Source organism: Vulpes vulpes, chromosome 3 (assembly GCF_048418805.1).
Source record: "Vulpes vulpes isolate BD-2025 chromosome 3, VulVul3, whole genome shotgun sequence".
NCBI lineage: Eukaryota > Metazoa > Chordata > Mammalia > Carnivora > Canidae > Vulpes > Vulpes vulpes.
The window spans coordinates 84,385,130-84,606,937 of NC_132782.1; the positions used below are offsets into that span (position 1 = coordinate 84,385,130).

At 41.0% G+C, this 221,808-nt stretch overlaps 5 protein-coding genes, 1 non-coding gene and 2 pseudogenes across 19 annotated transcripts; 4 read left to right on the plus strand and 4 right to left on the minus strand.

Moving 5' to 3' along the window:
* Positions 1 to 19,070: 19,070 nt before the first annotated feature.
* On the minus strand, positions 19,071 to 60,525 carry LOC140598276 (cytochrome P450 3A12). 5 transcript variants are annotated; one of them, XM_072753078.1, is made up of 14 exons: positions 60,332 to 60,525; positions 59,635 to 59,813; positions 54,440 to 54,533; positions 52,473 to 52,525; positions 49,952 to 50,051; positions 42,494 to 42,607; positions 42,146 to 42,234; positions 40,818 to 40,966; positions 38,344 to 38,471; positions 36,391 to 36,457; positions 25,812 to 25,972; positions 23,526 to 23,752; positions 20,674 to 20,836; positions 19,071 to 19,513 (listed from the first exon to the last, which is right to left on the minus strand). In XM_072753078.1, the coding sequence occupies exons 2-14, from the start codon at positions 59,703 to 59,705 to the stop codon at positions 19,418 to 19,420; spliced, it is 1,512 nt and encodes a 503-aa protein (XP_072609179.1). In that variant the 5' UTR covers positions 59,706 to 59,813; positions 60,332 to 60,525; the 3' UTR covers positions 19,071 to 19,417. The 5 variants fall into 5 exon arrangements, with proteins under 5 accessions (XP_072609179.1, XP_072609180.1, XP_072609183.1 ...); XM_072753079.1 differs by lacking the exons at positions 52,473 to 52,525; positions 60,332 to 60,525 and having other exon boundaries at positions 59,635 to 59,798; XM_072753082.1 differs by lacking the exons at positions 54,440 to 54,533; positions 59,635 to 59,813; positions 60,332 to 60,525 and adding an exon at positions 52,625 to 52,693.
* Positions 60,526 to 83,961: 23,436 nt separating this feature from the next.
* Positions 83,962 to 129,319, minus strand: LOC112909983 (cytochrome P450 3A12). The gene is made up of 15 exons (XM_072753088.1): positions 129,155 to 129,319; positions 126,561 to 126,688; positions 125,130 to 125,454; positions 121,448 to 121,541; positions 119,473 to 119,525; positions 117,323 to 117,422; positions 102,503 to 102,616; positions 102,160 to 102,248; positions 100,592 to 100,740; positions 95,865 to 95,992; positions 94,744 to 94,810; positions 90,700 to 90,860; positions 88,420 to 88,646; positions 85,569 to 85,731; positions 83,962 to 84,404 (listed from the first exon to the last, which is right to left on the minus strand). The coding sequence occupies exons 3-15, from the start codon at positions 125,198 to 125,200 to the stop codon at positions 84,309 to 84,311; spliced, it is 1,512 nt and encodes a 503-aa protein (XP_072609189.1). The 5' UTR covers positions 125,201 to 125,454; positions 126,561 to 126,688; positions 129,155 to 129,319; the 3' UTR covers positions 83,962 to 84,308.
* Positions 129,320 to 131,742: 2,423 nt separating this feature from the next.
* Positions 131,743 to 135,486, plus strand: LOC140598277 (heterogeneous nuclear ribonucleoprotein A1-like). The gene has a single exon (XM_072753118.1). The coding sequence runs from the start codon at positions 134,421 to 134,423 to the stop codon at positions 134,901 to 134,903; it is 483 nt and encodes a 160-aa protein (XP_072609219.1). The 5' UTR covers positions 131,743 to 134,420; the 3' UTR covers positions 134,904 to 135,486.
* An 824-nt stretch (positions 135,487 to 136,310) lies between these two features.
* ZSCAN25 (zinc finger and SCAN domain containing 25) lies at positions 136,311 to 216,008 on the minus strand. Of its 10 annotated transcripts, none has more exons than XM_072753073.1 (7): positions 215,618 to 215,690; positions 213,625 to 213,736; positions 212,151 to 212,566; positions 210,267 to 210,468; positions 209,561 to 209,652; positions 208,007 to 208,133; positions 136,311 to 137,746 (listed from the first exon to the last, which is right to left on the minus strand). In XM_072753073.1, the coding sequence occupies exons 3-7, from the start codon at positions 212,535 to 212,537 to the stop codon at positions 137,649 to 137,651; spliced, it is 906 nt and encodes a 301-aa protein (XP_072609174.1). In that variant the 5' UTR covers positions 212,538 to 212,566; positions 213,625 to 213,736; positions 215,618 to 215,690; the 3' UTR covers positions 136,311 to 137,648. The 10 variants fall into 10 exon arrangements, with proteins under 10 accessions (XP_072609174.1, XP_072609175.1, XP_072609176.1 ...); XM_025986196.2 differs by lacking the exon at positions 136,311 to 137,746 and adding an exon at positions 203,319 to 205,085 and having other exon boundaries at positions 215,618 to 215,712; XM_072753071.1 differs by lacking the exon at positions 136,311 to 137,746 and adding an exon at positions 203,319 to 205,085 and having other exon boundaries at positions 212,147 to 212,566; positions 215,618 to 215,712.
* Positions 176,222 to 177,166, plus strand: LOC112910020 (putative olfactory receptor 1F12P). The gene has a single exon (XM_025986246.2). It carries the CDS (start codon positions 176,222 to 176,224, stop codon positions 177,164 to 177,166), a length of 945 nt encoding a protein of 314 aa, XP_025842031.1.
* On the plus strand, positions 182,852 to 182,958 carry LOC112910029 (U6 spliceosomal RNA). The gene has a single exon (XR_003233191.1). It is a non-coding gene; the product is annotated as a U6 spliceosomal RNA (small nuclear RNA).
* Positions 186,953 to 187,514, minus strand: LOC112909991 (small ribosomal subunit protein mS33 pseudogene; annotated as a pseudogene).
* Positions 206,233 to 206,304, plus strand: LOC112910028 (U4 spliceosomal RNA; annotated as a pseudogene).
* Positions 216,009 to 221,808: the final 5,800 nt, after the last annotated feature.

Here is a 221,808-nt window from a genome sequence, read left to right on the forward strand (position 1 = left end):
AGAGCAAGACACAGGTCCCATGCAAAGAATCAGAAACCAGAAGGGCACTGATCTTCTCAACAGTGATACTAGATACAAGTCTCTATGTCTTCAAGTTCACAGAGAAAATTCCAGCCCACCTAAAAGTCTATACTCAAATCATCCATCAGGTAAGTGAGTAGAGCAGAGATATATTCAGACATGCACATACTTAGGAAAAATTTACTTCTCTGCATCATTCTTCTGAAAACAACAGGAAGGTCTCTGCCAAAATGAGGGAGAACATCAGAAAGAGATCAGAAAGAGTGAGGCACCACTAGTTTTTTTTTTTTATAACCACTGTAGTTAGTACTGTACAACTCTCTAAAGCATGTACATCTATACATTTGATTTTTAAAAATAAATTTTTAGCCTCAGACCAGGTATCAGCTCCTCTCAACCCTCTTTGGTGACAAGTGTTCCTTCTCTGTGCTCTCAAAGCATCATGCCTGACTTTCCACCATACTGAAACTGTCTATTCATGGGTCTGAATTTTCCCCACCAACAGGGCCCATTTGGACCTGATCTGGAGCACTAAGTAAAAAATGTTTGTGGATCTAAACAAAAGCCGGAGCAAGAACCTTCCTGGTGACCTCTAAGGCATGTTTGAGGTTCAGATGAACTTTAGATAGCCGGTATTGGGAAATGCCCAAGGGACAAAACGATAGAGCTACTTGGTGAAGTCCATGTGCTGTTTCACAAACACAATATATGTTTCACAAACAGTCACAATGTTTTACTGAAGGCCAACTATGAGTTCAGCAGTGTGTAGTCTCCTCGAGGATAGTTGTGGGGTCAACATTAGTCACAAAGCCATCCCTATCCTTTGGGGGCCTATGGGCCCCAGCCCAGCCTTGGAACTAATGAGCTTGTCTGAAAGCAGCTCAACCTAGAGAGTGAGGCCACAGGTCAGACGGCTCCATCATTCCCATTCTCTTACCTTGAGCATGTCATTAACTTCTCCATGCCTCAGGTTTTTCAGAGGGTTGTTAGGAGGATTAAATAATAAATCTGTAAAATTAAGGCCTTGGACTCAAATAGTGAGAGTCTGTCCAGCTCTCTGATTCTTTCATTTCATCTTTGTTAATCAATCAAGTGTGTTATGGTTCCAACTGCAGAAACGAGAGATACGCTGCTTCTGAAAACAAACAGATACCGAAAGAAAATGTAACTTTTTAACTTTTCATCTTTGACATTATTGTCCCCACGAGATGTTTCCTGTGGTGACAGTGGGGAGGGAGATTTCTTGTTCCCATAAAACAACTTCTTGGTCTCACTTAGGTAATGAGATTTTCCAAGTTCAGTCTTTCTGATTTTATCCCCCACTGCCCTTTCCCTGCTCCTCCCAGAATGAGCTCAGGATGTTCCTGGCTGGGAAGGTGGGCCTCAGAACCTCTCTCTGCCCTGGGCCTTACAGTGACACTTGCTTCCTGCTCTGGTTCTACAAAGGTCCTTATGATCTGTGACTGTATCCGTGGTTCTATCAGTCCTGGGAGTTGCCCCTGCTGACCTGGGCCCTTCTCACTGGCACCCAGGATCCAGCCCCACCCTCCACCCAGCTTTGATGAGAGTGCAGATTCACTGCTGTAGGTCCCTTTGTCCTCCTGTGGTGGTCATGTACCGGCTCACAGACTCTCCCCATAGATCCTGGTGTAAGCTGAATTGTGTCCCCTCCCAATCTGTATGTTGATGTCTAACTCCCAGCAATTCAAAATGTGACTGCAGTTGGAGATGTGGCCTTTAAGAAGGAAATCAAAGTTAAATGAGATCTCCAGCGTGGGCCCTAATCCAACATGAAGAGATCAGAACACAGACATCCACAGAGGGCAGACCATGTGAAGACACAGGAAGAGGATGGCCATCTGCAAGCCATGGAGAGAGGCTTTGGAAGGAACCAAACTTGCTGAACCCATAATCTTGGACTTTCAGCCTCCAGAAATGTGAGAGAATAAATTTCCATTTTTGGAGCTCCCCAGTTGGTGGTACTTTTTACAATTGCCCAACAAACGAAAACTGATCCATTCTTCTCTCGTGGGCTAGAGCAGGGAGCATGAGGCTCACTGGTTGTACAGTAATTATGTTTCAGTCTCTCAAATTAATTTATGAGATCCTCCTGGGTAGGAATCACAACTTCCTCATTTCTATATTCTTGGGGCCTAAGAGTGCTGTAACTGGCATGGTAATTTCAAAGGCAAAAGATGGAATAATCTTTTTTTTGCACAATCACCTTCAAATATCAGTGAAATGGAGAGTACAGAAGTCAGACACTCTGTAAATAGACCCATAATTAACCATCAGTACCAGTTCTGGTTGCATAACAGAAAGGGTCATGAGGCTTAAAGATGTTAGCCCCTTGCAAGTCACTGGAATAGGAAAGGTCAAGCTTTGGCCCATGTGGCCACAGCCTTGACAACATTGATACCTAGAGTTGATGACTTCAAGCCAGTACTTCCCTCTGGCTCTTAATTCAAGATGAGTCAATTCACCAAAACTGAAAGACATTAAGATCTAGCATACTCTATCACTCTCATTTTTCTGTTAGAGATAGAGGCATAAATCCACAGAAATGGAGAAAACACTAAAGTGGCCTTTTGGAAAAGCCCACCAAAGCACTAATTATGCCCACAGAATGGGGGCAGTGGAGTGGGCCAAGAACGGACAATGCAGGGGTTAGTTAGGTGTCAGGGCAGGATATAAGCCCTGATTTAAAATAGTAAAGTGCGTTTACAGAAATATCCTTCTTCATATCACAGAGGTAAGAGGTGGGGGAAGAACTGAAATAGCAGAAACTATCCTCAGGAATCCAGTGACTGAGTTATTCAGCAAATGTTGATCTGTGCTAAACTGGGTGACTTCAGGGCAGCCCAGGTAGCTCAGCAGTTTAGCTCTGCGTTCAGCCCAGGGCATGATCCTGGAGACCCAGGATTGAGTCCCACGTCGGGCTCCCTGCATGGGGCCTGCTTCTCCCTCTGCCTGTGTCTCTGCCTCTCTTTCTCTCTGTGTCTCTCATGAATACATAAATAAAATTTAAAAAATAAAAATAAAAAATAAACTGGGTGACTTCATTTGCTTCTGTAACTCACAAGAGCCTGTTCAGGAAATGTGAATCTCAGAGACAACGGACAGCAGTGTTAGTAGCTTGCCTCATGCCTGGAATCCCATCAGAGCATCATCTGCATTAATGCCTTCAGTCCTCACAAGTTCCCCCAATAGGTGTTATTATCATCTCTGCATCACAGATAGGGAAACTGAGGCTCCCCAGGTGGAATAACTAGATCCTCCAGCTCTTTTTGGCAGAACTGGCTAATGAATCCAAGAAGAGTCTGCCCCTCAACCAGCAGAGTCTACTGGTGGCGGTAATCTTCATCCTCCCAACAGAATAGCTGCTTTAACCTTAACCCTTTATGTGTATATACAAAAACCCCATATATATACACACACAAACACACCCATACACACAACACACTCCCCTGTACACACACATCTTGTACATACAAATACATACAATCCTGTAGACAGATACACAAACCTATACGCACAGACACACACACACACACACACACACACACACACCTGTATATGTACACTCACCTGGACACACACACATACAAACCACCACCACCACTTCTGTCTCTGCCCAGCAAGCCCAATTGACAGTCAACCCTGGACTGTCTGCAGAGTTCTTTGCTGTGGCATCCAAGAGTTCCCAACTCCTCTGTTTCTATATCAGTCATTACGCTGAAACAAACATGTGGTGTGTATATATATATATATATATATATATATATATATATATATATAATGAGTGCAATGACAGCACAGAATATATTCACAATGATCTTGCTGACTTCAATGATGTTGAAAGCAGAATAAATATAAATCCAGAATAAATATATATAAATATAAATTAAAGAAATATAAATTGCATACACACACACACACAGACAATGGAATATTACCCAGCCATTAGATAGGATGAATAACCTACCATTTGCTTCAATGTGGATGGAAATGGACAAGGTTATGCTGCGTGAAGTAAGTCAATAGGAAAAGGAAAACATATGATTTCACTGATATAGGGAATATAAAAAATAATGAAAAGGGTTATAGGCAAAAGGAGAGAAAATGAGCGGGAAAAACCAGAGAGGATGACAGAACATGAGAGACTCCTAACTCTGGAAAATGAACAAGGGATAGTGGAATGGGAGGTGGGCGGGGGGATGGGGTAACTGGGTGACAGACACTGAGGAGGGCACTGGATGGGATGAGCACTGAATGTTATACTATATGTTGGCACATTGAACTCCAATAAAAAAAAATATACAAAAAAATAAATTAATTTAAAAAATAAATAACTGAGTGGAATAAATCAATGATTTTATCTCAGAATCTTTTGGTGAGGAATTCAGAAGTGACTTGGTTGAGTAGTTCTGACCAGAGTCTTTAAAGCCATAATCTGCATGCTGGACTGAGCTGGAACCCACTTCAAGGGTAACTCACTTGTGGGCCTGGCAGGTCAGCACCAACCATGGCAGGATATCTCCAGTGCATGGTATGTGGTTGTGACTATCCTCACAACATGGCAGCTGGCTTTCCAGAGCAAGTGACCAAAAAGGGTAAGGTGGAAGCATCTTTGTCTCTTATGAATTAGCCAGAGTCACACTCTGACATGTCCACAGTATCCTCCTGATTAACAGGCCAGCCCTGTTCATGGGGTGGAGAATATACACCATGAGGAAAGAGACACTGCCATGCTCTTCAAAGCTGGCTACGCCTACAACCACAATGTTGCTCTACGGAGAGGTAAGCTGGGGGCACAAAGCCTTGATATGAAGGAGGCCCTGCACTTAACAGGTGCCCAATAAAGTCGGCCCTCTCCCTTCTTCCTTTTGACCTGATCCATGAGACTTTAAGGGCCACCCCTGCTTAGACACCAACACTCCTTTCTCTGACCTCACCCACAACCCCACTGCTACCCCCATGACTTACAGGAAATAAAAGGTGATAACTTCCAGTTTCCCACAGTTGGCAACTCTCTTCTGGGTCCTAAACATCTGGCTGCACTGAAAGGAAGGAGGGCTATTCCAGTGATTTAATGTGGCATAATAACCACCCAAAGGATTGGATAATCTTTTATTTTACTTACGAATCTGGGCTTGACTGGACTCAGTGGGGCAGCCCTTACTTGGAGTCTCATGTGTTTGCAGAAAGACTAGGGCTGAGGTCATCCTGAAGGCTCTCTTCACAAGTCTCAGTTGGATAGATTCAAACAGCTGGGCCTGGAATGCCTCGAGCTCCCCAGATATTTGTCTTTCGAGATACATACAATGATGATAGATGGGTAGATAGACAGATAGTTAAAGATAGACGTGACAGATAAAAGGGTGAATATGGATAGATGATAAAGAGATAGCGATAGGTAAATAGATGATAGATATAGAATCCTATATACTTACATAGAGACTTCCACTAAAACACTTACAAAAAAAGGATTTGCATCTTCAAACAAGATTCTATAGAGAGGACAATTATTGACTCTCTTCTTCTGCTGGGTGTAGGATCTATTTGCTGTTTTTTCTCTAGCTCCTTTAGGTGTAAGGTTAGCTTTTGTATTTGAGTTCTTTCCAGTTTTTGGATGGATGCTTGTATTGCAATGTATTTCCCCCTCAGGACTGCTTTTGCTGCATCCCAAAGATTTTGAACGGTTGTATCTTCATTCTCATTAGTGTCCATGAATCTTTTTAATTCCTCCTTAATTTCCTGGTTGATCCTTTCATCTTTTAGCAGGATGGTCCTTAATCTCCACGTGTTTGAACTCCTTCCAAACTTCTCGTTGTGACTTAGTTCTAATTTCAAGGTATTATGATCTGAGAATATGCAGGGGACGATCTCAATCTTTTGGTATCAGTTCAGACCCCATTCGTGACCCAGTAAGTGGTCTATTCTGGAGAAAGTTCCATGTGCACTTGAGAAGAATGTGTATTTTGTTGAGTTTGGATGTAAAGTGCTGTATATATCTGTGAAATCCATCTGGTCCAGTGTATCATTTAAAGCTCTCGTTTTTTTGGAGATGTTGTGTTTAGAAGAGCTATCGAGTGTAGAAAGCACTAGATTGAAGTCACCAAGTATAAATGTATTATTATCTAAGTATGTCTTCACTTTGGTTATTAATTGATTGATATATTTGGCAGCTCCCACATTCAGGGCATATAAATTGAGAATTGTTAAGTCCTCTTGTTGGATAGATCCTTTAAGTTTGATATAGTGTCCCTCTTCATCTCTCACTACAGTCTTCGGGGTAAATTTTAGTTTATCTGATATAAGGATGGCTACCCCTGCTTTCTTTTGAGGACCATTTGAATGGTAAATGGTTCTGCAACCTTTTATTTTCAGGCTGTAGCTGTCCTTCTGTCTAAAATCAATAAACACCGTTCAACACCTCAACATTTAATAGTTAAGCTTGCAAATTCCAAAGACAAAGAGAAGATCCTTAAAGCAGCGAGAGACAAGAAATCCCTGACTTTTATGGGGAGGAATATTAGGGTAACAGCAGACCTCTCCACAGAGACCTGGCAGGCCAGAAAGGGCTGGCAGGATATATTCAGGGTCCTAAATGAGAAAAACATGCAACCAAGAATACTTTATCCAGCAAGGCTCTCATTCAGAATGGAAGGAGAGATAAAGAGCTTCCAAGACAGGCAGGAACTGAAAGAATATGTAACCTCCAAACCAGCTCTGCAAGAAATTTTAAGGGGAACTCTTAAAACTCCCCGTTTAAGAAGTCCAGTGGAACAATCCACAAAAACAAGGACTGAATAGATATCATGATGACACTAAACTCATATCTTTCAATAGTAATTCTGAACGTGAACGGGCTTAATGACCCCATCAAAAGGCTCAGGGTGTCAGACTGGATAAAAAAGCAGGACCCATCTATTTGCTGTCTACAAGAGACTCATTTTAGAGAGGACAATTATTGGCCTAAACAAATGAATATGGGGCAGCCCCAGTGGCTCAGTGGTTTAGCGCCACCTTCAGCCCAGGGTGTGGTCCTGGAGACCTGGGACTGAGTCCCATGTCAGGCTCCCTGCATGCGGCCTGCTTCCCCCTCTGCCTGTGTCTCTGTGTCTGCCATGAATAAATAAATAAAATCTTTAAAAAAAAAAAAAAGAAGTGAATATGGAAGTTCACATAGTCAACAGGGCCTTCCATCTCCATGGATGGTCACCTACTCTGCAGAAGTGAGTCTGTCACAGGAGAAGAAGCAAAAACTTGAATTAGCTAATTTTAACTTGACATTTCTCTGGTCTTGTCTACCTTTAACCCCCAAAGATTTAAGCAGCTCTCATCCTAGCTTTTCATGCATCCTGGACACTGTACAGCCTGGACATGACCAGACATACTGGGCAGAACTCTGGCACCAGAAAAGCAATTCTCAGAGAGGGCTGGAGAGGGGCCACAAGAACAGTGTCTTCCCATCCCTGCAAGGATGTCATTGCAGTGCATCCTTACCCCCAACACTGGCCATGCCTACTTGTGATGGCTGTGAACCATACAACTAAAAACTGCCGTTTGTTTTACTAGCCAAAAGGGAGTTATTTGAGAATATATGAGAACTGCAATCCAGGACACACAAGCTCTGATAGTAAAAGAGAGCGAGGTCAAGTCCCTGGGAGGTCAAGTCCATCTCTTCCTGCTGGGTCTGCATAGTAGGGCATGAGGGCACCCCATGCTGAAAGCTCTGCACTCCATCTCAGTGAGGTTCGTATATTAATTTTTATGTGACAGGGACACCTGAGTGGTTCAGTGGTTGAACTTCTACCTTTGGCTCAGGTCGTGATCCCGGGGTCCTAGGATCAAGTCCCACATTAGGCCCCCTGCAGGGAGTCTGCTTCTCCCTCTGCCTATGTCTTTGCCCCTCTCTCTGTGATCCTCATGAATAAATAAATAAAAACTTTTTTTAATTGTTTTTCATGTGGCGAACACACTTCCAGAATGGGGATGTTTATATTGTTATTTGGAATATTTCTGAAGAACATGAGCTGAGAAACCAATAATTTCATATCTGAACCTCCAGGATAGATGTGTGCAATCACGTTCTAAATTGGCAGATTGAAGCTGGACTTGACAAGACTACAGCCCAACTATCCAACATGATTCCTGAGGAATTAGGATAATATAGTTATGGAACTAATAGCTGACATTTAAATTTTTATTTAATTTCAATTTGCTAACATATAGTATAACACAGTACTCATCACATCACGTAGCCTCCTTTTTTAAAATTTTTTATTGGAATTCAATTTGCCAACATATAACATAACACCCAGTGATCATTACATCAAGTGCCTCCTTCAGTGCCCGTCACCTAGTAACCCCCACCCCACGCTCACCTCCCTTTTCGCCACCCCTTGTTCATTTCCCAGAGTTACAAGTCTCTCATGTTCTGTCTCCCTTTCTGGTATTTCCCACTCTATTTTCCCCTTTATTCCCTTTCACTATTTTTTATATTCCCCAAATGAATGAGACCATATAATGTTTGTCCTTCTCCGATTGACTTACTTCACTCAGATTAATACACTCCAGTTCCATCCACGTTGAAGCAAATGGTGGGTATTTGTCGTTTCTAATGGCTGAGGAATATTCCATTGTATACATGAACCACATCTTCTTTATCCATTCATCTTTCGATGGACACCGAGGCTCCTTCCACAGTTTAGCTATTGTGGACATTGCTGCTACAAACATCGGGGTGCAGGTGTCCCGGCATTTCACTGCATCTGTATCTTTGGGGGAAATCCCCAACAGTGCAATTGCTGGGTCATAGGGCAGTTCTATTTTTAACTCTATGAGGAACCTCAACACAGTTTTCCAGTGTGGTTTCACCAGTTCACATTCCCACCAACAGTACAAGAGGGTTCCCCTTTCTCCGCATCCTCTCCAACATTTGTGGTTTCCTGCCTTGTTAATTTTCCCCATTCTTACTGGTGAGGTGATATCTCATTGTGGTTTTGATTTATATTTCCCTGATGGCCAGTGATGCGGAGCATTTTTTCATGTGCTTGTTGGCCATGTCTATGTTTTCTTCTGTGAGATTTCTCTTCATGTCTTTTGCCCATTTCATGATTGGATTGTTTGTTTCTTTGCTGTTGAATTTAATAAGCTCTTTATAGATCTTGGATACTAGCCCTTTATCTGATAGGTCATTTGCAAATATCTTCTCCCACTCTGTAGGTTGTCTTTAGTTTTGTTGACTGTATCCTTTGCTGTGCAAAAGCTTCTTATCTTGATGAAGTCCCAATAGTTCATTTTTACTTTTGTTCCTCTTGCCTTAATGGGTGTATCTTGCAAGAAGTTACTGTGGCCAAGTACAAAAAGGGTGTTGCCTGTGTTCTCCTCTAGGATTCTGATGGATTCTTGTCTCACATTTAGATCTTTCATCCATTTTGAGTTTATCTTTGTGTATGGTGCAAGAGAATGGTCCAGTTTCATTCTTCTGCATGTGGATGTCCAATTATCCCAGCACCATTTATTGAAGAGACTGTGTTTTTTCCAGTAGATAGTCTTTCCTCCTTTGTCGAATATTAGTTGACCATAAAGCCGAGGGTCCACTTCTGGATTCTCTATTCTGTTCCATTGATCTATGTTTTTGTGCCAGTACCACACTGTCTTGATGACCACATCTTTGTAATACAACCTGAAATCCGGTATTGGGATGCCCCCAGCTACGGTTTTCTTTTTTAATATTCTCCTAGCTATTCGGGGTCTTTTCTGATTCCACACAAATCTTTAGATGATCCGTTCCAACTCTCTGAAGAAAGTCCATGGTATTTTGATAGGGATTGCATTAAATGTGTAAATTGCCCTGGGTAGCATTGACATTTTCACAATATTAATTCTTCCAATCCATGAGCATGGAATATTTTTCCATCTCTTTGTGTCTTCCTCAACTTCTTTCAGAAGTGTTCTGTAGTTTTTAGAGTATAGATTCTTTACCTCTTTGGTTGGGTTTATTCCTAGGTATCTTATGCTTTTCGGTGCAATTGTAAATGGGATTGACTCCTTAATTTCTCTTTCTTCAGTCTCATTGTTAGTGTAGAGAAATGCCACTGACTTCTGGGCATTGATTTTGTATCCTGCCACACTGCCGAATTGCTGTATGAGTTCTAGCAAACTTTCAATGCCTTATATTTCTTTTTGTTGCCTGAATGCTGAGGCTAGGACTTCTAATGTTATATTGAATAGCAGTGGTGAGAGTGGACATCCTTGTCTTGTTTATGATCTTAGGGGAAAGGCTCCCACTGTTTCCCCATTGAGAATGATATTTGCTGTGGGCTTTTTGTAGTTGTCTTTTAAGATGCTGAGGAATGTTCCCTCTATCCCTACACTCTGAAGAGTTTTGATCAGGAATGGATGCTGTATTTTGTCAAATGCTTTCTCTGCATCTATTGAGAGGATCATATGGTTCTTGGTTTTTCTCTTGCTGATATGATGCATCACATTGATTGTTTTACAAGTGTTGAACCAGCCTTGCATCCCGGGGATAAATCCTACTTGGTCATGGTGAATAGTCTTCTAAATGTATTGTTGTATCCTGTTGGCTAGTATCTTGTTGAGAATTTTTTCATCCATGTTCATCAGGGATATTGGTCTATAATTCTCCTTTTTGGTGGGGTCCTTGTCTGGTTTGGGAATTAAGGTGATGCTGGCCTCATAGAATGAGTTTGGAAGTATTCTATCTCTATCTATCTTTCCTTTTTTTTTTTCTTTCTTTCTTTCTTTCTTCTTTCTTCCTATCTCTCCAAACAGCTTTAGTAGAATAGGTATGGTTTCTTTAAACGTTTGATAGAATTCCCCTGGGAAGCCATCTGGCCCTGGACTTTTGTGTCTTGGGAGGTTTTTGATGACTGCTTCAATTTCCTCCCTGGTTATTGGCCTTTTCAGGTTTTCTATTTCTTCCTGTTCCAGTCTTGGTAGTTTGTGGTTTTCCAGAAATGCATCCATTTATTCTAGATTGCCTAATTTATTGGCGTATAGCTGCTCATAATATGTTTTTAAAATCGTTTGTATTTCCATGGTGATGGTGGTGATGTCTCCTTTCTCATTCATGATTTTATTAGAGTCTTTTCTCTCTTCTTTTTAATAAGGCTGGTTAATGGCTTATCTATCTTATTAATTATTTCAAAGAACCAACTACTGGTTTTGTAGATCTGTTCCACAGTTCTTCTGGTCTCTAGTTCATTGAGTTCTGCTCAAATCTTTATTAATTCTCTTCTTCTGCTGGGTGTAGGATCTATTTGCTGTTTTTTCTCCAGCTCCTTTAGGTGCAAGGTTAGCTTTGGTATTTGAGTTCTTTCCAGTTTTTGGATTGATGCTTGTATTGCGATGTATTTCCCCCTCGGGACTGCTTTTGTTGTATCCCAAAGATTTTGAATGGTTGTATCTTCATTCTCATTAGTTTCCATGAATCTTTTTAAGTCTTCCTTAATTTCCTCGTTGACCCTTTCATCTTTTAGCAGGATGGTCCTTAATCTCCACGTGCTTGAAATCCTTCCAAACTTCTTCTTGTGATTTAGTTCTAATTTCAAAGCACTGTGGTCTGAGAATATGCAGGGGACGATCTCAATCTTTTGGTGTCGGTTAAGACCTGATTTGTGACCCAGTATGTGGTCTATTCTGGAGAATGTTCCATGTGCACTGGAGAAGAATGTGTATTCAGTTGTGTTTGGATGTAAAGTTCTATAAATATCTGTGAAATCCATCTGGTCCAGTGTATCATTTAAAGCTCTTGTTTCTTTGGAGATGTTATGCTTAGAAGACCTGTCAATTGTAGAAAGCGCTAGATTGAAGTCACCAAGTAGAAGTGTATTATTATCTAAGAATGTCTTCACTTTGGTTATTAATTGATTGATATACTTGGCAGCTCCCACGTTCGGGGCATAAATATTCATGATTGTTAGGTCCTCTTGTTGGATAGATCCTTTTAGTATGATATAGTGTCTCTCTTCATCTCTTACTACAGTCCTCGGGACAAATTTTAGTTTATCTGATATAAGGATGGCTACCCCTGCTTTCTTTTGAGGGCCATTTGAATGATAAATGGTTCTCCAACCTTTTATTTTCAGGCTGTAAGTGTCCTTCTGTCTAAAATAAGTCTCTTGTAGACAGCAAATAGATGGGTCTTGTTTTTTTATCCAGTCTGAAACCCTGCACCTTTTGATGGGGTCATTAAGCCCATTCATGTTCAGAGTTACTATTGAAAGATATGAATTTAGTGTCATCATGATACCTATTCAGTCCCTGTTCTTGTGGATTGTTCCCTTGGACTTCTTCTTTCTTTTACAGAGTCCCCCTTAATATTTCCTGGAGAACTGGTTTGGTGGTCACATATTCTTTCTGTTTCTGCCTATCTTGGAAGCTCTTCTATTCTGAATGAGAGCCTTGCTGGATAAAGTTTTCTTGGCTGCATGTTCTTCTCATTTAGGACCCTGAATATATCCTGCCAGCTTTCTGGCCTGCCAGGTCTCTGTAGAAAGGTCTGCTGTTAATCTAATCTTTCTCCCCATTAAAGTTAGAGATTTCTTGTATCTTGCTGCTTTAAGGATTTTCTCTTTATCTTTGGAATTTGCAAGCTTCACAATTAAATGTCGAGGTGCTGAGCGGTTCTTATTGATTTTGGGGGGGCGGATCCCTCTATTTCCTGGATCTAATGCCTGTTTCCCTTCCCAGATTAGGAAAGTTTTCAGCTATGATTTGTTCAAATACATATTCTGGACCTCTGTCCCTTTTGGCGCCCTCGGGAACCCCAATTAAACAGATTTTTCCTTCTGAGGCTGTCATTTATTTCCCTTAACCTATCCTCATGATCTCCTAATTGTTTTTCTCTTTTTTCCTGTTTCCCTCTTTGCCATCAGCTTGTCTTCTACGTCACTCACTCGTTCTTCTACCTCGTTAAACCTCATCGTTAGGACCTCTAGTTTAGATTGCATCTCATTTAATTGATTTTTTATTTCTGCCTGATTAGATCTAAATTCTGCAGTCATGAAGTCTCTTGAGTCCTTTATGCTTTTTTCTAGAGCCACCAGTAGCTTTATAATTGTGCTTCTAAATTGGCTTTCTGACATTGAATTGTAATCCAAATTTTGTAACTCTGTGGGAGAGAGGACTGTTTCTGATTCTTTCTTTTGAGGTGAGGTTTTCCTTCTAGTCATTTTGCTCAGTGCAGAGTGGCCAAAAACAAGTTGTACTGGGAAAAGGAGAAAAAGAGAGAAGAGAAAAAGAAAATTAAAAAAAAAAAGAGGAGAAATAAGGGTGGGGGAGCAAACAGAAGGCAAAAAACGAGTGGGAGTATCCTCTGATTCTATATACTGTAAATCCCTCGACTTCCCTGGAACTTTCCAGTGCTGCTTGGTCAATAACTTGCTTTTCCCCTGTCCTTCTAGCTGGTCTTCTGGGGGAGGGGCATCCTGTGCTGATTCTCAGGTGTGAGCACTTGGGGGAGCTGCTCAGCCCCCTGCCTGGTGCAGGGCTCAGTGGGGGTTGTTTATCCTGTTTATCCTGTGAGGCCACTGTGAGGCTCAGTGGGGGTTGTTTATCCTGTGAGGCCCCAGGAGGAACAACAACAGTGGCAGGGGCCAGCTCTCCAGCTCTGGAGTCAGCTCCAGCAGTATCTACCTCAGCTCTCAGTGTGCAGAGGCCTGGATGCTCCACGGGTGGGGGCGTGGGCGCTGAGCTGCACAGCTCAGAGTCGCCCAGCGGTAGGAGCGTCCTGGCTGTTCTGTGCTCTCCCAGCCTCTGCCTGTTCCGGGGGAGTGCGGGATCCTGGGCTGTGTCCCCCCACGCCCTGGGCTCCGGGGCCTGCTCTGCTGGAACCGAGCTGCTGGGGCCCCGCAGCCCCCTCCGTGCGGAGCCACGCCTCCGGAGCTGCTCCCGGGCCCCAGCTTTGCGCGCTGCAGGCCTTTAGGGAGCTCGGCCGCACCGTGTGGCGTGCGTGCTCTCCTCCCGGGGCACAGGTGCTCTGTTAGTGTCCCTGGGAGCCTGAGAGCATCTCCGCCCCTCCTGGGGTCCTGCTCCAACTCCCTGCAAGCACCTTTCTGACCGGGAAGATTGGTGAAGCTTCTGCTTCTCGGGTCGGGGCTTTCCTGTCCTGAGGGCACTTGCCCCACAGCCTTAGCCTGCTCCTCGCGGGACCCCTCCCCCTTGGATGCTTTTTATTTCTTTATTTTTTTTCCCCCATCTTCTTACCTTGATAGAAGCGCGAATTCTTCTCACTGTAGCATTCCAGCTGTTCTCTCTTTAAATCTCAGGCCGAATTTGTAGGTTTTCGGGATGATTTGAAAGTTACCTAGGGGGATCCCTGGGTGGCGCAGCGGTTTGGCACCTGCCTTTGGCCCGGGACGTGATCCTGGGGACCAGGGATCGAATCCCACATCGGGCTCCCAGTGCATGGAGCCTGCTTCTCCCTCTGCCTGTGCCTCTGCCTCTCTCTCTTTCTCTCTCTGTAACTATCATAAATAAATAAATTTAAAAAAATGATAAAAGATACCTAGGTAATTTGGTGGGGACAGGTGACTTGGGGACTCTACTCCTCCACCATCTTGCCCCTCCTCCCCACGTGTCCTCCTTAATGACTGTCACCCAGTTATCCCATTCCCCCACCCACCTCCCCTTCAGCAACCCTCAGTTTGTTTCCCAGAGTTAAGAGTCTCTCAGAGTTTGTCTTCCTCTCTGATTTTGCCCCATTCAGTTCCCCCTCCTTCTCTTATGGTCCCTTGCATTATTTTTTTATATTCCATATATGAGTGAAACCATATTACATATATATAATATATATCATATATAATTATATATGGTATATATTATATATTATAATATATTATATCATAGTATATCATTATATGATATAATGATTATATCATTATACATTATATCATTTATAATTATATATTATATCATATATAATTTTCATTTTTTTAAATTTTCAATTGACTTATTTCACTTATATTCTCCATTCCATCCACATCAGTGTAAATGGTAAGTATTCATCCTTTGTAATGAGTGAGTAGTATTCCATATATATAATACTATATATATAATTTTTATCCATTTATCTGTTGAAGGACATCTCAGTTCCTTCCACAGTTTGTCTATTGTGGACATTGCCTCTATGAACATTGGGGTGCACATGCCCCTTTGTTTCATTACGTCTGTATCTTTGGTTTAAATACCCAGTGGTGCAATTGCTGGGTCATAAGGCAACTGTATTTTTAACTTCTTGAGGAACCTCCATAACGTTTTCCAAAGTGGCTATACCAGCTTGCGTTCTCAGAGTAAGAAGGTTCCCCTTTCTCCACATCCTTGCTAACATTTGCTGTTTCCTCTCTTGTTAATTTCAGCCATTTGACTGGTGTAAAGTGGTATCTCCTTGTGGTTTTGATTTGTATTTCCCTGATGACAAATGATATGGAGTATTTTTTCATGTGCCTATTGGCCATTGGTATGAGTTCTTTGGAGAAATGTCTGTTCATGTCTTCTGCTCATTTCTTGACTGGATCGTTTGTTTTTTAGGTGTTAAATTTGATAAGTTCTTTACAGATATTGGATAATAGCCCTTTATCTAATATATCATTTGCAAATATCTTCTCCCATTCCATGGACTGGCTTTTAATTTTGTTGACTGTTTCCTTAGCTGTGCAAAAGCTTTTGATCTTGATGAAGTCCCAATAGTTCATTTTTGCTTTTGTTTCCTTTGTCTTTGAAGACATATCTAACAAGAAGTTGCTGTAGTCGAGGTCAAAGAGGTTGCTGCCTATGTTCTCTTCTAGGATTTTTAGGAATTCCTGGCTCACATGTAGGTCTTTCATCCATTTTGAGTTTATCTTTGTATATGGTGTAAGAGAATGGTATAGTTTCATTCTTCTCATGTGCCTGTCCAATTTTCCCAACACCATTTATTGAAGAGACTGCCTTTTTTTCCTCTGCTTTGTCAAAGATTAGTTGATCATAGAGATGAAAGTCCATTTCTGGGTTCTCTATTCTGTTCCATTGACCTATGTATCTGTTTTGTGCCAGTATCATGCTGTCTTGATGTTCACAGCTTTGTAATATAGCTTGAAATCAGGCATTGTGATGCCCCCAGTTTTGGTTTTCTTTTTCAACATTCCTCTGGCTATTCAGGGTCTTTTCTGGTTCCGTATACTTTTTAGGGTTATTTGTTCCAGCTCTGTGAAAAACGTCAGTGGTATTTTGATAGGGATTGCATTAAATATGTAGAATGTACTGGGTAGCATAGACATTTTCACAATATTTATTCTTCCAATCCATGAATATGGAATGTTTATCAATCTCTTTGTGTCTTCCTCAATTTCTTTCATAAGTGTTCTGTAGTTTTAGAGTGCCAATTCTTTGCCTCTTTGGTTAGGTTATCTATCATAGTTATCTTATGGTTATTGGCTATAGTTATCTTATGGTTTATGGTACAGTTGTAATTGGGATCAATTCCTTAATTTCTCTTTCTTCTCTCTCATTGTTAATGTATAGAAATGCAACTGATTTCTGTGCATTGATTTTATATCCTGCCACATTGCTGAATCGCTGTATGAGAACTAGCCATTTTGGGATGGAGTCTTATAGGTTTTCCACATTAAGTATCATGCCAGATGCACTCTGAGAAGGTCACCTTCCAGGGATAGCTTGAACCTAATAATTAGGTGTTGTTTTCTGTGAGGTAGGTTGGGGGGTAAGTGACTCCAATCCTGACTTGTTTTTTCTTTTTTATAACTTTAAGAACCTTGACTTTGTAGAAGAATACACACCAGCTACAGATTAGGAGTAGATATTCCTCAACTTCAGTTTGTCTGACTTTTTTCAGGGTTTCTTTCAGGTTTGCCTCCTTGGCAAGCATATCCCAGAGGTGCCATTGAGTTTTTCTCACAGCATCTTATAGGGTGATTTGCCATCATTTCCTCTGATGATGCTTACTGGTCAACTAGGGCTCTACTGTATGAGTTGCTCTTTCCTTTTGGTAACTCGTGAGTGTTTCAGCATTAATACTCTGAAACCGTGTGAGTGTCCTCATCAATTGTAATATATCTCTGTATTTTTTTTTTATGATAGGCACACAGTGAGAGAGAGAGAGAGGCAGAGACATAGGCAGAGGGAGAAGCAGGCCCCATGCACCGGGAGCCCAACGTGGGATTCGATCCCGGGCCTCCAGGATCACGCCCTGAGTCAAAGACAGGCGCTAAACCGCTGCGCCGCCCAGGGATCCCTCTATCTCTGTATTTATCTCCACCTTTGTGTATTTGTGTTTCCCTATTTTATTCAAGGGGTTATAATCTCTTCTTGTTGTTAGTTATCATGATACCCAAATCATGCTTTATGGGTGGGTGAAGCCCCTCAAGCTGGCTCTGCATTCCTTGGACATGTCCCTATCACTGTGTAGCACAACCTGCTCCAAGTTCATCATGTGCTGTCTCAGAGTGGAATCAGCCATGTATCTGAGAAGCTCTAGTTCTTTTTAGTGGAAAATGACATTTATAAGCCAAGATTTGGATACAAGGTGTTCTTATTGCTCTTACAAAGTCACTGTTTCTAAGAACTATCTGTGGAGAGAGGGAGGGGAAATGTGTTTTTACACACAGAGACAAACATTTCTACCAATCTATCATCTATCTATAGAAAAGCAGGACTTTACATTGACACACTCACTTTCAATCTGAATATATAGGCTTCTTTTGGTTTTCTCCCTTTCCAAATCAATGACTCCCTACTCTTACGGAAGAAACTCCTGAAACCATTTATCATTAATATATTTACTTATTTGATAAATCCCCCTCCATGTAACTAATCCCTACTCCATCCCTCAACACTCATGAATACCCCCACAATTTTACTTGGGTTCTATACACTGTATTTAGGCTCTGGGGGCTCTTACCAGCCACGCCTCCATATGGACACCCTTCTCACCTAGCTTGGGCTCCCACAGCCATGCCAGAATGCTCCATGTGGACACACTCCATGTGGACCCCCTCCCCACCCTACTCAGTCTCTAACTTGGAGTCAAGTCACTGTGACTCCCTTCTCTGTCCCTGACCTCCAATGTGAGGCTACCCTCTCGCCTGTGCCCCACCTATGGCTTAAGGACTGAATTATCTAGGAAGGAAAGCAAAGGAAAAGGAGAGGAGAAGAGAAAGAAGGGGCTGGAAGGGAGAGTTGGAAAGGAAGAATCCTATTCATCTTCTGATACCAGCTGAAACAGACAAATGCTTTTAGCCTTTCTTCCCAAACAACTGGACAACCAACCATCTCTTATTTGATGTTCATTGTGTCAGGACAGTTGGGAGCTGAGGCTGGAACACAAAGACAAATATGTTCGCTGCCTACCAGAACAGCAGGGAAGAGGACACGAAAATATTAAATCAAAACTAATAATATAATACTAAGTGCCTCAATCAAGAGATATAAAAAAACATGTGATCCAAAACCTGTAGAATTAAACTAGAAATATACATTCTGAGCAACAGGCAAAGTCACAGTAGATTAACTCTCACCTATCTTAACTGAGCACATTGGAGTTCTGAACAAGCTCCATTCACCCAGGGACTGTAATGGTCAAAACATTCATTCACTGGCTCTCACTCATTAGTTCTATAGATTCCCCCTTAATGTGGATGAAGCCATGTTAATACTTTTGTAAAGAGATGTTGATTGACTTGCTAAGTGTAATATTCAATGTAGAATATTACAAATAAGACATGTGATATAAATGTCATTACCACCACCACCACCACAATAATTCCTGTTTCCATTAAAGTTTGTTGATAAAGTTATTGAGAAAGTTTTATTCTAGATCAACACTCAGGGTAGTGGATGGTACAAACTGGGGGTAGTCTGTGTGAAACAGATAAACTGTGTCTACATGTCTGGCACTTATGAGCTACTTCCTTTATTCCCCATAATATATAATGCTCTACACAGATACCAGAGAAAGCTAAATGAATGTGTGGAATCCATAGTCATCTATCACAGGTTGTACATGAAGCCCACCTTCATTTCTGGGGGTTTTAATATATTTTTTATTGAAGTTTGATTTGCCAACCATACATTGTAACACCCAGTGCTCATCCCGTCAAGTGCCCTCCTCAGTGCCTGTCAGTCACCCCATCCCCCCACCTGCCTCCCCTTCCACTATCCCTTGTTCATTTCCCAGAGTTAAGAGTTTCTCATTCTGTGTCACCCTCTCTAATTTTTCCCACTCACTTTCCCTTCTTTCCCCTATAATCCCTTTCACTATTTCTCATATTCCCTACATGAGTGAAACCACATAATCAAAGGAAATTGAGGTCTCTGGTGTTCTGGGATAGTTTCTTGAAGAACAAAAGGAAGTCCTTAGGGAAAGTCAGGCTCCATTTACACTCCCATCTCTTGGCTCAACCTTGAGAACAATGGGCTTTTCAGGTTGAATAAGCCCTTGAGCATTTAATTTCAGGGGGATCTGCAACAGTTAAACAAGTATATGAGAAACGACCAATGAAAATCCAGCTAACAACAGAAGCAAAGCAGGCAAGATATATGAAGGACAATAATGCATTACCAATATATAAATACTACTTATAGATTCATATATCTCTGATTCTTCAAAATTATTCTGTAAGTTGTCAAGACTGGAGTATGTAAGCATTCATCCATCACTCATTCAACAGGGTATCTACTGACCACCCACTCAGTACCAGGCTGGAGACAAACTCATATTGGTTTATATACTTTTATATTTAAATTTTAAGTAAAACGGATGAGTATTTAAAATTTAAAACAGATTCTTACCCATTATGGCAAACAATTTTGAAAAGTGAGAGAGATAATTTTGTATAAGTTGAAGCTTGTGAGGTCATCCTGAGTGTTTATCACACATTTTATCCTACGAACATCTACACTGATAAACATCCTGTACTCTCTCCCATGGAAACATCCATCCATGATAACAGACTAGCATGGAAAGGGAGCACAGCCTGACTGGAGAAGGTGGAGCCAAGTAGCTAGGATGGCCTGGACCATGGGACTCCTTCATATCAGTCAGGCATGTTTCACACCAGTGACTCTCAACCTTGCTTGCACTTGAGAATCAGTGGGGACACATTTAAAGCCATTCTCTGGGTGAATTATGTTAGAATATAGGATTTTTAATGAGCCCACTGACTTCAGAGTAAAACCAAGGTTGAGAACCATGGTCACAATAGTGTCTATAAATTGTAGTGGAGAAGAGCATCATTCAAAAGTCACATCATGGTTATCACCACATTGCACATCATGATTGTGCACAACGTGTTCCTTTCCTCAGTGGACTTGAAAGAGATTTAAAACACTGCTCAAGATCAAAGGACTGTGCATAATAATTTCATGTGAACTACACTGACAGATGACCCTTATGGTTGGGTGGTTATGAATCACAGATGTGGCACTCAAGAGCTAAAGGACTCTTCAAGGCCACAGATGACTCTAATAGATTACTGGGCTGATATAACAAATTACTAAGGATAAATGAGCACATTCGCTCACAAACACACACACACACACACACACACACATCTATTTCATATCTCTTAGTTTAAAAAAAAACAATAAAACACCATTTATGCAGAATGTTATCTCTCTGACCTGTGTTTCTTTACAAGGTTTGAAGGAGAAGTTCTGCAGGACCCTGACAAGGGCAAGTTTCATGTTCATGATCGCAAACCTCATTCCAATGCAGTTTCGGGGTCCAGTTCCAAAAGGCAGGTATGTATAAGGATTTATGCTGTCCTTCTTCTCCTTACTGAACCTGGTTCCACAATGGAATTGGAAAACAAGTTTAGTTAGTCATAAAAACCACAAGAAGTACATGTTTGGGGTTCTCAACCAGGAGTATATAGGAAACTTTGATGGGTTGGTTACTGTAATCCTGCCATGCTTATTCTGCTATGACAATTGTAAGCTACAGGTCGTTGGATTCCCCTTGCCCTATGGGAGCATTCAGTCTTGCTGAGGACATGACATAAATGCTGTTGAAAAGATTTATCTTAGACACTAGAATTATATTGAGGGTGGTGTGATGTCCACACTTTGAAAGGCAAGCACGAAATGAGCCTGACTGGAGGAAAGGTAGGTTCATGCCTCCATTCCCACTTATGTTGGTCACATGCTCATAGAAAAAGGAAGTAGAGAAATGCCTCCTATGTCTTACCATTGTTATTTTTCCCTTCACATCCCTACACTCCCTGCTAGGACCACTCCCAACCACTTACACGGAAAAGATTTTCACATGATTTACATGGGCACGCGACGCGCTACTCCACTATAATGATACTTAGATCTATGTATAATCATTATAATCATTGAGTTTTTGTCTATCTGTTCTAAGACACTATAAATTCCTTTTGGGTTAGACCTATGCTTCATTCAAAATTCATTCCTTGGGATCCCTGGTTGGCTCAGCAGTTTAGCGCCTGTCTTTGGCCCAGGGCGTGATCCTGGAGTCCGGGGATTGAGTCCCACATCAGGCTTCTCTCTGCCTGTGCTTTTCTCTCTGCCTGTGTCTCTGCCTCTCTCTCTCTCTCTCTCTCTCTGTACACACTTTCATGAATAAATAAATAAAATCTTTTTAAAAAATTCATTCCTTAATACTTATATTAAGGAAACATGTGGATTTCAGAAAATGATAATGGCATTTAGCTGAGGTATTATTTAAAACTCCTTATATCATGAAGAACATACTGAAATGTTTACATGATATGCCTTAAAATAATATGGAAAACAGTAAAAGAATTATAATGGTGTGTGGATGGAGTAGCTGATATGGGTTAGTAGTTACTAGGCAGGTGGTGGGCATACATAAATTCATTAACAGTATTTCATAGACTTGTGTATATATAATGTTTGTGCATGTGTCAAAAATTCTCTGCAATAGGGGAGACTGGGTGGCTCAGATGGTTAAGCATCTGCCTTTGGCTCAGGGAATGATCTTCAGGTCCTGTAATCAAGCCCCACATTGGGGCTTCTCCTTCTCCCTCTGCTCCTCCCTCTGCTTATGCTTGCTTTCTCTCAAACAAATAAAATCTTTTTAAAAAATTATCCATAAGGGGTACCTGGGTGGCTCAGTTGGTTAAGTGTCTGCCTTTGGCTCAGGTCATGATATTAGGGTCCTCCAGTGGAGCCCCACATCAAGCTCCCTGCCCAACAGGGATCCTGCTTCTCCCTCTGTCCCTCACCCCTGCTTGTGCTCTCTCTCTCTCACTCTCTCACTCACTCTCTGCCTATCTGAAATAATAAATAAAATCTTTTTTTAATTATTCATTATTGATATTTTTAATACATGGATTTCACTACCTGGCACAGTCCCTAACACATGTAGGTAAGCACTTCCTCTCATGGCTGAATGAATCATAAACAAGTACAGGAGTGATCACTGGTTTCTGTTTGAGAAGCTATAGGAGACTGAACAGCTGAACTTCTGGGAGCCATCAGGTCTCCTGGTCCAGAAAACAGATGACTTGGTCAACTCTAAGTTCTTTCAGCAAGTACTATGTGTAGATGCATTGCTAGCACTAAGGACACCATGCAACCAGAAAAGAGCTCTGCTGACAGGGACTTTGAGTCAGGGGCTAAACATCTAGGTCTCTAAAAACTCATCTAAATTTTGCCCACCAATACAATAAACAGAAAAGCATGGACTTTTGCAGAGTTCAGGCTTACTCAAAGCCAGACTCTGCTCTGAATTCCCAGAAGAGAAAACTCAAGACCCCTCCAAGGAGGATGTCTAAATGGCTAGAGAACGGATGACCTCACTTTGGATAAATCCCAGATACTAGAGAGATGAGAGATGCTTAGAACTGCAACCACAGACAGCACAGGACCTATCAGGTCTCCAGCACACTCTGTCCTCAGGCTGCTGATCCTCCTGCCAGGGATGTGAACTCTCAGCACCACAGCCTCTGTCCTCACACTATACCTAGCAGACATGGTGGCGCAGGGTTACAAACACAGAATGCGAAAATCTAAGGAGTAAATCCAGAGAGCTAAAGAGGACAGAAACACTAAAGTAACAAAAAGTCCCATTTTCTCAATTAAGATAATGGTTAAGTATATTATGTATATACATATAATCACAAACACAAATATGGTACATTGTTTATACTTTACTGTTACATTAACTCAGTACCTCAAAAATATATAATGCCATCTTAACTTTTAAGCTTCTATATATGCATAGAAAAATATCCACAAGGACATACATCACATGATTAATAATCCTGATATATTGTGACTGGTGATGATGTTAATTTTCTTTATTCTCAACTAGAGTTTGTAAAATTTGGACAATAATGTTCATTTTGTAACATGAAAAATACTTCTAAGAATAAAAAATAGTACAAATAAATCATTGTACCACCACACGATTGTCATCTATACTAAGAAGATACAGAATATCCTCCAATATGAGGGTGGGTTCCCCTTTGCATGGTTCCCTGTACCTTTCAGGTCGGAATTCCTCAGGCTCTGGCCAGAGATTCTGGTCTCGATGAAGAATAAAGGTTGGCACCATCACCACTGTCCCTTTGGGAATGAACACACCACTGATTTCCACATCTTTCTTACAGACCCTCTCAAGTCTACCAGCGATTGAGTATAATCGGAGAGTTTCATTCAACACCATGTCCAGATATTCCATCTGCACAAGGGCATTGTAAGTGGGCAATGCCTGGAAGGAAAGAAACAGATTTTGATAAATTGAGATTTGGGGGCAGCCCGGGTGGTTCAGCGGTTTAGCGCCACCTTCAGCATCGGGTGTGACCCTTGAGAACTGGGATCAAGTCCTGTGTCAGGCCCCCTGCATGGAGCCTGCTTCTCCCTCTGCCTGTGTCTCTACCTTCTCTCTCTCTCTCTCTCTCTCTCTCTCTCTCTCTCTCTCTGTCTCTCTCTCTCTCAAATAAATAAATAAATAAATAAATAAATAAATAAATAAAATCTTTTTAAAAATTGAGATTTGGGATCAAAGTTCAATGCACTGTATATACTACTACTGAAGTATTAGGAACACCTAAGAATCATGTATTTTGGTAAAGGGTATTTGTGGACATTTGAATGTCTAGCATGTCCTTTGATCTACTCAATGGCTCACTGACATGTGAGTAATAGACATAAGCAGCAATAGTAATGACTGGGGGAGACCACTATGACAATCTCCTACACAGGGCCTGAAATCCTTCCCACTACCAGGTAATGGTTTTTCTTCCTTGTGTGAACAAACGTGACTAATAGAGTGTGACCCTTGACCTTTTTTCTACATTTTTTGTTTAAATTTATTTTATTAACATATAGTGTATTATTAGTTTCAGAGGAAGAATTAGAATTAGAACTGACTGCTCAGTTGCATATAATACCCAGCGCTCATTACATCAAGTGCCCTCCTTAATGCTCATTACCCTACTACCCTAACCACTCTTCCACCTCCTCTCCAGCAACCCTCATTTGTTTCCTATACTTAAGAGTCTCTTATGGCTTGTCTCTCTCTGTGTATTTTTTTCATTTGTTTTTATTGAAGTTCTATTTGCCAACATATGTATAACACCCAGTACTCATCTCATCAAGTGCCCTCCTCAGTGCCCATCACCCAGAATCCCAACTCCCTCTCTGTTTTAATCATATTTTCCCTTCCCTATGGCCCTTAATCTTAAATGAAATCTGTTGAAGTCTTTTGTTCCTTTCAAAACAGGGGCGACACATCTGTATCATGAAAGGAGAATGTGCCACAGAAGACTCCCCTCTTCCTCATAAACTGTCCTAGTTGAAATATCCTGCCTTCCCAGTTTTTCAATTATGTTTACAATATTTGGAGAAAAACACTAAATAATTAGGGGAGATACTACTTTCTTTCAACGCAAATGGGGCAAGAGAAGGCTACAATTGGATGCTACCAATTGTGGGCACACAATTTCAGTTCTAGGAAAAGTAATACAGGGGATCAGAACCCTATTCTAAGCCCCACCCTCTGTTGCTGGAAGGGTCTCCTAGTCGTCACCTTGGAGTCTCACTGTTTGCCAAACAGGCCACTCCAGACCCAGAGGTCAGGTCTCTTCATAAGAAGGAAACTTCAGGATGGGCAGAGATCTGAAAACAGTGTGGGCAATATATGTCTATCACTTGCTGTTATGTGTAAGACCCAACATTGTACAGATTAGAGGTCAATCAGGATCCAAGCACTTGGCTCCCAGCTTGAATTCTACACTACTAGTTATGTGATAATTTAAGAATGTCATATTGTCTCTCTATAGCTCAGTTTCCTGACTTGTTAAATGGAAATAATAGACTTGACACTTCATAGGGTGTGTAGTAGAAAGTAGTAGAAACATACACTGCTCACCCAGGATCATGGAGACCCCCATATTTCCTAGCTCACATGAACTTACGGGAAACCATTTTGCAAATGAGGGGTGAACTGATGAGATGTATGTAAGTCTGGAGCCAAACATTTGAAAATCAAGTGTGTAACACATAGTTCCTTATTACCGAGCAAACAATAAGTCCCCAGGTTCTAGATAATGCAGGTATAAGAAAATGGAGCCTCTTTACCTGGTATCGCCAATAACTGTCTGGAGCAGAGACTCACTCCCAACTTCTGCTAAGGCCCATATCTGACATGCGAATGTGGAAACAGGAGTAAACCTTTTTATGAAAACCTACTAGGTTTGAGGGCTAATCTGTTACTGAGACATAATCAAGCCTACACTGACTCCCTTCTTCAGGTATGACCCCCTCACCTTATTGGGGAAAGTCGCATCAATCTCCTCCTGCAGTTTCTGCTGGACATCAGGGTGAGTGGCCAGTTCATACATAAGGAAGGAAAGAGAAGTGCTAGTGGTCTCATAGCCAGCAAAAATAAAGATAATAGATTGGGCCACCAGCTCCAAATCAGATAGAGCTAAAAGGAGAAGAAACACATTTTAGCTATAGCAGGTGAATGTAAAAAAAAAACAAACAAACCACACTTTAGATAATGAGAAGTCCATTTGAAACTCCCAATTCCCTTGGGGAAAATGTAAAAGCAATTCAGAATCAAACTCAGAGTGGTTTGCACTCTGATGTCTATCTTACAGAGCCAGAAAAGCCAGAAGTTATCTTGATCTGGTTCTTCCTATGGTCTATACTATTCTTGGCCATCTGTTCCTGCTAATGCCACCCTCCGCACCAACACAGATAGGTAATTCCAGGAGATGGCATTTCTGTCTAACGTACATGGTGTTATCAGCATGACCTTTGGAGGATCCTAAAAGTACTTCAGTCGTAAGTAACATGGGATACCATTCTCCTCCAAGAAAATTTATATTCTTCTAGCTAAAAGAACTTAAATTTCTTCAGAGAGTTTGTGATACTAAGACTCAATGGTCAGGAAAAAATGAATGATCTTTCATCTAAACATATTTGTGGAAAGTGAAGAGAACAATATTGGGCTACTGATAAATTCTAGTTGCTCAAAGAGTGATCCATGGACCATCAGCATCTGCAGCATCTGGGAGTTTATTAGAAATGCAGAATCTCAAACCTCACCCTAGAACTATCGAATCAAAGTCTGAGCTTTCATGAGATGTGGTGATTTGTGTGAACAACCTAGCTTGAGAAGCATGGATTATACCTTTCAGAGGTCTCAGCTAGTAGAAGACCTGGCACACAACTTCGCAAGTGCATGATCTCCAATATGTACAGAAACTACGACACAAATGTGGTATATATATATACCACATCTTCTTTATTCATTCATCTGTTCATGCAGGTGGGGGGATGTGGTGACTGGGTGATGGGCACTGAGGAGGGCACTTGAAGGGATGAGCATACTATGTTATACTATATGTTATACTATACTATATGGGTGTTATACTATATGTTGGCAAACTGAAATGTATAAAAAAAAAAAAAAAAAGACTGGTGATGGAACTGGCTTAATTAATGCCACCAAAGAAGCAGAAGAAAAAAATGTGTCAAAGGCAAGGTACTGACCAGCATGAAACATAGACGAATTGAATCCAGTGAATGGAATTAGCATCATGGCCTGAATTTCACCTTCCTTAGTGAATGGCCCCACTCTGAATATAAATTGGAATATCTTTTGATTTGCTCCTGGCATAAATTCAGCATGGTCATGTCCTAATCTATTTGACAAAACCTGTGTTAGGACCTTTAGATACTGAGAGCACCTACCCACTACAATAATTCACATAATTCACATAATTCACAGCTAAAAACAATGCAAAAAGTGCTAGAAAAGTCTACAGAGTTCTGATTTCCCAGTCACACTTTTTGTGAAGCTGCTATTCAACTATCAAATTCTTGCCTTTCACCCAGTCACTCCATGCCCCCGCCCTCCTCCCCTTCCACTACCCCTTGTTCGTTTCCCAGAGTTAGGAGTCTCTCATGTTCTGTCACCCTCTCTGATTTTTCCCATTAATTTTCTCTCCTTTTCCCTTTATTCCCTTTCACTATTTTTTATATTCCCCATGTAGTGAAACCAAATAATGTTTGTCTTTCAATTGACTTACTTCACTCAGCATAATACCTTCCAGTTCCAACCACATCGAAGCAAATGGTGGATATTCCTCCTTTCTAATGACTGAGTAATATTCCAGTGTGTGTGTGTGTGTGTGTGTGTGTGTGTATATATATATATATATATATATATATACATTTTCCATTCATCTTTCGATGGACACCGAGGCTCCTTCCACAGTTTGGCTATTGTGCTATTGTGGACATTTTTGCTATAAATATTGGCACTTGACAGGATGAGCACTGGGTGTTATACTATATGTTGGCAAATAGAACCCCAATAAAAAATATATAAAAAAATACTTGCTCTCCATTACCACAAACCCCATGATAATAAAAGTTCAGGGCTGGAGGGAGGGGCAAGATGGCGGCAGAGCAGGGTCTCCAAGTCACTTGTCCTCAACAAATTACCTAGAAAACATTCAAATCATCCTGAAAATCTACGAATTCAGCCTGAGATTTAAAGAGAGACCAGCTGGAACGCTACAGTGAGAAGAGTTCGCGCTTCTATCAAGGTAGGAAGACGGGGGAAAAGAAATAAAGAAACAAAAGGCCTCCAAGGGGGAGGGGCCCCGCGAGGAGTCGGGCTGAGGCCGGGGCGAGTGTCCCCAGGACAGGAGAGCCCCGTCCCGGAGGAGCAGGAGCTGCACCAACCTTCCCCGCGGAAAGGCCTCCCGGGGAATTGGAGCAGGATCCCCAGAAAGGCGGGGATGCCCTCGGGCTCCCTGGGACAGTAACAGAGGAACCGCGCCCCGGAGAGTGCGCCGAGCTCCCTAAGGGCTGCAGCGCTCGGCGGGACCAGAGCAGCTCGGAGGGGCTGGGGCGGCGGCTCCGCGGAGGGGGCTGCGCGGCTCCGGGAACAGCTCAGCGGCGGCGGCTCGGGCGGAGGAAGAAGCTCAGCCCGGAGGGGGCGGCGCGACTCCGGGAACAGCTCGGAGGGGCTCGGGCGGCGGCTCCGCGGAGGAGGCTGCACCGCCGGGAGCGCGAATCCAACAGCGCAGGCCCCAGAGCACAGGGCGCCGGGACACAGCCCAGGATCCGGCCTCCCCCCGGGACAGGCAGAGGCCGGGAGGGCCCAGGACAGCGAGGACGCTCCTGCCTGGAACTGAGCAGATCAGCGGCCCCGCCTGGGAGCCCCCAGGCCCTGCAGACGGAGAGCCCCGGAGCTACTGCGGGGGCTGACTTCAGGGTCCCAGAGCTGCCCCCGCCACTGTGGCTTCCTCCCGGGGCCTCACGGGGTGAACAACCCCCACTGAGCCCTGCACCAGGCAGGGGCAGAGCAGCTCCCCCAAGTGCTAACACCTGAGAATCAGCACAGCAGGCCCCTCCCCCAGAAGACCAGCTAGAGGGACAAGTTCCAAGGGAAGTCAAGGGACTTAACACAGAATCGGAAGATACTCCCCCGTGTTTTTTTTGTTTTTTTTTTGTTTTGTTTTGTTTTGTGCTTTTTTTTCTTTTTTCTTTTCTCTCTTTCTTCTTGATTTCTGATTGCGTCCCCCACCCCCCCTTTTTTTTCTTTTTTCTCCTTTCTTTCTTTTTCTTCTCTTTTCCCCCCCCTTTTTTTTCTTCTTTCTCTTTTTTCTTTTTCTCTTTTCTTTCCTTCTCTCTCTTTTTCTCCTTTTCCCAATACAACTTGTTTTTGGCCACTCTGCACTGAGCAAAATGACTAGAAGGAAAACCTCACCTCAAAAAAAAGAATCAGAAACAGCCCTCTCTCCCACAGAGTTACAAAATATGGATTACAATTCAATGTCAGAAAGCCAATTCAGAAGCACTATTATACAGCTACTGGTGGCTCTAGAAAAAACCATAAAGGACTCAAGAGACTTCATGACTGCAGAATTGAGATCCAATCAGGCAGAAATTAAAAATCAATTAAATGAGATACAATCCAAGCTAGAAGTCCTAACGACGAGGCTTGACGAGGTGGAAGAACGAGTGAGTGACATAGAAGACAAGCTGATGGCAAAGAGGGAAACTGAGGAAAAAAGAGACAGGCAATTAAAAGACCATGAGGATAGATTAAGGGAAATAAATGACAGCCTGAGGAAGAAAAACCTACGTTTAATTGGGGTTCCCGAGGGCGCCGAAAGGGACAGAGGGCCAGAATATGTATTTGAACAAATCCTAGCTGAAAACTTTCCAAATCTGGGAAGGGAAAGAGGCATTCAGATCCAGGAAATAGAGAGATCCCCCCCTAAAATCAACAAAACCCGATCAACACCTCAACATTTAATAGTGAAGCTTGCAAATTCCAAAGATAAGGAGAAGATCCTTAAAGCAGCAAGAGAAAAAAAGTCCCTGACTTTTATGGGGAGGAATATTAGGGTAACAGCAGACCTCTCCACAGAGACCTGGCAGGCCAGAAAGGGCTGGCAGGATATATTCAGGGTCCTAAATGAGAAGAACATGCAACCAAGAATACTCTATCCAGCAAGGCTTTCATTCAAAATGGAAGGAGAGATAAAGAGCTTCCAAGACAGGCAGGAACTGAAAGAATATGTAACCTCCAAACCAGCTCTGCAAGAAATTTTAAGGGGGACTCTTAAAACTCCCCTTTAAGAAGAAGTTCAGTGGAACAATCCACAAAAACAAGGACTGAATAGATATGATGACACTAAACTCATATCTATCAATAGTAACTCTGAACGTGAATGGGCTTAATGACCCCATCAAAAGGCGTAGGGTTTCAGACTGGATTAAAAAGCAGGACCCATCTATTTGCTGTCTACAAGAGACTCATTTTAGACAGAAGGACACCTACAACCTGAAAATAAAAGGTTGGAGAACCATTTACCATTCAAATGGTCCTCAAAAGAAAGCAGGGGTAGCCATCCTTATATCAGATAAATTAAAATTTACCCTGAAGACTATAGTGAGAGATGAAGAGGGACACTATCTCATACTCAAAGGATCTATCCAACAAGAAGACTTAACAATTCTCAATATATATGCCCCAAATGTGGGAGCTGCCAAATATTTAAACCAATTAATAACCAAACTGAAGAAATACTTTGATAATAATACACTTATACTTGGTGATTTCAATCTAGCTCTTTCTATACTAGATAGGTCTTCTAAGCACAACATATCCAAAGAAACGAGAGCTTTAAATGATACACTGGACCAGATGGATTTCACAGATATCTACAGAACTTTACATCCAAACTCAACTGAATACACATTCTTCTCAAGTGCACATGGAACTTTCTCCAGAATAGACCACATACTGGGTCACAAATCGGGTCTGAACCGATACCAAAAGATCGGGATAGTCCCCTGTATATTCTCAGACCATAATGCCTTGAAATTAGAACTTAATCACAACAAGAAGTTTGAAAGGACCACAAACACATGAAGGTTAAGGACCATCCTGCTAAAAGATGAAAAGGTCAACCAGGAAATTAAGGAAGAATTGAGAAGATTCATGGAAACTAATGAGAATGAAGATACAACCATTCAAAATCTTTGGGACGCAGCAAAAGCAGTCCTGAGGGGGAAATACATCGCAATACAAGCATCCATTCAAAAACTGGAAAGAACTCAAATTCAAAAGCTCACCTTACACATAAAGGAACTAGAGAAAAAGCAACAAATGGACCCCACCCCCAGCAGAAGAAGACAGTTAATTAAAATTCGAGCAGAACTAAATGATATCGAGACCAAAAGAACTGTGGAACAGATCAACAGAACCAGGAGTTGGTTCTTTGAAAGAATTAATAAGATAGATAAACCATTAGCGAACCTTATTAAAAAGAAGAGAGAGAAGACTCAAATTAATAAAATCATGAATGAGAAAGGAGAGATCACTACCAACACCAAGGAAATACAAACGATTCTAAAAACATATTATGAACAGCTGTATGCCAATAAATTAGGAAATCTAGAATAAATGGATGCATTTCTGGAAAGCCACAAACTACCAAAACTGGAGCAGGAAGAAATAGAAAACCTGAACAGGCCAATAACCAGGGAGGAAATTGAAGCAGTCATCAAAAACCTCCCGAGACACAAGACTCCAGGGCCAGATGGCTTCCCAGGGGAATTCTATCAAACGTTTAAAGAAGAAATCATACCTATTCTACTAAAGCTGTTTGGAAAGATAGAAAGAGATGGAGTACTGCCAAATTCGTTCTATGAGGCCAGCATCACCTTAATTCCGAAACCAGACAAAGACCCCACCAAAAAGGAGAATTACAGACCAATATCCCTGATGAACATGGATGCAAAAATTCTCAACAAGATACTAGCCAATAGGATCCAACAACACATTAAGAAAATTATTCACCATGACCAAGTAGGATTTATCCCTGGGACACAAGGCTGGTTCAACACTCGTAAAACCATCAATGTGATTCATCATATCAGCAAGAGAAAAACCAAGAACCATATGATCCTCTCATTGGATGCAGAGAAAGCATTTGACAAAATACAGCATCCATTCCTGATCAAAACACTTCAGAGTGTTGGGATAGAGGGAACTTTCCTCGACATCTTAAAAGCCATTTACGAAAAGCCCACAGCAAATATCATTCTCAATGGGGAAGCACTGGGAGCCTTTCCCCTAAGATCAGGAACAAGACAGGGATGTCCACTCTCACCACTGCTGTTCAACATAGTTCTGGAAGTCCTCGCCTCAGCAATCAGACAACAAAAAGACATTAAAGGCATTCAAATTGGCAAAGAAGAAGTCAAATGACATGACTCTTCGCCGATGACATGATACTCTACATAGAAAACCCAAAAGCCTCCACCCCAAGATTGCTAGAACTCATACAGCAATTTGGTAGCGTGGCAGGATACAAAATCAATGCCCAGAAATCAATGGCATTTCTATACACTAACAATGAGACTGAAGAAAGAGAAATTAAGGAGTCAATCCCATTTACAATTGCACCCAAAAGCATAAGATACCTAGGAATAAACCTTACCAAGGAGGTGAAAGATCTATACCCTAAAAACTATAGAACACTTCTGAAAGAAATTGAGGAAGACACAAAGAGATGGAAAAATATTCCATGCTCATGGATTGGCAGAATTAATATTGTGAAAATGTCAATGTTACCCAGGGCAATTTACACGTTTAATGCAATCCCTATCAAAATACCATGGACTTTCTTCAGAGAGTTAGAACAAATTATTTTAAGATTTGTGTGGAATCAGAAAAGACCCCGAATAGCCAGGGGAATTTTAAAAAAGAAAACCATAGCTGGGGGCATCACAATGCCAGATTTCAGGTTGTACTACAAAGCTGTGGTCATCAAGACAGTGTGGTACTGGCACAAAAAATAGACACATAGATCAATGGAACAGAATAGAGAACCCAGAAGTGGACCCTGAAATGTATGGTCATCTAATATTCGATAAAGGAGGAAAGACTATCCATTGGAAGAAAGACAGTCTCTTCAATAAATGGTGTTGGGAAAATTGGACATCCACATGCAGAAGAATGAAACTAGACCACTCTCTTGCACCATACACAAAGATAAACTCAAAATGGATGAGAGATCTAAATGTGAGACAAGAGTCCATCAAAATCCTAGAGGAGAACACAGGCAACACCCTTTTTGAACTCGGCCACAGTAACTTCTTGCAAGATACATCCACAAAGGCAAAAGAAACAAAAGCAAAAATGAACTATTGGGACTTCATCAAGATAAGAAGCTTTTGCACAGCAAAGGATACAGTCAAAAAAACTAAAAGACAACCTACAGAATGGGAGCGGATATTTGCAAACGACATATCAGATAAAGGGCTAGTTTCCAAAATCTATAAAGAACTTATTAAACTCAACACCAAAGAAACAAACAATCCAATCATGAAATGGGCAAAAGACATGAAGAGAAATCTCACAGAGGAAGACATGGACATGGCCAACATGCAGATGAGAAAATGCTCTGCATCACTTGCCATCAGGGAAATACAAATCAAAACCACAATGAGATACCACCTCACACCAGTGAGAATGGGGAAAATTAACAAGGCAGGAAACCACATATGTTGGAGAGGATGCGGAGAAAAGGGAACCCTCTTACACTGTTGGTGGGAATGTGAACTGGTGCAGCCACTCTGGAAAACTGTGTGGAGGTTCCTCGAAGAGTTAAAAATAGACCTGCCCTACGACCCAGCAATTGCACTGTTGGGGATTTACCCCAAAGATTCAGATGCAACGAAACGTCGGGACACCTGCACCCCGATGTTTCTATCAGCAATGGCCACAATAGCCAAACTGTGGAAGGAGCCTCGGTGCCCATCGAAAGATGAATGGATAAAGAAGATGTGGTTTATGTATACAATGGAATATTACTCAGCGATTAGAAACGACAAACACCCACCATTTGCTTCAACGTGGATGGAACTGGAGGGTATTATGCTGAGTGAAATAAGTCAATCGGAGAAGGACAAGCAGTGTATGTTCTCATTCATTTGGGGAATATAAATAATAGTGAAAGGGAATATAAAGGAAGGGAGAAGAAATGTTGGGAAATATCAGGAAGGGAGACAGAACATAAAGACTCCTAACTCGGGGAAACGAACTAGGGGTGGTGGAAGGGGGGAGGAGGGCGGGTGTTGGAGGGGAATGGGTTACGGGCACTGAGGTGGACACTTGACGGGATGAGCACTGGGTGTTTTTCTGTATGTTGGTAAATTGAACACCAATAAAAATTAATTAAAAATAAATAAATAAATAAAAGTTCAGGGCTGTACTCTCCAATAAGGTAGCCAGATGCAGCTATTTATATTTACATTTTAATTAGTTATATTAAATAAAATATAAGATTCAGAGTTCAGTGACACTAGCCACATGGTAAGCGCTCAAAAATCACATGTGTGCAGTGTTTCTGTACAGGACCAAGCAAATATAAAATATTTCCTCCATCAGAGAAAAAAGTAGAACTAGATATATAGACAGATAGATAGAATAGAAGTAGAGATAGATTGGTAGGTAGAGATGGATAAATGGATAGATAGATAGATAGATAGATAGATAGATAGATAGATAGATAGATAGATTAATGGTATGATAGAATAAGCCCATCCTTTTCCTCTAGAATCAACTGTTATATATTCAACAATTTTGTGAGCTGGTTGTCAAATCACAGATGGCTTGAAATTAACCATGATGGAAATATTTCTGTCATAGAAAGAATTATAAATTAAGCCTGTTTTTTTTCTTTTAAATACTGAGAGCATACTTACATCATGGGTTATGGATAAAGAAATATTTGAGTTGATCAGTGCTGTGTAGATATATTTTATGTTGTTAGCTTGGCTCACTGAGAGGAAATAGAAGCAAATAACCCCTAGTAGCAACTAGTACTCCTAGATCCCAGATTTGGCTTCTAAATACCATTTTAACTAAAAGGAATCAGAGTTTCTTGGAGAAATGGCTGGTTCAGGGCTCATCAGGAGAAACAGAAGAGAAATCTGAGATGTCTCACATCAGGATGCAAGGTAATGCCCAGAAAATAATATGGGAAAAGGATACAGAATACTCTATTTTTTTAATGGTGGATATACATCATTATATATATATGTTGAAACCCATAGCATATACATCAACAAGGATGAACTATAATATAAACTATGGATTTTGGGTGGTAATAATGTGTTGTTGTAGGTATATTGGTTATTTAAAAATTACCACATCATGAGGGATTTTGATTGGGGATGCTGTATGTAGGTGGGCAGGGGAAATACGAGATAAATCTCTATGTCTTTCACTCGATTTTGCAGTGAACCTAAACTGCTATTTAAAATCAAGTCTGGGGCACCTGGGTGGCTCAGCACTAAAACATCTGCCTTCAGCTTAGCAGGTGATCCTGGAGTCCCAGGATGGAGTCCCACATCAGGCTCCCTGCATGGAGCCTGCTTCTCCCTCTGCCTGTGTCTCTGCATCTCTCTCTCTCTCTTCTCTCTCTCTCTCTCTCTCTCTCTCTCTCTCTCTCTCTCTCTCTCTCACTGTGTGTCTCATGAATAAATAAATAAAATCTTTTGAAAAACCAAAGTCTATTCAAAACATAAAAAAAGAAGAAAGGAAAAACAAAAACACAGGTGCCCACTTAAAGGGCTTCCAGACAAAAAATCTGAAAGAATCAAGGGTCTAAGAAAAAAATGATATAAGACACTTAGTAATATAAGAGATCATACCGACATATATAAAGAAACAAATACAATAATGAGGACGTATAGAAAGCTCACCCTAACAATGGACTATTATTCAAAATATAGAAGAAATGGTGCAAGTAAAGAGTCATAATTTTGTAACCATCATAGTAATAATAGTGTTAGTCAAAGACCATCCATGGATGATAAAAGTAGTAGATGATGATTTAAAGAGAAATACAATGTGTACACATACCTGCACCAGTTACTTCTTAATTACAAAAAGGGAAAAAACACTTGAAGTAGATTAAGCTAGTGACTAAAGTATAATCACAAGTGTTTCAAGTTATGGTCATCAACACTGGGGCCATGTACCTCCTTATGTGATGAAGGCTTGATGTGAATTTCCAGGCAGATTCGGTGGGTCTGGATTAGGCTGCAGGATTGACATTGGAAACAAGTTCCCCTGTGTCAGACCACAGACTGTTTTGTCTATGGTTCCCCTTCAAGCTTTGAACAGGTAGTATGGCTTGGTTTTTCTGGAAAATGCTCTGTCTACCTTTTGTATCTGAACATATTTCTTTCTTCAATTTGCCAAAATTCCATCTGCTAAAAATCTTCCTCCACACCTTGGAACCACCCCCTGTTTCTGAGCCACCTCATCAATGGCCCTCTGAAGCTCTTTTCGCTTACGTTTATGAGTGTCCATTTCTTTGGAATTCTGGGAGTTAATCATCAGCTGAAGAAAGTCCACTCGGTGCTAGAAACAAAAAGAGAAATTTCCATGGCAAAAAAATCACTTGTGAAGTCAGAAGTAAATCAGACGTGAAGTATCCTGAGACTACGGCCCATTTACATCCCGAATTTAGACTAGTGTTGCCAGAGTCCTCAGTGAACAAAAATGCTCAGCTATAAATCTTGGGGAGCAGGATTTTTCCCTGACAGGAATCCAGCCATTATGTTCCATTGCTTCTTGGATCTTGCTCTGTCTGATCCTCAGCTTCTCTGACTTTTGAACATACCTTCCTGGCCCAAGAGTTGCCTGATCCCTCTCCTGTCACATCTACTAGCTAAGGAGAAAGTCCCTGACTTCAGTCCTTTCTTCCAGCCTTAATATTAATGAATAGCCACATAGACCAATCCCTGACCTCTGCAGAGTCCATGAGCAGCTTCTGTGTCAGCATCTTCCAATGTCCCGCCCTCCCAGAACTCTGCACAATATTCAGTGATATCAGCCCTGTCTCCTTGTCCTACACATGTCCTACAGCTGGCCATCAGGCCTCATGAAGGCAAAGTTGGCTTAGCCAGCTTGCAGCTTCGGTGCCCAGAGAAGATTTCTACCCATTCCAGACTATGGCAGGGTCAAAGTTAACATAGACTGTATACTCCACCAGGTGCCTAATAGGACCTTCCCCTGGAGAAGGTGTAAGATAAGAGGCTTTGAATTTAAGGGATTCTTTCCCAATGTAAGATCTGGCAAAATTACACTACCAGGAAAATGATTTTACACAGTAATTTTTACATTTTGACAATTTATTTTTTTAAAGTTTTATTTATTTATTTATTTATTTATGATAGTCACAGAGAGAGAGAGAGAGAGAGAGAGAGAGAGAGGCAGAATCAGGATCCATGCACAGGGAGCCCGACATGGGACTAGATCCCGGGTCTCCAGGATCGTGCCCTGGGCCAAAGGCAAGCTCTAAACCGCTGCGCCGCCCAGGGATCCCCTACATTTTGACAATTTACTGAAAGAAAGTGGTAGTTTTTTTCTCACTGAAGTTTATGCAGTGACTTACTACTTGCCATGTTTATTAATAAATTTTAAACAAATGGTGGGTATTTGTCGTTTGACAAATGCCCACCATTGGCTTCAACATGGATGGAACTGGAGGGTATTATGCTGAGTGAAGTAAGTCAATCGGAGAAGGACAAACAGTGTATGTTCTCATTCATTTGGGGAATATAAATAATAGTGAAAGGGAATATAAGGGAAGGGAGAAGAGACGTGTGGGAAATATCAGAAAGGGAGACAGAACATAAAGACTCCTAACTCTGGGAAACGAACTAGGGGTGGTGGAAGGGGAGGAGGGCGGGGGGTGGGGGTGAATGGGTGACGGCACTGAGGGGGGCACTTGACGGGATGAGCACTGGGTGTTATTCTGTATGTTGGTAAATTGGACACCAAGAAAAAATAAATTTATTATAAAAAAATAATAATAAATTTTAAACATAGTCTCTCTGACTCATCTTCTTATTTCTTTCCCTGACCTCCACCTTCTTCATTCTCCCTAAAATGTTAGAAGTCTCCTTCTTTAAACCCTACAGTTCTCTACCTACCATAAAAACATATAGAAGTTCAGATATTGGGTATATGCAGCTCAATAAATTATCAAAAAGTGAACACCTGGGGACACCGGGGTGGCACAGTCAGTTGAGTCCCCAACTTTAATTTCCGCTCAGGTCATGATCTTGGAGTCGTAAGATCAAGCCTCATGTTGGACTCCGTACTTGGTGTGGAGTCTGCCAGAGAGTCTCTCTCTCTCACTCCCTCTACCTGTCTTCCAGTTCATCCACATACTCTCTCTAAATTAAATAAAATCTTTTTTTTTTAAGTGAATACCTACATATAACCACCAATAGATTTACCTTTTGTTTATCTTTTAGGCGACTTTCCTTCATTCTCTCTACAGATTTTCTGAAAAAATCAGTAACTTTCTTTGGAAATAGCCAGATATTTAATATTTCAAAAACCGGAGTAAGGAATGGAAACAGTACTGTAAGGAAAAAGAACAATGGAAAGCATAATGAAAATGCAAAATTTACCTGGAGCAATTATAATTTGGTCTACCAATCAGAAGATTAAAAGACACCAGGATAGGCACTTGGGATATTTTCCCCTCAGATTAAGCAAAAACAAGGATGTCTCTATTGCCTCTTCTCTTCAACATCGTATTAGAAATTTGACCAGGAAAAGTAGAAGAAAGAAAGAAGAAAGAAAGAAAGAAAGAAAGAAAGAAAGAAAGAAAGAAAGAAAGAAAGAAAGAAAGAAAGAAAGAAAGGAGAGAAAGAAAGAAAGAAAGAAAGAAAGAAAGAAAGAAAGAAAGAAAGAAAGCTATTAATAAAGGAGGTAAAGAAGTAAAAGCATCTCTATTTTCAGCAATATAATGTTATACATAGAAAATCCAAAGGAATGCAATAATAGTCTATTGGAACTAATAAATATATTCAGCGGGGTTTCAGGACATAATATCAACACATGAAATCAATTCTGTTTCTTACACTGCAAAAAAAAAAAATCGAAAAGTGAAATTAGGAATATAAGTCCTTTACAATAACATCAAGAAGAACAGAATGATTAAGAATAGCTTTAACAGTAACTGTTTGCAAGATACATCCACGAAGGCAAAAGAAACAAAAGCAAAAATGAACTATTGGGACTTCATCAAGATAAGAAGCTTTTGCACAGCAAAGGATACAGTCAACAAAACTAAAAGACAACCTACAGAATGGGAGAAGATATTTGCAAATGACGTATCACATAAAGAGCTAGTTTCCAAGATCTATAAAGAACTTCTTAAACTCAACACCAAAGAAACAAACAATCCAATCATGAAATGGGCAAAAGACATGAAGAGAAATCTCACAGAGGAAGACATGGACATGGCCAACATGCACATGAGAAAATGCTCTGCATCACTTGCCATCAGGGAAATACAAATCAAAACCACAATGAGATCCCACCTCACACCAGTGAGAATGGGGAAAATTAACAAGGCAGGAAACCACAAATGTTGGAGAGGATGCAGAGAAAAGGGAAGCCTCTTACACTGTTGGTGGGAATGTGAACTGGTGCAGCCGCTCTGGAAAACTGTGTGATGGTTCCTCAAAGAGTTAAAAATAGACCTGCCCTACGACCCAGCAATTGCACTGTTGGGGATTTACCCCAAAGATTCAGATGCAATGAAACACCAGGACACCTGCACCCCGATGTTTCTAGCAGCAATGTCCACAATAGCCAAACTGTGGAAGGAGCCTTGGTGTCCATCGAAAGATGAATGGATAAAGAAGATGTGGTTTATGTATACAATGGAATATTACTCAGCCATTAGAAACGACAAATACCCACCATTTGCTTCAACGTGGATGGAACTGGAGGGTATTATGCTGAGTGAAGTAAGTCAATCGGAGAAGGACAAACAGTGTATGTTCTCATTCATTTGGGGAATATAAATAATAGTGAAAGGGAATATAAGGGAAGGGAGAAGAAATGTGTGGGAAATATCAGAAAGGGAGACAGAACATAAAGACTCCTAACTCTGGGAAATGAACTAGGGGTGGTAGAAGGGGAGGAGGGCGGGCGGTGGGGGTGAATGGGTGACGGGCACTGAGGGGGACACTTGACGGGATGAGCACTGGGTGTTATTCTGTATCTTGGTAAATTGAACACCAATAAAAAATTAATTTATTAAAAAAAAGAATAGCTTTAACAAAAGAAGTGCTTATACTGTGAAAACTACAAATATTGTTGAAATAAAGAAGACCCATGTAAATGGAAAAATATCCAATGATCATGAATTAGAACTTAATATGTCAAAATACATCATACAACAGCAATAACAATAGGTATAATGTTGTATTTAACTGTCCAGTATTTATCTATCTTATAACTGCAAGTTTGTAACTTTGGTCACCTTCATTCAAGTACCACCCCAAACCCCTGCTTTTGATAGCCACAAATCTGATCTCCTTTTTGTATGACTTTGGTTCTTGTGCTATTTTTCTCAGTCCACACGTAATTGAGGTCAGACAGTATTTGTCTTTCCCTGCCTGACTCTCTTCACTTATTGTAATGTCCTCAGATGCCAACCATGCAGTCCAAATACAGGATTTCCTTCAATTTTTATGACTGAATAAAATTTCACGGTATATACATTTTTTGTCCATTTCTTGGTCAGTGAACACTCACCATAAAAATTGAATTGTATGTTTTTAAAGGGGAACTTATAGGTTATATGAAGTTATATCTCAATAGGATTGTTATAGCAAGATAGGAAGTGAGAGAGGAAGGAAGGGAAGAAAAAGGAAAGGGAGGAGAAGAAGAAAAATAATAGTGTACATACATATGGAGAAGAAAAATGGGTCAAGGAAATCAAATTTTAAGAGATTCTTGGTATTTTCCACAAACGGATCTTGTGGGTGGTTGAGGGAATCAATGTTCACTCCAAACGATGTGCTGGTAATCACATCCATGCTGTAGGCTCCAAAGACGCTGTGAGAGAAATAAAGATGCGAATAATTAAAATCAGTACCTCTTTACTATCCTTATCCAACATTTGCAGCAAGAAGTACATGTAGATTCTAATGTCCAGGCAAGACAAGAGCCACACTTCCACCTGCTGGATCATCTGAAGAGTCTATATCCCATCACATTCACTCATGAGATGTTCATGAGTTATCAGTGATTCAGCTCACCTTGTCCTGGGGGTGATGGGGTCTCTAGGGCAAGTTAGACGGACTTCTGAGATCAAGAAGCTTGATCTCAGTCATGGAGATCTAGAGACCCAAAGATGGAGGGCTAGAGATCTAGTCATGGAGGGCTAGAGATCCAAAGATGGATAATTTACAGTAGTGTGTTTTGAGAATGGGCAATAGAAGGTAATAATCACAGTATCTGAGCAGGACAAATAGTGGAATAATTAACCCTTCCTCGGGGAGTCAAGAAAGTTGAAACTGATCTGGATCCTCTCTTACCACAGTCTCTATGTTCAGAGCTGATTCCTCAATAGTATGTTACAGAACACCAACACCCTGTTCTGTGCTGCCAGGAACACCACCCCTTCTATACTCCTGCTAAGTCTCCTGAATGACCCACTCGGTCTCAGCTGCAGTGATCCGAGATTGCCCTGAGGACTCACTCACTTCTGGAAAATAGAAGAACTAGGAATGTTATTACTTTAAAAATACATACTAATTCACACCAAAATTGATCTTAAGAGTTAATATTTAGTATTTTGCTAATATCTGCAACAAAATCAGGAAGGGGTTTAAGTTGTTCCAAATTCCACATGAAAACTTTCCCCACCCAGTGCCCACCATCTGTACCAAGGGCTCTCCACCCCCCGCCCCCCCCCCCATTCCATGCCTCCTACACTCAAAGATTTGGTACAATCATGTTTCCTTTATTCAAGCATATATTTTTGTCTTCCAGGGTATTCAAGGTAACATTATAGCAGGTAAATTAATCCTGCCTCATGTGCACAAAAGAAGACCCTCTCCCTCCTGGCTGCTCTGCCTTTTTAGGTGAGCTACCTCTCCTTGGCTGGCCCATTGTTGTAACGCCACACGTCTACTTCAGCTGTGGTAACTATCAGTGGGAATTGGGCTCTGTGGCAGCAGTTGGAAAGTGTCGTGACAGAGTTGGAATCCCAGAAGCTGCACTCCTACTTACTCTTTCAAGTTGATGGCCTTGCCTTTCTCTGCCTCCTTCCTCAGGTTGTTCACCAACACATCTCCATACTGGCCAATGATGGGGAACATCTACACACAAAGTACACCACCTGAAGTTAAATCCAAAACCTGAGTACTAGAATGACACGACTTTCACAAGCATGTAGCTATAAGGGACATTTAATAACAAATTTTATCATATTTCTTCCAGGAGATGAACATAAAAGACTATTTTTAGGAAGCCCAAATGCAGCAGAGTACCACTAAGAAATGGACTATGATCTTATTTTATATTTATTCCCAGGTGTATTCCTTTACTTCCTAATTAAAAGTCTTCTTCTTTTCTTACCTCCTTGAGCTTTCCAGTGGTGAAGGTTGGAGACAGCAAAGTTCGCATTCTCTTCCACTCTTCATCCTCAGACAGAGAGATCGCGCTTTTCATAAATCCTGCTGGACCAAGAGTCTAGAGTCAAAGCAAAACATTTTGCCCTAAATAAGTTTTAGAAGTCTCAAAGGTTGCGGAAAGTTTGTTAAATGGGAAGAAATTATTAAACAAATCTTTAGTGACCATTGACTTAGTAGAGGGCTTTTGCCAGATGCTCAATAGATATTTGTTCCCAGTGCAGTGCTTCTTGCAAGGCTGAAGGCGGCATCTAGCTACCTGTAGTATTTCCAGCCCTTATATTCCAATCTCCTTTTCGGTGTAAATGTGGTATGGGAAAATTTGGTAGGGAAACCACTCCTTCAGGGGAATTCACATGATTAACACCTACTATATTCTCCTAAGCTGTGCAGAATAGAATTGGATTGATGGAAGATAGTCAGATAGCCTTGTCAACTGTAAGTTGCTTCTACCAGTTCTGTCTTTGCATGTATCTAAATCGTGAGTATCTCAAAAAACAGATTTCTTGATATGGTGTTTTTTTTAGAAAAAAATGTAGTTAACAATAAAAAAGATTAGGAATCCATTTGCTATTATGAAGAAATGATGCAATTACATGGAAAACTTTCCTCCCTGTATTTTCCCCAAAAAGACAGAAGGAAAAAATATAATTATATTTCTTAGCTTAGGACTGGCCTACAAAGCCAACCAGCTGGAATCTTTCCTCCAGCTTCCAAAACTATTTTTTTTTTCTGGGTCCAGCGCTCTATTTTATTTCTTTAGAATATCAGTTGTGGGCAGCCGGGGTGGCTCAGCAGTTTAGCACCTCCTTCAGTCCAGGGCATGATCGTGGAGACCCAGGGTCGAGTCCCACATCGACCTGCATGTGGGATCCCTGCATGGAGCCTACTTTTCCCTCTGCTGTCTCTCTCTCTCTCTCTCACTCTCTCTCTCTCTCTCGAATAAATAAATAAAATCTTTAAAAAATAATAATAATAAAAGAATATCAGTTGCAAAGCTGTTCTGATTTTTAAAAAACATCAACTCTTACTTTTCTCTTTGAAGACAAAATGACGCATTAAATTCAGTAAGACACCTTGCAATTTCGACAGATGACATTTATGGTTTGGAAAAAGTCGCGTACTACTGAAATAAATTTTTGGCTGAGAAATACAAAATTAATTTAAACTGTATCTGTCCAGTGGTTGAATTTTTTGGTATATTTTTTATTGGAGTTCGATTTGACAACATATAGTATAACACCCAGTGCTTGTCCCGGCAAGTGCCCCCCTCAGTGTTTGTCACCCAGTCACCCCAACCCCCCTGCCCAATTCTCCTTCCACTACCCCTTGTTTGTTTCCCAGAGTTAGGGGTCTCTCATGTTCTGTCACCTTCTTTGATATTTCCCACTCATTTTCTCTCCTTTCCCCTATAATCCCTTTCACTATTACTTATATTCCCTAAATGAATGAAACTATATAATACTTGTCCTCCGATTGACTTACTTCACTCAGCATTACCCTCCAGTTTTATCCACGTTGAAGCAAGTGGTGGGTATTTGTCGTTTCTAATGGCTGAGTAATATTCCATCATATATATATATATATATATATATATATATATATATATATACCACATCTTCTTAATCCATTCATCTTTCAATGGACATCGAGGCTCCTTCCACAGTTTGGCTATTGTGGACATTGCTGCTATAAACATTGGGGTGCGGGTGTCTTGGTTTTTCACTACATCTGTATCTTTGGGGTAAATCCCCAGTAATGCAGTTACTGAGTCGTAGGAGTCATAGGGTAGTTCTATTTTTAACTCTGAGGAATCTCCACACAGTTTTCCAGAGTGGTTATACCAGTTCACATTCCCACCAAGAGTGCAAGAGGGTTCAGATGTCTCCTAAATCATTTCACAATAAAAACTCATAGACTAAGAACAGAGGAACACTTCAACTTAATAAAGAGAATCAAAAAATTTTACGCCTAATGACGAAATCACCTCAATGATGAAAGACTGACGTGATGTTACCAAGATTATGAGACAGGTCACTGATCCTCTGTCACTCCACAAGAACAACAGTTAGACAGCTATCTACAAGCAAAATAGGCCTAAGAGCTATGAGTCCATTTAAGACGCTTCAACAAAAAAAAAAAAAAAAAAAAAGAAGAAGAAGAAGCTTCAACAACACAGTGATCAAAATCCTGAAGATATAGCAGCAATGTCCACAATAGCCAAACTGTGGAAGGAGCCTCAGTGTCCATCGAAAGATGAATGGATAAAGAAGATGTGGTATATATATATACAATGGAATATTACTCAGCCATTAGAAATGACAGATACCCACCACTTGCTTCAACGTGGATAGAACTGGAGGGTACTATGCTGAGTGAAGTAAGTAAATTGGAGAAGGACAAACTTTATATGGTCTCATTCATTTGGGGAATATAACAAAATAATGAAAGGGAATAAAGGGGAAAGGAGAGAAAATGAGTGGGAAATATCAGTGAGGGTGACAGAACATGAGAGACTCCTAACTCTGGGAAGCGAACGAGGGGTAATGAAAAGGGAGGTGGGCAGGGGGATGGGGTGATGAGCACTGAGGGGGCACTTGACAGGATGAGCACTGGGTGTTATGCAATGTGTTGACAAATCGAACTCCAATAAAAAAAAGTATACAAAAAAATCCTGAAGATAATTGTACAAAAAAAAGTAGAGAAAATAGCTTCATTTTGCCTGCATCACTCCATGACCCAGGTCAGCGCTGCTCAGCAAAGAGGATACTCCTTGACCTGAGATACTTCCCAGTCCTGGGGAACAGCAGAGAGACCATTAGACTCAGCCCTTCAGGGCATGATACAGATGACCTGCTTTAGTTTCAAATCTCCAGAGATCGGCAGAGCTGACACATCTAGACATGACTAGGATCAAGGAAGACCAAGACTACCAGTATTAGCCACGTGGCATGAGTGACCATGATTCTCTGAGTCCTTTTCTGCAGAGGACCCTAGCAGCCTTAACTCCTTGAGAACCAACAGCCAGCCCAGCACTGTGTGCCCTCTAAGATGTTGTTGCTGATATTCCCACAGGTTTTCACATTTGCAGACTCCAGCTGCCCCAGACTCTTGCTTAGTTCCATCTACTCTCCCTTGAGTTACCTCAGCAGTGCCACCACCTATACCCTGAGCCTCAGAATCTCACCAAGGGAGCTTTGGCATATGTACAACATCATCTCAGGCCCAGTAGCTTTCAGGTACCTGAGGCCATGCCTGACACCTGTCACTACACTGAACTGGCACATGAGACCACAGCTAAACCCTGAATTTTATATCTACAAACTGCCAGTCCAAACTCCAGTCATGAGCCCCCATTGCTGTGCATACAGTAGTGGCTAACCATAAAGCAACATGAGTGCACACAGACAGCCCAGGCACTCAAAGTTACCTAGGTCCCACAGTTGGTCACAGTCCCCACTGCTCACCACAGCCCTGTTGGGGTATGTGCTTGCATTCAGCCCCACAGCTGAGTGTGTGCATTGCATCAACTCTTTTTTAAAAAAGATTTTATTTATTTATTCATGAGAGACACACACAAAGAGAGAGAGAGAGGGAGGCAGAGAGAGAGAGAGAGAGGCAGAGACACAGGCAGAGGGAGAAGCAGGCTCCATGCAGGGAGCCCGACGTGGGACTTGATCCCAGGTCTCCAGGATCACATCCAGGGCTGAGGGCGGCGCTAAACCATTGAGCCACCAGGGCTGCCCTATTGCACCAACTCTTGCCACTCTTCTCCTTCCCTGGGCCCATGGCCCTGGATCTGGTGGTGCTGCTGAAGGCCCTGCAGCTACTAAGAACCCTCCACTGTACTTGCTGTTAAGATTCATGCAGTTGCTGAAATTATGGTCCCCCCAAATCCTGAACCAACCATGACCTCTTGGATTATTTCAAATTATCCAGTCCAAGTGTGGGGGGGCGGGGAGGAAAGGAAAGAACATGGGGGAAAAGCCTACAGGACTTATAGGACACCTTAAAGTGAAGCAATATTCACATTATGGGAGCCCTAATAGAAGAAAGAAGTGGGCAGAATGCTGACTTAAAGGAACAATGGCTGAAAACTTCTCAAATCTAGGGAAATATATGGAAATCTTGGGATATGAAGGTTAGAGTTCCCTATCAGATTTAATCCCAAAAATACTTCATCAAGACATTGTAATAAAACTAAAATCAAAAATTAAAGACTAAGAAAAAATCTTGAAAGCAGTATGAGGAAAGGAGCTCATCACCTATGAGGTAACACCAGGAGGCTATCTGTGGATTCCTCAACAGAAATCTTGAAAGCCAGAAGAGAGTGAGTGATTTATTCAAAGTACTTTAAAAAATATCAATCAAGAATGCATTACCTTTAAACAAAAAATTTTAAAAAGGAATACCTTACGCAGAAAAACAGAGCTTTCAGAATTGAGAGATATTTCCAGACAAACAAATGTAGAAAGAACTCATCATAGGGATGCCTGGATGGCTCAGCAGTTCAGCGACTACCTTTCATTTCACCCAGGGCATGATCCTGGTGGACCGGGATTGAGTCCCACATCGGGTCCCTGCATGGAGCCTGCTTCTCCCTCTGCCTGCGTCTCTGCCTCTCTCTCTCTCTCTCTCTCTCTGTCTCCCATGAATAAATAAATAAAATCTTTTAAAAATATATAAATAAAAAAAGAATTCATCATGACTAAACCTGCCTTACGAGAAATACTAAAGGGAATTCCTCAAGCAAAAAAAAAAAAAAAAAAAGGACACTTACTAGTAACATGAAATCACATTAAAGTATAAATCTCACTAGTAAATATAAATATATAGTCAAATTCAGAACACAGTGATATTGTATTAAGATATGCAAATCACTTATGACTAGTGCAAAGTTAAAAGACAAATAATTTTGAAAACTCTAGCTAAAATAATTTGTGCACAATATAAAAATATGTAAATTATGACAACAAAAATATAAAACTGGTGGCGAAGGAGTAAAAGCATTGAGATTTGAATGTAATCAAAGCTAAGTTCTTATTAGCTTAAATCGATGGTTATATGTAAGATGTTTTATGTAAGCCTCCTGGTAACTGCAAAGCAAAAAATCTAGGGTAGATATGGAAAGGATAAAGAGAAAACAATCAAAGCATGTCATTATTTTTAAAAAACCATGAAATTACAAGAGAAGATAGAAAGAAGGGACAATTGATCTATATGAAACACCTGGATTAATGAAATGACAATAGTAAATACTTACCTACCAATAACTACTTTAAATGTAAGTGGACAGATGAGTGGATAAAGAAAATGAAATATTACTCAGGCTTAAAAAGGAAGGAAATCTTGCCATTTCCAAACATGGATGAACCTGAATAACATGGACAACAGGCTAGGAGCACTAAACCAGACACAGAAGGACAGGTATTTCATGATCTCACTTATAAGTGGAATCTAGAAAAATAAAGTCAAGCTCAGTACCAGAGGGTAGAATGGTAATTATCACAGACTGGGAGGAGGGCAAAGGACAGATAGAAATCAAGCAGTACAAACTTTTAGTTATAAGATGAATAAGTTCTGGAAACTGAATATATTGCATGGTGATATTAATCACTAATAATGTGATGTATACTTGAATTTGCTTTAAAAGCAGATCTTAGGGGCACCAGGGTGGCTCAGTGGTTGAGCGTCTGCCTTTGGCTCAGGCATGATCCCAGGGTCCTGGGATTGAGTCCCACATCAGGTTTCCCATGGGGAGCCTGCTTCTCTCTCTGACTATGCCTCTGCCTCTCTCTGTGTCTCTCATGAATAAATGAATAAAATGTTTTTAAAAAAATAAAATAAAAGTAGATCTTACATGTCCTTACCACACACAAGACACACATATACAAAGTAAATCTGAGTGGTGATTGATCTATTAATTCATTTGTCATAATCACTTTACAATGTATACATAAATAAAAACAACATGCTTAAATATATACAGTTTCCATTATAAAAATATATATTAAAATGTTTAAATGGTTTCAGAACAAAAAAATGTCCACTCCCACCACTCCTATTTTTAACATCATACTAGAATCCTAGCTAATGCAATAAGACAAAACAAAGAAATAAAAGGCATACAGATTAGAAAGATAAAAATTGGAGTGTTCCTATTTCAGGTGACATAATTGTCAATGTAGAAAATCTTGAGGAATATGAAAAGGAACTTGAGATGTGTATTTAACAAAATATATATGGTTTTCCTGTGCTGAGAACTAAATGCTGGTGAAAAGAATCAAAGAAAACCTAAATAAACACATATTGTGTTTGTGCATTGAAAGACAAGACATAGTAAAGACATAGATTTTGCACAAATGATCGGTAGGTCTAAATCATGTCTTACAAAATCCTGGCAAATATCATATAAACACAGATAAGCTAATTCTAAATTTGGAAAGGCAAAGGAGCTAGAATACCTAAAACAATTCCAACAAAAATAAAATGGGAGGAATCACTGTTCATGATGTTGAGACTTACTATATAGCTACGGTAATCAGGAGACGGTGGCACCAGTAGAAGGATAGATACAGAGATCAATGAACAGAAGAGAATGAAAAATAGGTACACACACACATAGGCCCAACTCAGTTTTGATACTGGTAGAAAAACAATTCAATGGAGGAAGTATAGCCTTTTCACAAATGGTGCTGGAGCACTTAGACATCCATAGGCCAAAACCAAAGATCTTTGACCTAAACTTCACATCTCTCATTAACACTAAAAATTGACACAAAATGTTAAATGTGAAACATAAGAAGATATGAGTTTACATTATAAATATAAAACGTAAAACTATATACTTATGTGTAACACATTTGCTTGGAGAAAATCCTTGAGACTTATGGCTAGGTGAAGATTTTTCAAACTTGATGCTTAAGTCACAATCCATAAAAGGAAAAAAAGGATAAAGTAGCCTTATCAAAATAATTTAAGAAGAGCTTGCTCTGCTGAAGACTCCGAGTCAATGAAAAGACAAGTTACACACCATGCCTATTAAAGAATAGGAAGAAGGAGATTTCCAGGGGTGGAACAGCTCTGTAACATCCTTGGAGTGGTGGATTCAAAAATCTACATGTAAGATAAATGTTCAGAGAGCAGCACACACACACACACACACACACACACACATACACAAATGAGTACATATAAAACTACTGACAACTGAGTAAGCTCTGTGGCTAGAACCAATGTCAATTTGACTTGGACCTTGTACTATAGTTATGCAGGATCTTACCTTAGAGGAAACAGCTTGAAGGTTACATGGGACATCCTGTGACAACTTCTTGTGAATCTATTCTTATTTCAAAATAAAAGTTTTATGAATAACTATGTAAATTTAAAATAAACCCATGCTTACCCGCCGGTTTGTGAAGACAGAATAACATTCTTTCACTAGCACTGTTTTGATCATGTCCGGATCTGTGATAGCCAGCACAGGCTGTCGCCCATCATAAAACCTGTGTTGGGAAAACAGATGTGATTATACTTAACATGTTAGTTTTTGCAGCTGCAGCCATGCCTAGCAGTCCAGACTTTTATCCTCATGGTACCCAATCCATTCTCTGAGATTAGGGTTAGAAATAACATTAGAACATTTATTGAGTATACATGCGTACGTGGATAGTTCCTGGACCATTCTCCACGGTTTTTTCTATGTTCAAAAAATCTCAAATATTTTAGAATTATGTCAAGCATTTCAAATAATTTATCAAATATTATTAAAGAGGAAGTTAGGTTGGTAACTGACTGAAGGCAAGTAAATCATTTAGGAACAGAAAAGAAAAAAAAAGGAGAATCCACCTACCCAGTCACTAAAAATTATAATGTTGAAGATATATCAAACACTTGAAAGGCATGTGATAGAATATTAGATGAAAATTGTGCACACACTAATCACACATATGGAAGATGTGTCTACAAATGAAAAGACTTAGAATGCTCAAAAAGCGATGGCAATATTATAAATTATATCCTTGCCCTATTTTCTAAAATATGCTTCCTAGTTACATTTGAAAGGAAATATTATTTTAAATCTTAAGAGAGGTCCTTGACAGCATTAAATCAGAAAAATTTGATACAAAAATAGAATTTAAAAATACAGAAAAACATATATAACTCATTTTAGATATATTTCTTTTTTATTGTTTATATTTTTTCATATATGTGGGTTCCAAGTGGAAGTTCCTTGGGCTTCATGTAGGTGACAACCCATAGCATTAGGGCAAGCCAACTTTTGGATATGTCTCACACAAAGCTGACTGTATGTGATCTGTCCAAATCCTGTCTGACTTCCTGTCTGTCAGTATGATCTACCTGTTAATAGGAATCTGTCACCAGCATGAGGTTATTATAAGCTTAGTTACACCATAAATAAAATTTATTTTGTTTCCACTATAAATCATTTGCATTTATTGAAACATAGTGAAAGATTTTCCACAAGTCTCCTGCTATTTCTTTGACATTACAGAGGAATCTCAAATGGTTTTGCGATCACATCTAAAATGGATGAGATCGCTACACTAAATGCTACTATCTCAAATGGCATTCTAAAATTCAGAAGGTTAAAAAAAAAAATTCAGAAGGTTTCAGCGGGTGAAGACAACATTTAGTGTTGATGCAGTGATAGAAATTACTGAGGGGGCACTTATGTCAGCTCTTCCAGCAGCCTGATCATAAGTCTTGGGTGATTCCCCTTGTCTCATCGTGTTCGTTCAAAACATGTGGATGGACAAGAAACAGTGGTTTTGTGTTACTCTTTATATTCATCCCTAACATTGTTTCCACGACCAGTTAAATTCAGATTCTTGGGACCCAGCCCACATCCTTCAGATTTGGCATTCCTGGGGATGGAAACGAATCTGCATTTATTTTTACATTTTTTAATCTTTATTTTTACATTTTTTAATCTTCAATTTAAATTCAATTTGCCAACATATAGTATAACACCCAGTACTCATCCCAACAAGTGCTCTCCTCATTGCCTATCACCATCCCCCCTCCACCTCCTCTTCCTCAACCCTTTACTTGTTTCCCAGAGTTAGGAGTCTCTCATGGTTTGTCTCCCTCTCTAATTTTTCCCACTCAGTTTCCCTCCTTTCCCTTATAATCCTTGCACTATTTCTTACATTCCATGTATGAGAAAAACTATATGATGATTGTCCTTCTCCGATTGGCTTATTTCACTCAGCACAATACCCTCCAGTTCCATCCACTGGAAGCATCCATTGAAGCAAATGGTGGGTATTTGTCTCTGAAACATTGGGACACCTGCACCCTGATGTTCATAGCAGCAATGTCAAAAATAGCCAAACTGTGGAAAGAGTCACGATGTACTTTGACAGATGTATGGATAAAGAAGATGTGGTACATATATGCAATGGAATATTACTCACAATCTGCATTTTTAACAAGCTCTCCTAGGAGGTCTTATCCACAGCCAAGATGAGAACCAAGTACTAAGGACAGAACTGGGGCTACAGATATAAGACTGGATCCATCCAGAGCTGATAAGTACTGAATATAGGAAGGGGCAGTGGAGCTGAACCAGGGTGGTTCAGAGATCTATCTTCTTTCAGCTCCATCATGTTACTATGGGCCATGCCACTCAGAGTCATTAGATTTCTAAGGATGTGATCAGAGAAGATAAAGAGGTGCAGAGTGATACAACACTGGCTGTGATCATCACATCACCACACTATACTCCCTAGGTCTGGTTCATACTTAGACCTGCACACCTGTTGACACATGGGATTTCAGGAAGGGAGACTCAGAAGCTTTACCACAGCAGGCTTCATTCCTAGTGGCTCTCAACAAACTGTCTACACCACAGGGGCCTCATCACAACAAGCCTATCCAATAGAAAGTTCCAGAATACTCACCCCCACATTCTTCCATACTTTCTAAAACATTTCTTGTCAAAAACATAAAAACCCTGCAAGAAGAAACAAAACACATTACTCACCTAAATGTCTAAGCCCTATGTGTAACAGGGACCAATATGACTTAGATTGCATGAAATATGGCTTACTACCTTCCACTGGCAGAGGGAAGCTCTGATTCATAGGCATCTTACAGGAAAGGAAAGAAAACAGAAGAGATCCTGCAAGAGAGAATATCAAGTCTGTCTTGAATTCTCTATGAGTATTGTAGATACTGGACATCTTACCCTGTCTCTGAGGACTGTGTAACCCCTGTCTGTCTGATGTGTTTGGCTTGTGTGTGTCTTTTCTCTAAATCTCAGAACCCTCTGAAATACTACCTCAGAGCCACATGGGAAAATGGGAGCTGAGGAAAGTGAGCATGGCCTGCACACTCTGAACACCCAGTTACCACTCTGTTCATTGATCAATATGAGCCCTATGAGATGTCAGTGGATTTAGGGTATTAAGACACCAGTGGCCTCTTTTAATCTAGCAGTTTTACAAATTCTAACACTATTGTTGACTGAACAAATGAGAGATGAATGAATGAATGACAAGGTGGAATCCCGTTCCAGTCCACCATCTCAACATGGAAAGAGGGGATAATGCCACCACTCAACAAAGGGCAAAACAAACTAAAACCCCTGATATGACTTTTCACTTCTATCACTTAAAACAAGACAAGACACTTCCTGTCCCTAAGTTTCAACTGTGATTTTGATGTTTTAACCATGAAAACAGGGTCCCATAAATGTGGCTTTTGGGATATATGTACTAAGGAATTGATCTAGGGCAAGTGGAGAAGAAATTATCGCTTTTTTGGAAAGAAAAAGCCCAGGAATTTCTGAGACAGTAATTGGGCAACGGGGGTCTCAGCAGGGAATGTTGAGAAGTGAGATCTGGGAAACAAGCCTCACATCTGTGGGAAAAGAACTCCACAACAGAAAGCAGCCTGCAGATGAGACTCTGCCTGCTGGCCTTCTGGACGTGAGCTCCTAACCTTCTATGCAGGGCCTGAGCCTTGGACGAGGCACCAAAACTGGATTAGCCACAACAGCTCTACCAACATCAGTCTGTGTGTCTACTAGTACACTCCATTCAGTATATTAATTTCTTAATAAATTTGTCAAAGCATTTCTTTTCTAGTGATTTTCTATAAGTAGTTCTACCTTTGTATGAAAAACAACATATATACACACAACTCATTCAAAGGTTAAATTCTTTGGGTCAAGGTCAAGACAAGCACCATCTGCCCTTACCAAAACTCCCTCCCTCCTCAACTCACCCAGAAGTTACCTACAATGAAGGTAGAGAAGTAAAGCAGAGATCTCTGGTTCAACCTCTCAAATCCCAAGAGATGTCACCATTAGCAAAAGGAGACTTAGGGCTTGGAAATAACTACAGAGGCTTGGCAATTCTTGCGAAAATTCAACTATGTGCAAATTCTCCAACGGTGAATCTTGGGCTTCCCAATAATCTGAAGTTCCAGAGCTATCCAGCAAAACAAAAGGCTACCCAGAGCTTGTACGGTGAACATAAAGGTCTGACTCTGGCCTACAGCTTAATGGACCACTAGCGTGGACCCCCTTGATGCTTCTCTTCTCATACAGTATGATTATGCTCTCCTAGGAATCTGCACCTGCCAGAAACAAAAAGCCTCTTCACAATGCTAACAAGCTCAAATGTCAAGTTCCGTGTTGAATTAGCCAGAGAACTGGGCTGCCCACTGTAGCAAAACGTGAGGCTCAGAACAACAAACAATAGTGACCTGGGGTAGAACTAGCCATGTACTGGGTGCAGCCTCTGACACCATTTCTGGGAAGTCTGAAACCTAAGCACTTCCTCATGAGGAGGAGCATCTTTGCTATGAAACTAAGCTGTGATTTGCAACCACAAGAAGAAAAAGAGGGAGATCAAACACTTACATCACGGTAGCCCAGAGCAGTTCCCACAAAAGGCAGAGGTGTTGGCCCAGGAATTCCCAGCTTCCTAAAAATCCCATGTGTGTAGGTCCCATACCTACAAAGTGAAAAGAAAGCCAGGTCACAGGGATCGTGGAATAGATGCTGGAGCTAGCCAGTCATTGACAGAGAACTGGGACAGGCAAGGGAGGGAGGTAACACGCAGGCAAGAAATAATGATAGCAATTTCAATGACAGTAATACATTTATTCATCATCTCCTTTCCCACCTTCACTATAAGACTCACGGAACATGATGATTAGCTAAGAGCAGCTGAAAGCTTCATAGTCACAATCCTAAAGTGAAGATTTGATAAGTGTTTCAACACTTGAGTGTGGAAAAGGTTCCTAAAAGGTTTATGCCAACTTCTTCCAGGAATTTCACTCATGCTTATTTTTTTTTATTTATTTATGATAGTCACACACACACACAGAGAGAGAGAGAGAGGCAGAGACACAGGCAGACGGAGAAGCAGGCTCCATGCACCGGGAGCCCGACGTGGGATTCGATCCCGGGTCTCCAGGATCGCGCCCTGGGCCAAAGGCAGGCGCCAAACCGCTGCGCCACCCAGGGATCCCCACTCATGCTTATTTAATAAATGATTCTTCCATAACTTTCTCTAGAGTGGAAGAGAAAAAAATTCTTTCTGTTCCAATGATGATATTTTGCTTAATTATATTCACTCAGTGATAGAATGTTCATAAGAGCCTACTGTGAAAATGTTGATACAGCTTGCTCAAAGACTTCTGTGTTTTTCTTTCCTTGCAGGACCTATCACTGTGTGAGATCTGGTCCTTCTTAATTATCTCTTCACGGAGACACTTTGAGCAATGACACTCTTGTCATTTCTATACAATGAAAACTGTGTCCAAGGCTCCACTGACCTCATAGAAAAGTGAGATACTTTAGCTCTACCCAAGTCTCTGTTGTCAGGCATTCTGGTTGTCATGAGCTACAGAGAAGGGGGACTGACAAATATGTGCTCTAAATGATTCCATATAAAAGAATCGGTGGTGCACCATGGATGGTGCTTCCTATGGCAGGTTTGCCTACAATCATCTTTCATGTGTTATGTGTGGAATCCCACAACTGGGGGTTCTAGATTAGGTGTTGCTGAGAAATGACAGCATGGAAGAAGAAGAGAGGCTGAGGGAAGACATTGCCAAAACCATTTTACCCATTAACCTGCTAGGCCTACAAGACTAACCCCATAAAGGCAAATTAAGAAAGTATGGTGGGAAAGGATGATGAGTAGAAATGGTTCAACAAGCCTATAGGTGATTTCAGCTAACAGACGGTTTTCCAAAGTCCTGATACCTCCAGTGGACAGCAGAATACATGCTATACAACAAAAAATGAGTAATGATAAAATGTTATTTTTTTTAAGATTTTATTTATTTATTCATTTTTTATAATAAATTTATTTTTATTGGTGTTCAATTTGCAAACATATAGAATAACACCCAGTGCTCATCCCGTCAAGTGCCCCCCTCAGTGCCCATCACCCATTCACCCCCACCCCCCGCCCTCCTCCCCTTCCACCACCCCTAGTTCGTTTCCCAGTTAAGAGTCTTTATGTTCTGTCTCACTTTCTGATATTTCCCACACATTTCTTCTCCCTTCCCTTATATTCCCTTTCACTATTATTTATATTCCCCAAATGAATGAGAACATACACTGTTTGTCCTTCTCCGATTGACTTACTTCACTTAACATAATACCTTCCAGTTCCATCCTCGTTGAAGCAAATGGTGGGTATTTGTCGTTTCTAATGGCTGAGGAATATTCCATTGTATACATAAACCACATCTTCTTTATCCATTCATCTTTCGATGGACACCGAGGCTCCTTCCACAGTTTGGCTATCGTGGACATTGCTGCTAGAAACATCGGGGTGCAGGTGTCCCGGCGTTTCATTGCATCTGAATCTTTGGGGTAAATCCCTACAGTGCAATTGCTGGGTCGTAGGGCAGGTCTATTTTTAACTCTTTGAGGAACCTCCACACAGTTTTCCAGAGCGGCTGCACCAGTTCACATTCCCACCAACAGTGTAAGAGGCTTCCCTTTTCTCTGCATCCTCTCCAACATTTGTGGTTTCCTGCCTTGTTAATGTTCCCCATTCTCACTGGTGTGAGGTGGTATCTCATTGTGGTTTTGATTTGTGTTTCCCTGATGGCAAGTGATGCAGAGCATTTTCTCATGTGCATGTTGGCCACGTCTATGTCTTCCTCTGTGAGATTTCTCTTCATGTCTTTTGCCCATTTCATGATTGGATTGTTTGTTTCTTTGGTGTTGAGTTTAAGAAGTTCTTTATAGATCTTGGAAACTAGCCCTTTATCTGATACGTCATTTGCAAATATCTTCTCCCATTCTGTAGGGTGTCTTTTAGTTTTGTTGACTGTATCCTTTGCTGTGCAAAAGCTTCTTGTCTTGATAAAGTCCCAATAGTTCATTTTTGCTTTTGTTTCTTTTGCCTTTGTGGATGTATCTTGCAAGAAGTTACCGTGGCTGAGTTCAAAAAGGGTGTTGCCTGTGTTCTCCTCTAGGATTTTGATGGAATCTTGTCTCACATTTAGATCTTTCATCCATTTTGAGTTTATCTTTGTGTATGGTGAAAGAGAGTGGTCTAGTTTCATTCCCTTTCACTATTAATAAAATGTTATTTTTAATTGGAATGAAGACTTTCTCTCTTTTCTGGAGGTTAGCCTTAAAGGCAGTAGAAATTCTGGATATTCTGTACAAATCCAGCAACTCTTATATAATCAAATAAAACTCCAAAACTGCATTAAGGGATCAGCAGAGGCACCTCAGCTGGGCCCAGCTGGGTGTTTGGATCCTTCCTCCAGAACAGTTGGACACAGGAGCACCAACTGCCAGGAGCCGGGGTAGCTTCAGTCTCACCTCCATTCCTTCCTTACTATCACCACCACAACAAATCAGTTCCTGTTTTGTTTCCTACATGAGCTCCCAATTGAGGCAAAACTAGTGAGTGATGTGTCCCACGGAAAGATCTTGTCTAGTATCTAGACCCACATGGCACCATATGTCATGGAGGATAGGCCAGGAAAATTTTCTGATTCTTTCCAGCTTCCCTCTTCTTGGTAGATTAATATTGCTTTTGGTACAAATGAAGGGTTTAAAATAAAGCCACTCATTTTTATTGCCTTTACGTTGCATTGCATGCAGAAGGCACTGTCTACAGCTACTGAATCTTGGCTACACCAGTGTCTTCTAAGTCTACAGTGTTGTTTACCTGTTGATGACAGTATCCAGTGACAGCCCCACAGCCAGACAGACCACACACACTGTGACTTATGACTTACATGGTAACCCTGACAACTGGCTGCAAGCAGATGAGATGCTAACCCTGTGGTCCATTGATGACCACATCAATGATCCTGTGGGACCAGGATCAAAAAGAATCTCTGGGAGATCTGCTCTGAGGAAAGAATATTCTCCCGCTCCATCCCCAGTCCTACCTGGATGCCTCTCACATCAGTACTGGCTCAGTCTCACTACTCCCCTGTGCTGAGAGGTTAAAAAAAACTCCCGGTCACATGTATTTAAAAATATATATGACCTATATCACAGAACTATGTGTGTACACTAATTTCATATCCTCAACATCACTCTAGAAGATGTAGGTTATTTACACTCCTTTGTAGTAAAGGCTGAACCAATAGCCCTCTTGTATCCTTCAGAAAGAACATGCTGGAAAGCGTCTTATGTCAGAAAAAATCTATAATTAAATAGAATGAGATTAAACCACATGAATTGGGCAGCACGGGTGGCTTAGCGGTTTAGCACCACCTTCGGCCCAGAGCCTGATCCTGGAGACCCGGGATCAAGTCCCACATCGGGCTCCCTGCATGGGGCCTGCGTCTCCCTCTGCCTGTGTCTCTGCCTCTCTGTGTGTCTGTGTATGTGTGTGTGTGTGTGTGTGTGTGTGTGTGTGTGTGTCTCATGAATAAATAGATAAAATCTTTAAAAAAATAAACCACATGAATTAATCTTAAACGTCATCACACAAAAAATGTGTTGCCATAGCACCTGGGCATCCTAACCTTTCCCTCAGGAAATGAAAATGAGGTTTCCATGTTCTATGTTCATGTCCTCATGATTTCCTATTGTTAAAGAAAGAAATTGAAACAGAGGTGAAACGTGACATGGACGGTCCATCCCTACCCACACTGTGAAACTCATTCTTTCCCAAACTGCTCCATGATGCTGGTAATCCCACCACTGAAAGGAATTCCTATGCTAGATGTTTGGATTCCTCTTCCAGTATTGTAATATAAAGGCAAAAACATATTTAAAATCCAAATTGGCTTTCAGGGCTCTGGCTTGTGGCTACTGGCAGATTTCATATTGGGGGTAAAGAAATCTCTATACTGATGTTAACCCTCCCAGAGACTAGAAGGAAAAGTTGAAATGAATAACATTTTATGAAATCTGCCAAGTCTCCTCAGCTGTAAAGATGCTCATTTAGGGGTAAGGAGTTCTGTATATTATGGGGGGTAGGGGTGGGGAATGGTAAGTAGAAGGGCAGAAAAGAGGGAAGAGACCTTTGGGAAGAAGAAGATGAGACATCCTCAGCCCTCCTCCCCCAAAGACTGCTTGCACCAGGTGCCTTGTGTATATGATGCCTGGTGGTGGAATGAGGGGAGCAGGAGCCACATGAGTGACACAAGCCCAATTCTTCTATAATGTCTCTTATAACAGACAGAGAGGAGAAGGTGAAGATAATAAGACAAAGACCTAAATCACTCCCTCTACCTCCAGAATCGTCACAGCTTGGAAAAGGGATGAGGACCCCAGAGCACAGGGACCTGTTGATTTTACTGTGCCTCAGCCAGATTCTACTTAATTAATCTAGGTCCCAATATATAGGCAATCAGAAGATCATCCCTAGGAGGAAATATCACTCTACCTTCTAGCTACAGAAGTTAGAGTCCAGTGTGGGGAGCACTTAATCAGCAGATTTGGTAAGGCCAATCATAACCTCTTATGTGTTCCTAGTATGTATGAAGCATTCAACACAAGCTACATCCCCTTTGTTAGCACTTTTGATCTTCAAAACAGAAAAGGAAAACAGGGTAGAGGCTAATTAGCAACCCAAATCAAGGATACAGAGGCAATGAGCCTGGAAAGTTACTCACAGATAGAGGAGCACCAGGCTGATAGCCAGAAGAAGCCAGGTTTCTGTGGAAAAGCTTGGGATCAAGTCCATGACCACTTGTCCTCTGTGAATTCTCTGTACTTTCACTCAGCGGTGTGTGCTAGTCTTTGCTGGCCTTTTGTGCAGAGCTGCATTCCCATTTGTGGGGATTCAGTGAGACTGGAATATATATATACAGAAAGGGGGTGGGGCTGGAGCTACAGCCACCAGAAGGGTGACATGTGCTCCACCAGCAGGCAACCCCCCAACCATGAGCATTGGCAAAGTAAGGTAAACAATTCCATTTTGATCTCCTATGAGTTCATACTCTGTGGAAATCAATAAACAACTCAGTGTCATCAGTAATCTCAAAGGTTACAGAAACTCATTAAAATCACTGTCCTTAACCCTCTAACCTGTCCTTGTCACCATGGTTCCCTGCACCCCTAAATATTTGAAATCCTTCAAACAAGCTAGGTCTACACATCTTTACCCATGTACTTTCCTCTGCCTACAAATGCTCCTGTGCCCCCTACAAGGATCCTACTCATCCTCCTACTCATCCCCTCTGTTAGAGTCCTTCGTCACCAACTTACTTGAACAGACATAAGCACTTCCTTCTCTGGGAAATTCCTATTACCCCAACCCTAGTTCTATTGCTACCCTTTCTACCTTTGAGCCCCATTATGGTCTCATACCTATTTGCCTTACAGAGAGAGAGCTTCTCAAGGGTGCAGTCTGGGTGTTCATCGACATTATGTCCCTAGTCACCCGCAAAGTGCTGTATGCTCAGAAGTTACCCAGAAAGGTGGTGCAGTTGAGTTTGTAGAGGTAAAACTGCTAGGTTCCCTGTGTCCTTTCCATGTGGATCTTTGGTGACCAGGCCACATTCCTGATGGAGAGATCTGAGAACATAGCATCTGGAAATTGCACCTGCTCATTATCATCACTCTGACCCATGTTCTTTGTCTGCATGGCCTGAGAAACTGTGGATTATGTGGGCATAACTCTGGAATCTCTGGGAAAACACAGCCCTACAAATAGATAATTAAGAAAGAAGTGGCTGCAAGCTTGAATAGTAACAAAGGGCAGACATAGGAAGCTGGAAGATGATCCTCAGGAAAAGTAGGAGAGAAAGTCCCAGGAATTCTGAAATATTTCTGCCCCTTTTGGTGCCTTCAACTGGGCACCATTCAATAGGGTCATGATATTCCCTGTTTATAGATGTGGCAACTGAGACTCAGTGACTGCGATGAGCTTTCCAACAACCCAATGATCACAAGAACAAATTGTAAATAAGCAAACATGAAGAGAGACTGGAAAGTCTTCTGGGCTCTGCAACATCAGTATTCAATGCTTGCCCTTCCCTGGTAAGGGTCACTACATAAATAGTGAGATCCAGGCTGCAACAGCAAAGTGGTTAAATTTTTGTTCCTACCTCCATGGTGACCTGAACAGCAGCTATCTTGTGGGTCTTCCAGGACAAAGGACTCCGCCTCACATCAGCAGGAAAGACAGATGCTAGTCAAGATGTTAGTAAGGGTATTGTTGGGTGGGATCTGCCTCCCTGTGTTCCCCAGCAGAGTACACAGAATACATGCAAACAAGGGAAGGTTCCTGTCATCTGATAATCTGGACAACTTAATTCCTTCACATAAGCAGAAAGCCTTTCTTATTTTACTTGGAAACCAAGCCTCTGCGGAAACTAATATGCTCCAAAACCCATGCTCCACTATGATGATTTGTAACTAAGCCTAATATGAGCATCCACCTGCCACATGGTTCTGATGTGTTCTGATCTAGCTGCTTGGAATCTGTCCCTGCAGTGATATGCTCGTCATAGCTGGGGACTAAAATTCAGCTGGCACTGAACCAATGCATATGCCCTTGTCTACAGGGGGAAATAATAGAAGCATGAGCTTTGTGTCCCATTCTTCTCCAGAAGGGGACACCTGACATGATGATATTTGCATTCTCAGAGCCCTGCAGAATGTGTGAAGGAAGACACTGTGTGTTGGAAGAATACCCCACGCACCCCGTGGCTGTCATCTACTCCTTCCTATACCAATACTCTCATCATGTACTTTCCATACTCTGCTCTAAATTCATGGGGTAGGGGGTACCTGGGTGGCTCAGTGGTTGAGCATCAGCCTTTGGCTCAGGTCATGATCCTGGGGTCTTGGGATTGAGAAATCTTAGGGCCCTGGCCATCTAATATTCCCATTTCTTTATATCTTGAGCCCATGTGGCACCTCTTCTCAGAATCTGGACCAGATTTCTACTGACCAAAAGAGAACTGCTCACAGCACAGGAGCCAGTGTTGCTCTGGAATGATTTGTGCATTAAATTCAAATTGCACAGATAATAATCTTGAGTGTGCAAAATGTGCAAAAAAGAAAGATTCTGTGTCTGTTCCTAAGCTGTCAAGCTCCCATTCTTCCCAGTAAGGCCAAACTTGACTTTGTCAATTTTTTTTTTAATATTTTGTTGAGGATTTTTTTTTAAAGACTTTTTTTTAATAAGTCCTTTTTTTTTAAATTTTATTTCTTTATGATAGTCACACAGAGAGAAAGAGAAAGAGGCAGAGACACAGGCAGAGGGAGAAGCAGGCTCCATGCACCGAGAGCCCGACGTGGGATTCGATCCCGGGTCTCCAGGATCGCGCCCTGGGCCAAAGGCAGGCGCTAAACCACTGCGCCACCCAGGGATCCCGACTTTGTCAATTTTGGATAACTAGGTGGTATCTAAGTTTTGGTGGCTGGGTCCTGTAGTTTGGTGTGGAAGTGGTGATCTGTGGACAGTCCCAGCATTGGAGGAGGTGGGCTCCATTGTCATCCCATTGTCATTAGATGTTGATTGGACGCTACATCTGCTGCAGTAAATCCATGGGCCCAGCACCAAATGTTAAAAAGTCAAAATTCTTGTCTACTAAACCCAACACTCTAAAGGGATGAGAGACACTAAACAAATAACCACACAACTACCGAGCTATAAATCAAAACCTGCTATAAAGTAATGGTATTTGTGGGCAGCCCAGGTGGCTCAGCGGTTTAGCACCACCTTCGGCCTGGGGTATGTTCCTGGATACCCAGGATCAAGTCCCACATTGGGCTTCCTGCAGGGAGCCTGCTTCTCCTTCTGCCTGTGGCTCTGCCCTCTCTCTCTCTCTCTCTCTCTCTCTCTCTCTCTCTCTCTGTCTGTCTCTCTTTGTCTCTCAAGAATAAATAAATAAAATCTTTAAAAAAAAAAAAAGTAATGGTATTTGTTATATTGGTGACTTTGTCCAGCCAAATACCTGACCCTCACTGAGCCTTTAGAAATGTTCATTCAGTATGAACTCATAAACAGTTCAACACATGGCTGACAGAGGACAAGAGTTATAGAGTAACCCTAAATTATGCAATGTAGTCTCTTTCAGCAGGAAGAGGTGACATGAGTTCAAGTTTTAGTTCAAACATAATAAAAGGTTTAGAGTTTGCTGGATGTGGACTGCTTACTTTTTTCCTTCTTAGTGGTTGTGCTTAAATGGTTCTTATCTCTTGTCTATGAGAGGTATTGAGGTTGTATATGTTTAGAGACTTCATCATGGATTCTAATTGGAGCCTGCAGTGTTTGTCCAGCTGTGTAAACAGGGCGAGGAACAGGACCACCACACCTCACTTCTCTCTAACCTCACGGGATATAACACCATAGGATGAGAACTCACTTGTCCTCCTTCTCCTAGTGGGCAGAATTTGTCTCTAAATGGTTCTGTAAGTAGAGTGCCTTATAGGTCAATAAAAGCTAAAACCCTAAAAAAACAAACAGCAGCAGTAAGGAGAGCTCATATCTTCCTTACCAATACAATGTGTTTATAAAATTCAGTTGGGACTTCCAGGTAGAATCAGGACCAGAGAGGAGAGTGAAGCATTCCACTTGAGGGCCAAACTGTCAAAATCTAACTAATCATATATATGATACACTTGATTTGAATACAATATTTTTAAGGTCAATATGAAATCAATAAGGGTTAAAATACCAACATTTTAAATAAAGACACGTTCACTAGGTTAACTTAATTTAAGTATTTCACTACAAAAAAAAAATGAGAGGGAGAAACCTAGAGAATAATTCCAGGAGTTCCACCAATAGGAGTCTCCAGAAAAAGAATAGAAACAATGAGAACATGGGACGCCTGAGTGAGTCGGACTGTTAGTGTCCGACTTGATTTTGGCTCAGGTCATGATCTCAGTGTTGTGAGATCAAACCCCACGTCTGGCTCCCCGCTGGCACGGACCCTGCTTGGGATTATCTCTCAGCCTCCCTATATCCCTCCCCTTACCACTTGCATGCATGTTCTATCTTTCTCTCTCAAAAGAAAAGAAGAGAAAAGAAAGAAAGAAAGAAAGAAAGAAAGAAAGAAAGGAAGGAAGGAAGGAAGGAAGGAAGGAAGGAAGGAAGGAAGGAGAAGGAAGAAGGAAGGAAGGAAAAGAAAGAAACAAAGAAACAAAGAAACAAAGAAAGGAAGGAAGAAAGAAAAAGAAGAAGAAGAAGAAGAAGAAGAAGAAGAAGAAGAAGAAGAAGAAGAAGAAGAAGAAAGGAAGGAAAAGAAAGAAAGAAAGAAAGAAAGAAAGAAAGAGAAAGAAAGAAAGAAAGAAAGAAAGAAAGAAAGAAAGAAAGAAAGAAAGACACAAAAATTAAAAGTAGGAGAAATAATACAAGAAAATATCTCTGGACTCGAGCAACAGTCTCCAGAAAGAAAGGTCAATATACTGCATTGTCCAATATACAGCTCCAGGACACATGGGGCAAATTACATTTAAATATAAATTTGTTAAGACTATATAAAATCAGAAATGCAGTTCCTCAGCCACACTGGCCACATTTCAAGTGTGACATAGCCTCATGCAGCTGGAGGTAACCATATTGGATAAGACACATAGAGAACATTAGCATCATTGCAGAAAGGCCTCTTGTGGGCCCCTGGGTGGCTCAGTCAACTCAGTTTCTGACTCTTGGTTTTGGCTCAGTTGCGATCTCAGGGTCGTGGAACTGAGCCCTCAGTCAAGCCTGGCACTCAGCAGGGAGTTTGCTTGGGATTCTCTATCTCACTCTCTTTCTCTCTCTGAAAAAAAAAATGTATTAATTTTAAAAAAACTCTTTGATAGCTCTGCCTAGAATAATGCATGGCAGGAGATACACGAAGGCACACCTCATGAACTTTCAGAACACCAAGGACAAAAAGAAGATTCCAAATGCTTGCAGAGAGAGTGAGGAGAGCAAGACACAGGTCCCATGCAAAGAATCAGAAACCAGAAGGGCACTGATCTTCTCAACAGTGATACTAGATACAAGTCTCTATGTCTTCAAGTTCACAGAGAAAATTCCAGCCCACCTAAAAGTCTATACTCAAATCATCCATCAGGTAAGTGAGTAGAGCAGAGATATATTCAGACATGCACATACTTAGGAAAAATTTACTTCTCTGCATCATTCTTCTGAAAACAACAGGAAGGTCTCTGCCAAAATGAGGGAGAACATCAGAAAGAGATCAGAAAGAGTGAGGCACCACTAGTTTTTTTTTTTTATAACCACTGTAGTTAGTACTGTACAACTCTCTAAAGCATGTACATCTATACATTTGATTTTTAAAAATAAATTTTTAGCCTCAGACCAGGTATCAGCTCCTCTCAACCCTCTTTGGTGACAAGTGTTCCTTCTCTGTGCTCTCAAAGCATCATGCCTGACTTTCCACCATACTGAAACTGTCTATTCATGGGTCTGAATTTTCCCCACCAACAGGGCCCATTTGGACCTGATCTGGAGCACTAAGTAAAAAATGTTTGTGGATCTAAACAAAAGCCGGAGCAAGAACCTTCCTGGTGACCTCTAAGGCATGTTTGAGGTTCAGATGAACTTTAGATAGCCGGTATTGGGAAATGCCCAAGGGACAAAACGATAGAGCTACTTGGTGAAGTCCATGTGCTGTTTCACAAACACAATATATGTTTCACAAACAGTCACAATGTTTTACTGAAGGCCAACTATGAGTTCAGCAGTGTGTAGTCTCCTCGAGGATAGTTGTGGGGTCAACATTAGTCACAAAGCCATCCCTATCCTTTGGGGGCCTATGGGCCCCAGCCCAGCCTTGGAACTAATGAGCTTGTCTGAAAGCAGCTCAACCTAGAGAGTGAGGCCACAGGTCAGACGGCTCCATCATTCCCATTCTCTTACCTTGAGCATGTCATTAACTTCTCCATGCCTCAGGTTTTTCAGAGGGTTGTTAGGAGGATTAAATAATAAATCTGTAAAATTAAGGCCTTGGACTCAAATAGTGAGAGTCTGTCCAGCTCTCTGATTCTTTCATTTCATCTTTGTTAATCAATCAAGTGTGTTATGGTTCCAACTGCAGAAACGAGAGATACGCTGCTTCTGAAAACAAACAGATACCGAAAGAAAATGTAACTTTTTAACTTTTCATCTTTGACATTATTGTCCCCACGAGATGTTTCCTGTGGTGACAGTGGGGAGGGAGATTTCTTGTTCCCATAAAACAACTTCTTGGTCTCACTTAGGTAATGAGATTTTCCAAGTTCAGTCTTTCTGATTTTATCCCCCACTGCCCTTTCCCTGCTCCTCCCAGAATGAGCTCAGGATGTTCCTGGCTGGGAAGGTGGGCCTCAGAACCTCTCTCTGCCCTGGGCCTTACAGTGACACTTGCTTCCTGCTCTGGTTCTACAAAGGTCCTTATGATCTGTGACTGTATCCGTGGTTCTATCAGTCCTGGGAGTTGCCCCTGCTGACCTGGGCCCTTCTCACTGGCACCCAGGATCCAGCCCCACCCTCCACCCAGCTTTGATGAGAGTGCAGATTCACTGCTGTAGGTCCCTTTGTCCTCCTGTGGTGGTCATGTACCGGCTCACAGACTCTCCCCATAGATCCTGGTGTAAGCTGAATTGTGTCCCCTCCCAATCTGTATGTTGATGTCTAACTCCCAGCAATTCAAAATGTGACTGCAGTTGGAGATGTGGCCTTTAAGAAGGAAATCAAAGTTAAATGAGATCTCCAGCGTGGGCCCTAATCCAACATGAAGAGATCAGAACACAGACATCCACAGAGGGCAGACCATGTGAAGACACAGGAAGAGGATGGCCATCTGCAAGCCATGGAGAGAGGCTTTGGAAGGAACCAAACTTGCTGAACCCATAATCTTGGACTTTCAGCCTCCAGAAATGTGAGAGAATAAATTTCCATTTTTGGAGCTCCCCAGTTGGTGGTACTTTTTACAATTGCCCAACAAACGAAAACTGATCCATTCTTCTCTCGTGGGCTAGAGCAGGGAGCATGAGGCTCACTGGTTGTACAGTAATTATGTTTCAGTCTCTCAAATTAATTTATGAGATCCTCCTGGGTAGGAATCACAACTTCCTCATTTCTATATTCTTGGGGCCTAAGAGTGCTGTAACTGGCATGGTAATTTCAAAGGCAAAAGATGGAATAATCTTTTTTTTGCACAATCACCTTCAAATATCAGTGAAATGGAGAGTACAGAAGTCAGACACTCTGTAAATAGACCCATAATTAACCATCAGTACCAGTTCTGGTTGCATAACAGAAAGGGTCATGAGGCTTAAAGATGTTAGCCCCTTGCAAGTCACTGGAATAGGAAAGGTCAAGCTTTGGCCCATGTGGCCACAGCCTTGACAACATTGATACCTAGAGTTGATGACTTCAAGCCAGTACTTCCCTCTGGCTCTTAATTCAAGATGAGTCAATTCACCAAAACTGAAAGACATTAAGATCTAGCATACTCTATCACTCTCATTTTTCTGTTAGAGATAGAGGCATAAATCCACAGAAATGGAGAAAACACTAAAGTGGCCTTTTGGAAAAGCCCACCAAAGCACTAATTATGCCCACAGAATGGGGGCAGTGGAGTGGGCCAAGAACGGACAATGCAGGGGTTAGTTAGGTGTCAGGGCAGGATATAAGCCCTGATTTAAAATAGTAAAGTGCGTTTACAGAAATATCCTTCTTCATATCACAGAGGTAAGAGGTGGGGGAAGAACTGAAATAGCAGAAACTATCCTCAGGAATCCAGTGACTGAGTTATTCAGCAAATGTTGATCTGTGCTAAACTGGGTGACTTCAGGGCAGCCCAGGTAGCTCAGCAGTTTAGCTCTGCGTTCAGCCCAGGGCATGATCCTGGAGACCCAGGATTGAGTCCCACGTCGGGCTCCCTGCATGGGGCCTGCTTCTCCCTCTGCCTGTGTCTCTGCCTCTCTTTCTCTCTGTGTCTCTCATGAATACATAAATAAAATTTAAAAAATAAAAATAAAAAATAAACTGGGTGACTTCATTTGCTTCTGTAACTCACAAGAGCCTGTTCAGGAAATGTGAATCTCAGAGACAACGGACAGCAGTGTTAGTAGCTTGCCTCATGCCTGGAATCCCATCAGAGCATCATCTGCATTAATGCCTTCAGTCCTCACAAGTTCCCCCAATAGGTGTTATTATCATCTCTGCATCACAGATAGGGAAACTGAGGCTCCCCAGGTGGAATAACTAGATCCTCCAGCTCTTTTTGGCAGAACTGGCTAATGAATCCAAGAAGAGTCTGCCCCTCAACCAGCAGAGTCTACTGGTGGCGGTAATCTTCATCCTCCCAACAGAATAGCTGCTTTAACCTTAACCCTTTATGTGTATATACAAAAACCCCATATATATACACACACAAACACACCCATACACACAACACACTCCCCTGTACACACACATCTTGTACATACAAATACATACAATCCTGTAGACAGATACACAAACCTATACGCACAGACACACACACACACACACACACACACACACACACCTGTATATGTACACTCACCTGGACACACACACATACAAACCACCACCACCACTTCTGTCTCTGCCCAGCAAGCCCAATTGACAGTCAACCCTGGACTGTCTGCAGAGTTCTTTGCTGTGGCATCCAAGAGTTCCCAACTCCTCTGTTTCTATATCAGTCATTACGCTGAAACAAACATGTGGTGTGTATATATATATATATATATATATATATATATATATATATATAATGAGTGCAATGACAGCACAGAATATATTCACAATGATCTTGCTGACTTCAATGATGTTGAAAGCAGAATAAATATAAATCCAGAATAAATATATATAAATATAAATTAAAGAAATATAAATTGCATACACACACACACACAGACAATGGAATATTACCCAGCCATTAGATAGGATGAATAACCTACCATTTGCTTCAATGTGGATGGAAATGGACAAGGTTATGCTGCGTGAAGTAAGTCAATAGGAAAAGGAAAACATATGATTTCACTGATATAGGGAATATAAAAAATAATGAAAAGGGTTATAGGCAAAAGGAGAGAAAATGAGCGGGAAAAACCAGAGAGGATGACAGAACATGAGAGACTCCTAACTCTGGAAAATGAACAAGGGATAGTGGAATGGGAGGTGGGCGGGGGGATGGGGTAACTGGGTGACAGACACTGAGGAGGGCACTGGATGGGATGAGCACTGAATGTTATACTATATGTTGGCACATTGAACTCCAATAAAAAAAAATATACAAAAAAATAAATTAATTTAAAAAATAAATAACTGAGTGGAATAAATCAATGATTTTATCTCAGAATCTTTTGGTGAGGAATTCAGAAGTGACTTGGTTGAGTAGTTCTGACCAGAGTCTTTAAAGCCATAATCTGCATGCTGGACTGAGCTGGAACCCACTTCAAGGGTAACTCACTTGTGGGCCTGGCAGGTCAGCACCAACCATGGCAGGATATCTCCAGTGCATGGTATGTGGTTGTGACTATCCTCACAACATGGCAGCTGGCTTTCCAGAGCAAGTGACCAAAAAGGGTAAGGTGGAAGCATCTTTGTCTCTTATGAATTAGCCAGAGTCACACTCTGACATGTCCACAGTATCCTCCTGATTAACAGGCCAGCCCTGTTCATGGGGTGGAGAATATACACCATGAGGAAAGAGACACTGCCATGCTCTTCAAAGCTGGCTACGCCTACAACCACAATGTTGCTCTACGGAGAGGTAAGCTGGGGGCACAAAGCCTTGATATGAAGGAGGCCCTGCACTTAACAGGTGCCCAATAAAGTCGGCCCTCTCCCTTCTTCCTTTTGACCTGATCCATGAGACTTTAAGGGCCACCCCTGCTTAGACACCAACACTCCTTTCTCTGACCTCACCCACAACCCCACTGCTACCCCCATGACTTACAGGAAATAAAAGGTGATAACTTCCAGTTTCCCACAGTTGGCAACTCTCTTCTGGGTCCTAAACATCTGGCTGCACTGAAAGGAAGGAGGGCTATTCCAGTGATTTAATGTGGCATAATAACCACCCAAAGGATTGGATAATCTTTTATTTTACTTACGAATCTGGGCTTGACTGGACTCAGTGGGGCAGCCCTTACTTGGAGTCTCATGTGTTTGCAGAAAGACTAGGGCTGAGGTCATCCTGAAGGCTCTCTTCACAAGTCTCAGTTGGATAGATTCAAACAGCTGGGCCTGGAATGCCTCGAGCTCCCCAGATATTTGTCTTTCGAGATACATACAATGATGATAGATGGGTAGATAGACAGATAGTTAAAGATAGACGTGACAGATAAAAGGGTGAATATGGATAGATGATAAAGAGATAGCGATAGGTAAATAGATGATAGATATAGAATCCTATATACTTACATAGAGACTTCCACTAAAACACTTACAAAAAAAGGATTTGCATCTTCAAACAAGATTCTATAGAGAGGACAATTATTGACTCTCTTCTTCTGCTGGGTGTAGGATCTATTTGCTGTTTTTTCTCTAGCTCCTTTAGGTGTAAGGTTAGCTTTTGTATTTGAGTTCTTTCCAGTTTTTGGATGGATGCTTGTATTGCAATGTATTTCCCCCTCAGGACTGCTTTTGCTGCATCCCAAAGATTTTGAACGGTTGTATCTTCATTCTCATTAGTGTCCATGAATCTTTTTAATTCCTCCTTAATTTCCTGGTTGATCCTTTCATCTTTTAGCAGGATGGTCCTTAATCTCCACGTGTTTGAACTCCTTCCAAACTTCTCGTTGTGACTTAGTTCTAATTTCAAGGTATTATGATCTGAGAATATGCAGGGGACGATCTCAATCTTTTGGTATCAGTTCAGACCCCATTCGTGACCCAGTAAGTGGTCTATTCTGGAGAAAGTTCCATGTGCACTTGAGAAGAATGTGTATTTTGTTGAGTTTGGATGTAAAGTGCTGTATATATCTGTGAAATCCATCTGGTCCAGTGTATCATTTAAAGCTCTCGTTTTTTTGGAGATGTTGTGTTTAGAAGAGCTATCGAGTGTAGAAAGCACTAGATTGAAGTCACCAAGTATAAATGTATTATTATCTAAGTATGTCTTCACTTTGGTTATTAATTGATTGATATATTTGGCAGCTCCCACATTCAGGGCATATAAATTGAGAATTGTTAAGTCCTCTTGTTGGATAGATCCTTTAAGTTTGATATAGTGTCCCTCTTCATCTCTCACTACAGTCTTCGGGGTAAATTTTAGTTTATCTGATATAAGGATGGCTACCCCTGCTTTCTTTTGAGGACCATTTGAATGGTAAATGGTTCTGCAACCTTTTATTTTCAGGCTGTAGCTGTCCTTCTGTCTAAAATCAATAAACACCGTTCAACACCTCAACATTTAATAGTTAAGCTTGCAAATTCCAAAGACAAAGAGAAGATCCTTAAAGCAGCGAGAGACAAGAAATCCCTGACTTTTATGGGGAGGAATATTAGGGTAACAGCAGACCTCTCCACAGAGACCTGGCAGGCCAGAAAGGGCTGGCAGGATATATTCAGGGTCCTAAATGAGAAAAACATGCAACCAAGAATACTTTATCCAGCAAGGCTCTCATTCAGAATGGAAGGAGAGATAAAGAGCTTCCAAGACAGGCAGGAACTGAAAGAATATGTAACCTCCAAACCAGCTCTGCAAGAAATTTTAAGGGGAACTCTTAAAACTCCCCGTTTAAGAAGTCCAGTGGAACAATCCACAAAAACAAGGACTGAATAGATATCATGATGACACTAAACTCATATCTTTCAATAGTAATTCTGAACGTGAACGGGCTTAATGACCCCATCAAAAGGCTCAGGGTGTCAGACTGGATAAAAAAGCAGGACCCATCTATTTGCTGTCTACAAGAGACTCATTTTAGAGAGGACAATTATTGGCCTAAACAAATGAATATGGGGCAGCCCCAGTGGCTCAGTGGTTTAGCGCCACCTTCAGCCCAGGGTGTGGTCCTGGAGACCTGGGACTGAGTCCCATGTCAGGCTCCCTGCATGCGGCCTGCTTCCCCCTCTGCCTGTGTCTCTGTGTCTGCCATGAATAAATAAATAAAATCTTTAAAAAAAAAAAAAAAGAAGTGAATATGGAAGTTCACATACTCAACAGGGCCTTCCATCTCCATGGATGGTCACCTACTCTGCAGAAGTGAGTCTGTCACAGGAGAAGAAGCAAAAACTTGAATTAGCTAATTTTAACATGACATTTCTCTGGTCTTGTCTACCTTTAACCCCCAAAGATTTAAGCAGCTCTCATCCTAGCTTTTCATGCATCCTGGACACTGTACAGCCTGGACATGACCAGACATACTGGGCAGAACTCTGGCACCAGAAAAGCAATTCTCAGAGAGGGCTGGAGAGGGGCCACAAGAACAGTGTCTTCCCATCCCTGCAAGGATGTCATTGCAGTGCATCCTTACCCCCAACACTGGCCATGCCTACTTGTGATGGCTGTGAACCATACAACTAAAAACTGCCGTTTGTTTTACTAGCCAAAAGGGAGTTATTTGAGAATATATGAGAACTGCAATCCAGGACACACAAGCTCTGACAGTAAAAGAGAGCGAGGTCAAGTCCCTGGGAGGTCAAGTCCATCTCTTCCTGCTGGGTCTGCATAGTAGGGCATGAGGGCACCCCATGCTGAAAGCTCTGCACTCCATCTCAGTGAGGTTCGTATATTAATTTTTATGTGACAGGGACACCTGAGTGGTTCAGTGGTTGAACTTCTACCTTTGGCTCAGGTCGTGATCCCGGGGTCCTAGGATCAAGTCCCACATTAGGCCCCCTGCAGGGAGTCTGCTTCTCCCTCTGCCTATGTCTTTGCCCCTCTCTCTGTGATCCTCATGAATAAATAAATAAAAACTTTTTTTAATTGTTTTTCATGTGGCGAACACACTTCCAGAATGGGGATGTTTATATTGTTATTTGGAATATTTCTGAAGAACATGAGCTGAGAAACCAATAATTTCATATCTGAACCTCCAGGATAGATGTGTGCAATCACGTTCTAAATTGGCAGATTGAAGCTGGACTTGACAAGACTACAGCCCAACTATCCAACATGATTCCTGAGGAATTAGGATAATATAGTTATGGAACTAATAGCTGACATTTAAATTTTTATTTAATTTCAATTTGCTAACATATAGTATAACACAGTACTCATCACATCACGTAGCCTCCTTTTTTAAAATTTTTTATTGGAATTCAATTTGCCAACATATAACATAACACCCAGTGATCATTACATCAAGTGCCTCCTTCAGTGCCCGTCACCTAGTAACCCCCACCCCACGCTCACCTCCCTTTTCGCCACCCCTTGTTCATTTCCCAGAGTTACAAGTCTCTCATGTTCTGTCTCCCTTTCTGGTATTTCCCACTCTATTTTCCCCTTTATTCCCTTTCACTATTTTTTATATTCCCCAAATGAATGAGACCATATAATGTTTGTCCTTCTCCGATTGACTTACTTCACTCAGATTAATACACTCCAGTTCCATCCACGTTGAAGCAAATGGTGGGTATTTGTCGTTTCTAATGGCTGAGGAATATTCCATTGTATACATGAACCACATCTTCTTTATCCATTCATCTTTCGATGGACACCGAGGCTCCTTCCACAGTTTAGCTATTGTGGACATTGCTGCTACAAACATCGGGGTGCAGGTGTCCCGGCATTTCACTGCATCTGTATCTTTGGGGGAAATCCCCAACAGTGCAATTGCTGGGTCATAGGGCAGTTCTATTTTTAACTCTATGAGGAACCTCAACACAGTTTTCCAGTGTGGTTTCACCAGTTCACATTCCCACCAACAGTACAAGAGGGTTCCCCTTTCTCCGCATCCTCTCCAACATTTGTGGTTTCCTGCCTTGTTAATTTTCCCCATTCTTACTGGTGAGGTGATATCTCATTGTGGTTTTGATTTATATTTCCCTGATGGCCAGTGATGCGGAGCATTTTTTCATGTGCTTGTTGGCCATGTCTATGTTTTCTTCTGTGAGATTTCTCTTCATGTCTTTTGCCCATTTCATGATTGGATTGTTTGTTTCTTTGCTGTTGAATTTAATAAGCTCTTTATAGATCTTGGATACTAGCCCTTTATCTGATAGGTCATTTGCAAATATCTTCTCCCACTCTGTAGGTTGTCTTTAGTTTTGTTGACTGTATCCTTTGCTGTGCAAAAGCTTCTTATCTTGATGAAGTCCCAATAGTTCATTTTTACTTTTGTTCCTCTTGCCTTAATGGGTGTATCTTGCAAGAAGTTACTGTGGCCAAGTACAAAAAGGGTGTTGCCTGTGTTCTCCTCTAGGATTCTGATGGATTCTTGTCTCACATTTAGATCTTTCATCCATTTTGAGTTTATCTTTGTGTATGGTGCAAGAGAATGGTCCAGTTTCATTCTTCTGCATGTGGATGTCCAATTATCCCAGCACCATTTATTGAAGAGACTGTGTTTTTTCCAGTAGATAGTCTTTCCTCCTTTGTCGAATATTAGTTGACCATAAAGCCGAGGGTCCACTTCTGGATTCTCTATTCTGTTCCATTGATCTATGTTTTTGTGCCAGTACCACACTGTCTTGATGACCACATCTTTGTAATACAACCTGAAATCCGGTATTGGGATGCCCCCAGCTACGGTTTTCTTTTTTAATATTCTCCTAGCTATTCGGGGTCTTTTCTGATTCCACACAAATCTTTAGATGATCCGTTCCAACTCTCTGAAGAAAGTCCATGGTATTTTGATAGGGATTGCATTAAATGTGTAAATTGCCCTGGGTAGCATTGACATTTTCACAATATTAATTCTTCCAATCCATGAGCATGGAATATTTTTCCATCTCTTTGTGTCTTCCTCAACTTCTTTCAGAAGTGTTCTGTAGTTTTTAGAGTATAGATTCTTTACCTCTTTGGTTGGGTTTATTCCTAGGTATCTTATGCTTTTCGGTGCAATTGTAAATGGGATTGACTCCTTAATTTCTCTTTCTTCAGTCTCATTGTTAGTGTAGAGAAATGCCACTGACTTCTGGGCATTGATTTTGTATCCTGCCACACTGCCGAATTGCTGTATGAGTTCTAGCAAACTTTCAATGCCTTATATTTCTTTTTGTTGCCTGAATGCTGAGGCTAGGACTTCTAATGTTATATTGAATAGCAGTGGTGAGAGTGGACATCCTTGTCTTGTTTATGATCTTAGGGGAAAGGCTCCCACTGTTTCCCCATTGAGAATGATATTTGCTGTGGGCTTTTTGTAGTTGTCTTTTAAGATGCTGAGGAATGTTCCCTCTATCCCTACACTCTGAAGAGTTTTGATCAGGAATGGATGCTGTATTTTGTCAAATGCTTTCTCTGCATCTATTGAGAGGATCATATGGTTCTTGGTTTTTCTCTTGCTGATATGATGCATCACATTGATTGTTTTACAAGTGTTGAACCAGCCTTGCATCCCGGGGATAAATCCTACTTGGTCATGGTGAATAGTCTTCTAAATGTATTGTTGTATCCTGTTGGCTAGTATCTTGTTGAGAATTTTTTCATCCATGTTCATCAGGGATATTGGTCTATAATTCTCCTTTTTGGTGGGGTCCTTGTCTGGTTTGGGAATTAAGGTGATGCTGGCCTCATAGAATGAGTTTGGAAGTATTCTATCTCTATCTATCTTTCCTTTTTTTTTTTCTTTCTTTCTTTCTTTCTTCTTTCTTCCTATCTCTCCAAACAGCTTTAGTAGAATAGGTATGGTTTCTTTAAACGTTTGATAGAATTCCCCTGGGAAGCCATCTGGCCCTGGACTTTTGTGTCTTGGGAGGTTTTTGATGACTGCTTCAATTTCCTCCCTGGTTATTGGCCTTTTCAGGTTTTCTATTTCTTCCTGTTCCAGTCTTGGTAGTTTGTGGTTTTCCAGAAATGCATCCATTTATTCTAGATTGCCTAATTTATTGGCGTATAGCTGCTCATAATATGTTTTTAAAATCGTTTGTATTTCCATGGTGTTGGTGGTGATGTCTCCTTTCTCATTCATGATTTTATTAGAGTCTTTTCTCTCTTCTTTTTAATAAGGCTGGTTAATGGCTTATCTATCTTATTAATTATTTCAAAGAACCAACTACTGGTTTTGTAGATCTGTTCCACAGTTCTTCTGGTCTCTAGTTCATTGAGTTCTGCTCAAATCTTTATTAATTCTCTTCTTCTGCTGGGTGTAGGATCTATTTGCTGTTTTTTCTCCAGCTCCTTTAGGTGCAAGGTTAGCTTTGGTATTTGAGTTCTTTCCAGTTTTTGGATTGATGCTTGTATTGCGATGTATTTCCCCCTCGGGACTGCTTTTGTTGTATCCCAAAGATTTTGAATGGTTGTATCTTCATTCTCATTAGTTTCCATGAATCTTTTTAAGTCTTCCTTAATTTCCTCGTTGACCCTTTCATCTTTTAGCAGGATGGTCCTTAATCTCCACGTGCTTGAAATCCTTCCAAACTTCTTCTTGTGATTTAGTTCTAATTTCAAAGCACTGTGGTCTGAGAATATGCAGGGGACGATCTCAATCTTTTGGTGTCGGTTAAGACCTGATTTGTGACCCAGTATGTGGTCTATTCTGGAGAATGTTCCATGTGCACTGGAGAAGAATGTGTATTCAGTTGTGTTTGGATGTAAAGTTCTATAAATATCTGTGAAATCCATCTGGTCCAGTGTATCATTTAAAGCTCTTGTTTCTTTGGAGATGTTATGCTTAGAAGACCTGTCAATTGTAGAAAGCGCTAGATTGAAGTCACCAAGTAGAAGTGTATTATTATCTAAGAATGTCTTCACTTTGGTTATTAATTGATTGATATACTTGGCAGCTCCCACGTTCGGGGCATAAATATTCATGATTGTTAGGTCCTCTTGTTGGATAGATCCTTTTAGTATGATATAGTGTCTCTCTTCATCTCTTACTACAGTCCTCGGGACAAATTTTAGTTTATCTGATATAAGGATGGCTACCCCTGCTTTCTTTTGAGGGCCATTTGAATGATAAATGGTTCTCCAACCTTTTATTTTCAGGCTGTAAGTGTCCTTCTGTCTAAAATAAGTCTCTTGTAGACAGCAAATAGATGGGTCTTGTTTTTTTATCCAGTCTGAAACCCTGCACCTTTTGATGGGGTCATTAAGCCCATTCATGTTCAGAGTTACTATTGAAAGATATGAATTTAGTGTCATCATGATACCTATTCAGTCCCTGTTCTTGTGGATTGTTCCCTTGGACTTCTTCTTTCTTTTACAGAGTCCCCCTTAATATTTCCTGGAGAACTGGTTTGGTGGTCACATATTCTTTCTGTTTCTGCCTATCTTGGAAGCTCTTCTATTCTGAATGAGAGCCTTGCTGGATAAAGTTTTCTTGGCTGCATGTTCTTCTCATTTAGGACCCTGAATATATCCTGCCAGCTTTCTGGCCTGCCAGGTCTCTGTAGAAAGGTCTGCTGTTAATCTAATCTTTCTCCCCATTAAAGTTAGAGATTTCTTGTATCTTGCTGCTTTAAGGATTTTCTCTTTATCTTTGGAATTTGCAAGCTTCACAATTAAATGTCGAGGTGCTGAGCGGTTCTTATTGATTTTGGGGGGGCGGATCCCTCTATTTCCTGGATCTAATGCCTGTTTCCCTTCCCAGATTAGGAAAGTTTTCAGCTATGATTTGTTCAAATACATATTCTGGACCTCTGTCCCTTTTGGCGCCCTCGGGAACCCCAATTAAACAGATTTTTCCTTCTGAGGCTGTCATTTATTTCCCTTAACCTATCCTCATGATCTCCTAATTGTTTTTCTCTTTTTTCCTGTTTCCCTCTTTGCCATCAGCTTGTCTTCTACGTCACTCACTCGTTCTTCTACCTCGTTAAACCTCATCGTTAGGACCTCTAGTTTAGATTGCATCTCATTTAATTGATTTTTTATTTCTGCCTGATTAGATCTAAATTCTGCAGTCATGAAGTCTCTTGAGTCCTTTATGCTTTTTTCTAGAGCCACCAGTAGCTTTATAATTGTGCTTCTAAATTGGCTTTCTGACATTGAATTGTAATCCAAATTTTGTAACTCTGTGGGAGAGAGGACTGTTTCTGATTCTTTCTTTTGAGGTGAGGTTTTCCTTCTAGTCATTTTGCTCAGTGCAGAGTGGCCAAAAACAAGTTGTACTGGGAAAAGGAGAAAAAGAGAGAAGAGAAAAAGAAAATTAAAAAAAAAAAGAGGAGAAATAAGGGTGGGGGAGCAAACAGAAGGCAAAAAACGAGTGGGAGTATCCTCTGATTCTATATACTGTAAATCCCTCGACTTCCCTGGAACTTTCCAGTGCTGCTTGGTCAATAACTTGCTTTTCCCCTGTCCTTCTAGCTGGTCTTCTGGGGGAGGGGCATCCTGTGCTGATTCTCAGGTGTGAGCACTTGGGGGAGCTGCTCAGCCCCCTGCCTGGTGCAGGGCTCAGTGGGGGTTGTTTATCCTGTTTATCCTGTGAGGCCACTGTGAGGCTCAGTGGGGGTTGTTTATCCTGTGAGGCCCCAGGAGGAACAACAACAGTGGCAGGGGCCAGCTCTCCAGCTCTGGAGTCAGCTCCAGCAGTATCTACCTCAGCTCTCAGTGTGCAGAGGCCTGGATGCTCCACGGGTGGGGGCGTGGGCGCTGAGCTGCACAGCTCAGAGTCGCCCAGCGGTAGGAGCGTCCTGGCTGTTCTGTGCTCTCCCAGCCTCTGCCTGTTCCGGGGGAGCGCGGGATCCTGGGCTGTGTCCCCCCACGCCCTGGGCTCCGGGGCCTGCTCTGCTGGAACCGAGCTGCTGGGGCCCCGCAGCCCCCTCCGTGCGGAGCCACGCCTCCGGAGCTGCTCCCGGGCCCCAGCTTTGCGCGCTGCAGGCCTTTAGGGAGCTCGGCCGCACCGTGTGGCGTGCGTGCTCTCCTCCCGGGGCACAGGTGCTCTGTTAGTGTCCCTGGGAGCCTGAGAGCATCTCCGCCCCTCCTGGGGTCCTGCTCCAACTCCCTGCAAGCACCTTTCTGACCGGGAAGATTGGTGAAGCTTCTGCTTCTCGGGTCGGGGCTTTCCTGTCCTGAGGGCACTTGCCCCACAGCCTTAGCCTGCTCCTCGCGGGACCCCTCCCCCTTGGATGCTTTTTATTTCTTTATTTTTTTTCCCCCATCTTCTTACCTTGATAGAAGCGCGAATTCTTCTCACTGTAGCATTCCAGCTGTTCTCTCTTTAAATCTCAGGCCGAATTTGTAGGTTTTCGGGATGATTTGAAAGTTACCTAGGGGGATCCCTGGGTGGCGCAGCGGTTTGGCACCTGCCTTTGGCCCGGGACGTGATCCTGGGGACCAGGGATCGAATCCCACATCGGGCTCCCAGTGCATGGAGCCTGCTTCTCCCTCTGCCTGTGCCTCTGCCTCTCTCTCTTTCTCTCTCTGTAACTATCATAAATAAATAAATTTAAAAAAATGATAAAAGATACCTAGGTAATTTGGTGGGGACAGGTGACTTGGGGACTCTACTCCTCCACCATCTTGCCCCTCCTCCCCACGTGTCCTCCTTAATGACTGTCACCCAGTTATCCCATTCCCCCACCCACCTCCCCTTCAGCAACCCTCAGTTTGTTTCCCAGAGTTAAGAGTCTCTCAGAGTTTGTCTTCCTCTCTGATTTTGCCCCATTCAGTTCCCCCTCCTTCTCTTATGGTCCCTTGCATTATTTTTTTATATTCCATATATGAGTGAAACCATATTACATATATATAATATATATCATATATAATTATATATGGTATATATTATATATTATAATATATTATATCATAGTATATCATTATATGATATAATGATTATATCATTATACATTATATCATTTATAATTATATATTATATCATATATAATTTTCATTTTTTTAAATTTTCAATTGACTTATTTCACTTATATTCTCCATTCCATCCACATCAGTGTAAATGGTAAGTATTCATCCTTTGTAATGAGTGAGTAGTATTCCATATATATAATACTATATATATAATTTTTATCCATTTATCTGTTGAAGGACATCTCAGTTCCTTCCACAGTTTGTCTATTGTGGACATTGCCTCTATGAACATTGGGGTGCACATGCCCCTTTGTTTCATTACGTCTGTATCTTTGGTTTAAATACCCAGTGGTGCAATTGCTGGGTCATAAGGCAACTGTATTTTTAACTTCTTGAGGAACCTCCATAACGTTTTCCAAAGTGGCTATACCAGCTTGCGTTCTCAGAGTAAGAAGGTTCCCCTTTCTCCACATCCTTGCTAACATTTGCTGTTTCCTCTCTTGTTAATTTCAGCCATTTGACTGGTGTAAAGTGGTATCTCCTTGTGGTTTTGATTTGTATTTCCCTGATGACAAATGATATGGAGTATTTTTTCATGTGCCTATTGGCCATTGGTATGAGTTCTTTGGAGAAATGTCTGTTCATGTCTTCTGCTCATTTCTTGACTGGATCGTTTGTTTTTTAGGTGTTAAATTTGATAAGTTCTTTACAGATATTGGATAATAGCCCTTTATCTAATATATCATTTGCAAATATCTTCTCCCATTCCATGGACTGGCTTTTAATTTTGTTGACTGTTTCCTTAGCTGTGCAAAAGCTTTTGATCTTGATGAAGTCCCAATAGTTCATTTTTGCTTTTGTTTCCTTTGTCTTTGAAGACATATCTAACAAGAAGTTGCTGTAGTCGAGGTCAAAGAGGTTGCTGCCTATGTTCTCTTCTAGGATTTTTAGGAATTCCTGGCTCACATGTAGGTCTTTCATCCATTTTGAGTTTATCTTTGTATATGGTGTAAGAGAATGGTATAGTTTCATTCTTCTCATGTGCCTGTCCAATTTTCCCAACACCATTTATTGAAGAGACTGCCTTTTTTTCCTCTGCTTTGTCAAAGATTAGTTGATCATAGAGATGAAAGTCCATTTCTGGGTTCTCTATTCTGTTCCATTGACCTATGTATCTGTTTTGTGCCAGTATCATGCTGTCTTGATGTTCACAGCTTTGTAATATAGCTTGAAATCAGGCATTGTGATGCCCCCAGTTTTGGTTTTCTTTTTCAACATTCCTCTGGCTATTCAGGGTCTTTTCTGGTTCCGTATACTTTTTAGGGTTATTTGTTCCAGCTCTGTGAAAAACGTCAGTGGTATTTTGATAGGGATTGCATTAAATATGTAGAATGTACTGGGTAGCATAGACATTTTCACAATATTTATTCTTCCAATCCATGAATATGGAATGTTTATCAATCTCTTTGTGTCTTCCTCAATTTCTTTCTTAAGTGTTCTGTAGTTTTAGAGTGCCAATTCTTTGCCTCTTTGGTTAGGTTATCTATCATAGTTATCTTATGGTTATTGGCTATAGTTATCTTATGGTTTATGGTACAGTTGTAATTGGGATCAATTCCTTAATTTCTCTTTCTTCTCTCTCATTGTTAATGTATAGAAATGCAACTGATTTCTGTGCATTGATTTTATATCCTGCCACATTGCTGAATCGCTGTATGAGAACTAGCCATTTTGGGATGGAGTCTTATAGGTTTTCCACATTAAGTATCATGCCAGATGCACTCTGAGAAGGTCACCTTCCAGGGATAGCTTGAACCTAATAATTAGGTGTTGTTTTCTGTGAGGTAGGTTGGGGGGTAAGTGACTCCAATCCTGACTTGTTTTTTCTTTTTTATAACTTTAAGAACCTTGACTTTGTAGAAGAATACACACCAGCTACAGATTAGGAGTAGATATTCCTCAACTTCAGTTTGTCTGACTTTTTTCAGGGTTTCTTTCAGGTTTGCCTCCTTGGCAAGCATATCCCAGAGGTGCCATTGAGTTTTTCTCACAGCATCTTATAGGGTGATTTGCCATCATTTCCTCTGATGATGCTTACTGGTCAACTAGGGCTCTACTGTATGAGTTGCTCTTTCCTTTTGGTAACTCGTGAGTGTTTCAGCATTAATACTCTGAAACCGTGTGAGTGTCCTCATCAATTGTAATATATCTCTGTATTTTTTTTTTATGATAGGCACACAGTGAGAGAGAGAGAGAGGCAGAGACATAGGCAGAGGGAGAAGCAGGCCCCATGCACCGGGAGCCCAACGTGGGATTCGATCCCGGGCCTCCAGGATCACGCCCTGAGTCAAAGACAGGCGCTAAACCGCTGCGCCGCCCAGGGATCCCTCTATCTCTGTATTTATCTCCACCTTTGTGTATTTGTGTTTCCCTATTTTATTCAAGGGGTTATAATCTCTTCTTGTTGTTAGTTATCATGATACCCAAATCATGCTTTATGGGTGGGTGAAGCCCCTCAAGCTGGCTCTGCATTCCTTGGACATGTCCCTATCACTGTGTAGCACAACCTGCTCCAAGTTCATCATGTGCTGTCTCAGAGTGGAATCAGCCATGTATCTGAGAAGCTCTAGTTCTTTTTAGTGGAAAATGACATTTATAAGCCAAGATTTGGATACAAGGTGTTCTTATTGCTCTTACAAAGTCACTGTTTCTAAGAACTATCTGTGGAGAGAGGGAGGGGAAATGTGTTTTTACACACAGAGACAAACATTTCTACCAATCTATCATCTATCTATAGAAAAGCAGGACTTTACATTGACACACTCACTTTCAATCTGAATATATAGGCTTCTTTTGGTTTTCTCCCTTTCCAAATCAATGACTCCCTACTCTTACGGAAGAAACTCCTGAAACCATTTATCATTAATATATTTACTTATTTGATAAATCCCCCTCCATGTAACTAATCCCTACTCCATCCCTCAACACTCATGAATACCCCCACAATTTTACTTGGGTTCTATACACTGTATTTAGGCTCTGGGGGCTCTTACCAGCCACGCCTCCATATGGACACCCTTCTCACCTAGCTTGGGCTCCCACAGCCATGCCAGAATGCTCCATGTGGACACACTCCATGTGGACCCCCTCCCCACCCTACTCAGTCTCTAACTTGGAGTCAAGTCACTGTGACTCCCTTCTCTGTCCCTGACCTCCAATGTGAGGCTACCCTCTCGCCTGTGCCCCACCTATGGCTTAAGGACTGAATTATCTAGGAAGGAAAGCAAAGGAAAAGGAGAGGAGAAGAGAAAGAAGGGGCTGGAAGGGAGAGTTGGAAAGGAAGAATCCTATTCATCTTCTGATACCAGCTGAAACAGACAAATGCTTTTAGCCTTTCTTCCCAAACAACTGGACAACCAACCATCTCTTATTTGATGTTCATTGTGTCAGGACAGTTGGGAGCTGAGGCTGGAACACAAAGACAAATATGTTCGCTGCCTACCAGAACAGCAGGGAAGAGGACACGAAAATATTAAATCAAAACTAATAATATAATACTAAGTGCCTCAATCAAGAGATATAAAAAAACATGTGATCCAAAACCTGTAGAATTAAACTAGAAATATACATTCTGAGCAACAGGCAAAGTCACAGTAGATTAACTCTCACCTATCTTAACTGAGCACATTGGAGTTCTGAACAAGCTCCATTCACCCAGGGACTGTAATGGTCAAAACATTCATTCACTGGCTCTCACTCATTAGTTCTATAGATTCCCCCTTAATGTGGATGAAGCCATGTTAATACTTTTGTAAAGAGATGTTGATTGACTTGCTAAGTGTAATATTCAATGTAGAATATTACAAATAAGACATGTGATATAAATGTCATTACCACCACCACCACCACAATAATTCCTGTTTCCATTAAAGTTTGTTGATAAAGTTATTGAGAAAGTTTTATTCTAGATCAACACTCAGGGTAGTGGATGGTACAAACTGGGGGTAGTCTGTGTGAAACAGATAAACTGTGTCTACATGTCTGGCACTTATGAGCTACTTCCTTTATTCCCCATAATATATAATGCTCTACACAGATACCAGAGAAAGCTAAATGAATGTGTGGAATCCATAGTCATCTATCACAGGTTGTACATGAAGCCCACCTTCATTTCTGGGGGTTTTAATATATTTTTTATTGAAGTTTGATTTGCCAACCATACATTGTAACACCCAGTGCTCATCCCGTCAAGTGCCCTCCTCAGTGCCTGTCAGTCACCCCATCCCCCCACCTGCCTCCCCTTCCACTATCCCTTGTTCATTTCCCAGAGTTAAGAGTTTCTCATTCTGTGTCACCCTCTCTAATTTTTCCCACTCACTTTCCCTTCTTTCCCCTATAATCCCTTTCACTATTTCTCATATTCCCTACATGAGTGAAACCACATAATCAAAGGAAATTGAGGTCTCTGGTGTTCTGGGATAGTTTCTTGAAGAACAAAAGGAAGTCCTTAGGGAAAGTCAGGCTCCATTTACACTCCCATCTCTTGGCTCAACCTTGAGAACAATGGGCTTTTCAGGTTGAATAAGCCCTTGAGCATTTAATTTCAGGGGGATCTGCAACAGTTAAACAAGTATATGAGAAACGACCAATGAAAATCCAGCTAACAACAGAAGCAAAGCAGGCAAGATATATGAAGGACAATAATGCATTACCAATATATAAATACTACTTATAGATTCATATATCTCTGATTCTTCAAAATTATTCTGTAAGTTGTCAAGACTGGAGTATGTAAGCATTCATCCATCACTCATTCAACAGGGTATCTACTGACCACCCACTCAGTACCAGGCTGGAGACAAACTCATATTGGTTTATATACTTTTATATTTAAATTTTAAGTAAAACGGATGAGTATTTAAAATTTAAAACAGATTCTTACCCATTATGGCAAACAATTTTGAAAAGTGAGAGAGATAATTTTGTATAAGTTGAAGCTTGTGAGGTCATCCTGAGTGTTTATTACACATTTTATCCTACGAACATCTACACTGATAAACATCCTGTACTCTCTCCCATGGAAACATCCATCCATGATAACAGACTAGCATGGAAAGGGAGCACAGCCTGACTGGAGAAGGTGGAGCCAAGTAGCTAGGATGGCCTGGACCATGGGACTCCTTCATATCAGTCAGGCATGTTTCACACCAGTGACTCTCAACCTTGCTTGCACTTGAGAATCAGTGGGGACACATTTAAAGCCATTCTCTGGGTGAATTATGTTAGAATATAGGATTTTTAATGAGCCCACTGACTTCAGAGTAAAACCAAGGTTGAGAACCATGGTCACAATAGTGTCTATAAATTGTAGTGGAGAAGAGCATCATTCAAAAGTCACATCATGGTTATCACCACATTGCACATCATGATTGTGCACAACGTGTTCCTTTCCTCAGTGGACTTGAAAGAGATTTAAAACACTGCTCAAGATCAAAGGACTGTGCATAATAATTTCATGTGAACTACACTGACAGATGACCCTTATGGTTGGGTGGTTATGAATCACAGATGTGGCACTCAAGAGCTAAAGGACTCTTCAAGGCCACAGATGACTCTAATAGATTACTGGGCTGATATAACAAATTACTAAGGATAAATGAGCACATTCGCTCACAAACACACACACACACACACACACACACACACATCTATTTCATATCTCTTAGTTTAAAAAAAAACAATAAAACACCATTTATGCAGAATGTTATCTCTCTGACCTGTGTTTCTTTACAAGGTTTGAAGGAGAAGTTCTGCAGGACCCTGACAAGGGCAAGTTTCATGTTCATGATCGCAAACCTCATTCCAATGCAGTTTCGGGGTCCAGTTCCAAAAGGCAGGTATGTATAAGGATTTATGCTGTCCTTCTTCTCCTTACTGAACCTGGTTCCACAATGGAATTGGAAAACAAGTTTAGTTAGTCATAAAAACCACAAGAAGTACATGTTTGGGGTTCTCAACCAGGAGTATATAGGAAACTTTGATGGGTTGGTTACTGTAATCCTGCCATGCTTATTCTGCTATGACAATTGTAAGCTACAGGTCGTTGGATTCCCCTTGCCCTATGGGAGCATTCAGTCTTGCTGAGGACATGACATAAATGCTGTTGAAAAGATTTATCTTAGACACTAGAATTATATTGAGGGTGGTGTGATGTCCACACTTTGAAAGGCAAGCACGAAATGAGCCTGACTGGAGGAAAGGTAGGTTCATGCCTCCATTCCCACTTATGTTGGTCACATGCTCATAGAAAAAGGAAGTAGAGAAATGCCTCCTATGTCTTACCATTGTTATTTTTCCCTTCACATCCCTACACTCCCTGCTAGGACCACTCCCAACCACTTACACGGAAAAGATTTTCACATGATTTACATGGGCACGCGACGCGCTACTCCACTATAATGATACTTAGATCTATGTATAATCATTATAATCATTGAGTTTTTGTCTATCTGTTCTAAGACACTATAAATTCCTTTTGGGTTAGACCTATGCTTCATTCAAAATTCATTCCTTGGGATCCCTGGTTGGCTCAGCAGTTTAGCGCCTGTCTTTGGCCCAGGGCGTGATCCTGGAGTCCGGGGATTGAGTCCCACATCAGGCTTCTCTCTGCCTGTGCTTTTCTCTCTGCCTGTGTCTCTGCCTCTCTCTCTCTCTCTCTCTCTCTGTACACACTTTCATGAATAAATAAATAAAATCTTTTTAAAAAATTCATTCCTTAATACTTATATTAAGGAAACATGTGGATTTCAGAAAATGATAATGGCATTTAGCTGAGGTATTATTTAAAACTCCTTATATCATGAAGAACATACTGAAATGTTTACATGATATGCCTTAAAATAATATGGAAAACAGTAAAAGAATTATAATGGTGTGTGGATGGAGTAGCTGATACGGGTTAGTAGTTACTAGGCAGGTGGTGGGCATATATAAATTCATTAAAAGTATTTCATAGACTTGTGTATATATAATGTTTGTGCATGTGTCAAAAATTCTCTGCAATAGGGAAGACTGGGTGGCTCAGATGGTTAAGCATCTGCCTTTGGCTCAGGGAATGATCTTCAGGTCCTGTAATCAAGCCCCACATTGGGGCTTCTCCTTCTCCCTCTGCTCCTCCCTCTGCTTATGCTTGCTTTCTCTCAAACAAATAAAATCATTTTAAAAAATTATCCATAAGGGGTACCTGGGTGGCTCAGTTGGTTAAGTGTCTGCCTTTGGCTCAGGTCATGATATTAGGGTCCTCCAGTGGAGCCCCACATCAAGCTCCCTGCCCAACAGGGATCCTGCTTCTCCCTCTGTCCCTCACCCCTGCTTGTGCTCTCTCTCTCTCACTCTCTCACTCACTCTCTGCCTATCTGAAATAATAAATAAAATATTTTTTAATTATTCATAATTGATATTTTTAATACATGGATTTCACTTCCTGGCACAGTCCCTAACACACATAGATAAGCACTTCCTCTCATGGCTGAATGAATCATAAACAAGTACAGGAGTGATCACTGATTTCTGTTTGAGAAGCTATAGGAGACTGAACAGCTGAACTTCTGGGAGCCATCAGGTCTCCTGGTCCAGAAAACAGATGACTTGGTCAACTCTAAGTTCTTTCAGCAAGTACTATGTGTAGATGCATTGCTAGCACTAAGGACACCATGCAACCAGAAAAGAGCTCTGCTAACAGGGACTTTGAGTCAGGGGCTAAACATCTAGGTCTCTAAAAACTCATCCAAATTTTGCCCACCAATACAATAAACAAGAAAGCATGGACTTTTGCAGAATTCAGGCTTACCCAAAGCCAGACTCTGCTCTGAATTCCCAGAAGAGAAAACTCAAGACCCCTCCAAGGAGGATGTCTAAATGGCTAGAGAACAGAAGACCTCACTTTGGATAAATCCCAGATACTAGAGAGATGAGAGATGCTTAGAACTGCAACCACAGACAGCACAGGACCTATCAGGTCTCCAGCACACTCTGTCCTCAGGCTGCTGATCCTCCTGCCAGGGATGTGAACTCTCAGCACCACAGCCTCTGTCCTCACACTATACCTAGCAGACATGGTGGCACAGGGTTACAAACACAGAATGCGAAAATCTAAGGAGTAAATCCAGAGAGCTAAAGAGGACAGAAACACTAAAGTAACAAAAAGTCCCATTTTCTCAATTAAGATAATGGTTAAGTATATTATGTATATACATATAATCACAAACACAAATATGGTACATTGTTTATACTTTACTGTTACATTAACTCAGTACCTCAAAAATATATAACGCCATCTTAACTTTTAAGCTTCTATATATGCATAGAAAAATATCCACAAGGACATACATCACATGATTAATAATCCTGATATATTGTGACTGGTGATGATGTTAATTTTCTTTATTCTCAACTAGAGTTTGTAAAATTTGGACAATAATGTTCATTTTGTAACATGAAAAATATTTCTAAGAATAAAAAAATGTACAAATAAATCATTGTACCACCACACGATTGTCATCTATACTAAGAAGATACAGAATATCCTCCAATATGAGGGTGGGTTCCCCTTTGCATGGTTCCCTGTACCTTTCAGGGCGGAATTCCTCAGGCTCTGGCCAGAGACTCTGGTCTCGATGAAGAGTAAAGGTTGGCACCATCACCACTGTCCCTTTGGGAATGAACACACCACTGATTTCCACATCTTTCTTACAGACCCTCTCAAGTCTACCAGCGATTGGGTATAATCGGAGAGTTTCATTCAACACCATGTCCAGATATTCCATCTGCACAAGGGCATTGTAAGTGGGCAATGCCTGGAAGGAAAGAAACAGATTTTGATCTGTTGAGATTGAGATTTGGGGGCAGCCTGGGTGGTTCAGCGGTTTAGCGCCACCTTCAGCGTAGGGTGTGACCCTTGAGACCCGGGATCAAGTCCTGCGTCAGGCTCCCTGCATGGAGCCTGCTTCTCCCTCTGCCTGTGTCTCTACCTTCTCTCTCTCTCTCTCTCTCTCTCTCTCAAATAAATAAATGAATAAATAAATAAATAAATAAATAGATAAATAAATAAATAAAATCTTTTTAAAAATTGAGATTTGGGATCAAAGTTCAATGTACTGTATATACTACTACTGAAGTATTAGGAACACCTAAGAATCATGTATTTTGGCAAAGGGTATTTGTGGACATTTGAATGTCTAGCATGTCCTTTGATCTACTCAATGGCTCACTGACATGTGAGTAATAGACATAAGCAGCAATAGTAATGACTGGGGGAGACCACTATGACAATCTCCTACACAGGGCCTGAAATCCTTCCCACTACCAGGTAATGGTTTTTCTTCCTTGTGTGAACAAACGTGACTAATAGAGTGTGACCCTTGACCTTTTTTCTACATTTTTTGTTTAAATTTATTTTATTAACATATAGTGTATTATTAGTTTCAGAGGAAGAATTAGAATTAGAACTGACTGCTCAGTTGCATATAATACCCAGCGCTCATTACATCAAGTGCCCTCCTTAATGCTCATTACCCTACTACCCTAACCACTCTTCCACCTCCTCTCCAGCAACCCTCATTTGTTTCCTATACTTAAGAGTCTCTTATGGCTTGTCTCTCTCTGTGTATTTTTTTCATTTGTTTTTATTGAAGTTCTATTTGCCAACATATGTATAACACCCAGTACTCATCTCATCAAGTGCCCTCCTCAGTGCCCATCACCCAGAATCCCAACTCCCTCTCTGTTTTAATCATATTTTCCCTTCCCTATGGCCCTTAATCTTAAATGAAATCTGTTGAAGTCTTTTGTTCCTTTCAAAACAGGGGTGACACATCTGTATCATGAAAGGAGAATGTGCCACAGAAAACTCCACTCTTCCTCATAAACTGTCCTGGTTGAAATATCCTGCCTTCCTAGTTTTTCAATTATGTTTACAATATTTGGAGAAAAACACTAAATAATTAGGGGAGACACTACTTTCTTTCAACGCAAATGGGGCAAGAGAAGGCTACAATTGGATGCTACCAATTGTGGGCACACAATTTCAGTTCTAGGAAAAGTAATACAGGGGATCAGAACCCTATTCTAAGCCCCACCCTCTGTTGCTGGAAGGGTCTCCTAGTCGTCACCTTGGAGTCTCACTGTTTGCCAAACAGGCCACTCCAGACCCAGAGGTCAGGTCTCTTCATAAGAAGGAAACTTCAGGATGGGCAGAGATCTGAAAACAGTGTGGGCAATATATGTCTATCACTTGCTGTTATGTGTAAGACCCAACATTGTACAGATTAGAGGTCAATCAGGATCCAAGCACTTGGCTCCTAGCTTGAATTCTACACTACTAGTTATGTGATAGTTTAAGAATGTCAGATTGTCTCTCTATACCTCAGTTTCCTGACTTGTTAAATGGAAATAATAGAGTTGACACTTCATAGGGTGTGTAGTAGAAAGTAGTAGAAACATACACTGCTTACCCAGGATCATGGAGACCCCCGTATTTCCTAGCTCACATGAACTTACGGGAAACCATTTTGCAAATGAGGGGTGAACTGATGAGATGTATGTAAGTCTGGAGCCAAACATTTGAAAATCAAGTGTGTAACACATAGTTCCTTATTACCGAGCAAACAATAAGTCCCCAGGTTCTAGATAATGCAGGTATAAGAAAATGGAGCCTCTTTACCTGGTATCGCCAATAACTGTCTGGAGCAGAGACTCACTCCCAACTTCTGCTAAGGCCCATATCTGACATGCGAATGTGGAAATTGGAGTAAACCTTTTTATGAAAACCTACTAGGTTTGAGGGCTAATCTGTTACTGAGACATAACCAAGCCTACACTGACCCCCTTCTTCAGGTATGACCCCCTCACCTTATTGGGGAAAGTCGCATCAATCTCCTCCTGCAGTTTCTGCTGGACATCAGGGTGAGTGGCCAGTTCATACATAAGGAAGGAAAGAGAAGTGCTAGTGGTCTCATAGCCAGCAAAAATAAAGATAACAGATTGGGCCACCAGCTCCAAATCAGATAGAGCTAAAAGGAGAAGAAACACATTTTAGCTATAGCAAGTGAATGTAAAAAAATAAGAAAACACCACACTTTAGATAATGAGAAGTCCATTTGAAACTCCCAATTCCCTTGGGGAAAATGTAAAAGCAATTCAGAATCAAACTCAGAGTGGTTTGCACTCTGATGTCTATCTTACAGAGCCAGAAAAGCCAGAAGTTATCTTGATCTGGTTCTTCCTATGGTCTATACTATTTTTTTTAATTTTTTTAATTTTTATTTATTTATGATAGTCACACACAGAGAGAGAGAGAGGCAGAGACACAGGCAGAGGGAGAAGCAGGCTCCATGCACCGGGAGCCCGACGTGGGCCTCGATCCCGGGTCTCCAGGATCGCGCCCTGGGCCAAAGGCAGGCCAAACCGCTGCGCCACCCAGGGATCCCCCTATGGTCTGTACTATTCTTGGCCATCTGCTCCTGCTAATGCCGCCCTCCACACCAACACAGATAGGTAATTTCAGGAGATGGCATTTCTGTCTAACGTACATGGTGTTATCAGCATGACCTTTGGAGGATCCTAAAAGTACTTCAGTCGTAAGTAACATGGGATACCATTCTCCCCCAAGAAAAATTATATTCTTCTAGTTAAAAGAGAACTTAAATTTCTTCAGAGAGTTTGTGATACTAAGACTCAATGGTCAGGAAAAAATGAATGATCTTTCATCTAAACATATTTGTGGAAAGTGAAGAGAACAATATTGGGCTACTGATAAATTCTAGTTGTTCAAAGAGTGATCCATGGACCATGAGCATCTGCAGCATCTGGGAGTTTATTAGAAATGCAGAATCTCAAACCTCACCCTAGAACTATCGAATCAAAGTCTGAGCTTTCATGAGATGTGGTGATTTGTGTGAACAACCTAGCTTGAGAAGCATGGATTATACCTTTCAGAGGTCTCAGCTAGTAGAAGACCTGGCACACAACTTCGCAAGTGCATGATCTCCAACATGTACAGAAACTACAACACAGACAAAAAGCTAGAAGAGTGGTGATGGAACTAGGATAAGTAATGCCACCAAATGAGCAGAAGAAAGAATGTGTCAATAGCAGGGTATAGGCCAGCATGAAATTTAGACAAACTGAATCCAGTGAATGGAATTAGCAATACTTATTCAATCGTGGTCTGAATGTCACCTTCCTTAATGAATGGCCCCACTATGAAGATGTTGGCATATCCTTTGATTTTCTCCTGGCAGAAACTCAGCATGGTCATGCTCTAACCTCTTTGATCAGAACTGTATTATGACGTTTAGATACTAAGAGCACTGACCTAACACAAACACATAGCTCAAAACTAAAAATAATATAAAAAGTACAAGAAAAATATACAAAATTCTGATTTCCCAGTCATACTTTGTTATGCTGCCCTAGATAATTCAACCATCAGATTCTTGCCCTCCATTACCATGGATCCCATGATAATAAAAGTTTAGGGCTGTGATGTCCAATTGGTAGCTACTTGCTGGATATAGCTATTTATATTTAAATTTTAATTAGTTATATTAAATACAGTATAAGATTCAGATCTCAGGGTGCTTGGGTGCCTCAGTCAGTTGAGCATCTGCCTTTGGCTCATGGCTCAGGTCAAGATCTCAGGGTCCTGAGAATGAGCCCCACATTGGGCTCCCTGCTCATCAGAGAACCTACTTTTCCCTCTCCCTCTGCCTGCCACTCCTCCTGCTTTTGCTCTCTCTTTCTGTCAAATAAATAAATGAAATCTTAAAAAAAAAGATTCAGATCTCAGTAACACTACCCACATGTCACATACTGAATAATCACATGAAGTGGTTCTGTACAGGACCAAGCATATATAAAATATTTCCTTCATCACAGAAAATAGTAGAACTAGATAGATAGATAGATAGATAGATAGATAGATAGATAGATGAGACATTAGTTATACACATATATATATTAGTGGTATGATAGAGTAAGCCCATCCTTTTTCTCTAGAATCAACTGTTATATTCAAGAATTTTGTGAGATGACTGTCAAACCATAGATAGCTTGAATTTAACCAAGATGGAAATATATCTGTCATAAAAACTATAAAGCAAGCCTCTTCTTTTCTTTCAAACACAGAGATCATAATTAAATTACTGGTTATGGATAGATATATAAATGTTTATGTTGGTCAGTCCTGTGTAAATATATTTGATGTTCTTAACTTGGCTCACTGAGAGGAAATAGAAGCAAAGAAACCCTAGTAGCAATGAGTACTCGGGGATCCCAGATTTTGGTTTCTAAATACTATTCTCACTAAAAAAAAAAAAAAAAATCAGAGTTTCTCAGAGAAATGGCTGATTCCAAGGCTCGTCAGGGGAAACAAAAGAGAAATCTGGAATGTCTCACACCAGAATGCAAGGAAATGCTCAGAAAATAATATGGGAAAAGGACACAGATACTCTATGTGCTATAATGGTGGTTACACATCATTATACATATGTCAAAGCCCATAAAATGTACAACTTTAGGGGTAAACTGTAATGTAAACTATGGATTTTGGGTGGTAATAATGTGTCATTGTAGGTATATCGATTATGACAAAATTACCATATTGTGTGGACTTTTGATAATGGGGGATGCTGTATGTAGATGGGGCAGGAGGAATATGGGATAAATCTCTATGTCTTTCAGTCAATTTTGCAGTGAACCTAAACTGCTATAAAAAATAAAGTCTATTGGAAACATAAAGAAAGAAGAAAGAAAAAAGGACACAGGAACCCACTAAAAAGGGCTTCCAGAGAAAAAATCTGAGAGAATTGAAGATCTAAATAAAAAACCATGTAAGAGAGATCCGTGGGTGGCTCGGCAGTTTAATGCCTGCCTTTGGCCCAGGGGGCAATCCTGGAGCCCCGGGATCAAGTCCCACGTCGGGCTCCTGGCATGGAGCCTGCTTCTCCCTCCTCCTGTGTCTCTGCCTCTCTCTCTCTCTCTCTATGTCTATCATAAATAAGTAAATAAATAAATAAATAAATAAATAAATAAATAAATAAATCTTAAAAAAAAAATGATGTAAGAGACTAAGTTAGTAATATAAGAGATCATACTGACATATATAAATAAACAAATACAATAAGGAATGGAAAGCTCACCCTAACAATGGACTATCACTCAGAATGTAGAAGAATGGTGGAAGTAGAAAATCATTATTTTGTGACCATCATGGTAATAATGGTTATAGTCAAAGATCATCTGTGGATGATAAAAGTAGTAGGGAACAGTTTAAGAGAAACACAATATGCACAAAGTCACAAAAGCATCCTGCACCAGTTACTACCTAATTACAAAAAGAAAAAAAAAAAAACTTCCAGTAGACTAAGCCAGTGAACACAAATTTAACCAAGTGTGTCAAGTTAAGGTCACCAATACTGGGGCCATGTGCCTCCTGATGTAATGAATCCTGATGTGAATTTCCAGGCAGAGGTTCTGATTAACTGGATCTGGATTAGGCTGCAGGATTGACATTAAAAACAAACTCCCTGGGGATCCCTGGGTGGCTCAGCAGTTTAGCGCCTGCCTTTGGCCCAGAGCGTGATCCTGGAATCCTGGGATCGAGTCCCACATCAGGCTCTCATAAATAAATAAAATCTTAAAAAAAAAAAAAAGAAAGAAAGAAAAAAACAAGCTCCCTGTGGGAGACCACTGATTGTTTGCCTATCATTGCCCTTCAAGCTTTGAAAAAACTTATGGACTTGTTTTCCTGGAAAATGCTCTACCATTTGTATCTGAACATGTGTCTTTATTTGACAAAATTTCATCTGCTAAAAATCATCCTCCACACCTCAGAATCACACCCATCTCTCTGAGCCACCCCATCAATGGCCCTCTGAAGCTCTCCTTGCCTACCTTTATGAGTGTCTGTTTCTTTAGAATTCTGGGAGTTAATCATCAGCTGAAGAAAGTCCACTCGATGCTAGAAACAGAAAGAGAAATTTCAAAGACAAAAAATCACTTGTGAAGTCAGAAATAAATGAGAGGTAAAATACATAACATCTTTCCTGGGTATATGGTCCTTTACCTCTAAAAATTTCCAGAAGTTTGACTAGTGTTGTCAGAGATTGGAGAGCAGGATTTTTCCCTGACAGGAATCCAGCCATTATGTTCCATTGCTTCTTGGATCTTGCTCTGTCTGATCCTCAGCTTCTCTGACTTTTGAACATACCTTCCTGGCCCAAGAGTTGCCTGATCCCTCTCCTGTCACATCTACTAGCTAAGGAGAAAGTACCTGACTTCAGTCCTTTCTTCCAGTCTTAATTCTTAATGAATAGCCACATAGACCAATCCCTGACCTCTGCAGAGCCCATGAGCAGTTTCTGTGTCAGCATCTTCCAATGTCCCACTCTCCCAGACCTCTGCACAATATTCAGTGATATCAGCCCTGTCTCCTTGTCCTACACACATCCTAGTGCTGGCCATCAGGCCTCATGAAGGCAAAGCTGGCTTAGCCAGCTTGCAGCTTCAGTGTCCAGAGAAGACTTCTACCCATTTCAGACTATGACAGGCTCAAATTTAACACAGACTATATTCCACCAGGTGCCTGATGGGACTTTCCCCTGGAGAAGGAGTAGGATAAAAGGGTTTGAATTGAAGGGATTCTTTGCCAATGTAAGATTTGGCAAAATTACACTACCAGGAAAATGATTTTAAAAATAATTCTTATGTTTTGCCAATTTATTGAAGGGAAGTGGTAGCTTTTCTCTCACTAAAGTTTATGCAGTGACATACCAGTTGCTATGTTTATTATTAAGTTTTAAATATTGTCTCTGACTCATCTTATCTCCTTCCTTGACCTTCACCTTTTTCATTCTCCCTAAAATTGTAGTCTTCTGCTCTAAATCCTATAGTTCTCTACCTACCATAAAAATATACAAAAAATATATATATACTTAGAAGTGTGCACATTGGATGTATACAGCTCAATAAAAGATCAAAAGTGAACACCCACACATAACCACCATGGGATTTACCTTTTGTTTATCTTTGAGGCGATTTTCCTTCATTCTTTTTACAGATTTTGTGAAAAAATCAGTAACACTTTTTGGAAAGAGCCAGATATTTAATACTTCAAAAACTGGGGTAAGGAATGGAAACAGTACTGTAACGGGAAAAAAAAACAAACAAACAAAGAGTTGAAATTACAATGAAAATGCAAAATTTCCCTGGAAAATTATAACTTGGTCTTCCAATCAGAGGATTAAAAGACACCAGGAGTCATTCATATCAGGAGTTATTCCCTCTATGATTTTTCCTCGAATTTTCAAGCCAATGGCTGAGCCAGAGCAAGTCAGACATAGGGACCACCACTAGCGCAGTCAGATCAGTGTTTCCTGCCACATCTCTGGAGTGACCAAAGGAACAGGACTACATCCCTGAATATCTTAGCCTTTTATTTTGGACTAGAGCCTATTTGGAAACACTAGACCATAATATGCTACTTTAATTAATCATGCTGTTTAAGAAATTGTTGTCAAAATGAAAATAATACATAGCAGCCCTTTTACCACAATGGAATATAATTAGAAATCAGGAACACAAACAACATTGGGAAATTCACAAATCTGTAGAAATTATACATGCATTCCTATACAGCCAGTGGGCAAAGAAGAAATCAAATGGGCACTTTAGAATCGTTTAGAGATTATGAAAATGAAGAAATCACATACCAAAGCTCATGGGATATCATAAAAGCAATGACCAAAAAGAAATTTATCATTATATACACCTGCCTATCAAAAAGAACCAAGATCTCAAAGCAATGAGCTTTCTGTCAAAAAACATGCCAAAAATACAAGAGCACACTAAAACTAAAGCAAGCAGAAGGAAGCATATAGCACAGACAAGAGGTGAAACTTATGAAATAAGAATAAAAAAAAAAAACAAGAGAAAATTCAATAAAAGCAAAGCTGAATCTTTCAAAAGACCTTGAGGTAGGCTGACCAAGAAAAAAAGGAGAAAAGATTCAAATTACTATCATCAGAAATGAAAGAGAAGATCACTGCCAACATTACAAAAATAATAAGGGCTAGTTTCCAAAATCTATAAAGAACTTATTAAACTCAACACCAAAGAAACAAATAATCCAATCATGAAATGGGCAAAAGACATGAAGAGAAATCTCACAGAGGAAGACATGGACATGGCCAACAAGCACATGAGGAAATGCTCCGCATCACTTGCCATCAGGGAAATACAAATCAAAACCACAATGAGATACCACCTCACACCAGTGAGAATGGGGAAAATTAACAAGGCAGGAAACAACAAATGTTGGAGAGGATGCGGAGAAAAGGGAACCCTCTTACACTGTTGGTGGGAATGTGAACTGGTGCAGCCACTCTGGAAAACTGTGTGGAGGTTCCTCAAAGAGTTAAAAATAGACCTGCCCTACGACCCATCAATTGCACTGTTGGGGATTTACCCCAAAGATTCAGATGCAATGAAACGCCGCGACACCTGCACCCCGATGTTTATAGCAGCAATGTCCACAATAGCCAAACTGTGGAAGGAGTCTCGGTGTCCATCGAAAGATGAATGGATAAAGAAGATGTGGTTTATGTATACAATGGAATATTCCTCAGCCATTAGAAACGACAAATACCCACCATTTGCTTCAACGTGGATGGAACTGAAGGGTATTATGCTGAGTGAAGTAAGTCAATCGGAGAATGACAAACAGTGTATGTTCTCATTCACTTGGGGAATATAAATAATAGTGAAAGGGAATAGAGGGGAAGGGAGAAGAAATGTGTGGGAAATATCAGAAAGGGAGACAGCACATAAAGACTCCTAACTCTGGGAAAGGAACTAGGGGTGGTGGAGGGGGAGGAGGGCGGGGGTGGGGGTGAATGGGTGACGAGCACTGAGGGGGACACTTGACGGGATGAGCACTGGGTGTTATTTTGTATGTTGGTAAATTGAACACCAATAAAAAATTAATTTATAAAAAAAATAATAATAAGGAATATAGGGAATACTATGAACAACTATACACCAATAAAATAGATGAAATGGAAAAATCCTAGAAAAAGATTAACTAGAAAGTGATATTAAAAAAAAAAAACCTACAGGCAATCTGAAAGACAAATAAAAAGACTGAATTTGTAGTGAAGATACTACTAACAAAAAGAAGCTTAGCTCCGTATGTTTCACAATTAAGTTCTAGCAAACATTTAAAGTAGAATCAATGCGAATTTTGTACAAATTCTTCCAAAAAACAGAAGAGGTAGGAATACTACCAAACTCATTTTATGAGGTCACTATTACTCTAATACTAAAACCAAACAAAAAAAATAAAATAGAATAAGACTACTGACCAACATATCTTATGACATGTCATCTTATGACATCACAAATCTGCAACAAAATACTAGCCAAGTGAACCCAGCAATGTATCAAAAGAAGGATATAACATAACCAAGAGGGGTTTACCCCAGTGATGCCAGGGTATACAATACAATACAATACAATACAATACAATACAATACAATAATAAATTTTTTTAAAAACCACATGGTCATCTCAATACAGGCAGAAAAAGTATTTAACAAAAATCCAACACCATTTAACAATAAAAACACTCAACAAACTAGGAACAAAAGGGAATGTCCTCAACCTAACAAAGGGCATCTACAAAAAACTCATAGCTGATACCACAATTAATATAAACTGGACACTTCCTGCTAAGATTAAACAAAACAAGGATGCCTTTATAGTCACTTCCCTTTTTAAATATTTATTTATTTATTTATTTATTTATTTATTTATTTATTCATGAGAGACACAGAGAGAGGCAGAGACATAGGCAGAGGAAGAAGTAGGTTCCCCATGGGAAGCCCACTGTGAGACTCAATCCCAGGACCCCAGGATCACGCTCTGACCCAAAGGCAGACACTCAACCGCTGAGCCACCCAGTGTCCCTCTATAGCCACTTCTATTCAACATTGCCCTAGACATCCCAACCAAGAATTTGAATACATATTTATCTAAAGAAGTTATGAAATAGGCAACAAGCATATAAAAAGTTACTCAACTTCACTAGCCACAGGAAATGCGAAACAAAATCACAATGGGATACCCTTCACACCCATTCAGATGGCCATCATCAAAAAGATAGACAAGTGTAGACCAAATGTTGGCAAGGATGGGCAGAAACTAGAACCTTCATGCTGTACTAGTGGGAATGTACAATGATATCATTATTAGTGGAAATGGTGGAAAACAGTTTGGCAGTTCCTTATTGAATTAAACATACTATATCTTAGTAACTTAGCAAGTTACAATGTAAAACGTTGTACAAATATAGCAAAGTTATTTTACAATTCCACCTCTGAGTACATACCCAAAGGAATTGAAAACAAGTATTTAAACAAAAACTTGTGCATATATGTGGATAGCAGCACTATTCACAAATGCCAAGAGTTGGAAACACACAAATGTCCATCAAATAAAGGAAGGATAAACAAAATGCAATATGTCTATTCAATGCAATATTGTTCTGCCATAAAAAGAAGGTTCTGATGCATGCTGCAACATGGATGAATCTTGAAAACATTATGCTAATGAAAGAAGGCAGCCACAAAAATCAGATGTTATAATGACTCTCTGTATGAAGAGTCCAGAAGAAACAAATCTTTTAAGACAAAAGTAGATTAGTGGTTGCTTAGAGCTAAGGAAAGTGGGAAGTAATAGTAAAAAAAGTACATGATTTCTGGGTTGAAAACAATATTCCAACAATGGACAGCAGTAAAAGTTACACACATCTCTGAATGCACAAGAAGAATTTTCAGTTTCATTGAGTTATAATAGACATATTGTACTATAGAAGTTAAGGTGTACTGCATATACTTGACACACATATATAATGAAATGATACACAATAAAATTAATTAACATCTATCTTCTCCTGTAGTTATAAAAACAAAATTACCCACCATTATGATGAGAACTTCTACAAACTACTCTCTTGGCAAATTACAAATACATCATACAACAGTGTCTTTTTGTTTTGTTTTGTTTTGTTTTGTTTAAGATTTTATTCATTTATTCATGAGAGAGGCAGAGGCATAGTCAGAGAGAGAAGCAGACCCCCCGTGGGAAACCTGATGGGGGACTCAATCCCAGGACCCCATGATCATGCCCTGAGCCAAAGGCAGATGCTCAACAGCTGAGCTACCTAGGCATCCCTAGCAGTGTTAACTACAGTCATCAAGTTGTATTTATCAGTTTGATACTTATCTTAGAGCTGAAAGTTTGTACCTTTGGTCACCTTCTTTCAAGTACTATTCCCAGCCTCTGCCTCTGGAACCATAGATCTGATCTCCTTTTTGTATTTTTTTTTTATTCCACACACAATTGAAGTCATACAGTATTTGTCTTTCCCTGTCTGACTTATTTCATTTATCATAATGCCCTCAGGATCTATCATGTTGTCCAAGTACAGGATTTTCTTCCATTTTTATGACTGAATAAGATTCCATGGTATACACATATCACATTTTCTTAATCCATTCCTTGGTTGATGAACACTCAAGACTGTAAAAATTGAATTGTACATTTTCAAAGGGGGACTTACATGTTATATGAAGTTATATCTCAATAAAATTGTTGTTGAAGGTTAGGAAAAGAGGAAGTGAGGGAGGAAAGAAGGGGAGAAAACAGGAAGGGAGGAGAAAAAGGAAAATAGCCCTGTACGTACATATTGAGAAGAAAAATGGATCAAGGAAATCAAATTTTAAGAGCTTCCTGATATTTTCCACAAAGGGATCTTGTGGGTTGTTGAGGGAATCAATGTTCACTCCAAACGATGTGCTGGTAATCACATCCATGCTGTAGGCTCCAAAGATGCTGAGTAGAAAAACAAAGACGTGGATGATAAAATCAGCACCTCTTTACTATCCTCAGCCAACACATTCAGCAAGAAGTGCATGTAGATTCCAATGTTCAGGCAAGACAAGAGCCATACTTCCAGAACACCTGCTGGATCATCTAAAGAGTCTATAGTGAGTGAGTGAGTCACACTCACTCATGAGGTGCAAGTGATGCAGCTGGCCTTGTGCTGGGGGTGATGGGGATACTAGGGCAAGTTAGACAAATCTCTGAGCTCAAAGAGCTCAGTCATGGAGGGATAGAGACCCCAAATCAGACAAATTACATGAATGTGTTTTGAGTACGGGCAGTAGAAGGTGGATAATCACTGTGTCTGAGCAGGACAAATGGTGGAATAATTAAACCTTTCTCAGGGAGTCAAGAAAGCTGAAACTGAACTGGATCTTCTCTCACCACAGTCTGTATGCTCAGAGCTGATTCCTCCTTAGCACATTACCGGACACCAACACCCTACCCTGTTCTGTGCTGCCAAGAATACCATCCCTTTTCTCTACACCCTTGTTAAGTCTCCTGAAAGACCCATTTTGTCTCATCTCCATTGATCTGAGATTGCCCTGAGTACTCACTTATTTCTGGAAAATGTTCAACTAAGAATGTTCCTAGTTAAAAAATATATATTAAATCACACCAAAATTGATTTAGGGGATGCCATAGCTAAGTGATCATATACCACTAGTTTTCCTAGGACAATCCTAATATACATCTGTTCATCCTGCATAATTAAAAAATATACCAGTATATATATATATAGAGAGAGAGAGAGACTATATATATATATATATATATATATATATATATATATAGCCACCCTACCCATCCCATGAGCAGGGCCTTCTCTCTTTTGAGATTGAAAGAAGGACAAATAGTCATAAGAGTTAATATTTAGCATTTTGCAAAAAAAAAATATTTAGTATTTTGCTAATATCGGCAACAAAATCAGGAAGGGGTTTAAGTTGTTCCAAGTTCCACATGATCACTTTCTTGCCCCACCCAGTGCCCAGCAATATATACCAAGTGTTCTCCCACCACCACCATTCCATACTCTCTACACTAAAAGATTTGGTACAATCATGTTTCCTTTTTTCTCAAGCACATATTTTTGTCTTCCATGATATCCAAGGTGACAATAAAGCAGATAAATTAATCCTGCCTCATGTACACAAAAGAAGACCCTCTCTCTCTCCTAGCTGCTCTGCCTTTTTAGATAAGCTACCTCTCCTTGGCTGGCCCACTGGGCCACATGTCTACTTCAGCTTGTAATACCACATATCTACTTCAGCTTGTTCATTGGAGTAACTCAACAGTGGGAATTGGGCTTTCAACAGCTGGAAAGTGTCATGACAGAGTTGGAATCCTAGAAGCTGCACTCCTACTTACTCTTTCAAGTTGATGGATTTGCCTTTCTCTGCCTCCTTCCTCAGGTTCCTCACCAACACATCTCCATACTGGCCAATGATGGGGAACATCTACACACAAAATACAACACCATCTGAAGTTAAATCCAAGAATCAAGTCCCATAATGACATGGCTTTCACAAACATAGAGCAGGAAAGGACATTTAATAACAAATTTTATCATGTTTCTTCCAGGACATGAAAAGACCATTTCTAGGAAGCCCAAAATCAGCAGACTAGTCCTTAGAAATGGACTACGATCTTATTTCCTACCTGTCCCCAGATGTATTCCTTAACTTTCTAATTGAACCTCTTCTTTTCTTACCTCCTTGAGCTTTCCACTGGTGAAGGTTGGGGACAGCAATGTTCGTATTCTCTTCCATTCTTCATCCTCAGACAGAGAGATGGCACTTTTCATAAATCCCACTGGACCTAAAGACTGGAGTCAAAGCAAAACACATTTTGCCCTACATAAGTTTTGAAGGCCTCAAACGTTGTGGAAAATTTGTTAAACATGCAGAAATTGTTCAACAAATATTTAGTGATTACTGACTTAGTAGCAGGCTCTATGGTAGGTGCTTAATCGATATTTATCCCAAATGCTTAGCTTCCTGTAAGTCTGAAGGAGTTATCCAGCCACATGAGTGCTTTCTAGCATTTATATTCCATCTACTTTTCAGTGTAAATGTGGTATGGAAAATTTGGCAGCAAAACTACTCCTCCAGGAGAATACACAGGATTAACAGCTTGTACATTCTTCTAAACTGCAGAGTAGAATTGGATTGGTAGAAGATAGCCAGATAGCCCTGTCAAATGTATGTTGCCTCAGACCAGTTCTGCCTTTACACATATCTATATCATGAGCATCTCAAACAGATGTCTTGATAAGGTGATTTAAAAAGAAAAGTAGTTAACAATAAAAAGATTAGGAATCCATTTGCTATTGTGAAGAAATGATGTAGTTACATGGAAATCTTTCCCCCTATACTTTCCCCAAAGGAACATAAAGAAAAAGAGTTAGATGATTCTATTTCTCAGCTTGGGACTTGCCTATCAAGTCAACCAGCTTGAATGTTTCTTCCATCTTTCTAAATTATATTTTGTTTAAAGTGGGTATCTCCATGGCTAAAATTAACAACTCAGGAAATAACATGTGTTGGCGAGGATGCAGAGAAAGGGTAGCCTCTTACACTGTTGATGGAAATGCAAACTGATGCAGCCACTCTGGAAAACAGTATGGAGGTTCCTCTAAAAATTAAAAATAGAGCTACCCTCAACACAGCCATTGCACTATGTACCCAATGTTTATAGCAGCAGTGTTCACAATTGCCAAAATATGAAAAGAGCCCCGATATCCATTGACAGATGAATGGATAAAGATTAATTATACATATATAATTAAATATTATTTAACCACCACAAAGAAGGAAATCTTGCCATTTGCAACACTGTGGATGGAACTAGAGGGTATTATGCTAAGCAAAATAAGTCAGGTAGAGAAAGACAAATACCATATAATTTCACTCATATATGGAATTTAAGAAAAAAAGCAGATGAACATAGGTGAAGGGAAGGAAAAATAAAATAATAGGAAAACAGAGAGGGAGGCAAACCATAAGACAATCTTAACTATAGGGAACAAACTGAAGGTTGCTGGTGGGGACGTGGGGGGGATGGGGTACCTGGGTAATAGGCATTAAGGAGGGCACCTGAAGTAATGAGCACTGGGTATAGTATGCAACTGATAGATTACTGAATTCTACCTCTGAAACTAATAATACAGTATATGTTAATTAATTAAATTTTAATTTTAAAAATTTTAATTAAAACAAAATAAAAACAAAATGGATATCCCCAACACCATTTCATGATAAAAATCTCACAAACCAGGAAGACAGGAAAACTTCCACAACTTAATAACAAACATCTAAAAACTCTAAAGCCAACATCACCTCAGTGATGAAAGATTGATGTTATATCACTAAGATGATGAAATAGGACACATCAGCCTCTGTCATCCCACAAAGGAGCAACAATTAGATGGCTATCCATAAACAAAAATAAGTCTAAGAGCTTAGGAGTCAAGTTGAAGTAAGAAACTTCAACAACACAGTAGACTAAAATTCCTGAGAATAACCATACAAAAACAAGGTAAGGGAAATAAAGTCATTTTGCTTGCATCACCCCATGACCCAGGCCAGCACTGCTCAGCACAACAGGATACTCCCTGATCTGCCACAATTCCCCTTCTTGGGTAATGAGCAGAAGGATAAGCGACCATTAGCCCCAGTCCTTCAGGGCATGGCACTAGCAACTGTTTGGTTTCAAACCTTCCAGGGACTGGCATAGCTGACACATCTAGACATAGCTAGGAACAAAGAAGGGCAGGACTACCAGTATCAGCGAAGTGGCAGGAGTAAACACAGTTCCATGTACCACTCTCAGAGGACCCTAGCAGTCTTAGCTCCTGGGGAATCTACAGCCAGCACAGCACTGTGCACCCTCTAAGATTTTGCTGCAGTTAGTTTCACAGGTTTTCTCATTTGCAGATCCAGATGCCTGAGTCTGCTGTGTCCCATCTGCATTCACTTGAGTTGCCTCAGCCAGCACCACACCCAAAATCCTGAGCCCTAGAATCTATACCACCAACCACTCTTGGCCTCTGTAACTGGGCATACATACAAAACACCATCCCAGCCCCAGTACCTTTCAGGTACCTGAAGTCATGCCTGATTCCTGTCACTACACTGCACTGCCACTGAGACTACAGCTAACCCCTGAAGTTGTACACCCACAACCATGCCAGTCTGAACTCTAGTCATGAGTGCCTGCTGCTGTGTATGCACTACAGGCTAGCCCTGAAGCCACGTGAGTACACACAGACAGCTCAGGCATTCAAATCTACTTGTGTGCCCATAGTTGGCATAGGCCCTACCACTGGCATTAGCTCTGTTCTGGGCATAAGACTGCTTTCAGCCCCTACAGACAAGTGTGTGTAGAGCACCAACTCTTGCCACTATTCTCTTTCCCCAGTCCTATGGCACTGGATCTGGTGGTGCTGTTGAAGACCCCAACAGACACCACAGGCACAAAGAACCCTCTACTTCACTTGCTGCTAAGGATCATGCAGTTGCCAATATTGTGGCCCCCAACTGTCTGAACCAATCATGTCCTGGGGATTATTTCAAATAATTCAGTCAGAGTGGAGAAGAAAAGAAAGAATGAAAGAATGGAAGAACGAAAGAATGAACAAACTGGGGGTGGAAAGCCTACAGGACCATCCCTTATAGGACCATCAAGTGAAACAATATTCATGTTATGGGAGTCCCATGGGAAAGAGAGAAGTGGGTAGAATACTTATTTAAAGGAACAACAGCTGAAAACTTCCCAAACCTAGGGAAATGTATGGAAATATTGGGAAATAAGCTTGAAGTCCCCAGTAAGATTGAATCTGAAAAACACTTCTCCATGAGACATTATAGTAACACTGTCAAAAATTGAACCCCCCAAAAAATCTTGAAAGCAGCAAGAGAAAAGGAGCCATCAAATACAAAGGAACACCATGGGACTATCAGTGGATTTCTCAGCAGAAATCTTGAAAAGCAAAATAGAGGGAGTGATTTCTTCAAAGTGTTGAAAAAAAAAATACCAACTAAGAATACCTTACCCAGAAAAACAAGGCTTTCAGAAAAGAGAGAGAGATAAAGACATTTCCAGACAAGCAAAAGTAGACAGAATTCATCACCACTAAGCCTGCCTTACAAGAAATACTAAAGGGAGTCCTTCAAGTTGGCAAAAAAAAAAAAAAAAAAAAAACTTACTAGTAACATAAAATCACATGAAAGCATAAATGTAACTGATAAATATATAAATACATAATTCACAACACAGTGATATTGTAGTGATAATATGCAAATTACCTGTAACTCAAGAGAAAGCTAAAAGACAATTTTTTAAAAAAGGAACTACAGTGAAATAAGTCAATCAGAAAAGGACAAACATTATATGGTCTCATTCATTTGGGGAACATAAAAATTAATGAAAGGGAATAAAAAGAGAGAAAATGAGTGAAAATATCAGTGAGGGTGACAAAACATGACAGACACCTAACTCTGGGAAATGAACAAGGGGTAGTGGAAGGGGAGGGGGGTGGGGAGTTGGGGTGACTGGGTGATGGGCACTGAGGGGGGCACTTGGCGGGATGAGCACTGGGTGTTATGCTATATGTTGGCAAATTGAACTCCAATTAAAAAAATTTTTTAAATTAAAGTAAATAAAAGAGGAACTACAGCTAAAATAATGTGTTAGATACATGTTATAAAAATGTGTAAACTGTGATACCAAAAACATAAAATTGGTGAGGAGGAATAAAAGCATTGAGTTTGGATTTAAACAAATTTAAGTTCTGATCAGCTTAAAACAGACTGCTATATCTAGAGGATATTTTATGTAAGCTCCCTGATAACTCCAAAACAAAACCTAGAGTAGGCACAGAAAAGATAAAGTGAAAAAAATCAAAGCATTTTTCCCACAGTTGTGGGAAAAAAGCAACATGAAATTACAATGGAAGATGGGAAGGAGGAAAAATTGATCAATTAAACAGCTGGACTAACAAAATGACAATAAATCATTATCAATAATTACTTTAAAATGTAAAGGGAAAGATGAATAGATACAGAAAATGAAATATTACTCAATCTTAAAAAGGAAGGAAATCTTGTCATTTCCAAGCATGGATGAGCCTGGACAACATGGACAACAGGGTAGGAGCACTAAACCAGACACAGGACAGGATTTGCACGATCTCACTTACAAGTGGAATCTAGAAAAATGAAGTCAAGCTCAGTAGTAGAGGGTAGAATGGTAGTTATCAGAGGTTGGGGCAAATGGCAGATAGAAATCACTTCGTACAAACTTTTAGTAATGAGATGGATAAGTTCTGGAGCCTGAATATACTGCATGGTGATTATAATTATTAATACTGGGGGGAGGGGCAAGATGGCGGAAGAGTAGGGTCCCCAAGTCACCTGTCCTCAACAAATTACCTAGAAAACCCTCCAACCATCCGGAAAATCTACGAATTCGGCCTGAGATTTAAAGATAGACCAGCTGGAACACTACAGTGAGAAGAGTTCGTGCTTCTATCAAGGTAGGAAGACGGGAAAAAAGAAATAAAGGAACAAAAGGCCTCCAAGGGGGAGGGGCCCCGCGAGGAGCCGGGCTGAGGCCGGGGCGAGTGTCCCCAGGACAGGAGAGCCCCGTCCCGGAGGAGCAGGAGCTGCACCAACCATCCCCGCGGAAAGGCCTCCCGGGGAATTGGAGCAGGATCCCCAGAAAGGCGGGGATGCCCTCGGGCTCCCGGGGACACTAACAGGCACCTGCGCCCCGGGAGATGCGCCGAGCTCCCTAAGGGCTGCAGCGCTCGGCGGGACCCGGAGCAGCTCGGAGGGGCTCGGGCTGCGGCTCCGCGGAGGGGGCTGCGGGGCGGGAGCGCGAATCCAACAGCGCAGGCCCCGGAGCACAGGGCGCCGGGACACAGCCCAGGATCCGGCCTCCCCCAGGACAGGCAGAGGCCGGGAGGGCCCAGGACAGCAAGGACGCTCCTGCCTGGAACTGAGCAGATCAGCGGCCCCGCCCGGGAGCCCCCAGGCCCCGCAGACGGAGAGCCCCGGAGCTACTGCGGGAGCTGACTCCAGGGTCCCAGAGCTACCCCGCCACTGTGGCTTCCTCCCGGGGCCTCACGGGGTGAACACCCCCCATTGAGCACTGCACCAGGCAGGGGCAGAGCAGCTCCCCCAAGTGCTAACACCTGAGAATCAGCACAGCAGGCCCCTCCCCCAGAAGACCAGCGAGACTGACCAGTTCCAGGGGAAGTCAAGGGACTTAAAGTATACAGAATCGGAAGATACTCCCCCGTGGTTTTTTTGTTTTTTTTGTTTTTGTTTTTGTTTTGTTTTGTGCTTTTTTTACTTTCTTTCTTCTTGATTTCTGATTGCTTCCCCCACCCTACCCCACCCTTTTTTTTTCTTTTTCCTCCTTTCTTTTTCTTTCTCTTTTTCTTCTCTCCCCCCTCCTTTTTTTCTTCTTTCTCTTTTTTCTTTTTCACTTTTCTTTCCTTCTCTCTCGTTTTCTCCTTTTCCCAATACAACTTGTCTTTGGCCACTCTGCACTGAGCAAAATGACTAGAAGGAAAACCTCACCTCAAAAAAAAGAATCAGAAACAGCCCTCTCTCCCACAGAGTTACAAAATCTGGATTACAATTCAATGTCAGAAAGCCAATTCAGAAGCACTATTATACAGCTTCTGGTGGCTCTAGAAAAAACCATAAAGGACTCAAGAGACTTCATGACTGCAGAATTTAGATCCAATCAGGCAGAAATTAAAAATCAATTAAATGAGATGCAATCCAAGCTAGAAGTCCTAACGACGAGGCTTAACGAGGTGGAAGAAGGAGTGAGTGACATAGAAGACAAGTTGATGGCAAAGAGGGAAACTGAGGAAAAAAGAGACACGCAATTAAAAGACCATGAGGATAGATTAAGGGAGATAAATGACAGCCTGAGGAAGAAAAACCTACGTTTAATTGGGGTTCCTGAGGGCGCAGAAAGGGACAGAGGGCCAGAATATGTATTTGAACAAATCATAGCTGAAAACTTTCTGAATCTGGGAAGGGAAACAGGCATTCAGATCCAGGAAATAGAGAGATCCCCCCTAAAATCAACAAAAACCGTTCAACACCTCGACATTTAATAGTGAAGCTTGCAAATTCCAAAGATAAGGAGAAGATCCTTAAGGCAGAAAGAGAAAAAAAAGTCCCTGACTTTTATGGGGAGGAATATTAGGGTAACAGCAGACCTCTCCACAGAGACCTGGCAGGCCAGAAAGGGCTGGCAGGATATATTCAGGGTCCTAAATGAGAAGAACATGCAACCAAGAATACTTTATCCAGCAAGGCTCTTATTCAAAATGGAAGGAGAGATAAAGAGCTTCCAAGACAGGCAGGAACTGAAAGAATATGTCACCTCCAAACCAGCTCTGCAAGAAATTTTAAGGAGGACTCTTAAAATTCCCCTTTAAGAAGAAGTCCAGTGGAACAATCCACAAAAACAAGGACTGAATAGATATGATGACACTAAACTCATATCTGTCAATATTAACTCTGAACGTGAACGGGCTTAATGACCCCATCAAAAGGCGCAGGGTTTCAGACTGGATAAAAAAGCAGGACCCATCTATTTGCTGTCTACAAGAGACTCATTATAGACAGAAGGACACCTACAACCTGAAAATAAAAGGTTGGAGAACCATTTACCATTCAAATGGTCCTCAAAAGAAAGCAGGGGTAGCCATCCTTATATCAGATAAATTAAAATTTACCCCGAAGACTATAGTGAGAGATGAAGAGGGACACTATCTCATACTCAAAGGATCTATCCAACAAGAGGACTTAACAATCCTCAATATATATGCCCCGAATGTGGGAGCTGCCAAATATTTAAACCAATTAATAACGAAACTCAAGAAATACTTTGATAATAATACACTTATACTTGGTGACTTCAATCTACCTCTTTCTACCCTCAATAGGTCTTCTAAGCACAACATCTCCAAAGAAACGAGAGCTTTAAATGATACACTGGACCAGATGGATTTCACAGATATCTACAGAACTTTACACCCAAACTCAACTGAATACACATTCTTCTCAAGTGCACATGGAACTTTCTCCAGAATAGACCACATACTGGGTTACAAATCGGGTCTAAACCAATACCAAAAGATCGGGATAGTCCCCTGTATATTCTCAGACCATAATGCCTTGAAATTAGAACTTAATCACAACAAGAAGTTTGGAAGGACCACAAACACGTGGAGGTTAAGGACCATCCTGCTAAAAGATGAAAAGGTCAACCAGGAAATTAAGGAAGAATTAAAAAGATTCATGGAAACTAATGAGAATGAAGATACAACCGTTCAAAATCTTTGGGATGCAGCAAAAGCAGTCCTGAGGGGGAAATACATCGCAATACAAGCATCCATTCAAAAACTGGAAAGAACTCAAATTCAAAAGCTCACCTTACACATAAAGGAACTAGAGAAAAAGCAACAAATGGACCCCACCCCCAGCAGAAGAAGACAGTTAATTAAAATTCGGGCAGAACTAAATGAAATCGAGGCCAAAAGAACTGTGGAACAGATCAACAGAACCAGGAGTTGGTTCTTTGAAAGAATTAATAAGATAGATAAACCATTAGCCAACCTTATTAAAAAGAAGAGAGAGAAGACTCAAATTAATAAAATCATGAATGAGAAAGGAGAGATCACTACCAACACCAAGGAAATACAAACGATTTTAAAAACATATTATGAACAGCTGTACGCCAATAAATTAGGAAATCTAGAAGAAATGGACGCATTCCTGGAAAGCCACAAACTACCAAAACTGGAGCAGGAAGAAATAGAAAACCTGAACAGGCCAATAACCAGGGAGGAAATTGAAGCAGTCATCAAAAACCTCCCAAGACACAAGAGTCCAGGGCCAGATGGCTTCCCAGGGGAATTCTATCAAACGTTTAAAGAAGAAATCATACCTATTCTACTAAAGCTGTTTGGAAAGATAGAAAGAGATGGAGTACTTCCAAATTCGTTCTATGAGGCCAGCATCACCTTAATTCCAAAACCAGACAAAGACCCCACCAAAAAGGAGAATTACAGACCAATATCCCTGATGAACATGGATGCAAAAATTCTCAACAAGATACTAGCCAATAGGATCCAACAACACATCAAGAAAATTATTCACCATGACCAAGTAGGATTTATCCCCGGGACACAAGGCTGGTTCAACACTCGTAAAACCATCAATGTGATTCATCATATCAGCAAGAGAAAAACCAAGAACCATATGATACTCTCATTAGATGCAGAGAAAGCACTTGACAAAATACAGCATCCATTCCTGATCAAAACCCGTCAGAGTGTTGGGATAGAGGGAACTTTCCTCGACATCTTAAAAGCCATTTACGAAAAGCCCACAGCAAATATCATTCTCATTGGGGAAGCACTGGGAGCCTTTCCCCTAAGATCAGGAACAAGACAGGGATGTCCACTCTCACCACTGCTGTTCAACATAGTTCTGGAAGTCCTCGCCTCAGCAATCAGACAACAAAAAGACATTAAAGGCATTCAAATTGGCAAAGAAGAAGTCAAACTCTCCCTCTTCGCCGATGACATGATACTCTACATAGAAAACCCAAAAGCCTCCACCCCAAGATTGCTAGAACTCATACAGCAATTTGGTAGCCTGGCAGGATACAAAATCAATGTCCAGAAATCAATGGCATTTCTATACACTAACAATGAGACTGAAGAAAGAGAAAGTAAGGAGTCAATCCCATTTACACTTGCACCCAAAAGCATAAGATACCTAGGAATAAACCTAACCAAAGAGGTAAAGGATCTATACCCTAAAAACTATAGAACACTTCTGAAAGAAATTGAGGAAGACACAAAGAGATGGAAAAATATTCCATGCTCATGGATTGGCAGAATTAATATTGTGAAAATGTCAATGTTACCCAGGGCAATGTACACGTTTAATGCAATCCCTATCAAAATACCATGGACTTTCTTCAGAGAGTTAGAACAAATTATTTTAAGATTTGTGTGGAATCAGAAAAGACCCCGAATAGCCAGGGGAATTTTAAAAAAGAAAACCATATCTGGGGGCATCACAATGCCAGATTTCAGTTTGTACTACAAAGCTGTGGTCATCAAGACAGTGTGGTACTGGCACAAAAACAGACACATAGATCAATGGAACAGAATAGAGAATCCAGAAGTGGACCCTGAACTGTATGGTCAACTAATATTCGATAAAGGAGGAAAGACTATCCATTGGAAGAAAGACAGTCTCTTCAATAAATGGTGCTGGGAAAATTGGACATCCACATGCAGAAGAATGAAACTAGACCACTCTCTTTCACCATACACAAAGATAAACTCAAAATGGATGAGAGATCTAAATGTGAGACAAGAGTCCATCAAAATCCTAGAGGAGAACACAGGCAACACCCTTTTTGAACTCGGCCACAGTAACTTCTTGCAAGATACATCCACAAAGGCAAAAGAAACAAAAGCAAAAATGAACTATTGGGACTTCATCAAGATAAGAAGCTTTTGCACAGCAAAGGATACAGTCAACAAAACTAAAAGACAACCTACAGAATAGGAGAAGATATTTGCAAATGACATATCAGATAAAGGGCTAGTTTCCAAAATCTATAAAGAACTTCTTAAACTCAACACCAAAGAAACAATCCAATCATGAAATGGGCAAAAGACATGAAGAGAAATCTCACAGAGGAAGACATGGACATGGCCAACATGCACATGAGAAAATGCTCTGCATCACTTGCCATCAGGGAAATACAAATCAAAACCACAATGAGATACCACCTCACACCAGTGAGAATGGGGAAAATTAACAAGGCAGGAAACAACAAATGTTGGAGAGGATGCGGAGAAAAGGGAACCCTCTTACACTGTTGGTGGGAATGTGAACTGGTGCAGCCACTCTGGAAAACTGTGTGGAGGTTCCTCAAAGAGTTAAAAATAGACCTGCCCTACGACCCAGCAATTGCACTGTTGGGGATTTACCCCAAAGATTCAGATGAAATGAAACGCCGGGACACCTGCACCCCGATGTTTCTATCAGCAATGGCCACAGTAGCCAAACTGTGGAAGGAGCCTCGGTGTCCATCGAAAGATGAATGGATAAAGAAGATGTGGTTCATGTATACAATGGAATATTACTCAGCAATTAGAAACGACAAATACCCACCATTTGCTTCAACGTGGATGGAGCTGGAGGGTATTATGCTGAGTGAAATAAGTCAATCGGAAAAGGACAAACAGTGTATGTTCTCATTCATTTGGGGAATATAAATAATAGTGAAAGGGAATATAAAGGAAGGGAAAAGAAATGTTGGGAAATATCAGGAAGGGAGACAGAACATAAAGACTCCTAACTCGGGGAAACGAACTAGGGGTGGTGGAAGGGGAGGAGGGTGGGTGTTGGAGGGGAATGGGTAACGGGCACTGAGGTGGACACTTGACGGGATGAGCACTGGGTGTTTTTCTGTATGTTGGTAAATTGAACACCAATAAAAGTTAATTTAAAAAATAAATAAATAAAATGAAATTTCATTTAAAAAATAATAATTATTATTAATACTGTACTATATGCTCGAATCAGGAAGGCAATAAAGAATGATGAGAGGTAAAAAAAAAATACTGTACTATATATTCGAAATTTACTTTAAAAGTAGATCTTATGCATTCTTACCACACACACGCATATAGAGTAACTCTGGGTGGTGATAGATATGTTAATTCATTGGTCATAATCACTTCACAATGTATATATAAATCAAAACATCACACTTAAATATATACACTTTTCATTGTAAATATATATATATAAAAAATAGTTAAGGGTGAAAAGCTGAATGTTTACCCCTAACATCAGTAACAAGGCAAAACGTTCACTCTCACTAGTCTTACCAACATACTAGAAATTTTAGCTAGTGCAGTAAGACAAAACAAAGAAATAAAGACATACAGATTGGAAAGATAAAAATAGTGTCCCTATTTCAGGTGACATAATTGTCAATGTAGAAAATCTTGAGGAATATAAAAAAGAACACCTCTGCATCTTAAATAAGCTAAGCTAGGTTTTAGGAAACAAGATCCAAGATTGCTAGAACTCATACAGCAATTTGGTAGTGTGGCAGGATACAAAATCAATGCCCAGAAATCAATGGCATTTCTATACACTAACAATGAGACTGAAGAAAGAGAAATTAAGGAGTCAATCCCATTTACAATTGCACCCAAAAGCATAAGATACCTAGGAATAAACGTAGCCAAAGAGGTAAAGGATCTATACCCTAAAAACTATAGAACACTTCTGAAAGAAATTGAGGAAGACACAAAGAGATGGAAAAATATTCCATGCTCATGGATTGGCAGAATTAATATTGTGAAAATGTCAATGTTACCCAGGGCAATGTACACGTTTAATGCAAACCCTATCAAAATACCATGGACTTTCTTCAGAGAGTTAGAACAAATTATTTTAAGATTTGTGTGGAATCAGAAAAGACCCCAAATAGCCAGGGGAATTTTAAAAAAGAAAACCATATCTGGGGGCATCACAATGCCAGATTTCAGGTTGTACTACAAAGCTGTGGTCATCAAGACAGTGTGGTACTGGCACAAAAACAGACACATAGATCAATGGAACAGAATAGAGAATCCAGAAGTGGACCCTGAACTGTATGGTCAACTAATATTCGATAAAGGAGGAAAGACTATCCATTGGAAGAAAGACAGTCTCTTCAATAAATGGTGCTGGGAAAATTGGACATCCACATGCAGAAGAATGAAACTAGACCACTCTCTTTCACCATACACAAAGATAAACTCAAAATGGATGAGAGATCTAAATGTGAGACAAGAGTCCATCAAAATCCTAGAGGAGAACACAGGCAACACCCTTTTTGAACTCGGCCACAGTAACTTCTTGCAAGATACATCCACAAAGGCAAAAGAAACAAAAGCAAAAATGAACTATTGGGACTTCATCAAGATAAGAAGCTTTTGCACAGCAAAGGATACAGTCAACAAAACTAAAAGACAACCTACAGAATAGGAGAAGATATTTGCAAATGACATATCAGATAAAGGGCTAGTTTCCAAAATCTATAAAGAACTTCTTAAACTCAACACCAAAGAAACAAACAATCCAATCATGAAATGGGCAAAAGACATGAAGAGAAATCTCACAGAGGAAGACATGGACATGGCCAACATGCACATGAGAAAATGCTCTGCATCACTTGCCATCAGGGAAATACAAATCAAAACCACAATGAGATACCACCTCACACCAGTGAGAATGGGGAAAATTAACAAGGCAGGAAACCACAAATGTTGGAGAGGATGCGGAGAAAAGGGAACCCTCTTACACTGTTGGTGGGAATGTGAACTGGTGCAGCCACTCTGGAAAACTGTGTGGAGGTTCCTCAAAGAGTTAAAAATAGACCTGCCCTACGACCCAGCAATTGCACTGTTGGGGATTTACCCCAAAGATTCAGATGAAATGAAACGCCGGGACACCTGCACCCCGATGTTTCTATCAGCAATGGCCACAGTAGCCAAACTGTGGAAGGAGCCTCGGTGTCCATCGAAAGATGAATGGATAAAGAAGATGTGGTTCATGTATACAATGGAATATTCCTCAGCAATTAGAAACAACAAATACCCACCATTTGCTTTGACGTGGATGGAACTGGAGGGTATTATGCTGAGTGCAGCAAGTCAATTGGAGAAGGACAAAGAGTGTATGTTCTCATTCATTTGGGGAATATAAATAATAGTGAAAAGGAATATAAGGGAAGGGAGAAGGAATGTGTGGGAAATATCAGGAAGGGAAACAGAACATAAAGACTCCTAAATCTGGGAAACGAACTAGGGGTGGTGGAAGGGGAGGAGGGCGGGGTTGGGGGGGAATCGGTGACGGGCACTGAGGGGGACACTTGACGGGATGAGCACTGGGTGTTTTTCTGTATGTTGGTAAATTGAACACCAATAAAAATTAATTTATTAAAAAAACAACATCAACAGAAAAATCAACCCTGTTTCTATATAATAACAAGAATATATTAAAACACACTAAAAACACAATAAGAATTATAATCACAAAAAAGGCGAAATACTTTAAATGTATATTTAACAAAACATAAAACATATGATTTTCCTATGCTGAGAACCAAGTGTTGGTGAAGAATCAAAGAAAACCTAAATAAGCTCACATTGCGTCCATGCATTGAAAGATATGACTTAGTAAATATATAGATTTTCCACAAATTGATCAATACCTTTAAGTCATGTTTTACAAAATCCCAGCAAATATTATGTAAACATAGATAAGCTAATTCTAAATTTGTATCAAAAGGCAAAGAAGCTAGAATACCTAAAACAATTCCATCAAAAATAAAATGAGAGAAATCACTGTTCATGATGTTGAGACTCATTATATGGCTACAGTAATCAAGAGAGCCAGGACCCGGGGGAGGGATAGATACAGAGATCAATGAACAGAAAATGAGAAATAGACACATACACACAGGTCCAGGTAAATTTTGACACTGGTACAACAGCAATTCAATGGTGGAAGTACAGCCTTTTCACAAATGGTGCTGAACCAATTAGAGATCCGTAGAACAAAAAGATCTTTGAACTGAACTCCACACCTCACAAGTAACACTAAAAACTAATACAAAATAAATCACAGACTTACATGTAAAATATAAAACTATATACTTATATGTAAAATATAAAATAAATATTTGGAGAACTTCCTTCAGACTTAGGTCTAAGTGAAGATTTTTCAAACTTGGTGCCAAAGTCACAATCCATAAAAGGAAAAGAAGATTAACTGGCCTTACCAAAATAAAAAATGTTGCTCTGCTGAAGACCCTGAGACAACAAAATGACTAGTTATACACCATACCTATAAAAAAAGTAGTAAGAAGGAGACTTCTAGTAGTGGAACAGCCCTGTAACATCCTTGGGGGTGAATACACAAATCTACATGTAATATAAATGTTCAGAGAGCAACACACACACACACACACACACACACACACACACACACATACAAGTGAGTACATATAAAACTATTGACAACTGAGTAAGCTCTGTGGCTAGAACCAATGTCAATTTTGGCTTGGACCTTGTTATGCAGGATCTTACCTTAGAGGAAACAGCTTGAAGGTTACATGACATGGGACCTCCTCTGACAACTTCCTGTGAATCTATTCTTATTTCACAATAAAATAAAAGTTTTATAAATAACTATGTAAATTTAAAATAGGGGATCTCTGGGTGGCTCAGCGGTTTAGTGCCTGCCTTCGGCCCAGGATGTGATCCTGGAGTCCCAGGATCGAGTCCCGCGTCGGGCTCCCGGGATGGAGCCTGCTTCTCCCTCTGCCTTTGTCTCTGCTTCTCTCTCTGTATCTCTCACGAATAAATAAATAAAATCTTTAATAAAATAAAATAAAATAAACCCATGCCTACCCGCCGGTTTGTGAAGACAGAATAACATTCTTTCACTAGCACTGTTTTGATCATGTCCGGATCTGTGATAGCAAGCACAGGCTGTCGCCCATCATAAAACCTATGTTGGGAAAACAGACGTGATTATACTTAACATGCTAGTTTTTGCAGCTGCAGCCATGCCTAGCAGTCTAGACTTTTATCCTCATGGTACCTAATCCAATCTCTGAGATTAGGGTTTAGAAATAACATTAGAACGTTTATTGAGTATACATGTGTACGTGGATAGTTCCTGGACCATTCTCCACAGTTTTTTCAATGTTTAAAACATTTCAAATATTTTAGAATTATGTCAAGCATTTCAAATAATTTATCAAATATTAAAGAGGAAATTAAGTTGGTAAATAACTGAAAGCAAGTAAATTATCTAGGAACAGAAAAAAAAAAAAAGAAGGAGAATCCACCTACCCAGTCACTAAAAATTATAATGTTGAAGATATATCAAACACATGAAAGGCATGTGATAGAATATTAGATGAAAATTGTGCACACACTAATCACACATATGGAAGATGTGTCTACAAATGAAAAGACTTGGAATGCTCAAAAAGCGATGGCAATATTATGAATTATATCCTTGCCCTATTTTCTAAAATATGCTTCCTAGTTACATTTGAAAGGAAATATAATTTTTAAACTTAAGAGAGGTCCTTGACAGCATTGTTAGAAAAATTTAAAACAAAAAACAAAGAAAATAAAGAAATACAAGGGAACATGAATTCATTTTAGATACATTTCCTTTTCATTACTTATATTTATTCTTATATGTGGGTCCCAAGTGTGAGTTCTTTGGGCTCCATGTAGGTGACATCATATAGCAACAGAGCAAGTCCAATCTTGCACATTTGTCACATAAAGCTGACTCTTTATATGTGATCCATTCAATTCTAGCGTGACCTCCTGAGTGTCAGTATGACCTGTTAATAAGAATCTGTCACCAGCATGAGGTTTACTCTGGCATTTTGTTTTCCACTATAAATCATCTGCATTTAATAGAACAAAATGAAAGATTTCCCATAATTCCCCTATTCTTTCTTTAATATCACAGAGGAATCTCAAATGGTTTTGTGATCACATCTAAAAACGGATGAGGAGGGACGCCTGGGTGGCTCAACAGTTGAGCGTCTGCCTTTGGCTAAGGGCATGATCCTGGGGTCCAGGATCAAGTCCCACATCAGGCTCCCTGTGAGGAGCCTGCTTCCCCTTCTGCCTATGTCTTTGCCTCTCTATATGTCTCTCATGAGTAAATAAATAAAATCTTTAAAAAAAATAAAAACAGATGAGGACACTATACTAAATGCTACCCATCTCCAAAAGTAATTCTAAAACTCAAAGATTTCAGTGGGATTCAGGTACATTTAGTGTTGAAGCAGTGATAGAAGTTACTGAAGTGGTGCTTAAGGTCAACTTTCCTAGCAGCCTGATCATACTTCTTGGATGATTCCCCTTGTCCCATCATGTTTGTTCAAAAACACCTGGGTGGACAAGAGACAATGATTTTGTGTTACCCTTTATATTCATGATCTCACACAACCCTAATATTGCTTCCACTACCAGTTAAATTCAGATTCTTGGGCCCCACCCCACATCCTTCAGATTTGGTGTTGCTGGGGGATGAGGCTCAAGAATCTGCATTTTTAACAAGCTCTTCCAGGTGGTTCTTCTCTATAGCTATGCATGAGAACCATTTGCTAAGGACAGAACTGGGCCCAGAATGTAAGGCTGGCTGAATAAGTACTGAATATAGGAAGGGGCAGTGAGCTGAACCAGGGTGATCCAGAGATCTGTCTTCTTTCTATTCCATCATGTTGTTTATGGGTCACACCAACACAGCAGAACCCTGCAGTTTATGAGGACTTGACCAGAGAAGATAAAGAAATGTAGGGAGAGACCACACTGGCTGTTAGCAGCCCCACACCACATTATACCTCTCCAGGCTCGATTTATACTTAGACCTGTACACCTGGTGACACTTAGGATTCCAGGCAGGAGAGACTCCAGAAGCTTTACTACAGTAGGCTTCATCCCAAGGGGCTCTCAACTGAGACTGTCCACACCACAGGGGCCTCATCACAACAAGCCTATCCAATAGAAAGTTCCAGAATACTCACCCCCACATTCTTCCATACTTTCTAAAACAGTTCTCATCAAAAACAGAAAAACCCTGCAAGAAGAAACAAAACATATTACTCATCTAAACATAATGAGCCCTATGTATAACAGGGACCAAAATGACTTAGATCTCATGAAATGTGGCTTACTTCCCCTTACCTTACAGGAAATAAATAAAGGGAGAGAAAACAGAAGAGATACTGGAACAGAGAATTTCAAGTCCCTCTTAAGTTCTCTCCTAGTATTGTAGATACTGGACATCTTACCCTGTCTCTGAGGACTGTGTAACCCATGTCTACCTGATATGTTTGGCTTGTGTATGTCTTTTCTTAAAATCTCAAAACCTTCTGAAATATTACCTCAGGGCCATATGGGAAAACTGTAGCTAAGGAAAGTAAGCATGGCCTGCATACTCTGAACACCCAGTTACCACCCTGTTCATTGATCTCATAAGCCCTACGAGATTTCAGTGGATTTAGGATATTAAGACACCAGTGACCTCTTTTAATCTAGCAGTTTTACATAAGTCTAACACCTTTGTTGAGTGAATAAATGAGAGATGAATGAGTGAATGACAAGGTGGACTACCCTTCTAGCCATCCACCTCAAAAAAAAAAAAAAAAAAAGAGGGGATAGTGCCACCACTCTGCACAAAGAACAGAGCCAATTAAAACACTTAATCTAAAAAACAAAACAAAATTTAATCTGAGTTTTCACTTCTGTCATTTAAAAAAAAAAAAAACAACTTCATGTCACTAAGTTTCAACTGTGATTTTGATGTTTTAACCATGCAAAACAGGGTTCCAGAAATGTAGGACTAGGGAAGCATGTACTAAGGAGTTGATACAGGAAAAATGGAAAAGAAATTATTGCTTTTTCAGAGGGAAAAGTCCAAGACTGTCTTAGATGATAATTGGCCACTGAGGGTCTCAGCAGGAGATAAGTGGTATCTGAGAAAAAAGTCCCAGATCTGGGAAAGGAACTTCACAGCAAAGAACAGCCTTCAGGTGAGACTGCCTGCTGGCCTTCTAGATGTAAGCTCTTAACCTTCTATCCAGGGGCTGGGCCTTGGACAAGAAATCAGAGCTGGATTAGCCACAACGTCTCCACCAACACCAATCTGTGGATCCACTAGCACACTCCATTCAGTATATTAATTTCTTAATAAATTTGTCAAAGCATTTTTTTTCTAGTGACTTTGTATAAGCAGTTCTACCTTTGTATGAAAAACAACATACATACACACAACTCATTCAAAGGTTAAACTCTGAAGTCAAGGCAAGCACCATTACCCCTCACCAGAACTCCCTCCCTGTTTAACTCATCCAGAAGGTGTCTACAATGAAGATAGAGAAGTAAAGCAGAGACCTCTGGTTCAACCTCTCAAATCCCAAGAGATGTCACCATTAGCAAAAGGAGAGTTAGGGCTTGGAAATAACTGCAGAGGTTTGGCAATTCTTGAGAGAATTCAAGTATGTGCAAATTCCCCAAAGGTGAATCTTGGTCTTCCCAATAATCTAAAGTTCCAGAGCTATCCCAGAAAATGAAAAGGCTACCCAGAGCTTGTACAATGAATAGAAAAGTGTGACTCTAGCATACACAGCTTAATGGACTACTAGCATGGGCTCCCTTGATGCTCTTCTACTACAAATACGATGATGCCTTCCTGGGAATCTGCACCTGCCAGAAACAAAAGCCTCTTCACAAAGCTCACAAGCTGCAACATCAAGTCCTGTGCTGAATCAACCAAAGAGCTGGGCTGTACACTGAGGGAAAACCTGAGGCTCCTAATAGCAGACAGCTAAAAGCATGGCCTGGGGTAGATCTGGCCATGTGTCGGATAGAACTTATGACATCATTTCTGGGAAGTCTGAAATCTAAACACTTCCTCCTGAGAAGGAGCATTTTTATCATGAGACTAAGCTAGGATTTACAACTGTTAGAAGCAAAAGAGGGAGCTTAGACAATACTTACCTTACGGTAGCCCAGAGCAGTTCCCACAAAAGGCAGAGGTGTTGGTCCAGGAATTCCTAGCTTCTTAAAAACCCCATGTGTGTAGGTCCCATACCTATAAAATGAAAGATAAAGCCAGGTCACAGGTGAAATAAGCACTGGGACTGCTCAGTCACTGCCGCAGAAGTGGACAGGTAAGAAGGGAGGTAACATGTAGGCAAGAAATAATAACTGCAATTCCAACAGCAATAATTACTTTCACTCATCTGCTTTCTGACCTCCACTGTGAGACACACAAACAGTATGATGATGATTAGAGCTAAGAGCAGCTGGAAACTTCACAGACGCAATCTTAAAGTGAAGATTTGATAGATGTTTCCACACTTGAGGACTTCTGAAAAGTTCATGCTGATTTCTTGAGGGAAATTCACTCATACTTATTTAGTAAATAACTCTTCCATGATTTTGGAGATTCTCATTCTGGGTGAGAAGAGGAAAAATTTTCTCTCCTCTGATGAAGAGATTTTACTTAATCGCATCCACTCAATAGCTGAGGGTTACTGACACTCTATAGTGAAAATGTTCATACAGCTTACTCAGAGACTTTTGCATTTTCCCTTCCTTGTAGAACCTGTTGCTGTGTGGGATCTGGTCCTTCTTAAATTTATCTTCATTGGGAGGCCTTGAGCAACCACAGTATTCTCATTGCTATACAATGAAAACTATGTCTAGGGCTCCACTGGCCTCATACAGAGTGAGAAGCTTTCAACTCCACCCAACTCTGTTGTCAGACACTCTGATTCTCTTAAGCTGTAGAGAAGGGGGACTGACCCATAGGTGCTCTATATGATTCCATATAAAAGAATCAGTAAGGAAACAATTTCCTGACCATTCTTCCCCTTATAGTATCTGGTCCTTCAACCTGTGATACACACAGCACACTGCCTGGTACACTAATTCTCTTCTCAAGATGGTTGCTCACAAAGCAGTTATTTTATTTGCTCTGTGCATCAACTATTTCAGAAACCCATTACAGATGGTGCTCCCTATGGTAGGTTTGCCTACAATCATATTTCATGTGTCATGTGTGGAATCCCACAACTGGGTGTTCTGGATTCTTGCAAACCTTCCACTTAGGTGTTGCTGAAAAATGACAGCATAGAGGAAGAAAAGAGGCTGAGGGAAGGGGCTGCCAGAAACCATTTTACCCATGAACCTGATATACCTATAAGGCTAACCCCATAGAGGCAAATAAGGAAAGTAAGATGGGAAAGGATGCTGGGTAGAAATGGCTACATGCTCTATAGGTGCTTTCAGCTACCGATATTGGGCCTTCCAAAGTCCAGATACCTCCAACTGATAGCAGAATACATGTTATGCAACATAAAATGAGTAATGATAAAATGTTCCATAGACTGGAATGAAGACCTTGTCTCCTCATCTCTGGAGGCTAGCCTTTAAGAAAGATAGTATAGGTTCAAAATAATCTGTACAAATCTAGTAAATCTTACATAATTAAATAAACCCCCAAATTGCATAAATGGATGTGTATTGAGGGACCAGAAGAGGCCCCTAGCAAGACCTAGGTGGGTGTTTGGATCCTTCCTCCAGAACGGTTGGACACAGGAGCACCAATTGCCAGGATCTAGGGTAGCTTTAGTCCCACCTCCATACCCTCTTTGCCATCACCACCACAACAAATCAAGTCCTATTTCTGAACATTCACTATGCTCAATGAACTCCCAGGTGAGGCCAAACAAGTGAGTGAAAGTATCAGCAACACTGGTCCCAAGGAAAGATCTTGTCTAGTGTCTAGACCCACATGGCACCATATGTCATGGAGGATAGGCCAGGAACATTTTTCTGATTCTTTCCAGCTTCCCTCTTCTTGGTAGATTAATATTGCTTTTGGTACAAATGAAGGGGTTAAAATAAAGCCACTCATTTTTATTGCCTTTACGTTGCATTGCATGCAGAGGGCACTGTCTACAGCTACTGAATCTTGGCTATACCAGTGTCTTCTAAGTCTACAGTGTTGTTTACCTGTTGATGACAGTATCCAGTGACAGCCCCACTGCCAGACAGACCACACACACTGTGACTTACATGGTAACCCTGACAACTGGCTGCAAGCAGATGAGATGCTAACCCTGCGATCCATTGATGACCACCTGTGGGACCAGGATCAAAAAGAATATCTGGGAGATCTGCTCTGAGGAAAGAATATTCTCCCGCTCCATCCCTAGTCCTACCTGGATGCCTCTCACACCAGTACTGGCTCAGTCTCACTACTCCCCTGTGCTGAGAGGTTAAAATAACCTCCCGGTCAATGGATTTAAAAATATATATGACCTATATTGCAGAACTATGTGTGTGCACACTAATTTCATATCCTCAACATCACTCTAGAAGATGTAGGTTATTTACACACCTTTGTAGTAAAGGCTGAACCAATAGCCCTCTTGTATCCTTCAGAAAGAACATGCTGGAAAGAGTCTTATCTCCGAAAAAATCTATTATTAAATAGAATGAAATTAAACCACATGAATTAATCTTAAACGTCATCACACAAAAAATGTGTTGCCATAAACACCTGGGAATCCTAACCTTTCTCTCAGAAAATGAAAATGAGGTTTCCATGTTCTATGTTCATGTCCTCATGATTTCCTACTGTTAAAGAAAGTGAAATTGAAACATAAGTGAAACGTGACATGGATGGTCCATTCCTACCCACACTGTGAAACTCAAGTCTTTCCCAACCTGCTCCATGATGCTAGTAATCCCACCACTGAAAGGAATTCCTATGCTAGATGTTCAGATTCCCCCTCCAGTACTGTAATATAAAGGCAAAAACATATTTAAAATCCAAATTGGCTTTCGGGGCTCTGTCTTTGTGACAGCTGGCAGATTTCATATTGGGGGTAAAGAAATCTCTATACTGATGTTAACCCTCCCAGAGACTGGAAGGAAAAGTTGAAATGAATAACATTTTAAGAAATCTGCCAAGTCTCTTCAGCTGTAAAGATGGTCATTTAGAGGTAAAGAGTTCTGCATATTACAGAGTGGGGAGGTGGACAGGAGAGGGTCACAGAAAAGAGGGAAGAGCCTATTCTGAAGTGAAAGGTGAGGCATCTCCTAGACCCTGGAAGTCTGGTTGCACGAGGTGCTTTAGGTACATGATGCCTGGTGGTGGAGGGAGGGGAGCAGGAGCCACCTGAGTGACACAAGCCCAATCCTTCTACATGTGTACTGCAGCAGACACAGACCAGAAGGTAAAGAGAATGAGACAAAGACCCAAGGCACTCCCTCTATTTCCAGAATGAATCCCCATAGCTTGGGAAGGGGGTGAGGATGCCAAACCACCAGGGCCTATTGATTTTTCTGCTTTTCCTGAATTCAGATTGATTAGTCTAGATCCCAACTGGTGGTCAATAGGAAGATCATCTCTAAGAGGAAGTAATGTCACTCTACCTCCTACCTACAGAAATTATAGTTGTGGTATGGGGGGTACTCCTTTAGTAGATCTGGTGAGATCAGTAATAACCTCTTATGTGTTCCTAGCATGTTTGAAGTACTCAATACTTGAGCTATTTACCCTTTGTTAACTCTTTGGATCCTCAAAACAGACAAGGAAAACAAGGTAGATGCTGATTAGTAACCCAAGTCAAGGTTCCAGAGGCAATGAGCCTGAACAGTTACTCACAGATAGAGGAGCACCAGGCTGGTAGCCAGGAGAAGCCAGGTTTCCATGGAAAAGCTTGGGATTAGGTCCATGGCCACTTTTCTTCTGCGTATTCTCTTTACTTTTGTTCAGCAGTGTGTGCTAGTCTTCACTGGCCTATGTGTGCAGAGCTTCCCTTCCCACAGCAATGATTCAGTGAGGCTAGAATTTATATACTGAAAAGGGGGAGGAGCTGGAGCTACAACCAGTAGAAGGGCCACTCTTGTTCCACCTCCAGGTACTCTACCCATGAGTGTTGGCAAAGCAAGGTAGACACTTTCAATTTGATCTTCTTTGAGTTCACGCTCTGTGGGAAATTAATAAACAACTCAGTGTTATCAGTAATCTTAAAGGTTATAGACACAGGGAAAGCCACTCACCTTAAATCTCTAGCCTATCTTTGTCACCATGGCTCCCTACACCCCTAAATACTTGAAATCCTTCAAACAAGCTAGGTTTACACATCTTTACCCATGTGATTTCCTCTGCCTATAAATCCCCCTGTGTCCCCTACAAGGATCCTACTCATCCTCCAAGCCCATTTCAGACACAATTACTATTAGAGTCTTTCCTCAACAACCTCCTTGACATATATAACCACTGCCTTCTCTGGGAAATTTCTGTACTATTATTGGCCTCTCTACACTCTAGTCCCATTGTTAGTCTTGACACCTATCTGCCTTACAGATAGCTTCTTAGAGGTGCAGTCTGTGTACTCATCAACATTACATACCTAATCCCCCAGGAAAGCACTATATTCTCAGGGGAGCATCCAGAAAAGGTTGGTGAAATTGAGTTGGCAGAGGTGAAATTTTGGGGCTTCCTGTGTGTCCTTTTTGGGTGGACTGTAGGTGACCAGGCCACATACCCTCCAGGAGAGATCTAAGAACATAGTATCCAGAAATTACACCTGCTCATTATCATCACTCTGACCCATGTACTGTGTCTGAATGGCCTGAGAAACTGTGGATTATGTGGCATACTTCTGGAATCTCTGGGACACAGAGATTCACACACAGCCCTACAAATAGATAATTAAGAAAGAAGTGGCTGCAAGCTTGAATAGTAACAATGGGCAGACATAGGAAGCTGGAAGATGATCCCCAGGAAACGTAGGAGAGAAAGTCCCAGGAATTCTGAAATATTTCTGCCCCTTTTGGTGCCTTCACTGGGCACCATTCAATATTCCCTGTTTATAGATGTGGCAACTGAGACTCAGTGACTGCAATGGGCTTTCCAACAGACCATTGATCACAAGAACAAATTGTAAATAAGCAAACATGAAGAGAGACTGGAAAGTCTCCTGGGCTCTGCAACATCAGTATTCAATGCTTGCCCTTCCCTGGTAAGGGTCACTACATAAATAGTGAGATCCAGACTACAACAGCAAACTGGTTAAAATTTTGTTCCTACCTCCATGGTGACCTGAACAGCAGCTATCTTGTGGGTCTTCCAGGACAAAGGACTCCGCCTCACATCAGCAGGAAAGACAGATGCTAGTCAAGATGTAGTAAGGGTATTGTTGGGTGGGATCTGCCTCCCTGTGTTCCCCAGCAGAGAAGTAGACAGGATACATGCAAACAAGGAAAGATTCCTGTCATCTGATAACCTGGACAACTTAATTCCCTCACATAAGCAAATAGCCTTTTTTATTTTACTTGAAAACCAAGCCTCTGTGGAAACTAAGACACTTTCATCCTCCTCCAAAACTCATGCTCCACTATGATGATTCGTAACTAAGCCAATATGGGCATCCACCTGCCCTATTTACCTCAGGCCCTGCTCTAGCTGGTTAGAACCTGTCCCAGTAATGATAGGCTAGTCATTGCTAGGGACTAAAATTCAGCCAGCACCAGATCAATGCAGATGGCCTTGTCTGTAGGGGGAAATAGTAGAAGCATGAGCTTTGTGCTCTTCATCTTTCCTCAGGAGGTGACACCTGATATGATGAAACTCGGATCCTCAGAGTTGTGCAGAATGTATGAAGGAAGACACTGTATTTTGGAACAACACTCCTCATCCCTCGTGGCTGTCATGTACTCCTTCCTGTACTAACATCATGTACTTTCCAAACTCTGCTCTAAATACGTGGGATAAAAATATAACTAAGACCCAGGCATCATTCAGTTGTAGCTAGAGAAAACGAACAAATTATAGTACAGCCAAGGAAAAGTAACTATGTGTTCTCTTCAATGGGGAATGGCTTATATGCTTTCTCTGTTTCTTTAGACATTGGTCAAATTGAATCTCAAATAACATTCAAGAGAGCTTGAGTTTACAACCTATTCAGGTGTAATCTGAAACTGGTTCCTATATGCAGAAGCCAGGAAGAAATCCAAGTAATAGAATACCACCTCAGTTTGACAGTTTTAATATGCAAAAGGAATTTACTCACAAGTCTTGTCTTGGGTAGCTATAAGACAGTAGATCTCTACACCTGACTGCTACATCTTAAAAGTTTATACATAGACCTCAACTGGGTTCAGTCACATGTACCTTCCAGATAGTCTAAGCACCACATTACTAAATTGAGGCTGTGTCTTTGGGGCAATTTCTGGGATGGGAAAGATAGCAAAATACACATTCCAAGGACAGAGGAGAGGGTGAGTAGCCTCCAGTTGTCTGGACCAGTTCACAGGTCAGCTATCAGTTGTTCTAATTGTTGACCTCCTAGTGTGAATTGACTGACCTTGAGCAGGTAAACCTAATGCAGCAGTGATAATACACTCTGATCAAGTTGGATTTGAACCTGGAACTCAGGGGTGGTTAACAAGAAAAATAGAAATATCAATTATCACGTTAATAAATTAAGTTTTAAAAAAGTCCTATCATCAAAATACTTTTAGAAAAAAACATTTGATAATATTCGATTCCTATTTATGATCTAAAAAAAAAAAAGTCTTAAAGTACTAGTAGGGAATTTTCTTAACATGATAAAAGTGTCTACCAAAAAACCTACAGGAGGGACGCCTGGGTGGCTCAGCGGTTGATCATCTGCCTTTGGCTCAGGGTGTGATCCTGGAGTACCAGGATCGAGTCCCACATAGAGCTTCCTGTTTCTCCCTCTGCCTATGTCTCTGCCCCCTCCCCTCTGTATCTCTCATGAAGATAAATAAAATCTTTTTTTAAAAAAGACCTACAGGAAATAGTATTCTTCATAGTATAAAAGCACTTTCCTCTTTTTTTTTAAAGCACTTTCCTCTTATACCACTTTAATGTTTCACCTTATGCACATACAGCCTTTTGAAAAGTAGTGACTTTTCTTAAATAAGAAAATAAAGAAAATACCATCAATTAACTTTTTGCTGTAAATAGGAAGAACATAATTGTTTTGGTCAGGAACCCAGCTTGGGGATTCCAGGGTGAAAAGTTCAAAAATCACAGAAAAAAAAAATATTTTTCTACTTTGTAAGACTTCCTAAACTGTTCAGCAAGGGGCAGAGGGGAAACAAGGCCAGAGGGTTCATTTGGCCAAGGTTTTCTAGGTTCACAAGCTGGAGTTCTTGACCTTTAATTAGAAAACATACTTCTTTGATAATCAGATAAAAGTAATGACATCTCTCCCTAGAAAATAATGAAACACTCCTCAAACATTTTTCCCTGCAGTTCCAAGTGATTCCCAAAGAGACATGAAACAATGATAGCTGCCAAGCCCACTGATTTTTTTCTAGACAGCCTGTCTCACCAACTATAGCCTACTCCTGAGCCCCAGCAGGAGATTCCAGTTGGCAACATAGGTATTTCCAGGACTATGGGAACCCTTCCCTCAGTCTGAATCACTCTTCACTGTGCCCGGTGTTATGACACACCATGGGGGCAAACTGTGAACAAGACTATTACAAAGGGAGGGGCATCTGGGTGGCTGAGTCAGTTAAGCATTCAACTCTTGATCTCAGCTCAGGTCTTGATCTCAAGGACATGAGTTCAAGCCCCATATTGGGTTCCATGCTGGGCATAGAGCCTACTTTAAAAAAAAAAAAAAAAAGACTATTATAAAGGGCACTTACACAGAGTGGGGAGCTCCACTGCAATCAGACAACTCCAAAGGTATCAGGAGCTTGGGGAAGGCAGAGAAAAGTGGGATGTGGAGCCCCTCTGTGGGGCAGTGTACAGGTGTTTCCCATAGGAGATGACAGGTTGTACCATGGACAGAGGAGTATTTGGCCAGAGGACTAGAAGGAAAGAAAGCATTTTGGGCTGTAAGAGTGACCAGATTACATTCACTATCATTGCTGAGTATGTTTATAATTCCTAGGTTGCAAAGTACAGTATCTAAGTCAAGCTGATTTTTATTGCTGCTAATAAGGAAGTAATCACATCACAGTCCCAGATAAGGATCTTCCACTTCTGGGCCAAAGCTAAGGCCAACAGTGGTCACGTGGGGGCTGAAGACTGGGCAGGGCCTCTAGAAAAAGCTACCTTAGTGACCTGTCTTACATTTGCCAGGGTAATTTCTGGATTTTAAAACATTTATTGAGGTAAAATTCACATAATGTAAAATTAACCATTTTATTTAAATTCAGTTAATTAATTAACATATAGTGCACTATTAGTTTCAGAGGTAGAGTTCAGGGATTCATTAGTCTTATATAATACTTATATAATACTTATATAATACCCAGTGCTGGGCAGCCCGGGTGGCTCAGTTTAGTGCCCCCTTCAGCCCAGGGCGTGATGCTGGAGACCCAGGATCGAGTCCCACGTCGGGCTCCCTGCATGGAGCCTGCTTTTCCCTCTGCCTGTGTCTCTGCCTCTGTGTGTGTGTGTGTCTCTCATGAATAAATATATAAAATCTTTAACAAAAAAAAAAAAAAAAACCACCCAGTGCTCATTATATCACCTGGATATATCATTATATCCTTAATGCCCATCACCCAGTTACCCCATCCCCAACCGATCTCCCCTCCAGCAACCCTGTTTGTTTCCTACAATTAAGAGTCTCTTATGGTTTGTCTCCCTCTGATTTCATCTTATTTTATTCTTCCCTCCCTTCTCCTATGATTCTCTGTTTTGTTTCTTAAATTCCACATACTAATGAAATCATATGACAATTGTCTTTCTCTGTCTTATTTCACAGAGCATAATTTATACTTTCTAGTTTCATCCATGTCATTGCAAGTGTTAGATTCCTTTTTTGATGGCTGAGTAATACTCCATTGTGTGCATATACCACATCTTTATCCATTCATCTGTCCATGGGCATCTGGGCTCTTTCCATAGTTTGGCTATTTTGGACATATAAACATTAGTGTTTATAGCAGCAAAATTAACCATTTTAAAGTAAACAGTTCGGGGGATCCCTGGGTGGCTCAGTGGTTTCGCGCCTGCCTTTGGCCCAGGGTGCAATCCTGGAGTCCCGGGATCAAGTCCCGCGTCGGGCTCCCGGCATGGAACCTGCTTCTCCTTCCTCCTGTCTCTCTCTCTCTCTCTCTCTCTCTCTCTCTCTCCATGTCTATCATAAATAAATAAATAAATAAATAAATAAATAAATCTTCTAAAAAAAATAAAATAAACAGTTCAGTGTCACTTAGTACTGTTCAAGGGAAAAACCACAAGCCCAAGATGGGGTCATTTATGCTAGGCCAAGCCACTAAACTAGGGCTTAGTACCTAATTTAATTGCAATTTCAACCTCTCCCAGAAATGTTGTCTTAACAGGTCAGGAATCTTGTGGTCGGCACATTATTTCTGAGGTAATCTGTCACATGGGCCCTTCTCCAACCTTCAGAGGAAGAGGAGGTGATAATCCACTTAATAAGACCCCTGTCATCCAGGGAGGATGACCTTACTGAAACAAGCTTTTTTTTTTTTTTTTTTTTTAATTCATGAGAGACACAGAGAGGCAGACATAGGCAGAGGGAGAAACAGGCTCCCAGTGAAGAGCCCAATGCAGGGACTCATCCTGGGACTCCAGGATCACTCCCCAAAGGCAGATGCTCAACCACTGAGCTACCCAGGCATTCCTTGCTGAAACAATCTTTTCTTTTGCTAATTAACTTCTTTGCCCCACCCTCCTGCCTATAACAACCTTCCATTTCCTACAACTCCTCAAAGCATTTCTCTATTTGCTAGAGAGGATGTAACCTGAAGATTCTTGACTTGCTTTGGAAAGTCAAGGAGATCTTCAAATTTACTCAGTTGAATTTCATTTTTTAACAATACATTCATGATGTTGTGCAGCCACTACCTCTATCTAGTTCCAAAACATTTCCATTTCTCCAAAATAAAATCCTGTGCCCATTAAGCAGGTTCTCCCCACTCTCTCCTTTCCTCAGCCCCTGGGAATCGTTGATGGACAGTCTTTAGAGATTTTACCCACTCTAGATATTTCATGTAAATGGAGTCATGTAATATGTGATCTCTTGTGTCTGGCTCCTATTAATTTGAATTTAAAGAGCTAATTACCTTTTTTCAACAATTCATGAATCAGCAACATCTCATCTAGAAGTGAGCTCCCAGGAACTATACTAAATGGAAGGATTTTACAGATAAAAGGAGGTAGGACAGGAATTTAAGAGTGTATTATTTCAGGGGAAAAAAGGGGGGGGGGGTTGGAACACCTGGGTGGCTCAGTTGGTTAAGCATCTGCCTTTGTTTTTTTTGTTTTTTTTTAATAAATTAATTTTTTATGGGTGTTCAATTTACCAACATACAGAATAACACCCAGTGCTCATCCCGTCAAGTGTCCCCCTCAGTGCCCGTCACTCAGTCACCCCCACCCTCCACCCACCACCCCTTCCACCACCCTTACCTAGTTCGTTTCCCAGAGTTAGGAGTCCTTATGTTCTGTCTCCCTTTCTGATATTTCCCACACATTTCTTCTCCCTTCCCTTATTTTCCTTTTCACTATTATTTATATTCCCCAAATGAATGAGAACACACACTGTTTGTCCTTCTCCTATTGACTTACTTCACTCAGCATAATACCCTCCAGTTCCATCCACGTTGAAGCAAACGGTGGGTATTTGTCGTTTCTAATGGCTGAGGAATATTCCATTGTATACATAAACTACATCTTCTTTATCCATTCATCTTTCGATGGACACCTTGGCTCCTTCCACAGTTTGGCTATTGTGGACATTGCTGCTAGAAACATCGGGGTGCAAGCATCTGCCTTTGGCTCAGGTCATGGGACTGAGTCCTGCAGGTGGATCTGTGCTCAGCGGGAGGTCAGCTTCTCCCCCTGCCCCTCCACCTACTCGCGCTCCCCCTGCTCATGCTCCCAATCTCTCTCTTCCCCTCCCCCCAATTAATTAATTAATTAATTATTAAATCCTTTTTAAAAAGTGTGTATTATTTCAGGCAAAATTACCTTCCCTTTAGGGAAGACAAGGGGTGTTACGCTGATGTCCTCACTGGTGCTGATCAGGAAATACCAGACTGACTGGCGTAAAACCGCCCTCCTAGCAGAAGCAGAAACTGCAGTTGCTAAGTATTAAGTGTTGGTGGTGCTTAACATAAGTGACCCCATTTGGGGCCTGTTTCTTTTGAACACTTCCTTTACTTAGGATAATGATTTCAAGGTTCATCCCTGCTTTGGCATGTATCACTGCTTCATTTCTTTCATGGCTGAATAATATCCTATGACATGTCCTGTCAACCTGAAAATACAAAGCCACAGTGAGAGGCAAACTATTGTTTGTCAAATAACTGCAATCCAGGGAGCAGCACAGATTCAGGTAGAAACCCAAACATGGCTCCACTTTAAGATGAAAGCAGGGGGTTTTATGAGACAAGGGGAGTGTGCAATGTAATGAGTTAAAGAAAAACACCACGTTTTCTATGGGGGTTTTTACAAGCTGAGCTACCCTATTGGTTTTATTTTCAGAAAGTCTGTAACTATCAATCCTGTGATCCCACTGACTTCTCAAGCAATTGCTTAAAGCCACCTGGTCCAAAGGTTTTGACTGGGAAGGCAGTTTCTCCACAGTGCCTATTCCAGCTCTATCTCTAGTCATGTCAATTTTTCACCATATATAACAATTTTTATCCATTTGAGACGGGGAAACTAAAGGGATCCAATTAAAAACTGCTTCTTAGCTCCTTTTCCTGCTTCTATTCTCACTAGGACCTACACTGTCTCTTACATATGCCTTATAGAACTGATAATGTACGTCCCCCTTGTAAAGGTCATGGGGGGTGTAATTGGGGACCTGGCCCAGGAGTTAATGATTTCTTTAGAGTCTTCCAGCACAATAGATAATGCCTAAGGAGTGACTGTGCAGGTTGTTACCAATGTTTGCTAAGACCACTGACTCATCAAGACCTCTGGTTTCAGGGCATAAGTGATTTATGGAGAACACCTAACATCCATCTGTGTTCCTAGATTACTAAGACTTTGTGCACCAGACAATCATCCTCAATAAAATCTCCAGGTCCCAAGCAATGACAAGACTCATTTTTCTTTCCTTTCTGAGTCTCCCAGATACTCTGTCCATATCTACACTCCCTCTATATCTTTAATAAATGCTGCTCCCATTTCCTGTTGGCCTATTTCTATCCTGTTCAAAGCCAAGGGTCCTCTTGGCTGGTCTTGCGGGACCCACCTCTATGTCCTTGGACCCAACCAGCCTGAATCATATCCATTCATTAATTTCCATTATTTCTACCTTCTGGTTATTGCAAATAGCACTGCTATGAATAGGCAGGTAGATGTATTTCTTTGGGAAACTTGTCAATTTTCTTAGGTATTTAACTAGGAGAGGAACTGGTGGGTCATATGGTAGTTCTATGTTTAACTTTTTGAGAAACTGCTAAACTGTCTTCCACAGTGGCTGCACCATTTTACATTGCCACCAAATGTACCAAATGCACCAACAAATGGTTCCAATTTCTCCACAATCCCAATAATACTTGCTATTTTCTTTTTTTATTTTTTATAGCTATCCAAGTGCTTATGAAATAATAAGATTTCTGGGATTTTTAATTCTGTGCAACCAAAATGGTTAAGAATCTGAGAGAACATAATATCCAAAAATCTATAAAGAACTAATAAAACTCGCTTTCTGCCCCTGGACGCCGCCGAGTAAGCATCGTTAAAGTCTCCCCTCCCACTGCCGTCATGTCTAAGTCAGAGTCTCCCAAAGAGCCCGAGCAGCTGCGGAAGCTCTTCATCGGAGGTTTGAGCTTCGAAACGACCAATGAGAGTCTGAGGAGCCATTTTGAGCAATGGGGGACGCTTACGGACTGTGTAGTAATGAGAGACCCCAACACCAAGCGCTCCAGAGGCTTTGGGTTTGTCACGTAGGCCACCGTGGAGGAGGTGGACGCGGCCATGAACGCTGGGCCGCACAAGGTGGACGGAAGAGTCGTGGAACCAAAGAGGGCTGTCTCCCGAGAGGATTCTCAAAGACCCGGTGCCCACTTAACTGTGAAAAAGATTTTTGTCGGTGGCATTAAAGAAGACACTGAAGAACATCACCTTAGAGATTATTTTGAACAGTATGGGAAAATTGAAGTGATTGAGATCATGACTGACCGAGGCAGTGGCAAAAAGAGAGGTTGTGCTTTTGTGACCTTTGACGACCACGACTCTGTAGACAAGATTGTCATTCAAAAATACCATACTGTGAATGGCCACAACTGTGAAGTAAGGAAAGCCCTATCGAAGCAAGAGATGGCTAGTGCTTCGTCCAGCCAAAGAGGCCAAAGTGGTTCTGGAAACTTTGGTGGTGGTCGTGGAGGTGGTTTTGGTGGGAATGACAACTTTGGTCATGGAGGGAACTTCAGTGGTCAAGGTGGCTTCAGTGGCAGTTGAGGTGGTGGTGGATACGGTGGCAGTGGGGATGGCTATAACAGATTTGGTAATGATGGAAGCAACTTTGGAGGTGGCGGAAGCTATAACGATTTTGGCAATTACAACAATCAATCCTCAAATTTTGGACCCATGAAAGGAGGAAATTTTGGAGGCAGAAGCTCTGGCCCCTATGGTGGTGGAGGCCAATACTTTGCCAAACCACGAAACCAAGGTGGCTATGGCGGTTCCAGCAGCAGCAGCAGCTATGGCAGTGGCAGAAGGTTTTAATTACTGCCAGGAAACAAAGCTTAGCAGGAGACGAGAGCCAGAGAAGTGACAGGGAAGCTACAGGTTACAACAGATTTGTGAACTCAGCCAAGCACAGTGGTGGCAGGGCCTAGCTGCTACAAAGAAGACATGTTTTAGACAATACTCATGTGTATGGGCAAAAAACTCGAGGACTGTATTTGTGACTAATTGTATAACAGGTTATTTTAGTTTCTGTTCTGTGGAAAGTGTAAAGCATTCCAACAAAGGGTTTTAATGTAGATTTTTTTTTTTGCACCCATGCTGTTGATTGCTAAATGTAATAGTCTGATCATGACGCTGAATAAATGTGTCTTTTTTAAAAAAAAAAAAAAAAAAAAAAGAACTAATAAAACTCAACACTAAGAAAATAAATAATCCAATTAAAAATGGGCAGAAGATAGGAACAGATATTTTTCCAAAGAAGACCTATAGAGGGCCAGTGTGAAAAGACGCTTAACATCATTCATCACCAGGAAAATACCTCAAAACTACAAGGAGATAACACCTTACACCTGTCAGAATGGCTAAAGTTAACAACACAAGAAAAAAACAGATGTTGGTGAGGATGTAGAGAAAGGGCATAAGTGATTTATGGAGTATCCTGTCAACCTGAAAATACAAAGCCACAGTGAGGGGCAAACTGCAATCCAGGGAGCAGCACAGATTCAGGTAGAAACCCAAACATGGCCCCACTTTAAGATGAAAGCAGGGGGTTTTATGAGACAAGGGGAGTGTCTCACCCCTCTTGCAGTGTTGGTGAGAATGCAAACTGGTGCAGCCACTCTGGAAAACAGTATGGAGTTTCCTCAAAAGTCAAAAGCCTCTAAGTATTTACCCAAATACAAAAATACTAATTCAAAGGGATACATACATCCCAATATTTATAGCAGCATTATTTATAATAGCCAAATTACGGAAAGAGTACAAATGTTCATGGACTAATGAATGGATAAAAAAGTTGTGTGTGTGTGTGTGTTTACATATATATATATATATGTAAACACACACACACACACACAATGGAATATTAGCCATAAAAAAGAAGGGAATCTTGCCATTTACAAAGACATGAATGGAGCTAGAGAATATTATGCTAAGTGAAATAAATCAATCAGGGAAAGACAAATATCCTATGATTTTATTCATATGTGGAATTCAAGAATTTAAGAAAGAAAACAAATGATCCTAAGGGAAAAAGACAGAAGCAAACCAAAAGCCAGACTCTTAACTACAGACGAGAAACTGATGATTGCTAGGGAGGATGCAGGGGTGAGGGGGAGATGGGTAAAATAGGTGTTGTGATGAGCACCTGATAATGTACGTAAATGTTGAATCATAAATTGTACACCTGAAACTAATATTAACCAAATGAAATTAAAAAAAAAAAAAAAGAATCTGAGAGAACATGCCAAAGATAGAGAGGAACAAGGAAGGGTGTAATTGGGGACCTGGCCCAGGAGGCCTCTGAGCTTTCTGTAGACTCCAGGAGTATTCATGCTCTCTATTGTGTAGACAGTCAGCAAATAGGGATCCACAGGCAGGCCATGTGTGAGTTATTTAAACATCCTCAGGCCTCAGTTGCCTAACCCATTAAAAATTCTTTCCTTCCAAAATTGAGGACCAGACCAGACTCTGGGTGTGACGTGCAGGAACTTGGAGCCTGCAGGTCTGGCTCATGGTAGCTTTGACTTAAGAGAACATGTGGCCAGCCAGATACCTGACCCTTGGCAGGCCCTCTATCAATGTTCATTCAGTATGAACTCAAAAACAGTTCAGCTCATGGCTGAGAGAGGACAAGAGTTATAGAGTTACCCCAAAATAGGGACATATTTTCTTTGAGCAAGAGGAGGAAATGTGAGTTCAAGATTTAATTGACAAAATAATTAAAAGGTTGAGAGTTTACTGGATGTGGACTGTTTATCTTTTCCCTTCTTATAATGATTAAATGGCTCTTTTTACTGCCTGCTCTATGAGGAGCCACTGAGGTCCTAAATGGTTAGAGACTTCATTTCCTGAGTTCTACTAGAAGCCTGCCTGCAGCATCTGTCCAGCTGTGTAAACACAGGGTAGGGAGCAAGGAAACCACACCTTACTTTTCTCCATCCCTGCAGGATCTAAAGACCCACTCGGTTGAGATCCCTCTCATCCTTCTTCTAGTCTAGCCAAAATTTGTTTCTGAACAGTTTCCTAGGTTGAATGTATAGCAGGCCAAGGAAGGTAAATCCCAAAGGAATGAACAAATAGGAGTAAGGAGAGCTCGTTCTCTCCTTACCAACAAAATGTGTTTATCAAATTCAGTTGGGACTTCTAGGCAGGGCTGGGACCAGGGTAAGGAGAGTGAGGCATTCCACTTAAGCCCAAAATTGCCAAAAATCTTAATAATCAGATAAGTATTTTAATGCAACCAGATTATACTCTAAACAGTATTTTTTAAAAAATCAGGGGTGCCTAGGTGGCTTAGTTGCCTAAGCATCTGACTCTTGATCTCAGTTCACTTCTTGATTTTAGGAGTGTGAGTTCAAGCCCTGCACTGGGCTCCATCCTGGGCATGGAATCTACATAAAAAAATAAAAAAAATCAATATTAATTCAATGAGGGACAAAATATCAAAATTTTATTTTATTTTTTAAAGATTTTATTTATTTATTCATGAGACACACACACAGAGGCAGAGACATAGGCAGAGAGAGAAGCAAGCTCCCCTCAGGGAGCCCCATGTGGGACTCTAGGATCACACCCTAAGCCAACAACAGAGCTTAACCACTGAGCCATCCAGGTATCCCAAAATATCAAAATTTTAAATAAATACAGGATCAATAGGTTAATTTTATCTATACACCAGGGTCCATCTGGCTAATGACATGCATGCTGCAGTGTTTAGAGGTGAAGTTGTCCTCATTCTGCAACTTATAGCCTCCAAATGTACCAAATGCACCAACAAACAGTTCTAATTTCTCCACAATCCCACTAATACTTGTTATTTTCCTTTTTTATTTTTTATAGCTATCCAAGTAGTTAGCTATGAATGTATCAAAAAGTAAAAGGCATGGACAGATGGACAGAGGGATAGATTGACAGATGATAAAGCAAATGAAACAAAATGTTAATTGTTCTACATAGGTGGTGGGGACACAAGTGCTTACTACACAATTTTTTCCATCTTTCTGTTCAAATTTTTTATATTTGAAACTGTCATTATAAAAATAGGGAAGAAATTATGTATTTCCCCCACTCCCCTGCCCTAGTCAGACCCTCATCACTGACCCTGACAATAACTACAGCCTCTTGGCTGATCTCCTTGTAGAAGGTGACTTTTGCACATCTAATCAGGGCTCCCGGTTTGATACCACCACAGGTGCTGACTGCGCCTGATCTAGGTGAGAGGTGACTACCCAGCTGCATTCCCAGCAGCCCTCTTTAGACACTGCATCACACTAGCATCTTTGTAGGTCCCTGAACACCCTGTGCTACCTCTACACTACTATGCCTTTGCTCATGCTGTGCCAACTGCTTTATTCTCCCCTAAATGCCACCTCATCTTTAAAATTCCTCCCAGAAGAACACAGGAAACACCTTTTTGAACTCAGCCACAGTAACTTCTTGCAAGATACATCCACAAAGGCAAAAGAAACAAAAGCAAAAATGAACTATTGGGACTTCATCAAGATAAGAAGCTTTTGCACAGCAAAGGATACAGTCAACAAAACTAAAAGACAACCTACAGAATGGGAGAAGATATTTGCAAATGACGTATCAGATAAAGGGCTAGTTTCCAAGATCTATAAAGAACTTCTTAAACTCAACACCAAAGAAACAAACAATCCAATCATGAAATGGGCAAAAGACATGAAGAGAAATCTCACAGAGGAAGACATAGACATGGCCAACATGCACATGAGAAAATGCTCTACATCACTTGCCATCAGGGAAATACAAATCAAAACCACAATGAGATACCACCTCACACCAGTGAGAATGGGGAACATTAACAAGGCAGGAAACCACAAATGTTGGAGAGGATGCGGAGAAAGGGGAACCCTCTTGCACTGTTGGTGGGAATGTGAACTGGTGCAGCCACTCTGGAAAAATGTGTGGAGGTTCCTCAAAAAGTTAAAAATAGACCTGCCCTACGACCCAGCAATTGCACTGTTGGGGACTTACCCCAAAGATTCAGATGCAATGAAACGCCGGGACACCTGCACCCCGATGTTTCTAGCAGCAATGGCCACAATAGCCAAACTGTGGAAGGAGCCTCGGTGTCCATCGAAAGATGAATGGATAAAGAAGATGTGGTTTATGTATACAATGGAATATTCCTCAGCCATTAGAAACGACAAATACCCACCATTTGCTTCAACGTGGATGGAACTGGAGGGTATTTTGCTGAGTGAAGTAAGTCAATCGGAGAAGGACAAACATTATATGTTCTCATTCATTTGGGGAATATAAATAATAGTGAAAGGGAATATAAGGGAAGGGAGAAGGAATGTGTGGGAAATATCAGAAAGGGAGACAGAACATAGAGACTCCTAACTCTGGGAAACGAACTAGGGGTGGTGGAAGGGGAGGAGGGCGGGGGGTGGGGGTGAATGGGTGATGGGCACTGAGGGGGGCACTTGAGGGGATGAGCACTGGGTGTAATGCTGTATGTTGGCAAAGTGAACACCAATAAAAAATAAATTTATTATAAAAAAATTAAAAAATTAAAATAAATAAATAAATAAAAATTAAAAAAATAAAAATAAAAATAAAATTCCTCCCAGAGCTTAAATATGGTAGGTTTAGCATTTACCTCTGAAGCCTCCTGAAGCCCCAGGAGAATGCAGTAAACAGCTTTCTTAAAAGGCATAAATTTACAAGGACAAAGAAATTCAGACAGGAGACAAGAGCCACCAAACGTTTGAAACGAGCAAGGACATAAACCCAAGAGTCATCATGAGCTCTTCGTACCAGGTATCTTCCTAAGCACTCTTCTTGGTCTTCAGAAAAACCATATGCAGTAGGTACTTTTGTTATTAACCCCCTTTTACAGGCACAGAGAGGTTAGGTCACTTGGGCAAGTTTCCACAGCCACAGAGCCAGGATGTAAACCCAGATGGTATGGTCTCACAGTCTATGCTAGGACCACTGTATGTCTGCCATGAGAGGTCACTTGCACAGCAGACAAAGCTGAGGCCTGCAGCACTAGGCAGACCAGAAGCAAACAGAACCAGAAAGACTCAGGAACCTAATATACCTGGTACTTCTGAAATCTGAAGTATGAGTGAGGCTGAAAAGAGTCTGGATGGAGTCAGACTTCCAGATTCCCTACTGTACTGGGTTGAATAGTATTCCCTTGAAATGTTGTGTCTTTCGGCAACCTTAGAATGTGGCACCATTTGGAAGTAGGGTCTTTGCAGTGTAGTTAAGAGGAGGTCACAATAAAAAAATTAAAAATAAAAGAGGAGGTCACAATGGAGTAGAGTGGGCCCTAATGCAATGACAAGCATCCTTAAAAGAAGAGACAATGGCACTGAGGGGGGGGGGCACTTGATGGGATGAGCACTGGGTGTTATGCTATATTTTGGCAAATTGAACTCCAATAAAAACAAAAAATCTCAGCCCCTGGAAAAAAACAAAAAGAAGAGAAAATGGGACACTGAAAGAGAAAGCAGCTGTTTGAAGACAGGCAGAGACTGGATGATGCTACCACAAGCCCAGGAATGCCAAAGACTGCCAGCAACCACCAGAAACTAGGAAAGGGCATGGAGCAGACTCTCCCACTGGAGTCTCTAGGGAGAACCAACCCTGCCCACACTCTGATCTCAGACTTTTGACCTTCAGAACTGTGAGAGAATACATTTCTATTGTTTTAAGCTATCTGGTTTGTGGTGCTTTCTTATGGCCAACTGGTCTACCCTGCAGAAGACCAAGGGATTGTTCTCTGCACACACTGATATACTCTGGACTTGAGAACCCCAGTAGAGAGGAATCAGACCACAGGACAAAGTGAGAGAGTCCAGAAGAGTTCCATCTCTTTCTGCCACCCAGCCAGTAGTCCAACTTCTGCCTCCCAAGCAGAAGACCAGAGAATTCCTTCTTGGGAAATGGAGCAGCCCAAAGGATCTACTGATCCAGATATTTAGGAAGTCTCCAGCCAGATGGCTCTATGAAGCCTATCGTTGGCAAATCCCAACACGCCCAGATATAGGCAAGACAGGCAGGGACAGACTGGCAATCAAGAGAAAGATCAACAGGGATAGGGAAAGGAGATTCAAGGAACAGAAGCAAAGCAGGGAAGGAAGGAAGCTTGGGAAGCTTTGGAAAAGAGCCATAGTAGTAGCCTGAGAGCTGTGCTCACATGAAATCAGGGCAGAAAGTTTAAAAAGAGCTCCTGGAAATAAAAAGTATTGATGGAAGATGTAACATTCCCTAAAAAGGAGGAAGGTAAAGTTAGGGAAATCACCTGAAAAAAAAATTAAGGCAAAGAGAAGGAAAATGGAGAGAAAATATAAGAAAACTAAAGAATCACTGCATAAGTTCTATCAAACAAATTGGGGTTTCAGGGCAGAGAATAGAAAAAAGGGAAAGAGGGATGCCTGGTGGCTCAGAGGTTGAGCATCTGCCTTTGGCTCAGGGCGTGATTCCAGGTCTGGGGATCAAATCCCACATCTGGCTCCCTGCAGGGAAGCCTGCTTCTCCCCCTGCCTATGTCTCTGCCTCTCTCTGTGTGTGTCTCTCATGAATAAATAAATAAAATCCTTAAAATAGGAAGGGAGAAGAAATGTTGGGAAATATCAGGAAGGGAGACAGAACATAAAGACTCCTAACTCGGGGAAACGAACTAGGGGTGGTGGAAGGGGGGAGGAGGGCGGGTGTTGGAGGGGAATGGGTGACGGGCACTGAGGTGGACACTTGACGGGATGAGCACTGGGTGTTTTTCTGTATGTTGGTAAATTGAACACCAATAAAAATTAATTAAAAAAAATAAAATAAAATCCTTAAAATAAAAAAAAGGAAAGAAATAATTCAAGACAACTCCCCAGAACCAAAGGGCAAGAGTCTCCAGATTGAAAAGCCAATACACGGTATGGTCAAATACAGTAGCCCCTGGACACATGTGGCTAGTTACATTTTAATATAAATGTATTTTTAAAAAAAGATGAAATCAGAAATGCGGTTCCTCAGCCATACCAGCCACATTTCAAGTGCACAACAGCCTCATGTGGCTGGAGGAAACCATATTGGACAACACAGAGAACATTTGTGTCACTGCAGAAAGGTCTCTCAGACAGCTTTGCCTCGAATAATGGATGAAGGCACACCATCAAGAATGTTCAGAACACCAGGGATAAAAGGAAGATTCCCCTAAGCTTCCAGAAATGGGGTGGGGCTGAGGTGGTACAAGAAACAGGTCACATACAAAAACTTAGAGATTAGAGGGCATCGAGTTCTTAAAACAATACCAGAAGCAACACCCTGTGTCTTCCAGGTCAAGTGGAAAGGAATGGGAGAGAGAAAGAAAAAAAAAAAAGACTCTGTATCTTCAAATTCAGAGAGAAAATTCTAGCCTGCATAGAATTCTATGTCCAGACCATCAATCAAGCATGAGGGTAGAAAAGAGGTATATTCAGACATGCACATCTTAAAAAAGAAGAAAAGAAAAAAAATGTACTCCTTTGCATCATTCTAATGAAAGCTACAAAAGGAGAGAGAAAACCAAGAAAGAGGAGCCACAGGAACAGGTAATTCAATACAGCAGAGTACAGAGAAGGGAGTGATGCTCCGTGTAAAACGATGATGATGATGGATAGAAAAATAAAATTTTACAAAAAGGAAATATTGATTCCAAGTAAAATTAAAAATTGTCGAGAGAAAGAAACAGGAACATAGACGTGCAAGTTGCTCAACTATGAATAATAAATACTTACATCATATTGATGAATCACTGAATAGGAATCAAATTCCCACCCCTGCTTTGGGAGGGTGGAAACTGGGTGTGAGCAAGAAGATATTAGCAACCTCAACTCTCAGCTTCCAAGTAATCAAGAAGTAGCAGTAAGGAGCATGACATGTAATGACATGGTAGTAAATACCAGAAGAAACTACTAAACTGGTTGAAAATGGACTCTGGAGGGGAAAATGGGAATGGAGGTCCAGTGGAGCAAGGCACCACTAATTTTGTTATAACCAATGTAGTACTGTTCAACTTTTTAAAGCATGTACATCTATACATTTGATTTTTTAAAATAAATTTTTAGAAGCCTCAGACCAGGTATCAGCTCCTCCTAACCCACTTCGGAGACAAGTGTGCTTCTCTGTGCTCCCAAAGCACCAAGGCTTACCTTCCACCATATTGAATCAGTTTGTTCATGGGTCTGACTTTTCCCCACCAAAGGCATCTCTTACCTGAGTTCCAGAATGGTGCTCAGAAAATGTCTGTGGATCTAAACAAAAGCCAAGACAAGAACCTTCCTGCTGACCTTCCAGGCATGTTTGAGGTTCAGATAAACCTCCTGATAGCAGGTGTTGGGAAATTCCTAAATGACAAAACCATGGGCGATCCCTGGGTGGCGCAGCGGTTTGGCACCTGCCTTTGGCCCAGGGAGCGATCCTGGAGACCCGGGATCGAATCCCACATTGGGCTCCCGGTGCATGGAGCCTGCTTCTCCCTCTGCCTGTGTCTCTGCCTCTCTCTCTCTCTCTCTCTCTCTCTCTGTGACTATCATAAATAAATAAATAAATAAATAAATAAATAAATAAATAAATAAGACAAAACCATGAGTTGTATTGGTGGAAGTCCATGTGCTGTTTCCAATATGTGTTTCACAAACAGCCACAAAACACTCACAAAAAGATGTTTTTACTGAAGGCCTAGTGTGTGTTGAGCAGTGTGCTAGGCCCTGAGTGGGGCCAACATTAGTCTCAAAGTCATCCCTGTCCACTGAGGGCCCTTGGGCTCCATCCCAGCATTGGGACTAATGAGCTTGTGGGACCCACATCAGAGCTCAGGTTACCCAAACAAGCCTGAGAAGCAGCTAAATAAACACATTAGAGCATGAAGCAGACAATCCAGTTCCCACCCTTTGCCTCCCAAAGCACAGAAGGTGTGTATGGATCAGGCCAGAAGGAAAAGCAAGGTGAGAGATGGCAAAATGCTCAAGCCAGAACTCTTTGATATCTCCCTCTCTCCTTCTTTCCCCCACCTCCATCCATCCTCAAGGCCTGTACATTTCTCTCACAGAATGCATCTCCTAACCACTACCACTGCCGTCATCCTGGCCATGCTGCCATCATCTTTCTCCTGAATACCTAGCAGAGTTCCCAACCAGCCCCCCTCTTCCACTCTGCCTACTCCCAGATAGTCTCCACACTGCCACTTCAGGGAAAGAACATTATCTCACTCTCCCACTGAAGGCCCTCTGGTGGGTTCCCCATATACTAATAAAAGTTAGACTCCTGCCACTGGCATCTGAGGTCCCTGCCATCACCACCTGCTGCACTCACTGTCCTCCAACCACATGAATCTCGTCATTGTCAGATGAAGCCAAGCCCTGTCCTGCCATTTGTATGAAGGTGTTCCTCATGACAGTCCTTCCTATAGCAAAAATCTGGGCACAATGCTTTCTCAATTTGGTTTCAACTGTTGCACAAAAAAACTCTTGAAATTAAGTGTGTGTGAGGGGCCTATTGACACCTTGACCATTACTTTTCCCTTCCCAATTCTTTTTTTAATTTAATTTAATTTAATTTATTTATTCATGAGAGACCCAGAGAGAGAGAGAGGCAGAGACATAGGCAGAGGGAGAAGCAGGCTGCCTGCAGTGAGCCCGATGTGGGACTCGATCCTGTTACTCCAGGATCACGCCCTGGGCTGAAGGCAGGCACTAAATGCCTGAGCCACCCAGGTGTCCCTCCCTTCCCAATTCTTGACCCTCTTTCAGGCTTCTTTTCCTTCCTCAGGTAAACTGTCCAATATGACAGCCACTGGGTTATTGAGCACTTCAAATGCAGCTGCTCTGGATCGAGATTTACTATAAAGCTTTATATGAATTTACTGGATTTTGAAGACAGTATAAAGAAAGTAATACATGTAATTATTAATTTGTATATTGGTCACATATTTAAAATGATAGCCTTGGGATATACATTGCATTAAATGATATATACTATTAAAATCAATTTCATCTCTTCCTTTTTATGTTTTCAATATGGTTATTAGAAAATTGAAAAGGCATATGTGATTCACATCATAGTCCTGTCAGACACCATTGTAGACTCTCCCACTTGCTGAGGGCATCACTAAGATCTGTACAAATGGCCAGGAAAAGAAGGGGGAGCTGTGTGGCCAGAAACAAAATTACCCTCAACAAATCAGAGAATGAAATGCAGGGCCAAGTCTGAAAACCCTTTTGATGTAATATCTTTTTCTGTAATCCCAAAACACTAACATAATCCATCAGGGAGAAAGCATGGGGGCTCCTAGGAGACAGAGAAGAGAAAAATAAGATATTATGTGTCAGAGATCTCTTTTACAAATAAGAAAAATCCAATGATAATGAATATAAATGGAAAAAGAAATTACTGGCTCTAATAATCATGTTGGTTTCCCTCCCCAACATTTTTCCCTGACAGTGCAAGGTGGCCAGCAGCAGCTCCAAGCTCACATCCTCATAGTTTAGTAATCAAAAAATGGAAGAAAAAAAATAATCAACCATGTCTCTTACCTTACCTCAATTGTTCTAGCAAAAGTTGCAAGTCTAACCCTCACTGGTCTGAATCAAGCACATGCTCACCCCTAAACCAGTCACTCTGACTCTGATTGGCTGAGCCTGGCTTGCCTGCCCAACACCAGAGTAGAAGAATAGAGTCAATCTATTGATAAGAAATGAACTTGGAGTAGGAGAGGGGTGCTTCACAAAAAAGGGAGAATAGAAGCTGGAAGGCAAGATTAATAGATGTGGTCATACAAAGCCTCTCACTTTCAATCCTATCATGCATGGCTCCCAGGACACAAAGTGAAAAATAGGTAGTAGTTTCTTTCAAATTGCAAAGAACAGAGATATACTAAGGTGGCCCTCAGTAATGGTAGTTTATTTCAAGGATACATGGAAATGTGAAGACACAGAATATCAACTATATTGGAAAGGACACATCTAGCTTCAAACAATAGTGACAAAGACATTTAATTATCTCCCATAAAAAAGCTTCTGGAGGTAGGTAGTGCCAAGGATTGGTGAAATGGAGTCATTCAAAACAAAACTCCTTTAGTTTTTCAACTCAGTCATCCTCAGAGTACCTCCCCTCATGGCCGCAAGATGGCTGCTGCAGCTCTGAGCATCACATCTTCATATAAATATGGGAAAATAGGGGATCCCTGGGTGGCTCAGTGGTTTAGTACCTGCTTTCAGCTCAGGGCGTGATCCTGAAGTCCTGAGATCAAGTCCCACATCGGGGTCCTGGCATGAAGCCTGCTTCTCCCTCTGCCTATGTCTCTGCCTCTCTCCATCTCTGTGTGTCTTTCATGAATGAATGAATGAATGAATGAATGAATAAATAAATAAATAAATAAATAAATAAATAAATAAATAGGGATAAAATAGGAAGGGAAGGTGGGGGTGGTGGTAAAAGGAGTTCTCTCTTCACACACTTCTCTCTTATCATGGAGGATAATGTTTCCCAAAAGCCTATAGAAGATTTCCCTTTATGGTTCACTGGCTAGAACTGTATCATATATCCACTCCTAGACTAACTATTGGCAAAAGGAATAATGGCCACATTTGGCTTTCACCAGTGATGATCCATACCCTATTGACTTTGCCATTCAAGTAAAATTTCTGTTGTTTTAAGCCACCAGCTTACAGTAATTTGCTATAGTAACCTTAGGATACTAATACCAGGGTTACCCCTAGTGTGGTATGGCAAAAAAGGGGGAGTGTGCTCGATGCTCACTTCCAGTGGGTATCTTCCAAACTTTTTGCTATAGTTAGGTTATCAGACAGCCATAGTTCCTAAAAGAGAGACACATTTGTCATCTCAGGAAGTGCCAGCTCACTACAAAAGAGCTCCAGAAAGTGGGAGAAACCAAGGTGAGGAAGGTGGTATGATTCACATATCATAACAGCAAAAAGTGAGAGAAGAGGGGACACAAGAGAAGAGAAAGCCCCAGGAAAGCAGGAGAGGTATGGGACATTCAAGGAAGGAAGAAGTCATGCATAAGCAAACATTCTTCAGGTACCTGCTCTTGCCTAACACAGACATGGAAACATTCAGGTAGCCTAATCATAGAAAAAATGGTATTTCCTTATAAGAACTCAAAATCTAGCTAGAAAATACAAATCAATTCACTGAGGCTAGGATTTCTACTACTATGTTGAACAACAGTGGTGAGAGTGGGCATCCCTGCTGTGTTCCTGACCTTGGGGAAAAGCTCTCAGTTTTTCCCCATTAAGAATGATAGTCAATGTTGGCCTTTCATAGATAGCTTTTATGATACTGAGGTATATTTCCTCTATCCCTATACTGTGGAAAGTTTTAATCAAGAAAGGATGCTGTACCTTGTCAACTGCTTTTTCTGCATCAACTGAGAGGATCATATGGCTCTTGTATTTTCTTTTATTAATGTCAACTATCATGTTGATTGATTCGTGCATGTTGAACCACCCCTGCAGTCCAGGAATAAATCCCACTTGGTTGTAGCAAATAATCCTTTTAATGTACAGTTGGATCCTATTGGCTAGTATCTTGGTGAGTATTTTGGCATCCATCTTCATCAAGGATATTGGTCGGTAATTCTCCTTTTTGGTGGGTCTTTGTCTGGTTTGGGATCAGGGTAATGTTGACCTCACAGAACGAGTGTGGAAGTTTTCCTTCCATTTCTATTTTTTGAGACAGCTTCCGTAGAATAGGTATTATTTCTCCTTTAAATATTTGGTATAATTCTCCTGGGAAGCCATCTGGCATTGGACTCTTATTTGATGGGAAGTTTTTGATTACTACTTCAATTTCCTTGCTAGTTATGAATATGTTCAGATTTGTATTTCTTCCTGATTCAGTTTTCATAGTTTATAAGTTTCCAGGAATGCATCCATTTCTTCACATTGCCTAATTTGTTGGCATACAGTTACTCAAAATGTGTTCTGATAATTGTTTATCTTCCCGTGGTGTTGGTCAGGATTTCTCCTCTTTAATTCATGATTATATTAATTTGGATCCTTCTTGTTTTCTTTTTGATAAGTCTGGCTAGGGGGTTATCAATCTTATTAATTCTTTCAAAGAACTAGCTTCCAGTTTTGTTGATCTGTTCTACTGATCTTCTGGTTTCTATATCACTGAGTTCTGCTCTAAGAAGTCCTAGTCTCAGCAATCAGACAACAAAAAGAAATAAAAGGCATTCATATTGGCAAAGAAGTCAAACTCTCCCTCTTCGCAGGTGACATGATACTTTATGTGGAAAACCCAAAAGACTCCACCCCAAAATTGCTAGAACTCACACAGCAATTCAGTAATGTGGCATAAAATCAATGCACAGAATAAATCCCATTTGGTTGTATTTCTAAACATCAACAATCAACAATGAGACAGAAGAAAGAGAAATTAAGGAATTGATTTCACTTACATTGTACCAAAAACTATGAGATACCTAGGAATAAACCTAACCAAAGAGGCAAAGGATCTGCACTCTAACAACTACAGAACATTCATGAAAGAAATTGGGGAAGACACAAAGAAATAGAGAAACATTCCATGTTCGGACTGTAAGAATAAATATTGTGAAAATGCCTACACTACCCAGAGCAATCTACACATTCAACGTAATCCCTATCAAAATACCATCAATATTCTTCACAGAGCTGGAACAAATAATTCTAAAATTTGTATGGAACCAGAAAAGACCCTGTATAGCCAGAGGAACACTGAAAAAGAAAACCAAAGCTGGTGGCATCACAATACTAGACTTGAAGCTCTATTGCAAAGCTGTAATCATCAAGACAACATGATACTGGCACAAAACAGACACACAGATCAACGGAACAGAATAGAGAACTGGACCCTCAACTCTAGGTCAACCAATCTCTGACAATGAAGGAAGGAATATCCAATGGAAAAAAGGCAGTCTCTTCAATAAATGGTGCTAGGATGATTGGACAGCGACATGTAGAAGAATGAAAGTGGACCTTTTTCTTATACCATACACAAAGATAAAAGGATGAAAGACTTAAATGTGATCCAGGAATTCATCAAAATCCTAGAGGGGAACATAGGCAGCAACCTCTCTGATATCCCAGTTACAGCAGCTTCTTGTTAGACATGTCTCCAAAGGCAAGGAAAACAAAAACAAAATGAACTATTGGGACTTTATCAAGATCGAATCTTCTGCACAGCAGAAGAAACAGTCAACAAAACTAAAAGGCAACCTATGGAATGGGAGAAGATATTTGCAAATGACATATCAGATAAAGGGCTATTATCCAAGATCTATAAAGAACTTATCAAACTCAAAACCCAAAAAACAAACAATCCAGTCATGAAATGGGCAGAAGACATGAACAGACATTTCTCCAAAGAAGACATACCAAATGGCCAAAAGACACATGAAAAAATGTTCCGTATCACTTGGCATCAGGGAAATACAAATCAAAACCAAAATGAGATACCACTTTACACCAGTCAGAATGACTAAACTTAACACAAGAGGAAACAACACATTTTGGTGAGGGGAACCCTCTCCCAGAGTTGGTGGGAATGAAAGCTGGTGCAGCCACTCTGGAAAACAGTGTGGAGGTTCCTTAAGAAGTTAAAAATAGAGCTATCCTACGACCCAGCAATTGCACTATTAGGTATTGATCCCAAAGATATAAATGTAATGAAATGAAGGGGCATCTGCACCCCAATGTTCATAGCAGCAATGTTCACAATAGCCAAACTGTGGAAAGAGCTGAGATGTCCTTCAACAAATGAATGGATAAAGAAGATGTGATATATATATCACACATCACAATAGATGTATATATATATATATATATATATATATATATATACACAATGGAATACTACTCAGCCATCAGAAAGGATGAATACTTACTATTTACATCCATGTGGATGGAACTGGAGGATATTATGCTGAGTGAAATAAGTCAAACAGAGAAAGACAATAATCATATGGTTTCACTCATATGTGGAATATAAGAAACAGTGCAGAGGATCGCAGGGAAAAGGAGGGAAAAATGAATAGGAAGTCATCATAGAAGGAGAAAACCATGAGAAGACTCTTAATTATAGGAAATAAATAGGATTACTGGTGGGTAGAAGAATAGAATAATTTGGCGATGGACATTAAGGAGGGCACATGATGTGAAGAGCACTGGGTGTTGAACAAATACTGATAAATCATTGCACACAACATCTGAAACTAAGAATGTACTATGTTGGTTAATTGAATTTAAAATTTAAAAAAAAATAGCAATCTGGGGCATCTGTGAGGCTCTTTGGTTGAGCGTCTGCCTTCAGCTCAGGTCATGATCCCAGGGTCCTGGGACTGAGTCCCACATCAGGCTCCCCCACAGGGAGCCTGCTTCTCCCTCTACCTGTATCTCTGCCTTTCTGTGTGTGTGTCTCTCATGAATAAATAAATAAAATCTTTTTTAAAAAGAACTAAAATTGTTTTTATTTCTCTATCATTAAATACCATGCCTAGTGAGAGAGCATAGGAAGACATGCTTAGAGACTCCTCGGTGGCTCAGTAGTTGAGCATCTGACTTCAGCTCAGGGCGTGGTCCCAGAGTTCTGGGATCAAGCCCCACATCAGGCTCCCTGCAAGGGGCCTGCTTCTCCCTCTGCCTATGTTTTTCTCTCTCTCTCTCTCTCTCTCTCTCTCTCTCTCTCTCTCTCTCTCCCTCCCTCCCTCTCTCTCTCTCTCTCATGAACAAATAAATAAAATCTTTAAAAATAAGGAAGATGTGGTATATGTATACAATGGAATATTACTCAGCCATTAGAAACAACAAATACCATTTGCTTCAACATGGATGGAACTGGTGGATATTATGCTGAGTGAAGTAAGTCAATAAATAAGTCAATCAGAGAGAGATAAACATTATATGGTCTCATTCATTTGGGGAATACAAAAAATAGTGAAAGGGAATAAAGGGGAAAAGAGAGAAAATGAGTGGGAAATATCAGTGAGGGTGACAGAACATGAGAGACACCTAACTCTGGGAAACAAACAAGGGGTAGTGGAAAGGGAGGTGGGCAGGGGGATGGGGTGACTGGGTGATGGACACTGAGCGGGGCACTTGACAGGAGCACTGGGTGTTTTGCTATATGTTGGCAAATCAAACTCCAATAAAAAAATATACAAAAAAAAAAGAAGACATGCTTATTCATGAGCCTTTTTTTGCTCAGCCATTCTCTCCTGGCCTGCCAACTGCTAATACTGCCTGTTCCAGAGCTTCTACAGGCCACTCCCAAGGGCTTGCAGCTCTCTCCATGGAGTCTGGCATAGTTCTGGAAAGCAAAATCCCCACAGGGATACAACACACAGAATTCCTGGGTGGTAACAGAGGACATGTCTAAAGGATGAAAAAAGTATGGGAAGGAAAGAACTGGATATTGGCTTGAGTGAGCACTCTAAAATCAGCCAAAGGTCAACTCTGACCTCCTGAAACGGCCTTTTTCAAACAGGGGCTACCTATGGAGGCAGAAAACAGATGTAAGAAGACAATGATGCCAAGCAGACAAGGCCCAGGCTTCCCATTGGCTTCACCCAGAACATCTTTGTAAATTGTGGCTTAGACTTTCTTCCAAGAATGTAGTCAAGGGCCACAGAGCATCTCTGGGTTACAAAGTGACCTACAAACAGGGGCATCAAAGAAGGCAGAGAGTGGAAAGCAGGAAACAGCCAGGTCAGACCAGGCAGACATTATGGAGGAAATAAAGGGACAATTGGAACAGTATTGTTGGGGAGAAGTCATGGGAGCCTAGACCCAGGGTCCCACTCCAATCTGTCATTCACTCACTTGACCGTGGTCAAAATCCTTTCACTCTCAACTCATTGTCCATTACATAAGGAGGTTGTACTATATGTTCTCAGTACCCACATACTAGGATTCTATGAGCTGAGTTCTAAATATCCAAGGTTGCAGACCTAGAAGACAGAAATAGATGGAGGAGTGGTGACTGAAGTCAATAGCTAGATAGAGTATGTTGCAACTCAAATCAAGTCACCAATTACAACACATATCTGATGTTTTCCCACAGCACTGCTTTGCTGGCATAATCGTTGTTGAATATTAAACAATGACCTCAACTTGGCACACGAACTTTAAGAAGTTCAGATTATAATCAGACTAGTACACGCGGGTTGAGAATATGAACACAGCTCACGACAGAAACACACTTATGCAACAACTCTAGTGCCTGCCACTCAAAGTCAAGATTTCTTTGACAGTTTCAATTCTCTCAGAATATATACATTAAAGTAGAACTTAAAAGGCTGTTATGTGCACACCCAGAAATTATATTCACCTGAGAAAAATCCCTATGGAAGTTGACTGAAACATAATAGGCTCATACCCATTAAATTATCTATGGGACTGTGGGGCTTAATTCAACAAACCCCAGTGCTGGTGAAGTTACTTTAGCAATGACAAAAGCCAGAATTTTTCAAATACCTCTCACAGAGGAGACCAGGAGGGACACTTGGGTAGCTCAGTGGCTGAGCATCCACTTTTGGCTCAGGTCATGATCCCAGGGTCCTGGGATTGAGTCCCACATCAGGCTCCCCACAGGGAACCTGATTCTCCCTCTGCCTGTGTCTCTGCTTCTCTCTGTGCATCTTTCATGAATAAATAAATTAAAAATCTTTAAAAAAAAAAAAAAGAAGGAGACTAGGAGGGTGTAGCATTCCCTTAGTACTCTAATAAGCTAGTAGAAATGGATTTTTCTTTTCTCTTCTTTCTCTTCTTTCTTTTTTTTTTTTTTTGCTACACAGTAATTCAAAAACCATACATATTATATAGCTCTCCAGTAAAAATAAATATATGAACAAATATAAACACATGTATTATGGTAAATTTGGCTTGTAACTCCATTTTTTATTGTTATTATAGGATTTAAAAGACAAGAGCATAAAAAGGAGCTATAAATCTATATTAATGGGTACACAATATATAAGGATGTAATTTACAATGTCAATAACAGAAAATGGGGGCGGATTGTGGAACTGTAAAGGAATAAAGTTCTTTTAATGTGACTGAAGTTAAGTTTAAAATAGATTGTTATAACTTTCGGATATTTTATGTAATCCACAGGGGGACCACAAAGAAAATATCTATAGAATATACACAATAGCAAATGAGAAGGGAATCAAAACATGTCACCACAAAAACCTAACCAAACACAAAAGAAGGTGGTAGAGTAGGAAATGAGGGACAAAAAGGCTGTATGACATACAGAAAATAATTATCAAAGTGATAATAGCAAGTCCTTCCCTATCAGTAATTACTTTAAATATAAATAAAAATTAAGCTATTCAATCAAAAGACAGAGATTGTTAGAAACAGAATCAAATGATATTGTGTCTATAGAACATTCACTTTAGGGGTGCCTGGGTGGCTAAGTAAGTTAAGTGTCCAAGACTTGATTTTGGCTCAGGTCATGATCTCAGGGTTGTGAGACTGAACCCTCCATCAGTGTCTATGCTGGGCATGGAACCTGCTTAAGATCCTCTCTCCCTCTCCATCTGCCCCTTCCCCTTTCTCTCTCCCCACTTCTTAAAAAAAGATTCACTTTATTTCTTTTTAAGTTTATTTGTTTTGTTTTTTTTAAATTTTTTTTTTATTTATGATAGTCACAGAGAGAGAGAGAGAGGCAGAGACACAGGCGGAGGGAGAAGCAGGCTCCATGCACTGGGAGCCTGATGTGGGACTCGATCCCGGGTCTCCAGGATCGCGCCCTGGGCCAAAGGCAGGCGCCAAACCGCTGCGCCACCCAGGGATCCCTATTTGTTTTTTTTTTAAATAATGTCTACAACCAACTTGGGGCTTGAACTTATAACCCTGAGATCAAGTCACATGTTCCACCAACTAAGACAGCCAGGTGTTCCAAAAGATTCATTTTACTTTTTTTTTTTTTAAAGTAGGCTCCATGCCTGGCATAAAGCCTAACACAGGATTTGAACTCACAACCCTGAGATCAACACCTGAGCTAAGATAAGGAGTTGGATGCTTAACCAACAGAGCCACCAAAGTGCCCCCAACAAAAGATTCATTTTAGATCTAATGACATGCATAGGTCAAAAGTTAAAAGATGCAGAAAGATATTCCATGAAAATGATAACCAAAAGAGAACACAGGTAGCTATACTGATATCACACAAAATAGACTTTAATTCAAAAACTGCAGACCTCCTCACGGTTTCCTTAGTGGAAGATTCCATAGTGTTCATTGGCACAGACCCCAGTGACCTGCTTTGCAGGAGTCACAGGAAATTTTTGACACTGTGGTAAATAACGGCCATTGCAACAAAAGAACCCCCCAAAAAGGGACATGTTGCTGTACATCCCCCAGAAGGAGCTGCTATTATGCCACCTTAGTACCACAGCTTCCAGCTTCCCTAAACCTCATGCATGCCCCAGACTCCAGAGCCCTGGATGCTCTGCCTGTGCCCCCACTTCAGACCCTGATTCCATAGCCACTCTGCATGTGCTCTCCCAATCCCAGATCCATGACTGCTCCATATGCTCCATATGCATCCATGTCTCAGGCACCGGAGACATGACTCCTATGGGCTAGCCAGGACCCCAAACCCTAGAGCCATTATTGCTACACACACAACCATACTCTACACCCTGCCTCTGTGGCCACTTGGTATGCACTCACATTTCATGCAACAGATCCATTGCCATTGTGGGCTAGCCAATGCCAGGACTCCATAGCCACTGTCATTCTCTGAGCATCTGCACTCCAAACTCTACCTCTGTTGCTGTTCTGCAGGTGCCAGCATCTGGGCAACAGAGCCATCACCACTGTGGACCATCCAGTGCCCCTGAACCTAGAGTCACTATCCTTATGCATCCCAGTCCCCTGTTCCATGGTGGCCATGTGGTCATCCCCATATTAGACACAATCTCTCTCTCAAATAAATAAAATCCTTTTAAAAAAAATCCTCACCTGGAAAAGCTGTCCTTTAGAAAAGAAGAAAATATAAGGACTTTCCCAAACAAAAGCTGAGGGAATTCATTACCACTAGACTTGCTTTTGAGGAAACGCTAAAGTGACTTCTTCAAGCCAAAATGAAAGGATGCTAATTGGTAACCGGAAAACATAGGAAGGTTGAAACTCATTGTTGAAGGAAAGTATATAGTCAAATTCAGAATATACAAATAATGAGAATGCCTTGGTGGCTCAGTTGGTTAAGTATCCAATTCTTGATTTCAACTCAAGGTCATGAGATAGAGCCCCAAGTCAGGGTCCACACTGGGTGTGGAGCCTACTTAAGATTCTCTTGGGGTGCCTGGGTGGCTTAGTCAGCTGGGCATTTAACTCTTGGTTTTGGCTCAGGTCATAATTTTGGGGTTGTAAGATTGAGCCATGTGTGGACTCCATGTTCAGGGTGGGGTCTGCTTGATATTATTTCTCTCCCTCCCCCTGCTCTCTCTCTCTCTCTCTCTCTCTCTCTCTAAATTAAAAAAATAAAATCTTTTTTTAAAAAGATTCTCTCTCTCCCTCTTCTTCTGCCCCTCCCTCCCATGTGTGCTTTCTCTCTCTCCTTCAAAAAAAAAAAAAAAACCCACGAATATTGTAATGATGGATGTAAATCACTTCCTTCACCCTAACATAGATGTTAAAAGGCAAAATTATTAGGGCACCTGGGTGGCTCAGTTGGTTAAGCATCCAATTCTTGATTTTAGCTCCGGTCATGATCTCAGGGTCATGAAATCAAGCCTCATGTCTGGGCTCCAGGCTGGCGCAGAGCCAGCTTAAGATTCTCTTTCTCCCTCTCCCTCTGCCCTTTCCCACTCTGCTCCCTCTTTCTCTCTCTCTCTTTCTCAAAAACAGTCAAAAGTATTAAAAAGAAGCATAGCTACAATAATGCATTGATGGATACACAATATAAAAATACAATAACTGTGATATAAAACATAAAATGTAGGGTGCCTGGGTGGCTCAGTCAATTAAGCATCTGCCTTCAGCTTGGGTCATGATCCCAGGATCCTGGGATGAAGCCCCACACTGGGCTCCTTGCTCAGCATGGAACCTGCTTCTCCTTCTCCCTCTGCCTGCTGTTTCCCCTGCTTGTGATTCTATCTCTCTCTCTCTCTCTATCAAATAAATAAATAAAAATCTTTAAAAAACATAAAATATGTGAAAGAAAAAGAGTATAGTTTTTATATGCAATAGAAATTGTTAGCTGCTTAAAATAGACCTTCATAACTATAAGATGTTTTATGCAAGCTTCATGTTTTATGCAAGCTTAACTACAGAGCAAAAATCTACAGTAGATGCACAAAAGATAAAGAAATCAAAACACACTATAGAAAATCATCAAATCACAAAGGAAGATAGCAAGAGAGGAACAAAGGATCTATGTAATACTCAGATAATAGTCAACAAAATGACAATAGTAAATCCTTACCTATTAATAACTAACTTAAGTGTAAATGGATAAGGAGGAGGGGCAAGATGGCGGAAGAGTAGGGTCCCCAAATCACCTGTCCCCAACAAATTACCTAGATAACCTTCAAATCATCCTGAAAACCTACGAATTCGGCCTGAGATTTAAAGAGAGAACAGCTGGAATGCTACAGTGAGAAGAGTTTGCGCTTCTATCAAGGTAGGAAGACGGGGAAAAAGAAATAAAGAAACAAAAGGCCTCCAAGGGGGAGGGGCCCCGCGAGGAGCCAGGCTGAGGCCGGGGCGAGTATCCCCAGGACAGGAGAGCCCCGTCCCGGAGGAGCAGGAGCTGCACCAACCTTCCCGGGCGGAAAGGGGCTCGCAAGGAGTTAGAGCAGGACCCAGGAGGGCGGGGATGCCCTCGGGCTCCCGGGGACACTAACAGGCACCTGCGCCCCGAGAGAGTGCGCCGAGCTCCCTAAGGGCTGCAGCGCCACGGCGGGACCCGGAGCAGCTCGGAGGGGCTCGGGCTGCGGCTCCGCGGAGGGGGCTGCGGGGCGGGAGCCCGAATCCAACAGCGCAGGCCCCGGAGCACAGGGCGCCGGGACACAGCCCAGGATCCGGCCTCCCCCCGCCACAGGCAGAGGCTGGGAGGGCCCAGGACAGCAAGGACGCTCCTGCCCCAGCTGAGCAGATCAGCGGCCCCGCCCGGGAGCCTCCAGGTCCTGCAGAGAGCCCCGGAGTGACTGCAGGAGCTGACTCCAGGTTCCCAGAGCTGCCGCCCCGCCACTGTGGCTGTTCCTCCTGGGGCCTCACGGGGTAAACAACCCCCAGTGAGCCCTGCACCAGGCAGGGGCAGAGCAGCTCCCCCAAGTGTTAACACCTGAAAATCAGCACAACAGGCCCCTCCCCCAGAAGACCAGGGAGAGGGTCCAGTTCCAGGGGAAGTCAAGGGACTTAAAGTATACAGAATCGGAAGATACTCCCCCGTGTTTTTTGGTTTTTTTTTTGTTTTGTTTTGTGTTTTGTTTTTCTTTCTTTCTTTTTGATTTCTGATCGCTTCCCCCACCCCCACCCCCACCCCCCTTTTTTTCTCCTTTCTTTCTTTTTCTTTTTCTTCTCTTTTTTCCCTTTTTTTCTTCTTTCTCTTTTTTCTTTTTCTCTTTTCTTTCCTTCTCTCTCTTTTTCCCAATACAACTTGTTTTTGGCCACTCTGCACTGAGCAAAATGACTAGAAGGAAAACCTCACCTCAAAAAAAAGAATCAGAAACAGTCCTCTCTCCCACAGAGTTACAAAATCTGGATTACAATTCAATGTCAGAAAGCCAATTCAGAAGCACTATTATACAGCTACTGGTGGCTCTAGAAAAAAGCATAAAGGACTCAAGAGACTTCATGACTGCAGAATTTAGATCCAATCAGGCAGAAATTAAAAATCAATTAAATGAGATGCAATCCAAGCTAGAAGTCCTAACGACAAGGGTTAACGAGGTGGAAGAAGGAATGAGTGACATAGAAGACAAGTTGATGGCAAAGAGGGAAACTGAGGAAAAAAGAGACAGACAATTAAAAGACCATGAAGACAGATTAAGGGAAATAAACGACAGCTTGAAGAAGAAAAACCTACGTTTAATTGGGGTTCCTGAGGGCGCTGAAAGGGACAGAGGCCCAGAATATGTATTTGAACAAATCATAGCTGAAAACTTGCCGAATCTGGGAAGGGAAACAGGCATTCAGATCCAGGAAATAGAGAGATCCCCCCCTAAAATCAATAAAAACCGTTCAACACCTCGATATTTAATAGTGAAGCTTGCAAATTCCAAAGATAAGGAGAAGATCCTTAAAGCAGCAAGAGAAAAAAAGTTCCTGACTTTTATGGGGAGGAATATTAGGGTAACAGCAGACCTCTCCACAGAGACCTGGCAGGCCAGAAAGGGCTGGCAGGATATATTCAGGGTCCTAAATGAGAAGAACATGCAACTAAGAATACTTTATCCAGCAAGGCTCTCATTCAAAATGGAAGGAGAGATAAAGAGCTTCCAAGACAGGGAGGAACTGAAAGAATATGTCACCTCCAAACCAGCTCTGCAAGAAATTTTAAGGGGGACTCTTAAAATTCCCCTTTAAGAAGAAGTTCAGTGGAACAATCCACAAAAACAAGGACTGAATAGATATCATGAGGACACTAAATTCATATCTGTCAATAGTAACTCTGAACGTGAACGGGCTTAATGACCCCATCAAAAGGCGCAGGGTTTCAGACTGGATAAAAAAGCAGGACCCATCTATTTGCTGTCTACAAGAGACTCATTATAGACAGAAGGACACCTACAACCTGAAAATAAGAGGTTGGAGAACCATTTATCATTCAAATGGTCCTCAAAAGAAAGCAGGGGTAGCCATCCTCGTATCAGATAAATTAAAATTTACCCCGAAGACTATAGTGAGAGATGAAGAGGGACACTATCTCATACTCAAAGGATCTATCCAACAAGAGGACTTAACAATCCTCAATATATATGCCCCGAATGTGGGAGCTGCCAAATATTTAAACCAATTAATAACCAAAGTGAAGAAATACTTAGATAATAATACACTTATACTTGGTGACTTCAATCTAGCTCTTTCTACGCTCGATAGGTCTTCTAAGCACAACATCCCCAAAAAAACGAGAGCTTTAAATGATACACTGGACCAGATGGATTTCACAGATATCTACAGAACTCTACATCCAAACCCAACTGAATACACATTCTTCTCAAGTGCACATGGAACTTTCTCCAGAATAGACCACATACTGGGTCACAAATTGGGTCTGAACCGATACCAAAAGATTGGGATCGTCCCCTGTATATTCTCAGACCATAATGCCTTGAAATTAGAACTTAATCACAACAAGAAGTTTGGAAGGACCACAAACACGTGGAGGTTAAGGACCATCCTGCTAAAAGATGAAAAGGTCAACCAGGAAATTAAGGAAGAATTAAAAAGATTCATGGAAACTAATGAGAATGAAGATACAACCGTTCAAAATCTTTGGGATGCAGCAAAAGCAGTCCTGAGGGGGAAATACATCGCAATACAAGCATCCATTCAAAAACTGGAAAGAACTCAAATTCAAAAGCTCACCTTACACATAAAGGAACTAGAGAAAAAGCAACAAATGGACCCCACCCCCAGCAGAAGAAGACAGTTGATTAAAATTCGAGCAGAACTAAATGAAATCGAGGCCAAAAGAACTGTGGAACAGATCAACAGAACCAGGAGCTGGTTCTTTGAAAGAATTAATAAGATAGATAAACCATTAGCCAACCTTATTAAAAAGAAGAGAGAGAAGACTCAAATTAATAAAATCATGAATGAGAAAGGAGAGATCACTACCAACACCAAGGAAATACAAACGATTTTAAAAACATATTATGAACAGCTGTACGCCAATAAATTAGGAAATCTAGAAGAAATGGACGCATTCCTGGAAAGCCACAAACTACCAAAACTGGAGCAGGAAGAAATAGAAAACCTGAACAGGCCAATAACCAGGGAGGAAATTGAAGCAGTCATCAAAAACCTCCCAAGACACAAGAGTCCAGGGCCAGATGGCTTCCCAGGGGAATTCTATCAAACGTTTAAAGAAGAAATCATACCTATTCTACTAAAGCTGTTTGGAAAGATAGAAAGAGATGGAGTACTTCCAAATTCGTTCTATGAGGCCAGCATCACCTTAATTCCAAAACCAGACAAAGACCCCACCAAAAAGGAGAATTACAGACCAATATCCCTGATGAACATGGATGCAAAAATTCTCAACAAGATACTAGCCAATAGGATCCAACAACACATCAAGAAAATTATTCACCATGACCAAGTAGGATTTATCCCCGGGACACAAGGCTGGTTCAACACTCGTAAAACCATCAATGTGATTCATCATATCAGCAAGAGAAAAACCAAGAACCATATGATACTCTCATTAGATGCAGAGAAAGCATTTGACAAAATACAGCATCCATTCCTGATCAAAACCCTTCAGAGTGTTGGGATAGAGGGAACTTTCCTCGACATCTTAAAAGCCATCTATGAAAAGCCCACAGCAAATATCATTCTCAATGGGGAAGCACTGGAGCCTTTCCCGTAAGATCAGGAACAAGACAGGGATGTCCACTCTCACCACTGCTAGTTCTGGAAGTCCTCGCCTCAGCAATCAGACAACAAAAAGACATTAAAGGCATTCAAATTGGCAAAGAAGAGGTCAAACTCTCCCTCTTCGCCAATGACATGATACTCTACATAGAAAACCCAAAAGCCTCCACCCCAAGATTGCTAGAACTCATACAGCAATTTGGTAGCGAGGCAGGATACAAAATCAATGTCCAGAAATCAATGGCATTTCTATACACTAACAATGAGACTGAAGAAAGAGAAAGTAAGGAGTCAATCCCATTTACACTTGCACCCAAAAGCATAAGATACCTAGGAATAAACCTAACCAAAGAGGTAAAAGATCTATACCCTAAAAACTATAGAACACTTCTGAAAGAAATCGAGGAAGACACAAAGAGATGGAAAAATATTCCATGCTCATGGATTGGCAGAATTAATATTGTGAAAATGTCAATGTTACCCAGGGCAATGTACACGTTTAATGCAATCCCTATCAAAATACCATGGACTTTCTTCAGAGAGTTAGAACAAATTATTTTAAGATTTGTGTGGAATCAGAAAAGACCCCGAATAGCCAGGGGAATTTTAAAAAAGAAAACCATAGCTGGGGGCATCACAATGCCATATTTCAGGTTGTACTACAAAGCTGTGGTCATCAAGACAGTGTGGTACTGGCACAAAAACAGACACATAGATCAATGGAACAGAATAGAGAATCCAGAAGTGGACCCTCAACTCTATGGTCAACTAATATTCGATAAAGGAGGAAAGACTATCCATTGGAAGAAAGACAGTCTCTTCAATAAATGGTGTTGGGAAAATTGGACATCCACATGCAGAAGAATGAAACTGGACCACTCTCTTTCACCACACACAAAGATAAACTCAAAATGGATGAAAGATCTAAATGTGAGACAAGATTCCATCAAAATCCTAGAGGAGAACACAGGCAACACCCTTTTTGAACTTGGCCACAGTAACTTCTTGCAAGATACATCCACAAAGGCAAAAGAAAGAAAAGCAAAAATGAACTATTGGGACTTCATCAAGATAAGAAGCTTTTGCACAGCAAAGGATACAGTCAACAAAACTAAAAGACAACCTACAGAATGGGAGAAGATATTTGCAAATGACGTATCAGATAAAGGGCTAGTTTCCAAAATCTATAAAGAACTTATTAAACTCAACACCAAAGAAACAAACAATCCAATCATGAAATGGGCAAAAGACATGAAGAGAAATCTCACAGAGGAAGACATGGACATGGCCAACATGCACATGAGGAAATGCTCTGCATCACTTGCCATCAGGGAAATACAAATCAAAACCACAATGAGATACCACCTCACACCAGTGAGAATGGGGAAAATTAACAAGGCAGGAAACAACAAATGTTGGAGAGGATGCGGAGAAAAGGGAACCCTGTTACACTGTTGGTGGGAATGTGAACTGGTGCAGCCACCCTGGAAAACTGTGTAGAGGTTCCTCAAAGAGTTAAAAATAGACCTGCCCTACGACCCAGCAATTGCACTGTTGGGGATTTACCCCAAAGATTCAGATGCAATGAAATGCCGGGACACCTGCACCCCGATGTTTCTAGCAGCAATGGCCACAATAGCCAAACTATGGAAGGAGCCTCGGTGTCCATCGAAAGATGAATGGATAAAGAAGATGTGGTTTATGTATACAATGGAATATTACTCAGCCATTAGAAACGACAAATACCCACCATTTGCTTCATCGTGGATGGAACTGGAGGGTATTATGCTGAGTGCAGTAAGTCAATCAGGGAAGGACAAACAGTGTATGTTCTCATTCATTTGGGGAATATAAATAATAGTGAAAGGGAATATAAAGGAAGGGAGAAGAAATGTGTGGGAAGTATCAGGAAGGGAGACAGAACATAAAGACTCCTAACTCTGGGAAACGAACTAGGGTGGTGGAAGGGGAGGAGGGCGGGGGGTAGGGAGGAATGGGTGACGGGCACTGAGGGGGACCCTTGACGGGATGAGCACTGGGTGTTTTTCTGTATGTTGGTAAATTGAACACCAATAAAAATTAATTCATTAAAAAAAAAGTGTAAATGGATTATGTTCCCAAATCAAAAGACACAGAGGTTAAATTGATAAAAAAAATAATAATAATAAGCCACGCGGGATGCCTGAGTGGCTCAGAGGTTGAGCGTCTGCCTTTGGCTCAGGTCATGATCTCAGTGTCCTGGGATCAAGTCCACATCAGGCTCCCCGCAGGGAGCCTGCTTCTCCCTCTGCCTATGTCTGTCTCTGCCTCTCTCTGTGTGTCTCTCATGAACAAATAAAATCTTAAAAAAAAAAAAAAGACATATACTGAACATTCCATTCAACAGTAGAAGTGCACACAGAACATTCTCCAGAATAGATCATGTGTTAGATCACAAAACAAATCTTAACAAATCTTAGAATACTGAAGTCATATCAAGCATTTTTTACACCCACAATGACATGAAAGTAAAAATCAATAATAGAAGGAAACCTGGAAATTCACATATATATGGAAATTAAACATACTTTCCTATACAATCAATGGGTCAAAGAAGAAATCATGAGAGAAATCAAAAAACATCTTGAGACAAATGTAAATAGAAAACATGCTAAAACTTATGGGATGCTGCAAAAGCAGTAATAATAGGGCAGTTTATAGCAATATATACTAAGTCTGCACTAAGAAAATCACAAATAGAGATGCCTGGGGGCTCAGCAGTTGAGCGTCTGCCTTCAGCTCAGCGCATGATCCTGGGTCCAGTGATTGAGTCCCACATCAGGCCCCCTGCTAGGAGCCTGCTTCTCCCTCTGCCTGTCACTGCCTCTCCCTGTGTCTCTCATGAATAAATAGATAATTTTTTTAAAAAAGCAAATCACAGATAAACAACCTAACTTTATGCCTCAAGGAAGGAGAAAAACAACAAATTAAGCCCAACATTTGCAGAATGAAGGAAATAACAAAGGTAAAGCAAAAATAAATGAAACGGAGACTGAAAGGACAATAGAGACAAATCAACAAACTAAGAACTGGTTTTTTGAAAAAATAACCAAAATTGACAAATCTTTAGCAAGACAACAAGGAGAAAGTCTCAAAAAGTAAAATCATAAATGAAATAGATATCACAAACGATACCACAGAAATGCAGAGGTTCATAAGAGACTACTATGAATCATTATATACCAATAAATTGGATAACCTAGAAAAAAATGAATAAATTCCTGTAACTATACAATCTACTAAGAATGAATCATGAAGAAAAAGAAAATGTGAACCGACCTATAACTAATAAGGAGACTGAATCAGTAATAAAAAAAATCTCTCAGCAAAGAAAAGTCCAGGACCAGATTGCTTCACTGGTGAACTCTACCAAATGTTTAAGGAGAAATTAATGTCAACCCTCCTAAAACTTTCCCCCAAAAGATGAAGAGGAGGGCATACTTTAAAACTCATTTTATGGGGCCAGCATTGCTCCAGTATCAAAGCCAGACACTACAAGAAAAGAAAATTACAAGCCAATATCCCTGATGAACATAGGTATAAAAATTCTCAACAATGTACTAGCAAACTGAATTCAAGAGCACATTGAAGGGATTATGACATGATCAGGTGGAATTTAATCCCTGGGATGCAAGCATGGTTCAATAAATGCAAATTGATCAATGTGATACATAACAGTAACAAAAGGAAGGGGAAAATAATCACTTGATTATCTCAATAGATGCAGAAGGAGCATTTGACAAAATTCAACATCCTTTCATGATAAAAACTATCAACAAATTAAGTACAGAAAAAATACAGCTCAGCATAGTAACCATATATGAGAAGTTCACAGCTAACATATTTAATAGTGTAAAGCTGAAAGCTTTTCCTGCAAGATCTGGAACGAGGCAAGGTTGTCAACTTTATAGTGAAAGTCCTAGTAGCCAGAGCAATTAGGCAAGAAATTAAAGGCATCCAAATTGGAAAGGAAAAAATAAAATTCCCTCTGTTCCCAGGCAAAAGGATGTTATATGTTGTAAACCCTAAAGATAACACACGCAAAATATTAGAATAAACAAATTTAGCAAAATTGAAAGATACAAAATCAACATACAAAAATCAGCTATGTTTGTGCACATTAACAATGAATAGTCCAAAAAAGGAAACTAAGAATTAAGAAAGCAATTTCATTTACAATAGCATCAAAAAGAATAAAATAGGGGTAACTGGGTGGCTCAGTCAGTTAAGCAACTAACTCTTGATTTAGGTTCAGGTCATGATCTGAGTTATGAGATCAAGCTCCAAGTCAGGCTCCATATTCAGTGAGGAGTCTACTTGAGATTTTCTCTCCCCTCTTCCTCTACCTCTCCCCCTACTTGTGCATGTGCACTCTCTCTCTCTAAGATACATGAATAAATCTCGGGGATCCCTGGGTGGCTCAGCGGTTTGGAGCTTGCCTTTGGCCCAGGGCACGATCCTGGAGTCCCAGAATCGAGTCCCGCGTGGGGCTCCCTGCATGGAGCCTGCTTCTCCCTCTGCCTGTGTCTCTGCCTCTGTGTGTGTGTGTGTGTGTGTGTGTCTAAAATAAATAAATAAATAAATAAATAAATAAATAAATAAATAAATCTTTAAAAAAATATATGGATAAATAAATAAATCTCTCAAAAAAAGAATAGGGGGACACCTGGGTGGTTCAGCGGTTGAGTGTCTGCCTTTGGCTCAGGGCGTCATCCCCGTCCAGGGATCGAGTCCCACATCGGGCTCCCTGTGAGGAGTCTGCTTCTTCCTCTATCAGTCTCTCTGCCTTTCTCTCTGTGTCTCTCATGAATAAATAAATTAATAAAATCAAGAAAGAAGAAAGAAAGAAAGAAAGAAAGAAAGAAAGAAAGAAAGAAAGAAAGACAAAGAGAGAGAGAAAGGAAGAGAGAAAGAAAAGAAAGAGAAAGAGAGAAAGAGAGGAAGGAAGGAAGGAAGGAAGGAAGGAAGGAAGGAAGGAAGGAAGAAAAGAAAAGAAAAGAAAAGAAAAGAAAAGAAAAGAAAAGAAAAGAAAAGAAAAGAAAAGAAAAGAAAAGAAGAGAAAAGAAAGAAGAAAGGACACCTGGGTGGCTCAGTGGTTGAGCATCTGCCTTCGGTTCAGGGCATGATCCCAGGGTCCTAGGATCAAGTCCCACATCAGGATCCCCATGAGGAGCCTGCTTCTCCCTCTCTCTATGTCTCTGCCTCTCTCTGTGTCTCTCACGAATAAATAAATAAAATCTTTTAAAAAGAAAAAAGAATAAAATTCTAGGAATAAAACCAACCAAGGAGGCAAAAAACTTATACACTAAAAACCACCAAAAGTTGCTAAAAAGAAATTAAATTTAAAAAAACACCAATAAATAAAAGACCCCCATATTCATGGACTGGGAAACTTATTGTTAAGATGTCAATATTATCCAAAGCAATCAATAGATTTAATGCAATTTCTATCAAATGCAAGTGGCATTTTTTTTTTAGAAATAGCAAAAGCTATCCTCAAACTTATATGAAATCTCAAGAGACTCTGAGTAGCCAAAACAATCTTGAAAAAAGAAGACAAAGTTAAAGGTCTCATACTTTTTTATTTCAAAGCTTACTACAAAGCTACAATAATCAAAACAGTATAGTACTGGCATAAAGAAAGACAGACCAATGAAACAGAATAAAAAGCCCTGAAACTAACCCTCATGTATATGGTCAAATGATTTTTGACAATGGTACCAAAACCATTCAATGGGGAAAGAACAGTCTTTTCAACAAATAATTCTGGGAATATGGAATATCCACATGCAAAATAATAAAGCTTGATCCTCACTTTACCACATACAAAAATTCACTGAAAATGGGTCAAAGACCTAAATGTAAGAGCTAAAGCTATAAAACTCTTAGAAGAAGGGGAGCCTAGGTAGCTCAGTTGATTGGGTGGCCAACTCTTGATTTCAACTCCGATCATGATCTCAGGGTTGTAGGATCCAGGAGCCTGGCTCCACACTCAGCAGAGGCTGCTTGTCCCTCTCCCTTCCCCCTCTGCCTTCCTGCCCCACTAAAATAAATAAATTTTTAAAAATAATTTAAAAACAAAACTTTTAAAATATTTTTATTGAAATTCAATTTGCCAACATATAACACCCAGTGCTCATCCCGTCATGTGCCCCTCAGTGCCTGTCACCCAGTCACCCCATCCTCCCACCCACCTCCCCTTCTACTACCCCTTGTTCGTTTCCCAGAATTAGGAGTCTCTCATGTTCTGTCTCCCTTTCTAATATTTCCCACTTGTTTTCTCTCCTTTTCCTTTAATACCTTTCACTATTTTTTATATTCCCCGAATGAATGAAACCATATAATGTTTGTCTTTCTTTGATTGACTTACTTCAGTCAGCATAATAACCTCCAGTTCTATCCATATTGAAGCAAATGATGGGTATGCATCGTTTCTAATGGCTGAGTAATATTCCACTATATATATAGACCACAGCTTCTTTATCCATTCATCTTTCGATGGACACTGAAGCTCCTTCCACAGTTTGGTTATTGTGGACATTGCTGCTATAAACATTGGTGTGCAGGTGTTCTGCCATTTCACTGCATCTGTATCTTTGGGGTAAAAAGATTGCACCAGCAATGCAATTGCTGGGTCGTAGGGTAGCTCTATTTTTAGCTCTTTGAGGAACCTCCATACAGTTTTCCAGAGTGGCTGTACCAGTTCACATTTCCACCAACAGTGCAAGAACGTTCCCCTTTCTCTACATCCTCTTCAACATTTGTTGTTTCTTGTATTGTTAATTTTCACCATTCTCACTGGTGTGAGGTGGTATCTCATTGTGGTTTTGATTTGTATTTCCCTGATGGCAAGTGATGCGGAGCATTTTCTCATTAAAAACAATACTCTTAAAAGAAAACATAAGGTAAAACCTTCATGCTATTGGATTTGGCAGTGATTTCTTACATATGACATCCAAAGCAAATGAAACAAAAGAAAAAATAGATAATATGAATACCAAAATTTAAAACTCTTGTATATCAAATGACACAATGAACAGAGTGAAAAATAACTTATGGAATGGGAGAAAATATTTATTTATGAGGGCTTAATATCCAGAATCTATAAGGAACTCCTACAACTTAATAATAAAACAAAGACCTTATCAAAAAATTGGCAAAGGATATGAATAGACATTTCTCCAAAGATATACAAATGACCAACAATCACATATAAAAATGTTCAAAGCACTAATCATTCAGGAAATACAAGTCAAAACCTCATATCCAAGGATGCCAGGGTGGCTCAGCAGTTGAGCATCTGCCTTTCACTCAGGGCATGATCCTGGGGTCCTGGGATTGAGTTCCACATTGGGCTCCCTGCAGGGGACCTGCTTCTCCCTCTGCCTGTGTCTCTGCCTCTTTCTGTCTCTCATGAATAAATAAATAAAATCTTTAAAAAAAAACTCATATCCATTAGGATGGCTACTACTATTTATATATGTATACACACATATACACACATATATACACACAAACATATACACACATACATGCATATATACATATACCCACACATACATACCTATATATACATATATACACATACATACACAGACTCACATACATACATATATAAAACAGTATCCATTCTACCTCTCTACCAGTTGTACAAAATAATTACAAAAGTTTCAATTATCATGGTCAAGAAGGCCCTTAGAAGACAAAAGTGTTTCTACCGTTTGCTGGTGCCTGAGTTCCATCTGGCAGGACAAAGTTTTAGGCCCTGGACCATAAACTCATATGTAGAAGCATCCAGGTCACAGTGCCCTTCCCATGCTTGCATATACTTGCCGACACTGGTGTCTGTGACTCTCTCAATGTCTCACGTGTGTTTTATAGTTATTGATGTTCCCTCTGCCCATTCTTCTGTGTTCCTGATAAATATTAGCAAGTAAAAACATAAAATAGTGTTGATGAGAATGTAAAGAAAGTGGAGCCTTTGTGCACTGCTGGGAATTGTGAAATGGTGTATCCACTATGGAGAATAGTATGGAGATCCCTAAAAAAAAATTAAGAATCATACTACCTACCACATGATCCAGATATTCCATTTCTGAATATTTACTGATAAGAACTGAAAGTAGAATCTCAAGGAGATATTTGTACACCCATGTTTGTAGTGGTATTATTCACAATAACCAAAAAATAGAAGCAATCCAAATGTCTCACCAACAGATAAAAGAAGAAAATGGACTGGGACGCATGGGTGGCCCAGTGGTTGAGCATCTGCCTTCAGCTCTGGACACATGATCCCGGGGTCCTGGGATCAAGTCCCAAAGTGGGCTCCCCACAGGGAGCCTGTTTCTCTCTCTGCCTGTATCTCTGCCTCTCTCTGTGTCTCTCATCAATAAATAAATAAAATATTTTTTAAAAAATGAACTATCTCTATATGGCAAAATATCATTCAACCTTAAATGGAAGGAAATCCTGACACCTGCTGCAACATTGATGGACCTTGGGGAGATTAGGCTAAGTAAAATAAGCCAGTCACAAAACGACACATACTATATGATTCTACTTATATGAGGTACCTAGTGTAGGTAAGACAGAAAATACGGTGGTGGTTGCTAGGAGGCTGGGGAGATGGAGGAATGGGGAGTTGTTTCATGGGTACAGGGTTTCAGTTTGGGAAGGTGAAAAGAATTCTGGAGTTTAGTTATACACAATATTAATGTACTTAACACTACTGAAACGCACAATAAGCAACGATTAAGATGGTAAATTTGATATTGTATGCACTTCATCACAATTTTTTTTCATGACTATTAGTATGAACACTGAATTCTGATCTGATGAATAAACAGCATGAATTCCCTGGACTGAAGATAAAATAAGAAAATGGTAAGACTTTCCCTGTAGACAAAAGTAACAAATTAAACCACTTGAAGTAATAACTTTCCAGTAGAAAAACCCTAAGGAGATGATGTGTCTGGAGTCCAGGAGAATTGGGCCCAGCCAGACTCAAGGCAATTACTGTACATTTATATTTAACAATGCCCACTGAGTATTGCTCCCTAGAGCCCAAGAGCAGCCTGCAAATAATTCAAGTGTGAACCCCACACATCTTTCCTTGGCCCAAGAATCAGGGAATGAGCCCTGCTCTCTCTGCCTCCTTGCTCGTCCTGCCTCCACCCACACACTTGCTTTGCATCTTGTTTCCAATGGGATCCAGGCTTGAGTCCCTGGCTCTAGGCTGCTGATGAACCACCTGCCCCTCCTTAGCAAGGAGGAGCAACTCAGGAGGAGGCAGCTTCCTTGGGTGGGATTGGCAGAAATCAGACCAACTGAACAGGTCAGTGATAATGTGGAGCAGAAGAAGACACCCCTCTCAATGCCCCAAAATATGTAAGCCTAATGACATCTACTCTTCCAATTCTCAAAGACAAGCAGAATCAGGGACCTATAAGGGACCTTGGAAACCATACGGGAATCCAATCCCATCACTTTACAAACTTCCTAAACTCACACAGCACCGGATTCCAGGACAACCTCTCAGTCCTGCCCTCATTCCTGACTATGAAGGCCTATCCAGTAATTCCAACACCTTCTAATGCTCATCCTTGGCAGAGATATCTGAAAATGTTTGTTGGTGCTCAGGAAAGCTCAGAAGCAAAGCAGATGACTGCCTACAATGGCCTAATTCTTACATCATGTTTAACATAAGCAACTTAGGGAAAAAAATAGCAGAAATTATACCTCAAATTGTTCCCATCATGTTCCAAATTAACATCTTATTTTTGTTGGTAGATGTACATAGATGTCATCTATATGTACATGCTATCTTATGTTCTGCTCTTAAAGTCTATGCCATAGACAGATAACCAGAAATCAATACTTTTTCCCTTTTTATATCTGTATAATATTCCATTGCATTGATACATCATAGTTGCAAAGCTATAGACTTTGGGGTAGAATTTAAAAACTAATGTTTAAGTACTTGGTACAATGTCTCCTATAGGGGATATATTTATATATTATTAATAACATATCTATCTACTTACTTGGAAGCAAGAATTAATGAATTAATTAAACTTTTCAATTAAAACATATTTCTAAAAAAAATAAAAATAAAAAAATAAAAAATAAAAAAATAAAAAATAAAAATAAAACATATTTCTATTTTATATGTTCCCTTACTTTACTCATTATAATTTCCTTTGAACAAATATCTCATTTCCTAAGCTGAATTAAAATTCAAATACTTGGGCAGCCTGGGTGGCTCAGCAGTTTAGTGCCACCTTCAGCCCAGGGTGTGATCCTGGAGACCCAGTTTCGAGTCCCACGTCAGGCTCCTTGCATGGATCCTGTTTCTCCCTTTGCCTGTGTCTCTGCCTCTCTCTCTCTCTCTCTCTCTCTCTCTCTCTATCTCTCATGAATAAAATCTTAAAAAAATAAAAAATAAATAAAATCCAAATACCCAATTTCATCATTAGTGGGAATGAAATAACCATTTTCATTGCTTTTTTTTCTTTTATTCTTTTTCTTGCTAATTATTTACCATTGATCCATCAGTAAGCAATTTACTAATTTTTGTGTGACATTCTGCAACTTTGTTCAGCTATTTTTAGCAGTGATTTAATTTATTTTAATAGCTTAGCTATGATAGATATTTTGCAAAAAGTTATGTTTTTATTTCTTTTTTCTTTTCAGATAGCTATCCCCAGCATTTCTAGCAAGATATTAAGCAAGGAATGAAAATAGAGAATACTCATATTTTGTTCTTCTTTTTATGGAAAAAGTATAAGTCTTCAATAAACATATTGACTCTTGATTTTAAATACCCTGTTTATCATATTTTTTAAAGATTTTATTTATTTATTCATGAGAGACATGGGGAGAGGCAGAGACATAGGCAGAGGGAAAAGCAGGCTCCCTGCAGGGAGCCAGTTGTGGGACTCAATCCCTGGACCAGGATCACACCCTGAGCTAAAGGCAGATGCTCAACTGCTGAGCCACCCAGGTGCCCCTGTTTATCATGTTAAGAAAAAAGCACAACTCCTGTTTTCAGAGCTCTAATCTATAAGGTTTTGATACATTTATTTTGATCTCATTACATTAGTTGGTATTTTATTTGTAGTAAACTAGGTTAATGGACTTCCTTGAGTCTAACGGATAATTCTTTTAACGTGTTGTTTTCTTGGCTTACACATTTTTTCTTTGGGGCATTTGCATCTATGTCTACCAACAAAATTGGTCTAAAATATTCTTTCCATTATCTTTGTTTAATGTGAGTTTAAAATCATATTTGCCTCTAAAAATGAATTGAAGAATAATAACAGAGTAATAATAGCCAAGTGAAGTGGGTGCCAACTGTGCCAACAGCAAGGCACTGTTCCATGCACCTTATGGGTATTTCCCCATTTAATGCTTGTAACAACCCCTGTACACAGATATTATTAATTCATTTTACAGATTATTACTATGTCATAACTTTCTATTTTTACACTTTTTATTACTGAGTTAATTGGTTCTTAGAGAGTTGGAATATTTTCTTCATTGAAATTAAATGCTTTCGGGCTCCCTGCAGGGAGCCTGCTTCTCCCTCTGCCTGTGTCTCTGCCTCTATCTCTCTGTGTCTTTCATGAATAAATAAATAAAATCTTTTTTAAAAAAATTAAATGCTCCATTAGAAACTTTTGTAACTTTGCATTCCTTTCTGTTAGTGTTATATTCATGCTAATTCTTTTTGCATCTTTGGGGGTATTATGTATATTTGTAAGTAGTCATCTATTTCATTTGATAATAGCTGAAAATTATAGTCAACTCAAATATTAATCTTTTGTACTAGCTATTAAATTTTCCAAATCCTAACCTCATTCTCATTTATCAAAGCTGTTATTGCTTAATGACTCTTTTTTCAAAGAATCAATTATCAGATTTCTGCTTAAATTATTTTTCTTTCTACATCATTTTTTTTAGTTTTATTATCTATATTTTAACTTGTTGTTTTCTTTTCTAAATTATTTAAGCAGAGCTAAATTATGGCTCAATCACTGGATAAAATTAAACATGAGCGCTCCAAAGTCAAAGACAAGCATTTTATCCATCCCTTGGGCTCTCATAAAACAGGTCCAGTATTCCATCCAACACAAACCCCGGAGTTGTGGTGGTCACCAGAGAGAGATGCAGGAGTGCCGCTGAAGCAAAACACAAGGCCAGTCTGTGTGCTGGCTGCCCATGGATCAAACAAATAGGTGTCTGAATCCTGGTATGTATGACTTAGTGCAATGTGTCCTGCATTGTGCAGCCTGTACCTCCAGGGGTCTAAGTGGTGGCATTGGGTGGTTTACAAAGAGACAAGCAGCATCAAAACACACGATAAGAAAGTGATTCCTTTTTGAGTTCTCCCTCAATCCTTCTGACTACCTCCCAGAGAAATCCTCAGGTGCTATTTTCCTAAATCCTCCCGAGGACTTTACAGTCTCCTTTTTTTTAACCAAGGAGGTTTCAGACTAAGAACTCTCTGCAGGTAATGGCAGCTAGCTAAAATTCAGTAAGTAATACTATTTTTTTATGTATTGTGAAGTACAAATTTCCATCTTTAACAAATGAATTTCAATTAACAAAATACTAATGAAACAATAATACAGATGATAAGTCAATATGAATAACATTTGGGAGACACGAGGTTGGTATCAGGTGAAGGAGGACTATCTTTAAGGTCTCACTCAATCTCAAAGACATATGGTCACAAAGGGGAACATTAAAAACAGTTATCCCTTCATTCAAGAACACATAAAAACATTGAGTGTCTGTCTCCTTTACTCCAGGTATAGTTCTAGAAACTGGGGATATAGTGACATATAAAAATAAAGCTTCTGCCTTCATGAGCTTATATTCTAGAGAAACAGAATGATAGATGATAGATAGATGATAGGTAGGTAGGTAGATAGATGATAGATAGATGATGATGATAGATAGATAGATGATAGATAGATAGATAGATGATAGATAGATAGATAGATAGATAGATAGAAAGGAAGAAAGAAAGAAAGAAAGAAAGAAAGAAAGAAAGAAAGAAAGAAAGAAAGAAAGAAAGAAATAGGTCAGAAGAATGAGGAGGACCCAAGAGCAAGAAACCACTGAGGCAGGAGAGGTGCCATGACAAAACTGTACTTTGAAACGCAGTGGGGAACATGTTTTCAGAAGGTGGGAGTGACCAACCCTGCCAAATACAGCTTGTTGGTCTTAGTAAGATGGAGCCCGAGACCCAACCTCAGATGTGGCAATGGTGGCCTTGACTAGGGAAGTTACATGGATTGTGGGGAAGCATGAGAAAGGGGCTTCATGAGCAAATGGGAGGAAGGGAATGGGGATATGGATACTGGCCACAGTTTGAGGACTTTTGTGGAAAGGGGAAATAGAGAAGTAAGCTGACAGCCAGAGAGGAAAGTGAAAGTGGGTCAAGGGTGGATTTTTAAAATTGAGTGATGTTTTCATGCTGACAGGAATGATCCAGGAGGTAGGAGAAAGATCCTTTTCATTTTAAGTTAGATCTCTTAGCTTGAGTTTTCTTCAAAGAGGAGTACTTGGGAAGAGTACTTCCCTAAAAAGTGGCAGGTAGTAACAAGATATTTTTCTTCTCCCACACCTTTGGGGAAGTGGAGGATTGGAAGGAAAAGAGGGTGGTGTCGCCGTGGTTTGAAGGGGGTAGTTGTCAAGGAAGGGATAGAGCTTTTGCCACTACACACACCATAGTTCCCAGTCTCAGAATATCTCTCTCCCAGTACAGGTGATCTTCTCCGCCCCCCCCCCCCCATGTCCCTGCCCCATTCCACCTGCTCCACATGTCCCTTCCTCTGTTCCAGTGCTGGCCATTCCAGGAAGCCCTGACCTATTTACACAGATGTTCCAAGTCTAACTTCACATGGTGGCACTTTTCAGTCTTTTGGAGAAATCAAAGCAGTGAAATTGAAGGAGCACATTTATCTTCCACACCAAGGAATAGTTCTAAACACAGGCCAAGAACTCAACTGGGATCTGCAGCATAGTCAAAATCTCCATCACTCCTTTACCCTCCCCACCTGCACTGGTAAGTCCTTTCCTCCAAGCAAGCCCCACCTCAGCAAAATGGTGGGGTGGACAAAGGCAACCTCCCAAGATGATTTTCCCCTTGTCACTCCCTGTCTAGTTCCTGGCCCCATGACTTTTCCAGATTGGTTTTCCCCATCAGCTCTTCCTCCATCTCCATCATCACACCGAGTCAAGTTCTTTCTCCCTCTCCTTCCCTTTTTGTGATTTATGTTCTTATAGGACCCAAATCCCAACTCTATCTTGTGAAGCAGTGGAAAATAATTGACATTATATCTAATGAGACTTCAGCTGAGCTCACAGTGACCTATTATGAATTCTAGTTTAGTGGGGTCCTATTGTTTCCTTTTTGCCCACTCCATTCCTGTGGGCAATATTACACTTGCAGTTTCTCTTTATTATCTGCAGGGGCAACTCTTAAGCTCCAGAGGCAGGTCCCTTCCAGGATAAACCCAAACGGAAGGGCTGGCTGAGCTGTCCTAGTCAGCAGGCTCTTCTGTCCAGGTTTGTCCTGACATACCCCATCCATATCATCATCACCAGGACCAAGGTGACCCAGAGCTGGTGACAAGTGGCAGCCAGGGCCCCCTAAGCCCCAGGCCATCTGTGACTGGGGGAACAAAGGAAGACAAAGTACGTACAAATAATACCCTCTTGTTCTATATATGTGCCATGTGGTTCCAGAATTCTGTAGAGAAAGGGCCTTCAGGTGGCAATCTTATTGGGAGTAAGAAGAAACTGTATTTCCATAGTTTTTTGCTTACTAGTGAGACAACATTGGGTGCTCAAATCAAAAGATGAGAGCATGACATAAGTTTGGAGGGCAAAAAACCCAAAGCACTCCTTGTTTGTTGGTACCACTGAGTACCTGGCCATATGTCACAAGGATTCTCCTTAGAAGGATGTCAGATGGGGCTCTGCAGATTTTAGATCAGCAGCATTTTGGTAGTGAAATAATTAAAACCCTGACTTTGGGTCTGTTGGGGCCATAAGACTCCCTGGTCAAAGCTTTTCCTTTGGTAGGTGGAGAGCCTTCTTTGGAGTTTACACCAAATGAACAAAGAGATGTGAGTTGGCCAGATGTGAGTTAAGGGGTTGTATGAGGGAAGGAGGGAGGCATGGGTGCCATCCCCTATTCCTTATAGCCTGTGCCTGTTCTGGATCTCCCAGCAGGACCAGCCAATCATGGAGGGAGAAAACCACACGAGTGTCTCTGAGTTCATCCTCCTAGGGCTCTCCAGCCAGCCTGAAAGGCAAGAGTTGATCTTTGGGCTCTTCCTTGTCATGTACCTGGTTGGGGCAGCAGGGAACTTGCTCATCATCCTGGCCATTGGCTCTGACTCCCTCCTCCACACACCTATGTACTTCTTCCTCAGCAACCTTTCCCTGGTGGATTTCTGCTTCATCTCTGCCACTGTCCCCAAGATGCTTGTGAATATCCAGATGAAGACCCAGTCCATTTCTTATGGCGGCTGCTTAGCCCAGATCTACTTCTGCATTTTGCTTGCCAACATGGACAACTTTCTCCTGACAGCAATGGCTTATGACCGCTACGTGGCCATCTGCCACCCCCTGCACTACTCCACTATGATGAGTCTGCAAATCTGTGCCCTGATGCTGGGGAGCTCCTGGCTCATTGCCAATCTCCACTCTCTGCTACACATTGCCCTCATGGCTCGGCTGGAGTTCTGTGCCAGCAACATCATCCCTTACTTCTTTTGTGACCTCATTCCCCTGCTCCAGCTCTCCTGTTCTAACACCCAGCTCAACCAGCTCATGATTCTGCTGGTGGGGGGCTTGATTGTCCTCATTCCTTTTCTCAGCATTCTTGTGTCCTACATCCACATTGTGTCTGCTGTGCTCAAAGTCCCATCTGCCCAGAGCAAACAAAAGGCCTTTTCCACTTGTGGCTCTCATCTCACGGTAGTCCTCCTCTTCTATGGGACCATCACAGGGGTCTACCTGAATCCCTCATCCTCCCACTTAGCTAACAAGGATTCACTGGCTTCAGTGATGTATATGGTGGTCACACCCATGCTGAACCCCTTCATCTACTGCCTGAGGAACAAGAACATGAAGGGAGCTCTAAGAAAACTATTTGGAGTGAAGACTTTATCCTGTGGGCTGTGACAGCAAAGACTCCTCTCAGGACTTTTGTGCTGGGAAGGGGATGAGCCAGGGACAGGCTCCACATACAGAAGGCTGGAAGAACACAGACCTCATTGTCCTGGGTCTCCATGGCCAGGGAGTCCTCTCATCACTCCATAAATAATTTGCAAGTCCCTTCTTGGCCCCCCAACAGACTGCCGAGGGACATAAACTCTCCCTTAAAGACAGAAACACTTAACAGATGCAAATTAGCTTTATCTGCAGACCTGCTGGAGAAGGCTCATGTGAGAAAGGTGAACTCATAGGAATCTGTGCATGTGCTGATAGCCTGTGCCAAAGGGATGCCCTCTGGGAGCCCCATGCACCCCCAGTTCCACAAATCCTTAACCCTCATGCATCCCAATTTCTAAACTCCTGTGCTACACCCCCACTTCCTCAACCACCATCTCCACATTCTGGGTTGAATCTAGTTCTGAGGACAGATTTGATTGTCCTCAAAGCTATCCCATTCTTGGCCTTGGATGCTACTGGGTGGTGTTCCATACTCCAGGTACTTGCATCAGGAATGCCTGCAGCTATACCTCACCTGAACACCTAAGCAGGCAGCAAAGGGTATGGTAGAGCTTGAAAGAACATTACACAGAAAGTCCTAACCACTGGTCACTAGTCCTGGCCCCATAGTGACTGGACATTTGACTCCAGTCCATCTGAAATTCACCATTCTACCAAACACTATTTTTTCAGTCTCTACTTTTGTGGTTCCAGCATGCCCAACTTGCCCATTTCTATCAAAATTCTAGGTGTCCTTCAAGATAAAATACCATGTCCTTCATGAAGCCATCTCACATCTCCCCAGCTAAGAGAGAGAGAATTTTCTCTCCCCTGGAATGCCATATAATTCTAACTCTGTGCAACCCTTTTCATACCTGGCTTTGCATGATTCATATTCACCACAACTCCACTCCAAGCAGGATGGTTGGGTCCTTTTTTTTTTTTTTTTTTTTTTTTTTTTGTATATTTTTTTTTATTGGAGTTCAATTTGCCAACATAACACCCAGTGCTCATCCTGTCAAGTGACCCCCTCAGTGCCCATCACCCAGTCACCCCATACCCCCACCTCCCCTTCCACTACCCCTTGTTCATTTCCCAGAGTTAGGAGTCTCTCATGTTCTGTCACCCTTTCCCCATTTTTTTTTATAATCCCCTTATGAGTGAAACCATATAATGATTGTCCTTCTCCAATTGACTTACTTCACTCAGCATAATACCCTCCAGTTCCATCCATGTCAAAGCAAATGGTGGGTATTCGTTGTTTCTAATGGCTGAGTAATATTCCATTGTGTATATAGACCACATCTTCTTTATCCATTCATCTTTCGATGGGCACCGAGGCTCCTTCCACAGTCTGGCCACCATGGACATTGATTGGGTCCTTTTTAGATTTTATAGGTCTTATTCATCTTAAGAAACTCATCTTCAGAAGACTCTATCACAGTGCTGGGTTTAGAATAATGACTTAATAAAAGTATCCTGCTAATAGATGCTTATGATGACCATGACATGGCATCATACACTGGAGAAAGAACACTTCTGTCCTTTCTCTCCATGACTTAGTCTTAACCAATACCTTTTATGTCTCCCCCTCCCCCTCCAAGGAAAAAGAACTACCAGGTCAGAGCCTGAAGAGTTCACTGGTGCATATTTTATGAAGGGCAGTGTGCCCTAAAGGGTCAGCAACCAGAGATGAAGCCTCCTTCCTTCTGCCTGCTCCGGTTAGTCCTCTTCTATTCATAGTCTGCTTGGAGTCCCCATTTTGAGCCCAGTCACCCCTCTTCCTCTACACACCATGCCTGACAGAGATCCTCAATTCAGATTTGGGGCTGAGACTGGGAAGTGAGTAGGCCTAGACTATTTTCCAGCTCACCTTTGACCAATGAGTCCACAATTGAGGTAACTGGTGTGACTCAGACACTAACAACGTGGCTCTCTGGCTCAAAGTTTGCTATTGTTCTTTGAGCATATTGTTTCCTTGGGAGCCTTCAGGAGTTGGGATGATTGGCAGGGCCGGATATAGGCTTTCCTGGGTCTCTGATCATAAAACCAGAGTAATAGCAAAATCTCACCTCAAACCTGTAAAAATTATGTGAAGAAAAGTTGACATCAATCACCCTCACAGACTTGGCAGCATAAACCCAATCCCATAAACATACCAGAACATTAGTTTCAATTTTAAAAAATAAAGTGTTTAAGAAATTAAAAAAAAAGAAAAAGTTTTATTTTCTACATTTTAAAAATAGCATTATTAAGTACGACTGGTAGTAAAGTGGAAATATCTTCAAGAATAATGAGAATACATCAACTTAAAATATGTTTCTCCTGATCCAGGAAAAGTCTGCCTGATAAAAGCCAAGGACCTTACATTTATGAGACTTTCTGTTGCCATGGAGACAGCATAGCTCTCCCACTTTGCTGTGTTTTACTGTCTGAATAAAGACCCCTAACTTTGAAAAAAAAGAAAAAGAATAATGAGAATAATAAATATTTCCTATACAACATTTTCCAAGTCACATATAATCTTTTAACATCAATACCTTCTTGTTCACCCTGGATGCCTTTTCCACATCAGAGGGCCACAGCTACATTCACTTAACACATACATTTTGAGCTCAAATGACAACTCTGTATTGAGTACAATATTCTAGGCCCTGGGAATATATCAGCAAACAAAAACAAAGTTTCTACTTTCATGTTGCTGATGTTCCAGGGCATGGGGAGAAGAACAGAAAAAAAAAAAAAAAAAAAGAACAAATATACATATAATACGTCAGAAAGCTCCAAGTACTATAAAGAAAATCATATCCAGGTTGGGGACAAGCAATTGATAAGGAGTGTAATTGTAGCAGGGTGGTGTTTCAAGTGGCTGTTGTGCAGAAACAAACCACCCAAACTTAGTAGCTTAAAATAACAGCCATCATTGGCACCTGGCTGACTCAGCCAATGAAATGTATGATGCTTAATCTCAGGGTCGAGAGTTCAAGCCCTATGTTGGGTGTGGAGCCTACTGAAAATAAAAATATAATAAAACAATAAAAAAATAAATAATGCTTATCTAACCAGGGCTATTACAGAGGTTAAGCAAGTTCTTGTATATAAAAGGCCTGTAATAACTAGTAGATACTCAGTAAACATTAGTTAAAACAGTTTTTAAAAAATAACAGCAAACATTTATTTTATCTCTCATATTTCTGGGAGTGACTGAGTTGAGCTCAGCAATGCTCCTTCAGAGTCTATAATGTAGTTATAGACAAACAGGGTTAGGTTGGAGTTATCTTGAAGGATTCCCCGTTCAGAGCACTGGGTGTTATTCTGTATATTGGTAAATTGAACACCAATAAAAAATTAATTTATTAAAAATTTTTAAAAAAGGATTCCCCATTCACATATCTAACGGTTGATGTTAGCTGTCAGTGAGGACCACAGTGAGGGCTGTCATTGCTGGAGTATCTATGTGTGGCCTATCTGTGTGACATGGGCTTCCTAACAGCATGATGGTTCTAACCCAAGGGCAAGTATCCCAAGTACTGCTTTTCATGATGTAGCCTGATGAGTAACACAGCATCACTGCCTTCATATTTTATTTGTTAAAAGTGAGTCACCAAGGCCAGACAATATTCAAGAGGAAAGGAATCAGACTTCAATTCTTTTTTTTTTTTAAGACTTCAATTCTTGATGGGAAGAATGTCAGAGAATTTGCAGACATGTTTTAAAAATATCACAGGTAGTTGGGAAAGGTCTCTCAAAACAGAAACTCACATGAAGAGAGAAAGCTGTAAAACGTCTTGAGAAAACAGGCTCAGGCACAGAGAACAAGAGCACAGTCCCTAAGAGGGAGCATTCTTGGCATGTTGACTAACGTGCTCCAGGAAGAACTGTTAGCTATAAATAAGGTCTTTGGCTTTTACCCCAAGAAGAAACGCCTTTGGAAATTTCTGAAGAGAGAAGTGACAGCATCTTATTTATATTTCCTAAAGATTGTCTGTCTGGTTCTTATACGGTGAAGAGGCTATAGAGTAGAAAGAATAGAGGCAACTCCCTGCTGAAGTAGTCCAAGAGAGAATATGGTGGCTTGGACCTAAAGTGCTGGAGATAGTAAAATGCTGCTAGACTGTGTGTGGTTTGAAATAGAACTGATGGAATTCACTGATGGTTTGGATTTGGGGTGTGAGAGAAAGGGTTCTAGGCTTTTTGGCCTGAGCAACTGAGGAGATGCAAGATCTATCTAATAAGACGAGAAAAAAAAAAAAAAAAAGACGTTTGAATGGTAGAGAGAAAACAAGGAGTTGGGTTTTGTGATAAGACTGAGATGTCTACTTGATCTTCAAGTGAGTAGTTGTATCGTGAGTTAGAACTAATGAGGGAATTCAAAGCCTCCTGGCTTCCCCACCACTATGTGACTTTAACAGCTCTCACCATTTCACCAATGATTCTCCAAGTTGATAAAGCCAATGCACATTTTTCAGCCTTTTTTTATTAGTGGTAAAATATATAGATAATATAAAATTTACCATCTTAAACATTTAAGATGTCCAGTTCAGTGGCATTAAGCACATTCACATTATTGTGCAGCCACACAACCATCCATCCATAGAACTCTTCATTTTCCAGGATGCCTGGGTGGCTCAGTGGTGGAGCATCTGCCTTTGGCTCAGAGCATTGATCCTGGGGTCGGGTTCAAGTCTCATATCAGGCTCCCTGCGAGGAGCCTGCTTTTCCCTCTGCCTATCTCTCTCCCTCCGTCTCTCATGAATAAATAAAATCTTAAAAAAAAAACCTCATTTTCCAAAACTGAAACTCTATATCCATCAAACACTAACTCCCCATTCCTTTTGCACCCAGCCCCTGGCAAACACCCTTCTACTTTCTCTCTCTATGACCTTGAATTCCATGTAAGTGGAATCACACAGCACTTGCCTTTTTATTTCACTTAGCACAATATTTTCATGGTTCATCTATGCTGTAGCATGGCAAAATTTACTCCCTTTTTAAGGCTGAATAACCCATTGTATGATTAGACCACTTTTTGTTTATCCACTCATCCACTGATGGACACAGCTTGCCTCCACCTTTTGACTATTGTGAATTAACACTGCTATGAACATGGGTACACAAATATTTCTTTGAGTCCCTGCTTCCAGTTCTTTGGGGGTCTATATCCAGAAGTAAATTTGCTGTGTCATAATGATAACTCTAGTCTTAATTTTTTGAGGAGCCACCAAATTGTCTTGCAAAGTACTTTTCGCATTTTATATTCCCACCAAATGTGTACAGGTATTCCAATTTCTCCACATCCAAACTAAGAGATAAAAAAAATTTTTGAGATCTCTGTTAAACATCTTCAGTGAAAAGTTGCACGTCTTTTGCTATCTGTCTCTAGTTTGAGGTTAATCTAATTCTTTTTTTTTTCTTTTTTGCTGTTACACTTACTAAATTAGGAAAGGAAAATGAAATGCAAGGATATAATACATGGAGTAAAGATCCAATGTTGAGATAAAGTATCAGTGTGTTCTGTATGAATGGAGTTATTCTGACCATGATATGGTCTATACAAGTGGAGGTCTAGGAATGGATCTCCCCTTTGATGGCACCCAGGGTCAGCTCCCAGTTAACAAATAAGTTAGATGGGACAATGGAACAGTTTGGATAAGTGTGCTTGCTTAAACAGTGCTTATACTAAAAGTGGAATAATACAGAGAAGATTAGCATGGTCCCTGTGCAAGGATGACACACAAATTCATAAAGCATTCTGCATTTTTGTAGGGAATAGTTGAATCACTATATTGTATACCTGAAACTAATATAACACTGTATGTTAACTCATTGGAATTAAAATTAAATTAAATTATATTAAATTATATTAAATTAAATTAAATATGGAGAAAAGATCCAGGGGGTGAGAAGGATAAGAAGAGTTATTTTTGCTATCTCTGTATAACAAAGGACACAATATCCTTTGTGATGGCTTCTCCCAACAAAGTAACAGTCAAATCTACAAATGGCCCTGCACTCACTCCTTCCCTCCCTTATCTTCCTCTCCCTGATCTTTTTCCTTCAAAAAATCAAGACATCCCTTTACTTTAGTCAGGCAAGAAAGAATGATACCTTAAGATATTTTACTAAGAAGCCAAGGTAAAATAAGAGGAAACACCTCATTCAAAAGAAAGGAAAAGGAAAAGGTTTTTTTCTTGGATAGAGATCTAAACTATCCAGAATCCAGTCTACTGCTGAACTCAACTTCTGGATCAGGACTGATTCTGTCACAGAAGCTGTACTCTTTCCCAAACTCTTCTGTATCATTTCAGTGGTCTCTCCATCAATGTCCTTGATACTTTCCAAGTCCTCCTCTATAGTTATATAGAACAAAGACTTACCAGTTTACTTAAAAGGATACTCTTAAAGATCTTTTATGGACACAAATCTCAGAACAACTTACAGATATGGTTCTGTTAAAGAGTTCCTAATGAGGGGTGCCTGGGTGTCTCAATGGTTGAGCATCTGCCTTTGGCTCAGGTCATGATCCTGGGGTCCTGGGATTGAATCCCACATCAGGCTCCCTGCTCCATGGGGAGCCTGCTTCTCCCTCTGCCTGTCTCTGCCTCTGTGTGTCTCTCATGAATAAATAAATCTTTTAAAAAAAATAAAAATAAAGAGTTCCTAACAAATCCTCTGTGACACTCAGACTCTCTCAGCTGCATCACACCTGCTTTGCTGTGCTCTTCACACCCAGCCCAGCACCTAGTCAGAGATAAGCACAACCTCATCTACATCACAACTGAAGCATTTTTCTGTTAAACTGCACCCTTGGGATGCCCAGAGGAAAGTGCTTCAACCACCTTACCCATTATGGAGACATAAAAGTGAAGTAAAGCAATGGCGACCAAGAAAATTGGGGCGGGAGGTGGGTGGATGGCCACTACAGATTCATTAAGGAAATCTGTATTAAGCACATTTATTAAGCTGGGCATCATGGTGAGTGCTGAGACAAAGTAGTGAGTGGATTTCTGACCAAAAAAAATCAAAATCAAACTATTTTTCTAGTGAAGAGATTAAGATGTAAGTATCCTCTATTGCTGAAGAAATTCCTGTGCTGTGGCTTCAATCATTCAAATAATACTTTGCTATGGAAGGTCATGCCTTGCTATTCCTTCCTACTTCAGGACACGTTCCAATGTTGGAATGAGTACTCTGGTGAAGCCACATCTTCCCCACAATAGAGCTATCATTCCTGGAATTTATGTACATTATTATCACCTGAGGGGTTGCATAAAATGAAGATTCCCTGTGGACAAGCATTCCATCCACAAATACATTTTAAACAAGTTCCCCAGGTGATTTTGATGTTAAATGGGCTTCGAAGAATACTGTAGAATCACTGTTGAGAAGCATTATTAAAAGATAAACTGAGGTATATTAAAAATGTTAAAGTATTATCAATATGTTTAATTTTGCTATTAATTGGCTTATGTAATTGGGGGCTCCCATGCTAAGGGATTATTTACAATTATTAGATCTTCTTGTTGGATAGGCCCCATTAATTATGATATAGTGTCCTTCCTCATCTCTTATTCGTCTTTGGCTTAAAATCTAATTTGTCTGATATAAGGATTGCCATCCCAGCTTTCTTTTGATGTCTGTCAGCATGGTAAATGGTTTTCTACCCCCTCACTTTAAATCTGGAAGTGTCTTTGTGTCTAAAATGATTCTCTTGTGGGGCACCTGGGTGGCCCAGTGGTTGAGCATCTGCCTTCGGCTTGGCTCGGGGCATGATCCTGAGGCCCTGGGATGGAGTCCCACATTGCGATCCTTGCCTATCCTTCTCCCTCTGCCTATGTCCCTGCCTCTCTGTGTGTCTCTCACGAATAATCTTTTAAAAATAAAATAAAATAATAAAATAAAATAAAATAAAATAAAATAAAATAAAATAAAATAGTCTCTTGCAACAGCATATCAATGAGTGTTGCTTTTTTATCCAATCTGATATCCTGTGTCTTTTGATTGGGTAATTTAGCCCATTTACATGCAGAGTAACTATTGAAAGATATTTAGTGCCATTGTATTACCTGTAAAGTCACTGTTTCTGTATATTGTCTCTCTGTTCCTTTCTGATCTATATTACTTTTGGGCTCTCTCTTCAATTAAAGGATCCCATTTAATATTTCTTGTAGGGCTGGTTTGGTGATCACAAATTCTTTTAGTTTCTGTTTGTCCTGGAAGATCTTTATCTCTCCTATTTTGAATGACATGCTAGCTGGATAAAATATTCTTGGCTACATATTCCTCTCATTTAACACACTGAATATATCATGCCAATCATTTCTGGCCTGCCAGGTCTCTATGGATAGATCTGCTGCCAGTCTAATGTTTCTATCCTTGTAGGTTACAGATCTCTTTTCCCCCGAGCTACTTTCAGGATTTTCTCTTTGTCTCTGAGATTTGCAAGTTTCACTATTATATATTATATGTCAGGGTGTTGATCTATTTTTATTGATTTTGAGGCAGTTCTCTGTGCCTCCTGGGTTTGGATGACTGTTTCCTTCCCCAGATTAGGGAAGTTCTCCACTATAATTTGCTCCAGTATACCTTCTGCTCCCCCTTTCCTCTTCTTTTGGGAATTCAATTATTATAATATTGTTATGCTTTATGGCATCACTTATCTCTCAGATTCTCCCCTCATGATCCAGTAGTTGTTCATCTCTCTTTTCCTCTGCTTCTTTATTTTCCATCATTTTGTCTTCTATATCACTAATTCTCTCTTGTGCCTCATTTATCCTAGTAGTTAAGAGTCTCCATTTTTTATTGCATCTCATTAATAGCCTTTTTTATTTTGACTTGATTAGATTTTAATTCTTTTATTTCTCCAGAAAGGGATTCTCTAGAAAGTGCCTTCTATGCTTTTTTCAAGCCCAGCTACTATCTTTATAATCATTATTCTGAAATCTAGTTCCAATATCTTACTTATATCCATAATGATTAGGTCCCTGGCAGTCAGTACTGCCTCTTGTTCTTTTTTTTTTTTTTTTTAAGATTTTCTTTATTTATTCATGAGAGACAGAGATAGAGAGAGAGAGAGAGAGGCAGAGACACAGGCAGAGGGAGAAGAGGCTCCATGCAGGGAGCCTGATGTGGGACTTGATCCTCGGACTCCAGGATGACACCCTGGGCCAAAGGCAGGCGCTAAACTGCTGAGCCACCTAGGGATCCTCTGTAGCATTTAAACAATTTTATTTATGTAATGATATTAATCTTTCACACAAGCCTCAAAGTTCTATGAGGTAGGGACTGTTTTCTCTTGCTAACCATGGTATTACTAGGGCCCTAGTACCTTATGTACAGCAGGTAGTGTACACTCAGTACTCTCTTAGCAGGTACAGCCTTTCCCCCAAATCTAGCTCAGTAGATACTACTCTCCAAGGAGACGTGGATGGTTCAGAAACTTTGTGAGCTTGGTGGTGGAGACAGTGGTTGAAGGGCCAGAGGGATGGCAGAGGTAAGGGCTGGTGTAATGGGATCCTGGGGAGATGAAACGATGCTCATTTAATGAGTCTCCTCCCATAAGCCCACCCTTCCATTCCCACCCCAAATGAGTCTGTCTTCAACCACCTATGCATTCATTTCTCCAGAGAAAGAGGTAAACCTCACAGTATAAAACCAAAGCCAGAATAACTTTGCAGAATTAGAAAGTGTCCAAGGAACCAGTTACAACTCGACTGAATTGGACTTCAACACAGAAATGATCATGTTCCTCCAAATACTCTTCAGTCTCAGAAGCTCACACTCCTCCAGCAAGTAGAAAGATAAATACACCTTCTTCTGTGGTCAGCTGCTGAGGAAGAACTTTTCTCTTCTGATGGACCAGCACTATTTCTTTTTTGTGGCTCTTTTCCCTTCTCCTTTCCTAGGTTTTCCTTTGCCACGAAGCTTCTTGAGACGCAGCTGCTCATCCTTGAAGTCCTGATGCTCATCTCTATAGAGGCCAAGGAAACGTAGTATCCCCAATGAGTGCAAAATAAGTGTTGTGATTTGGATACCAGTCATAAGTCTCCTTCCTCTTGGCCAAAGGCTGCTTGCTAAACAGTTTCACCACTTTCATTGATTTGGAGTCAGTAGGCCTGGCAATTTCATCGAACAGCCGGGCGCTCAGACAAGTCACACGCAAGGCATATTCTGAAAGGGAAGACATTTCCTGAGCAGCAAGAGGCCCTACTCGCAATCTTCCTCTCCCACGCAACCCTCTCCTGGAAGCCCTCTTGTTCTTTTTTAAGGTGAGTTTTTCCATCTTGTCACTCAGTCCAGAGAAGAACAGGAGAACAAAATACTTAAATGGCAACAACAACCCCAGAGAAATATACACTAAACAAATCAGAATGGACTCAAAACTGAAAAATAAAAGTTTTTCAAAAATTATATATATAATGTGAGTGTATATATATATATATGTACATATACATACATATAATTTTTACATATATATACATATATATACATATATAAATGTGTGTGTGTGTGTATATATATATATATATATATATATATAAATCAATCAGACAGTTGAACAGAATAGCGCAATACACTGGATCCTGTGTGTATTTTGGTCCATTTGTTAGAAAACTAGATCCCAAAATTTTAATAAAAGAAAAATTTATATATGTAAAAAAAATTAAATACAACGAAAGGATAGAATATAACTGCAAAATGAAATGAAAATTTAAAAAGATTTTTTAGAAAGAGTTGATGAAATAAGAAATTGGTTGAAAAGGGAACGAGAAAAAAATTAAAATTGAAAGACTAAAGAATCATGGGGAGGAAAAGACCCATGAATTCTATATGCTTCATTCCCTAGTGCTGGATTTCTGCAGTTTTCAGTGATTGGTAAACTTGGTCTTGGCTGGATGTTCCTGCTGATCTTCTGGCAGAAGAGCTTGTTGTGTTGGTTCTCAAATGTCTTTGCCCAAGGCAGAATTGCACCACCCTTTCCAGGGGGCCAGGCTAAGTAATCAGCACCAGATTGCTCTATGTGGTATTTGTTTCCTCCCCACTCTGCAACGGACAGATTATCTAAGATGAAGATCAACAAAGAAACAAGGGCTTTGAATGACACACTGGACCAGATGGATTTCACAGATATATTCAGAACATTTCACCCTAAAGCAACAGAATACTCATTCTTCTCAAGTGCACGTGGAACAGTCTCCAGAAGAGTTCACATACAGGGTCACAAATCGGGTTTCAACCGGTGCCAAAAGATTGGGATCATTCCTGCCTATTTTCAGACCACAATGCTTTGAAACTGGAACTTAATCACAGGGGGAATATAAAAATAGTGAAAGGGATTATAGAGGAAAGGAGAGAAAATGAATGTGAAAAATCAGAGAGGGTGACAGAACATGAGAGACTCCTAACTCTGGGAAATGAACAAGGGGTAGTGGAAGGGGAGGTGGGCAGAGGGATGGGGTGACTGGGTGACAGGCACTGAGAGGGGCACTTGACAGGAGGAGCACTGGGTGTTTACTATATTTTGGTAAACTGAACTCCAATAAAAAATATACAAAATTAATTAATTAGTTAATTAATTAAAACAAGAGGAAATTTGAAAGAATTCAAATACATGGAGACTAAAGAGCATCCTACTAAAGAATGAATGGGCCAACCAAGAAATTAAAGAATTTAAAAATTCATAGAAGCAAATGAAAATGAAAATGAAAATACACTGTTCAAAACCTCTAGGGGGATCCCTGGGTGGCTCAGTGGTTTAGCACCTGCCTTTGGCCCGGAGCATGATCCTGGAGTCCCGGGATCGAGTCCCGCGTCACACTCCCCGCATGGAGCCTGCTTCTGCCTCTCTCTCTCTCTCTCTCTCTGTCATGAAAAAATTAATAAAATCTTTTTAAAAAAACCTTTAGGATGCAGCAAAGGAAGTCCTAAGAGGGAAGTATATGGCAATACAAGCTTTTCTCAAGAAATAAGAGAAGTTTCAAATACACAAGCTAACCTTACACTTAAAGGAGCTGGAGAAACAACAGCAAATAAAGCCTAAACCCAACAGGAGAAGACAATTAATAAAGATTAGAGCAGAAATCAATAAAATAGAAACCAAAAGAACAGTAGAACAGATGAATGAAACTAAGAGCTGGTTCTTTGAAAGAATTAATAAGATTGATAAACCTCCAGCCAGACTTATCAAAAAGAAAAGAGAAAGGACCCAAACAAATAAAATCATGAATGAAAGAGAAGAAATCACAACCAACAGCGAAGAAATACAACAATAAGAGAAACAATAATAAGAGATATTATGAGCAACTATATGCCAACAAATTAGGCAATCTGGAAGAAATGGATGTATTCATAGAGATGCATAAACTACCAAAACTGAAACAGGAAGAAATAGAAAACCTGAACAGACCGTAACCAGCAAGGAAATTGAAGCAGTAATCAAAAACCTCCCAACAAACAAGAGTCCAGGCCCAAGAGTCCAGGGGAATTCTACTAAATATTTAAAGAAGAAATAATATCTATTCTACTGAAGCTGTCTCAAAAAATAGAAATGGAAGGAAAACATCCCTGATGAACATGGATGCCAAAATACCAAGATACTAGCCAATAGGATCCAACAGTACATTAAAAGGATTATTCACTACGACCAAGTGGAATTTATTCCTAGACTGCAAGAGTGGTTTAACACTCACAAATCAATCAATGTGATATGTTACATTAATAAAAGAAAATACAAGAACCATATGATCCTCTCAATAGATGCAGAGAAAGCATTTGACAAAGTACAGCATCCATTTTTTATTAAAAGTCTTCATAGTGAAAAAAAAGTCTTCATAGTGTAGGGATAGAGGAAACACACCTCAGTATCATAAAAGCCATCTACAAAGAGCCCCCAGTGAGTATCATTCTTAATAGAGAAAAGCTGAGAACTTTTCCCCTAAGATCATGAACATAGCAGGGATGTCCACTATCACCACTGCTGTTCAACATAGGACTAGAAGTCCTAGCCTCAGTAATCAGACAACAAAAAGAAATAAAAGGCATTCAAATTGGCAAAGAAGAAGTTAAACTCTCCCTCTTTGCAGATGACATGATACTCTATATGGAAAACCCAAAAGACTCCACTCCAAAATTGCTAAAATTCATAGAGCAATTCAGCAAAGTGGCAGGATATAAAATCAATGTCAGAAATCAGTTGCATTTCTATACACTAACAATGACACTGAAGAAAGAGAAATTAAGGAATTGGTCCCATTGACAACTGCACCCAAAATCATACGATAACTAGGAATAAATCTAACCAAAGAGGCAAAGGATCTGTACTCTAACAACTACAGACATTCATGAAAAAAACTGGGGAAGACACAAAGAAATGGATAAATCTTCCATGGATTGGATTGGAAGAATAAATATTGTTAAAATGTCTGTGCTACCTAGGTCAATCTATACATTCAGTGCAATCCCTATCAAAATACCATCGACATTTTTCACAGAGCTGGAACAAATAATCCTAAAATTTGTATGGAACTAGAAAAGAGCCCGAATGGCCAAAGGAATGTTGAAAAAGAAAACCAAAACTGATGGCATCACAATTCCAGACTTCGAGTTCTATTACAAAGTGATAATCATCAAGACAGTATGGTACTGCACAAAAAAAGACACATAGATCAATGGAATAGAATAGAGAACTGGAGCCATGACTCTATGGTCAATTAATTTTTGACAAAGCAGGAAAGAATATCCAATGGAAAAAAGACAATCTCTTCAATAAATGATGTTGGGAAAATTGGATATGTAGAAGAATGAAACTGGACCATTTCCTCACACCATACACAAAGGTCAACTCAAAATGGATGAAAGACCTACATGTGAGCCAGGAATTCATCAAAATCCTAGAGGAGAACATAGGCAGCAACCTCTGTGACCTCAGCTGCACAACTTCTTGCTAGACCCATCTCCAAAGACAAGGGAAACAAAGGCAAAAAATTAACTACTGAGACTTCATCAAGATCAAAAGCTTGTGCACAGCAAAGGAAACAGTCAACAAAACTAAAAAGCAACCTACAGAATGGGAGAAGATATTTGCAAATGATATATCAGATAAAGGACTAGTATCCTAGACCTATAAAGAACTTAGCAAACTCAACACCCAAAAACAAATAATCCAGTCAAGAAATGAGAAGATATGAACAGACATTCCTCCAAAGTAGACATATAAATGGCCAACCAACACATGAAAAAATGCTCTATATCACCTGACATCAGGGAAATACAAATCAAAACTACAATGAAATACTACTTCACACTAGTCAGAATGGCTAAAATAACAAGACAGGAAACAACAAATGTTGGCGAAGATGTAGAGAAAGGGGAATCTTCTTGCGCTGTTGGTGGGAATGCAAGCTGGTACAGCCACTCTGGAAAACAGTATGGAGGTTCTTCAAAAAGTTGAAAAGAGAGCTACTCTATGACCCAGCAATTGCACTACTGGGTATTTACCCCAAAGACACAAATGTAGCGATCTGAAGGGGCACCTGCGCCCCAATGTTTATAGCAGCAATGTCCAAAATAGCCATACTACAGAAAGAGCCCAGATGTCCACCGACAGATGAATGCATAAAGAAGATGTGCTATGTATATACAATGGAATACTACTCAACCATCAAAAAGAATAAAATCTTGCAGTTTGTAACAATGTGGATGGAACTAAAGGATATTACATTAAGCAAAATAAATCAATCAGAGAGGGACAATTATCATATGATCTCATTCTTATCTGGAATTTAAGAAACAAAACAGAGGATCATAGGAGAAGAGAGAAAAAAAAAAAAACAAAATCAGAAAGGGAGACTGAAGGTTGCTGGAGGGGAGGATGGTAGGGAAATGGGGTAACTGAGTGAAAGACCTTAAGGAGGACATGTTATGTAATGAGCACCGGGTATTATGTAAGACTGATGACTCACTGACTTCTACTTTTGAAACCAAAACACATCATATGTAATATAAGAAATAGTGAAAGGAACTATAGGGGAAAGGAAGGAAAATGAGTGGAAAAAATTAGAGAGGGTTAATAAACATGACAGACTCCTGGAAATGAACAAGGGTTAGTGGAAGGGGAGGCAGGTGGGGGGTTGGGGTGACTGGGTGACGAGCACTGAGGAGGGCACTTGAAGGGATGAGCACTGGGTGTTATACTGTATGTTGGCAAATTGAACTTCAATTAAAAATATATATAAATATATATCACATGTTAATTACTGAAATTAAATAAAAATTTTTTAAATGTTATGAGTTTGAGCAAAAATCTATTCCTATTAGACAGTACCAAACCAGAAGTGGCTAGGAGCACAGGAGGTAATAGCAAAACATTTAGAAAGATAAGAAGCAAAGCAAAGACACTATTTGGCTATAACTTAAGGTTGCTTTATAGGGGAAAGCCTAGTTGGCTATCTGTGATTGTTCACCCCTATGTTTCAATTTCTTAACCTTGAGGCATTGACAGGTTTAGGTTTTGTATTGCTTATATAGGCTGTCAAGGCATTAAAAATCCCTAATGGCAAAGAATCTATACCCTAAAAACTACAGAACACTTCTGAAAGAAATTGAGGAAGACACAAAGAGATGGAAAAATATTCCATGCTCATGGATTGGCAGAATTAATATTGTGAAAATGTCAATGTTACCCAGGGCAATTTACACATTTAATGCAATCCTTATCAAAATACCATGGACTTTCTTCAGAGAGTTGGAACAAATTATCTTAAGATTTGTGTGGAATCAGAAAAGACCCCGAATAGCCAGGGAAATATTAAAAAAGAAAACCATAGCTGGGGGATCACAATGCCAGATTTCAGGTTGTACTACAAAGCTGTGGTCATCAAGACAGTGTGGTACTGGCACAAAAACAGACACATAGATCAATGGAACAGAATAGAGAATCCAGAAGTGGACCCTCAACTCTATGGTCAACTAATAATCGACAAAGCAGGAAAAACTATCCACTGGAAAAAAGTCTCTTTAATAAATGGTGTTGGGAAAATTGGACATCCACATGCAGAAGAATGAAACTAGACCATTATCTTACACCATACACAAAGATAAACTCAAAATGGATGAAAGATCTAAATGTGAGACAAGAATCCATCAGAATCCTAGAGGAGAACACAGGCAACACCCTTTTTGAACTTGGCCACAGCAACTTCTTGCAAGATACATCCATAAAGGCAAGGGAAACAAAAGCAAAAATGAACTACTGGGACTTAATCAAAATAAAAAGCTGCTGCAAAATAAATAAATAAAAAATAAAAAAAATAAAAAGCTGCTGCACAGCAAAAGAAACAGTCAACAAAACTAAAACCTACAGAATGGGAGAAGATATTTGCAAATGACCTATCAGATAAAAGGCTAGTACCCAAGATCTATAAAGAACTTATTAGTGCAGCCCAGGTGGCTCAGCAGTTTAGTGCTGCCTTCAGCCAGGGCGTGATCCTAGAGTCCCAGGATCAAGTCCCATATCGGGCTCCCTGCATGGAGCCTGCTTCTCCCTGTGCCTGTGTCTCTGTTTCTCTCTCTGTCTGTCTCTCTGTCTCTCATTAATAAATAAATAAAATCTTTTAAAAAAAGAACTTATTAAACTCAACAGCAAAGAAACAAGCAATCCAATCATGAAATGGGCAAAAGACATGAACAGAAATTTCACAGAGGAAAACATAGACATGGCCAACAAGCATATGAGAAAATGCTCTGCATCACTGGCCATCAGGGAAATACAAATCAAAATCACATTGAGATCCCACCTCACACTAGTGAGAATGGGGGAAATTAACAAGGCAGGAAACCACAAATGTTGGAGAGGATGCGGAGAAAGGGGAACCCTCTTGTACTGTTGGTGGGAATGTGAACTGGTGCAGCCACTCTGGAAAAATGTGTGGAGGTTCCTCAAAGAGTTAAAAATAGAACTGCCCTACAACCCAGCAATTGCCCTGCTGGGGATTTACCCCAAAGATACAGATGCAATGAAACGCCGGGACACCTGCACCCCGATGTTTCTAGCAGCAATGTCCACAATAGCCAAACTGTGGAAGGAGCCTCGGTGTCCATCGAAAGATGAATGGATAAAGAAGATGTGCTTTATGTATACAATGGAATATTCCTCAGCCATTAGAAACGACAAATACCCACCATTTGCTTCAACGTGGATGGAACTGGAGGGTATTATGCTGAGTGAAGTAAGTCAATAGAAGGGCAAACAGTGTATGGTCTCATTCATTTGGGGAATATAAAAAATAGTGAAAGGGAATAAAGGGGAAAGGAGAAAAAAATGAGTGGGAAATATCAGAGAGGGAGACAGATCATGAAAAACTCCTAACTCTGGGAAATGAACTAGGGGTGATGGAAGGGGTGGTAGGCGGGGGGTGGGGGTGACTGGGTGACGGGCACTGAGGTGGGCACTTGACAGGATGAGCACTGGGTGTTATTCTATACGTTGGCAAATTGAACACCAATAAAAAATAAACTTGTAAGAAAAAAAAGAATATGTGGCTTATGTATACAATGGAATATTATTCAGCCATTAGAAACAACAAATATCCACCATTTGCTTCGACGTGGATGGAACTGGAGGGTATTATGCTGAGTAAAGTAAGTCAATCGGAGAAAGACAAACATTATATGGTCTTATTCATTTGGGGAATATAAAAAATAGTGAAAGGGAATAAAAGGGAAAGGAGAGAAAATGAGCGAAAATATCAGTGAGGGTAACAGAACATGAGAGACACCTAACTCTGGGAAACGAACAAGGGGTAGTGGAAAGGGAGGTGGGGGAGGGGTTGGGGTGACTAGGTGACAGGCACTGAGGGGGGCACTTGATGGGAAGAGCACTGGGTGTTATGCTATGTGTTAGCAAATTGAATTCCAATTTTAAAAAAATGCCTAATGGCCTCCTTGTTTAATTAATTTAACAGCATGAAGGACAAAACCTCAATCTGAAATTTCCTAAGGATAGTTTTCACCTTGAACATTAGTATGACAAGGACTTGCCAACTCCACCATCAGCAAAGGTAGGAATACAGCTCAGCAACCTGATAAAGCTGGCTTTACTGAGTGTTGACTACCACCCAGAGGCAGCAATTTCCTCTGCAGGATCATGGAAAGCAGGGGAAAGGTCTTAAGACAATGGAGCTGGATCACTTGCTTTTTGATCTGCTACATTGAATCTTTTGAGTCAGATGTCATGATTCTATTAGCAAATGATCTTCTACAGTCCAATCGTACACAATCTAGTTATCAATCCTACTGTTCCCTGAGCTTGCTAAAGTAGAAAGTACTTCATTGTAGAGGTATGATCAGAGCCCAGGTGGGATTTACCAGAGATATTTGGGTCACATTTGGAGTGGGGGAGGGGTGCTCCCTTGGCAGCACATATACTAAAATTGGAGTGGGGGAGTGCAGGGAAGTTAGCGAACAAGTGAGGACAGTGGAATATTATGGGTCTTAGGTTTAACAGCTCCTGATGTTCTAACATCACTGGCTGTGGGCTGGAGTGAGGTTCTTTGAGGTTTGTTAGGGCCTCATGTTAGGAGAGCTTCCCAATGTACATCCATGGTCACTGAGTGGTACATAAACTCTAGCACACACTAGGAGTGTCAACCACATGCCTTCTGGGTGCCTAAGTCCCAGCATATCAGCTAAATCTAAAAAACAAAACAAAAGACACCAATAAATAGACTTTCTTAAAACCAGTCCCCAACATCTAACAACCCTTCTGTCATTTCATATTCAACAATTCTAATGAGTCAGGTATTTTTTTTAAGATTCTATTTTTTTTTAATAAATTTATTTTTTATTGGTGTTCAATTTACCAACATACAGAATAACACCCAGTGCTCATCCCGTCAAGTGCCCCCCTCAGTGCCCATCACTCATTCACTCCCATCCCCCGCCTTCCTCCCCTTCCACCACCCCTAGTTCGTTTCCCAGAGTTAGGAGTCTTTATGTGCTGTCTCCCTTTCTGATATTTCCCACACATTTCTTCTCCCTTCCCTTATATTCCCTTTCACTATTATTTATATTCCCCAAATGAATGAGAACTTACACTGTTTGCCCTTCTCCTATTGACTTACTTCACTCAGCATAATACCCTCCAGTTCCATCCACGTTGAAGCAAATGGTGGGTATTTGTCGTTTCTAATGGCTGAGTAATATTCCATTGTATACATAAAGCACATCTTCTTTATCCATTCTAATTATTTATTTACTTGAGAGAGTGAGAGAGTGCACAATAGGTGGGGAGAGGCAGAGGGAGGTCTTGATCCTAGAGTCCTGGGATCATGACCCACGCTGAAGGCAGACACTCAAACAAGGAAGCCACTCAGGTGCCCCTCATCTTCCACAATTCTAAAATTAGACTCGCTTTCCCTTTTAAATCATTGCTGCTCAAACCAGATTTCATTTATTTGACCATCAGTTTTGCCCTGTTGTAGAGCACAAGTAAATTACAAATCGTGAAATAGCAATGGGCTAAAACCAGGTTTGGGAGAAATGGTTCAATTTGAGGCAGAGGTAAAATGTAGCTGAAACCATTCGTAGAGGCCACAAAACCTTAAGCAAATGACCAGTGTAAAGGCTGAGTGGAAAGTATCCTGTTAGTACACCTATACAAAACCAAGCCCAGGGATGAAATCACTGAAAATTTGAATTTCCTTTATGGAAACTGCAACACCAAAGATCTTCCTTCAGTCACTGCATGAAGAAGCCTTGGACAACAGTGTGCACAGTGAAAAAGAGCATGGGAATGAATCTGCAGCTATTGTGCAAAATGAGGTATGACTAATTCAGTGCATCTCATTAGCTAAATGCTGCATCACCCTCCTGCCCCCACCTCAGGGCCATTATCATTGGACAAGGACTTGCTACCCTTTTCCTTCCACATTCATAACTAGTAAATCCTGTTGTTGTTGTTTTTATTTTAAATTTTTATAATAAAATAACTTCAAGCTTACAGAAAAGTTGCAAAAACAATAGTGCAAATTACCCATATATCCTTTGCCCAGATTCACTTATCATTAACATTTTTACCTTGTTTCTTCTCTTCCCTCCTCCTCTGACCTGCCTCCATTTCACCTCTGTGTATTTGTGTATATATGTGTACACACACACACACACACACAAATGGTCCTTTATCCTTAAATACTTCTATTTCCTAAGAACAGAGATATTTTCTTACGTAACAACAGTTATCAACACTAGTATATTTAACATCAATACGATAATTTTATCTCATCTAGATCCATATTCCAATTGTGAAAACTGACCCAATAATGGTTTAAAGCTGCACACTACATCGCATGGATGTGCCATAGTTTTTCAATCACCTATCCTGGATATTTATGCAGCTTCCAATATTTTTGTGGTAAGAATGCTGTAACGAGGGATCCCTGAGTGGCTCAGCGGTTTAGCGTCTGCCTTCGCCCCAGGACGTGATCCTGGAGTCCCAGGATTGAATACCATGTCAGGCTCCCTGAATGGTGCCTGCTTCTCCCTCTGTGTCTCTGCCCCTACGTCTCTCATGAATAAATAAAACCTTTAAAAAGGGGGGGGGGGGGGGGCAGCCTGGATGGCTCAGCAGTTTAGCACCGCCTTCAGCCTAGGGCCAGGGTGTGATCCTGGAGACCTGGGATGGAGTCCCACATAGGGCTCCCTGCATGGAGCCTACTTCTCCCCCTGCCTGTGTCTCTGCCTGTGTGTGTCTCTCATGAATAAATAAATAAAATCTTTAAAAAATAAAAATAAAAGAATGCTGTAATGAATAATGAATGTTGTACATAAGTATTTTCATATTGTTAGAGGTCTCTTTAAATTCACCCATAAGGGATCCCTGGGTGGCGCAGCGGTTTGGCGCCTGCTTTTGGCCCAGGGCGCGATCCTGGAGACCCGGGATCGAATCCCACATCAGGCTCCCGGTGCATGGAGCCTGCTTCTCCCTCCGCCTGTGTCTCTGCCTCTCTCTCTCTCTCTCTGTGACTATCATAAATAAATAAAAAAAAATAAAAATAAAAAAAAAATAAATTCACCCATAATTTTGTTAGATATTGCTAAATGCTCCTCCACATGAGGTTGTACTATTTTGCATGCCATTAACAACACATAAAAATTCTGTTTCCTCACAAACTCATCAACAGCATGTACTGTCAAGTTTTGGAAATTTGGCCAATTGAATGGAAATCTCTCATGTAGTTTCAATTGGAATATTTTGAGTGAAGGTCAACATCTTCAAATATGGTTAATAGCCACTTTTGTTGTGTGTGTGTGTGTGTGGGAATTCCAGTTTGTCCATTTTTCAATGGGATTGTTTGCTTGGTTTTTTGGGGTTTTTTTTTTTTTTTTTTTTGCTTTTTTTAAAGTTCTTCATATATTAGAAATATTAGAACTTTGTGTTATTTATGTTGCAATTACTTTCTTCCAAACTGACATTTATCTTTGCTATTGTTTTTGCCATACAGAAGTTCTTAAAATTTTTATGTAGAAATGAATCAAATTGGGCAGCCCGGGTGGCTCAGTGGTTTAGCGATGCCTTCAGCCCAGGGCGTGATCCTGGAGTCCCAGAATCAAGTCCCACGTCAGGCTCCCTGCATGGAGCCTGCCTCTCCCTCTGCCTGTGTCTCTGCCTCTCTCTCTCTCATGAATAAATAAAATCTTTTAAAAAAATAATCATTTCTTTTATTGCATCTGGATTTTGAGTCCTAGATTGAAAGTCTTTCCCTGAACATGAATTTTAGAGGAATTCACATCCACATTGTCTTCTGGTACTTGGGTAGTTTCATTTTTCACAGATTCCTGATTGATTCATTTGGGGTTTATTCTTTTTTTTTTTTTAAGATTGTATTTATTGGGATCCCTGGGTGGCGCAGCGGTTTGGCGCCTGCCTTTGGCCCAGGACGCGATCCTGGAGACCCGGGATCGAATCCCACATCGGGCTCCCGGTGCATGGAGCCTGCTTCTTCCTCCGCCTGTGTCTCTGCCTCTCTCTCTCTCTCTCTCTCTCTGTGACTATCATAAATAAAAAAATATATATATATATTAAAAAAAAAAAAAAGATTGTATTTATTTATTCATTCATGAGAGAGAGAGAGAGAGAGAGAGAGAGAGAGGGGCAGAGACACAGGCAGAGGGAGAAGCAGAATCCATGCAGGGAGCATGACGTGGGACTCGATCCCGGGGTCTCCAGGATCATGCTCCAGGCTGAAGGCAGTGCTAAACTACTGAGCCACCTGGGCTGCCCTGGAGTTTATTCTTAAATACGATGTGAGAAATGGATCTATTTTTATTTTTCTCCAAATAGCTGTCCAACTATCCCAATCAATTTTTTAAAAAAAGATTGATCTCTGCCCAGTGATTTGAGATTCCATCTTTACTACATACTAGATCACTATAGAAAGCCAGGGCTATTTCTCAACCTTCTGTGCTAACTCACTGGTCTATTTATGCGGGAGTCCCACACTGTTTTAATTGCTGGGGTTTTTCCCATCACTTATTTACCAGTCCTTCCATTAGCGCCTCAGTCCAGGCAGCAGGAACACTTCAAAATAAAGGCTGGGCCTCATGAGGATACTGGCTCTAAATGATCAACTACTTAACATCATTCTACTTCTTCTGTTCATACAACATGCTGAGCAGGAGTCAGTGACATTTCTAGATGATATAGATCTAGTTTTTCTCAACTGTTTCACAGAAAGAAAACGCAGGTGGCAACTGGGTGGCTCAGTTAAGCATCTGCCTTCAGCTCAGGGCATGATCTCAGGCTCCCTGCACAGCAAGTAGTCTGCTTGTCTTTTTCCCTCGCCCCTGCTCATGCTCTCTCTTGCTATCTCCCTCTCTCAAATAAATAAAACCTTTTTAAAAAATCGAGTAAGCACAAATAGCTCCGGAGGTGGGTGTCAAGAAGGCATAAATGGACTTGTATTACCTCTTTTTCCCAAACTATCTATAGGTTAATCTACTACCTTCTCCAGAGACTGCAGTTTTTACTAAGGAAGGAAAAACATATGAGGTGAGCTCCAAGGCTTGCTTGCTGCCATTCTCTGCTCTCTGGCCACTCAGATGATGGAGCTATGACTAGAGCATGTGACAACGACGGCAGCCTTTATACTGGAGCTTATCGGCACTTCCAGAAAACTAAAATTGCTTCTCCCAAGTCCCTCTGTTTGTCAAGACACAACTCTTATATGTTACCCAATCCTTTCCAGCCTCACTCTCCTAGCAGCTTAAATTCCCAGTGACAAACACAAGAAAGAACATTGCTTGCCCTCCCTATCGTAACAAACTTTTTGCCTTTTTTATTGAAACATGTCAATAATGGGGACAGGTTGGACACGATACATCTCTCTAGAAGTTTGGTCTTCAGAAACTGACATAATAAAGGTAGAAAAAAGTAAGACAGGAACGCAAAACTGTATGAAGCCCCAGTGAATTTATTTGGCTTGTCGAATTTCTAAGTGAATTCAATGGGACTGCAATTGGGTGGCACAATAGCTAGAGATGACTGCCATTATCAGGAAGGCCACTAGGGGCAATGCAATGTCATTGTTTCTTCCTCAGCCTCCCTGATGAGCCGAGCCTTCTAGCTGCTGAAAAAAGGGCTTCGGATGAAATCTTGCCATTTACATCAACAACGTGGATGGAACTGGAGGGCATTATGCTGAGTTAAATAAGTCAATCAGAGAAGGACAATTATCATATGGTTTCACTGATCAAAGGGAAACAAATGGGATCAAAGGGAAAAGGAGGGGAAAATAACATGAAATTCAAAGATAAGAAATTCTACAGAATCTAGTTGTTTCAATGACTTTCAAGAAAAAAAAGAATAGGAACTATAGACTATAAGACTTAGAAAACAAAGCAACCAATTTGCAATTTATGGATCTTATTTGGACCATAACTCAAATAAGCTTTTAAAGGGGCACCTGGGTGGCTCAGTCGGTTGTCTGTCTTCAGTTCAGGTCATAATCCTGGGATCCTTGGATTGAGCACCTGCTTTTCCCTCTCCCTCTGCTTCTCCCCTCAGCTTATGCTCCCTGTCTCAAATAAATAATTTTTTTAAAAAAAAGCTTTTAAAAAGCACATGGTTAAGAAAACATTAATTACAAATTAAGGAACTGTTCGTTTTTATTGGTATGATAATAATATTGTGAGTTTTCTTTTTCAAAGAGTTCTTACCTTTCAGAGGTACACACAAATATTTATAGATAATATTTGGAAATTGCTTCAAAATACTTCGGTAGGGGTGGAAGACAGGGAAGAGAGGGTAGAAATAAAACAAGATTAGCTATGAGTTTATGATGGGTAAGGCCAAGCAATGAATACATAGGGAGTCATTATATATGTTTGAAATTTTCTATTATATAAAAAATCTAAATAGAAAAAAAAATGTTACTAAGATTCTATGAGAAAAAATTTTGTTTTGAGGCTTTTTTGAGGCATTATCCATAAACTTTGGTATCAAAGCAGATAGGGGAATCCAAGAGAAAAAGCTAGCAAGCCCCGGCTCCTACAAAAGCTTCTCTGAAGAGATTTCAATTGGCTAAAACCCCACAGTCCTATTTGGCTAAGGATATGATCAAAGAGAATCTACAATTTAATTCAGGTAAACAGAAAGACCATTGATAAGCAACTCCCAGCCTATACCCAAACACTCCTTGCTTAGTTTTGGAAATGAACCTCCTAGAGAAGGCCAAACTCAGGCCACATCAGTCCCGGGTCCTACAGACCAGAAGCCAGAGACTTAGGAAAAGCCTACCCCTGGGTTTGGCTGCAAGGTGGCTGTAAGCTTGGCCAAGGTTGTCTGGGAAGTGGGGGGGGGGGGGGGGGGAGCTGATTTTGCATCTGGATCTCAACATTGCTAAGCAGCAGCCACCTAGTGTTTCAGACAGTGGATGACATCCCAGATACACTTAGGCCCTGGCTACTGCAGGCTCGTGGGGACAGCTAAGAGACCAGGAAATCATCTGCTAATTCAAAATTAAATATCATGGCTATCTACCACAGCCATCTAAGAAACATGGAATAAAACAATATGTTTCAAAGTAGACTAAGTAATGCAACTCTCTGTTGCAATTATTATTTGATAAATATTGTTATTTGATAAATAATGTTGAAATCATTATTTATCTTATGTACAATGAAAAATGTAGAGAAGAAAAACAGTAAAAGAATCTAATATTAAAAGGCACCATAAGGGGCACCTGGATGGCTCAGTCAGACATCTGCCTTCAGCTCAGGTCATTATCCCGGGGTTCTGGGATCAGCCAGCATTGGGCTCCCCTTGCTTAGCAGGAAGTCGGCTTCTCCCTCTCCCTCTGCCCTCTTCCCCCCACTCATGCTCTCAATGTCTCAAATAAATTTTAAAAACCTTTAAGAAAAATAAATAAAAATAAAAGGCACCACAAGTCAAATCACATCTTAGAATTATAGTACTGTCAACCAAAGATAGAGTAACTCACTCAGCAGCCAGCATTCAAAGGCACAGCACTACGACTCTGCAGTGTGGTCCATGCTCATTCCACAGAATTTTAAGCAAACTATTCCAGAATTTTAAACAGAAAGGAAACCCTTTAGTGATGGTAAAATAAAGGGTAAACAGGTTACAAATACTGTATCTTCTCATTATTACGTATTTTTAAATGCCTACACACATCTTTATCTTTCCTGAATTAGCACTCATGCAAAACTCATCATTCCCAGCTGGAGACCAAAAGCCTCTCAGACAAGGATCCAGATGTATCAACAGAGACTATTCAGTAACAAGAAGTAGGTGGTAAAATGCATTTCAAGGCAAGAAACTGACACAGGACCAAGGACAAAGGCTCAGGTCCCAGGGCCAGAGTGTTTATGGGAGTATCCACAGGTTCCACTCTACGTGGTTCTAAAGATCCAATATATTCACTAAAATATAAGTTCTACAAGGTCAGGGATCTTTTCCCCCTATTTTATTCACTGATATATGGCAAGCAACTAGCCAAGTTCCTGTGCGGCCTCAATAAATATGTGTGGAATGAATAAAGTAAGAATAGAAAATAAAAGCATCTAAATATGCTGTAAAGTGTCATCAAATATCAGGTATTAATACTAGTTCATCTTTCAAATTCATTTAATTAGATCTTTATACAGAACTGAGTGTTTTTAAAAATACTTTCATGTTTATTCAGTGATCAATAGCAAAATATTAATTTCCTAATGGATGGGTAAATAGCTGTTACAGTACAAGGAATAATGGGGAAACTTTACAGATAAGGGTACAATGTTAGAGACAGAAAAAGGTTACAAAGAAAGTAAAATAAACAAAGCTGATGACAGATCCCAACTGGGGAGGGAAAGATCCAGCACCTGAGCAGCAGAGCAAAACGAGTAACCACCAGAAGACTATCCTCTCACACAGCTCTTACCACAAACATAACTTAGAATGCCTGGGGTTATTAATGGTTCTGTGTGTTTCCACTGCTATAAATCACAAGCTCCGGGAGACCCAGGTCTCTTATGTCTCATTCACCATGTTCCCAGTATCAGGCACAAAGTAACTGTTCAATAAATATTTGTTAAATGGAAAAGGAAGGTAGAATCTGAACTAATGATCTTGCAGGTAGATACAGCCCTCATAAAAATGAGGTTTAAGTTGCCACCGTGGGACAAAATTTTGCCTTTACTATCAGACTTGCTCGAGAGGCAGATATGAACATCCCACCAAAGGATGTTCTGAAATTCAGGATATCATTTCCCCAAAAGATGGCAGGAAAAACTGTTCGCACCACTTGGATAAGAGACATGAGGAACTGCGCTCTGAAAACTCAAAATATATCAGGCCTTGCCCTGCCTCTGTTTGACAACAAATGGAAAGAAAATGGGTCAAAATGCCTTTCTGCACCCCATCACTCTTCAATGCCCACCTCAAAGCCCTTCAGTGACTAAAGACCAATGCATCCTCCCAATAGGTCTCCCTCCAGCTGATGGTCCTGACAGGTCCTGCACCTTCCATTCACAAAAAAGGATGGCATTTCAGCAGGGCATCTTTATTGTGCCAGGGTCTCTTGGCGATGCTGGGTTTTCTGGTGCCGATTGAGGATGGACCTCTGGTTGAAGCTCCTCCCACAGGCAGGACAGTGGTAGGGCTTCTCGCCAGTATGGATCCTCTGGTGTCTGACCAGTCGCTCCCCTTTACTGAACCGCTTCCCACACACCTGGCACCCATATGGCTTCTCGCCTGTGTGGGCTCGCCGGTGCACTGCCAGGTTTGCATTCCTGCTGAAGCTCTTGCCGCACTCACAGGTGTAGGGCTTTTCCCCCGTGTGAGTTCTCCGATGCACCTGCAGATGCTGCCTCCGGCTGAAGCTTTTCCAGCAGTCACCACACTTGTAGGGCTTCTCCCCAGTGTGACTCCTCTGGTGGACCTCAAGATGGTGCCTCTGACTGAAGGTTTTCCAGCACTCACTGCACACATAGGGTCTCTTTCCCAGGTGTGTTCTCTGGTGCTTCATGAGGTACTCTCTCAAGGTGAATCCCTTCCCACACTCGACACACCCATAGGATTTCTCTTCTTCGTGGGTTCGCTGGTGTCTGACAAGATTTGAACTCCGACTGAAACCTTTTCCACACTCAGGGCACTGAAAAGGCTTCCAGAAGGAGCTGTGGGTCTTGAGGTCATCAGGCAGGGGTACGACACCATGCTGAGGAGGCGGTGGCCCTGGTATGTTTCCCACAGAGCTACTGGGCTCCTGCTCACAGGTTCTTCCAAGTTGAGGACTCTGAAGCGTGGCTTCCCCAAACCTCTCTGACGTCACCCGAGCAAGTGCCCCCTTGAGGTCTACCTGCTGGGTTTTAGCCTCCTTTTCCTTGCTCCCAATGCCTACAGGACAAAGGAGATACAAGCTAATTCTACAGAAGCTATGAAAATAAATTTGTTAGAACTTGGCTCCTAAGGGCATCCTCTAACAATTCCTTCTCTTTCCCTTTGACCAAAAACCTCAATATAGTTTCCTTTCATTGACTCTAAAACCAGACTTTGCTCTACTTCCTTCCATCTCTGTGACTATTTATGTCCCCCACCCCCTAAATTCATAAGCTGAAGTCCTATGCCCCAATGTGATGCTATCACAAGACAGGGTGTTCGAGAAGTAATAAGGTACAGTCAAGAGGGTGAAGCACCCCCCAATGGAATTAGTGTCCTTATAACAAAACGAAGAGAAACCACAGCACTTTGCACAGAGGTCATGTGAGCATGATACCTCATGATGGGATTATAACCCTTGTAAAGAGGCAGAGACACAAGATGGATCCCTCAATTGTCTGCCATGTGAAGACACAATGAGGTGGCACCTGGCTGCAAGCCAGAAGATGGCTATCTCCAGACACTGTATCTGCAGGAACCTTGATATGAACTTCCCAGCCTCTAAAACTCTGAGAAATAAATGTCTGTTGTTTAAGCTACCCAGTCCAGAATATTCTACCGTAGCAGCCCAAGCTAAAACAATCTCCACGCCTTTTTACAGAATAGGCTAACTTGAACTGTTATTTCCCTCTAAATCTAACTCAATGCTTACCTTGAAGAAATATGCCCTGCTTATTCTCTTACCTCGGTGTCTTCAATACATGTATACTGAATTAGGACTTTGTTTATCCTGCACTTATTTATACACAACCCTGTTGAAAATGCTACTTTACATTCATCAAGGCGTTTTGCCTTCCCTAGAGATTATAGGCCTATTCCAACAATGATGAACTACTTGGAACTCTCCATATCCTCCACACTCCTGCTCAGCATGTGGTCCCTGCTCACTCTGCAGCTCCTACCTAACCAAGTTTTATTAATCTGGGTCTCCTGGGAGCCTGGCACAGGCTTACTGACTACTGGATGAATGAAGAAACCCAGTCTAGCACTGACTTCTACCAGACTGAAATGCCCATGAATGCTACTAAACTGCCTCAGCCCTTCCTCTGATCCCTCTTTCACTCTCTCTAAATTAACAGAACAATTGTTACAAAAGAATAGGAAGAGCTTTGCGCAGTGGCAGTATCGCAGCCAATGAAGTTTATCCGAGGCGTGATTATTGCTAATTGAAACAAAAGAATAGGAGGAAGGGGAGGTGAAAAGAAGGGGAAGTAAAAAAAAAAAAAAAAAAAGGGGAAGGCTCTAGGGAGCAAAGTAGCCAAGACAGAAGAAAAGAGAGCGACGGGGGCACCTGGCTGCTTTAGTCAATAGAGCATGCAACTCTTGATTTCAGGGTTGTGAGTTCAAGCTCCACTTTGGGTACAGAGATCACTTTAAAATAAAACTTTAGGGATCCCTGGGTGGCACAGCGGTTTAGCGCCTGCCTTTGGCCCGGGGCGCGATCCTGGAGACCCGGGATCGAATCCCACGTCGGGCTCCCGGTGCATGGAGCCTGCTTCTCCCTCTGCCTATGTCTCTGCCTCTCTCTCTCTCTCACTGTGTGCCTATCATAAATAAATTTTAAAAAATTTAAAAAAATAAAAAATAAAAAAATAAAACTTTAAAGTAGAGAGAGAAGACAAGTAGCACTCAGGGTCAGAAAAGGTTCTTTCAGGTGAGGCTGTCAAAAACACAAAAAGAAAAACATCTCATGCCTCCTGATCCAAACAAATTTGAAGGACATAGCTCTCACCTCTAATGGATTCTTTTGTAAACTTCCCAGGAAAGTAAAAGTGCACAAAGCTTAACTTTAACGTTCAAAGAATTTTCATAATGAACACAACCATGTAAATAGCATCCAGCTCAATAAACATTACCAGCATCCAGAAAGCCCTCTCCCATGCCCTCCAGTGACTATACCCTGCCCCCCAGGCAAACATGCTATCCAAACTTGTATCATCATCTATGTTCTTTTTCATTGGTGTATGGTATTATACTGTAAGACCATATTATAATCTATTTACTAACTTGGCTGATATTTATTTGGGTAGTTTCCAGTTTTGAGATATTACATAGTAAAACTGAAACTACACACAATGCACAAACCTTACCTGGGCCCTAAGGAGATATAAGTATGTGCCCGGTATTACATAATATGAAGTTCTGGTTTCCCAGGCCCAATCCTACATAGCTGTCAATGCAGGAGTCACAGGTACATAAGAATAAATCCCAGGATAATCTGAAGGTTGAGATGACCAGTAAACAGTTGCATGGGAAACAGACCATGGCCCACCCAGACTCAGCATAAACACCGGGTTGAGTTGTTAAGCAACAATGAGAGGAGGACAAGCATATGGCCAAAGTCTCTAGAACAGTCGGAATGGCCAGGGGCACGTAAAACCCTCTGGAAATAGGAGGGCAGAATCCTTGAAGCACACAGCAGCATCACTAGCAGAATTTTGTCCCTGAGGGGGATCAAGGTGCTGAAATGCCAGTACCACCATCTGGGGCACACTGCATGAACTCCCACACTGCACAGTTATGTCCAAGGGTTTCCACACCCTCTACCATTATAGAAATTTTACAGCTCTTTGTAACATATGTTGAACTGGGTACTCCTCAGTCACAGAGTAGGTGCTCCAGGAATCCTAATGACTGACCTGTCTCATCACAATCAGAACAACTACCTTGTGTTTTCTTGCCCCCTTGTTCACTCCTTTACTGGCAGGAAAGCACATGGCCAGCCTCTTAAACCTGGGTCCACACTCTCTCTTTGGACCTGTTTACTCATCTTCTTGTGTCAGTAGCACCAAGTTCTGAAATCTGGGGCAAAGGCAAAAACCCTGACCTGGAGATTTCAAAACTCCTGTTTCTTACCTTTGGAATGGAAGCAGTCTTACCTGGAGCTGAGACTCCACAGTCCTGGGGTTCTACATATTCCCCAAAGCAATCTATCTGGGCTGGGGTCACATGCCTCCACTCCTCCTCGGGGAAGGCTAGGGCCATATCTTTAAATGACCCTAACCCCTGAAACAACAAGAGATTGCTATAGATAGAGAAATAATCCCAGAGTAAAGAGTCTAAAAGAAGGAGAGAACACAGGAAGACACTAGGAAAGAAGAGAGCAAAAAGATGGAAGAAACCAAGTTGCTACTGGTCTTGGGAGCAGAAGGGTCTACCTCTTGACAGTTAATGTCAGGGAAGTAATGGACCTGAGACACTGTATTTCTGAGTCTCTGCTGCAATCACCGAGCTTGTACCCTAACAACCACAGCACCCAATTCCCATTTTTCAATTGCCTCTATTCAATCCTCAAGTTTGATCAAGCTTCAGAGGTGCTATTTATCCCCTCTTCTAAAATGATTTTTCTTTTCTTTTTTTTAAAACTGATTTTTCAAATCAAACTCCAATAAAAAAAAAAAATAATAATAATAATAATAATAATAATAATAATAATAATAATAATAATAAAAACCTGATTTTTCCCTCAGAGCTAAGTAAATATTTGGGAAGGCTTTGTCTTAAGAACAATGCTGTGTTAAAATAAATTCAGTGTCATCGTGACACCTTAAAGAACTATGATAGCAGAAGGGGAGGGTCTGGCAAAATTAAAACAGGCTATCATCTTTTGTCTCCTTCCTAGGAAAACAGGAATAAGAAATGACATAAGCATAAACCTGGCCCAAACACTGTTTTAGCTAGACCACACTTGATTCATGTTTTTTTCTGCCAAATGACAGCTTTCCTTCTACAGGAACTCTTCACTATAAAACTCACTGTCCTCTTCAGAAAGGTGCCACAGTGGAAATCCCCCAGGTCCCTGGTAATGCTCAGCACCCAGTGGACATGGCAAGAGTGCCCCACTGTGCTCATTACTCCTATCTATGGCAGGCAAGTGCAAACAAGAAGTGCAAACATGGCCAAAACTCCTCGTATAGCCAGGGTAGGGGCCAGAGGAACCACTCTGCTCAGTGCTCCAGGGAATCCCCAACCCTGAGACAGCTACATTCTTGCTGACAAGGGAGGAGAGGGTTCAGAGGAAGAGTAGTAGAAGAAGTATCCATAAAGGCTACCCACAAAGGGTTACTGAGCAACCATGACAGCCTAGATCGAGCCTATGGGGTTTCTATCAATGTCTTTCTCCTCACAATTAAAAGAGTAATCCTGAGTCAATCCAAAAAAAAGTCACAGAGTAATAAAAACAAGTGAATGAGCCTTATGCCTGGACCCTAAGGCATAAATAAGACTCAACTCAAGTTAACAAATGAGGATGATAAAGTAGAGCTGTCATACAAACAGCTTTGTCAAACAAAGCTGTCATATCCATCAGAACAAGAAAAGTAGAATAATTCAACTTGTGGATGGTGCTTTGTTGTGCAGAGATACTTTGAGGAAACTGAACCTCATTCCTCTTTCAAAGTAACATACCCAGAAGGTCAGAGATACAAGCTCACCTGGGGTCCAGCTGTAAGGAACCCAGCTGCCATCTCTTGGTCTCTGCTGTTCACTGGAGGGAGGCCAGGACCAGCCTGAAGAACTGGCAGAGCTAAGCAAAGGGAAAAAGACCATGAAAAAGATTAGCTCTGTCTTGCAGTTAGCTTGTTCAAAGGTGTCCACTGCCTGATACATAGAACACTAGGAACCTTAAGGAGCCTCAAAATACATTTAGGGGTTTGAGTACAGCCTACCCTGTTCTCAAATGGGAAGATGGTCCCAATCCAATATGCCCTGTCCCTTGAAATACAGCCGTGCTCCCTGGTCACACTCTGGGAATAACCCCCTCTGAAATTCAGTAACACAATAATTTCATATATTACTTTTAGGGATATATGGAACTTCTAGGGATATATGTAGTTTGCCTACTTAAAAAATATTCCTACATGTTAACCGCATATTTCCAGGAAGTTTCTAGAAAGGGATGTGAAGGAAATGAGAAGAGAATGGTAAGAGAGCATAATCCTAGATATCCCCTGCAGAAATCAGAGTCAAGATAGAAAACAATTTCTCACTTCATCTGTTTCCGACTGAAGTCAAGGAAGTAACCAGGAAAACTGTAATTGCAGCTCACAGGTCACTTAATTTATCAATTGCAAGGCTTGTAAAGAACAGGGTCACAAAGCAGTTTTCTGTGTCCTTAATTCTTTATGGTTTGCATCTTACCCTGCTCCTGGAAGGCTTGTGTCCCAGCTCCAGGGTCCTGACTGAGTTGCTCCTCGGTGCCTTGGTCTAGGCCTTGAACTCCTTCCCCATGGGTCATCCCCCACTCAGGCTTGACCTCCACCGGCCCCAGGTGAACACCTGGTTCCCAAGGGCCTCTGCCAAGTGCTGTCTCCTGCTGCTCTCCCTGCACGTGGCATGGAACCTAAGGACAGTCCACAACACCTATTAGAATGAACCCCTGTGAGGGAGCTGAATTAAAACCTAACAAGAGAACCAACGGCGCCTGGGTAGCTCAGTTGTTAAGTATCTGCCTACAGCTCAGGTCATGATTCCAGGGTCCTGGGATGGAGCCCCGCACCACACTCCCTGCTCAGTAGAGAGTATGCTTCTGCCTCTCCCTCTGCCTGCTGCTCCCTCTGCTTGTACGCTGTCAAATAAATAAAAATTTTTAAAGAGAGAGAGAAAGAGAAAGAACTAAGAAAAGAACCCTTCCAGCCACGAGGGAGAGGAAGAAAGCTGGTTAGGCTCTTCCCCGGACATCACTGAGAAGGTGAAAAAGAGGCCAACCTCGCTTTATCAGGTTCTGAGCAACTATTATGCGCCCATACCCTTTTGCAAGGGTCCCTTCCACCAGCCTCAATACTGACCAAATTCTACCATGAAAAATATCACAGACAGGCTAAATATTGTGTGGCTGAGAATTTTAGCCCAAAACACTTCCTACTAGAAAAAAAATCCCCCAATTATAAATGCTGACAGTAAAAAATACAAAGCCTCAATTCTGCAGTGAATTAGCTAATTAGAAAAACTTGCTCTAAAAATAGCAAGGAAAATCAGGACAACTCACACTGAGACACACTCACAATAACAGGTCTTTCTTGGTCTACTTTTAAGCTCCTAAATTGGGAGTTAATAAATAAATAGATAGATAGATAGATAAATAAATAAATAAAAAACAGGGATCCCTGGGTGGCTCAGTGGTTTAGCGTCTGCCTTTGGCCTGGGGCGCGATCCTGGAGTCCCCAGATCGAGTCCCACGTCGGGCTCCCGGCATGGAGCCTGCTTCTCCCTCTGCCTGTGTCTCTGCGCCCCCCCCCCATCATAAATAAATAAATAAATAAATAAATAAATAAATAAATAAAATCAAAAAAATAAATAAATAAATGTCTATCGTGAATAAATAAATAAAATCTTTAAAATATATTTTAAAAAAATCCTAGGATTGTAGAGGAAGTCACAAGTGACTGCAGTAGGAAAAGGAAGGATAAAGTGAAGAAAGATGGTTACTTGCAAGCAAAACAGTTAACATTAAGTCCTGCTTTCTTCTTTCCCAGCCAACAATCAGATAACTATACCGAAGAGTCACAGACACATGGTCAAGTCCCAAGGAAGCATCTGAGATACAGTTGCCTGGTGTCACCAGAACACCACCACAGAATCGCTAATATGAGCCATTTGAGCCGACACCCCAGATATGGAAACAGCACTGTTCAGGCAATGCTTCTTAATAAGAATATTCACCCAAGTGGAATTCCCTGCATTCCAAAATGCATCTCTGCCCAAAGAAAAACGAGTCTATGGGGGACCTTAAACTGGTCATGATTGCCTTTTTTAGGACTGAGGATCACAAGGGAAATATGACCTCTGTCCTGATGACCAAAAAGGAAGCTAAAGGCTCTTCTACAGGCCCTGCTTCTTCCCTGAGAATGGCTTTTCTTGCTGAAAACTCCACTGTCTTCCAGAAAGTACATCAAGGAGTCTGGGAACAGAGAAAGGAGACTGTACACCTCATCTACTCCCATGGCTTCCTCAAACCTTTCAACTCGTTAAATCTCCCCTTCTCACACCAATGAAACAAGACCCAGATGCCCCCTTCTCACCCACCGCCTTGGCCTCCAATGTTCTCTCTGTGAAGTCCTCCACCATGGCCACAAGAGCCTTGCCACTCTCCAGGCCATGCTCCCGAATCCAGGCATAGAACTCCCGTGGCAGGATGGTTAGGAACTGCTCCAGCACCAGCAGCTCCAAGATCTGCTCCTTGGTGTGCAGCTCAGGCCTCAGCCACTGGCGACAGAGTTCCTGGAGTTCCCTGAGGGCTTCCTGGGGACCAGCCGCCTCCTGGTAGCGGAACTGTCGAAACCTCAGTCGAAAAGTTTCAGGACTAGGGTCCTCCCTTCCCCTGCCCCATGGCAACTCTTTCTCCAGCTTTACCACAGGAACACCCATCTGCTGCTGACGGTCTTCTGCCATCCCTGGACGCTCCTTAAGCATCTTCACACCCCTCCCAGAAGACTGAGGGTCTGTTGAGAAGACCAAACAATAAAGACAGCATAAATGAGTCAAAGGGAAAGTCAATCCATCCCAGTTCTGTGTCTACATCAATGGATATTCTGCTGGAGGACATGACAATTACTTTCAAAAGACTCAACATATATTCTGCAAATCATGTCGATTCACTTTAGTAAGTATATGCTAACCACCTAGTATGTGCAGAAAAATTATGGGTTTACTTTATACCCACAAACACACAGGATCTCATTAGGAAGATAAAACTAAAATCAGAGAATATAAAACACATTATAATTAGATCAGTCACCTAGGCCTACTCTTCCAAAAGTATAATACATTTTAAGTACACATATGTCAGACCTGCAAAAACTAGAAATATAATACAGAACAAGACAAATAAGGCACTTGCACTTTGAAACTCATATACTAGTGCAGTAGACAAAAATAATTAATTAATTAAAATTATAAATAGAGTTAAATTCTAGAAAGGAAATATGCAGGGTGCTCTGTTAATGGAGGATGAACTTGAAGAAGGATTTTCTAAAAAGATGACATGTAGTCTGAGACCAAAAGGATGAAAATGAGTCAGTCATTCAAGATTTTTTTCCAGACACAAGGATTGAGGCCAGAAATTACTGTGTATATCTGAGAACAAGCCAAAGTACAGTATGGTTTTTACAGAGTTAAATGAGGGACACAGCTGCACAATAGGTGGCAGAGGCAGGCAGCACCAGATTATCCAGACACTGGGACACACTAAAATTATGGCTTAATCTTTTTTTTTTTTTAAGATTTTATTTATTTATTCATGCGAGACACAGAGAGAGAGAGAGAGAGAGGCAGAGACGCAGGAGAGGGAGAAGCAGGCTCCATGCAGGGAGCCCGACATGGGACTCGATCTTGGGTCTCCAGGATCACACCCTGGGCTGCAGGCAGCGCTAAACCGCTGCGCCACCGGGGCTGCCTGGCTTAATCTCATTTAGTGGGGAGTTGTTTTACAAAGGTCATTTTGCCTGTTATGTGTCCAAAGAGAATAGGTTACAGGGGCAAGAAGGGAAGCAGCACTTACAGTGGTCCAAGCAGGAGAGGCTCAGGATGGTGGCAAAGATGCAGAGTCAAGATATATTTTGGAGATAAAACCAACAGACTTGCCAGTGGCTTGGATGTGACCCTGTGCTCAGCTTAGAGGAAACAACAGAGTAACAAATAATCATTATAATTGATCAAAAGATTTTTAACTTGCGGGGGAGCTGGGTGGCTCCGTCAGTTAAGCACCAACTCTTGATTTCACCTCAAGTCATGACCTCAGAGTCCTGGGGTTGAACTCTGCACCCTGTTCCGCACTCAGCAGGGAGTCTGCCTCAGGATTCTCTCTCCCTCTGCCCCTTCCCTTCCTGTGCACACTCTCTTGCTGTCTCAAAAAAATTTTTTTTAATTTTTAAAGACTTTTAACTTGTATAGGTTTTACCAGTTAGAAAACCTGTGAACACACTCTCGCTTAAGACTTAATAACCATTCCGAGGATCCCTGGGTGGCGCAGCGCCTTGGCGCCTGCCTTTGGCCCAGGGCGCGATCCTGGAGACCCGGGATCGAGTCCCACGTCAGGCTCCCGGTGCATGGAGCCTGCTTCTCCCTCTGCCTGTGTCTCTGCCTCTCTCTCTCTCTCTCTGTGTGACTATCATAAATAAATAAAAATTAAAAAAAAAAGACTTAATAACCATTCTGTATAGGGAATATTACTCCTCCTACTTTTCTTCTTCTTTTTTTTAAGATTTTCTGTATTTATTCATGAGAGACAAAGAGGCAGAGACATAGGCAGAGGGAGAAGCAGGATCCATGCAGGAAGCCAGATGTGGGACTCAATCCCCAGACTCTGGGATCATGCCACGTGAAAGGCAGATGTTCAACCGCTGAGCCACCCAGGCGTCCCTCCTCCTACTTTTCAAATGAAGAAACTGAAGATACCAGAGGTTAGATGGCTGGCCAAGGTTCACCTCCCAAAGGATAGGGCACAGAAAAGCCACCCAGGGGGAAGCCAAAATGAAAGAAAGGTTAATGTCGGTTCGAGTACTCATGAACAAGAAGAGGCTTATACTAGACTGGAGGATGAGTACTATTTAATTTCATGATGGGCTCAAGTTAGAGTGGGGGGGTACCCAAGCTGGGAAGACAGACCTAGGAGTCCAAAGTGGGGAAGAGGCCCGGTTTTTAGAGGAGGGAAAGATCACTCTTAACACCACAGAGTTAAAGCAACTGGCAGGAGGTACTTTAAAAGCTTCTACTTAATATTCTCTCAGGTGTTTGTGTTCTTATACATCCTTCTTAAACCTATTTTATATTTTCAGTCAACTCGTTTTCTCTACTGCATCAATTGAGCTTTCTCTTTCCTGACTTTTCAGCTACTGTATTTATTCACTCCTCTGTTGAATTTATCGCATCACAGCGCAAATGTTTACCAAATGTGTCTCCGACTACCAGATTCCCTGAGGGCGAGAAAGGTCCTCCTCATTCATCTTTCTTCCCTGGCACTTCGCGAAGAGAAGGCTTAAAGAGAAGCCGGGGCAGCCCAGGTGGCTCGGCGGTTTAGCGCCGCCTTCAGTCCAGGGCGTGATCCTGGAGACCCAGGATCGAGTCCCACGTCGGGCTCCCTGCAAGGAGCCTGCTTCTCCCTCTGCCTCTGTCTCTCTGTTTCTCATAATAAATAAATAAAATCTTTAAAAGAGAGAGAGAAGCCATTCTTTACGTAAGCATCCCACGTCTCGCTCTAAAATGACTACTTTCAATTTTCTGAGAGATCCGCGGTTGGCTCCGGGACCTGAGTTCGTGGCCACCCGCGGCGCTGAGGTAATCCGGGCCAGACCAGACCAACCTCGCCCCCACCTGAGCCCCCGCGTCCCGCCCCGCCAGGCCTCCGAGCCGCGAGAGGCAGCTCCGGGGAGACGCGCCGCCCCCTGCGTCAGCCCCGCCGCCGCCACCGCGGCCCGCAGCTGCCCCGAAGCCCGGCCGAGCCGCCCCGTCCGCCTCTGCCCCACCGCCCAAGTCGCCCCCAACCCGCCTCTCACCGCGGTCCCTCAGCCTCGCCAGCCCGGCCCAAGCCCTCACCGGACCGGAAGTGGGCCACGGACGCTGTCAGACAGGTGCGTGAGGAAAGAGCCCCTTCCGCTTCCTCTCTAGGACTCTCGGAGGCCGGTGCGTCTCTATGATCACTGGGCTACTGGCGCCGTCCCGGAGCTCAGGCGCGAGTCCGCAGCCTCGGTTCCTGGGGAGTCTCGCGGTCGTCAGGCCCTTGGGCACCTCAGTGCCTTTGCATCTGCTTTCCCACCGTGAGAAGGACGCTGCAGACATACTACCAGACACGAAGCCTCCCTCCAGGAACTTTAGAGTCCAAGGGGTGTACACGTGCTTACTCCGCGCTTCTTGTACGTTGTGTGAGGCGCCAGAGCCGAGAGTGACGGAGGGAAGCACCGAATACTGTCGGCTTGCATATGAGGGACCTCCACCCGAGTAGTTGGGAGAAGGGAGTCAGGGAAGGCTCCTCAGCTTCGATTTGAAGGATGGACCAAAAAGTGAGGTGAGTGTCCCCAGCAAATGTGGAGGGATTGACGGCATTGCGACACCACCCTGGCCACTGGAGCAGACGATTAAACAAGGCATTTCGGATGATAATCTAAAGGCAATGGGAAGCCATAGAAAGGTTTAAAAGCGAGAAGGGACAAATTTTGGAAAGAAGCTGATGAGAACTCTTTGAGAAAGACTGAGCAAGGAGGGAGAGGGGTGGAGACATGAGACGACTGTCGGTAAACGAGCCTTAGAAAGGCAGTCCAGGAGTGAGGATGAGACAGACCTGGGGCGGTCGGTGAGACCTGAGATTGCAAGGAGCGATAGGAAACTTATGGGGTAGTGAAACTACCAAGGTTTGAGGATTGATTGGATCTGGAGAATGAGAGAGAAGATGGAATAACTTAGTAAATATCAAAGGCCATATCAATAAGAATGGACATTTAAAAAGCAGACAACTGATTGGTCATCTGGAAAGAGACAACGCCCTGTCCATACCTTATACTGCATCCAGAACCAAGTCCAGCTGGGCTCACAGGATCTTAGATTCTTTTATGTTACAAATTACGTGATCAATCCACCTTGGAAATAGTGTCAGATAGCCTCAGTCCATTAACATACACTCACACCTGAGGGGTATGAAACAACCTTGTCATCCAAGGCCAAATGAAAATGCCTGATTGGTTCAGTCTGTCTGGGAAAACTGAGCTATTCATAGTGCTATCAAAAAAAACTTTCTTCAAGGGTTCCTGGTGGCTCAGTCAGTTAAGCTTTGGGGAGGGGAAGGTGCTCCTCTGAATTGGGAAGAAAAGAATCAAAGATGCATGATCAAAGGTTGGGGCTCAGCAAACTTTTTCTATGAAAGGCCAGAAAGTAACTATCCCAGGTTTTGCTGGACATATTTTCACATATTCTTCATTTTTACCATCATTTTTACAGGATTAAAACCCTGTTTAGCTCACAGCTAGCACAGGATTTGACAGAAGGGCTGTAGTTTGCTGAAGTCAGTGGTTTTAAAATGATTCTACAGGGCAGCTCGGGTACCTCAGTGGTTTAGCACTGCCTTCAGCCCAAGGCCTGATCCTGGACACCTGGGATCGAGTCTCACGTCGGGCTCCCTCCATGGAGCCTGCTTCTTCCCTCTGCCTGTGTCTCTGCCTCTCTCTCTTTGTGTGTCTCTCATGAATAAATAAAATCTTAAAAATAAATAAATAAAATAAAATTATTCTACAGAGGTGTATAAGGAGTTCAATCTTGGCCTCTTTCTCCAGTGATGTTACCTGCTGAGAACACATGGGGCAATGATGGGCTCAAATAATGGAGTACAAACCAAAATATCTATTGTAAAGAATGATGTAAGAAAAAAAAAAATTAAGGTTGAATGGAAAGATTGGAAAGCAACACTGAACACCCAAGTGAGATTGAAAACAAAACAACTGGGTTGCCTGGGTGGCTCAATCAGTTAAGCATCTGCCTTTGGCTCAGATCATTATCTCAGGACCTGGGATGGAGCCCCACATCAGGCTACCTGCTCAGCAGGGAGTCTGCTTCTTCCTCTCCCTTTGCCCCCTACCCCTGCTGTACTCTCTCTCTCTAATAAATAAATCTCTTTTAAAAAAATAAATGATAGAATCAATCCACACAATTGTTTGTACAATCTGGGGCAAATCTGCTTAAGGCAAACAGGTGGATTAACCTAATGTCAGGATTTGACATATAAGAGAATGCCAAGGCAGAAGGAATGAGGACTCAAGGAGTGGGAGGAGTTTGTATTGAGTGACTATGAGTCCAAGCCGAGCAGAGAGGAGGGCTGGAAACCAACAAGAACAAGGAGAAGCTGAGGAATCAGAGGTTGGGAGAGGCCATGAAGCAGGTTTCAGGAACTTTTCCAGAAATGTTATAGGCAAACTAAGCATAAAATGCTTTCCTGTTTGCTTTCCATAAACAGAATCATGCTATATTCTGTTCTGCACTTTGCTTTTTTTTTTTTAATATTTTATTTATTTATTTATTTATTTATTTATTTATTTATTTGAGAGAGAGAGAGCATAAGCAGGGGGAGTGGCAGAGGGAAAGGGAGAGGCAAGTTCCCTGCTGAGCAGGGAGCCCAATCCAGGGCTCGATGCAGGGCTCAATCCCAGGACCCCAGGATCATGACCTGCACTGAACGCAGACACTTAATACACTGAGCCACCAAGGTACTCCCCTTTTCCAAATGTCTTGCAAATATTTTCCTATTTGTCTTTTTTTTTTTTTTTTTTTTTAAGATTTATTGACTTATTTTAGAGAGAGAGAATCCTCAAGCAGACTCCACATTGAGCACGGAGTCCGAGCGGGGCTCCATCCCAGGACCCTGAGATCATGACCTCAGCTGAAACCAAGAAGCAGACACTTAACCAACTACACCACTCAGGCACCTCTCATTTGTCTTTCTTAATGAACTTCATGCATAGCAAAAGATTGTATGTTTTATGTATTCAAATTCATTCACCCTTTTTTATTTTTTTTTTTTATTTATGATAGTCACAGAGAGAGGGAGAGAGAGAGGCAGAGACATAGGCAGAGGGAGAAGCAGGCTCCATGCACTGGGAGCCCGACGTGGGATTCGATCCCGGGTCTCCAGGATCACGCCCTGGGCCAAAGGCAGGCGCTAAACCACTGCGCCACCCAGGGATCCCTCATTCACCCTTTTTTAAAAAAAGATTTATTTGAGAGAGAGAAAGAGCATATTCAGACAAGCAGGGGATGGTGTGGGAGGGGAAAGGGCAGAGGGAGAAGCAGACTCCCTGGTGAGCAGGGAGCAGGACACAGACCTCCATCCCAGGACCCTGATAACATGACTTAAGCAGAAGGCAGATGCCTAACCAACTGAGCCCTTCATTCATTCTTTTTAGAAAAATCTCTGTGCCTTCCATATTCCCAGTGGCTATCAAGTTTTCCTTAACACCATTTGTTGGTGGCTCTATTTTTTCCTGTATAAAGGTGCCTCTGTGTTTGGACTCCTGTAATCTATCTGGATCCTATGTTAGAACTTGCCAAATTGTTTTATACTGCTTGTTTGTATTTGAAAGAGCTTTTCAGGGATCCCTGGGTGGCGCAGCGGTTTGGCACCTGCCTTTGGCCCAGGGCACGATCCTGGAGACCCGGGATCAAATCCCACGTCGGGCTCCCGGTGCATGGAGCCTGCTTCTCCCTCTGCCTGTGTCTCTGCCTCTCTCTCTCTCTCTCTCTGTGACTATCATGAATAAAAATTAAAAAAAAAAAAAATGAAAGAGCTTTTCTACATCACTGTCCCCTCTTTCCCATGATTTAAAGAGAAGAGTTTTGGAGAAAAATTAAAAACAGTAGTCTGAAAACTACAAAGCATATCAGACAAATTCCAACCTCATGCTCCTAGCCCCGAAAGATCAGAATATAGCCAAAAGATTGCTGGGGAAATGGCATTGTCAAAAAGAAGACAGATTTCAGGGATGCTAAATAAAGGAGGGCATTTTTTCCTAGCAAGGAACAGGGTACCAAATGAGTGGAGATCATTCTAAGGGCCTGAGAGAAAAGAAGGGGAAAAGGGAGAAAGGAAGGGAGAAAGAGACAGAGGGGCAGAGGGAGAGAAGAAGAAAATTACCTAACAAAAGAAAATTATCTCTCTGGTTCTTTGATAAGAAAAGTGGATAGAATTGTATCTGGTATATCTATATTTTACTTATATTACTCTTACTTAACCTTTAAGGTTTAATATGAGTTTTCGAATAGGTAAAACATTTACATGATCTGAGAGTCAAAATCATATAAAAGGTTAACCACAAGAATTATTGCTCCTACCTCTGCTCGTTCCTCCCAGCCCATTCCCTAATCTACCCTCATCTCCAAAGACATATTATTGTATGGGCTTCAAGTATTTATTTGCAAATACTAATATTTGTATATTTTCCCTATCTTCCCCCCTTTGTTTCTTACATAAAAGGGACTATTAAAAAAAAAGAAAAAAAAAAGGGACTATACCAGACACCTTGTTTTTTATCATGTAGTGTGTCCTAGAAAATTTTCCATGTAAGTATATATAGACATCTTTCTCACTTTTTTTTCTTAAGTTAGGGTGGATGTAACATCATTTTTTAAAAGATTTTATTTATTTATTCATGAGAGACACAGGCAGAGGGAGGAGGCTCCCTGCAGGGAGCCTGATGCAGGACTCAGCCCCAGAACTCTAGGATCATGACCTGAGCCAAAGGCAGATGCTCAACCACTGAGCTACCCAGGCACACCAATGTAACATAATTTAACATGTCCCCTATTAATGGAGTTTTGAGTTGCTCGTTTGATGTGACAAATGCAGCACTTAGTATCCCTGTACCTATGTCAGTTTTAAACATGTGTGCAGGTATATCTGTTAGATAAATATTTAAATTAAAGTTAAAGCAGTAATGCTTCTGTAGTTTTGCACGTTGCAAGATTCCTCTCAGCAGGGGTTATCTCATTTTGCACTTCCATCCACAACATGTGACAATGCCCAATATCCTACAGCTTAGCCAACACATTACATCAAAATTTTGCACTTCTTTTTTCTAATTTCTTTAACATATTAATAATAGCGATTTTAAAGTTTGTGTCCGCTAACCCCAATATTTGGTTGAACACGGCATCTGCTTCAATGGGTTATTTTTTTGTCTGAGTCACATTTTTGCATGTCTCTGGTAATTTCATATCAAATGTCAGTATTTGTGCATAAAGGAAGCAAATAGACTCTGAGTCTTCTAAAATAGGGACAGTGCTTCATTCAAAAGTATGTGTTTTGACTTAAAAAAAAAAAAAATCACTGCCCCATCATGGAAGGGCTTCATCACTTTTTTATCAACTACCCCAAGTAAATGTTACTCCCCTTCAGTAGAAAGGAAATCTACTCCAGGAGATTTTTCTTGAATTTTAGTCTTAAGTTATCAGTTCTGTCTCTTTATTTCAGTCCCTACCCTGGGGACTCGTTTCACACATCTTGAATCTCCATTTCTTGTCTTTTATTGCTTCCACTTTCTTGCTAATCCTTTTTGGGTATTTCATTTCCTTCACTTATCCTTTATTTCTCTCACTGTTCCAGGATCTACTCTGGTACTTCTTGTAAGTTAGTCTTCATCCCTTTTTCCAGTCCTTTCTTGAATTCTGTCCATTCTCATGTCAAATTCCCATTATCTGACCCTCACCTTCTGTTGTCAGGATGTTTTTTCTCTGAGTTCCTATGATTCTGGTTTGGGGGGGGAAGGGTTCCCTCTAGCTGCAATTGTTTCATTAAGTTTTTAAATTTATCTTGGAATGTTCCCTTAGTCTGTGCCAACACTTTTCTGGTGAATTTTCTTCATATCCAGACTTTTACAACTTCTCTTTCCACTTTTTTTTTTTTTTTTTTTTTTTTTTAGTAATAATACCTTTGTATTGATACTGCTGTTTTACTCTTATTTGAATGAGTTGGGTTTTCCTGGGCCAGCTACTTGCAGGAGCCTGTGGAAGGGGAGTCAGGGAAGCAAAGCATTCCCTGCTTCTCAGTGTGAGGACTCTTTCATCGCTACATGGAGGGATGCTTTCTTTAAGAATAGTTCCCTGTGTAGTCAGGATTCCTTGGATTCTTACATACTAACTTGATTCAGAGGGCTCATACTACCATTCACTTTCTTTCCCCAAGCCATACTGTCACTAACCTTCCAAAGTG

Coding starts and splice junctions, on each gene's coding strand:
- LOC140598276 (XM_072753078.1), bottom strand. CDS start 59,705: ATGGACTTGATCCCAAGCTTTTCCACAGAAACCTGGCTTCTTCTGGCT. Junction 54,534..59,634: donor AGCCTGGTGCTCCTCTATCT/GTGAGTAACTTT, acceptor TTCACTTTGTAG/GTATGGGACCTACACACATG. Junction 52,526..54,439: donor CTGCTCTGGGCTACCGTGAT/GTAAGTGTTTGA, acceptor TTCTTCTTGCAG/GGTTTTTATGTTTTTGACAA.
- LOC112909983 (XM_072753088.1), bottom strand. CDS start 125,200: ATGGACCTAATCCCAAGCTTTTCCATGGAAACCTGGCTTCTCCTGGCT. Junction 121,542..125,129: donor AGCCTGGTGCTCCTCTATCT/GTGAGTAACTGT, acceptor TTCATTTTATAG/GTATGGGACCTACACACATG. Junction 119,526..121,447: donor CTGCTCTGGGCTACCGTAAG/GTAAGTATTGTC, acceptor TTCTTCTTGCAG/GGTTTTTCTGTTTTTGATGA.
- LOC140598277 (XM_072753118.1), top strand. CDS start 134,421: ATGAACGCTGGGCCGCACAAGGTGGACGGAAGAGTCGTGGAACCAAAG.
- LOC112910020 (XM_025986246.2), top strand. CDS start 176,222: ATGGAGGGAGAAAACCACACGAGTGTCTCTGAGTTCATCCTCCTAGGG.
- ZSCAN25 (XM_025986198.2), bottom strand. CDS start 212,537: ATGCTTAAGGAGCGTCCAGGGATGGCAGAAGACCGTCAGCAGCAGATG. Junction 209,653..210,266: donor ACAAGCCTTCCAGGAGCAGG/GTAAGATGCAAA, acceptor CCCTTTGCTTAG/CTCTGCCAGTTCTTCAGGCT. Junction 205,086..208,006: donor CTGTGGAGTCTCAGCTCCAG/GTAAGACTGCTT, acceptor TTTGTCCTGTAG/GCATTGGGAGCAAGGAAAAG.